This window comes from Acipenser ruthenus, chromosome 28 (genome assembly GCF_902713425.1).
Source record: "Acipenser ruthenus chromosome 28, fAciRut3.2 maternal haplotype, whole genome shotgun sequence".
Lineage (NCBI taxonomy): Eukaryota > Metazoa > Chordata > Actinopteri > Acipenseriformes > Acipenseridae > Acipenser > Acipenser ruthenus.
Genome location: NC_081216.1, coordinates 639457 through 848917, shown reverse-complemented (window position 1 = coordinate 848917; position 209461 = coordinate 639457). Strand labels below are relative to the sequence as shown.

General features: G+C 40.4%; 13 protein-coding genes across 25 annotated transcripts in view; 6 read left to right on the top strand and 7 right to left on the bottom strand.

Annotated features, from left to right (window-relative positions):
• LOC117434495 (serine/threonine-protein kinase 17A-like) overlaps positions 1 to 9581 on the bottom strand; it is an 18578-nt gene extending 8997 nt beyond the window's left edge. Inside the window, exons 1-2 of the mRNA XM_034057060.3 lie at positions 9048 to 9581; positions 2036 to 2248 (exon numbers count right to left, since the gene is read on the bottom strand). Of these exons, the coding sequence (XP_033912951.1) occupies positions 2036 to 2248; positions 9048 to 9145 (311 nt within the window). The 5' untranslated portion in view covers positions 9146 to 9581. The remainder of the gene's footprint in view (positions 1 to 2035; positions 2249 to 9047) is intronic.
• A 20413-nt stretch (positions 9582 to 29994) lies between these two features.
• LOC117434550 (max-like protein X) lies at positions 29995 to 36212 on the top strand. Of its 4 annotated transcripts, none has more exons than XM_034057113.3 (9): positions 29995 to 30115; positions 30645 to 30845; positions 31963 to 31999; positions 32675 to 32752; positions 33408 to 33517; positions 33838 to 33937; positions 34035 to 34134; positions 34651 to 34852; positions 35557 to 36212. In XM_034057113.3, exons 2-9 carry the CDS (start codon positions 30804 to 30806, stop codon positions 35611 to 35613), a joined length of 726 nt encoding a protein of 241 aa, XP_033913004.1. In that variant the 5' UTR covers positions 29995 to 30115; positions 30645 to 30803; the 3' UTR covers positions 35614 to 36212. The 4 variants fall into 4 exon arrangements, with proteins under 4 accessions (XP_033913004.1, XP_033913002.1, XP_033913003.1 ...); XM_034057111.3 differs by having other exon boundaries at positions 33369 to 33517; XM_034057112.3 differs by having other exon boundaries at positions 32663 to 32752.
• A 6337-nt stretch (positions 36213 to 42549) lies between these two features.
• Positions 42550 to 49368, bottom strand: LOC117434783 (reticulophagy regulator 3-like). 2 transcript variants are annotated; one of them, XM_059003115.1, is made up of 10 exons: positions 49000 to 49368; positions 48553 to 48815; positions 46875 to 46981; positions 46622 to 46652; positions 46160 to 46286; positions 44745 to 44829; positions 44006 to 44143; positions 43816 to 43895; positions 43392 to 43524; positions 42550 to 43086 (listed from the first exon to the last, which is right to left on the bottom strand). In XM_059003115.1, exons 2-10 carry the CDS (start codon positions 48813 to 48815, stop codon positions 42581 to 42583), a joined length of 1470 nt encoding a protein of 489 aa, XP_058859098.1. In that variant the 5' UTR covers positions 49000 to 49368; the 3' UTR covers positions 42550 to 42580. The 2 variants fall into 2 exon arrangements, with proteins under 2 accessions (XP_058859098.1, XP_033913324.1); XM_034057433.3 differs by having other exon boundaries at positions 48553 to 49367.
• A 686-nt stretch (positions 49369 to 50054) lies between these two features.
• LOC117435034 (tubulin gamma-1 chain) lies at positions 50055 to 60840 on the top strand. Its single transcript, XM_034057898.2, has 11 exons — positions 50055 to 50288; positions 50969 to 51081; positions 52098 to 52265; positions 52433 to 52501; positions 53981 to 54060; positions 54412 to 54538; positions 55049 to 55135; positions 55859 to 56008; positions 57751 to 57903; positions 59035 to 59196; positions 59708 to 60840. The coding sequence occupies exons 1-11, from the start codon at positions 50240 to 50242 to the stop codon at positions 59903 to 59905; spliced, it is 1356 nt and encodes a 451-aa protein (XP_033913789.1). The 5' UTR covers positions 50055 to 50239; the 3' UTR covers positions 59906 to 60840.
• Positions 60181 to 93846, bottom strand: LOC117435032 (unconventional myosin-X-like). 4 transcript variants are annotated; one of them, XM_059002880.1, is made up of 13 exons: positions 93118 to 93846; positions 90138 to 90193; positions 82069 to 82157; positions 76486 to 76668; positions 74826 to 74983; positions 69674 to 69797; positions 67992 to 68310; positions 66683 to 66890; positions 66277 to 66413; positions 65549 to 65669; positions 64566 to 65024; positions 63694 to 63885; positions 60181 to 62521 (listed from the first exon to the last, which is right to left on the bottom strand). In XM_059002880.1, exons 1-13 carry the CDS (start codon positions 93253 to 93255, stop codon positions 62348 to 62350), a joined length of 2358 nt encoding a protein of 785 aa, XP_058858863.1. In that variant the 5' UTR covers positions 93256 to 93846; the 3' UTR covers positions 60181 to 62347. The 4 variants fall into 4 exon arrangements, with proteins under 4 accessions (XP_058858863.1, XP_058858865.1, XP_033913785.1 ...); XM_059002882.1 differs by having other exon boundaries at positions 66286 to 66413; XM_034057894.3 differs by having other exon boundaries at positions 67992 to 68289.
• A 4176-nt stretch (positions 93847 to 98022) lies between these two features.
• LOC117434463 (C-C chemokine receptor type 7-like) lies at positions 98023 to 102925 on the bottom strand. The gene is made up of 2 exons (XM_034057024.3): positions 102875 to 102925; positions 98023 to 100091 (listed from the first exon to the last, which is right to left on the bottom strand). Exon 2 carries the CDS (start codon positions 100086 to 100088, stop codon positions 98997 to 98999), a length of 1092 nt encoding a protein of 363 aa, XP_033912915.2. The 5' UTR covers positions 100089 to 100091; positions 102875 to 102925; the 3' UTR covers positions 98023 to 98996.
• A 2341-nt stretch (positions 102926 to 105266) lies between these two features.
• Positions 105267 to 126895, top strand: LOC117435171 (contactin-associated protein 1-like). The gene is made up of 24 exons (XM_034058183.3): positions 105267 to 105854; positions 111240 to 111341; positions 111417 to 111610; positions 112067 to 112214; positions 113438 to 113641; positions 114224 to 114408; positions 114519 to 114671; positions 114998 to 115259; positions 115842 to 115991; positions 116560 to 116731; positions 117823 to 117929; positions 118237 to 118359; positions 119189 to 119392; positions 119635 to 119791; positions 120322 to 120449; positions 120866 to 121033; positions 121337 to 121555; positions 122247 to 122489; positions 123283 to 123516; positions 123847 to 123974; positions 124550 to 124643; positions 125075 to 125305; positions 125588 to 125635; positions 126463 to 126895. Exons 1-24 carry the CDS (start codon positions 105791 to 105793, stop codon positions 126660 to 126662), a joined length of 3918 nt encoding a protein of 1305 aa, XP_033914074.3. The 5' UTR covers positions 105267 to 105790; the 3' UTR covers positions 126663 to 126895.
• A 3672-nt stretch (positions 126896 to 130567) lies between these two features.
• On the bottom strand, positions 130568 to 149371 carry LOC117434945 (histone-lysine N-methyltransferase EZH1-like). Of its 5 annotated transcripts, XM_034906805.2 has the most exons (21): positions 149164 to 149371; positions 147273 to 147402; positions 146655 to 146780; positions 146028 to 146147; positions 145813 to 145930; positions 145242 to 145451; positions 144157 to 144259; positions 143715 to 143935; positions 143343 to 143434; positions 142390 to 142540; positions 141417 to 141595; positions 140146 to 140237; positions 139559 to 139599; positions 139096 to 139221; positions 137992 to 138170; positions 137467 to 137562; positions 137150 to 137231; positions 136501 to 136581; positions 136313 to 136397; positions 135587 to 135672; positions 130568 to 134614 (listed from the first exon to the last, which is right to left on the bottom strand). In XM_034906805.2, exons 2-20 carry the CDS (start codon positions 147396 to 147398, stop codon positions 135633 to 135635), a joined length of 2268 nt encoding a protein of 755 aa, XP_034762696.1. In that variant the 5' UTR covers positions 147399 to 147402; positions 149164 to 149371; the 3' UTR covers positions 130568 to 134614; positions 135587 to 135632. The 5 variants fall into 5 exon arrangements, with proteins under 5 accessions (XP_034762696.1, XP_033913569.1, XP_034762697.1 ...); XM_034057678.3 differs by lacking the exon at positions 135587 to 135672; XM_034906806.2 differs by lacking the exon at positions 135587 to 135672 and having other exon boundaries at positions 143772 to 143935; positions 149164 to 149370.
• A 9756-nt stretch (positions 149372 to 159127) lies between these two features.
• Positions 159128 to 160835, top strand: LOC117434720 (heat shock protein 30C-like). Its single transcript, XM_034057346.3, has one exon. The coding sequence runs from the start codon at positions 159488 to 159490 to the stop codon at positions 160121 to 160123; it is 636 nt and encodes a 211-aa protein (XP_033913237.3). The 5' UTR covers positions 159128 to 159487; the 3' UTR covers positions 160124 to 160835.
• Positions 160836 to 163148: 2313 nt separating this feature from the next.
• LOC117435155 (cytochrome c oxidase assembly factor 3 homolog, mitochondrial-like) lies at positions 163149 to 165822 on the top strand. The gene is made up of 2 exons (XM_034058147.3): positions 163149 to 163454; positions 164203 to 165822. Exons 1-2 carry the CDS (start codon positions 163256 to 163258, stop codon positions 164304 to 164306), a joined length of 303 nt encoding a protein of 100 aa, XP_033914038.1. The 5' UTR covers positions 163149 to 163255; the 3' UTR covers positions 164307 to 165822.
• Positions 165070 to 192144, bottom strand: wnk4a (WNK lysine deficient protein kinase 4a). Of its 2 annotated transcripts, none has more exons than XM_059003008.1 (20): positions 190941 to 192144; positions 179957 to 180129; positions 178934 to 179154; positions 178454 to 178611; positions 177342 to 177430; positions 176618 to 176837; positions 175751 to 176150; positions 175182 to 175321; positions 174583 to 174656; positions 174115 to 174256; positions 173464 to 173580; positions 172809 to 172982; positions 172197 to 172251; positions 171721 to 171861; positions 169970 to 170955; positions 169627 to 169717; positions 168246 to 168675; positions 167410 to 167615; positions 167041 to 167144; positions 165070 to 166603 (listed from the first exon to the last, which is right to left on the bottom strand). In XM_059003008.1, exons 1-20 carry the CDS (start codon positions 191574 to 191576, stop codon positions 166601 to 166603), a joined length of 4560 nt encoding a protein of 1519 aa, XP_058858991.1. In that variant the 5' UTR covers positions 191577 to 192144; the 3' UTR covers positions 165070 to 166600. The 2 variants fall into 2 exon arrangements, with proteins under 2 accessions (XP_058858991.1, XP_033914037.3); XM_034058146.3 differs by having other exon boundaries at positions 175778 to 176150.
• Positions 192145 to 194597: 2453 nt separating this feature from the next.
• vps25 (vacuolar protein sorting 25 homolog) lies at positions 194598 to 198445 on the bottom strand. The gene is made up of 6 exons (XM_034057258.3): positions 198282 to 198445; positions 197327 to 197472; positions 197047 to 197100; positions 196856 to 196944; positions 196120 to 196195; positions 194598 to 195869 (listed from the first exon to the last, which is right to left on the bottom strand). The coding sequence occupies exons 1-6, from the start codon at positions 198326 to 198328 to the stop codon at positions 195757 to 195759; spliced, it is 525 nt and encodes a 174-aa protein (XP_033913149.1). The 5' UTR covers positions 198329 to 198445; the 3' UTR covers positions 194598 to 195756.
• Positions 198446 to 198520: 75 nt separating this feature from the next.
• On the top strand, positions 198521 to 203066 carry cntd1 (cyclin N-terminal domain containing 1). Its single transcript, XM_034057257.3, has 7 exons — positions 198521 to 199143; positions 199847 to 199922; positions 200124 to 200292; positions 201181 to 201343; positions 201684 to 201828; positions 202163 to 202259; positions 202422 to 203066. Exons 1-7 carry the CDS (start codon positions 198942 to 198944, stop codon positions 202533 to 202535), a joined length of 966 nt encoding a protein of 321 aa, XP_033913148.3. The 5' UTR covers positions 198521 to 198941; the 3' UTR covers positions 202536 to 203066.
• Positions 203067 to 209461: the final 6395 nt, after the last annotated feature.

Here is a 209461-nt window from a genome sequence, read left to right as displayed (position 1 = left end):
CCTCCTGTGTTGTTATTGCTGTGTTAAGAGGACAGTACACATGCGTCAGACCTATGGAAGAATTATATAGTTAGAATGTAGTACAGCTTTAAGGCGAGGTCGCTTGGTATTTGTATAGTGCTGGAAAAAAACACACCCAGGGTTCAATCTGAACTTACCATTTAACACATGTTAACATTCAACATGTGTTATTGCAAAAGGAACCCATTATATGCATTCTGGTTAGGAGATACGCAAATACTTTATATAAACACTATTTTCATCAGCTAACGATTACGTTAAAGGCTGAAAATTGATCTTCAATGCTCCAGTTAAAATGCCTTGGCTATGGACGAACCCGAGTACATTTCAATCTGTAAAAAAAAAACAGTACAAAAGTAAAAAATGTACAAAAGGTTCTTCTGAAAGAAAAACGGTTCCTCCTTGCAGCAATGCACTGCTTTAACTCAAGTCTGTTTAAAAAATAAAAAGGTATTTATAAAAACAAGTTCAGAACAGGTTTTAGGATGATCAAACTTTAAAATTTTCTTTCATCAAAAACAGCCTTTTAGACACACTGAAAGAAATGTGATCTTCGTGGCTCTGCGCTTTGCAGAAGCAGACCCGGTTACATTATTTGCTCTTTCAAAAACCAGCGGAAGTTGATTTGTTCTTATTCTACTTTTACTTCAAGCCCACGCTCTGCTGCTCAACCCAACACAGACATGCGTTTGCTGCAAACCACACAGCGTAGGGGAGCGCAAACTCAAAGCTTTGGCAGTTTGACTGCAAAGCCAGCTGAGAACAAGCAGCGAGAGGATCGCATGCTAAAATGGCCTATTTCATCCCTACTGCCTGCAAGAAGAATCTCCCGATACATAAAAAGAAAAAAGAATGCATTACTTGTACAAAACATACTATTAAAAACAATATTTTGCCGGTTAGGAGGTTAACTGCAGATGTACAATACAAAAGTTTTGTTTGCAAAACACTCTTTTGATGCCCAGGAAGCTTTGGTAGCTAAGCATCTGGACTCTGGCTGCACTGCATTCAAACCAGCTGCAGTTAATAAGGTACAGAGGTCTCTGCTCGGGCAGGACTACGTTTGCATTTAATTTAGCAACGACTAAAAGAAAACTAACTCTAAACCTTAACGTCCCTTCTACTTACTTATATATAAATAAAAGTCGTGTGCAAATATATCAGAACACCTCAAGATTGGTCATTTAAAACCGTTATATACCTAGCTGCATGAAAACCTCAGGGTGTGAGAATTTCAATTTTCCACTCAGTAATCAGCGATATAGAAACAATAGGCACTCATGTGTGAAAATGCTAGACCACATTGTGCTTTATTTAAGCATCTTAAAACACTTCTAAAAGGTCTCATGCATTTTACCATTTGTGGCTCTGTGTTCCTTTTCTCTTACTATTCTAAATTAATTGCATGTGTGGCCTATTAAAGCGATCAATTAAATTAGCCAATCACTAATCTGCCTGTTTTGACAATAGTCCATGATTTTCAGTTCCAGTGGTTTGATTTCAGACGCATGACAAAAACTACAGAAGCAATGAGCTGTTCTAATACATGTGCACACCCCAGCCCATGCTACACCTTTTTCAATATAAAATGGACCAAGACCAGTATAGATCAATATTGAGGGGCCATAGATACACGTCCAAGCAGCACAGTTAAAACCATTAATTAAAATAATGATATTATAGACGAATGAATATTTAAGTAGTAACTTTTGAGGAGATTATCCTTATTAGGTAATGGAAAAACAAAAAGTTCAAGCAGGTTTTCAATGTAATTTTGATGACGCTGTGACTGAGTTTTAGCACTGATTGGCGTCTGAGTCTTGCTCTGCTCAGGAAGTCAGCGCAGTCATGCTAGAATAACTCTTTACTTCTCAGAAACGTAGATGGGTGTTACTAGACGCTTCCTGCGAGTGTCTGCACGATGGGTCAAACCTCAACTTTATATTAAAAAAAAATTCTAAATGATCGTACTACAGTATACTGGAGTAAATGTTTTGCTGCCATACATACTTACTATTCCAGGACCAGAATGATTTCAGAAGTGGTCTCATAGACTTCATGCAGGGCTACCACGTATGGGTTGGATTTTGCCATTTCCAGGATGGCTATTTCATTGATGATGTCCATTCGGCAATCCTCGCCCTTTCGTTGTTTCCGTAAGAATTTGGCTGCGTGCTCATTCCCCGTCGTCTTTTCAACGCATTTCCTCACAACGGCAAACTTCCCCCTATTGCAACAAAACACGAACAGATGGGATTAAATCGCTGTGTTCATTTCAACCAAAATAATACATTTAAAAAAAAAATGCTCCACAGCAACTGGTTTACAAAAATTAGATCTCTTTGGTAAACTGGTAATGAAATCCCACTGATGCAAGCCGTCTCGATTCTACAGAATTTGACTGTGCTGCAGCTGCCACTATTGAAATAATGTGTTCCTTATTAAAAACATGACAGGCAAAATGTTTTTATATGCCGTTTTTTTCTGGGTGACACTTAAATCTAAATGAGTTTTATTTGTTTTTTTTTTTTAAATATGAAAATGACAAGCAATGCTAAATTTTACAAAAGCAGAACCACCAAGTAATACAATCAGAGTTTTCTTAAACCCTCTCAAGGTGTTTTTGTTTCTCATTTTTTTACAGTAACATGACTCTCACCTTTCAAAAGTAAATCAATAATAGGAGTTAATTAAAGACTGGAGGATATGCTTTGAAGATGTGGCCCTAGTCTCTAACAAACACACACAACTTCCTAACCTAAACAAGTGCATCGATCTAAATACAGTCTAGCATGTGACCCGGCTTCTGCTGTTAAAGATACCAAATAGACATTGTAACTCATTACCAGACGAGACTGAAAACACTCTGAAACATTAACGAATAATGGGTTAAAGGCACGACAAAACACCATCCTTAGTGTTCTGAAACAAGGACTTTAGTGAGACTAAAGATCCTAGAAAACAAACAGATTATAGGGGCACGCTATCTAGAATACCATCAGCTCAGACTAGTACTACAAGCACTGGTTGTGGTGTGATAGTACTGTAGAGGAAACAAAAGGACATCGTTCAGATTGGACTCTCACCCTTTTTAAAGAAAGATTGCGATTCTCTATGTGCCTCTAGTCTCTTGTTCTAGCTGGTTCTCATAATTGCAGTACAGTTATTAGTAAATTTTGTGTTCCAAAATAGTATTTATATATTTTTGGGAGTGTTTGTTTTTACAGGTATCCCACAGCATCCAAATCAGTTGGTCAGGGTTCAATAGCTTTTTAGTGGAATGGGAAAGGGGAGGGGAGGGAGAGACATACTGTCTTAATTTGATTAGACACCCACAGAACCGGTTACTAAGAGATCAAACAGCTTTTCAAGGTTATTCGTGCAGATAGACCCTCCCCCCTCCTCTAACTGAACTGCTTACTAAAAGAATACCTTTAGAAAGCTGATAAAAATAAAACTGTAAACAAACCCTTATCCCCCACTTCCCTCCCCTCTCATTGGTATGGCAGCACAGGACAGATTTAAGAGAGACAAAGCTCTGGATATTAATTTGCATGAAAAATCAAGTCTTTCCAGCCCCACACACCTCATTTTTGCAAATTACAAACTAAGTTTTAAAAGTCTTTTGGAAAACACAGTGTTAGACAATATTGGCACATGAAACAGCGATCCATCATCTATTGGCTGGAGATAGCCACCAGGACGCTAGAGAAAAAGAGAAACTGCAAAACTAAAAGGAGGAGCACTGTTAATCATTGCTTTACAGCCTGGGGACATTTCTCATACAGCACTGCACAGTTTCCAAAGATTTTGTATCGGGTTACAAAATGTGGTGCCTTTCCAAACAGGTTCTCAAAAAAAAAAAAAAAAAGGTGCAGGGGAAAAAAGGTGAGATGATTACTGACTTGTACTGTTTAAAAAACAGATATCAAACTAGAAACAATGAGTTTTTTCAAATCCTAGCTCACTCAACTTCCCCTTAGACTAACTGGTGCCAACTACAAACTACCTGCCCTGAAAATCACAGGGATTGTGAGGCTAAAGCTGGCACCCAGAGCAAAGAGAACCAAATACTTTGTTATCACTTTGTATTCCAGGAACCAGAGTTGATAAGCTATCCTCTTCAGTCTGCCCACTAACATTTGCTTTACAAATTAAACAGGCGCCGAACTGGCTGCTTGGTGTCACCCATGAAGGTGCACACATTAAAAAAAACAAAACAGGAAAAGCAGAGGTAACTAGCTGCTTAAAATTGTGCAGATTCACTTTTAGAAAAAGATTAACAAAAAATGTGGATTTGGTGTATAGGGTATATGACACTACATTGAGTCACAAATAATGAATCAGCATAAACTGGCATGCAAAGGGAGAGCCCATGCTTGTGTCGACTCGCTCTTTGCAAATCACGTTGGTGGCATCGGACGTCTATTGAGACACATCTATTGCCCATCTGCTCACGAACCCATTCTACTGTTGCTGGAAATGCAACATGGGTAATGAAAGGTAATGTCATGGCACAGCTAGCTGGGCAGATCCGCTGCTAAGACCATGGGAACTTCTGAAGGTCTCGTCTCTTTTAAAAAGGTCCAGTCCCAGCAGGTTCTCACTGACTGCCCCTTTGCCATTCTTGTAGCAACTAGAATAGACTAAATACAAATTGAGGACACCTCCCCTTGAGGACCTTTGTCAATGTCTCACCCCCAGTGTCATTAATACAATAGGTACTTCCCAGCCTGCTAGGGAAACATCACAGTCTAATTTAGACCACCCAGCCCTGCTTCAATCCTCACTCCGTTTCCATTTAAATCCAGACAAATTCCTGTTTCCTCTTTAGAAGTCACTGATCTGACGACAGGCAGTCACTATCGCTCGTAGGGTAACCCCCCTTAAGTACCAAATAACATCGTCTCGTATCTGAAACATTACATTAACTTTTGTGGTAAACCAGAATCAGAGTAAGTTATCCTAACAATACAGTTAAAGACAAAAACTAAAATAGGTAAAAATGCTCCACGAAAAAATGACAAAAAGTAGCCTGTCTTCAAAATGAGGACAATAGCCGTAATGGGTTAAACTGATCCCTATTTTGTAAAGCCCGCACAAAATCAAAGACCATGCGAGTCTACATAATTATTACACGAGCATTTTTAGGACACGAGCAATTTAGCAACAAAAAAACAAAATAAAATGCAGCAACAACAAGCAGAAGTAGTGGCCAAACCTACACTTGCTTTTTTCAACATCCAAGAGTTGCTGTGATGGGTTGTCACAACGTGTCCAAATTGTTAATTTACGATTGCGGTTGATTGATTATTTGTTCAAAAGGTGTCATTATGGTTGACTCCCTGTTGCTGTAAAAAAAGAATCCGAGGGAGCTGGAGGTTGGAGGTGGTGTGTGTGTGTGTGTGTGTGTGTGTGAGGGGGGGGGGGGGGGGGGGGGGAAGCTGCATTCTGTCTTTTGCCCCCTTGTGAGAAAGGATGCTTCTATTTACAGTATCGTTTGGAGCCAGTAACGGTAGCTAGCAACAAAAACAGAAATCACTCCCCGAGAGAATGTTCTAAAGTCAAGCAGCACATACTGAAAAATTCAACCGCAAACAGAAGTCTAAAAATACTGCGTTTCCTTCTTTGCATTAGAGAGCTTTCCCAGGTCAAACCATAGGCTTAAATAAATAAACTGCTGAACGTTTACATCCTTCACCCACGCGCAGAATGTCTTGAAGATGGAACGGGACAAGTTCAAGTTCATTTCGAGACGCACTGTACTGTAAATACAAACCGATTGAGATGCACGTACCGTGCAGGAAAGGAAATTACACGGAGAAGCAGCAACGTCCCCCTGCTGGGCTTGCAAATTGGCACAAGTTGGGATGCATGCTAAATCCCACCTTGCATAATACAGTACATTATCATGCTGTGCGCAAACCCATTTAATATAGAACACGCCTGAGGAAATTCACCAAGCATTGGTTTTACATGCAAATTAATTTGTAACGTTACAAACCAAGCAAAAATTAACAATGCAGTTCCAGTGACACTAAGCTATAGAATACCGAAATGTAAATGCCATTGATGTTACATCATACAGAGTGCTTAAGAAATAAGCTAATGAAAAAGCTTGCACCAAAGAACAATGATTTTGGCAGGTGTAACAGTATTATTATTTATTTCCTAAGACACCCTTGTCCAGGGCGACTTGTAATTGTTACAAGATATCACATTATGTTTACATACAATTCCCCATTTATACAGTTGGGTTTTTACTGGAGCAATCTAGGTAAAGTACCTTGCTCAAGGGTACAGCAGCAGTGTCCCCCACCTGGGATTGAACCCACGACCCTCCGGTCAAGAGTCCAGAGCCCTAACCACTACTCCACACAACTCTGTGCAGAGTACAGCTCTGGACAAAAGTTTTGCATCACCTAGAAATTTTAGGATTGAGACATAATAAAAAATAAATAAAAATCATGCAAAAATCAAAGAAACTACAAAATGATATTGCAAACAGTCTACCGGAAACCATAATAGTAGTACAGTATTTCATATTGGATTTTGAACTGTCAAATATTTCAACGTGGCAGTTTTTTGTTAAATATGTGGGAAAACTACAAAGGGGTATGCAATTCAATATGTTAACATAACATTATTCAGCTGGTTTCATTTATGAAGCAAAATGAGTCCATTCTGTAGGGGGATGCAAAACATTTGGCCGAAGCTTGGGACAATGAGGTACAAGAGAGAGTAATCCTGGTCAACAGGCGCTGCATATGAACTTTGCACGGTATACAGAAACCGCCACTATGGCATCACACAGCAAGACACCAAGTACAGCCTGAACTTTTCATTTTCAGCCTTGGCACACTGCCAGGTGCCTGCCAGATTACCGATGGAGAAAACACTCACTTCACAGTTTTTAATTTCCCTCAACAGAAGGCCATGTGGTAGAACAATTAGCGTGCAAGTGCAGAGTTTTCGGAGTCAAACTGCATTTCAAACAAAGAGCCACCTGCCAAGGCAGAAAGACTACATTTAGAAGGGTGGTCTCGATCTATGCATCCTTTACAGTACATTTTGGAATACCTTCTCTTACACAGTCTGAGTTGTAACAGAAGACACACATTCATTCTCCTGCAATACATTTTTAAACCATGAAGCACAGACTCATTGTGAAAGATGGCACAGTCCTCCACATCCTTAAAATGCTTGTGTGGATACTGCATACAATTAGACATTGTGATGTGGTGTTTAAAGCAATAGACAAGAAAGACTGCAAGACATTCCTTCATTGGTTTCATGCATAGGATGCAATGATGCCCCACGCATGTAAAAAACAAAACTGAGAAATACATTTTCTTGTTGAGTAGAGGCTCCCGGGAAGAGTGATTCATTTCTGGAAACCCTACCTCAGAATGAAAAGCGACTTCCCCGCTTGGCTAGTTTCAGCCGTTATTTACCGTTTTAATAGGTCACACAAACTGCAACGTGCAAGCATCGGTTTTACCAGCTGAATCTGGATCAGACAGAACTGAAATACACCATTAATAAATTGCATGCAGAACTATAAGAAACTAAGGGGTTCATTTAACAAGCCACAGCTATGCTTCAAAGCATCTGCATGCGCTGCAATATACAGATACACACTAAAAGCTTACAAATCCCATGTGGTTGCAACAGACGCGAATGAAGGATCATTTGGTGCTAATTGAGGAGCATGCCCTAAATGGCCATGAACATTCTTCTACTTTCTTTTAACATTCTTTTAGACTCCTAGAGGAATAGCAATGTGAAGCCATTGAAGGTCAAAAGGCCTCTGCCAAACGTCTGGCTGACTGGTATGAATCATAATGACTCCGCTACCTGGGGTTTGTGCGAGACCTGAGGGAGGGAGGGAGGGAGAGAGGGAGGGTACATTCCTCTAGTCTATCACTCTTGTGATGTGTAGCTCATGGGAGACCAGAGACAACTTGCAGAAGTAAGAAATCAGTAGACTGAACAGATGTCTTCAGTTTATCTCGGTCTCTCCTCCCCAAGTTGACAATTCAGATTTCAGCCTTGCAAGATTTAATACACACACCTCAGAATCAAGAAATTCAGCCCATCGTCTTCAATAGGGAGAATACTGCAGTGTGCAGGTCTCAGAATATTAGCTTACACGTCATTGGCTGGTACCAAAGGATTCTTCCAGCGTTAGAATTACACTCCCCACTCCCTAACATTCCTTCCCGTATTAGTAATGCGTTTTATCTTCAAATATCATGTGCGGCAAAGTACATTACAGCAAGGATGCAAATGAGACTCCTTTTGCATAGCAGTTTCACCCATTACAAGTTTTATTACAAGCTTCATTTGTCACAGAGTATAGGTAGCAAGCTCAGGTGTGTGTGTGTGTTATTGAATTCACAGTAAAACCAGGACTGGATCAAACTGCTTTGCAGTGCACAATTTTCACCTTTTGTCTACTGCCGACTTACACATTCTGACCATGAGCGGCACCAAAATAATAATTAAGCAAGCAAGCAAGCGTGCAAGTCCGAGCAACTACCTTGAAGCAGGTGAACGGAGGTCGGTGTAGAGTTGACTAGTCAACATGCTGTAGCGTACTGTGAAAGATGTCAACGTTTGTAAGCGTCATAGTCACTTCTAAGCGACTTAACTCACCGACAAGAACGCCTAGGCAATCGGTATATCTAAGGAAGCAAAGCCTTTAAGGTGTGCAAGTTTCAAAACCCATAACTAATGGCTTCCAGTGGTCACTTTACGTACAACGGAATAAAAACAAAGCAACCATAGGCAAGCAGGCAAACCGAGCCATTTACACTTTCCAATTTACAAATGAGCAAAAACACGGGTCTCCAAAACCGCTCAGTGTTTACATAATCACAAATAGCGCGTTTAGCTTTATTTAATGAGATTATTGACTTTACTTACTCACGTTTAAAAAAAAGGCAATTCTCTACAAACTAAGCCTAGTATCAGACTCAATTCTTGAACTACATGTTAATAAAAAAAAACGATGACAAACTTACCTTCCTAATTCTTTGCCAGCTATATCGTAATTGTTTTTGAAAGGGTCCGTTCGTATTCGCGTTTGGATTTTTGAGACCATTCCATTTCGGTTCATCATTGCAAACTATTAAAGCAAATCTAAATAAATATATATTTGAGCGTGCGTGTTAGTTCTGTGTAGCAAACAGAAGTATACACGCTTCTGAAACTAAAAAAAAAAATCCCCAACAAACAAAAATAATAAATATTTTATTTAATTTAAAACAAAATTGATTCTTTAACCCGTTTTCCACAATGAGTTTATTTAAAATAAAACAGTGTATGCAATAACAGCAGTTTAACTAATTTGTATCTTTTTTTTTTTTTGCAATTACATATATTTTTTAAATACAAACGCCACTATTTCATAATAAAAAATAAACAAACTAAAAATATATATATAATAATCTAGTTAAACGGGCAGGACTGTGACACCCAAGCCCTGCAATGCCTAGTATCGGTCACTTGAATTACAATCCATAGAACTCTGTGTTAGTTTAAAGGGCTGAGCAGACTTCCTAAACGCAAAGCAATTTGTGAAGCCAGCCTTCCGTCATGACAACACTTTCTAAAAAGCCAATCGCTACGCGGAGTAAGCAAATGGACCGCCAAGGGGGCGGGGGCGGGGGCGGGGGCGGGGCAGTGTAATCGGTGAAACTCGGTGAAACTCGAAATCGGATGAACTCGTCTTTTGATTTTGCGTGGTTTCATTTCAGAGAAAACTAGAATGACACCACGTGTTAACACAAAGTACAGTAGAATAATAAAAAAAAAAAGTTTTAAAGCCTAAATAACTGCACTGCTTATTTTGTAAAAACTCACACAGGGTATGTAGATTGTACTAATCCCCTTCACGTCCTTTGAAGTATATGCATTATTCTTGTCATAGTGCATGCGGCACTATGCATTGACACAAGTCTTAACTCTGTACTCAGTCCCATTATCCGCCTGTTTTTCACTGTTTTTGTTTATGTGTGTTTAACTATTGGATAATTTGTACTGCAAGCATGTAACATATAGCAAATGAAAGGCCACAAAATGTCCTTTCATATTATGTAAGTTGCAACAGGATGAGGTCAAACATCTATGTTAACTTAATTGATCAAATTATTATTACTGAATTGGGTTACGCAGCCATAATGTTTAAGACTCAGCTTGTGTTCTTATGTTCTTAAGTTGCTGTATGTTAAAAAAAAAAAAAAGCTACAAGTGATCTATGGTTATTGGCTTGAGTGTTTACCCGAAATGAAAGCTGATAGCTGTCTAGTGCTGTACTCTATGTCATGTACTGGAGTTTATTAACCAAAATTAACTGCCAGTTTAAATCATAAACAGGTGAGCTTCATAAAACAATGCATCTTGAAAAATATATATATAAAAATATATATTAAAAAATATAGAGATTGCAAAGTGTTACTTGTGCCGGATAAACATGAATTTACAGCTACCAGTAGCACAGTAATACAAATACAAAACAATTGTACAAAATCTATAATGCTGGTTTTTGTTTTTAGCAAATCATTCAGCCCATCATCCAAGTCCCCACATAAAATGATTGAGTATAGATTGGATGGACGTTGAGACAAAATATCTGCCCTGACGTCCCTACAGGCCAGGGCAGACTTGAGGCTTACTATATAATCGAGGGAATGAGGGAAGAAGGCAGGAAACCTAGGTACTGACACGTCTTAAAAACGTCTTCGCTGCTTCTCAAGCTACCCCATCCCTAGAGGCTCACTGTTCTGTAACCCTAGGTTATATAATGTATAAGTAACAACAACTGAAAAAGAACGCTGAACACATGTCTGCCTAACAGAAACCCCTTTGTTAACTTTATAGGGCAACCTCTTTTCAATCTAGTATTATATATGGTGTCGATATGAAAGAACCGGATGAGCCAGAGATCCTATGACAGGGCCGACTGTGGAGATTCCCTTATAAAAACCACGCTACCACACAGGGGCACTGAATGAAAGATTGTTTTATTTTATTACCTCATTTCTGTATGATTTATGAAAGTGGCAGCCTGTTGCTTCATATGATCTCAGTTCTGTGCACAGGATGGAGATCACTTTGAGGACATCACATCAGACTTTTTGTACAAACACTCTGTTCCTTTCTTAGCTTCAGCACCTTTATATAAGGTGACCATAGTATTTTTTTTCATACAATGGACTTTGCATTTACATTTACATGGCCCACTGCAGTGCAAATCTATAAGGAATAGCAGGATGTAATGTGCAAGTTAAGCAACTGTAGCGTTTTGATCGGATAGGCTTGACATTCTACAAGTGTCATTTGCACCCAGTAATTACAAAACGTGTTGAAATATGAAATGATTAACGGGCGTGTGGAACCCTCCCTTATCAATATGTTTTTACTGCTACATTATTATTATTATTATTATTTATTTCTTAGCAGACGCCCTTATCCAGGGCGACTTACAATCGTAAGCAAATACATTTCAAGTGTTACAATACAAGTATGGTTGTTTACAATTTTTTTGATTGTGGGTATGATACTGAAAATGCTCTTGTACATGGTGCTTAGCCTGTTTTTTGCATCTCTAGGGTACATTGTGGAGTAGTGGTTAGGGCTCTGGACTCTGGACCGGAGGGTTGTGGGTTCAATCCCCAGTGGGGGACACTGCTGTTGTACCCTTGAGCAAGGTACTTTACCTAGATTGCTCCAGTAAAAACCCAACTGTATAAATGGGTCATTGTATGTAAAATAATGTGATATTTGTATAATGTGAAATAATGTATAATGTGATATCTTGTAACAATTGTAAGTCGTCCTGGATAAGGGCGTCTGCTAAGAAATAAATAATAATGTTTGTTATTGATTCATAAAGTTATGCTTTAGGGGTGTCTTCAAACCCTGAAGTAAGCTTGCAGACCAGCTAATAAAGACCAGCTCACCATTAAAACTGCTATCTATTTATTTTGTATTCTTTTTTAGCATGCAGTAAGATCTGGCTCCTGGTCTTTGTTCCAAACCTGTTCTAAATTGTTTAACTGAACCAATTCAACTTCCATCCAGACCCTGCAGTAGTCTCATTTTACCTGTTAAACCTGGAATGGAACGGCCCTCCAGGACCGTGATTGGACACCGCTGATCTAGAAACCGATAGACTGTTCTGTCCGCCCATTTTCAACATACCCAGAATCCTGTGCTAATCCGTGTGGGGAGTGAGTCTTCTGTGCTACCCACTCTCAGCACGGTCTGATGCCAGGCGTTGCCAAAAAAACCCCAAAAAACAAAAAAACACCCTCTTTGATTTATTAGACATGTACTTAAAAAATGGCCCTAGCTGATCATTCGTTTTCCTGTTTGCTGTATTCAATAGTGCATGTTTTATTGTGTAGCTGCTGGTGTACAATCAATCTCATATTGTAGCCACAAGCTTGCTCTGTTAGCCTACTAGTCTGACTTTTGTTCCTTTTTCTTTGTTCCACACCCTGCTGTAAACTTTTACACTGGGGGGTGGGGGTGGGGGGGATAGTTCTTTATAAGTATACAGTGGCCGTGTGCAAGCTAATTAATCAAGTCTGAATGCTCCCTCTCTCACCCTCCATTACTGCATCGCAAACACGGTCAAAGCAAATAAAAGTGCTTTTGACGAAGAAGCGTCAAATGTGCCCTGTTCCCTGCTCATTGATTGCACAAGTGTGTCACCCCTTTGTGCAGGCGACCCCGGGGTCAGAGGGCAGCAGCTTCGACATACAGTACAGCGGTTATGGACAAAACACCATCACATGATGAAGTCAGACTCACCCAGTGATGAGGATGTGCCTAAAGCAGGTAGTACTGTAATGAATGGCGTTCCTCAATGGGATCATGTGCTCAGCAATGCTATGGAGAAAAGGCTAACAAGAGCACAGCTAAAATGGTCCGAGTCATTAATAGAATGCTACCAAACACAGTGGGAACATTCTCATATTTGGAGAGTCTAATATTGCAGCATGCCGCTTTCCTTGCAAGCTTTTCATTCTCCTAATAAAAGCCCTTGACAGCTGTTGTAACACTACAAGACTCCCCATTCAGCATGCACCCAGAACACTGCACACACACAACCTCAGCGTTTGACAAAGGAAGCGACTTTTCCCTTTAATGTTTTCTTTTCGGATTTTTCCAGCTGTTTTTGCAGGGGTTTTTTTTCTGTTGATTTTCAGATCATTTTAAAGCGCCCCACTAGTTTCGCTCACATTGTAGCAGCGGGTCTAGGTCCCTAAGCAGTTTGAGGTCAGAGTTCATCATTTCAACACAGGCAAGCATTTGTTAGGCAGCCCCCAAACACCCCCCCCCCCCCCCACCCAGGGCAAGTTTCCCCTTAATTGCTTAAATCATGCCTCCTTGAAAGCGAGCCAAAACTAACACCTAAGTGCTTATATCTAAAGCTACCGCAAGGTTTGCCTAATGCATATCTGTAGTCAATTTTAGGAGCTGACAGGATATACTAACTGAGGAGAGTAATTTATTACAAACTGCCCATTAAATACATGCTAATCAATCTGCAGCAGGCTCGTTTCAAATGCATGATAATTGTACCAGCTGACAAATGTTATGCAGACTCCGAGGCTTTGTATCTAATGTTTGAGGTTTAAGTTGAAGCCGTTGAGCAATGTAACTCAGTTACATTGCTCAATGACAGTTATAGAGTTTCCCACAGGGTGCAGCCGAATGCCTAAGGAACAGTTAATGTATCATACTTTGAAGAGGCTGATTTGCAAAACCCATTAGAAAATGAAATAAAACATGTAGCGGAAATAACAGGACGGGGTTTTAAGAGAGAGAGCTGACAATAGCAGCAGCTACATGAGATGACGAGCAGACACAAGCAGAGGATTAGAAGATAAGATACGGCACTCCAGGTTGAGGTGCTCAAGGAAACAAACAGATTAAGAAACCACATCCTGACCTAGACTTCTGTATCACTCAAACAAGACTACAGCAAACTTAAACAGGCATCGCTTTGTACCATTTTCCGTAAGAAAACACTGTAACATTCTACTTGTATGCTGACACCTTCATAACGGTTGTAAAACTACATGCATGATCCTTCACCTTGAAAATACATAACATATGCACATTCATAACGCCAAATCATTCATTGATGCATGGTTTTTTTTTTCAGAAAAGAGATAGACACCAGACCAGATTCAGTATAAACAACTGAGACTTTTAACTTAAGGACTTGTAAGTAGTCTTCAGTTGTTTCTTATTCATTTTAGAATTGTCATGGTGATTCGTTTTTTTCTAAATTTCTAGATTTTGAGTAAATAGCTTTCAATAATCTACCCCAGGGGTGGCCAAAGTTGGCAACTCCACTCCTGGTCTTTGTTCCAACCCTGTTCTAAATGATTTAATTAAAATTAAACCCCCATCCAGACCCTGAAGTAGTTATCTGTCTAATTGTTTTAATCGTGGTGGGCCATTCCGCGCCAGGACTAATTGAAACACTAATTGACCACCACTAATTGAACACCTCAGATCTAGCCCCTAGTGTTATGAATGTGCACAGTGTGCAAATCACATAATGTGTTGTCGAATTTGCTGAAAGACAAACTTCATACAGTTTATTTAGGAGTTATTTTTTTAATAGGTTATATTATAATGGTCAGCAAAGCATTCTCAGATAAGGAAATGCTGCAGTTCCATTTGTGTCCTCTGAATGAACAGCTGGGACAGTTTGAGGTAGCTGTGTGACCACAGTGTACTGGGCTGCCAAAAATACCAGAATCCACAAAGCATGAGCTCACAAGCATCTGTCAGAGTTGTGCCTAATCATCTGGTTCGAGACAGCCAGCTCACAGAGAGGTAGAATGCAGCTGAACACTGCACAACACATTGTCAGCCTCCGAAATGCAAATTCAACAAGTATGGGCAAAGGGCAGTGCCCGACAGCCACTTAATGTGATTAAGGAAAAGATTTGTGGTGTGAAGAAAACCGGGAGGGGTCAGCCCCCCCCCCCCCCTCCCCCGTGCATGGGGAACAGCAGGGGTCTGTTTCGGGTTGGGGTGAGGAGGGAGGGGTGGTATTCAGGATGAATAAAATGGCAGGAGAATCCTATTTAAATGTGTTTAGTGGTATTGTCAACAGGGGACGAGAAAAGGTTAATTCAGCTCTTCGGTTATCTTTCTGGGGTTTCTTTTTCTAGACACCTCATTTTTTTTTCTCATCAGTCAGTATATAGTTCATCTGGTTTCAAATACTGTTTTTTTTTTTTTTTTTTTTTTCTGGGACGTTTGCCCAAAAAAGATTGGAATTCTAAGAGATGGAACTATTGACCGGACAGCCGGAATTTCAATTGTGTTTCGAGTGGCAGACTCAGAGTATTATTCATTTTAATATGGGATATTTATGGATTCTGCATTTATTCTTAATCACTCGATGTCTCCTGCAGAAGGCTGCCTTGTCGTTCTTTGAAAAGGGGTTGGAGAGATGAGATGCTCTCTCTTGTTTTCCTCAGGGGTGTATAGAGGACCATTTGTTTTTCATTGTTTTGAATTGCGCTCTTGGCTCTAAGTTCTTGAATCCTAATTAGCCAAAATCTGAAAAAACAGAAGCCCTTTAGACAACTTAAGTGTAGCATTAAATGACCTCTTGGATCCAAAACGGTGTGAAGCGGAACACACATTCCTATTTCATGCAAACAGAAAGCCAACACCTTGAAGAGGGTCTGATTTTAAAGGCTTCCCACTTGAGTCAAGTTTGTTTAAAATATTCTGTGCTAAGTTTGGATAAATGGAGACAAGCCATCGAGCGAAGCATTTACCCTGGAATGGAACCGATTCATCGATGAAGGCATTAGCCAAAAAACATTTTCACCAAGATTTTTTCCTGTATGTTTTCAGAACCAAAACATGCTTGCAATCCATCACAGTACTGGAGTAAGTGTACCAGCACGGTATTCCCAGTCCATGGTGTTGTCATTACTGGCAACGCCGTTGTGTGTTCATAGTTCTGCTAGGGTTTCAGGGATCATATACACTGGGGGTACTGGAGAACCCAGAAGACTGATGGTTATACAACCAGGCACTGCAGATCTATATATAACTTTACAGACGGACAGAATAAACATTCCCCGTACAAAGCTCTATTTTTGCAAGCATGAATAAGCTTGGTTGACTCTAATGATAACCTGCAAGGGCTGCAGCTTTGTTTTAATGGGTTTGTTTGTGCAGCTGCAGATAAGAGGGGCCGAGTTCCATAAAGCAAGTCTAATGCACATCTGAGTTCGATATAGCCTCTCAGTGGCCAGCTTTGCAAGTGGCAGTTGCTGTATCAACTCTGTATGCATGGACGAATTCACTTCTGAAATGCCTGGTGCTTTCAACCGTGACACAAAGACGCACATTAACCAGACAGGGTTTATTAAATTACATCACATGTTGTATACACATGCAGGAGATGTATGACCCTGGTTTCATTCAAGTGTATCAAATCCCTCTACAGTAGAATTGTTACTTATAAATAAGCTATTTATTTATATAAATCCTTCCATTTGCCCAATTTTTGGGGTGCAGCTTGTATGGGGTCATTTGAATACTATTTAAATGCAATAGTCTGCGCTTAAACTAACTTACCCTGCAGGGCATTTCTGTTAAAAGATTGCATTGTACAGTAGCATTTCAGTAGCTACATTTAGTAGCTATCTACGTAACCAGATGCATATCGCAGGTTATAAATACAAAGCCCCAGTTATGTGCAGAAGATTGAGAGAGAAGATTGACAGGGACACGCTAATGCCTGGAAATGTATTGGGTGTTGATAACATGCTTTATCAATGAGCTTTTTCTTTCACCAAAAAAAAAAAGAAATGATTCAACGTTAACCATTGCAGTGTCGTTTTAAAATGAAACCGTGCTTGGGTAGATATTTATATAGGGAAATTCTATAGCATATCCCACAGTCTTTACTGGTTTTACTGGCAGCTTAATGAACCAAGACTTTACTGTCACTTTTATTTTTTTTTGCTTAGCAGTATAACAATTTAATATGATTTATTTCTAAGAAACAGTATATGATGTTCTCCTTTTTATTTTGTTGAAAATCTTAAATCTTGTTTTTGCTTACTTTAGGATTTCTCAAGCCCGATGCTGTCGATTTCTGTCGCCTGATCACTTCCTGCTGTACTGTAGGCCACAAACAGGGACCAAACATCTGCACATTCACAAGAAAGCAAAATAATCTAGCAAAGGGATTCAGAGCACGTCAGAAAGGGGAGAGGCAGTGATAATGTCTGCAAATAACAAAAAAGAAACATTCCAGTCTGACACCTTTACCCTGATAGATCTCTTCCTAGTTCAATGGCCGGAGAACAGTTTCTATCCTGCATTAGTTCACCTATATAAAACTAAATGCTGTCACAATTGGCTTTAACACTGCTTATTGCACTAGTGGCTAATGATAAACATTACCACTACCTCCCGAGACCACACAGTTTCTGCCTGCTGTGATCGACTTATCTTCTGTCCACTCCCATTTTACACATGCGACAGGGGCCTGTGGGGCCCCCAGTGTTCTTCCAATGAAAGCGACCACAAGCGGCTATTTCAGCATCACAGTTCAGCTTCCACTTTATATATATATATATATATATATATATATATATATATATATATATATATATATATATATATATATATATATTGCAATCAGTAAATAAAAATGGCTGTGTTAATGAAAACACAATAGGGACTACCTTAAGCGTTAGGAAATTAATCCCTATTAATAATCCCTATTAATAAACAAGCAATCCATAAATGTCTTTATTTTATTTTTGTATAATAAACTACCGTGCTGTCAACTTGCTGAGCACATTGCTACAGTTTGGTACAAAATAGTAAAAACCGGAACAATTGAGCAATTTCACTGTGTGGATTAGTGGTTAGGGCTCTGGACTATTGACCGGAGGGTCGTGGGTTCAATCCCAGGTGGGGGACACTGCTGCTGTACCCTTGAGCAAGGTACTTTACCTAGATTGCTCCAGTAAAAACCCAACTGTATAAAATGGGTAATTGTATGCAAAAATAATGTGATATCTTGTAACAATTGTAAGTCACCCTGGATAAGGGCGTCTGCTAATAAATAAATAATAATAATAATAACGGAAACAATCCAATTTTTCCCAGGACCTGGTAACCCTAGGCAGACAACAAGAACTGAAGAGGTCCTGAACTCATCAACTTAACAGTCAAAGTTAAACACAAAAAAAAAACATGATATTTGACTATTGCAAAAAGACCCAACTAGAATGACTGGAAACCTCACAAAAAAAAGAACATTGAATTAGAAGCTAAAGAATTCCTATGATAGCTCGGTCTTCTCCCCTGTCATTTGCCTTCCTGGGTTTAACTTCCTGTAACGCCTTGCAACACGTGTGACGACCCTCACGTAACCCCCCCCCCACCTCCTACTGAATATCGCTTTAGGGAGCAGGTCTGACATCAGCGCTGCTTGGGGGGTCCCCCATCTTTATTCATTGTGATTGCAAGCCCCTCCTTCACTTCCATCTATTCATGAGCTTGAAGAGTGAATGCAGAAAGGGGGCCTTCATGTCTCAGTGCCAGTATTAATCCCAGCAGGCACTTGTGTTGACTGCAATAATGAATGGCTAAGATATGCCTTTTCCCTTTGTTTTAAAATTAGTTATAAATTAAACTAAAAAGAGCATGCCGCTCCACACAGCGATTCAAACCAACAGGGGTGCTGATAATGACAACCGTGGACAGGCAGACTCTGAATATTAGCAATGGCTTTGACAGCCAAGGGCTGTGCCAGGTCCCAGACCCTAGATCCGGTAGCTATTTGTCTGACCGACTGGGCACGCATTATACAGTTTTAAAAAAAAAAATTGTTGTGATTGCAAAAAAGAACCCTAACGTGTACAATAATAAAATAAAACATGCTTTCTTGTTAATTGAATGACAGTTATGTTTTTAAACTCTAGTGCAGCACATTGCTGTACCCATGTGAAGAACCAGTGAGTAGTCGGTTTTGTATTATTGATGAGGTTTATTGAAAGACATTGAAGACTCTTTACAGACTCATGCAGCCTGAGCCATTTTGGCCTCTTAATGTATCCAAGTACTCCCGTGTCCAAAATTTCCAGTATTTATTGAGAAACGTAAGACAGTAAAGCATGAGAAACATCCAGCCAGGACTCGAAAATCCTCCTAAAGCTGTTTTTTCGAACATTAACAGCGTCTTTTCCCTCAAGAAACTGGAGTAAAACTCATTGAGAAAAAGGAGCCATTGTGTGCCACTTCGAGTACGTTGTTTGAATAGAGCAACCCACAGACAAAAGTATTTGCACAATTTGCTTTTGTTTTTTCGCCCCATAGCACAACATCAGCAAGTTCGGATGGACTGTGTCCCAAAGGAATCTGCATCGTAAAACAATACCGTATATTGTACCGGAACACATTGAAATTATTTAAAGCATTTTTAACTCACCCCCGAATGACCCCATTATTCAGCCAGTTGGCCTGTAGTTATGGGGTGTGCCGATTTTCCGAATATTTTGTATTCCTTACCTGTGAAAATGGATAATTCTCTTATTCACAGTGGTTTCTGACTTCTTGTCCTGTTTCTGTTAAAAGTTCAAAGGTCAATCCCACTTCGCGTTCACTACCAATCTGTTTATTTTCTTGAACCCAGTGTACTACAAGAGGCATGCTTGCTGTTAAACGTATCTCTTACAAACTATACTTCTGAAATCTACGTAGTGAATGAAACCCACATTTATTTCTATGAGTGTAACTTGAGCTTTGAGCGCGTTTATCTTATTCATATTTCTCATGTGACATTACATAGAATTTGGAATGTAGTGCAATGTGATACTTTGCAAAGAGAGTTTTGTTTTTTTTTCCCATGAAAATGAAATACAACTGAATACTGCAGACATGTTTGACATGATTCATGTCATAGGCCATTAAATGAGATGAAATAATCCCTCTGTACAACTCATTCTGTCACTAACCTGACCCATAGTTAAACTATGAGAGGCATGCAGAGACGTTTAAAATCAAACGTGTGGTCTGTATCACGCCACGTAAGGAATTGTCAGAACCTTAAGGATTTACGATGGCCGGTTGATAAGATATTGGTGCTTCTGGCCTTTTCCAACTGACAAATTGAACTGGATTTGAGTCAAGCAATTAGTCACCCGTCAGATATGTATTTCAAGCTTGTGTTGGCTGTGTGGTCCAGTGGTTAAAGCAAAGGGCTTGTAACCAGGAGGTCCCTGGTTCAAATCCCACCTCAGCCACTGACTCATTGTGTGACCCTGAGCAAGTCACTTCACCTCCTTGTGCTCTGTCTTTCGGGTGAGACGTAATTGTAAATGACTCTGCAGCTGATGCATAGTTCACACACCCTAGTCTCTGTAAGTCACCTTGGATAAAGGTGTCTGCTAAATAAACAAATTGTTTTGTTGCTCCATATATATATAAATGACATTTTAAGCTACTATCTCTTCATCTGTTATTATATATCCCTGTAGAAAAGAAATACACTCAAATTGAAAGAGATGATCTTACAGCATGCTACAAACATCCCCCCATGCCCTAGCCTGCATTCATCGTTATCTAAGGAACACACTCAAGTCACACTGGGCTTAGGGTGCATTTCTCGACTTACTCAAACAAAAGTTTTATCGTAATGAGTCCTTCCAATGGCACTAAAAGACTCTGAAGTCATGCTTGAGAAATGCAGTCGGTTAGCGACCACAAAAATGGCAGAAATTGAGCAAGACAGGTAAACTCCTCAGAGTGAACTTCTGGGTGCAGGTTACACCTAGCTTCCCCGTGAGAGATCATTGACAAAGGATAGGCTAAACAAAGGAAACTTATTGGGAATAAAAAGGGTTGCTCTATATAACCTCAGCCTGGGCAGTTTGGTAATAAAGTTGCTTGGCAGTGTAACTATATAACACTCTTCAAAGTGATTGTGTTCGTTATAATTATTATCTATTTCTTAGCAGACGCCCTTATCCAGGGCGACTTACAATTGTTACAAAATATCATATTATTTTTACATACAATTACCCATTTATACAATTTGTTTTTTACTGGAGCAATCGAGGTAAAGTACCTTGCTCAAGGGTACAGCAGCAGTGTCCCCCACCTGGGATTGAACCCACAACCCTCCGGTCAAGAGTCCAGAGCCCTAACCACTACTCCACACTGCTTCCCATTTATGCCTAGGTCACCTTTATTTCACCTTGCATTTCGTCAAGTAAGGTTTTAATGCTGACAAACCCACATGCTTTTTATGGAGGTGGGTTTACAGCTGAAGGCAATGCGACACATCCCAGTGAACAGTTTCTGCAGATAGTTTATATACATATGTGAGTGTGTGTATATATATATATATATATATACACTGTACATAGGGTGCCTGATAAAGCTACACAAACCTGTGTAACCTTGATGAAACAGAGACACAACAGAAGATATTTTAAAGAGGAACTCCATTGGAAAAAATTACTTGTTGAATGCATTAGCCGAAAAGTTTTTTGTCTGCAAATGCAGGCTTTACCTCCAAATGCATTACTGGCTGGATATTTGCAAGCGTCTGGACCCACTGTGCAAAAAGGGGCAGGTGGTTACTGAGCAGCACTGGCAGCAGTAAGGCCTGTGTTTGTTAATGTGTGTTCCACCCAACCTCAGAGCAGTGCAGACCTATAAAGCAAGGGTGCCAGGGTGGAACGGACTGAAGGCTATTCACCTTTCCTCTGCGCTGACTTGGGAGGTGCATGATCTGGGGAGGGCCAGCAGTTGTGGAGTCATTAGAGGGATGCAGGCTATAAAAGGAGCACAGCTCATTAGGCTGATCATTTTTAAACCAACTCCCTAGTAATGTTGTTGAAGCTGACACCCTGGGATCCTTCAAGAAGCTGCTTGACGAGATTCTGGGATCAATATGCTACTAACAGTCAAATACCTTCAACGGCTTCATTTCTGTCATTAACAAACAAGCTGCTTCCCAATTGACTGACATGCATTCAACCACAAGACACTGCTGAGGTGAATTGACCTTGGAAGCGCAAGTTTAAGAGATTTCCTGAGAGTACGACTTAGAAACTGAGAACTTCTTTAACCTAATTTAGTACCAGATCTCAGTTTATTTAAAAAAATGAAAATACATGTTTGATTTAACACACGTTTTCTTTCAAAACCGCACATGTGAGACCTTTGCAGCCCACAGAAACGATAAAGCTGTAAGATTAGATTCATTTCGTCATCCGTAATGACTTGAATAGACACCAGGACCAACATGCAAACAACAAGTTTAAAGACATGTTTAATTTTCATAAGCATTAAAAAATATATACATCTAGTAAGGAAATAATTCCATTTATCTCAGCCATTGCACACTTTCAGTCTTTTCAAGTGTGTTTGAAATAAACACATGTTATAGCAGACATTTATTTTCATTTAAAAGAAATTGCCGTTTTGTAAACCATAAGCATTGGGCTGGAGTTGTGCTGGTCACTGGGGCATCATTAGCCCATAGCAGGCTACTCTCTATATAATACTTTACGTGCAAAAGAACCTTGCAGCTTTTTAACAGGATGTGCGGTGAAACTTTCACGTCTCTGTTCACTTGTAAAACCCAGCGAGCAGATGATACATGAACCTTGACTTGTAAACAGGAAGTGATAAAAGTAAATCTGTATTTTTAGACGAAGGTATGTGAAAGTTAAAGTCGTATTTACTGAAGCTTACTTCCCTGCTGTGTCTTGTGATTTATCCCTGGTATTCTAACTTTTAAAGTGGCAACAAAGAACATAGGACTAAAATAATTTGAAATCTCTGCTAAAACTAGACAGCTGGACAAATAGTTAGGATCCAGGTGGTAAAATCTGACGAGAATAAGTGTTTTTTTTCTTTACATTTTCTTTATTCTATTGCTGTTTCTAATTGCATAAAAAAATAATTAGAAAAGAATGACCAATCTTTTATTTTTTTTGTTTTGGTTTCATCTTGCAGTTAATCGAATGCATCTTTTTGACACGGAATCAAAGAACAAAAATGCTGTTTGATTGTTGCTCCAGTTGTGTGCTGTGTAAATGAAAGCTCGACATCTTCAACACGAGGCAGGATATTAGGAAAGCCGGGTTTCGAGGGCTGGGTTTGGTGTTCAGTTTGTGAGGGTTTCCTTAGGGAAGGGTGAACCAAGCTTGGAGGCGATAGAGAAAAATCAATCAATCAATCAATCAATCAATAAAGGTACCCGTATTTTCCTTCAGTGTTTTGAAAGACACGCACGGCGACCCTTTTAAAGATACTAAGGGTTGCCGGTGGTCTAGAAAATTGCTGAAACGGTAAATTGGCCTCAGATGGGGGTGGGAGGAATGTTAAAATCGTCCGCAGATTCCCAAGTTGGTTCCCAGGCATTTCCTGCGCTCGCTGAATTTTTTGTAGACGAACTTGTACTTCCAGCCAGGGGCGCCAGTCGTTTTACGAGGTACAGTCAGCTCCCCGGAGACTGCATTGGAATGGGATATCTCCGTCACAAGACTAATTGGTTCATTCTAGTTTGATAAGAGGTATTTAATAATACGCAGAGTTATTATTTCCGTTCTTTGGCGATACTTTCTATATGAGCTGAATATGCGTTTTAAAAGCCTATCCGATGATTTGGTGTTTTCTTTATGCAGTGGCGTGGACCTCTGTCTGGAACAATCTATCGAACAGGTAAATAGCGCAATGCTAATAGGGTTTGATTGAATCAAGACGACACAAGATTCGTCATTGTCTCAAGTGACTACATTCTTAATGAAATGAATCTAGTTGCTGTAAAACCTGTGCAGGTGTGATCCACCAAGTTTCAACTCGCATCGCAGTGCATGCTGGTACGTTTGACCTGTCTCAGGTACCTTTCACAGCAAGACTACACTTACCAGAATGCATTGGGAGGGTGAGGGACAGGAGGGGAGACTTAAAACGCCTGAATGGTCCCAAACTGTGCTAGTGCACATGAAGTCATATGGTAACCCTAACCAAGATTGTTCATGTGTGTATTTACAATTTTTTTTTTTAAATGTATTTTTAATTTTGAACAAAACTCTAATTAGACCCTAACTTCAGTCTGAGTTTCTCATTTGAATGTATATTTGGGCAGTAGGTCGTGGGACAGCATTATACCTGTCTGATCAGTATAAGCGCAGACTCCAGCGGCAGAGACTCGCTTGGTAAATGACAATCAGAACCCAGGTAGCTTTTTCTATAAGACATGCTTAGCATGTTTTTGTTTTTTTTAAAAAAAAAAACAAAACAACATTGACTGCTTACACCGAGAAACACGCACTGCCACTCGTTTTTTTTACTGTTCTGGAATGAATCCACATAAAAAGTGCTGTTTATTCATCTCCTGGGGACATGCACGCATTTCAGCAAATTTGTGTGTTTACCAGGCCCCATCCGCATTCACAATCCTTCCTTCTTTTATATCCAGACTTTCGCTAATCTGGAACAGTAGAGACCGGATCCTGTTACAGCAATTGTTGTGCTATTAACAGTGGTTGACGTAAGTCCAAAGAAAGATCACCCATTAACCTTTTTCTATTGGGGCATCAAGGCATCCGGCATTACTAATGTTTACAGTTCATTTTTGCAAATCCCTATTTGCTTGTATTGACTAGTTTAAACCCGATAGGCTTGGGTTGGATAGATGACAGGGAGTAGGAGGCTATGTGGTCCAGTGGTTAAAGCAAAGGGCTTGTAACCAGGAGGTCCCCGGTTCAAATCCCACCTCAGCCACTGACTCACTGTGTGACTCTGAGCAAGTTACTTAACCTCCTTGTGCTCCGTCTTTCGGGTGAGACGTAGTTGTAAGTGACTCTGCAGCTGATGCGCAGTTCACACACCCTAGTCTATGTAAGTTGCCTTGGATAAAGGCGTCTGCTAAATAAACAAATAATAATAAAGGAAGCTTTCCAATCCCAAACAGACTGCACGTGTTTAGAAACCCCTACAGACAGGGTCTACATCAGTAATTTAAAACACAGTGGGTCGGAGGCACACACCACTTTTCTATTCCCTCACATCGTTGCTACTGCAGTGGCTGATAGTCATCTGTTTCCCGGCTTTGCATTCCAGTCTTTTTTTTTTTTTTTATCAGACAACAAGTAAATGTTGCAGTAATCAGATACGACAGAATATAATATAAGACAGCCAAGTGCAGCTGTTAGATTAATATAGAAGCAATTATTCACTCATGCTGAAATACCCCGAGCTGTCGCTTCAGCTCAGCTACAAGACTACCAGATCTCTTGTGCAGTCACGAGAACAGGCTACAAACCATTGCGACAAAAACTCGGTCAGAACGAATAACTTGTAATTGAAGAGACTTTTAAAAAAGAGATTTTAAAACATCTGGGTTATTCTGTGTTTGCAAGCCATGCAATGTGCACTCCCTCTGACACTTTCCTTTAAATGTCTCGACTTACTGCGTATTTACATAGCAGTTAGGTAGTAAATACACGCGTACTTACACCCAATTACAATGTTATTATGCATAGTTACAATGTACCTAATGTGTAAATGTGTTATGCACGATAAAACCCTAACCCTATCCCTAACCCTAACCTGATACAATTGTGTACTTACATATATTGCGCAAAACACTATATATGACCACCCTTAACTTTAAATGCTTATTCATGAATTGCAAGGTAAAAAATATATATAACAGAGAATGCGCATATACGTGTAAGTATGGAAATGTGCTTCAAATGCTCGTTCAGTACAATTCCCTGCCAGATAATCTGTTGAAGCATCTTAGACAGGGCTTGCAAAAAGAATGAGGAAGTTATAAATTAAAGACGAATTGCGTGCTAAGACATTTAACAGTCGAAACCACAAGGTAACTGTGTATGTTTCAGTTCTTGTGGCTGTTTAGATTCTTCCCCGCAACGCCTTAATTGTTTTAACCATCTCCAAATAAATCAGCTCTCAAACTGCCTGGGTATAGCACACACCGCATGCATTGTAGGAATTATAATAATTCCTTGATTTTTGTAATCGTGTTAATTGCTTTTCAGCACGAAGCCCGCGAGTGACGCATACACCCCTGCGCTATTAGTATTTGCTATTGACTCAGCCAACCACACCAGCTGTGCACGCAAACCACAGCTTAATCATTTTCCATATAGATGTGAAATAGCTCCCCTATAAACGCGCTGTACAGTTATGTGGTGCTGTATGGTTAGCAATGTCTTAGTTTCGTGTTGATGCCGTGTGCTGTTTCCTGTACCAGAAAGGTAATTCATCTTAACTGGGTCAACTCCATGCTAATTGTTCAAGGAACACAACTGCCCCCTAGTGGTAGTACAGGGTAGAGCCTCTTTCCTGCTGCTGTGGAAAATTGTAGCCAAATCCTATACTGTAGTTGCATTATTTATGGCTGGGCTTCCATACTTATGATTAATTTTAAAGAATTTTAAAGACCTGCCCATTGAGAATGTGCACACTCACCCTTCAGGGCTTCCTAGTGAAATTAAACCACTTTTTTTTTTATTTTGAGAAGTCTATTATGGTGCTTTGACAAAATGTATTTGTATTAGTCAGTGACAGCACACTGGAGTCCACAGCATTGTGCTGCCAACAGAGCACAGTGGAACGTGACCTGGAATGCAGATGAATTCAATAAAGATGTTCAGGCGAACTCAGTAGTTATGTTGAACATACCAAAGTGTTGGGAAGTTGGCTCTTTTGAGCAAAAACTATACAGAAATATATATGAGTTGCTTCTGTTTACAGTCTGTTTAATCTCAATGGATTATAAATCTGTAAAAGCAGTTGGGCTGATCCAGAGGCTTTGCTGTGCTCTGCGGTTTTGGAGCATGCCTGGGGACAGCTCAGAACGCTGGATTAACAGCTCACATAGAGCTGCTATAAAACACATTTGTGGTTTTCCAAGAGACCAATGGCAGCATCACACTGGAATGTTTGAACAGACACACAAAAAAAAACTGATATCACCGTGGGAATTCAGAACAGAAGAATCTATTTCAGGCAGTCTGTACAAAAAGTGTAAAATGCATGGCATTATTAATAATAAAATACAAGTTTTCCAGTAAAGTCAGATTTGATTTGTTTTGTCTTAAAGGGATGATTACATCCTCATATGAATATGATGTGTTATTGTTATTCTCGGTTTCCATGCCATTCTCACAGGACTTCCTATCTCGTTTCCCCTAAGCAGCAGCAGCAGTGTCTTTTGGGTCAAAGCGATTGGCTGAAAATATGTCAGTCAGCAGGCGAAGCAGCTGGTTGGTGGATGATGGAAAAAAAGACATTGGAGGGATTTTGCATGCTATATGCAAGTACACAATTGTATCAGAAAAGGGTTCGGGTTAAAGGAAGAGTTAGGGTTATATCATGCAAAAAGATGTACACATTAACTATGCACAATAACATTGTCATTATGTGTAAGTGCACATGTATTTACTAAGTAACAACTATGTAAAGACACAGTAATTAGAGACACTTAATGTAAAGTGTGAAGGCGCTAGCAATGTGTCCTGAACCAATCCTCTCTGGATGGACATCCCTTGATCTGAATTCCCTGCATAGCTGTGCTGCACAGCTGGTGAGAGTCAGAGCCAGATATGTCCAATACAATTTGGGCAGAGCCAGTCGTTTCATGATGGAGCACAGCAATCTCAGTGCCAGCAAGTACAGAACAGGAAACTCTGATCGCCAGCAAATTCAGTGACGACAAGAGCTCGGAAGTGGGGAGTCTGGGCTGACTCGAGACAGGTCTAAAGAAAATGAGGATTAGGCAAAAACGATCAGACTAAAAGGCAGGATACCAGGCAGCAGCTGAAATGGGGACCGATTGAACATTTAGATTTAACAAAAATAACGAAAATGCTTTTTAAACCAATGATAACAATATATAGCCACACTTATTTTGGTTGCTTTTTGGCAGCAACTCACTGGCGCTCCTTCGGAAGCCTCCAGCCTCTATGGGACTGAACATATAGGCCAGATATAGCCTTTTATACACAGCAGCATCAGTTACACCACATTGAATAATTCATTGGCCCACCAATCAAAATCCTCACATGGAAAGTACTGTTTTAAACAAGGCTAGACATGAACCCTTTCCTGGGTCCAGCATTTCACAATAGCTAACACTAAACATGCATGCCAAAAATAAAGGCATATGAAGATAAAGATGCTGCTTGAATTAAACACATGTATACTGCAGCATGTGAGTGAAAGAAAACAAGAACGATAAACGCTGTTTCCAAGAGAAGGTTTTTCAGCCCATCACAGTGGTTTGTGGCGTTTTCACCCTCATTTTAAAGCCCCCAACAAATGTATGCTGTGGTATATATCAAAGAGTTAGATCAATGGCACAAGTAACCCCCAAGAATGTAATTCTCGTGCTTTGTTAAAACGCACACGCACACGCACACACACAATTAGAAAAATGAAAAACGTCAAGACGGTAAAACAAACTAAGTCACAAACTGCTCATGTGCCATTGCGCGCTTGACCAAAGAGCCACATGAACGCCTAACGATAACAACAACAATGCAATTCCCGTTAGACAGAGTAAAATTGATGATCGCGAATGCAGATTTTAATCTGCAGATTTCCGCATATTAAATTCGTTCGTAATTACTGAAGCCCTGCGTGTGTTCCGCTCCGCGCGGTGTAGAATTATATTCACAGAAGCGAACCGTGACCGGAGAAAGCCGAAGGTCATCTTTAAAAAAAACAACCTTACATGACAGGGTATGCATATGCGGTGATCAATGCAGACTAATTGGACTGCAACCACAGAGCTGACTAGCATTGAATTGTGTCATTATATACTGTTTTTGGAGGACATTCTGCCATTACTTTGTCGTGTATTGCGTTTTGGCTTTAGTTTTTGCAAATGATATACTCCTGTCTGGAGTTCTTGAGATACACAATTATATGTACAGACTACATAATCTGTATCAGTTTTGCAAAACAGTACTGAGAGAGGTGTCGGGTGCAGGGGTGTTCTGGTAATGCCCCTTGGGGCAGCTTGGGTTCACAGGAGGGTCCCGGTTCTCCTCTGGTGAATGCCGTGCCCCCTGGTATGTCACACACAGACACCGCAAGATAGCACCACCCCCTGCCGCATCTATCTCAGGTATGCTTTGTAATAGCCATGTGCACACCCTTCACAGGACCGTTATTTCACTGCAGGGCTAATGCACTCTGTCCCCCTGGCTGTACATGTACATATGGACTGCAATCCTTACTGTACTGTCAATGCGCTGACCCGCACCGGTGTATTGAGTATAGGATAGGATTTCATTTTTAAATGAAAAGGGAGAAGCCATAACGAGCCACAATAGAACTAATGAAACCTGAAGCAGACCAAATGTTTCGACGTTTTTTGTGTTTTGTTTTGTTTTTGTTTGTTTTTCTGTGTCTGTTTTGGAACAGGTTTAAAATCCTATTCAATTCCGGAGTTATTTTTCAAAATCTGGGGGGTAGAGACGAAAATCCAGCTAAAATATTTGACTCGTTAATTAAAACGAAATAAAACGAATTTGTCCTTAATCTAAATATTTTACTGACAAGCTTTGTTTTTTTATTAAATAACAGCACAAGCACCGTGTGTACAAAAAATCGCAATGAAGCAATGCTGCCATCTAGTGTCCTGAACTAGGAATAACATTTTTGAGCGGATTTAACAATTAAATAAAACCGGTGCAACAGTAAAATGAGTTGTCCTGTTTTCAATGCTTCTATGTAACTGAAAGTTGACTAACTGTAAAAGTTAATGTTTTATAGCCGTGTTGAATTATTTTTTCCCACCACACGGGTGCGCTCTTTAGCCTCCTGAAATTCACTGTTTGTTACGGTGGAATCCTCTACACCGATTGGCTCTTTTCGCGTCATCTACTCTATCCTGATTGGCCGGGAAACTTCTCATCGCTTCCTGTTTCACGGAGTGTTGTCAAGTGGTGTCCATTTAATTGAAATCAGTATTAATAAAGAACGTGGAAGTTTTTACAACTTGCTTGCATCGCAGGTACCGGTGAGTTGCGCCTCACATTAATACAATGCCGACCAGTGGCTTGCCTCGGTTTTTATTCATAACAATATTGATAACACTTTCTATTTTTACAGCTGAGTGTAAATTTGAGACATTGGCGCATTGCAAACACTCGAGTCTGTTGACAAATTACTGGGTCCAATGTTTTGTTTTCAGGAGACTAGGTTTCAGGACACTGCACGACACACCAGGGGAGACTCGGATTTTGATACAGCAAAGTTGCCCCAAAACTTTGTTTCCTGGAACCTATTTTCCAGCCACTGTTCCTGAAAAAAAATGGCTTACTGTTGTTCTCTCCGCTTTGCAATGCGGGGTAAGGATAGGCAATAAAAAAAAAAACTTTCTTTCTATATTCACAGTGCTTTACCGTGAATTGACATATGGTTTACCACTCCCTCGCTTAGTTTATTTTTATCGTGCTTTGTGGCAGTTCATTTTAAGTTGCTTAGCCCGGTTTGCAAAATTAGGTGTTACTCCAAGTAATTTTACGTGTAAAGCGTTTTGTCTCCAGCAGGTGGCGCTGTGAAGCTACACGTTGGTCTCCAGCAGGTGGCGCTGTGACGCTACCCGTTGGTCTCCAGCAGGTGGCGCTGTGACGCTGTGACGCTACCCGTTGGTCTCCAGCAGGTGGCGCTGTGACGCTACCCGTGATGCTCGGTTTTTTTTCAAGATGACTGATCCCTCCGCGTCGACCGAAGATACCTGGAACAAAGTAAGTAAAACGAGTGGAGAACAAGCGAAAAAAAACAAACGACGAGGAGCGTTTTATTAAGATTTTAAAATCCGTGTTCTGTTTGATTAGTACCGGGGTTTGGAAAGGTGTAGCCGTCGCCCTGACCGGAAGACGATAATGAGGATTTTATTTTTGGTTGCACCATCTGGTGTCTCAGCCAAACAACAGCGACTGATTTGAGACCCTCGAAATACTGTGTGTTATTTAAAAACAACAAAAAAATAAAAATAAATACAAAATAAATAACACGGCAACAAACACGTTGTGAAAAAAAAAAAAAAAACAGGGCGCGGATATTTCAATAAATAGTACTAGTTGAAATAATCCATAAGTAACGTACTTTAATTATCGAGACATATATATATATATATATATATATATATATATATATATATATATATATATATATATATATATATATATATAGATAATGCGATTAGAAAAAAAATCATAATCTGCGTCATAACTTTTAAACTTAAGTTTGATTGAGACTGGCGCAGACTCATTGTCGTTTACTTTAACGTGTTGTTTTTATGTTTATTAATAAATAGTAGTAATTTTAATACGGGAGTGGCAAGAACCAGTAGAAAATCGAGGTTAAAGAAAGAAATACGGATATTAAATTGAGTTTAAGTTTGAGTGAAAATGGGCGCTTTATATTTTAGAATTGGTTTTTGTGCAGTTACTGGCAGCAGCAGAATCGGCTTCCTTTTCAGTAAAAATCCTACTGGTAGTAACATCTGCCTTAATAATAATAATAATAATAGTAATAATAATAATAATAATATTATAATTGGTGTAACGGTTTCATTTTGCTGCTTATGTGGCGCATTGCATGGGGCTGTTTAAAATAAATACAAATCCAGATTCAAGGTCGTTATTTCATATTGTGTGGCACATGTGTTTTCTTTACACGGGGCTAGTTTGTGTGTGACCGTTTGTCTGTGCGACCTTTTGTTTAAAGTCGAGGTGTAAAACCATTTGAAAGTACAGCTCATAGGAATGCTGCCTGTGAATAAATGTCTTAGTTGCTGGTTTCTTAACAGCGTCTTATTTCCTTCCCTTTCAAACTGAAACTGCTGCTGTGATGAACCAGGCTGACCCAACCTACAGTGACAATGGATTTGACCCAAGTAAGTGTACTGTGTTTGTTTAGCTTGTCATCTGCCTCGCTATTACAAGAGCATAGCCTGCCGTTTGCATGTGACGCAGGGTAGCTGTCTGCTCCTGACGGATTTGGCAAGCCGCATGGGTAAGAGGCTTTGCATCGTATAGTTTCTGAATTAATTCCAAATGACAGTAAATGAAGAAATGATTCAAGATTGTGTGTGTGTGTCCTTTTTACATTATATTATAGGCCAGAATTTAAACCACACCTGAGACTGCTGGTAAATGTGTTTTTTTGGACTGTTTTGTGCAAGCTGACCTACTTGCAATAGAGCAACATTTTAGCAGTTCTTAGAAAAGTCAGCATGTTTCTGCTCTATCAGAATTTGGCTGAAATGTTGCTTTTTTTAATACCAGATATCCGCTATCCATCCCTTGGAGTGCTGTTTATTTGTTTATGTATTTATTTATTTATTTTTAAATTAATGCAGCATTAAATGGGTGGGAGGAACCTTCAATGTTAGTGAGTGCTGCTGTAATTATCAGGCATATTTTGGATAGTGGTTACATTTGAGCCTTTTATCGCATGGTAACTCTAAACTATTGACACCCCTAAGTTGTTTATTTATTTAAGTGTATTTATGCCACACTAGCCTCTGTTGTATTTTTGTTTATTTAATGTGTTGCAGCTTTCTTTGCAGACTGCACAAGGAAAGGAAGTCTAGGGTCCAGAGCTAACAGCATTGGATCTACAAGTGCATCCTCTGTACCCAACACAGGTAAAGCCCTAGCTTTATCCCTTCACGGGCTCTGCTCTCCCAGCTGTAACTCGGGGAGTTTATTTTAAGAGTGGTGACTCTTAATAATAAATCCAGTCGACTTTCATGAAACTGTTCCAGGCTGTTGTCAGGTCAAGTTTCCTGCGCATTAAATTTTAAATAGTCATAAGAAAACAGAACTGAAAAAAGAGAGAAGTCATGAGCTCTTAGTCAATATTCATGTTTTAATATCCAGACAACGTAGTTAAAAACTCCTTGTATTCTGCAAGTTCCTCTGATAAAGGAAAAAGGTTGCACTGATTTGATTTTACACCTGGCTAAGCACCCTCGCTGTGTCTCTGTCTTATTTTCCACCACTGCTTCATTAGGGCTATTTTTAGCTTGGTGTTGAGTGATGTTAACACAGTAAATCATTTTCTCCCTTGTCCTACACAGCTAAAGCACTGGTGGGGGTTGGGGGGAAGGAAAGGAGCAAAAAAAAATACGACAAAACAGAAAGAGGGGTTGTTTGCATTAGCCAAATACATGCATGTTTTTGTTTTTCTGCATTAAAACTGTCTCTTTCTCGCTCGGGAGTTGTGATTTGTTACGTCTGTGTTTCCCCCCCCCCCTGTAGCCGATTGCATGACAGACAATGATTGTTCTCCAACTGCAGATGACGAAGACAGTGATTACCGGCACGAAACGTCTTACAAGGAGTCCTACAAAGACCGACGGAGGCAGGCGCACACTCAGGCAGAGCAGAAAAGACGAGACGCTATCAAGGTGCAGTGAGCACGTGCCTCGGGGTTCAATGAGGGAGGCAAAGGGAATGGTTGTACTTGCATAAAGACGTCAAGCAGCATTTGATAAGTCTTTCCTGTGTGCTAAATATACCGTGGATATGTACAGTGCCATGATGCAGATAAAGACTACATTTTGAAAACTAAAAACGTGTCTCTTCTCGTATCGACGCAAAACGTGGGACACGTAACTGTCGGTTTGCTCTGCATGCTGTATCTGATTGGCTGTCTCGGTATTTTTTTAATTAAGCGGTTGAAACCAGGCGAGTTGAACGCAATTTCTTCTGTCATTTGTCTTTCCAGAAAGGTTATGATGATCTTCAGGCAATCGTTCCAACGTGCCAGCAACAAGACCACTGTATCGGATCACAGAAAATCAGCAAATCCACGGTCTTGCAGAAAAGTAAGCGCTCTCTGGGGAATCAAACATTGTATTTAGGTGCAGATCCTTAGGCTCATGAGTTGCACTTACATTTTTTTTGTGTGTTTTTTTTTTTCAGCTATTGACTACATCCAGTTTTTACACAAAGAGAAGAAAAAACAGGAAGAAGATGTCTCCACTTTAAGGAAGGAAGTCATGGCACTGAAGATTATGAAAGCGTAAGGCTAGTTTATCAGCACTGAGCTCGTTTAACTGAACACACATGTTCACTGTTATTCCCTATTCGCAGAGAGCAAGACTCCCTCCTCCAGCTACTAATTGCATCATTAGTTTGTACAGCTATGGCCAGCCATCTTAATGTCCCATTCGAAGGTAGTTAGCACACACTCACTTGTTAATGTGACCATTAAGAGACCATTCTCACTTCTATCAATCGGGTGAAGTCCACACTCATCGCCCTATAGAATTAACAGATTATTACTTCTTAAAGTCAAATGAAACCTGCTGAATAATGTTACGTTAACATGTTGAATTACAGACCGCTTTGTAGTTTTTCCACGTACTTAATGAAAAACTGCCAAAAATTGAAAAAAATTAGACATTTCGAAATCCAACATGAAATACTGTACTGCTTTAATGGCTTCTGGTGTAGCCTTTTTTTTGTAATATGCCCGTACGGTACCTACACATCTAGAAAACTTCTAACACAATTGTTCTTGTCGCTTGTCTCACAGTAATTACGAGCAGATTGTGAAAGCCCACCAGAATAATCCCCACCAGGGGAAAGGTCAGGTGTCAGACCTGGTGAAGTTCAGCCTCTTCCAGAACATCATGGACTCTCTGTTCCAATCCTTCAATTCCACTATCTCCGTGACGAGCTTCCAGGAGCTCTCTGCCTGTGTCTTCAGCTGGATTGAGGAACACTGCAAACCGCAGGTAACGCAGGATGCTCCGAAGCCCAGCGACCAGACTACTCGCACATGTTGCAGAGGTTTTGAGCTTTGGCTACAGGTCTATTTTGCAAGGGCAGTAACAATTTCAAATAACGGTTGCAAATTCATTCTAGTTTCCGGCTTTTTACCACGGGAGTTACACCTGAATTATCTTACGCACTTCCTGCGAGTGAATCATCCACATGAATTAACAAAATGAATGAGTTCAGAACTCCGAGGAAGTGTCTGGGTGCCATTCCAGGGCAGCAGTGTGGCGTAGTGGTTAGGGCTCTGGACTCTTGACTGGAGAGTTGTGGGTTCAATCCCTGGTAGGGGACACTGCTGCTGTACCCTTGAGCAAGGTACTTTACCTAAATTGCTCCAGTAAAAACCCAACTGTATAAATGGGTAATTGTATGTAAAAATAATGTGATATCTTGTAACAGTTGTAAGTCGCCCTGGATAAGGGCGTCTGCTAAGAAATAAATAATAATAATAATAATAATTCCTGTGGGATACAGACAGAATTCATTAGGAATCTGAGGACAGTTCTTAAAGTGCCTACGAAACGCTTCATGTGGATAAGGTGAAACTCGACAGACGTCTCTGTCAGTGCTAGAAGGCTTGTTAGGACGGCATTGTAACAAAAGCTATTTAAAAACCAGTATTCGTTTCATGATTTTCGTATTTGCTTTCATTTTCTTCCAGACCCTCCGGGAGATTGTGGTCGGAGTGCTGCAGCAGGTAAATAACCAATTGTACTGAAACAGTGCCGTCCAAGCGAAAGAGGAAACTGAAGTCGTGGGATACCTCGATGCCTGGCCATTTTGAAGAAGAAACGTTTGAGTTCCACAAAGGAACTGGGTGTATCATTTTTTTTCTTTCTCTCCAGATACACAGATGTGCTTTTAAAAAACAAAATCTTGCAAAGGCTATTTTTTTTTTCTTTTTAGCGTTATGTTATTTCTCCTTTTTGAAGTAAACTTGTATTCCAGTTTCTGAAAAGTTTAGTTGGTCGCTTAGTGGTCAATTGTGACAAACTTGATCATTTAGTCCTTAGTTCTGTACTAAGTTGAGTACCAGCTTGTATAATTTCCAGTGTTTTTAGTACTAGTAAGTGACATCTAGCAGACAGGCTTTTTGCAGAAAATATTGTTCATTCTAAAAATGTAACCTTTTTACCCAGGTTTTGAAGTATCAGCAGTTGCAACAGCCATAGTCACTTATACAAGCCATATGAAAATAGTGCAACCATTCTTAATTTCTTTAGTATCTTAACTGCAGTGCACTCTCAAGAGAAAAGGGATCCTGTTTGGACCTCAAGTTTCATTACACTCTTTTTTTTTTTTTTTTTTTTTTTTTTTTTTTTTTAAATAACCTTAATTTCTGCTGGAATTATATCCTGAGGTTGCCTAAACAAAGGTAGCAACTTTAAAAAAAAAATAAATTAAAACAAAAATGCAGTTTGTAATTTCCTGTGTAAGCAAATTAAAGGTTAAGGTCTGTAATAAATGTAAAATGGTAACTATCTTAATTGACCTGCCTTTTTTTTAATCCTACTGTACACTTTTCCAAATTGCGAAATCCGACATTTTAGTATATAGTTTTTGCTGTTGTGTAGTTTTTTTTGGTTTTGTTTACGGTGGTGAAATTGTCATTTTAAACTGTGAAGCATAATTGTAAGAGTGATCTGTGCGAGATTTGGCACAGTCCTTTTAGTTTTATGTTTGGTAGCAGAAAGAGTTAACATTTTTAATTGCCTTATGTGCTAACTAACATATAGTAAGATAACATTAAGCTAGTTTTGTTTGAGAATCTGGTTGTTCTCTTAACATTTTACGCCTTGGTCATTTTGTGTCTGAAACACCTGCTCTCTTGAATGGTATGTTGCTGTTTGGGCGGGGAAATTGCAAAAAAAAATTCATAGACCTCCGTGTTTAAAATTAAAGTTTAAAAAAAAAAAAAAAAAAAAAAAAGTGAAATATTTTTGTATAAATCAATTTACAATAAATGAAATGCAAGTCACAGAAACATTGCTGTGTGTTTGTTTGTTTTTTCTTATTTATAAAATATTTGAATGGAGTTTGAAATTCGCAGTGACCAGAAATCCCTTGGTGTAAATAACTTCCCTTATTCCATGTACCTAGTTCTGCCAATCCAAATGTGCATTGGTTAATGAATGAAGTGGACTTGAACCCGGGGTAATGTTCAGATCTATGGCTAACAATGGTCATATATGCTGTATAGTTAAGCCTGTTAACCCTAGTATGTTGTATAATGCTGATTTGGTTAGCTGCACTTGGCATTGTGAAAGACAGCTGGTTATTTGTACTTGTGTTGGATTTCCAGGTGTTTGATTTATTTTGTAATATAAAGAAAGGGACCAAGAATCAATGTTTATGTATATACATATTAATAAATACTGGATAGATGAAACGTACGGTACAGATATGGAAAATATCTAAAAAACCAATTAATTTCGTTGAACTACAAACTTAAATTAGTAAAGAATAACGCTTTGTACTAGATCTACACCAGTTAAAATCCTATTTATATATATATATATATTTTTTTTCATTCAGTGTATTTGTGCGGTGTGTTTTTAAAAAGCAGTTAAGACTATATAAAGCAAATGGACTTGTTTTTAAGAAGAGCAACACTATTCCTTTCATAACAACCCCGTCTTCATTTTTTTTTTTTTTTTTTTTTTTTTTGCTTCCTTATGCTCGTCAGTTTTCCCTGTGTGAAGAATTCGAGCAACAAGATCACATTGATTTTAGTTTATTAAAGAAAACGCAACTTCCAGCAGGTTAACAGTTTGCCTGGTATTTCGGTGATTTGGAAACTTAGTCATTTTAAAAGGATATATAAGGACCTTTTTGTTTTACTGTGTTACATGTTCCCATATGTTGCTACAACTGTTTTTTGACCACCAAGTTAAATTTTTAAATTGCATTCCCTGCCTCAAGGTGGCTTCACATGTACCTGCATGGACCTCTCAGAACTACATTTCCCATTATCCACCTGTTCACTGGTAAATTCATCTGCTACATATGTGAGCAGGAGGATGATGAGAAATGTAGTTTGAGAGGTCCATGCGGGTACATGTGAAGCCATCTTGAGGCCGGGAATGCAATTTAAAAGTTTAAAAAAAGTGATCAAAATGTAAAAAAAAATTAAAATACACACCCCTCACGTAAACCGTTGTAGCAACACATGGGCACATGTAACACAATAAAATAAGAAGGTCCTTTTTTATATACCCTTTAACTGAAAATTCAAAGGCCGCCAGTGCTTCAGTTAAAATAGCTTGATCTTCATTGTGCAACTCTAATGCCTTGATTCCGCTGTTCTGCTCAAAACAGTCTGGTTTCCAAGCAGCACAGGATTACTAATGGGACAAGCAGCAAATTAATGTAATCTGTATCTGTTAGCACAGCTGTACAGCTACGACCAAAGGTTTTAAATCACCCTATGGAACTGACTAAATTTGCTTCATGAAGTCGAATGAAACCTGCTCAATAATGTTACGTTAACATACAGAATTACACACCGCTATGTGGTTTGCTAGATACGAAATCTGACAAATTGAGAAATGCGAGCTCTAACCCCCCCCCCCCCCTCTCCATTAGGCAGTCACTTTGCAATCTTCAACAGTTTCTACTCCCAACTTCCCTAGATTTAAAAGAAACAGTTTCACGTTTCCTTATAAAAAGAGTAGCACCTTTGTCAAGCTGTTTACACAATCCTAATACAGTAAATGCATCTTAACACCCACAAGAAAACAAAAATGCATAGTTACATTAATACAATGTTTGATCTTTTAACTATGAAGCATTTCTAAATCAGAAGCTTGAAATTAGAAAAAAAAAAGTACATTTTAAATGTTGTGCTGTATACTCAACCAAACAGTGTCAGGGCATAGTGCTTATATCACAATGGACTATATTATGTCTCCAAGGTCATTTTGTGAGGGTACACACATTTCTGCAGTTTTTTTTTTTTTTAAAACATGTTTTATTTATTCACTTACAGAAAATCTCCCAGAAAATCGATTTTGAGACCACATTGTAAATGGGATTACATACAGCTATCTCTATACGACACAGATCCAAATAGTTGATGCAAAACGTTTGGCCATAGCTGGAGTTTTAGAAAATAAATGTAATTCACATCACACCATTGCTTTCCTTACATGTAATGGCGTTGACACACACCCCCTTGTCTCCAGTCCCACCAAGGGAGTGGCTCCAATCTTCCTGACGTATTGGTAAGGATTTTAATGCAGACACCTGCTTTTTTCCCCCAGATCTCTTTGCACCAAATTGTATTTTATTTAGGGATGTCAGTAAAATGGTCCATCCCTTAGGGGAAAACCCGAGCAGGATTAACAGACCTGAGGAATGGCATTATTAAAAGATCCACCACAGTAACGATCATTAAAATTGATTCCAAATTATATAAGCCAAACAGAGAAGTCAGTTTATAATGTCCTGAATAAATGTGCATGGGTTCCACTGTGAGATGCAGGCTGTATTCTTGAATTAATTATACAAAATCTACACCAAACAAATCTTTAATCAGGGTTCCACATCAAAACCAATTACAGAAAAAAGAAATCCACAGTTTCCTCATTTTTTTTGTACAGATTTACTGTAGATATCACACTTCCAAATCAGCCAGCACACCTTTTATCAACAATTGTTTGTCAAGTGGTTTTTAAAACGTCTTTACTTGATGCATCTTGTATTTAAAAAAATAAATAAATAATAACTGAGAGTTGGCATTGAAAATGCAGTATTTTAAATCTAGTCAGACTAAGTTCAAACCACAACCAATCTTCCGGGAAAACATCTTTATTATACTAAATAATCAACCACTGAATAAACAGACACTTTTATTTTTATTTTATTTTTTAAATAACACAATAAAAACAGGGTTATTTTTTTTATTACAGCTTGTTCTCTTTGTAAAAAAAAAAAAAAAAAAAGAAAAAAAAAATCCAGCTATTTGTCTGCATCATGATTGTGGCTCATTTAATTATTATTTTTATTATTATTAACTATTATAAAAAAAAAATCTTTGAGTCTAGGTAAAATTCAGTTTTTTACAAACTCAAAATTGAGACAATGATTATTATTTATTTATTTTTTTTATGAAACGCGACAGTTAAAAACAGCTATTGAATGCACGCTGCTGAAATATTCCTGCAAGACAACTAACACAAGGGTGTACTAGACACACATTCCTAATACAAAAAGGACATCTTAATAAAAGCTGTATGCAAATATGCCGTCTAAAGAGATGGCATCTTCATCAAGTACAGAATGTGGTTTTGCAACACTTCGACTGGCAAGTGGTGGATTATCTCTAGTACATAGCTATTGCCTGTTGCTGTCATTTAAGAACAGGAGCAGACACCAGAAAACATGTGTTGTGTTAAACAGGCCTACCTGCAAGCACAAATTACATTGCACCACTGTCAATACTGTACAGAAAGCAAAATCAACTAAAATGACCAGAATTCAAGAATATCATCTGAGCCGTTTTACCCCTGAGAAATTCAGGAGCTCCTGGCAGTAATATCAGCTATATATAAGGAAAGGTTAAGCAGACAGGTCTCCGGCAACAACATTAACGGGTTACAGAATAAACTGAGTGACGGTTCTGTTAAGGGGCCAGTGATCATCATGCAGGAAAGTGCTAGAAACCTGCATGCGTCAAAACAAATATCTTGGTGCTTAAATTAAAAAAAAAACGCACACACACACATTATTGCGAATAATAATAATAATAATAATAATAATAATAATAATAATAATAATAAATATCAAGCAATTCTATTGCAACTAAGCTGAAAAGAAGCACAAAAAAAAAAAACACAACAACAAACACTGTACAGCAAGGAACGCAGATCTCCAAACTTGAAAAAAAAATAAAAAATCCTAAACCACAGAACCTATTACTTGACACATAAGAAACGAAATTTACTAAATACAATAGGATTGGTCCTTCTGTATGTATTATACCACTGCAACAAAGGCAAAGCTAAAATATTGCATCCCTATCACTACTTTGCAGTTTGATAATGATACCATAACTTTATTACTCATTCTCATGTTTAATAAAAGTGTTCAAGTGTAATAAAATGTCAGTTTTTTTTCCAGAAAGTGCTTTCATAGAAGTATACACAACCCCCCCCCCCCCCAAAGTGTTAAGCTTCATTCAAGTGAGAGATTCACCAAGCATACATGGTGAACAGGTCAGGTCATAAAAATGGGGCTCAGTGGGTCTATCTGGGTTAGGTACTGCAATTAATATATTATCAATCTCCTGTATGGCCTACAGCCAAGTCTTGCTGTAGTCTTTGCTATGCACGCATGGTCTCCAGCTGTTAGCATGTCAAGTCTCAATTTATTTGGTTAACAAACGTTTTACTGTACCCTTCATTTCACAATTTTAAACCCATGTCATGTTGTTAAGTACTGTTTTGGGATTTTTTTTTTTTTTTTTTAAACTATTGTTACTGCTCATTTTGCTGTATTCCAGCGCTTACACTGACACGTTTCATCTTGATCAAAAACACAAATAATCTGAAAAAATAAGCACAAAACGTACTGACCCAATCCTGACAGAATCTGTACTCTGACTTCTCGATTCACACACTGGCCGTACTAGTAAGAAGACTTCAGAAGTTTACACACCCAGTAGCTAGGTGTGTTTATTCGTGAGTGGCGATGTTCACCTATAACCCAATTCTTAAAGTGGGGGCAGTAACTAGACCCCAACTGCATTCTCTTTCCCACGAACGCTGTATCATTTTCAACCTAACTTTACAGGTAAGAAAAAAAGTCAGATAATTTCCACAATTCTGTTTCAGCTCTGTGTGCTTCTCACACAAGCAAGAGATTGTCTTTAAATAGGTTACAGAAATATGATCTTGAACTTGAAACAAAAAAGGCTTATTAGTAAACGTCAAAGGGTTTTTTCCTCTTCCTCCCCCCCCCCCCCCCTTTTCTGTCACGTTCTTATGGGCATGTGTGCTGCCAGATTAATTTTAAAAAAGTGTTTACAAACACACACTCTAGAAAAGATACAAGGAGGCTGTGTGGTCCAGTGGTTAAAGAAAAAGGCTTGTAACCAGGAGGTCCCTGGTTCAAATCCCACCTCAGCCACTGACTCACTGTGTGTGACCCTGAGCAAGTCACTTAACCTCCTTGTGCTCCGTCTTTCGGGTGAGACATAATTTTAAGTGACTTTGCAGCTGATGCATAGTTCACACACCCTAGTCTCTGTAAGTCGCCTTGGATAAAGGTATCTGCAAAATAAACAAATAATAATACCTGATTAAGTAAAAACATTAGACATGCAGATTGGTTCCCTCCTGATATTTACATTTAACTAACGATAAAGGTTTCTAAGCTAATTATTTCGTGGGACTAAGGAGAAGGAGGAGGGGAGGAGGGGGTCGACGACGACGACTCGCAATTCACGTTAACGAGGTTTCTAATTTCTTTTTCAGGGAGGAGTGGCGGTAGGTAGGATAAGAATAAGCCATGATGCTTTGTACTTCAGTGATAAGAAAACGCAACCAAAAAAGCGAGACTGGTCACCACCACGATCATCAGACACACACACACACACACACAACAGCACAATGATATGTGGACATTTTACTGCACAACATCCCATGAGAGTTGGAAAAAAAAAAACAAAAAAAAAACACAACTCGCTACTGTTTCCTCAGGAGGTTAGATAGAAACCCCGAAGCGGAATGCTGCTGCTGCTGCTGGCCACTCCCTCCGCTCTGAGAACCAATCGGATCAATCTGGTTAAGCTCAGACTGGTCCAGCATTTCAAAATCATCCCCTTCCCCATCAGTGTCCAGTTCAGAGCTGGACTGTTTGCGGTAGCCTCTAGGGGGCGCCCTCTGGGGATTGTCTCTCCTGGCAGGGCCCTGTATAGCTCCGACCAGGGCTGCCTGAATCATGTTGCTGGCTATGATCCCAGCAATGTCACTGGTGAAGTCGTGAGCAGGTGGAAGCTCTGTATCGGTGTCTTCTTGGTCCGAGTGCAAGCGCGCTTCCTCCTGGGTCAGGGATCTGTAGGGTACATTGGGGATCCCGATGCTGGTGTCATCATCATCGTCATCCAGCAGGGTGGCGTCGGGATTGATGGAAGGAAAATCTGGAAGATCTCTGGCAAATGATTCTTCAGGATCGCTGTGGCGGTCCAGATCTAAAAATTAGGAAAAATAACTAAGGCAAGGCAAGGCAAGGTAAGGAAAAACTTTTCTTAAGCAGTTTCTAAAATGCCATTTCCATTCGAAGGGGAAATCTGTGGCATCTTAAAAATTAATAGAAGAATAAATGCTATGCCTACAGTTTAAATTGAGATCCCCCCCGACCCCAGGTAGTGATCATTTATGTTGTTTCTGGTTGTTTAAATCGAGGTACCCACTTCCATATAACTTTTAAAGGTCTTGAAAGCCCCCCCCCCCCCCCCATATCATATGAAAACACCAAAAACCTATTCTAAATTACCCTCTGATCCCTCTGTGAGTGGCGTTTGTCCCCTGGACAGATTAAACGTCCCATTGTCTGTGTAAGAGACTTCAGTATCCGAATGCTCCGAGTCAGTGACAGCCAGCTCCCTAGCCACCAGCGAATCATCAAGCTGGTTTGGAAACAAAGAAAATAAACAGGGTTAGTAAAACTGCTCTGGGGTTGGGAAACTCAATATATAATCCTACAGTTATTCCCAAATGACGGCATTTGGAGGAGGGGAAGAAAAAAAATAAATAAATAAAAATCTACAGATTTGTTTTTACTTTTATATTATTATTTATTTCTTAGTACAAGAAGAGGCTGTTCAGCAGCAGAAGGAGTGAGTCTTCGAGCCAAATTACACACTAAAAACAAGTTGGCTCAAGATCTTTATTGCAAGCATTTCTTTTTTTTTTTTTACCTTAGGACAAAAAGCAGCCAGTTCCTCTTCACTGTCGCTTCCATCTGCCACTGGCTCCCGACAGAACGGTTTGCCACGCACTGCATTCAAAACATACAAAGGGGTTAATTCAATTGGAAAGGATTCGGATATTTCAGGAATTACATGTGGTTTAAAAAAAGCGAAATCTCCAAATTGTAGCTGGACTCACTTTGCCTTTCTTTCCGCTTCGACATCATGTACCCGCGCACGCTGAAATCCAGCCGCAGCAGGGCAGGCTCCAGCCGGGCATGGATTCGCTGACCCACCCTGTGATAAACAGCCAGGGGCCACAGCAGAACTGACAGCACTGGAGAAGCAAAGAGATCAAAAACACAACTTTAGCTGCGTTTCTGTCAGTGCTGTTGGGCTCAGATACCCGCCCAACCCTGACACAGCGGTTGTTATTATTTATCTATTTGGCAGATGCCTTTACCCAAGGCGTACAGCTGTTACAGGGCAGTGAAGAGTTACAATGCAAGCTTAATATTTAAATACAGTGTAGTTTGCAGTAAGTACAAATAATACTACTAAAATACAATATGAACGAGGATGCAACAATTTATGGTTACAACTTATATCTAGAATGACAGATTAGCAGTGCAATAGTGCAAAGATAGTGCATCGGCTGAGGATCCAGTAACGTGGTGTTACTGGAGTGTTCTATCAGTGCCACGATAAAGAAGTCCAATTATCGTTTTCAAACTGGGCGACAAGAAACAGATTCAACAGAACTCTTTGGCTCAGTCAGTTTTAAATGCAGTGTTTGGAGGTGACAATGCAGTGTAATCTTAGCCAATGCAACACCCGACCTCATGTGCCACGGCATCCATACATTTTTAACACAGCACTGTAAGGGTTTACCAGGTTTCAACGCCTATTGTGAACCGGAGTGGAAGGGCTTTACTTACAAATGAAGTACGAAAGCAGAAACCCTGGAACACAGCGGCCCAGCCCTGCAAAGAACATGAAGAATCCACAGACTAAAAGACAAAACTGAGAAACAAAAGCCTCCATTAGCATTCATAAAAGCCTTGGATCCACAGAGACATATATTACCAGCTAAACAGCAAGTTTACCACATCAGTGATATGGAGCGTTGATATGGTAAACTTACTTTCTAATCACCCTGCGTGTGTGTGTGTGTGTAATATATATATATTATATATATATATATATATATATATATATATATATATATATATATATATATATATATATATAAGTGTGTTTGAAAACAAACAGTGGAGGTACTTGTAGGCTTTTGATGTCATGGCAACTATATTCATTTATTTCTATTTAAATCTATTAATGTGATTGTGATGTATACACACACGCATACCACAAGAGTGGATATATCTAGCATGGGATATACTTTTGTTATCTCCCTGGAGTGGGATAACATGAGTGGATAACATGCTTATACTGTGACTAGTTTTGAATGTGTCTTTGTTCATACGAAATAATTTCAAATTTCTGTTGTTGTTGTTCTGATTTGGACTTCCGACTTCCTTGAGAACGAGTTTAATCAAGAAATGCCAGTTACCTATCTGCCTGCATCTGGCTTATCTGAGCAGCCTGTAGCACCTTCATTAACACCGGTAAAGGTATGAAACAGCAGACAGGATGTAAACGGACAGGCACAGCTCAAGGTTCTATGTAAAGACGGTTGAAAGAGAGGCCATAAACAGGGTTCGAAATTTATCTGCGTCGAAGCACAGTCTGTTGACAATGAGAGTAAAGATCCCCCAGGTAAAATAATCCCTGAATTAATTGATTTAAAAAAAAAAAAAAAAAATACACAATTTATTGCTATTTTAAATATATACTTGTGGTATAAACAGACTACTGAATGCTCACTCGTGGTATATGGATTTTATTCCCCCTAGGAGTATGTCCTTACATACACCACTCGTCCCTGTCGTGGCTCGTAATTTACTGGGAGACATCGACCTGCGATGAATAAAAACTGTATCCCATGATCATTCAGGATCCTCTCTCCCTCTCATATATTATTACTATTTGTTTATTTAGCAGACGCCTTTATCCAAGACGACTTACAGAGACTAGGGTGTGTGAACTATGCATCAGCTGCAGAGTCACTTACAACTACGTCTCACCCGAAAGACGGAGCACAAGGAGGTTAAGTGACTTGCTCAGGGTCACACAATGAGTCAGTGGCTGAAGTGGGATTTGAACCGGGGACCTCCTGGTTACAAGCCCTATTATTTAACCACTGGACCACACAGCCTCCTATATTTATAAAAAAGAGGCAATCATGATCTATAATGAATTAATAATTAAATGACAGTATTCTAGTTTTTACCTTGCCAGGATTGTGTTGTTTGAAATGCACCAGGTTTTGTGCAAAGGACGCTCCACTGACCCATATCTCTGCCATGTGGTGACAAAGCTCTGGCACGCTAAGCAGTCTTGGGTGTACAAGCCCCCAGCTAATACAAGACAACAGGTAACAATTACATTGCACAAATCACACCATTGAAACAAGCTTTAAAATGACAATCAAGTTATTACTCTAGGGTCATCTCTAGGCCATCAAAGTGGGCTGATGCTGCATCCCAAGCTGTGCCCTGCTACTTCTGAAATTGTTCCGGCAGGCGAACGAGTCAAATATTTCCTCCGACTTGGCATCTCAGCCTATTGCACAGAATGCTGAGGCGAGGGCTGGACGCGAACAGCAGACCACATAGATAAATTATTAACTCATTATCTGCTAAGAAGAGACCTATTGCACTCTACAGTGCTGTAGCTTCAATATATTACCTACCTTTCATTGTCAGAGTCACCTGGCTGTTTAACTGTAACGAGAAAGAAAAACAAAAATTAATTTTTCCTATAGAAAATTTGTGTAGAGATAACTGCTGTACACTAAATTACTTAATTCAAGGCATCTTTATTTAATTATTCCAGAAAACCAAAAAAAAAAAAAAGTCTCTTTACTACATATTTCCAGTGCTTTAAATCCACTGTTAATTCCAGACACTGACAGCGATGTCAGCTCCCGGCTCTAGCCATCTTACCTCGGATTTGAGGCCAGATTCTGTTTTTCCATGTGTCCACACACACGACGACAATCAGGCCAAAGCAAAGCAGGAAAAACAACCGGAGAGACGTCAGTGTGAACAACCTTACAGAGGAATAACGGAAAGAGAGGGGTTGTCAAACATTATTCATTTTGCATTCTTATTTTTTTGTCATTGAGCAGATGCTTTTATCCAAAGGGACTTAGAGAGGGCAGCAGTGTGGAGTAGTGGTTAGTGCTCTGGACTCTTGACCGGAGGGTCGTGGGTTCAATCCCAGGTGGGGGATACTGCTGCTGTACCCTTGAGCAAGGTACTTTACCTAGATTGCTCCAGTAAAAACCCAACTGTATAAATGGGTAATTGTATGTAAAAAATAATAATAATGTGTTATCTGTATAATGTGATACTTTGTAACAATTGTAAGTCACCCCGGATAAGGGCGTCTGCTAAGATAAATAATAATCATCAACAACTGCTGCTGCTGCTGTTGCAGAGTCGCTTACAATACAACCCCTGTCTCATCCGAAGGACGGAGGTGAAGTGACTTGCTCAGGGTCACACACAGTGAATCAGTGGCTGAGCTGGGATTGAACCTGGAACCTCCTGGTAACAAGCCCCTTTCTTTAACCACTGCACCACCAAGCCTCCATACATGCACTGTAATAGCCACCAAATATGTACCACAAACCATGTTGAATTTTACACTCAAAAGAGAAATTCTTGGCTGTTGGCTTACTGCATCACCCCACATCTCTTCAGGGTGTACTTTATCAGTCTGCAGACCTAGCTGACAGCCAGTTTGTTTGCATACAAGTTATTTTAGGCTGGGATTCAAACCCAGTCAACACCACTACGTCACTGGATGCAAATTGCAGGCAACAGATATTCTTCACACAAAAGACACACAATGTATCAGTTCAACACCCTGAAGGGAATAAGACTGTAAAAAAGTAGCAAGTTTGATACACTGTATAGGTTACATTTTAACAAGTATGCTGCCTAACACTTTGCAGGCAGTCGCTGCATCAATTTCAGTTTAGCTAAGGTGATATTAATTAATTCAGGGTGGACCAATTGCTTTTCATCTATAAAATGGGTGTACCGATTGTGGTGTTTTCAATGGCCATCAGTGCACATTTTAATGGAGACAGATATTATTATTATTATTATTATTATTATTATTATTATTATTATTATTAGCCAGCGGTTTACTAGGCACCTTTTTTGAAAGGTGTACCAAGTATTCACAATATTCATTTTTGTAATACAAAAAATGTCCATGCATAGTCTTTTATTAAACATAACCTATTTTTTTAAATCGTAAAAACTGTAGCATAATTCCCAAAATAACTTATCAAAGCTTGCAAATTCTGTATTCAAACCACCAGAACACCAATTGATTCTTAATATCCACGTCATGCATGTGTGCGATACTATAGATAGATAGATAGATAGATAGATAGATAGATAGATAGGCAATTCAAGTACTGAAACTAGAATGGTGCTTCTAAAAACAGACGTTCCTTCGATACCCTGCCTCATCTTATCTGAACCTAACGTCAATTTCCTGTTTAACTAACACTTCCATATATAAATTCTACCAGACTAGTCACGGGCTGTGTAATTTCCAAAACAACATGTTGGCATTCTTCACAAACCGATGTTCCGTGCTTACCAGAACATAGCGTTAACTACCAAGTACAGCAACACGCTCTGCAAGGGCTTTTCCCACACCAGCACCGACTGCAGCCAGGTCACGACCGGCTCGTAGGGTCCCAGTCGCTGCAGCAGTGATGATCTGAACACTCTGACCTGGCTGTCCCGTTCGCTGGAACCGGGTCGGCTCCGAAGACCCACACTTGCAGCTCCAAAAGCCGGCGGTATCGGTTTCGATTCAGGTCCTCTCGTTGTATCTCCCTCTCCCCCCGCCAGCGCCATCTTTACATTAATAATATAAATATTTAAACAAGACCACAAAAATACGACAACCTCACAACACCAATACCCAGGTAGTTAATTAGTTACACAAGCCGCGGTCCGTCCAAACTACAAAATGACGTCTCGACTAAAAATGCATGTCAAACAGGTGTCATTTTCTTTTGAACAAAAGAAAAACCCCTACATTTTGTATATATCTATTTTTTTATGTATGCATGTCCAGCTGTTGTTTTCTTTGGTTGGTTGTTATGAAAAAAACAAAAAAAAATACAATTAAAAAAAAAACAAAACAGTCTTGCGTCCTTTCGTTTGCTGTCTCAAAATTTCTCTCAACAACAAATGATATATTTTCACTTTCATAACACTGTTTCACCAGTCTCAATTATATTCCCAAAAAGGTAGGGGGCAAACTACTGTCTGTTTTGCGTTATTTATGATGCATCCCCAAAATGGCGTAGCCTGATCCTCGATGTTTCCGTACCACACTGTCAAATTCCGTACAGCCCGATTCGGCGTACCTGCGCGCTAGTGCGTGACCTACTGCGTCCTACGAAATCATCACGCACACCCAATCAGCACCGCTCAGGTTTGACAGGTTGCCCAGAGCCCAGAGTCCAATTCTAGTTATCACACAATACTATCTATCTATCTATCTATCTATCTATCTATCTATCTATCTATCTATCTATCTATCTATATATATATATATATATATATATATATATATATATATATATACACACACACACATATATATACACATATATTTACATATATATATATATATATATATATATATATATATATATATATATATATATATATATATATATATATATATATATATGGGCAGCAGTGTGGAGTAGTGGTTAGGGCTCTGGACTCTTGACCATTTGTTTAATACAGTTCGAAGGAATTATTATTATTATTATTATTATTATTACTTTACTTACTGTTTTACATTCTGCTCACTTGCTATTTATTTTATTTTTTATTTGTAATACAAAAACAAATAATTTCTCGTATAGTAAGCTAGAATAATACATGATTATACCCATTTACTTGGTTCATAGCGGGGGGGAAAAAAAGTGGATTAAATTATTATTAGTTGTAATAGTAGTCGTAGAAGTCGTAATAGGTGAAAAAGTTATAATAAAATACAAAAATTAATAAGACGCTGTTCTGTTTAAGTGGTACAAAAACGTGTTGATAAAGTTATTGAAAAGCCTGCCAGTTTGACGCGCAGACTCACAAGGGCTCTTGTAAAGTGAGCGCCTTTGTGTCGCTTCTTAGCGGGACGTGACGTGATTCTGGCTGTGTCGGTTACTTTGAATTGTAAAGCTGCTGCAAAGCATTCGTCAGAAAAAGAAAAACCTTGATTAACTGGGCTTGCAGAACAGCTCGGTACCGGCAAATGAAATAAAATGCCACGGGAAATTATCACGCTGCAGCTGGGGCAATGCGGTAACCAGAGTAAGCGTTCAATGTTGTTATTTTTTCCGCAGCCGCCATTTAGTTTCTAAAATAAAAGGTGTGATTAGGCCCGGAGATATGTGTGTGTGTCACAGAGTGATCTTCAACAGTTGATAGTCTATTTTAAATTCTTTATAGCGGTGTGAGCTTAGTTTTATGACTTCAGATTGCAAAAAGTTAGGTGCATATAGAATGCCCTGTAATATTGTTGTTTTTGTTATTAATGGGTACATTACTTAAACATTTCAGTGGGAATGGGGATAATAATGTGTTTGCTTGCATGTAAGGCTGGTTCATACTTCAGACTCGTTTTAATTTCTGGTCGGGAGCTGACCCGGGTCGGAATCACGTCATCCACGCTCTTGCGACGTGCGTCTGTTTTTTTGGGGAAAAGTCGGGGGGGGGGGGGGGGTAGCTGCAGGTTTGGCCCTACTGTACCTGCGCTAGCTGGCACAGCTACTTAACTGAAGAGAGCCTACAGCTGCTCTTTGTTATATGCGGTACCTGTATTGATTGGATTTCTTTAGTGGTGGACATTTTGTAATTTTTAAACAAATCCTTTTTTTTTTACGTCAACATTGATTAGTTAGGTTTCTTGAGGGTGTCGCCCTTTTAACCAAAGTTACTGTTTCACTGAAACACTAGACGTTTCAAGCTGTCTCATTTCTTTCCTCTTGCAGTTGGCTTTGAGTTCTGGAAGCAGCTATGTGCTGAGCATGGCATCAGCCCAGAGGGTATAGTGGAAGAATTTGCCACAGAAGGCACAGATCGAAAAGATGTCTTCTTCTATCAGGTAAAAAGAGATCTGTGAATGCCACTGCTTACCCTGAGCATGAGGATTTAACATGGAAGTTCAGGGATGGGAATAAGACTCCTGTTGCAGAACAGTTTCACCCATTCCTGATTTTACTACAAGCTTGATTAGCCAAAGTGTACAGGTAACAAGCTCAGGTGTGTCTTATTAAACTCATGGGGAAAACCACAAATGGATCAAACTGCTGTTCAACGGGGGTCTTATTTCCATCCCTGTAGTTGTAAGAAATAATTCAGAGCCTGGCCCCTATTTTAAAATGAGCAAAAATTATTCTCAACATCTGAACTTCTACGAGTTGTTTCTTTCTAGTATTATACTGAAATAATTTCCCTTTGCACTTGTTTCAAAATAGGGCCTCACTATGAAGGCTTTTTTAAATTTTTATTTCTATTGCCAGCTAATGTGAAACAAGCTTCCACGTGTATATTAAATAATACACCTGGAATTCAGGGGGAGGCTAAATTCAATCAATAATCTGTTGGCACAGGCTGCTCCTATCGGAACTATCACGCTAAGTGATATACCAGTACTTTGTGTACCTCGTTCACAACCCTTTAAATAATGTCAATTGGTAACATTGAAATACAGCCTTTTTTTAAAGTAGCTAGTAAAATAATCTACATTTCTGACCTGTAGATGGCACCCATGTGTTGGTAAATTGCAGTTTTGCTTGTGATTAGGTACGCCTGTGCCCGCTTCTGAGTCGTATTCAATTTCATATAAAAACGGAACTAAAATAATAAAATACAGGCAGTAAGCCAGTGGTTGTTCATTGCTTTGACTTCCTATAGCAAAGTTAAACAATTAATTAGGTTATGTTACAAATATAGGATTGGGTACAATTATAAGCATGCTGTGTATTTAGTGTGAGGTTGCATACACTATTTTGTGTGAGTTATGTTTCATAAAGTCTTGGTCTTTATTAGACCCTGGAGGCATAAAGTTAACGAGGGCGCTTCAGAAATAAGGTTTGTTTCTTTGTTTGTCTATTCCAGGCGGATGATGAACACTATATCCCACGAGCAGTGCTGTTGGATTTGGAGCCCCGTGTCATTCACTCCATCCTGAACTCTCCCTATGCCAACCTCTACAACCCAGAGAATATTTATCTCTCTGAGCACGGTGGGGGTGCTGGCAACAACTGGGCCAGTGGATTCTCCCAGGTAAGTTACCCAGCATTGGGGGTCACCCGTAAGAGAAAGATCATTGAAAGGGTGGCATTGTCAAGACGGTAGGGTGCCAGAGGGCATATTCGGAGGATATGTGTAGGAATGCATGTGTAACAGAACGCTTTGCAAGCACCTGAAAGCATGACTTTTTTCTTTTCAAGGGTGAAAAAATCCACGAAGATATATTTGACATCATCGACAGAGAGGCAGATGGAAGTGACAGTTTGGAGGTAAGAAATAAAACACTTTGGTTAGTGGGGAATAATAAATATGCAATGTACTGTGTGCTTATTATGGCAAGGGATTTGGGGAGTGGGGGGCTTTCCTGATTCACTCCATATGCCTTTATCAGGCAGGAGTACAATTTAAAAGTTTGCAAAGTTTGGTTACCAGCATAACCTTTAAAAACGTGCACATCAAAGGGCATCCCGCGTATGTTATCTGTGATGAAAAGGCTTCCATCAAGCTTATTATGGCTGCTTAGTTTCCATTCCTTTAAAATTGCTAGACCTTAAAACAACACCAGCAACGTGTGCTGGGGCCTGATTTTAGATGCATGCTAACATTTCTGTTACTATTTATAGTTTGTTAATTTTAAAAAATTTAATGAAACAAGCCCAGGGTGTTGGAAGGTAGGATGTCACTCGAACACAGAGCTGCCTGTGTGGGTCAGTTGCTGGATTAACAAGGCCATCGTGTGCAGGAAATTGCAGTCTGTTTCTGGATAGCATTAAAGGGGCGGGGGTGCCAAACTAGCGTATTACTTGGCAGGGAAATGCATGTTTATTGCAAATGGAAATAAGTAAAGTGGAACTCTGTTTATCCGCGTGCTTGGAGGGACATAGATCCACAGATGTGTGAAATCCGCGGATATGAGGTGTCCTTGCGTGTGACTAGAATAAAATACAAAAACTAGTATATTTTAAAATTAGTTTACTTTGGCAGTGTTAGAAAACCTCCAACCCCGTTTCCCTAGCTTTTTCTGTTACCAAAAATAAATAAATAATAATAATATAAATAAATAAAAATATTACAAAGCTACAAGATCACAAGATATTTTGACGGGAATATGCTATTCAGCCCATCAGAGCTCACAATTTTCCTATAAACTAAGTCGTGTGTCTAGCAGCTAAAAATATCACAAGGTATTAGTGCTAATTTATTCCAAGCAAAATATACAATTCTATTTTTTTTATTTTATTTTAAAACTAAATAAACAAACATGCTGTGACTTCTCTTACATTTCAACAAAATACCAACAAGTGTTTTTTTTTCATAACAGCTTTTTTTTTAAAAATAATTCACTGCTGCAAGTTTCTTTTGAACCTTGACAAAGTTCATCGTAGTCTTTTTGATTGTGAGGAAAAATATGGTTACTTGGATTCACCAAGCAACTGCCTCAGGAGAACTAATTTTACAGAATCGGTGTCCTGCTGTTTATACCAATAAATGAGTCGTCCCATCTGTAGCAGTACTGTCTTCCACAGGTTTTAGACGGACAGATGCGTGCGTGTGCGCGCGTAAGTCTGCGTTGGCAATAACGTACTGTATTTCAGAGATAAAACTGGATAAATTAGGTTCTACTGTAATATGTTAAATACATGATTTTAGTTTTAAAAACCGCTGATGTAAGCAGACCTGTTTTACCAGCTCCACTTGTTTTGAATAAGAGTTCCTGGTCCTAAAGGTGGCTTAATTCTATTGTGCAGGGCTTTGTTCTGTGTCACTCTATTGCTGGTGGGACTGGGTCGGGCCTGGGCTCTTATCTGCTGGAGAGATTAAATGACAGGTCAGTGTCTGTCTATCAATGTTATTACATTGTTCAAGTTACAACTCGCCTTTTTGGGTTGGGCTTTAAAAAGTTACAAATTTTAATGTACAGTAGATACTAACCGTCATCCAGTCTTTTGTTAAATACTTGTTCTAAAGGTATTCTGATATTTAACCCAGCGATGCCCAACTTTATTTCTATTCTATATGTATGAAACTAACATCTCATGCCTGTAGCGTTAACCGCGTACGCAGATATTGCATTTTACCCCAAGTTAAGCAACAGTGGACAACATTAGTGAGTTAAACACTGACGTTCATGGAAATTTAGTTTTAAAGAGCCAGTGTTCAATTTCTCTTTGCCTACTAGGTACCCAAAGAAGTTGGTTCAGACCTATTCAGTTTTTCCAAACCAGGATGAAATGAGTGATGTTGTGGTCCAGCCATACAACTCTCTATTGACTTTGAAAAGGCTGACTCAGAATGCAGACTGTGTGGTAAGTGCAGAACAACCACAACCCTAAGAGGCTTCGGTTAAACCCAAGTGCGTCGCACTGCTGTAGCTGTGCTTCTGTTTGTTATGGTGGTGCCATCATTTGATTTAATACAGGCCCAAGTGTTGTAATGTTTTAAAACCAAGACTAGGAAAATTGCAGAGGATCAGTAAGTAATGCTTTTGCTATATTGGGGTTGAATATCATAGCATTATAACCCTACTTCAGCATCTCTTTTTACAAGCAATGTTGGAATAATTTAATTTACAGTATATTACAAAACTTAATATTCACCTTGATTCCATTAGCCCACCTTCTGATTTCTGATTGACTAGATATAAACAAACTGGACTGTCAACAGCGAGATCGAATTTGTAATAAAGTTGAGCAATCTAGAGGAATGTCGTTAATGGACACAAAAGAGGTTGAGGGGCGGGGCGGGGGAACCTTGCTTATTTCCAGAAGAATTTTAAATGACTAGCTCTTCTGTCTGCTCGATTGTGTTCTTTCTAGGTGGTGCTGGATAACACAGCCCTGAATCGGATCGCCACAGACAGGCTTCACATTCAGAACCCCTCCTTCTCTCAAATTAACCAGCTGGTGAGTAGTCGCAGTGGTCACTTGTGGTTTTCCTCTTGGCTGCATCATTACTCAATTATGAGTAGCAGATCTTGCTGTCCATATAGCAGGCAGTTTTAGGGACCACGTTAAAGTATTCTCATTTAGTCCCTTTTTACAATATGGAAATATGCATTATATACCAATTAAACTCTGTAATGCAAAGAGTAATCCAGTTACCTTATTACCTCCTGGTAATCATCGCCTAGCCAACTGTTTCTGTAACTAATGCATAGCTGCATTTAATCTGCACAAAATTTGCTGCGGTGCTGCACAAGACTTTATTTTGTTCTTCTAATTTAAATGTTTTTGCAGCCTTGGCGCCTCATTCCTGACGACCTTTGCTTTTATTCATGTGCTATTGATGCACTTTAGCTGGGCATCTTATTCCTGCCAAGTTTGTGTAAGGACAGTTGAATGAATATGGCTCTTGCAAAATATCATAAATTGGCTATATTTGCACTCCAGAAAATGTCATTAAATTGGGGGGGAAAAAAAAAGAACCCAAGGATGGCATGGAGACTTCACTTCTCCCTCGTCCCCTAAGAGGATGTTCCCTTTAGGACAGGCTTGAGAGAAATATGGGGAAAGCTGCCACTGAGAAGGGTTCAGTGAATATCAAATGCAACTGGGGGAGAAAAAACGCTGACCATTTTAGGTGTAGGTTCTATGACTAGTATAACCATTCTTTCTGCTATTGGGCAGGTTTCCACCATCATGTCTGCCAGCACCACCACTCTGCGATACCCTGGGTACATGAACAATGACCTGATTGGACTGATCGCGTCCCTGATCCCCACCCCACGCCTTCACTTCCTCATGACTGGCTACACGCCTCTCACCACGGACCAGTCGGTAAGCCTCCCCCCTTTCTGCGTCCCTTCAGTAGAGAATCCTGTGGCAACAAGTCCTTTCCCACAGTCAGAATGGTGCCTGTTTTTAGCTGGTAATCATTTATACCATGTAGTCTGGTCTCCAAGGCTTGGGGCTATTAATGTTTGATTTGTGTCTGTTTTGGTTTTGTTACTATTGTAGCCCAGTCTGCAGTAAGCCACATTTTTTGATTTATTTGGCAGTAGTGCTTGCATTGATTTCTAGGTAGCACTGTTCAGTTTTATTAGATTTTTATAGAACTGAGAAACTCCTTTTGGACCTTAAACTAGACAGCTCAGTTTTCTCAGACAGATTTCTTTTGGCAGCCTGTGCCCAAACAAAATGGTGTTGTAGAGAGCATGGCCCTATGCTTAAGTTCTGGCTTGTGTGAAACCACGTACCCGAGTCGTACCTGGGTTAACCCACGTCCCAGTGACCCACCTCAGAATGTGGGTCGACACGCTTTCATCCGGGTTGAGCGAGACAAAATGCATGACGACCAACAAAATAACAAACATCCACGAGGTTTCACTTCCGCAAGGAATGTTTTTGTTTTCTGTTTAGCCATATTTTTGTTGCTTGAGACACCACCATGAGCCAGATTGCAGCAGAGAAGCTTGGATGGAAGCGTCTGTAATAAGCTGCTTCCGGGGCATTGATCCGCGCGTCGTGCACTTGCGTCTGTCACCCAGGTCAACCCTGCTTTATCAAAAGCAGTGTGAAATCACGTACCCGACCCACATGACACCCGGTCCTGACCCGGGTAGGTTCCAACCCGAGTAGAACATACCTGTGTGAAAGGGGCTTTAGATAAAAATGACGCTGGCATTGGCCTGTTTTGTCAGTATTGTGTACATGACTTGTTGCCGCCATAGTGATGATGATGATGATGTGTCCTTGCCTAAGAATGTTGCAAGACTGAAACATAATAAAACGTCCAGAATACGGTTTGAAAAGGGGGTTAAGAGTCGCACATGCATATTACTGATTTAGTGTAGACCATTGCATGTTTTATGTAGAATAAGTTGTAAATGCTTGTCTGAGACCAGCTTTGTCAATTTTAACAAACGTCTTTTATTTATGTAGGAATTTCTTAATAGAAGCAGACCAAAGAGCAGCTTGTCTACCAAGCGGGTACTATATATCAAGCAGTTTGACTGTGTGTGCGCTAAATTCCTTTTCAGTATCTTTTTTCAACTCGTTTCTTCTAGGGGAGTGCATAAAAGGGTTTTAACTTTATGCAGGAATGTTTCCTTTTTCATTTTTGCATCTTGACTTGTCTGTGTAACGCATGCTACAGCTTGTGGTTGGATTTTTGCTTTAAACTGAAGACAATTTGGTCATATCTAAGAAAGGGGTGCTTTTTAAAGAACGTTTTAACTTAATAACAGCTTTAGTTCTGTGGTTTTATATTATGTTCAGTTCAAGGTTGATTCTACCTTTTAGACTACAGGGATTTCCAGCACACGCAAACTTGCTTTTGCTTAACTAATGTGTGTTTTTTTTTTGTTTTTTTTTTCTATTAATAGTGCTCCCTGTATTAAGCCATAGTTACAAAACTGTGCTATTTGTGCTCAGCCTTAAAACGAGCATGCTAATGGTGGTGTAATGGCATTATGGGGCACACAGGAGCCATGATGGTACCGTCTTTATAACCTGTTCTCTAGTATAAAGGGATGCAATGTAATATCATTTTTTTTCCCTTTTTTCCCTGTGATTGCCAGGTTGCCAGTATCCGTAAAACCACAGTGCTGGATGTAATGAGGCGTCTGCTGCAGCCCAAGAATGTCATGGTCTCCACCGGCAGGGACAGACAGACCAACCACTGTTACATTTCCATCCTCAACATCATCCAGGGAGAGGTGGACCCGACTCAGGTACACAAATGGGACTGATCCTGCAAGTTGCAGCCTGTTTTATCTTTTTTTTTTTTTTTTAAGTATGCTAGACGGTAAATGGAGGATTGCAGCAAATCATTCCGGACCTAATGGATTTTCTTCAGTCGATTTTATTTTGGTAGGTTTCTAAAGGGAAGAGAATTTGCAGACGAGCCACAGTGCCATGCCAGCTCTGCGGCTGAACCTTTGTAGACTGCTGTCTTCCTTCAGCCCTGAGGCATTGACACTGTTCCAGGTGACAGAGTGCAGATGGGGGAATCTCTCTAAAGGGATTAGTTCTTTTAGAAGGAATGCAAATTACAGGTTTCATAAGGAGATGATTTTCATGCCATGTGCTTTTGACACATTTTGTAGGACAAACGGCGCTGCAGACGGATCTATTTTTATTGGTCGTGACCATTTTCAATTCTAAAAGCTTTCTGATGGCTTTAACTCCTTATCGGCCATTGGTAAAGATTTAAAAGTTTGCAGAAAGCGTCCTGTTTTTGAAAGTAATCTCTTTGCTACTTTTTTTTGTAGGTAGCTTGTTTGGCATTTTTAAAGTGGTATACATTAGTGGTAAAACTGTGCTCCAGATACATTTGCAAACCCTTCAACATTTTGCAGAAAGTTGGTCCCTGCATCACCACTTCTGCCATTCCTAGCACCCTGGTTTAACTTGCAGTTTCATACATGGGCAATAATTACTTTTGGCTAATCCCAGTGTAGAGCTTCTTTTGGTATGTAAAGCACCCTAGGCTACTTGTGTATCACAAAGGACTCGAAATGTACATTGTGTTGCATGGGTGTTGAAATGGAATGCAACTGGAAATGAGATTCATTCCACACAGACCCTCCAAAGAACTAAGAGCTTCATAGACACAGTACGAATGAACTAGCTAACCACTAAAGTCTAGCCTCCACTGGGGCTGAATGCAGCCTTTTGTTCATACACCCCAGACATACAATATGTGTTGTAAATGAGCATGGTAGTTTAACCACCAGGGTTGAAAACAGTGATGTCCGTGGTGGGAATCCAATGCAGATCCTGGAGGTGACAAGCAAATGTTCTAACCCTAACCACTGCACCTACTACCTTGGGTCCAAAAAAATGCAATACTCTGATTTCAGGTCCACAAGAGCTTGCAGCGAATCAGAGAGAGGAAGCTGGCCAACTTTATCCCCTGGGGTCCTGCCAGTATCCAGGTGGCTTTGTCGAGGAAATCTCCGTATTTGTCTTCTGCTCACCGTGTCAGTGGACTCATGATGGCGAACCACACCAGCATCTCCTCTGTGAGTACTATACTATATACACTGGGGGATGTCCTTGTGTTAAGGGGCTTTGAACTGACAAGTTTAGCGCTGATTCTAGTCTGACCCTTAATTTATTTGTTTATTATATGTGTTTGAAACTGAAAAATAAAACTGAAGCCCACAGAAACTATTTATTTATATATCATTTGTGTATTTTTTTTTTTATAAATCTGTATGAGCAAGTACACTATTTTTATTTTATTTATTTTTATTTATTTAATAAATAAACAAATAATAAAAATAATTGCTAAAAATGATTGCAAACAGACAGACATGAGAATCCTACCTCATTGTCATTTGAAGCAAAATACTCAAGCACGATACAAGCTCCAACTGTTTCAATCCAGCATCTGTGTAAGGATTGTGATACAATGTACAAAAGACACCCCCTGTGTGCAGTCCAGTTGGTGTACATCGTCGCATACAGTTGTGTGCGGTTTGGCTGTGGTTTTTTCTTTTTTCAGCCCCTTTTTGTTTTCTCACCCTGCAGCTGTTTGACAGAACGTGCCGGCAGTACGACAAACTGAGGAAGCGAGAGGCTTTCCTGGAGCAGTTCAGGAAGGAGGACATTTTCAAGGACAATTTCGATGAGTTGGACAACTCCCGGGAGGTCGTGCAGCAGCTGATTGATGAGTACAGCGCTGCCACACGCCCAGATTACATCTCGTGGGGTGCGCAGGGGCAGTGACCTCACCACCTCCAGGGGGCGCTCCAGGCAGGCAGGGGAACCAGTTCAGTGGATGAACTGGAAACAACCCATCCAGAAGAATTAAATTCAGTGTCCCAGTTTTGCAGTTTTAACTAGAAGATCACCATTATTCACTTGCTTAGGGATAAATGTACAGTATGTTGCCTGTTTTATGTGTTGCTTTTTACTGAAGGAGAAAAAAGGACTTTCTTTTACCAGCTTTATTAGGAAGCCACTCTAATGTAATGCGTTGTTTTGTTTTTGTAATTTCTGGACTTTTTAGGTTAACCAGGGGGATCTGGGATTTCAGTTTTTGTTCATCACATTGTCTTGTCCCAAAAGATAAGTTTGCATTGCCTTAAAGGTGAAGTCTGTTTTCCAATCCTAAAATACTTTCAGTACCATTTTAATGCTGGCCGTAGGTGCCCTACTAGTGGTGGATTACGTCTCTGTTACCCCCCCGTGTTGCACATTGAGATGGATGGAGTTCTGATTCGAAAGGGAGTCTGTCAGGCGATGACTACTCTATAGTGAACCTTAAACATTTCAAACTGAATACAATGTTTTAGAAATGAAAACATTCAAGTGTGCAACAAAGCAGCAAGGAAATATGTACTCTAATGTAATAAATTGTTTTTAAAACATTTAACATGCTTTAAGGTGAATGTAAAAAAAAAACATGTAATATTTATTCAAGCAGGAAGTAAGTTGGTGTGTTTAAACTGAAGCTTGTTAGTAGAAGGTCCTACTTGGACGACTTGGTTTAAAAAAGAAAAGCTCTTCAGACAAGTGTTTGTTTATTTTTTGGGGTTTGTTATATTTTTAATCTTTGCCGTGACACTTATGCAGGCAATACTTTTTTTTTTACCATTATGCCTGTATCAAATGGTATAACATTTTCATTAAAAGAAACTACGGAACTTATTTGGAACATCTATAGGACTGGGCTGTTATCTGTAACAGAGAAGTACTTTATAGGCTTTCTCAGAGTATTTATTAAACCTGTGTACCTGTATAAAGTGGTCATACAAATCATGCATTTATTCAAAGTAACAAAGACTTGCAGCAAGGACCTATTGTTCAGTTTATCAGGTGAAAACGACGCATGGCTGAATTTGTTTTTCCGCCCACAATATTTATTAACTGCAATGCAATTGTCTGCTCGATCCAAATGTTCTCTCTTCTTTCTGAAATGCAGACCATCCCCTTTACATTTGCTTATAATGAGCAATCAAAGAGAAAACACAGGACTCGCTGGTAGAAAGGGGCTTGCTTTATTACATTTTCCTTATTGCACATCCGAGTTACCTGTACAAACTTAGTGCAACTGACTGTACAGATAGGCGTAGAGTACCATGCGATGTACAAAACAAGTTAAATAAAGTTTTTTGTTTTTTTCTTTTCATAAATTTAGTTTTTTTTTAAATCTGGTGATACAGAAGCTGCCTGCAGCTTTAATAGAAACAAACAAGGATGGCTGTACAGTGACAGTGCTGAGAAACAGCAGATTCACCTCTTCCTCTTAAGGAAGATCATTAACTGTATGAATGCTTTGGTATAAGGGTGCAGACCCACTGTACAATAATGTAGATGGGCAGAGGAGGAAGGTGCAGGTGTATTATAAAAAAAATAGTGCAATTAAATTAAATTTGCTATCCGGTGGCATAGGGCTGTTACTTTTGTTACAAAATCCAGATTTTTTTTTTTTTTTAAAACGTCTCTGTAATGTCAACATGGCCTTATTAGTTAAATATTACCAAAAGAGAGAAAAAGTGAAAGTACAACAAAAAAAAAAAATATATATATATAAAAAAAAAAAGTAAAAATATCCATAATATTTTCAAATATATCAACTCTTTCTGTATTGTATATATTTCACACAACATCAAATCATTAAACCAAAAGAGAAACAGTCAGCAGGTAAGAGAAAGCAAGTAATGGATGTAACATTAAAATAGGCTATCCTGTCACTGAGGAGGCTTTTCACAGAATAGCATCATTTTCAACTTTAATGACAGGTGCTTTAGCATTTGTCTAATCTTATTTTTTTGGGGCTACAGCATGCATTACTAAAGATGTAAAACTACACATATTTTTGGTTGATAATAAATAACCAACCATCCCAGGGAACAAGAGATCCACTCCCTACTCAAGAAAGAAAAACAAGTTGACACTGTTTTTTTCAACTTCCCCTTATGCCACTTGCTTTTCAGCTCCTCACATTGGCCGTAGCACCTAGGAAAATGTGCAACGTTTATTGTAACTGAACAGAACTGCCTTTTTGAGTCTGACGATGTTGCTTTTAAATCCAAGTATGGTCCCACCTTGCCTCCAATGCCTTTTCAGCGATTTTTAACCGTGTCCAGACATCCACCTCTCTCAAAAATGTAGTTTGTTAATGGCAGACTATTTGTGTGTGTGCGAGAGAGAGAGAATGAAGGGTTAGGTCCCATTGCTGTGTCCGTGCGTGTGTGAGTGTTTTAAAACAGGATGTGAGGGGAGCTCCTGGACAGGGGGCCCCAGGGAGAAGCTCTCGCTCTCTGTCCTCAGGCTGGGACGCTGGGGTCTGCGAGTGCTGGTGATGTAGGCGGTCATGAGCTGGGTAATCTCGTTCAACTGCCGAAAAAAAAACAAAAAAACGAATTATTATTATTATTATTTATTTCTTAGCAGACGCCCTTATCCAGGGCGACTTACAATCGCAAGCAAATACAAATACATTCAAGTGTTACAATATAAGTCATACAATAAGAACAAGAAATTCTCAAGTGTGACAAACCACAATTCAATAATACAGCAGATAATAGTGAAAGTTACATCAGGATATGATTAAATAGTGATAGTTACATCAGGATATGATTAAGTACAAAATACTACAGATTAAACACTTGGCAGATTACAATATTCTGAGGTACAGGATTAAATGCAGTAAAATAGGGGGCAGATAAGAGCAAAATAAAGCATATTTAAATGAAGGGTGATAGTGTCCCAGGATACAACAGAGGAATTCTACAGGTGCTGTTTGAAGAGGTGAGTCTTAAGGAGGCGCCGGAATGTGGTCAGGGACTGGGCAGTCCTGACATCTGTAGGAAGGTCATTCCACCACTGCGGAGCAAGGGTGGAGAAGGAGCGGGCTCGGGAGGCAGGGGAGCAAATGCAAGTTAAACTATAAACTGTCCTTCAAAACACTAAATAGATTTTACCAAGCTGTTTTATAAATACTATATATATATCTACACTAGTGTATGAATTTAATAGAACACCCCATTGCTTCTGTAGTTGCGATATGTTGTGCATATGAAATCAAACTGCAGTAACTGATTGGAAAATTGTGAAAATAGGCAAATTGGTGATTCGTCTAATAGATATGCAATTAAAATATAAAATAGTAAGCAAAAGGGGACACACAGCCACACAAATGGTGAAATGCAGGAGACTTTTTAGAAGTGGTTTAAGATGCCTAATTAAAGTGTAAAGTGCTCCAACATTTTCACACAGGACTGCCTACTGTTTCTATATCGCCAAATTATGGACCGAAACTTGAGATTCTCACACCCTGAGGTTTTCATGCTGGTAGGTGTATAAAAGGATATCAAATGTCCAATCTATATACATCTCTTTCAATCTACTTGCTTTTTCCTGTTGAACAGGCAAAACCATTTAGTAATGAATCCATCTTCACAAATCAGATGAACTAGAGAATGCAAATTGTCTGAACTGTGCGCCACTTTTTTATATTGCAATAGAGAAGTGAACCAGTACTAGAATGTCTTGTTTTTGCTGCTTACCTTGCTGGTTTCAAATATGAATTCCTGGTCTCCCGTGGTGATTTTGAAGGTAGTGCTATCTGACACGCCATAGGAAGAGATCAGCTCGTAACGGATACTCTCCAAGGGCTCGGGTTCTCCTTGTCTGTACAGAGACACTGATGTTGCAGCAACTCCCAGCCACAACCGCTGTAAAAAACTTCCTGTCGAGCTCTAAAAAAAAAGAAAAAGAATACCTTGTTAGAGGAATTTATAAAAGATCCCCTGCACCTTACTGTACTATAAAAAATATAGGAGGCTGTGTGGTCCAGTGGTTAAAGAAACAGGCTTGTAACCAGAAGGTCCCCCGGTTCAAATCCCACCTCAGCCACTGACGCATTGTGTGACCCTGAGCAAGTCGCTTAACCTCCTTGTGCTCCGTCTTTCGGGTGAGATGTAATTGTAAGTGACTCTGCAGCTGATGCATAGTTCACACACCCGTCTCTGTAAGTCGCCTTGGATAAAGGCATCTGCTATATAAACAAATAATAACTGCTGAAAGAAACTCCATGATTGTAATGTCTTGAAGAGACAAATACTTAAAATGTTGGTCATTGAATTCATAGTATTATATAATGATGTAGTATATCTAAAATGGCACATAATTAAATGGATGAAGCTTTGCTTGTCACCCCCAACAACAATGCTGATGATGGTTTGTAACCAGTTAAGCACGCACCTTGCTGGAAACGTTACAAGTTTGTCAAAGAACGAAAAAGGCTCGTCCTCAGAACTTTTTGTCATTCATTTTGTACTTGGCTCCTTTTAGCATTTCTTAATTCAGCAAGATTGAGCGTTTTATTAGTTATGATACAAGACGTCAGGAGCTACTGAAATCAAAGTGAGCCACTCACAATATAGAAGTCGATTTCGTAAAGGGTGGAGCCAAACCCGGGCCATCGCTTGGCGACGGAGAGGTAAGCCACCATGACATCCTCCCGGGCCAGGCCTTGCAGGGTCTTCCAGCGCTCCACGATTGAAGCCATCATGGCGGCCCCTTCCTCTTTTAGCCGGCACTGGAAGCGAAGGCACTCCTCAGCCTTCAGCTTGTGCACGGTGGTGTGGCTCCAGAGCCCCACGTGCAGCGCCCCCGTCAGGAAGCTCGCGGGGCAGCGGACCGGCTTAGCAGGAGCAGTCCTGGCCGAAGCCAGGGCTCTCGCCTCGATGATGTGACTGGGGAAGAGCTCCTCGAGCCGGGACGAGGGCGTGTGGGTGCTGAAGTCTCCGTTCAGGTACTGGAGCCGCAGGGCCGCCAACAACTGGAGGTCCTCCTCGGAGGCAGGCAAGTGGCCCTGGATCACCATCGCATGGGACTGCAGAATCCAACGGGGGAAGCTTTTTACTCTATGGCCAATGTCATTACAGTCATGGTATATTTCAATGTAATAGATTTTGTTTTTTTTCCTTAAATCAAAAATAGCACTTTAAAACGCCAGATCGGAATTCTACGTAAAAAAGGTAAAACTATCAGAAAAGTTGACATTTTTTCTGCAGTGTGCTGTCTATTGAAGGAACTTGCCATGATATTGGTCTACTTGGTTTCTTAACATCTAAAATGAGAAATAAATCAGTACTGGGTAATGCATGTATACAGCTGGTAATATTGTCAGTTTAATGGTGAGCATACCTGTGTATTTCTGCACTAAAAAGAAGTGGATTGGAGAGGGATGATCGGGTAGGTATCAGAACCTATACAATAACCAATCTAGCAAGGACTTGCTTGCATAGCGGCAATAGAATTAATACAGATCATTTCTGGGTGTCGATACACTACGTGTGCTTTGCACTCTGCGTCCAACACAAAAGGTGAGGGCGCTTGACCCCCGACCTGTGGTACCTGTTCAAAAAGGAACGTGACCTCGATGCTGTCTTTGGGGACGCTGTCTGTATCCAGGAAACAGTAGAGCTTGAAACAGAGTTTCCATTGGTGTTCTGACTCAGGCTCCCTAGCAGCGAGGCTGTGAATGAAAGACGGCCGTGTGATAATGCTGCTGTATTTCAACACTGACTTCCAAGGAGAGTCGAGCACTTCCCCTACTCAGCAGCTGCTTCTTCTGCTTGCTGCCAGGGTTGTGTCATCATCACCATACAGACAATCTTACCTGTCACTGCTTCAGCACAGCCAATGGGCTGTCAATGAGCCCTTCACACAAAGATTTGCATGAAACTGTTGATGGCTTACAGTCTAGAACAGCATTTTGAATATATATATATACCTATACATACATACATACATACATACATATACAGCTCTGGCCAAAAGTTTTGCATCACCCTATAGAATTCTATCTAATTTTGCTTGAATGAAACCTGCTGAACAATGTTACGTTAGCATGTTAAATTGCATACCGCTTTGTAGTTTTCAATATACTTAATGAAAAACTGACAAATTGAAAAAAAAATGACATTTCTAAATCTACATTTAAAAAAAAAAAAAAAAAAAAAAAAAAAAAAAGGGTCTCAATCCTAAAATTCCAGATGATGCAAAACTTTTGCCCATCTATCTATCTATCTATATCACGGTTGTGGAAAATAAAATAGTCAAGGCTTGGGAGCAATATTTACTTTTCAAACCTAGTCAGGATGTCTGCGACGATGGTGCTGCCCCCTACTGCCTGCTCCTTGTAGGTGTTCCCTTCAAACAGTGCAAAGATGTTGCGGCTGAGCTGCAGACCCAACCTCTCCTTCATCTTCTTCACAACCTGCACACAACAACAGCACCACGCCCTGAGGATCAGTAACAAAGTAAAAAAGCACAGGGTGGCTTAAACCTCCAATCAGAACGATTATGTTCTCTGTATTTTCTACAAGTGCTGGTTCGTTTATTTCTTATGGTTTGAGAGGTGATTCTGTATTGTTTTATACAATACCTTCTCTTACATATTTAATTTTGTTAAGATTTCTTTTGGCAAACGATACCATGAACAAGGCTGGTAGTTGTGCCCGCTGGGTATGTCCCGCTGTCCCTCACCTCGTCGGCGGTGGTGTGGGAGCTGATGGGGAGCTTGCAGCAGCCCTGGCCGGGGTAGTGGACACTGCAGATCATCTCCTGCCGGTTTATCAGGATCCGGATCTCCTCCCAGGACGGCACGCATTCCCTCCCTTTGGTTTTCCCCAGAGCTTCGGATATAAACGCTGAGTAGTTATCCATCTCAGTGTCCGGGTATTGACTCTGTACTCTGGGCAACAGGAGACGGGGCAGACAGTCATGTAGGATAATTATAAACGGCTCTTCATGCACACTGGCACCATGCATTGAACTGTTAAATAAGTGACACCAGCCCTACTGCATGCAAGAGTCATATTAGTTTAACTACCACACTTTTCAGGAGCTTTTAACATCAATCTGACACTTCCCAATGTGCTCCAACTGGCTATACCTGCCCAGTGTGTATGAATGAATGAAATAATGCCGTGTCTGTATGAGGAAGTGCTGTTATATATCTAATGGAATGACACGAAGAAACGTAAAAATATGATGAATGAATGAATGAATGACTATGAACTACACAGTGATAGAGAGTGAAGCCACTCAAAGGCTGTCAGGTGTTTGTTTATTTTTACAGTTTGTTTTTTTTAAACCTTAAGGTACAAGGGACATGTGTGTCCCACAAAACAAAAAGTCTGCTAACTTATTTTTGCAATGAGGTGCACGAGGTTTAAATGTACTGCCAGGGTGAATCTGCTCATCCATACTGTCGGTTTCCTCCTTGCGATACTCGAGTCGCTCTCAAAATGTATTTTTAAAGATTTGTTTGGTCCGTCATAAAATTAGGAAAAAAATTCCACTGAATTCTGACACTCCTCTTTCTGCTCTCCAATGGTCTACCCCAGTTGCCATTTCAGAATCTCAGGCTCATGTGTACATACAGCTCAGGGCCTGGGCGGACCTGTTTAGTGACGTTGGGCGTTTTGCAATCTCAATGTGTTTTTTTTTTTTTGTTTTTTTTTTGTTTTTTAACCCATCAAGTACCAAATAAAAATGTCTTTCGAAAAAATAAAAATAAAATAAAAATTACAACAGGAAATCAGGTACAAAATTAAATTTCTGATGCGCTGTGTTCAAGCTGAACCAAGATGCACACATGGCATCTAAATTTAACTGCGATACAGATTTCAAAACGGGGCTGTGGTATAACGACAAGACGAGAATTAAGTGTTGGGTTTGTGCTGGAGCTGCATAAATAAATGAATGAATCTGTGCTCTGATTGGACGATACTGCTGGGGGGTGGTGTGGGGGGGTTGCAATGCGTACCAAACAAACTTTTAAAAGGGGTACCGTTTGAGGTGGAAGTGCAGGTATTTGAGGACGGAGAGGCTGGGCAGGAAGGTGCAGCTCATACAGCTGAGCAGCTGCCAGTATCGGAGCTGTGCCGGGGTGTCCGGGCTGGGTGTCCCGCTCGTCTGCTTCACCAGCTGGCAGTACACCTCGTCCCGCAGCGGCCGCAGGTCCAGGCAGGTCTGCAGCACCCCCTGGATGAGGGGTACAGGGTCCTGGGCCGACTCCAGCTGCTGTAGGGAGTTGAAGATTTTCACCGCCTCATCTCGCAGCGTGGTGTAACCCTTCGCACTGTGAACTGGAAACAGGAAAAACACATCTAATAAAAGTAAAACATGCTCTTAAATGCATATTGGCACTGTAAAAAAAAATAATAAAAATTGCTCATTTTTAACATCATCCTGTGTAATCCTATGAAATGATTCTCTGTTTGTGGAGGTTACGGGCATGCGATTGTCCATTCGGGTGTAGCTCATACAGTATGGAATACTCCCCCCCCCCCCCCCCCCCCTCCCCCCAAAAAAAGTGAACATCCAGTTTTAAAACAAGGCCAAGAAAAAGCAAAAGCAATGACACAATTGTTTCATTACCGTTTGGCGGTACATAAAAGGGGCTACCAAACACAACAGCCTGCTGATAATTCATGCCCCCGGACAGCTGTGCTAATGGAAAGCGTGAAATAATAAAACACTTGACCTTCTCCAGTTTAGAAATGTCGGCTCTATAGATCTCATCGCTGGCGAGAGAAGAACAGCAGTCATGCAAGGTGCAGGCAGCAGAGATCTGATAAAGATCTGAGATTATGAGAACTGGATGAGACAAAGCTGTGTTCTCAGGTCATGACCTCCCTCCCTCGCTAGTCTTTTATACGCTTACACAAACCAGCTGAAAGCAGACTTATTTTTCGTTTTGGCACCCAAAAAGCAGCTACAAATTTGCCAATCTCCTAATAATTGCATCGTGTCTATGTGTGTGTTTTGCATTGGTTTGGGTCTGTGAGGCATACTGTATTGTCAAAGACTTCACAGCAGTCTTAATTCTAGTTTTTTTTTGTTTTTTTTTTAAAACAAAAACTAGACAACTAAGGAAATTAATTCAAGGACTCTCTGAAGTTGTTCGTTCTCATTTTGGAAAATTACCTTTAAAAAAAGTTAGGAGTTAATTTAAGACTGGAGTAAACACTTTGAAAATGTAGCCGAAGGCTAGGCAGTGGTGTAGTCCGAACTCGCATCATTTATTGGCACGCTAAGTCACATGACTCACATCTCCCACACAATTCAGTCAGCATTCCTCTTGATGCAATGAAAAGAGCATCAGGAACAACTTCTTTTATGAGCTACTTCTAAGAAGGCTAAAACGCTGACGAAGATGACAGCAACAGTGCATTGACTACGACTGCGGACACAAACACAAGCAAAGCCACCGACACGTAAAGTGAAGCATTCTGACAAGAGGAAGAAAGGCACTTTGAGGAAATACTGGCAGAACTGAGATAAATGCATTACCTGTTATATGTGTTACTAGAAGTTCAGCACACAAATACAATTCCTATAATAATCCTTGAATAAGAAAATCTATATTTTGATGGTGTTCTGGTACCTTCAGATTTAGGAATACACCACTGACCACAGGAGTGTATCATGTAAAAACTGTCACAGATACGAGAGAATAAAGAGGCTTACCGGTGTGCTCCAGACTGCCGTACGGAAAGGGAAGCAGAGAGGAGTAGAGAGGCCTCTCAGTGTGTTTCAGGATGGGGTTGTGATTGTAGATGTGCTCCACAGCTTCAGCGTTGCACTTGTTCTCCTGCAGAACAGAACACGCAAACAATGAACATGGAACCCAAACCTTCTTTTTGGATTATCCCTCCTGAAGTATAAATAACAGAAGCAGAGAGAGGGTTTTAAAAGCTCCTGGAATGGACTGAAGCGATCAGCAGAAAACGCAGCCATTCTCAATGGTCTGTATATATTATTATTATTATTATTATTATTATTATTATTATTATTATTATTATTATTATTATTATTATTATTTATTTATTTCTTAGCAGACGCCCTTATCCAGGGCGACTTACAGTCGTAAACAAAAATACATTTCAAGAATCACAGTACAAGTAATACAATTAAGAGCAAGATAAATACAATGACTTTGGTTCTAGCAAGTACAAATATAGGACCTTAGATAGGGTTTCCAGTCTTGGTTTCATTGAAACGAAACTGTTGCATTATTAAAAACAGTACTTTCAACATGTCCACAGTATTGATCCCCGACAACAGATTGTACAGTAAATCGTGGTTATCAGCTTGTAGGCTCCAGGTACCCAGGTGGCACAGAGTGGGCAGGGGACCTCTTAGTGATGCACAGAGTGGGAATTCCCTTTGGGGTCCCCACCCAGGTGAGCCTCATATCAAAATGACTATACCTACCTGTTTAGACTAGCTTATCCTTAGCAACGCTACCAGGATTACAGCACAGTGACAAAAGGTGTACTCCCTTTAAAAAGCTAAAGGTTTTAAATACCTAGTCCTCAATTCCTCTTGAATTATATTCATCCATTGTGCCCTCACCTTTTTTCTTTTTTTTTTAATGCTGGAACCTTACTGACAGTGTTATGGCAGGTGTACAGCTATGGCTAAATGTTTTGCATCCCCTTGTAGAATTAACAAATTTTGCTCCATAAAGTCGAATGAAACCTGATGAATAATGTTTCGCTAACATATTGAATTACACACCATTTTGTAGTTTTCCATTACAGCACTTCACGAAAAAAACAACAAAAATTGAAAAATGTGACATTTAGAAATCAAACATGAAATACTGTACTGCTATTATGACTTCCAGTAATGATCATATAATTTATTTTTTTTGTGTCTCAATCCTAAAATTCGAGGTGATTGTAACCCTTTGGTCACAGCGGTACACCTCCTATGGCAGTTTGCTAGAAAGTCGTTTTCTGCAGGCTGGCTCAATTTTCACTCCGCTCACCCTGCCCCTCCCTGAGTTTGGCTCATTTCCTGCTTCTCCGGTCAGGTTCCCAGAATGCACCCTGCTGCCTGACGTCACTGGCACCACGCCAAGCCCCACAGCAGGGAACCCTGCCCACCAAATGACTTCCTGGGACTGACTAGGAACCAGTGTGGTGAAGACTTGTATAAATCTCAAGCTGGCAGGTTACCGACCTGTAATTGATTTAATTATACAGCAGTGCAATAGCCCTAGAGGCGACAATGTCAGGTACAAGACTAGCGAAATACCAACTCATTAATTTAATGCCTCATCTGCAGCTTTTAAAAGGCATGTGTTCTTGACAGATATGGTTCTTATGCTTAAGAACATACAAAGACGTACGAATGACAGGCGGTCCTTCAGCCCATCCAAGCCTATTCCGGTTCCTAGCAGCCGCTTAATTTCAGAACTTAGTCTAGTCGGGTCTTACAGGAAATACATGAAAACAAAATCCAGTTAAAAGAGCTTGAGTTAAAGCATTATGAACCAGCGTGTGTGAAGGTTTATGACTCAGCCCTGCCTTGCCATTAAGACCTTATAATTGAATGAAAGAGAAACATTAGAAGGAACTTCAATGCGGTGACTGATAAGAGATTTCTAATGCATTAGGAGCAAACGTCTGGGAATTAAAGTCTAGCCTCCCAGATCCAATGAGCAACAGGAGAGCTTGTTTGCACTGTTGTCTCATCGTGCTGAGGATTATCAAGACAATACTTTTAATTCTCCAACAAACTGCTGTTAGTAGTGAGTTATTACACAAGTCCAGCTTGGCTTCAAAGCAATAAGAGTTTTTGAAATATTAATGAAGTCGGCATCGGTCAGTTCACTTCAACCCAGGTCACAACTGGAACAGGACGAGAGGGCATAGAATGGAAGCAAATCAAAGAAGCTTAGGAAGTACTTTTATTTTACACAGGAGCAGGGATGGATATAAGACTCCCACTGCATAGCGGTTTGATCCAGTCCTGTTTTTACTTTGAGTTTAATAAGACACACCTGAGTTTGTTACCGATACACACACACACACACACACTGTGGTTAATCAAGCTTGTATTAAAACCAGGAATGGGTGAGACTGCTATGCAACAGGAGTCTTATTTCCATCTCAGCAAAGAGTTAAAATGCACGCAACAGCTTAGCAGGTGAAGCAGTAGAATAAAAAATACTAGGAGCATTTATAAAACAATCACATCGTATCCTGCTAAATTAAATTCCCTTAGTAGGAGCAAATAGGGTGCTAAAAAGGGTCAAGCCTTGAGGGGACAACCTTTCTGTTATTCTTGCAAGAGCAGGTGCATGCACACTTCTTGGCTGTTGCCAGTCACTGTATGCAGGCACTTCATATTCTAAAACAGTTTTACAGCCACCTGAACTAAGCACTCTTGAGTAACTTCTGCAAAAAATAGTTAAGAGATTGATGAGTAGCACACAGTTCAGACAGCTGTTGCAAATTAAATGCCCTCGCTCGCTCTCTCTCTCTCTCTCTCTCTCTCTCTCTCTCTCTCTCTCTCTCTCTCTAAGTCTCAACTTCTATTAATAACAGCTTGAAGTGTCTTGTCATTTTTTTTCGGTCTCGCCTGCTCTCTCTGTAAACACAAGGAGAACCGGTTGACACTCTCTGAAGCAGAACACAGTGTACTGGCTGAAAACCACACCCCTCCCCACATTCTACACTATGTAATGTTTTGGACAATAAAAATGGAAAGCCGATGTCTTAAATGGGTGGGTCTTGAAGTGCATCGGAAAAGGCACTATTATATATTAAAAAAAAAATAATAATAATTTCCACGTCAATGCAGGCACTGCCTCCAAGACACATGACGCACTTCCTAGATAGAGATCCCACAAGCTAATACTAATGCACTGGCTTTAACCTGTTATTAGAACATATTTGCATCACTGCCTGGTAAGATACAAATTATAAACGCTTTGAAACGTGGTATTAACATGACCGCGATTGCCTGGAATGAATTAAAGATCTGCAGACTAAGGCAGGACCTACTACTGGTAATGGTTCACAAACAGGTTTAAGGAAAGGCAGACTGCTCATATTGCTTGCACCTGGACTCTCAGCTCCATTCCACTTACGATTCTACAGTTCAATGGGTTAAGGCTTCTCAGCACACTTTTCCCACCGACTCATACCCCACCCCAGAAAGAAAGGAGTGCGCCTGTATTGCTTCGCAGGAAAGACAGCCATGCACTCGCCAGTCAAGCGTTTCTGCTGGCAGTCTGTTCTGTCTCCAGCATGCTGTGAATCACAGGTGCTAATGGGTGAAGCTGACATGGTGCTTGCTTTTACAAGAGCACCTCCCAAGCCAGCTAATTACCAGTAGTAGTACCACCCTCCTCTGATCTCTCTATCTCCATTCCTCTGGAATCTACCACGCTCTCTCCCTCCTCCTCAGCCAAGAACCTCAGAGTAACCCTGGACCCCTGCCTCTCCTACTCCCAGCACATCTCCACTCTAGCACGCACCTGCCGATTCTTCCTGAACAACATACGAAGAATCCGACCCTTCCTCACCAACTACTCCACACAACTCCTCGTCCAGACCCTGGTACTCTCCCGCCTAGACTACTGCAACTCCCTCCTGGCTGGCCTCCCTGCGTCCGCCACCTGTCCAATCCAGCTCATCCAGAACTCCGCTGCTCGCCTAGTGTTCTCTCTGCCTCGCTTCTCCCACGCTACTCCACTGCTCCGCTCACTCCACTGGCTCCAGATCACCGCTCGCATCCAGTTTAAGACTCTTGTATTCGCCTACAGATGCCTTGACCAGACTGCACCCAGATACCTCCAGACCCTCATCTCTCCCTACACCCCCACCCGACCTCTCCGCTCCGCCTGCACTAGAAGACTGGCTGTACCTCCTCTACGCTCCCCTGCCTCCAGAGCCCGCTCCTTCTCCACCCTCGCCCCGCAGTGGTGGAACGACCTTCCTACATCTGTCAGGACTGCCCAGTCCCTGACCACCTTCCGGCGCCTCCTCAAGACACACCTCTTCAGACAACACCTGTAAAACTCAACTCTTCCCTTCTGGACAATATAGCCTTTAATGCACTTTAACTTGCACTTATCTGCTCCCTATTTTACTGTATTTAATCCTGCACTTAACCCAATCTGTATTTCACTTGCACTCGTATCTAACCTTATCAGTGCATCTAGTTTGCAAGATCGAAACTGCTTTTTTTCTTGTTTCTTTGTGTGTGGTTTGTTGTTTTTCACAATAAAAAAAAAATCATATGGAAGCACGACTCTAAGGGTTAATTAAAAAAACAAAGAAAAAAAAAAAAACTGACGTTTCTGTTGCAGAACTATCCTTTATATCCGGGGCGTTGACTTTCGATTCTCTGCAGTATTTCAGTTCCCCTTTCTTGTGCAGGTTTTTTTTTTTTTTTTTAAGGTCATTCTCTTAAATTCTCTCTCCCGTGAAATTAAATGAGGTAATTTTGCTCAGCGATGCAAAAGTTGAAGTAAAGCTGCAGATCTGGTCTGTGCGCTCATTTGCAGATCTGGTCTGTGTGCTCATTTTTTTGTGTGCGTATTACAGGGTGTAACGCAAGCATTTAAAAGTGTGCAATGATCTGGGTTGGATTCTTGTTCTTCAATTACAATTCAAATTCCTTTTTAAAAACAATTCCCAATTCCGTCGAAGGAATTGGAATTGATACTTTAGGAGAAATAATAAATTGTTGTGATTGTTCAATTATAAAAATTACTGCTGCATAATTGGAACTGCAATTGAACAAACTTGCATTGGAACTGCAATTTCAGCAAACAAATTATAAATATTATAAATTGACCCCAGGTTTGCCGTTAACTGACCTGGATGTCCCGGATAAGGAGTTGTGTCGGGGTTTCGACAGGAGCCTTGCTGTCTACGACCTTCTGTATCGCACATGCCCAGTGTACCGCCTCGTTAAAGTGCTTTGTGTACAACCGATAGCTGTGCTTGCGACCGTACACCGTGATGCTCCAATTGCCTGTAAAACACGAGAAGAAAACAAGCAATGAATCTCTTGTATTTTTAAAAGTACATAAAACTACAATATAAATGATATACAAAATAAAATAAAAAAACACATGAAAAAAAAGCGTATCGCTGGCCTGAATCAAAATGTGCTCACGCTGTAACAGTTTCAGTTGACGTTAGTGATAATATCAAGTTGGATTGGCTAATCAAATGCAGAAATTCCCTATTATAAAAGTGTCGTATTTAAGCCCACGAGATCCTGTTTTGACTCATGGGCTGTGAGTTTCCAGCACACTCCGGCTTACATTCTCACCAGTCAAACCAACACGTTGTGGTCAGTCAATGTCACATACTAAACAGGGGTAAAACTTTTACAACAACACTGGGAACTGCTTTGTTTGTTCTTGATCACTAAAACTGACTGTGTCAAATTTTCATAAAAATCCATTAGAAATGAATGTTAAAAAGGATCTCTGAATAGCTGTATTTATTCACAATGCCAACGTCATCATCGAAATTAATTCTATCAATAAGTTTCCTTCATTTGAAGGCTGTTTTCAGCTGTAGTGTTATATTGCCTGTTGCACGAGAATCCATAGTGCAGCAGTCTAATCCATTACAAACTGCATTAGCACAGAAAGCCCTGATATCAGCAGCCAGCTTATTTCAATAAATGACTCCTAGTCCAACAGCCAGGCTGTCGCTATCAATGCTATTTGCAGAAAGATAAGGAGGGCGGAGGTTGGAAAGAATGGGCTTGGGTGGAAAACTCCAAAGGAGTCACTGCAAAGCATTTCTTTATTGACAAAACAGTAAACCTTTGAAGGAATTCTATAAACAGCTTGATTTATATGGGTAACCGCTGAAAGTGTGTGATCAAAACCAAGTGTTAGTCATCCTTAAAGCAACACTCACATGATTGCAAGACTCTGAACTGATCGCGTTCATCACAGATTCAGTCAAGGGCTGTATCAAAAAATGGATCACGCAATGGAAACCGATGTATCAAAGATGTCTGAAATAAATGACATGCTTTCTGCTGTACACAAGAGTTATCCACTCCTTTATTTAACAGCTACAACGTTTATTTTACTCCAGAGGTTTTTTTTTTTTTTCTACAATATGGTCTCCATTATACTATGGTTTTCCAGCCAATTCCAAATGAAAGAATATTGTGCAACATTTTAAAATATCGGCCGCAGATTCAGAATGAATTCCATCTGAATCACACTGGAATATCTTCTGCGCTTCCTAAAGTCATTCATTTGGAATTCAGCCCCCTGTTAATTCATTATTTTTTAAGAACATTTCGGTTGCTCTTTCCCCTCCATCCTTTCCTCATGAATTCCCTGTTTATTCTGGTGGTCTTCAGACAGAATTCCTTATGAATCTGCGGACGTTATTTTAAAAGCGCTTCCTAAACATTCAAATACTTGTTTAAAATTGTAAAAAATGTCAAATAAAATGCTGTACACCGGCAAAGGTCTTGTTTGAACTGAATTGCAGTCTCACCAGTTTCTTTGTAGCTTTGTTTGTCGGGCCAGATGACAGAACAGAGACTGGTCAGGACCAGTGATCCCAGCCTCCTGGCATTCTTCTCGTTGCTGGTGTAGAAGTCCAGAGAGTCTTGAGTCAGGACAAACCAGTGCCTCCTCATCTTGATCCAGCCTCCGTGCACTTCTCTGTACAGCCAACCTGCCCAGGCACAGACAGAGACACAGATTCAATACAGTCGGTTTTCAATGGCCTTTAGGACATCACTATAAAAGGAAAGCACCTGTAGTCTTAAACCAAAACCACACAGTGTGGCCTATTACCCTTAGAAAAGCTGACCACGATATTTTTGCACTTTTACCATCTTTGGTCCTATGGTTTTACTATGAATTTACCATACCCTGGTTTGCCATGTTTTTTTTTTTAATATATACTGTAACAATCTCAGTTCCTGCAGGCAGGGGTTTCTCACAGGCGGAGGTGGGATGCGAACCCGGGACGTCCCGCACTGAAGCATAGTGCCGATACCGCTGTACAAAAGAGCCCTTGCAGGAGCTGCTATCTGGCTTATGTCTTCATGTTTAGATTGCATCACCTACCAGCCCTGACCCCTACCCCCGTGCACGCTACACTATGCTTTACCCAACCTCTCTGTGCTTTACAATGCTTCCCTGTGCTTTACCAGACCTCTCTGTGCTTTACAATGCTTCCCTATGCTTTACCATACCTCTCTGTGCTTTACAATGCTTCCCTGTGCTTTACCAGACCTCTCTGTGCTTTACAATGCTTCCCTGTGCTTTACCAGACCTCTCTGTGCTTTACAATGCTTCTCTGTGCTTTACCAGACCTCTCTGTGCTTTACAATGCTTCCCCATGCTTTACCAGACCTCTCTGTGCTTTACAATGCTTCCCTGTGCTTTACCATACCTCTCTGTGCTTTACAATGCTTCCCTATGCTTTACCAGACTTCTCTGTGCTTTACAATGCTTCCCTATGCTTTACCACACCTCTCTGTGCTTTACAATGCTTCCCTATGCTTTACCATACCTCTCTGTGCTTTACAATGCTTCCCTATGCTTTACCAGACCTCTCTGTGCTTTACAATGCTTCCCTATGCTTTACCACACATCTCTGTGCTTTACAATGCTTCCCTGTGCTTTACCAGACTTCTCTGTGCATTGCAATGCTTCCCTATGCTTTACCAGACCTCTCTGTGCTTTACAATGCTTCCCTATGTTTTATTGCACTTTGCTATGCTTTTACTATAAACTTTTAGTAAAAGCATAGCAAGTGGAGCTGCCACCACTTTAACCCAAATACATTTTTCTGCTGTATTTATGTAATTTGATGTGTTTCAAAAAAATCGACATTTCTTCACAGAAAAAAAACAAAAACAAAACAAAAAAAAATGTAAACTTTTTTTTTTCTTCAACAAAGCAGACTGTCCTCACATTGCCAGGCACTGGAACCCGGTCAAAATCCACACAATGCGAAGTCTGACGAATGAATAAACCAATACACGAAGCCCTGCTACTCTGTGAGGAACCTCACTTCTTATTCTGCTTTAACTCTTGCATTGATTTCCCCAGTGAACCTCGACGTTCCTTGTCAGGGTCATGCTGTAGAAATATTTGAAACGGCTTCAAATAAATGAATGAATGAATGAATAATGCAGTGCCCACTGCTTCCTGCCCGTGGGAGAGAAACCGGAAGCAGGATAAATATTTAGATGTGACGAAACCTTATTTAAAATTACATTTATAGGTACAGTACTGAAATGCAAGTCGCCCTATTGGGTTTTATAGAGTGGTTGTGTTAGCACTAACAGAAAGGCTCTACCAAGAAAAAATATTTTAGCATCAGCATTTTTCTTTTTTTTTAAATGTAATAAAAACGTTTTCCCATTGCCATTTCTGCTACCAGTAATGTTTTTAATTGTATGGTCTATTTGTGCACAAAAGACACTAAGATGTCAAAAACTGTAGTTGCTCCTGATTATAATGGCTGTGAAAGCAGAGACACTAACATTTTCGTAGACCTTACACTCGCACGCACGCACACACACACACGTGCACGCACACACGCACGCACGCACCCGCGCACGCACAGTCCTGTTACATCACTAGAGCACGGTTTCCCACTTAGCTGTGCCTGTTCTAGTACTGCGGAATCCAGTGACTATCCCTCTCTATACAGCAGCAAATACGGCAGGAAGATGCAGAGCTGTAATGCATATTTGTTGCATTTCCTCCACTGGCTAACCTATGGTTGTTATCCCAGCCACTTGGAACGACAGCAACGTTCCCCGTTACGAGATCCAGCTCGAGATGCGTGTGCATTACCCAGAATTTCCTTTGTGTACTTGCCTCCATCTGTTTTTCTTATCCGGTACCATTAGCTAGGAAAATACAAAAAAAAAAAAAAAAGGGTTGCTTTTTCAAATGCCACACACGTGCCAGTTTTTTTTTTTTAAAAAGAGGTGTGCTAGTGTTTGAAAAGAACTTTTCTACTTGAAATGTTGTCTCACTATACACCCTTGAAGGTGTTACTGTTGATCTTTGATTTTAAAAGCGGGGGAGGGGAAGGAGCAGCTAACCCATCTCATCATCCTCTATTTAAATCTGCCTCATAATACAAGGACAAGCGCAGAGAGAGAGAGAGAGAGAGAGAGAGAAGATTAAACATTCAAGCAGAGGATGGAGGCGGTGGGGGGTGGGGGGTGGGGGGTGGGGTGGAGGGTGGGGGGCAGAGCACGCTGGGGAAAGAATTCAGTTTACCAGATGTTGATTTAAACTTGAGGAACGCTGTAAGCTATCTCCAGATCTTAAAGTTAGAAATACCAGGGAACAAGGGAACAAATGAGCTTCTCTCATAAATAGTAATGGGCTGACTTCCAGTATACACAATACAAAAGTGTGGGGGGGGGGGGGAGGGGTTAAGCAGCAAAAGTCTCTTCCTGATTGCAGACTAAACTAAACTAAACCACAATGTGTTCAATCATTTTAAATTTATATATATATATATATATTTATAGAACATGCAGGTGCTGGAACTTTACATAGAGTAAAGGACTCTCAAAGCAATGCCAACCAATAATTTAAAACCCATGCTCTTAGCTCTAGCTACATCAATACTGCTCCACCTTCAACTGTGCTTAGAAGCTGACATGAAGCGATGAAGTACCAGAAAGCAAAGTAACTTGTCATCTATAGGGTGGTCTGCAGGCCAGACCTACAGTATAATATACAAGCAAAGAACCAAAAATATCTTCAAAAAAAGAACAGAAAGTGCTGATCAGAGGTAAGGAAATGGGGTTATAAACCCTAGGTTAGCACTCCAAACAGTATTGCATTGCTGGTTTATACAGTACCTAACTCAAAGCAGGTCTTCAAGCATGTGCAAGCCATACGGTTCCTCAGTAATGTAACAGAAATGCTTTTACCAATTCTTCAGGATAATGAATTGGTATCATTGTGGTAAATTTTTGCTCATTTTAACTTTTTTCAAGAGCTACGCCGGATTTGATGCAGAATACAAATACCTTCACATGTTACGGGTAAGAGAAATATTACAACACTGGTTTCTGCATAACCTAAGATAGTAAAAAGAGCAACGCTTTCAAATAAATATAAAACAGAAGCGTGTTTTGTTTATGGGATTGCACAATAATGGAGAGAGGTGTGCCTTTGCCCCATCCCCGACTACAATCAAACTGCAGTCTGCGTGGTGAGCAGACCTGTCAAAGTCACTTCCTTTGCAGTCTGACAGGTTTACTACTATCATTTTTCTCCTTTTCATCACTCAAGTTTTTTTTTTTTTATAATTGACGTTATAAAACGCACACCCACCAAAGTCTGTTGCGTCACCTAGCAACTCATTTTCTCAGCTGTCTGGTTGAAAAACTAGGCCTCGTTTATGAACACCCCCTGTGCTTTAAATCAAGTTTTTATTGCACAGGGAGTCAGAGACTTTTTCTTTTTGCCCCTTTCAAAATCAGAGCTCTTTCCGGGTTTCACTCGTTAAGCCATCCTTCGACATTTCTGGAAAAGTACTGCGTTGAAATCTTATAGAATGCCAACTATTTGGACGCCCTTTTATGTGTTCATTGATGACGTTGACTGCCTAATTAGCCTCGTAGTAACGTCACTGCTCTTTATGGTAGACAAACGAGTGGGTAGGACCCATTGCAAACAGCATTTATTCCCAGTAAGGGATCAAGAGTCCTATTGCAAAGCAGTTTCACCTGTTTCAGGTTTTAATATGTGCTTGATTGGACCCAGTATACAGGTAACAAGCTCAGGTGTGTCTTAGTAAACTCACAGTAAAACCAGGACTGGATCAAACTGCTATGCAACGGAGAGTCTTATTTCCATCCCAGATCTTGATTCAGTATTACAGCAGCCAATGCAGACAGACGACAGGCTGACTAGCACAACAGCCAGCCCTGCATAAATATTTCAAAACCTTTTAATGCAACCCTTAAGAAAACTGTTCAAACAAATAGCATGGATAATGTCTCGACTGGGTTAGATAAGGCATGAACACAGAACACAGAACACAGAACACGCTCCTAATCAGACTGAGGTGAGGAACTTGCCTCACCAGGGGATGCAGAACACATTCTAAAAACAGGGTGGTTTTGGAAAAAGGTTCCCTTTTGTAATTTGATTGACCTGGATTCTAATCTCAAAAGCTCGCACAGGGAAGCACCGTATCTGATTCAGCAAAAGCAGAAGTGTGCTGAATACTATTCACACTGGGAGTTTCCCTTCAAATATACAGTAATAGGGCAATTACAGTATGTGGCCATTTGTAACATAAACACCAATTCTTTGTAAGGTCTGGATACATTTTTACTTCTTACAGAATTGAGGGGAATTCACATGGTGTGGGTATGAAATATCTAATGTATTCTCATTGTCATTTAGATTCCCTTTGTGTCATTTTCGGTCTCAGTCATCACATCCTGGTGACTTTTGTACACCTCAGAAGTTTAACGCACCCCTGTGGCCTCAAAAGAGCCCTCATCAGGGACGCCAGAGTGTAACCATTAACCTGTCCCCCCTGAAACACAGCAAGTACACCAGAGTGTAACCATTAACCTGTCCCCCCTGAAACACAGCAAGTACACCAGAGTGTAACCATTAACCTGTCCCCCCTGAAACACAGCAAGTACACCAGAGTGTAACCATTAACCTGTCCCCCCTGAAACACAGCAAGTACACCAGAGTGTAACCATTAACCTGTCCCCCCTGAAACACAGCAAGTACACCAGAGTGTAACCATAAACCTGTCCCCCCTGAAACACAGCAAGTACACCAGAGTGTAACCATTAACCTGTCCCCCCTGAAACACAGCAAGTACACCAGAGTGTAACCATTAACCTGTCCCCCCTGAAACACAGCAAGTACACCAGAGTGTAACCATTAACCTGTCCCCCCTGAAACACATTTGCTGCATGTTGTATTTCTTACATCTACTAGGGGCAGAGCGTTGCCGGGGGGGGAGGGGCTGGTTAATGTCTCTGATGTAGATGCCTTCCTTGCAGAGTCCTTTTACATTGGGAACCAGTAACCTAGTGGTGCCGCCCTTGTGGTGTACCTTTTACAACAATCTCTGCGTCCTCCTCGATCGCTCCCTTGCTCTTCTCAATAATCAGGCTCCTCATTTCTTCTGGAATCTCCGAGAGGCTGTAACAAACAGACAGTGGATTGTGTTAATTGTTTAAAAAAAAAACAAAAAAAAAAAAAAAACACACACAAACATGTAAAGGTGCTTTGAAATTAAGCTGGTCTGATTAAGCTCGGACTGTCTAGTTAATTAGTGTTGTTACGGGACGACTGGGCTTCAAGGTAAGAAAAGGTTTCTAAAGTGTTTGTTGTTGATACACTTTAAGAATCCAAGAACAAAAAGCTTTTTTCTTCCGCAAGCATAGAATTTGTATTCAACCATGTGAAATTACAAACAAGGGGCAAGGCAGGCGAGCAGTGATCGCAGTGTAAACGGTGATCACAGTGCTCAGCGACAGCGAGGAAACAATGCGGGCTACAGTCCCAGGAGTCAAAGACGAACAAGAAAGGGCTTTGTGGTCCACTGAAGGTCGTGTAGCCACCAATCAACTGACTGAGAAAACAATCCTACTTTTGCAACGGCTATAAAAAAAAAAAAATGATGACACGCAAATTATGACAAAACTGTTCAGGGTGCCAAACCAGAGGGACTCAAAACCACTGACATTCACTCATCTGTTTGTAGCCCATTAAAGTCCTCCCCGTGACAATTCAGAACTGCTCCACAGTTGGGTATGAATCCAGAGGGACTCTCATTGCATAGCAGATTAATCCATTCCTGGTTTTACTAGGAGCTTAATAAGACACTCCCAAGCTTCTTACCTGCAAACCACGGCTAACCAAGCTCATAATAAAACCTGGAATGAGTGAAAGTGCTATGCAACAGAGGTCATATTGCCATCCCTGCTTCTAAGTGGCAACTACTGTAGACTGCTACAAAAATATGTATCGAGATTAATGCCCAATACTCTAAAGTCCTTTTAATCTAAAATGGGTATAATAAATAGGTGTGTCATCTGATGTTAACATGCAAATATCAGACGTTGATGGAGTAATCTGTTTATAGAACAAGCTCAATGTGGGGAAAGCATGTTCAAAGTTAAGCAGCTGAATTCAGAGAATTGCTTTCCTTAGAATCCGAGCTCTGCAATGCGGTGTCATTTTGGGGCAGTTCAATTCGCCCGGTCATTTCTGTCTTTGGATTTGAATGAATGCAAGATAGATTAAAAAAAAAAAAAAATTAATGAGACCCAGAAAAAAAAATTTAAATACGAAAAAGTTATTCAAAACGTCGGATCTCTCAGTATTTGTTGTATAAAAAAAAAAAAAAAAAATATGCCGACAGTGTCTGTATAAATGCACAGTGCCAGTCTGACTCCGGCCTTTCTGGATTTGTCTTGTGTTGTAAGATTTTAAAAAATGACAATACAAATTCTCACGGTGGTAACCCTGTATGTGAGACACACAAAAGTTTCACAAGACGAATGTGTCTTAAAATAGGATATGATAATGCACCTTCTTGAATAATGTATTGTCTTTTAGTAAAAGTCTGCAAGGCATGTATCCATCAGTCTAGATTGCTATTGATTTACTCATCTACTTGCAGCTAGACACAAAGGTTAATAGAAATTATCTGTATATCCTGTAGGTTATTTATCCATTTAGAACCGGTATGCCTGTCAGCCTGTAGATAAGTGAATAACCTTGCCTTTGTGTGTGAGCAATCTTCTTAGTTCATAGTTTAGAGCGTACGCATTTAAATGCTGTCTAAGTTTAGAACATTGATAAAAAAAAAAAAACCTTTGTGAAAAAAAAAAAAAAAAATTCTACTTGACCTGAGTTTCTTCAAGCTATAAACTCTAAAGTGTTTGAAGCTATGGCTCAAACGTTCAGATTTTCCCTCAAACCCCTGTGAGAATATCTGAACATTTAGTACAAAACACAACAACAGGTATACAGGTGGGAGGACGTTTCAATAGAAATCTAAAAGATCGCAATGCATGTGCCCACATATTGTCCAATTCCTAGTACTGTATCTCGCTTCACCACTATAAATAGCACGCCAGGGAGGTAACCATTTGAGACTTAATTCTAACAAGTGAGACGGGTGGCATGATTAGACTTTTGAGTTTGTGAATAATTCTGTATCTAGCAGCAACACCACTTATGCAGATCTACACTGTTCTGCAATTAAGACAGCAGCCAGAGACAATACAGGCACGAAATCAAAAAAGACAGACCTAGAGCTGTTTGAAGAATTTAAGAGAGCTTCGGATGAGCCAATTAAAAAAAAAACTCTGAATAATAATACAACATTGAAGCCCCATACATGATTACCCATCTCTGTCAATCTGAAACAGGCTCATGTCTTTTTAAAGTTTGAGAATTTTCAGTTACAGTGATTTCATATGTACAAGAAATGCTAACTACAGAAGCAATGGAGTGTTCTAACACATGTGCACACTGCTGTGTGTGTGTGTGTGTGTGTGTGTGTATGTGTGTGTGTGTGTGTGTGTGTGTAAACACACGCATTTGACAGAGTGGGTTGGGCCAGTACAGTACTTTGAATTTTCCAGACAAGCTCAAAGCATGTTCAAAGCCAGCTACAGTAAAGGCAGATTTAAAGACAAACGCAAAAGAACGCAATATAGGAGTGCTGACGATTACAAACAGTAAGAAACGTAATAAACTCAAAAGACAAACATTTCAACTGGAAGTCTTTTTCAACTGCTTCAAACATTTGAAGACTTTTGAAGAAAGTCTACCTTCCAGGGGAAACATTTGTCATGGAATTTATGAAATTTCTTTTAATATTTCTAAATTCAGCACTGTTGAGTTTTTAATGGTTATGGATGATATTACAGTGATCATTTCCGGTTTGTTTCAATATTCAATCAGCCTGTGATTTTCCATTCTTTCTACCCAGGAAGGACTGCAGTAATTCAGGCAGGAAGCAACACCAGATGTTTTGATGCCATACACTTTTAATCTGTCTGGAGAGGGCCGCAGTTTGAGGGAGGGAGGGAGGGAGGGAGGGAGAGAGTGAGATTTGGCAGCACTCCACTAAACTTTCCACAAGCTCTGATAGCCAACCCTTCAGGAATTAGAGAACAGAGGATGCCAAGAAGAAAGCCTTAATCCAACCGAAACATTAGAAGTGACAGGACAGGTGGACCAAATTGGAGGTTTTTACCCGTCGCATCAAAACGAAACTCACATCCCTTTACAAAAAAAAAAGAACCAGAGTCTGCAATGAGTTCTAAAGGCATGGAGATGGGCAGCTCTGGTCCTGAAGGATCAGTCCAATCTAGGTTTAAAATAGGGTTACTAATAAATGCATACCTGTAATATCAAACCAGTTTATACACTATAACCAACAAAGAACGACAGTGCAAGTCAACCCCGAATGTCTGGAGAAGGGGAAACTGGATCGCCCAGTCCCTCCCACTGAAAGACTACGGAATTTGACATGATGGTTCAAAAATCTACAAACATCGTACTGGACGGGCTCCAATTGAAACCAGGTGCAGTGACACGCTTGCCTGTGTAATCTGGGTACTGACTCACCCTGACTCATAATTCCAGTACAGATTGGTTTGCGTTGTCTTTTAGTAGAAGTGAAATGTAAAGGAGAAGCCAGGGCCTTATCTTGGCGAACTGAACTGGCCCAAAGGGGGCCAGGTTTTGATATTTGGTTTCCTGCGTGTACCAGTTGTCTTATTGACCTGTACTGTACATGAAGTTTGTAGGTTTTCAACAGACATGGCATGAAAATGACATGGCAGACAATGGCTGACTATATTCTAATATTTTAATGCCATGCCAAACACCACCCACCCCAGATAAACATCCTCATCAGTGAAATCTTCTCTTGTGCTGGTTTGTACCACTGGGCTACAGAAAAACATTGGCCAGCATGAGTTTTACAGTAGTGACATGGAAAACCCCAAGTAAGACCTCAGTGGTGGTTTGTAGTTGAGAAGGTCAGCCCACAATAAGTAAGGGCATAAGCGAAGCCTTTCTCAAAAAATGGTATCCTTCCTCTCCCCTCCCCTCCCCTCCATCACTGCCAGCATTTTTCTTTGCTGTTCACTTCCAAAATTCCTTGGCAGCATGTTTAAGTAAACAGATTATTTTTAGACAAGAGGTCATATACTGTACTCTTAATCACTGAATTCCCATTTTCCCACCAACTGAAGGAAAGTTAAATCACCATAAAAAGCTCTAGGAATGAACACAGTCTGTTCCGAGTGCTGCACCTGGCTTTTTTTGTGGCTTCTGCGCAGCTCTGGTACCAATCAAAGGTTCAATTTTAAAAGGAGAAACCTCGCTGGGGCTTTTGTAAATATCTCAAATGCGTGCATGCCTTTATGTGTTCTGGTTATCTGCAGATTCTGACTGCTGTGCTGTAGGAACCTGCCATGCTGTTCCGTTGAGCTCTCACGGCGTTTCTCAAAAATGACATTGCAGTGTGATAAAAACCCGGGAAGGCTCCACCGAACCCAGTTTTATTTCGTTCTTCAAATCCGTGTGAATGCGTCAACAGTGACCAGACTAACTCGTTTCATCCAATTTAGAGCCCTCGTGAATTCAGCTGGTGTCAAACCCCAAATCAGACTTGCTTTACCCCCTGCATTTCTCCCCAATTTAGAATGGCCAATTATTTCTCTCTTCACCGCAGCAATTCCCCCGCACAGCTCTGGAGAACTTAAGGTTCAGTGGGCGTCCTCCGATCCCACGACCAAGCCAGCTTCCTTTTATGGACAAAGGCCAGCCTGCAGGTGTGCACTCTGAGCTCACCGGGCGCCTGGCCAGCAGGGTCCACTGTAGAGCAATGAGGGGAAAGAGTCATTGCCGGTTTTGCCTCCCTAACCAACGGTTATTCAAAGTGTATTAACAATAACGTATTTAGTTTCTGTTAGTCAGCACAAACCTCCCCATGAGAGACCAGATCATTTGTAAAGAATACGACCTACTGACCCTGCTAACAGCTGACATTAACACTGAATATCACCAAAAATAAACCCTCCACTTTCGTTGGCCTCCATTAGAAACCAATGAAAATGTGTATCCCTATACCAAGTCCAAAGATGACTGTTTAAAAGCAATGGCAATCCAACCCAACATCATTTCACAGAGGCTCCTAACAATACTGCTTATCTTTCTGATGGAGGCTGTTACAAAAAGGTAAATATCATACAAGCAATTAAAGAGAGAGTGATAAACCAGATGTTAAAAGGGTTGGTAATTACTGGCAGTTTGGCAGTAGTTCAGTAATAGTGAGCAGATTTAATTATCACTACTTTTGAGACGCTCCCTTCAGCTGAGGTTACATAAGCAGAAGTACCGTTTCAGAATAAATTCCTGAATCAACTCGTCAGCTTTCAGAAGGCGGTCCCATAGCACTGAAATAAAGTGCCCAGTCTCTTGAACCCAATTAACTCTGCATGCCTTCTAAGAGCAAGACAAAGAGTCTTCAAAACTCCCTTTTAAATTATACACTACAGCTTTGCCAGGCCAGCGCCGGGCACATTGCACAATGAACCAGACACCAGTCTTCTTTGAAACGCTTTGGCTTTGTGCTCGACAAACAAAACATCTTGCATTTAGAAAGTTTTATATATTTTAGGAGAAACTTTTTTATTTTTTTTCTAGCAAAATTGTATTACTGGTAATAACCGGATTTGTTGGCTGATTGGAAATGTAGGATGGTTTACTCCGAATGTCATTTGTAATACCCTGCCCTACTAGCTGTGTGCTTCTCTAGTTTGTGTAGGGAGGGAAACGCATCTGTGTTGCACAGATTTTGTCAAGAAGCATCACTGCAGAGCGCAACGTTAATGTCCTTCCCCATAATCAGTTTTTTCTGAAGCAATCCCCCCCACATGTGAATGGATCGTTGTCCTACGGCCCTAATACTTGTGTCACAGTGCCACTCCTTATCACTTAACTGATCCCATTATCACCAGAGTCCTACTGCTTCAAGGGGTATCACTTCAAGGGGTCTCGCTGTTGTTACTCCACCCTGCTTCTGTATCTCTACAAACTGATCCTGCCCACCCCTTTGTGTCTGCTGTGAAATGACAGGCAGTTAACACCTGGGGTCCATTGCCCCCAGACAACCAGAGGCATCTCTACCCAACACCTGGTTCAATTAGTGGGATGAGGTGTAAGGTTGTATATATATATATATATATTTTTTTTTTCCCTGGTTATCACAGATTCCACGACTGCATTGCTGTCTGCTATGCGTTTCACTGTGCAAATTCCCCATTTCTGAAAGAATAGTGTCTATATTTATCACTTATAAATATAGCAAACGTTTGCCTTTTGACACACTGCATAGAGCTGCGCGGTTTCTTTAGAATATCTAATGAAGAAACACACCAGCTGCATCAAAGATCGGAAATACTTCTGCTAAAACAGCAGGGGTAATACATGCTTCCTCCAGATGCTACAGCTAAGGTTGCAAATCTTTGTTGAGTAAAACAGCATCACACTCCACCTTATTTAGCAAGGGCTGTGTTCTGTTGAGCCAAGTTACCACAGTGATCCCCACCCTACCTTTCTAATCTAAACACCTCTCAACGACTGATCCAATGGTTGTAAAACAATAGTCATTGAGTTCACCCTATAATTATATCTCGCAACGCAACTTTTGTTTTTAGCTGAAACATATTTCTTTTGTTTGATGGTCTTCGAAAACTCGATCTGCAGTAACACTGTACTGCAGAAAACCAAGTTAAAATGTCAATTCTAGTGCTAACAGTTTGTTTTATAGATTTCTCATCGAATCCTTATCAAAAGAGGGCTCGAACCAGCGGCCACGCATGTCCCAAGCAAGCGTCGAACGAAAACCCTTTCTTCTAACGCACAAGATTTGTCATTTATATCCGTTACATACCTACCTGCATGAAAGGGTGTGAGAATTTCAATTTCCACTCAGTAATCAGTGATACAGAAACAATAGGCACTCATGTGTGAACATGTTAGACCGCTTTGTGCTTTAATTAGGAACCTTAAAACAACTTCTCTAAAGTCTCGTGCATTTTGCTTCCTTTCCCTTACTATTTTAAATTGCATGTGTGGCCTGTTGAAGTTATCAATTAACTTAGACAATCACTAATTTGCCTATTTTAACAAGATTTTGAGTTCCAGTGGTTTGATTTCATTTGCTCAACAAAAATCAAAACAAAAGCAACGGGGTGTTCTCATAAAATCTGCACACAGCTGCATGTTTTTTGCTGCTTCTAGAACGCCATCGTATTCACAAAACCCATTTCATTTTCTAAAACAATAAAACAAAATTATTGTGACCAAAGGGGGTGTGTGTGCAAATGTGGGGGGGGGGGAACCTGATAAACACAAATCAATGTAAAAAATGTGGTTTGTGTGTTGCTTGCAGGCAGGAGAAACGGCACAGGGATATCGAGAGTGTCATATGCTATTAACTCCACTGCGAGACAGGGTTACAAGAGCAGGAGGCATGACCAATAAACATGTGTGCTGCAAAAGCACAAACCTGTATAATCAATCACGTTGACTTTAATCATTTACGGCTGGTTTTACTACAGACCCTGGCTAGGATGGATTACCTAACCTTCGGCAAAGAAGTCCAAGATTAGTGAAACCAGCATGTGTCTCTTCTATAGCCTTTAAAAAAAGGAAATAGACACTTCTCTACCCCTTTAAAATCAGCAGCTCCAATTAGTACCTTAACTTTCTTATCAAACCTGGCTTCCCTTTGCAGTACTGGCAGGAGATCCTGTAAATAACTCACAAACACAGTGTAAAATCCAGTAAAAATGTCTGTCAAGTCACAGAAAAGCCCAGAAAAAAACAACAAAAAACATGCATGGTCTTTTCCCCTCTCGTCAATCTAATAAATGATCATCACTACTGGAGCCAAAGTGGAAATACAAGTCTACAGATCAATGAGAAGGGTCTTGTGACAAAGTTATACCAGAAACCAAAGGCATTAGCCCTTCCAAGGCAGAGATACTAAACAGACAACACCAGGGTAAACATTCGGGTCAAAAGGCTTCCGCGTGGAAACACAGTTCTTGGGAAGGGGAAAGTGAAAGTCTTTGCCTCGCTTACCTGCTGGGTCCATTGGCATTGCGAACTGGCTGGGTGAGAGATATATCCAAGGGACCCTGCCAATATAAACAGATACATGACATAACATTAATAAGATAGCTGCAACAAGAAAATAATAAAGTCCATTGGTGTGTTCTGCTCCTTCTGTCAACACTGATGCCAGCTTTGGCCTTTTTTCCAGTGCAAAAATGACTTTTGTTCAGACCAGTGCTTAACCCTGTAATGCCCATTTCTGTATCAGGCATGATACTATGCTTATACTTTTTTTTGTATTACAAATAAAAAATAAAATAAATAGCAAGTGATCAGAATGTAAAACAGTAAGTAATAATAATAATAATAATAATAATAATAATAATAATAATAATAATATTGTATGTTGCCCAATGCTCTTGCAATGCTTCCATCCCTATTCCATACTCTATACTAAACTGCATGCATGCTTTCTCAAGCCTCTCGGCCATGTGTTTGTTTTGGATGTTCCTAGACGAGGATGGACAGCTGTGAAGGGGCTGATGCCAGACACCCCCCTCCTCCTTGCTTCCCTGTATGTGAACTTCAGCCCTGTATGAATCCCCACTGTCTCCGCGCAGTCTATGAACTCAAAGCCACCAGGCTGCATCGTCCACCACTCCGGGCCTCACTGGACTCGCTCCCGAACAAGGCGCCAATGAGAGGATGGGGTTCATGACGCACCATCCTGTCCACTTCACAGCCAGCCAAGGCCATTCAAAATGAAATCGCTCGATTTGGGGTGGGGTGCAAGGATCTGAACTCTGCATGCCGCCGTTACTTAAATTAACCACTTTCTTCAGCTAAACAAAAAAAAAAGTGTGCACTTCATCATAAAAAAAGACTAGGCCTATATACCACATCTGTGCACAGGCCCTTGTTTGGGGTTAGTCTGTGTTGTAGTCTGGAAATTAAAACTTAATTGATCCCGGAGGTGGAAAGAAAGGTTATTTTTCCTTGAATGTAAGCAAGGCTTCAAGACAGCGTCTTATCAAAGCCCTTTGACACGGTGTAGGATATCCCAGAGGGGGGGGATGGGGGGAGGACCTGAGAGCCATCTGTACAAAGTTAAACACTGCCAGACTCTGTGTGGCTGTACGAACACGGACTTCAAAAGCAACCATCAGCGTCATTAGACATGGAGATGGTCAAGCTAGTGGTTGCAACTGAAAAACACTGTGAACCAGAGGCTTTTTCATTGGTATTGTGTTGAAGGGTTTTTTTTATAAAGGTTTGGTGCCTCCTTGTTTGAGTGCTCTGGTAGAAAGCACAAGCATTGGCTCTAGCTTAAGCTCTCAGGATTCGGTTCATTTGGGTGTTTCAAGGGTTTGAATGCGTACCGGAGAATTATCTTTTGCATAGGAACGGTACATTTACTGTTATTTGTCAACTTGTGTTCTTTCACCTCTGTGTGCTGCTGATTACGTCTGAACCCCACATGTTTTTAGCGTGTTGTGTGTATTTTGCAATGGTCCTTTTTATCAGGTTTCCAGGACCCCCTTGTAAATGAGGCCTCAGTCTCAATGGGTACATTTCCTAGCTATTCGTTTTTGTTTAGATCTACTGGGTAACATTCTAGATTCACTGCCAACATAGCTGCGTCGGGGGGGGGGGGGGGGGGGGGGACCAAACAGGTTTGTATTTCACCGAGAAAGAAGGGCTGCAAACGTTACAGCACATGACGTTCAAATGCATCTGTTCAGGGTACTTTTTGCACTGCAGTTTGATAACAATAATGATGTGCCATGGGCCCACTGTTCTCAGGGTATACTGTGTATGGCCCCGTTGTGGTCCGTGAAACTAACTGGGACGTCTGATGTGGTTCCTTTTGTGTTTGTTTTAAAGTGATTGCTGTCGGAAGCAGGAAGAAAGTCACAGAGAGCAACACTGGGCTGTTTTGCATGGAGGCTCATTCAGATCTGGAGACAAAGTGCCCTTTCTGATTGAACCCAGACATCTTCCTAGTGACCCCTCACAAGCACACACGCAATTACTCTTTCAGCTGTCACTCTGGGAAACAAATACTGTATACATTATTCCCTTTACGTGCAATTGTTTTAGGTAGGGTGTGGAAATGGCTTCGGCTTTCACAGACACATTCAGTTTCAGAATGTTAGTTTGACTTTTTTTTTTTTTCCCATGAGTTTTTGGTTGTGCTTTGTTCTGTGTGTACTCCCTTGAATCCCATGCACAATGAACATAAACGTGCGTAAATTTAAAGTCCCTCAGGATAAACAAAGTGGCAAGAATCATTAGTGGATATTTCCCGATCCCAGCGTATTCTTTCCCTTAGTCAGTTCCGCCACTATCTCGCAGAAGCGTGTTTAACCAGACTTAATCACAGAAAACACTGCAGGGAATTACACACACACACGGCTATAAAAAACATCTATCCAACCATCCATTATCATTAATCGCTTTACAGGGTCGCGGTGAGCCGGAGCCCAACCCGGCATACACAGGGCGCAAGGCGAGACTACACCCTGGACGGGACGCCAGTCCCTCGCAGGGCACCACACACTCACTCACTCACACAGAGGGCAATTTAGAGTGACCAATGGCTATAAAAACGTAGGAGATAATTACAGAGATTGCACCGTTAAACAAAAGCTGTAAAACTGAATAAAAAAGCAGCAGCGTGACGCAACAGACTAAACTTACCTAGAATACCCCCTGTGACGTAAGAATATCAACGTTTCTGTGAATCACATTTGAGTCATGCTAACAACACAGCGGGTGCATAACTGGACCGGACCTGCGGGTAACCTACCTGAGTTTGGATTTATGATCTACGGCGATCAATGAATGATTTCATGACATCTGATAACAGCTACTTTGCGCTTTCCACAACACATTTACACTGCAACACAGAACCGAGAAGTCAGTACTAGAAAAAATAACGCACGCGTATTATCATTACCATTGTTATTATGAAGATGACGACATGATTTAACACCGGTATACCTACCCTCACGTTACACGCCGGTTTCTCCAGCTTACTCCGTAACTCGAACGACTCTTCCTCCTCTTTCTCTCCATAATCCCATCCAAGCAACGTGAAACCGTGCCTGCAGCAAATGAACGAGCAAAACCCTCGCAAAGGCATTCAAATTGAGAGAGCTCAGCGCCTTTTGCAGCCCTTGGTTTTGGAGATAGCATCCAGTGACACAAGACACAGACCCACGTCAGGCAGGTTGGTTAAGCAGGTAGGCTTACCAGATTTTTGAAACTTGTACGGAGCGCGTTCCACTTGCTAGGCACAGCCAAAGTAAAAAAAAAACACGTAGATCTTGAACGTGTAATTAAAAATACAAAGTATGAGATCAGGGTACGAGAGTTTCCTTTATCGCCTTAACGAAGACCGTCAAACTTGTACAGAACCGAACTCCTCCACGGTTATATCACAGTGTTGTTCGAGACCTTGCTCACCAGAAACGACTGTCCGTGTGACATGCACAACTTAGTCACTCACAATTCCTGCCCGAGCCATATTGATAACTACTTCCTGGTGCCAAGAATGAGAGAGAAAGGGGACTGACGCAAAAATACAAATAAAAATAAGTACTTTGAGATACGCTGTTCATTGCAGGCTGCCTTGTAGCGTTTGGTAGAATGTAACACAAACACGCACACTGACTGACTAACTAACTGAGGAGGAACTGTTATCCGGTGTGCAGGGAGCTACTCAACTGGGGCATCATCCCAAGGGTTTGGCACTGTCGGCTTATTTAATTTATGCATACCCAAGACCGGCCTCCTTGTTCCACGGAGTGTTACATCACCAGCCCCCGGGCAAGGTGCCAAATTCAAAGCGGGACGGAGTTTTGTCGCTGTAGCCCGTTCCACTGTTCTCTGCAGTTTAACCCACGCCTTGCTTAACTATTGTTAATTGGGCAAATTTTAAATCAATGTCCTACTGTAAGTGACTCTGCATATAATGCACAGTTCACAGCCTACCTCTGTAAAGCGCTTTGTGATGGTGGTCCACTATGAAAGGCGCTATATAAAAATAAATATTATTATTATTATTATAGGGTACTTATACTTCTAGGCTTTTGATGCCATAGTTACTACACTCGTTTATTCCTATTTAAATCTATTAAATTTGTTTGTGATGTAATTTACTATATAAAGTTACATATATAATTACTTCTGATAGATTTAGCCACACACTTCCTGTCAATGTTAGTGTATCTTGCTGTTGACGATTAACTAATTTCGCATTGTTAGTCATTTGGTCTATTTGACTGTTTGTAGGTGCTTGAGGTAATGACAAAGTCAGTCCATGCCTCGTACCACAAGTTTCACCTCGCGTTCCGTGTGGTGAGGTGGGTGTGTGTGCATGTGCGTGCGTTTGTGTGTGTGTGCGTGTGCCTTGAAGGAATGGGGAGCAGCATTTTACACTTGAGCACCATTCTCCCTGCTGTTCCTCTGGCCTTTGTGATCCTGAAACGAATACCTGAGATAAATAACTGCTTAAGAACAGTTAAAAGGAAATTAATTGGGATTGCCAGGGTGCAGCACTGGGTGGGGAAAGAAATGCTAATATATATATATGTATCTCTCTCTCTCTCTCTGCCCCTGCCCCGCACTGTGTCCAGTATCGGCTCCAGAAATCGGACTCCTTTTCAGTTCAGTCCGCTGGCGGTTGATGTCTTGTCTGGTCCGCCGTGTGACTTCTTGCTTATCAGGAATATCTGCTTTTCTGTCTGCTGACGCTTTTGCGTGGTTTTTTTTTTTTCAATCTACAATCACGGCCAATACTGCACCCCAGCCCTGCCTCTAAATTCTTCTGACAATGACGTTCCGTTTTCAACTAAAAGCAGTTCTCAATGTCTTTCAGTGAAAGTCTCTTACTAGTAATACCTGTCCTTGAATTTCTTTTTGTGTTTCTAAATGTACCCTTATTTCAGTGTTTTATAGCTGCGGATCAAACGAAAAACGGCGGTAAATCTATGCTTATGAATTATATATAAGCGTGGAGTTTTTTTTGATACTAGTTTTTGATGTATAGTTATTATTTTTTTATTTTTTTTCATGTCAAAAGTACAACTTTTTTTTTCAGAATGTTATACATTTGTAGGACTGGAAGGTCAAGGTTGCTAAGCAACTCTCTCCTCTCACCCAGGCCAGTGGAGGCCTATTATTTCTTTTATTAGTCATTATTGCTGTCTTGTGGGAGAGGAGGGGCTGTGTTATAAAATCAATAGGCTGCTTTCTGACGAGGTACGTTAGTGGAAATCGAATAGCACCATTACAGCAACATTTCATATTACAAAATACAATATCGGCTTCCTGTTGACCTTCAACCAGGATTTCTTTATTGTAAAAATAGATCTAATAATGATTCAGGTTTGATATTTGATATTAGTTTGTCACACTTGAACAAAAATTATTGTATTTCTTGCTCTTATTGTATGACTTGTATTGTAACACTTGAATGTATTTGTATTTGCTTGCGATTGTAAGTCTATTATTATTATTATTTTAATTTGATTTCTGACCATGCACACATCTGCTCAATAAATATCAATCAGGTTCCGCTGGCACTGCATCACAGCAAGAGTGCCGGGAACGTCGTTTCTGACCTTCCTCACCCTGGCTGGCTCTGTGACCGACATCAGATTTAGAATATTTATGATCCTTCTCGGGTTCTCTCACACAACAGTGTGCCTCTGCCCAACACATATCAGTTTGTTCATAAGTACCCGCGCAGTAGGGTCGCCACCTGTCCCTGTTTTTCCTGGATCGTCCTGGTTTTGAGGAAGGTGTCCCGGGACACTAAATGCCAGCACCATAAATTGAGCACAAATTAGCATCCAATATTACTGCAATAGACGCACACTATGAACTGGTTGTCAATGCTACAGTAGTAATATCATAAACGTTTCCTATTGGGTGAATACAGGATTTCTAAAGAGAGTTTCAGATTTTAACAGCTCACCTTCCGTTCGGCGGTCCCGTTTTTTTAGAAATTTATTTGCACCTCAGACGTTGCAAACCCTACTTGCGTGTCACAGTTTGTGTGCGCGTCTTTCTCCTAACCTTAAAACATTTAACAAGTTCAAAGCCATTCAACATTTTTTTGTTGTTTGTTTGTTTGTTTGTTTACTGGGAAAAGCAATCCTTGTTATGAATATAAGGTACCAACTTAAAGTAGGCAAACGCTTTGGATAATGGTTTCTTGCAATACTGACCCCCCCTTTTTTATTATCGATTTCCCTGATTAGTTTGATGTCATTTAAATCTCTGTCTGACACAGAAAGCGCTGGACTGTAATGTGGTAAGTGTCCAGCAGGTGGCTTAAAAGCACGGCATGTGAATTCAAGGTAAAGCGTTACACATAAACGTTTTTAGTATTGAACATTTTAACAGGAATTTGAAACTGCATTGAATTTCCATGACAGGGGCAGCCCAGAGAATCAGGTTAGGTTTATTTAACTCAATTCTGTGTACTTCTTTTGAGGATTACCATATGTGTCAGGGGAGTTAACAGCCGTTTCATTCTGCAGTAAGGCAGTGGTAGGACTTATATTTCTTTATTCACTGTGTATCAACACCACCTCCCGCATGGAAAGTATGTCGTGCAACTTTACCTTTTAGGGAGTCACACGCACGCAGGCACGCACGCACGCACGCTGTTACAGGTGTTGCTTTTCAAGCAGCCCCTTTCTTTAATTATCTAAACGAGGGTGCTGTTTGTAGCAGTGCCGCTGAATAGATCAACAACACACGTCATCTAACCAACACACGTCATCTAACCAACACACGTCATCTAACCAACACACGTCATCTAACCAACACTGCGTTTATATTGCAACATGAAAGTCGGCAGAGAAATAAGACGCAAAATATGTATACGATTCGATTGAACAGAATTGTATTCGTTTTTTTTTTTATTATTATTTGTTTATTTAGCAGACGCCTTTATCCAAGGCGACTTACAGAGTCTAGGGTGTGTGAACTATGCACCAGCTGCAGAGTCACTTACAATTACCCGAAAGACGGAGCACAAGGAGGTTAAGTGACTTGCTCAGGGTCACACAGTGAGTCAGTGGCTGAGGTGGGATTTGAACCGGGGACCTCCTGGACCACACAGCCTCCTTTTTTGACACTTTACATGAAGTGCCTCTAGTTACTGTGCATTTACATAGTAGTTACTTCGTAAGTACACGTGTACCTGCACATAATGACAATGCTGTTATGCATAGTTACAATGTACTTAAGGTGTAAATGTATTTTGCACTATATAACTCCAACCATTTTCTGATACAACTGTGTACTTAGATATATCTTTTTACTTTACAGGGCAAAAGGATTTACACATTAAGTATATTGTAACGATGCATAATAACACACATCAAGCCCGAAGCACAGAAGCATAGGCATTCCAAGTTAAATTCAAACTCCTTGAGCAGTGACTGCCCTGAATCCTGCTTCAGGACCCTCACATCGAGCCGGCTGCTGGGTTACACAGCTTCCAAAACCAACACCGACTGACGCTTCAGCAGACTGAAAACACAGCTGTGTTGTGAAATATTTACTAGCTGGAAGGGAGTGCTAATTCAGTCTCTTGACGTGATAAACAGCGGGAGCCTCCACAGCTTTTTAATCTGCTATACCAACACACTGCGACATATCTTAGAGCCGTCGGAAATCACGTTGGAACCTCACGGGACTCCTAGGTCCCAGTCAGAGTTTATTCAGCTTGATACAAATAATTCATAACTGAAAGGGTTCAAATGACACCATGTGAATATACAAAATCAAACAGAGCCAGGCTATTTCAAAACCCCTTTTAATATGAAGCCGCAACATTACTAATAAAGGTCAACATTACAGTGACGTAAAAACATTCGCCAAAGGTGCCCTCTGGTGGTCAAAATAAATATTGCATGACACACAACAAGTTAACATGTAATATAATAAAATTGAAACACAGGCTCCATCTTGTGGTAACAATAAATATTACAAGTCAAATTTTTGAAGTTGTACCTACGGTCAGTTCTGATCAGCAAGTGAGTTTCACTGACAAATGAGTAAGATACAATTCTACACAGGCTTTAATTTGCACAGGCAGAAATTACGATTGATTGTTCACACTGGAATTAAACTCGTTAGCTAAAAAGTCTTATCATCTTACGGAAAGCATACAGTTTTCTAATTTCTAAAACAATCTAAATTATTCTGTAAAATACCAAAACATGATACAGTCGATTGCATAAATGATCAATGCTGCTAAATACTACCAAATTTGGTATTTACAATTCTAAAGCACATACAGATTGTTTGTCAATTCCAGTGCAGCACTGGAAAAAAAGACACAATGGAATATGACATACGCCCACATGTGCAATACACATATGCTGCATACAGAGTCACCCAACATTTACGAAGGAGCACATCTGAAGATCTTCCAGTCTGCTTTTAAAAGACCCAATGCAGGGAAGTATCTTGCCGTTGAGCGGTACTCACTTGCAAAGGTGAGGTAAGGACAGCTTTTAAGTTGCTTTGAAAACAGCACCTTAATGAATAGATTTCTTTCATACCTGCCGGCTGTGAGGTCCAGTGGTTAAAGAAAAGGGCTTGTAACCAGGAGGTCCCCGGTTCAAATCCCACCTCAGCCACTGACTCATTGTGTGACCCTGAGTAAGTCACTTAACCTCCTTGTGCTCTGTCTTTCGGGTGAGACGTAATTGTAAGTGACTCTGCAGCTGATGCATAGTTCACACAGCCTAGTCTCTGTAAGTCGCCTTGGATAAAGGCATCTGCTAAAATAAAACAAACTGCCGATAAATGCTACTTAAAGGCATGCACGAATATCAGCACAGCCCTACAACAAAGAAACTACAGAGAGAACACCGAAGACGACTCTGTAGTTCGGTTGGAGACGGATGAAAACCTGTTGCTGCTGCTTGGAAGGCCCCTGATGGGACTGCTGTACTGGGACCGGCTCATACACCTGAGGTCCCTGAACAGCAGAAGGACGTCATTGCGGAACTTGACCCCCACAAACCCATAGAGGAGCGGGTTGAGGCAGCACCGGAGAAATGCCAGGCTGCAGGTCACGCCCTCTGCCACGTGCTTGAGTCCCCAGATGCCGCAGTTCACCTGCTTGCTCCCTAGCCAATCGGTGGTCTTCAGGAACAGAACGACGCTGTAGGGCAGCTGGAAGAGGACAAAAAGAAGCACCAGTGCGCCGATGACTTTCAGGGCTTTGAGTTTTTGGAAGCTTCTTCCTTTTAACAGGGTCCTGGTGATGACCGAATAGCAGAAGAACATGACGACAAATGGGAGCCAGAACCCAACCGTCACCTGCGCGAACTGGGTGGCAGCTTTTACGACCTTGTCTTCCACGTCCAAGATCATCTCGCAGTGCAGGTCGTCCATCTTCACCACTTTGCTCCAAACCATTTCCGGCACACTCATAACCACGGAGACCAGCCACACCAGGGCGGAGCTGACCTTGCTGTAGAAAATGGTCTGCGGTCTGAGTTTGTGAGCGACGGTGGCCAGGACGATCGCTATGTACCTGTCAACGCTGATGCAGGTGAGGAACAGGAAGCCGCTGTAGTAGTTGATGCTGTAAAGGCTGCGCACCACCTTGCACAGCCAGCCTCCGAAGAGCCAGCCGTGGCGTGCGTCCACCGCCCGGAACGGGAGTGTGAGGAGCAGGAGCAGGTCAGCCAGCACCAGGTTTAGGAGGAAGACGTCGGTCATGGATTTTAACCGCCGGTAGAGTGTGTAGATGATCAGGACCAGGATGTTGCCGACCATTCCCAGAACAAAGATGACAGCCAGGATGCAGGGCTGGAAGACATTGAGGAAGCTTTGGGGATCCTCCGCTTCGCACTTGATGGGAATATCGGAGTAGTCGGATCCGTGCTCCGAACTGTAATCGGAGGTCAGTTCGTAATAGTCATATTCTGGGGTGGTCATTCTCTAGGGGGAGGTGGGAAGAGAAATAGTTAAAAATCAACTCGGTTATTTATGGTTTACAGAACAGAGACACTGAAATCTGTCTCAGTAAAATGAGTCTCAGTTTAGCCCTTAATTGACAGCGGTTTACATCACAAAATAATTCACAAGCTCAGCACTGGGCTTCTTTGCAGAAATAAAGAGAAGCCAAGGGGTTGAGACCAGTGGCATAGTTCTAAATCTGAAGGCCCAGGAACACCACCAACATTTTTTTTTGAACAAGAATTATTATACGAATTTTAGTTGTATATTGAACTTCTAGTATCACATACAACAGGTAATGCATGTATGTAATTTCTACACACAGTTGTAGTCGATGCACTGTTGCTGTCGTCTTCAGGATTTGTAGCCTTCTTAAGTAGTTAGTAATAGAAGAAGTTACTAATGCGCTTTTCACTGCATCAAGAGGACTGCTGACTGAAGCAGATAGGTGTGTGGAAAATGGTAGTCATGTGACTTAGCATCAGTGTTGCCAAGTCTCACGAGAAAAAAAAAGCGCCATTGCCTTTCAAAACAAGGCCAGTCCATTTCGGGAGGGGAGTAGAGGTGTTTATATAAATTCCATATTTCTTTCAGTAGTTTTTTTTAGTAGTTCTAGTTTTTCTTAGTTGAACTGGTGGGGATAGGAGGATTCTAAAATAATAATGACGTGCATACACACTGACACCAGTCATTCACACAACCCTCGACTCTCAGAAAAGTAAAGCATTGTGATAACCTAGTAAGTACCAAACCGTTGTGTACTTCAATGGAAATGACTTTGTAAATAACGTTTTAGTGACATATAATAACATGTAAGCTGGCATTGCGTGACTTTGAAATTTGAACAGTCAGATCTGAGAAAACGTGGGTGGACTGAATCTATTCTGGGCACGCTACAGTTTGGGTGCCTGAGATTTTTCTTTATTTTCTGAAGTTAAGTAGAAAGGAGAGGCTGGGCTACATATATATAGGCAGTGTTAAATGCAATTGCAATTGAATTATGCCACGTGATATAAATCCAGTACAGTCGGCTCTCAGTAAAGTTGGGACCTGGCTATACAGATTAGTGATGTGTTCGTTGTATTGACTGTAATCTGTACCATACTAAAATGCCTGGTCACGTCCTTGTTTTATGATTTTGGTACCTATATGTTTGTCAATAATTAGAAACAATCTTATGAATAAAAAATATGGAGGCTGCTGTAAATTGTTTGCACACCCATAGAATTATGATATTAAAGTTTATGTAGCTGCTATTAGTCTGCATTGGGCAGCAGTGTGGAGTAGTGGTTAGGGCTCTGGCCTCTTGACTGGAGGGTTGTGGGTTCAATCCCAGATGGGGGACACTGCTGCTGTACCCTTGAGCAAGGTACTTTACCTAGATTGCTCCAGTAAAAACCCAACTGTATAAATGGGTAATTGTATGTGAAAATAATGTGTAAAAAAAATAATGTAATTGTATGTGAAAATAATGTGATATCTTATAACAATTGTAAATCGACCAGGATAAGGGCATCTCCTAAGAAATTAATAATTATCGTTAGGAGAGCAGGGTTTGGATTTTAGCTTAATTCAGACTGCTGGGGGTTCAGAATAGCATTGGTTAGAGTATTTTGTAATTTATGCTTCTCAACCCCAGTTTAATTTTTCGGATTTCAGGTTTACTATGCCCTTCTTTATTCTGTTTGCTTTATAATAATCTGGGAGCCACTTTTAGCCCTTTCATGCATAGCGACATCATATTGGGACAGATTAAAAAAAAACTGTCTTCTAGTCTTTATATGAGGGCATGTGGAAGACACAAATGCATGATAGCCTCATATCAGCATGCAATTTATTTCCCCATATAAACCAATGGAAACAAATAAAAAAAAAAAAAATTCTCAGTGAAAAATATATTTAGCTACTTTCAATAGTTCATGCATGAAATGGTTGATACTATAAAATACAATCAAATACAGTTAAATGAGGCTGATGGAAAACAAGGGATATTAAAATTCACCCCTGTTTGGATAATTAAAATAGAACCCCGCTGTGCTGGATTTAAATGAAAAGCTGTGACCGTGTTTTGTAATTTGCCTTCCCTGGCTCTACGCATAAAAACGGGTTACAAGAATTACTCATTCTAAATTGACATTAAAAAATGTTTTGGACTGAGAATTTATTTTTAGGTTTCCTAAAAAGACAAAAAAACACCCTTATCTCAAAATGAGTACTATTCAGTCCAGTTTAGAAATAGCTAAATACAAGGCAATCTGTACACTGTCCCGTGATGATTCATTAAAACGCTGAAATGAAAACTAAAGAAAATGTGAAAAGAAACTGTAAGATTTGTGATACAGATAATTTAAACATTTTACGTTTTGCAATAAGGTGCTAATGTCACTTCATATGAAATGATGGTAAATTAATTAGCAGTATTTCTTTGGTGGAATTCAATATTGAATATTACATTAGCACCTGTTTTTTTTATTACACTGTTACAGTAATGTTAACAAGGCAATAATTAACAGTAATAACGTTTGTTATAAAATATATATATATGCTTGTTATAAATATATGTTATAAGTAGTGAGGCAGTGATTAAACTACAACCTGTGTTTTTGTTAACATCTTCATTATTAACATATGGTATTGATATTAATTTAAATTGTTCTTTCAGGTTCTTGCAGAAGATGTCTCGCTTGCTTCCATTCTTAGATCTCATTAAAAATGACATACAATTAGAGATTAGCTGAAAATGAGCTAAAACAGAAGACGCTTACCGGGTATGTGTATAAATGCAGCAGTGGATTCGAGTGAATACCAGCTATGAGGAGCCAGCTTGGGTTATAGGTTAAACTCGTTTTAAAAAAAGGTCTGTGGCTTTAGCTGCTTATCAGGAAGGTGGCACAAACCGGATCTGACACGGACTGCCCTGGATTTTTTTTTTTTTTTTTTGTGAGCACAATCTTTACCAATGACTGCAAGTCCAATTGCATGGTTTCAGGAGTTCAGAAGTGCTAAATGTAGGGCCTTGACAAAAAACAGTTTGAGAAGCATGCACTGTGATGTGGGCGAGTTGTGTTGGGTGGTGGCTATGCAAAAGGTGGCCGGGTGTATCTGCAGGTTGCAGTTGCAATGAATCTGAGGGCATAACCTATATGTAGGTGCGTTGCAATGTCTGTTTTGAGGTACCACGCATGTTGCAGAGCAGAAGCTAAAGACCCCTTTACCCGCGTTTGTATTTGTAGCTTCACAATGAAGCAAAAACAAAAACAACAGCTCCACGGTTGTCCCTTGAGTCGTTTGGGCGGGGCTGTGACTATAGCTGAAAAGCTATCTTCCTTTAGCCACCACATTTAAAATGCTGAAAATGACTACTGCGCTGTTGGAGGTTCAAAGTAAATGGTGGTGGACAAAACAAAATTCGGTTTAAAATTACGATGCCTGTCAATGATTTTGGGGGGCAGCTGTGGGGATTCAAAAAGGCTACTTCTTCAAGGGCAATTGTTAGAATGTGCTCAGGAAGAGTGTTTTATTATGTTGGGAGTAAACTGATAAATCCAAATAGCAATTCTATTTTTAATATGTACACATTAAGTACATTGTAACTATGCATAATAACTTTGTAATGCATTTACCAAGCAACTACCATGTAAATACACAGCAGTAACTGGAGCCATTAATGTAAAGTGTTACCATTTTGTTTTTATTAAAAAATAGTACTGTTAGATTCTATGCAAACTTGCAGAAACCTTGGGTGGGGGTGGCAGTCACTGCAGGGCAAGCTAAAGTTATTTTTGTTTTGAAAGTAGAAACTGTAACATGTAAAACCACACCTGTAAGCCACAGACGTGTTTGTTAGAAGACATTATATATATATATATATATATATATATATATATATATATATATATATATATATATATCCCTGTCTTATTCACCGGTCAACAGACCTTCTGTCTACACTAGAGGTTTAAAGGACAGGCAGGGCCCCAGGTAAGGATTGGTATGTTCTGCTGTCCCCCACCCATGATACTAGATTCATCCGACATTGTAGTATACTGTAGTCTAAACCATGCTTCTAAACCAAGCAATGATACTTGCAATCTTAGCAGTGTCTGAGGAAGATAATTTCAACCGATACAATATTTTGATAATGAGTTTGAAGGAAACTGTCAACGACGGGTAGAGGTTTCAATATCTCAATTAAAATCTGCAGCAGGATAGTTTACTTTTTCTCAAAGTAGTTATTTACAGTATTCAAACTTTTTTTTTTAGGTAAGTGAATAAATATTTTCTTTGTACAAACTCCACGTGTAATAGTCATTAATTGGAAGCTTACTTAACATACGTTTTTAGCATAAACTACATTTGAATGGTGTTGCTATACTCTATTTTATTTATCCCGTGCCAAAAATAAACCACTCATCTCTGCTCTTAACCAATAGCCCGTATTGGTAAATATATTTGTATTTTAAGCAATATAACGGATCATTCTCTAATTGTGTTTACCACCAGCTGAAGAAAGTACTTTATTTATTTTACACGAAACAATTTTTCTAACAAACTGCTGCGCCACGTTGTTTTGAGCAAATTATAGATCTTAATAATAGAATAATTCATACTGTGGTATATATTCTGCAACTTTAGGGTTCTTTTAAAGTTTTTAAAAGTCTTTAAAAAATACATAAAATTGCTATTCATTTTGTTTCAGCTTTTTGGTGTAGTAAAATATGAAATGCGAAAGTTCAAATCATTGTGTGAAAGGAAGTGTTTGACAGCGCCTGGATACACAACCATTACACCACAGAAGCAGTTTTTAATGTGGTGGTGGGAACGCAAAGGGTCTAGTGCAGGGCTAGTTGTTTTAATATATATATATATATATATATATATCGGTTGCATTACACAGAGATTATAAACTCAGAATCCAATCAGACTGCAAATGCTGCAGATCCTGATGCCGCACTCCCTTAAGAGCTCTCTCCGTGAAGCAGTGTGCTCCATAAACCTACTTCTTAATCCTAACCCCTTTTTCATCACAGACAGACGAACTACCCTGTACAGCCAGGAAAGCACCGCACCCTCCCTAACCTTTACCGCAGCCCGCAAATCTACAGGCAGCTGAAAAACAGCTCATCCCGGGTGTCAATTCTGCTTGTTTACTTGCAAATCGATTGCTGCGAAAAGCACTTTTAATCAAACGGACTGAGAAGTCGGGTTCGGTTCGATTAAAAGTTCGTCCTTGGACGAACCCACCGGTTTAGCGAAATTGTCAATTTTCACAGCACCATTTAAGGGGAAGAGTCAAAAAACATGTAGGTCACCCCGTCGGATAGAACCTAAAACGGTTGATAAAATATTATACATTTACTTATTTATAATACTATTTTTTTAACACTGTGTTTGTCTATTTGATATACCATTTAAAAAAAGAGGGGTTTTTTTGCACCCGAATTCCAGCTACTGCCTGACAGCCTGGTCTAGGGATTGAGCGCGCGCCCGAGTGCAGCATCTGCGCGCGACCGCTGCAGCCAGGACTCTCCCGTTTTCATTGGGAAATAGAGATAGTTCTTGCAGAGCGTGCTAAAGTTGGAGAAAGAATGCTGGCGCGGTGGACACTGGCAAGGAACCACTAGCTGGAATTGTGTTTACAAATTTATAAAGCAAGAAGTACATCAATCTTCAATAAAAGGATGCATTGCATAATATTGAGCATCATTTGTGTGATTGCACTTGTTTCACAGCATTGCTTGGCACGTAAGTTTTTTTTCATTATAATTAATATTATTATTATTAAATGCTTAATTATTTATCTGCATTAATTGTATTTTATTGTAGGGTGATGAATGCATTGAACTACAGCACTGACCTGAACCGGTGAAGGTTGTGCACATTTCTGCATAAGTCTGCATTGCAGTATTGAACATTAGCCATACCACGATAGCAGCAAACCACCGTGCAAATTCAAATACTAAAAAAAAAAAAAAAAAATGTAGTAATTGCAGTAACACACGGGATGAGCTGTGCTGTAATTTCCTTAAATCTATTATTTTAACGCTACACAGCAAAAGGTGGCAGACTGAACTCCAGCAGCTAAAGCCGGGCGTGTAGTCAGAAAACCGTATTGTCTGCATTGCAGTGCTTGCCGTTTATATTACCTCCACGGAGTTTATGCAGTGCGAATCGTGTATTTTACTTTGCATGTACTGCAAACAAACAAACGAACAAAGAACAATTGTCATCGTGAATTAAAAGCCAGGATATAGTTTTAAAAGCCTTGCTATCTTCTCAGCATGCAACTGACTGTGCTGGTGTTTAATATCCCGTATGACTCGGGACCACCCCGCTGCAGTAATCAGTGCGGATGATGCTGAAACTGCGGTCTTCACCTGAGCGCGAGGGAAAATGTTTTGGAATTAACGCACCGCTTATTAAAAAAAAAAAAAAAAAAAAAAAAAAAAAAAAGAGGGGGGGGGGGGGGGCGTCCGGAAAAATACAAAATTTGCTAAATTAACTCTTACAATCCCCGTTTAACAGTAGAGCACAATTTCAATTGTATTTGTATTAATTGTACGCAATTATTATAGGTAGGCTATAAATATTGACCGAAAACAACTGGTATTTATTTTATTTTTTTTAACATAGAACCAGAACCAAAGTTTATATATATATATATATATATATATATATATATATATATATATATATATATATATATATATATATATATATATATATATTAGGATGTGCTCTACGGTTATAGCACGTCGATAACGGTGCCGAATTGTAGTATTGTAATATTAGATATCGGTGTTGTGTGTTTAATTCGGCCAAATCGATACTGTGAATGACGTCATGGAACTTTACTCCAGAACAGAAGCCCTTTTTTTTTGGCCGTGGTGCGCGCCACCCCGCCAACACTAATCCATAATTCTGAAAGCAAACTACATACAGGAATTAGAAATGGTAAATCAGAGTTCTATTTTACTGTAGACTCGCTACAGTAAAATAATTAAACCAATAATCTTTTTATCGTTTTTTTTTTTAAATAAAAATGCACAACAACCTGTATAATTTATATTAGACGGACAATGTTTGAATAACACAAGGTAGAAAATACACTCACACAGTCCAGTTTTTTTTAAAAAAAACGAAATCGTTTTTAAGAATGCATTGCTTTTCAGTGTATTGTAAGGCAGCTCATACAGAGACAGACAGCCCCAGAGTCTTTAGTCATGCTGCAAATTTCTCTAGAGGCTGTTCATCACACCAGACTGCAATAAATATCATTAAAAAGAAGAAAAATGATTGAAACAAAAACCTGGACCATTACTTGAAAATATTATAGTGCGAGGCTGTCCAGTCCCAGTTTTGGAGGGTTATTCCACTCCAGGTTTAAGAGGTAAAATGGGTTAATTAATTAGGATCTGGATGGAGGTTTAAATGGTTCAATTAAACTATTTAGAACAGCGTTGGAACAAGGACCAGGACTAGAAGGCTCAAATTTGGAGCATGTATTTATTTGGCCTGGATCTCTTAACAATGCCTAGCAGTTAAAAAGCAAGGACATCATGTTAAAGGGGCAGCAGTGTAGAGTAGTGGTTAGGGTTCTGGACTCTTGACCGGAGGGTTGTGGGTTCAATCCCCAGTGGGGGACACTGCTGTTGTACCCTTGAGCAAGGTACTTTACCTAGATTGCTCCAGTAAAAACCCAACTGTATAAATGGGTAATTGTATGTAAAATAATGCAATAGCTGTATAATGTGAAATAATGTATAATGTGATATCTTGTAACAATTGTAAGTCGCCCTGGATAAGGGCGTCTGCTAAGAAATAAATAATAATAATGGATTCAAGCTGAAATACTTTGCATTTATGTTACACATTGAACTTCTCTTTGTTTGAAAGATCGTAATCATTATTTAAATTAAGTCTTTGGTGGTGTTTGGAGTAAACATTATTAATCACGGAGGTGTCAGATGTGATGTCGTGTGTGCTACCTTAGAAATATTCCAATATGTGTTACTATTGAATTGACCATTTTACAGAGTGTGCTGGTCTTTTACCAGTGCTTGGAATTAAAACTGGAAAGGCTGTATTGTCAGATTCTATTAAAACATGAATGTGTTTCTGGAACACATGGGATTATGGGATTATGATTGCCTCTGCTGCATTTTCTTCCCCTGTACAGTCCAGACCTTTAGGAAAATTAAATGATAGTCGATATACTGGAAAATCAGGAACAGATCCATTATTAAATAACCAATGGACGCAGGCCAGATTAAAATAGAGAGTGCACGTCAATCTCCAGCCACTGTGACCAGGGTTAAGTAGATTCTATAATAATAATAATAATAATAATAATAATAATAATAATAATAATAATTATAAACTTTATTTTGTATAGCGCCCTTAAAAGCAGTCATCTCAGAGCGCTTCACAATTAATAGTACAGAAATAAAAAGATTACACATAAAAAAGCACAAGGAAATAAAACAATCATAAAAATCATAAAAACGCCTTTCTAAAAAAGTAAGTCTTTAAATTAGCTTTAAAAACACTCAGAGAAGCTGAGTCCCTGATCTCTAGTGGAATAGAGTTCCATAATTTGGGGGCATAGCAACAGAAGGCCCTGTCGCCCATAGCGCAGGCGAGACACACAGCAGTGTGAGATCAGCAGAGCGGAGGTTGCGAGTAGGAGTGTAAAAAGATAAAAGATCTGACAGATAAGTCGGAGCTAGCCCATGAAGAGACTTATATGTCAGCATTAAAATTTTAAAATCAATTCTAAACCTGGTAGGCAGCCAGTGCAAGGTCCTATACGGCACTACACTGTGACCAGGGTTAAGTAGATTCTATACGGCACTCTTATGAAGCTCCTTTGTAAACCCGCTCAATGCAGTAAACTGTACATTTACACTATTGCTGGTGAGCTGCACTTTGGGTGTGGAGTTGTTCAGGAAGAATATTAACCATGGCATTTTTTGTGATTTCATTCAAAATTGCACATGTTCAAACCCAGCCCTCCAGAGGTGAAAGATCTGGAAGGGTAGTGAAGGCCTGTCAACAGCTGTATGCCTCCTTTTTATACCGTCTGGTCTTCTTAATTGAGGAAATTGTTAGCAAAGCAACTCATTAATTCTCTTTGCAAATGAGTCAAACATCCGCGGTCCAGCCCTCTTGACTTTAGTCCCTTATGCAACAAAGTGGAGCGTTTTTCTTTTGCGTCGATGTTAATGCGTCAGTATTCTCTAATGGTAGGCACTTCTGTATAACAGTTCTTGAAGCTTGTTTTTAACCCTTTTAGTGGCGCTGTATGGTGGCAAGCTGTGCGCTAAACAGCTCCTGCCTTTTACCTTTCCATTTCTCATTTCTAAGAAGGTTATTAAAAGTGTTCAGGAAGACATATATGCAAGGCAACCTCCCGACTCCCCAATCATGCACTTAAGCAACGGATTTCTGTTCTGCCGAATAACAAGCATATATCTTAATGGTCTTCTGCCACAATATAGTATAAAGAAGTTTAAACCATTTCCTACACACTACTCAGATCATTGCTGTGTTCATTAATAAGTAATTAGAAGGTTTCTTATGTTAATTATGAAAAAAATATACGGGGGGGGGGGTTACAGTGGTTTTAATGGGACACCAGTATGCAGCGTCAGTTTCTGAAATAGACCATTCCAGATATTTTGGCATGTGCTGCTTTTGTATTTGCAACGCAAAATAACCAGGGCAGATCCTAATGTGTGTAAACAGCAGCTGTGGACATCTGGGAGGCTTGGATAGAAGCAGGACTGAAGCCATTTCCCTAATGATCCTGGGAACATTAACAACCAACAACTAAATCCGGGACACATAGGGAGAAAGGCTGACGCTGCAAACACCCTTCAAAGCCCATGCTCTTCAGTGATCTATTTCGAAAGCTGCCTGCATTAGAAAATGGTACATTTCTGATACTGCAAAATGGTGCCTTTGAAATCACAGTGACTGATGCATGCCTCTGTTACTGGTAATCAGTGCAAAACGTTCTGCCGTGGGAGATGCAGGAGGATCTAAAAATGGATTTTATTGTTGTAGCTTTACGCAAACAAATTGACAGGTGACTTTCTGTGATAAGAAAAGCGAAATGGAAAGTTAAAAGGTTTGGGCCCGAGAAATGGGTAACTTTGGGTGGAGCTTCACAAAAGCGATTGCTGATACTGTTACATGAAGCTCCACCCTTGCTTTGAGAATTGTTGCTATTAGTATATACGTTTATGACTGATCTTTTGACTCTTTGCTTGTATTTTGTACTTCAGTTTGGAAAATGCAGACACCTAAAAGACAAGCCTAAAGATAAAAGGCTCCTTTTGCTTGCTTGTATCTTTTCACATCGTGGGCTGTAGTTTGAATGTACTGTCAAGCGATGATCGATGATGGCAAATGTGCGTTGACCAGTGTGTTGACGATTCTGGTCAGCTTTTACATGTTCCAATAAATCCTGAAATTAGTTACTTGGAATATTATATAGCTGTACATCCCACAGGGTTTTTAAGATGCTCTCGGTAACACTTTACATTGTGCCTCTAATTACTGTGTATTTCCATAGTAGTTACTTAGTAAACACACGTGTTCTTTGACATCATTACAATGTTATTATGCATAGTTACAATGTACTTAACGTGTACACCTTTTGGCACACTATATGCAAGTACACAATTGTATCAGAAAAGGGGGTTAGGGTGTTAGGGTTAGGGGTAGGGGTAGGGGTAAGGTTATATCGTGCAAAAAGATTTACACATTAAGTTAGCCGTTTGTTGTTGTCAAAAGATGCTGAGCTCCAGTCAAGCTGACAGGCTGTGATTGGCTAATTCAGCAGTTGCAGGTACAGGACTGGCTGCTTTCGTCTGTGCATGGTTTTGATTGGCTGGTTTTGGTGGACAACACAATTCATTTGGAACAATTGTGTCTTTGTTTAGTATTTGCTGCCCCATAGGTGTGAACTGAGCTTGCATTAAGGCAAGTCAAAATGAAAAAGCTGGAGTGATGCTGTGAACGTTCCAGCGGACATCTACAGTCTGCGAGAAGCCTGGAGCTGGACACTGATCGGCTGATGGTATTGAATCATTTTCTAACGTAAAATAACCCTCTGTCTTTCAGGACCCTGCAGGGATCAGCTGGTGGCTCCACTGTACGCATCCTCTTTCGAGGCATCTTCCAGATACAACTTCTTATATTCGGCTAATCTTGCCAGATTGCACGGTAAGATCAGTGTGAGGAATCCTAGGCTAGGCTCTGTAATTATGAAAGGGTCACTGACGTAGCGTCTGTCTGCAGGTGGGAGTGGCTGGTCACCAGCGCCAAGGGATCGGCAGCCATGGCTACAGATAAACCTGCTCCACAAGTACAGAATCACTGCCATTGCTACCCAGGGGACATTCAACAGCTATGACTGGGTGACTAAATACACACTGCTGTACGGAGACCGACCCGACACCTGGACACCGTTCGTTCAAAAGGGAGGCAATTCGGTGAGTTTCAGGCCCTACAGGTGCATTGAAAAGCAAACGCAGTCTCAACTGCACTTATTAACTACACTGTGTCAGCACAACTACTGTACAGCTTTGCAAACCATTCAACATATCCTGTTGTGAAATTGCACCTGATATCAATGAACCAGTAATCACTATCGAAGGTCACACCTTAGATTTTCTGACCTATTATCAATTCATAATGCCTCTCTGAATTATAAATAACAGATGTAACACTACATAATAATATGTCATAGTGGTACAAAACGTGTAACAAAGGCAGAATAAGAAGCCATAAAGATGTTTTTTTTTAATTTTATTTTAATCTATTTAACGTTTATTTAATCAGGAAAGTCTCGTTGAGGTTCAAATCCAATCTAGGCCCAGTTACAGACAAATACCGAAAGACGGAAAAGAAGATGAGCCCTTGAAGTTGTGTTGCGTGTGTTTTGCAAGACTTTTTCAGGAAACTGGAATTACTATCAGGTCAAGAAACACAACCTGCATTATGCGATCACCGCCAAGCACTTGCTCATTCTACCTGTGGGCTGGAACCCGGCAGGAAAGATCGGGCTTCGTCTGGAAGTGTACGGCTGCTTCTACGGTGAGTTTATACCCCGAAGAATTGTTATTAACTAAAACAGGACGGCAAAATTTCAAATCCACATAACTCATGAACCAAACCAGTGAAAGGCTCTATTCTGGGCCAGTTCCTTTGGTCCAGAAAAAAAAAAAAAATCACTATTATTATTTATTTCTTAGCAGACGCCCTTATCCAGGGCGACTTACAATAATTACATCACATTAGACACATACATTATTTCACATTATACAGATATCACATTATTTTTGACATACAATTACCCATTTATACAGTTGGGTTTTTACTGGAGCAATCTAGGTAAAGTACCTTGCTCAAGGGTACAGCAGCAGTGTCCCCCCACCTGGGATTGAACACACGACCCTCCGGTCAAGAGTCCAGAGCCCTAACCACTACTCCACACTGCTGCCCCGATCTTGGATCTTGGAGTCTGCACACCCGAACGGAACGAAATGGCCCATTTCAAGAGATCTAACCCACAAGACCAAACGTCCATATTTTGGTGCAAATCCATTGAACGGGGTCAAAGTAAACGGGGGTAAACTGTAGAATATTTCGTTTGTATCCACCGTTTCCATTTTCACCCCAGATAAAATAAATGTCCCCCTTGTTATATTACTATTATTATTATTTGTTTATTTAGCAGACGCCTTTATCCAAGGCGACTTACAGAGACTAGGGTGTGTGAACTATGCATCAGCTGCAGAGTCACTTACAATTACGTCTCACCTGAAAGACGGAGCACAAGGAGGTTAAGTGATTTGCTCAGGGTCGCACAATGAGTCAGTGGCTGAGGTGGGATTTGAACCGGGGACCTCCTCGTTACAAGCCCCTTTCTTTAACCACTGGACCACACAGCCTCCTATACTGGACAGAGCGAGGTCTTTAGCAGAAATATTTCCCATCTTTGATGCAGCTGGTGTCTCGAAGACGTTCTAAAGAAATCTATGCAGTGCGTGTTCAACCATTTACTGGAAGCAAACTAAACCGGCTGCCAGGTTCCTAAGTGCAGTGTAACAGGAAGTGCGTCAATAAGGCATTTGCTGTAAGTGATAAAAAAAATTATATTTACACTATTCTTTCAGAAATTGACATTTTCACAGGGAACTACATATTACACAGCAATGGGTACATTTCCATGATAACCGTCAAAAAAATGTAGCCTTGCTAATGATCAAAGTGGATGTCTTGCATGTTAGTTTGCCTGTTCACCCATCTCCTCCCAGACTCCTATGTCATGGCCTTCGATGGGGACGACATGGTTGCCTACAGGTTTAAGAGAAACACTATGAAAATGCTGAAGGACGTCATCGCCCTGAACTTCAAAACCCTGGAACGAGACGGGCTGCTCCTGCATGGAGAGGGACCCCAAGGAGACTTCCTCACTCTGGAGCTTGTGGGCTCAAAGCTGCTCATGCATATCAGTCTAGGTAAGCCTGCTGAAGTACCATTTTTATGGGAATTCTAGTTTTCATCTCCTCACATCACTATGTGGAAGATTACCAGAGGAACATCCGAAGCAATAATGTAGTTATTATAATCGACAAATCCGTATCAATATTTATGATTTAAGAACCAGGGTTGGGTTCAAGTTCAAGTGCATTTAAGTACATGATTTGCTCTTGCATTTGCATCAACAGGTGAGAAATATACACCGCATTTGCACGTGATTCGGTTTGGAAAGCATGTGCATTTGACAGGATGCATTTGATCGATAACTAATAACGAATTACACGAGGAGCAGGATTAAAGGAGTTTGTTATAACGGAGTAGCTTGAATTGATAGAGAAGGGCTTCCACGTTTTCATTAAGTGTTCCTCTTCTAATTATTGTGAAGGAGTGTCTATATGTAGTTTGTCTGAATTGCATTTGCATTTGTATTCATTTGTAGGTGCACACATTTATAGTTGCATTTGTAAGATTTACAGGTATTTGCATTTGCATGCAGTTGTACTCAACCCTGTTAAGAACATACGTAATACATGCCTAATATTAAGCATGTTCTTTTCCAGGAAGTAGCACTGTTCATGACATAACCGGACACACTTCGGTCACTCTGGGTAACCTTCTGGATGACCAACACTGGCACTATGTCACGCTCCGTCGCTACGGGAACTATGTTAATTTAACCCTTGACGGTGTAACAGCAAGTATCCGCTGCAAAGGAGATTTCCAGTACCTCGACCTGGATAAAGAGGTGAGTTTTAGTTCTTTTATTTGATGTCTTGCATTGCAGTAGCATCCTGGAAGAGCAAGCAGCTTGGAAATCCAATTCTAACAATACAGTCCGTGTTCTTTTCACCCCAGCTGTACATCGGAGGAGTGATGAAGGCTGATAAACCGCATTTCCCCGACAAGCAGAACTTCCGAGGCTGCATGGAGAATGTCTTTTACAACGGGGTCAACATCATCGACCTGGCCAAGAATAAGATGCCCCAGATACGCTTCCCTCACCGGAAGGTAAAGTATTTTAATTAGGGGAATTCACTGCTCAATGAGTGGCCATGGCCCCACCCTCTCCCTCCTCCAGTTTAGATCTAGTGTCCCCCCAAGTTTAGATCCCAGATCGAGATAAAAAAAAATATCTATCATCAATGTTGATGCTCATGTAAAAATTCTGGTAAAGTACAAAAGCCTCCTTCATTTTCTCTGTTGATTTTCTGTGTAACATAGATTTGGAGGTTGAATAGTAAATACCAAGCAGTCAAATAAATACTGCCAGCTAGAATGGAAGCTCTGGTTACGACGCTGGCTACACCATGCTCAATCTCTCTCTCTCGTTGCAGAAAAAGATCTACTATGCCTGCCAGGATCTGCTCCTGAAGCCAATGACCTTCGCGGGGATTAATAATTTCCTGCAGGTGCCGGGGCCCTTCAGACGGAACAGGATGTCTGTGAAGTTCAAGTTCAGATCCTGGGATGCCACTGGTCTGCTGATGTATACTAACTTTGCAGACAACCTGGGCTCCCTGAAAATGGCACTGAGCGAAGGGCAGGTGAACATCTCCATCGCACAGCCTAGGAAGAAGCCACTGGAGTTTGCTGCAGGTAATGTTATTAAATCGCTTGTTCCCAGGGTATCAGCTCACTTTGTAGCAGCCAATGACCGAACTGAGTTTCAACAAAAGTTCAAATTAGAAACGGTTCGTATCTGAGGTTCCTATTGAGTGGTGTGCGTGATGACCTCATATGAGGATGCCATTTTTTCCCCATATAAAGCAATGGGAAAAAAAAATGGAAAGCATTTCCAATTTCCAATGTTCACAGCTGTTTTCAATATTTCATGCATGAAAGGGTTAAAGTTAGTTACCGGCCATTTAAAAACATTTAATTATCGTCTTTATCAGAGCTTGTAATGAATCAAAAATGTGCGAGCGTCACCATGTTAGCTTTTGAACTGCAGCATGATGCTGATGTTCCAATTGATGTGTGTGTTCCACTTACTTTGCATCTGGTGATACTGTTACCCCGGTGGTGACCCGAGTATATGGACCCCATGACCTCCAGGTAGGGGGTAACCCAATCCTCCAAGTGCTTTTTTTGGCTTGTCAAATTCCATCTTTAAAACTATTTAAAACCCATCTTTGCCTATGAAAGTGGCAGTGGCGTGTGATGTGTTTTTTTGGTCAGGCTACCGTCTGAACGATGGCTTTTGGCACTCAGTGGACCTGGTAGCCAGGGATAATTTCGCCACAGTGATCATCGACGAAGAGGAGGGCTCTCCGCTCAGGATCAACAACATCTTCACGCTGCGAACCGGAGACAGATACTTCTTCGGAGGTGAGTGGCTCAACACTCCTGAATCCTGTCCCTTTAAGAGAGGGGAGGAGCCTGTTTCCCCAAAATGGGAGGAGCCTGCTTCCTCAATGGGTGTGGTTGATGCCTGGCTCCACCTACTGATGTCAGGTGCATCTAAAAAAGGGGGTTTGGGGAACACATAGGGTTACCATAGGACTCCATGTTCACTGGGATAGTTTGGAACATTTCAACTCCCATCGGAATGCATTCCGATACGTTTTACCTGTCTCAGGTACCATTCTTTTCCTGAAAAGAAGCAGGACTAAACTTACCAGAATGCATTGGGGTGTGTGAGTTAAAAAGCTGTCCCAAACTGTCCCAGTGAACATGGAGTCATATGGTAACGCTAGGTCCACGCAACCCTACAGTAATTCTAAAAAAGACCCCACACTAAAACTGTCAGTACATACCGAGTAGTGCTACAAGACTAGAAAGAAATACTTAATCATCTGTGTTTCTTTTAGGGTGCTATATTATGAATATTGACTGCTCATTTAGTCTGTGTTGGAGAGATGTTTTTTTTTCAGTACTGCTTCCATCTCATTCTCAGGTTGTCCTAAACCAGCTAATGGCACAGGTTGTGTCTCTGATCTCATTGCCTTCCACGGCTGCATGCAGCAGCTCTATATTGACAGCGAGCCCGTCGATTTAGACATCATAATGCAGCGCCGGCTAGGCCGCTACTCCCAGCTCCTCTTAGGCACCTGTGGAATAACAGACAGGTAAAGCGCTCTTATCCTCCTAGGGAATCTATTCGATATCCTGTCTTCTCCTGTCAGGATTTCTTTGGTGCAAAACTGTTGGTTGACATGGTTGAATTGAATTGAAAAGTAATGTTATTATTATTATTATTATTATTATTATTTATTTCTTAGCAGACGCCCTTATCCAGGGCGACTTACAATTATTACAAGATATCACATTATTTTTACATACAATTACATTATTTTTTACATATTATTTTTTACATTCAATTACCCATTTATACAGTTGGGTTTTTACTGGCGCAATCTAGGTAAAGTACCTTGCTGAAGGGTACAGCAGCAGTGTCCCCCACCTGGGATTGAACCCACGACCCTCCGGTCAAGAGTCCAGAGCTCTAACCACTACTCCACACTGCTGCCCTATGTTAACCCATTAAGTACCAAATAACATTTTCTTTGAACAAATCTAGAACCCAAGCTGTATTTATGTACTTTCTAGATCAATAGTTTTGAATCTTTTAGAAGTGTAAAATGATATATTTACAACAGATATTACCAGGGTCCTATTTTGAGGACAGTCAAGTTAGACATGCAAGTAATCAGATCAGTGACATTTCACACCAGCTATGAAGCTCAAAACTGCAGGAAGGAAAACACTAAGAAATGCTTCATTTTTAGGCTTCAGTTTCTTATTTTATATTGAGGCATCATAAAAGCATCCAAAGGGCTACAGTTGCAGAATTAACAATTACATTTAGACTTCACTTTTACGGTTAACAAAATTAGAGTAAGTTATCATAACAATATAGTTTGAGATGTGTTATTAAAATAACAGGTAGATGCCAGTTAGAAATGCTGCAAAAAAGGAACCTGTCCTCAAATGAGGACACTGGCACTTAATGGGTTAAGTTTATTTGGCTTCTACCGTAATTTACTGTTTTAACACAGGGTATCAATGATCACTTTACTGCATTACAGCAGGGATTACAGAAAGACTTCCGTTGCAGCAGTCTGAGTCCTTGTTACAGTATGGAATTAGAGCACAACTGAGTTAGCTGCTCACAAAGTAAGAAAGAGCGGTGAATCCAGTTTAACCCCTTGTTGTCCAGGTGCACCCCGAACCTGTGTGAGCACGAGGGGAAGTGCATCCAATCCTGGGATGATTTTATATGCAACTGCGACAACACTGGCTACAAAGGAGAAGTGTGCCATAAATGTGAGTTTCAGAGTGTGTGTGTGTCTGGTACATTTCCCCTGCGTTACCCCCCCCCCCCCCCCCCATCCCTTTCCTGGCAGGGTACCTGCTACTCCAGTCTTAACAGTGATTACAGAAAGCATGCTTCCACTGGTCTCTCTAATAGCTCAGTGGGACGGTCTGGTCATTCTCTGGACACGGGCAATGTATCAAATAGGATTGTGCTTGAGTGCTTTGTATTGATTTGGCGTGTGTTTAGTTTACCAACAACTTTTTTTTTTACAGAACCTAAAAGTGTTAATATTGTATCATTTTTTTTTTTTCAAAGCTGTCTATAAAGAATCCTGTGAAGCATACCGACTCAGTGGCAAATACTACTCAGGGAACTACACCATCGATCCAGACGGCAGCGGGCCTCTTAAACCGTTTGTAGTCTATTGTAACATGCAAGGTACTGTGGCTTTAGCTCTTCAGCTGTGGCCAAAACTTTTGCATCACCTAGAATTTTATGATTTTAAGCCATAACAGCAGTACAGTATTTCATGTTAGATTTCAAAATGTCACATTAAAAAAAAAACATTTTTGTGAAGTACGTGGGAAAACTACAAAGCGGTGTGTAATTCAATATGTTAACGTAACATTTTTCAGCAGGTTTCATTCGACTTTATGAAGCAAAAATAGTTAATTCTATATAGAGGGTGATGCAAAATGTTTGGCCACAGCTGGCCTATTTCTGTTGTCTTTTAAACCTCTTCCACATGTCTTTGTTTGCTTCTTTAATTTGAAATCCCATTACAGCCACCTGTACAGATATTCAAGGTTTCAGCACAGGTCAGTCAACTACGCATCCCATAGTGAGTCATCATTATTCTAAAATAGTGCGAATGTTTGAGCAAACCTCATAAAGTAAGACAAAGACCAAGCAGAAGTTAAGCACTGAATCTCAATACCAATCTTTTCCACGATAGGAACAGCTATTTAATAGCAGCGTCGGTACATTTGATTTTGAGAACTTATCACATTTATCAAACTTTTATCTTGTTCAAAAATGTCAAATCAGCAACTTCCGATCGTATATGACCAGTGAAAAACAATTTTAAAATCTTCAGAACTGCTAGAAAACCAGCTGCTGTGATGTTATCAGGAGGTAACAGATTGTGTTTACTGATGTGCTGCCTCACTTGTTGAGCAGCAGATCGCTGGTTTGGGAGTGTGGGGGATGCAGTTGCTACACAGCAGCACCTCTCGCTATAACTGAAAGGATTGTCTCCCTCTTTCAGAGAATAGGGCTTGGTCAGTCGTGAGACATAACCGTGAGTATGGAACCAAGGTAACAGGCACCAGCATGGAGAGACCCTTCGTGGGGGACGTTCAGTATTACAATGCCTCCTGGGGTGAGGTGTCTGCGCTGGCTAACGGATCAGAGTACTGTGAACAAAGGATACAGTACGACTGCTACAAATCCAGACTCCTGAACACTCCCAGTACGTACAACACAGTCCCAGAGTAGCTCTTTCAGCTGTGTTAACTGCACCTTCTCTACAGCACAGCATATTATTGCATAGCATAGCATAGTATTGGATTTAGCTCAATCTAAATATTTGAGGCTATGTACTTTTAACCAGAAATGTATTTTTGAATTACCAGCAAATAAATACATTGCTCTGTGAATAGCGGCTGCTAATATATAATATATATATATATATTTTTTATTCTCTGTTTCCAGATGGTCATCCCTATGGTTTCTGGATAGGTCGAAATCAGGAGAGGCATTTTTACTGGGGAGGGTCATTCCCGGGAATAGAGAAATGCGGCTGTGGGATAGCCAAGTCCTGCTCCGACGCCAGGTTCTACTGTAACTGCGACGCTGACTACAGGCAATGGTAAACCACGCGCTGAGGTCGCGATACGAGGCATGATGTAACACAGGGTCCTGACGGGGCTACTCTGCAATGTGTGTGTGTGTGTGTACAAGATCAATGGATCATTAGATGAACCAGGGGCAGCATGCAAGGGTTCATTTGTTCCAGATCGCACTGGATCCCAGATCAGGAACCATTTGAGAATCAAGCCGTTTTCAAATGATGAATCAAAAAAGGCCAAAAGATAAAACACGGCTAGGGAAAGGTGGGCATGCAGCTACCGTCGCCAGCAATAAGACACGAAACCCAGATCCACACGCAGATGAGAACACAAAGCATATAAGGCAGCTACTGTAAATCAAGGTCAGTACATTAGGTCTGGAAACAAATGAACTTAATTGTAAGATCCGCTTCCTATTTTGTTTACATATGAACCCCTAGCAGTATGTACTCCTATCAAGAAGTGCCATTATCTCAGCGTGTGCTTCTTGTTTTAGACTAGCTTCAACTATATTTTGTTCTTGTGTGTGTGTGTGTTCCTGTACGATTAGGAGTTATGATAAAGGACTGCTGAACTATGTAGACCACCTGCCAGTGATGCAGGTCGTGGTGGGAGATACAAATCGCACCGCTTCAGAGGCCCGGTTCACGGTGGGACCCCTGCGTTGCTACGGCGACCGTAAGTGCCATTTGAAATCTACTCCTGTTGTCTAGGGTGTTAGGAATACACCAGCGCATTCAGTGCTTGCTTAAACACCTTAAGCTGAGGGAACACGAAGCCACTTTTTCAGGAGCAGCGGCTTGAAACATGGTTCCAGGAGACCTAGTTTGAGGCAACTTTGCTGTATCAAACCACAAGTCTGCCACAAATTAAAACTTTACAATTATAATATCTGAGTAAATAGCAGCTTGGTTTGACATTAGTTATTATTGCTTGCTAGTTCTGTAACACGTCTGCTTTACAATAATAATAGTAATAATAATAATAATAATAACATTGTAGTGTTTCTGACGATGTCAGTCTTTGTCTATGCACTGGAATGTTGTTACTGGTACACTGTAGCCGTTTTTAATCTGTTGTTTTCTATTGGATAGGAAACACCTGGAACACAGTTTCCTTTACGAAAACCACCCACATGGAGTTTCCTACCTTCAAACCGGGGACCAGCGCTGACATCTCGTTTCATTTCAAAACCACGGCAGACCACGGGGTCTTCGTGGAGAACCCGGGGCCCCCCTACTTCATCAGGGTGGAGCTCAACTGTAAGAAGAAGCATATTATGTACCTTACCTAACCGCGTGTGTGTGAAGCTGAATGTTGTGAACTCTGCTTCCACTCTGTTTTCTTCACAGTATCGAAACACTACCAATTTCTTGGCATGAGTTACAATGTTGTTACGGACACAGCGCACACGCAAGATCAATTGCACCCCAGTTTATCAATTCCTTGTTCCTGTATTTGTTTGGCCTTCATTGACCCCTACAGCTGTTATAAAAATCCAGGGGTGGAGGAGTTTTCTCCAACACTTGATCTAAAGCAACACCGTGCTCCCCTTTTCATTTCAGCCACCACGGAACTCCTGTTCATTTTCAGCGTGGGAGACGGAATCATCAACGCGACCCTGAAGTCCCCCACCCCACTGAACGATGACCAGTGGCACTTTGTCAAGGCAGAGATCAACGTGAAGATGGCCCGGATAAAGGTGGACGAGCAGCCCTGGGTGGTGAGGCGGTTCCCTTCGCAGAGCTACGTCAACTTGGTGTTCACTAAACCCCTGCTCGTAGGTATGTCGTGCACCCATTCTAGTCGTTATTATTAGTCATTTAGCAGACACTTTTATCCAAAGCGACTTACAGAGACTAGGGCATGAACTATGCATCACAACTACTGCTGCAGAGTCACTTACAATAGGACCTTGTTTGTTTTACGTCTCATCTGAAGGACGGAGCGCAAGGAGGTTCAGTGACTTGCTCAGGGTCACACACAGTGAGTCAGTGACTGGGATTGAACTGGGAACCTCCTGGTAACAAGACCCTTTCTTTAACCACTGGACCACCAAGCCTCCTTTAACTCCTGTCTTTCTGATGATAGGTTCACAGTGGCTCATCTTGATTGAGACATGGACTCTTGATTCAAATCCCACATATCTTGGCTGGGGACCCAATGGGACTGCTGCATTGGCCTTTGTGTGCCTACTGGGCTAGGAAGGGGACATTAGGTTCCCCCCTTGGTGGAGACTTCCCAGGATGGGCCCTCGTCCTCAGTGTTCAGTAGCTTGGTCTGTTGCTTAGGTTTGACGGGTGCAAAGAGGTGATTAGCTCGACAGCGGATGTCTCCAGTTGAGATCGGTAAATGGGTTGCAGCGATGAGGCAACATTTCAACTGGGCGCGACAGATGTGGGTAGAATAAACAAGGGGTGAAATAGATTTGTCCGGCTTCACAGAATTCCTGTTTCCGATGCTTGTCCCAAACAGGAGCGGCGGAGTACAAGATGAGGGGCTTTCTGGGCTGCCTCCGGGGTCTACGGATGAACGGGGTGACCCTTAACCTGGAAGGGAAAGTGAACGAGCTGGAAGGGATAAAGTACAACTGCTCGGGTCACTGCTGGAACACGTCCGAAGTGCTGTGTCGCAACGCGGGCCGATGTGTGGAGAAATACAGCACCTACCTCTGTGACTGCAACGAGACTGCCTTCGACGGGCTGTATTGTCATAAAGGTACATCCATATTACAGCACCGTAAAGCTCCTTTTAAGAAGCCGATCCCCAGGCCACTTAGAACAGAGATGCCTTTTGCTGTAGCAGCTCATGCACCAGTAAATATGAACATCATATTATTTTAATTTCGTTACACTAGCCACAGCCTCATCCACAACCCTAACACTGTCGAATCGTTACTGTGAAACAGCGAAAGTCACAGATAATTACCTGATTAATAATTATCTGGTTTATTTCTCGGTTTATGTTATGTATTTTACAAACTGAAATTCTGTGAATTGTATATTAGTTCTGTATTTTAAAAGGCTGCTCAATCATTCTTACAGCAACGAAGATGAATCCCGAACTTCGTTTGAGCAGAACAGAGGGGGCTAGTTTACATGTGCATTTTATCGTACAGTAAAGCATAGTGAAAGATTAAGACAAAACAATTGTAAGAACAGAAAAGTATGCTAAAGTATGGTTAAGTCTCTCACTCAGTCATAACATTACTGTTTTATCAACATTTCAGTCTTATCGTTATGACAAGCACTGCACAGCAGCTGGCGTGATTACACTTTGTGGTTTTTATTTTCAAGAGAATAAGTGTCAAACATTAAAACACTTTTTTTCCAGCCAAGTGCGAATCCACTGGTTTTTTTTTTTTGGTTTTTTTTAGCACATGCAAGGAAATTGCCGTGATGATACTTCTTTGTTTTAATCTTTTAAAGCCAAGCGCTTTAAAAAAAAAAAAAAAGTGTAACGAAAGAATTTTAACCAGGGTTTTAAAATATTTTAATTTTTTTTTTTTAAGATATTGGAGGTTACTTTGAACCCGGGACTTGGCTACGCTACAACATTCGCTCAGTGCCAATAACGGTGGCGGCGCAGTTTGCCAACATCGTGGACCCCCAGAGCTTTACACTGGGGTACAACCAGACCAGCGAGGAGATCGTGTTCAGCTTCAGCACCACAGAGACCCCCGCTGTGCTCCTGTACATCAGTTCTTTCACCAATGACTACATCGCTGTGGTCCTCAAACACGACGGTAAGCATGGATCTAAACCCACTTACTGCGTCATGTGTGTGTGTGTGTGTGTGTGCGCAATCGCGTGCGTGCGTGTGTGCATGTATGCATGTGTGCGTGCAAGGAGCATGTGCAAAATATTGCAGGCACAAAACAATACTGTCCGCTAATTTAGATGAGTGAAGACCAATGAAAATAAAAGCATTCTTAGCTTTTGTAACAACGGCTGTCATGTATTTGAATATTTTTGTCATTTTTTTTAGTTTCATATACAGTACAATACTCCCCTAAGTATTTGAAATGTAATCCAAACCAATGCAAACTGTAGCATCTTCAATCTTCCCCTTGCAGGTAGTTTGGATTTAAGATACCGGCTGGGTTTATTTATCAATAAATACACCCTAATCAATCGGAACATGGCTGACGGAGACCCTCACATTGTCAACGTCACCAGGAATGAAAGAGAAATCCGAATCGAGGTACAAACTACATTGTTACAGACAGTATTGCTTCATATGCCTACCTGCATGAAAACCTCAGGGTGGGAGAATTTCAATTTATCAGTCAGTAATCGGTGATATAGAAACACTTGTGTGTGAAAATGCTAGACCACATTGTGCTTTATTTAAGCATCTTAAAACAACTTCTAAAAGGTCTCATGCATTTTACCATTTGTGGCTCTGTGTTCCTTTTCTCTTACTATTTTAAATTAATTGCATGTGTGGCCTATTAAAGTCATCAATTAAATTAGCAATTAATTTGCTTATTTGGACAATTTCATAAGATTTTCAGTTCCAGTGGTTTGATTTCATATGCACAGCCAAGCTAAACAGCAGAAGCCATGGGGTGTTCTAATACATTTGCACACTGCTGTATGTCTGAGTCATTCATTCAGCAATGAAATGGTCATGTAGTTGCAGTCAGATGATGTGTTACCAAGCCCCCTGCCCCCCAAAAAATCTCCTAACTGCTGATGCATAGTTTCTGTGCATTATTACTAGGGTTGGACAGCTTGCACTTGATTAGGATTGGTGGTTTTGTTTCCTCATTGCAGGTGGACTACATGCAGCCTATTTTCCAAAGCATACCGTTGATTTTCGACAAGAAATTTGATTCTCCAAAATCCCTGTTTCTCGGCAGAGTGTTGGGTAAGACATGTCCGCAGCCCATTAAGATCCATTTCAGTTAGAAAATGTTTTGGCATGTATCATTAATAAAAAGACGTTGCTAATTCTAAAAAAAAAAAAAAAAAAATTGTGTCAACCGTTTCTGTATTACAAACGGCTTTTAAATTGTGATCACTGTTACAGGAACCTTTGTGTACATTACACATGTTTTTAAAAACCAAAGTCTCCAACGATGCATGTGCACCTCCTGCACTGTTACCACAAAAGTATAACTTTGAATAAAGCATCTTCCACCATGTAGAAAAACAGGTCCTGCTTTATTCGTGCGATATTCGTGCAACACTAGTGGATGCAGATTTAAGCTAAAAATCTGCAGATAAAGGAAAAGTCCAACGATATAAATGTGTACATTCTTTTCATTTTTTAAAATGTGATTTTTTTTTTTTTTTCAGAGACGGGTGTAATTGACCCAGAGATCCAGAAGTTCAACACCCCTGGCTTCACGGGATGCATGTCGGGGGTCAAGTTCAATAACATCGCCCCGCTGAAGGCGTACTTCAGACCCAACCAGACCGATCCCCCCATCACCATCATGGGAGAGCTTGTGGAGTCTAACTGTGGGGCCGGGCTGGTGGTCCTGCCTCCAATCCCCCTGGAGATAGACCCCTGGTACACAGGCCCGGGTAATGCCACTGATCAATGGAAATAACACACACATGAGCGGAAGGCTTGACCTTTCTCATTTCAAGGCTCGTCCCTTCTTAATCATGTCATGGTTTTGCGATTTGGTTTTCACGTGAAAAGAATAAGCAGTGTAAAAGAAACATGATATATATAAGCACGTGTCTCAAAGTAGAACTCAGAATTAAACAGACATTAGCAAAGTAAATATACACCGCTGCAGTTGTATAAACATTATTTAGCTGCAAAACTAATTTTATTGTATTTTGGTTTTTTAAATCTAGTGTTCCCCTATATACACGATGACACGCCCAGTGGACCGGTGATAGCAGGTCAGTGTAATATCAAAATGACTTTATGTAACAAGGTGTATATTGTATATTCTAGTCAGTGCATTTAATCCTGATGCTGTGTTTTAATTATGTTTAGAACCACAGGAAGTGATGGATTCATTTAAAAAATACAGCGCCTACTTTAATTCCCTGGTTACAGCGACATTCAGTTAAACTCAAGCACTGTGCTCTGAATGAAGGGTTTACTGAATGTTAATAGTTTGTTTGTTAGTGCAGGCGTATGCACGGGGTTCGGTCATTGGCAGATTGAATAGCGCAATACAACAGGGGAATAAAACAGCTGCCACAGCTGCCTTGTAACTTTAGCGTTGGATTGAAATCCTCTTCAGCTTAAATCTAAAAAAACAGATTGCGAGACCTTGGAGTAAGCCATTGTGAAGGACACTTCATACTTCATACTATAAGTCGCCTTGGATAAAGGCGTCTGCTAAATAAACAAATAATAATAATAATACTGCCTCACACTCATTTCCAGCCCCGAAGCAAAAGAGAATCTTCAAAATGTGGTTAAGCTGTTTCTGCTCCTCATTTGCAAGAGGTTTTCAAATGAGTCTGGCAATCTCAGCTCTATCACTATCATGATGAATGTATTTCCGAAAGACGTCAAAGCTGATTCCCAAACCCCTCCCCCCTCCCCTCCCCCTCTAAATGCGGTGGCCAGCGAGAGTGTCCATTTGTGCAGTAATTACCTGCCGGGGTTTTTTTTTCTTCTTTCAATTCTAGTCCCTTGAATGGCCATCGCTGGAATTCCCCAACAGGGTAAAGTTCTGCAAAAAAAATCTACTTTATGATTTTTTTTTTTTCAGTGATCGTCATGCTGGTTCTGCTCATTGTGTTTGGCACCGTAGCAGCCCTGTACCTGTACCTGTATCACTACAAGGGGTCATACCACACGAATGAACCGAAAGCTATAGAGTCTCCAAGCAGCGTGAAGCCACTGACAGAAGAGGCCCCCAAGAAAGAGCAAAACCTGCCCAAGATACAGGAGGAGGACAGGGGCGAATAGACGTGGAAGCAGGGGTGTGGCTCCAAGATGACTTTTTTTTTTTTTTTTTATATATATATATATATATATCTGTTGTGATCAAATCAAACGATCCAATGCAGGATCTCTGGTTAGGTACAAGAATACAGAGAAGAATGGTGGTGATAGTTAAAGTTTAGCAGACACATTTTTAGCACTTCCAAACGACTGGGTTGAGAGTGAACAGAAGTGCCTGAAATATTCTTTTTTTTTTTTTTTTTTTTTTTAAAACAAAACAGAAAAAAAAAACATATCTTGGATACCTGATATCAATGGCCTGCAAAACTATAAAAAATACAGCAGCAAAAAAATAATAGTGTTTCTGCTGCCCAATAATTTGAATGTATAGTATTCCATATTAATAATATCAGAAGCAGCTGCATTGAATTCCTTATGGTATTACAGTACTTTCAGTAGACCAACAGCCTACTGGTTTCTAGTTTGATAGACTGTAAACCTTGATATCAGAGATCGGTGCTATTTAGCATATAAAAGTTGTCCTATTGTATTATACATTATTCATAGGAGGCTGTGTGGTCCAGTGGTTAAAGAAACGGGCTTGTAACCAGGAGGTCCCTGGTTCAAATCCCACCTCACTCACTGACTCATTGTGTGACCCTGAGCAAGTCACTTAACCTCCTTGTGCTCCGTCTTTCGGGTGAGACGTAGTTGTAAGTGACCCTGCAGCTGATGCATAGTTCACACACCCTAGTCTCGTATCTTGTAAAGCGCTTTGTGACGGTGAAAGGCGCTATATAAAAATAAAGATTATTATTTCCCAAAGGTACGTTTAAGGTAGATGGAAACAGAAATGATATTAAAGTTTTAATAACCCTAAATGCGTTAGTCTGTGTCGCTGGAATTCAATAACGTTCGTTTGCCCAGTTTTCTCAATGGGTGTCACATTGATTACAATTAAGTCACGCCAGAATAAAACGTTGATGACACCGCGTGTGCAGATCATTCCATGCGGTGCATGCTTCTGCAATGTAATACTGGTCAGTTGCAGAGATGCATTCAGCAACCTGCAAATTTTACAGTTAACCCAGTGGTCCCAATGCTGTCTATGCATTTACCACTTTACCATAATTTAGCATACCATATGACTCTGTTATTTTTCCATGCTTGATGTTTTGCTATGCTTTTACTCTGGTATACCGCAGTCTTTTTATTTATTAATATATATATATATATATATATATATATATATATATATATATATATATATATATATATATATATATATATATAAGGGCTGCATTGCATTGCAGTATTTAAAAAAAAAACTATAGAAATGGGGCACACACACCTATATGAAAAACACACACTATTTTGTAATTTCTCATAATCATGGTGCACACTTAGCCTTATTGCATTCCAGTGACGCATGTTCATAGTCACAGTCATAGGTGTAATTTACAAGGGGGACATGGGGGACATGTCCCCCTCACTTTTTCATTATTTCAGACAGAATAATCTTTAGCATGTATCAGCTACAGAAACTGTCCCCACCCCACCTTCCACTTTTGAAACCAAAGTTAAGCCAGTGGTCCCAGTTCATATTAAAGGATGATATAGGTATGCATCATAATAATTTACCAATTTAGTATCAATGATGCCTCAGCTTGGGGAAATGAATTCAAAATGTGGCGAGATGTGTAGAGCCCTGCCCTTCACTGGTATACAGACAGTACAGTGACCTGGTTTTAAATCTTGTACAACATGGATGGACACACAACTCTGCTAAACTGTAACAAAACAGCATGGTCTTTTATTTTTAAAAAAACAATCACAAAAACTGTATGCATCTGATGTCTCGGTGCTATTGAAAACTGGATTTGACTGTAAGACTTTAGATCCGAAATTAATAATGCTAGCGTTAACTACGGTACATTAATAAAAGACATGTCCGTTTTTTAATTTTTTTTAAATATATATATAGAGGACCACTACAATGTAAGCGTCTGTCTGTTCTCATGCTTCAATAGAATGGTAACATTTAGGATTCTGCTTTTAGCTGCTTGTTTGGAGGGATGTTAACCAAAGCCATTAATAGACTACCATGCAGTGCTGTACAAAACAAATATATACTGTGCGTCGTTGAGAAATAATGTGCAATCTACGCTATGCATTACGCTTCTGACCTGCAGCGCATGTTACCTGCACTTTGCATTAAATGCAAGAAACCTGCTGCTTTAGTACAATCACCTAAGAACTTTTTAATTCTTTATATCTGTTTTGTTTGCAAATTGCAATATATATCTATATATCTCATTTTTTTTATTGTACCACTTTGTAAAAAAAAAAAAAAAAAAACTTAGAAAGTATTGAATGTAAATGTATCATTGTGTTTATAATGAGAATACATTGTGTATCACTGTTCTGGTGTTGTGTATTGCTCATATGGAGAATGCGGTGAAACACTAGCACCCACACCCATTTAAAACCCTATTGCTGGTCACACCCTAGAAAGCAATCTTAATAACTGTTCAGAGTGCGGTTTGGTGAGCCAGGGGAATTACCCCTAGCGAGGTTTTGCAAATTCAGCAGCTGATTGACACAAATTAATCTGGGCGCTTTCCACAAACTGCTCTGCAAAACAGTCAGCAGTTCCTTTAATGCATGTTTAAGACCAAATGATTTCCTTATACGCGTCGTACTGAGTGTATTCATCTGTGGAGAGTCAAATCTTTGGTATCTATTTGTATATAAAATGTGTAGCTTCGGCATTATCATCAACTGAACCGAAAACACAATCTGCAGCTCTTCTGCAAAACCTCATTTTCTTTTGTTCTGTGAATCACTCAGTACTGGGCAGGCCTTAATCGCACACCTGTTCAAACTCCAAAGTGCACAATCTCCATTTAGAAATGTAAAATGTGCACTTGGATTTTTAATTGGGTACGCGATAAGGTGCACCAAACCAAGTTATTCTCAATGGATTTCACATTGTGCGCCACCCACGGATAAAGACGCCGCATCAATGTGTTTCACCTCAGCGCTCGGTTTAGTGTGCTTGTGTATGTCCATTGTAACTGACCACAGCTACAGTGTGTTAAAAAAAAACAAAAAAAAACCTTGTGTGACTGGGAGTGCAAAATTCAATAAACGAAGCCTGAAGGAAAATATTGGTGTTTGGTGACTTCTCTGTAATTACTTACCGTGATGATTACAACACATCCCACGAAGACACAAACACCCCTTGATATTCTTAGATTCCTTTCGCGTGCTTTCCAGCTTGTGTCGTTTTCCTGCTGAATCACCTTCCTGTTTCTTCGAGTTCACTGGACCAAATCTGAAGCAAAGCTTGTCATGTGGCTTTGGCTTTTTACTATATATCATGTATTTGCCATCATTTCTCTGTATTTAAAGTAACAATTTTCTTGTTGTTACTGCATCTTGTAAAGTGCTTTGTGATGGTGGTCCACTATGAAAGGCGCTATATAAAATAAAGACTGACTGATTGATCTACAAGAGGAGTGGAAATACGACTCCCGTTGCATAGCATTCTTGATCCATTCCAGGTTTTGCTTTTGAGACTAATTAGACACAGTGTACAGGTTACAAGCTCGGGCCTGTGTAATTATCCCCACAGTAAAGTCAAGTTTTTCTATGAAAGAATAATGACAATTTTACATTGGAGCTAAAGCTGATCTGTTGAACTTCTATACATGGTTGTACAGAGATGGAGGAGATGCATAGCAGTTCAATCCATTCCATGCTGCCTTAAAATATATACCTATATATCCAGGCAATGTACCGTATAAAACAGTATTTCAAAATGACACTGAAGACAATCCCCATGTCCTCTGATCTATATTGTTTAATACATGCGTTTTTATTTCCCTCCCGATGTGCATGCGAATCAAGCAGACAGAACGGCAAGGTTGAATGCTTTCCTTTTAATGAATACAGGAATTTTACAAATAAGTTACAGTGACCCACATTACATTGCAAACACTGATAACGTCCTGCTGGATTTGCACATTGTGTGTGTGGAGAGTGAACCTTTTGAATTGTGCCTCTGTCTGAGTGGAAGGGGCTTGAGAGAGTTACTTTACAGTGTTTCATGAGCTACAGAACACCAAGCCAGCTGTACAGAACCACGTTCTTTCTTTAGAGTCTCTTTGGACAATAAGGCTAGGCTTCGTTTGCGTTACTATAACTAACTTGTCTGAATATTATGCACGGACGATGATTTGTATGAAAACCCATCAGCTTTGGATCAGCTCTGTACTCTTTTTAAAATTAAAGCCTTTCCAACATATAAACAGAATGCTGGGCTTCAACAAAAAGCACATTTTTACCTGGCATGTGTTGTACCATTTCATGGGTTGTTCGTAAAACCAGTACTAACAGGCCTTGGGTTTTGAGCTTTATCAGAGAGCATGCGGTGATCTGCGAATGCTGTATAAACCAGAGGCATCACATTTGTTCACTTTATGTGAGACTGATGATTCATGACTTGTTAAAAAATAAATTAAAAAAACTGTTAAACGGACTTGCAGGTTCAATTAAAAACTCATAAAAGTGTGTTGCAGGTATACCAAGAATAAATGTAGCAAGTAAATCAAACATAAGTATTGTTTAGCAATATATTTTATATATGTATAATGTAATTCTGTAAATACAGCCCTTCAGATGCTTTTATGATGCCTCAATAGAAGAAACTGAAGCCTAAAAATGATAGATTTCTTGGCGTTTTCCTCCCCACAGTGATGATCAAGCTCCACTTTCTATTGTGTGTTGTGCTTTCTAGCTGGCGTGAAATTTCACTGCTCTGATTACAGGCGTGTCTAACGTGACTTTCCTCCAAATAGGATTCTGGGAATTTTACACTTCTAAAAGACTGAACACTTTTAGAATGATTTAGAATGTATCCGACAGCATACATACAGCTTGTGTTCTGATTTTTTTCAAAGAACAATTCATTTGGTACTTACTGGGTTAATGGCAGTGAATAAAATGTACAACACATTAAAGTGAAGCTTTTTTTTTTTTTTTACCTTGTTCCATCCAATAGGTTAAATCATTTCAACAAAACTCTGTTTGGCTTACCTTTAAACTGTATAATATTCAGTAACTCAGGACAGACATGTTAATAAACCTTTAAATAATATATACATTTCATATTTAAAATATTTCATAAATATTTGCTGTCTTTAACTTAAAGGCAAACTTAAATGGCAGCTTTATATGGAAAATACATTTTGCAAAAATGACTTGATATATTTCCAAATATATCTCACAACACAACACAACACAACACGCTTTATATTACTGTTTCATCGGGATATAAGGATCGTTAAGCATGTTTTTTTCTGTTATGTCAGTTTGCATTCATTAACATTGATGTTTTCAGTAACATATTTAAGAAACATTAAGAACTCTTACAAGCTACTTTTAATGATGTATTTATGTGATCATGAAGGACGCTTGGCTGGCGGTACTGGTCCCTAAAGTCCTCTCTATTTAGCCTTATAGCAAGGAAGCACAGGCATGGTAAATATAGGCTCCGCCAAATGCCTTGGAGATGATCATAGCCAACAAAATAACTGCTATTGGCTGAAATCATGTCAGTCAACAGGGGAAGCAGCTGGTTGGCTAATAACAGGAAAGCAGCCGTTTAAGGGGTGGGGTCAATTCCACCCTCCAGGTGACCAATGAAAGAACGGCATGCAAACTTTCAACAAATGTAGTGCCGGATAGCGAGGGCAAGTTTTTTTTTTTTTCATGCATAAAATATTTTTAAAAATAAATACATTTTTCGTTGTCCCCAGATGAGGTCGAAAGGGTTCAAATAAACATACATGTTTACTATAATATGCGCTTCTTTCCAAACAGACCTATATAGTTGATGGAAGAGCACAACAGGGTTACGGAATTATTTTGTTTAGCTACAATCACTGTAAGCCAGCTGTGGACTGGAAGGGGCACTCTATTGCGGGCTGAGGAAACCAGGCATTATCCAGCCCTTTCTTTATTATTATTATTATTATTTGTTTCTTTATCCAATGTGACTTACAGAGACTAGGGTGTGTGAACTATGCATTAGCTGCAGAGTCACTTACAATTACGTCTCACCCGAAAGACGGAGCACAAGGAGGTTAAGTGACTTGCTCAGGGTCACACAATGAGTCAGTGGCTGAGGTGGGATTTGAACCGGGGACCTCCTGGTTACAAGCCTGTTTCTTTAACCACTGGACCACACAGCCGCCTTTCTTTGTGAGACTCTGCCAAAACGGTGGTCTTGGGAACACTGTCTAGCGAAGGCTACGTCAAGACCACCAAACTACTTAATCCCACTTGTGACACGACTGGAACCCTAAAACATCAATACCTGCTTAGTGGCTAAATGAAGCTTCAATGATCAGTATTACACAGTTTGCTATGGCACTATGCGTTGACAGAGGGCTCTTATTGCTTGTCATGCTCCCTGCATGTAGACAAGTCTTTAAAGAAAGCACACATTCATTTTGTCGGTTTTCATACACGGTTGCTCTTCCTTGTAGGAAATCTACTGCGGTTTCGCAAACATACTCTAGACAACAACACGTAACTTTCGTACCATTAAAAGCCCTTTTGTGTAGCACTATTTATTACTGAGATAAGCAGTGGCAATATATAGGGGGTTATGAAGACACAAAGCACTCAATACTGAACTCTAATTTACTCTAAACCCCAATGCAAGCTTTGAGACGCAGGAAAGAAATCTACACACACCTTTGTGTTAACAGCTCTGATGAACAGCTGTAAGCAGTGCTAATCGGTTTGGGTTACAGATATAGGTTAGTACAGCTGGGTCCAGACTGAAAGACTCAGGTATGCTTTTAAATGAACCCTAAAATGTTTTACGACAGTCTGCTTCATAACCCTGTGAAGGTATTTTAAGATTGTGGATTATTTTGCCTAAAAATAAACCTTTAGAGTGATTTATTAGGAATTAGGATTTTGTTCTCATCCATACATTACATTGAAGTAATACAATGATCTGAAATGAGTGAGCGAACAGCCGTAGCTAAAGGTTTTGCATCACGCTATAGAATGAACTCATTTTACTTCATAAAGTCGAATGAAACCTGCTGACTAATGTTACGTTAACATGTTGAATTTCATACCACTTTGTAGATTTTCATAGACTCAATGAAAAACTGAAAATTGAAATCTAACATGAAATACTGTACTGTATTACTATTATGGCTTCCGGTAGACTTTTGCGACATCATTTTGTAGTTTCTTTGATTACATGATGTTAAATAAAAGATGTCAAATTATGTTCATATCATTTTTTTTTTTGTTGTTCTGAAACTGACACCCTGGGATCCTTCAAGAAGCTGCTTGATGAGATTCTGGGATCAATAAGCTACTAACAACCAAACGAGCAAGATGGGCTGAATGGGGCCTCCTCTCGTTTGTAAACTTTCTCATGTTCTTAATGCTTAATCCTAAAAATTCTAGGTGATGAAAAACCTTTGGCCACTACATTTAAATCTGTGGTGGCAATCAAAAAAAAAGTGATATCAAGTATCCAACAGTTAAGGATATTTCATTAAAAATAAATAAATACATTTAAAAAAAAGAAAAGAAAATTATAAAATTGAATTTTGTGCCTTGATAAACCAAAAATGTATTTTGGGGGTTCTTAACATTATTTAGATACCAGTGGGAATGTCATTTCCATTGGAAATTGGAGATTGCCACCCAGTTTCAATGGGATTAAAAAAAAAAAACAAAACAAAAAAAAACAGAAAAACCTGATTCCATCACTCTGGCTGAACCCAACTGGAACTGCTTTCCCTACTAACGCTGGACACGGCATCATTTACAAAGTTCAAGAGCGAAGTGCAGGGAAAGCATTAGATTGTACATCCAATCACATGAGTTCAAGCTCCCGCTCAATCCCAACATACTTCAGGGCGTCTGCCTGACTGTATCTGAAAGACACAATACAGTTGTGATGAAAACCACAGCACAGCTTCACAACACCGTCCCTCCAGCGCAGCGCAAGGATCCACCTAAAGGTTCAAGGTGTAGAGGCCCATATATACTCAAGACAACCTTATTCCCTAACACAGGTTTCTGAAGCACTCAACGGCAGCATTGTGAGGATTGACCACTAGAGGTCACTGCTCTGCATCAGACTTCTTAATTCAATTATGAGAGTGTGCAGAAGGAAACCTGGGCTTTGATTGGAGAGACGGTTTACATTTTAATAAAAACCCTGCTCATTTTCCACAGTTTCTGTTTTGTTTTTTGACCTGGGAAAGAGCTGTGTATCTGTGAGTTAGCCCGTAATACAAAAAGGTGGAAAAACTAAGATTGTAAGACGACTGTAGGAATGTGTGTTTTGCAGGGGGACAGCTAGCTGCCCCCTGTAGTAGGTTTGGGAAATCGAGTCTGCGTTCTTATGCCGACATAAGCAGAGTTAGTTCTCCAAAAGGAGCATGCCATTGTTTTCCTTTTATAATGACATAGGCAAGCAGGTTTCAGGATTTATTTATTTATTTTTAAGTATAAAATTGAAACGGACACTGCAGCTTTAGCCTTTCTTGGATCTCAAGAATTTGAAGGAACGGCACCTTTAAGTGTGGAATATAACACTACAAATGTTTTAACAGCAGCGTTGTGCATCACATAAAATTAAAGAACCGTAATACTAACCTTCACAAGCAGTGCATCATTCGTGTGTCCGCGGGAAACACTTACTAGTTTTTATTAAGGAATACTGTCTCAGTGGGTTAAGGCACAGGCTTTTCACTTCTGTTTCAGAAGGGAGAGCAGTGGGTACAGAGGGCAGCGTGGATGGGAAGGTTCCACTGCAATCCTTCACGATTATTTCAATTACATTCATTTAATAATAAAAAAAAAACACTGCGATGAAAATCAGACGTATTCTCAACACTTACAGAGAGGGTCTCCCAGGAGGACGCATTTCTTTCCCCAGTGCTTCTTTTAAACAAAGCCTGAGTTGGAGATACCTCCACTTTTCTGCCTGTGAAAGGTTATAGTTTCTTTGTAACTCTTTTGAATGAAAAAAAAAGGTTTCAGACTTAACTGAATCCTATCTCAAAAAACATATTAGCCTTTTAGAAAACATGCTCCTAGTTGCCATGACAACAGAACAGTGGAATCGGCCGATGGGGTACTCTTAATTAAATATAGATTTGTGCATTGTGTCGCGCCAGTTTGTAGCTTGAGCTACTCCTGAACAAAAACAAGGTAACTGAAAAACATACAGAAAAACTCTATCAAGCACCGAGACGCACTGCAGGGTATTAAATGGCAAAACTCAACAGTAAAACACAGGAAATCAAACGATGACATCATCACGATGACATCATTCCCAATGCCCGTGTGCTAATGAATTTCCATTCCAAGTTTAGACAATTGGAAAAGTGGTTCTGTGCAGCTAAAAGTGCTAGCAGGTGCACACTGGAATCTCCACTGGAGGCAATAAATATATACCCTGCCTTTCCGATGTCTACTGTCCTGTGCAAAACACTGCCTGCTATTCACACATTGTATTTTTCCAATGGTGTTTAAATATGGATTTAAATGCTGCAAATAAATATGATAGTCATCAAAGGCAATGGAAAACTGTCCGAATGTGTGCGAGTGGTCTGGGACACTACCTGTAGTCAAAGAAGAGCTCTTCTCCCTTTTGAATGGCTCTTTTGGCAAAGATCCCTATCCGATGGTCTCCATTCACCATCACCACTGGAAGGGCAAAAGAAAACAGAAGCCAGGTAGGGTATCACTGCTCGGGCACTTTCAACGACACTTTGGCAGAACTGTTTTCACACTCAGAACACATTCTTACCTTTAGCGTAGCAGTTCGGGTTCACGGAGTGATTCGCAAAACGAATTTTATTTCCTTTGCGAGTTGCATCCACAACGAAGTCTGAAAAAAAAATAAAAAAATGACTATGTGTAAGCTGAAATCGACCAGAATTATTAGAGAGACATCCCTACTAGTTTGTTTGTGGTTTAATCCACTTTGCAGCACGGCTGCCAGTTCTAAACAGGTTATAAAGTTTTTTGAAAATTATATGCTGGTTGGATAATTAGAATGCTGAGAATTACTAAACTGTATGTAACATTTTCTTCAACTTGAAGGCAATCTTACGCTTCAAAATAATTTATTTTGTACAATTGACAGCTATGGGAAAACATTGTGCTTCACCTAGAATTTTAGGATTTTACATAATTTAGATATTTTATTTAACGTCATGTAATCAAAGAAAACTACAAAATGATATCGCAAAAGTCTAGTAATAGTAATACAGCATTTGAAAATGTCACATTTTTCTTTAAGTATATGGAAAACTACAAAGCAGTATGTCATTCGACATGTTAACATTATTCAGCAGGTTTCATTCGACTTTATGAAGTAAAATTAGTTCATTCTATAGGGTGATGCAAAACATTTGGCCAGAGCTCTACAGTACATGCATGGCTTTGACCAGTACCGTTATTGAGATTGAACAGGAAGCTGGACAGGTATTTATCGTAGATCCTCCCGCGCCGATCAGCCTCGTCCTGGGAGATCACCTAGAAAGAGTATTGCAGATGGGTCAGTGAGTGAGGCTGAGGGGTTAGGGTTAGGTCCTGGGCAAAGGCTAGGGCTAGGGTTAGGGTTAGTGAATGTGACTAAGGGACTAAACAGAAACTCAAGGGGAGTGCACCAGTGACATAACCTCTGTGTAAACCATTCATCTGAGTGACTCAGGGGGTAAAGGAATCAGTGGTACAGATGGCAATGACAAAGCAACTGTATCAGACTTGCCTCTCCACAGTACTCGGAGATGAACTCGTTCTTTTGGACTGGGTCTTTGATGAAGGTGCCCCATCCAGCGACGTCGGAAGGCGCTAGCAACAGGTGCTGAAAGGCAAACTTTAAAAAGTTAGGCTACACCTGTAAAGGAAGGTTTAACAATGCTTTCAATTGTCTTTATGTCATTATAGATCAGTGGTGCCCAAACACAGCCCTGCAGCGTTGTCCTTGGCGTTGGTCGGGCGGAAGTTGGGCGCAAACCTGTGACCCCGCGCAACGCAAATCGAGCGTCTTAACCACCGTGCAAAAGAGTCGGGCTCTCTCGTATTCGTGGTTATAGAGCTTTTAACCTCGTCTCATCTCGCCGACAGCGGGCCAGGACAGAATACGTAACGGCAGAGCGTCACTCAACACCGGCCGTTACATCTGAATATTCTGAACTGGAGTCACAATTACAACCTACAGAAGCCAGCGCTGTCCGGAGGTACATAAAGGAAACCCTGAAGGCTAAGCCTGGTTGGAAAGACCCCGTCGTACCTTCTTGAGGCCGCGCTGGATGCTGCAGTTCTTGCAGGACACGTTCTTGCTGTCCCAGTGGTCGGCTGCCCCACAGGTCTGGCAGAGGTCCGGGTCACACTCTCGCACTGCCAGGTAGCACGGGCACTGCTTGGTGTTGCACTGGGTTTTACAACGACAGCCAGGGAAGCGGTTCTGACCTGGATCAGAGACACAGACAGAGAGGCTGTTGAGGGTGCTTCCTGCCTTAGGACTGTAAGGAAAGAGCTAATGAAATGATGACAAGTACAAAAACTGTGATTGGGATGCAGGTGAAGTCATCAATTAAATTAGACACTAATCACTAAAATTTGCCTATTTTGACAATTTTCAGTTCCTGTGGTTTGATTTTCTGTGCACAGCCAATCACAACTACAGAAACAATGGGGGGCATGAACCAAGTTATTTTGTCACCTACAACCACTTTCAGGTAAAGAAACAATCAGGCGACCGTGATAAATGAAGTCCTGCCAACGGTTAGAGATATTCTGGGACTAACAATGCATTTAAAAAAAAAAAAAAAAGAAAGAAAAAAGAGAGAAACAATATTAGCCAAGATACAGCATCACTTACACATGTTTCACCCCTTCAAATCTGCCTAACCCTTTTGTGAAAGAATTTTTATGCCTTGCTCCGAAAAATCCTGCTAAAAAGCTTTTCGGAAAAATGTTTTTTGAAATCCTCCAATTTGCACAACAAAGGCAATCTTATTAATAACCACCCTCTTAGACACTTGAAATTACAGAGAGGCCTCTCTACAAAACTGCTTGCAGAAGCCACGGAAATTACTACACAAAGAGGTGACAAAACTGGGGATGGTGGGGGGGGGGTGGTGAGGCTGAACAGCATAAAATCTTGTGGGTGTTTATTAACAAGAGATTTTTAAAAGCTTCAAAAAAATCTTGCTATCTCGTTGAACAGTGGAAGTATTACAATACTGTAGTACAGTAGTTATAGCTGAAGGGGGCAGTGTTTTGTCTACAGCCCATCCTCAGAAGTCCTCAGAACCACAGCACTCCAAGAACATTTAACATTGGTCGACTAATTTGAAGCGATACGCTGTTTTTAGATTACATGTTTTCTTACATTCAGGGTTACACTGGCAAAACTTCTCACAGAAGTTCTGTGTCATCACACAGGGACAGGAGCTGTCACATGGGTGCTCTGGGTGGTCACATGGTTGGTAGTTGTACACTTGATTGGATGAATTATCTGGGGGAAAAAATACAATAAACTTAGATGCAATACAATGTGCAGTTGCTGAGAATTCTCCACTTTTCAGAACGCACATCACAGAAACTGCGAATTGATGGTACTCAACATTTAGATGTTTCTGATTTATCTTAATCTTTGAACTTTGACCTGAGCATACAGAAAATGATGACAGGAAGTTATCATTCGGTGACACCAATTACATTACTTTCTGAAGAGTCGTTTGTGGTGGTTAAAACCAACAGCACCACGCACAAGTAAAAGAGAAAAAAAAAGAGAGGCTATGAACGACTTCCGATCATGCTAGTGTGATAGATCTGCATTAATGGTCACTGACCTTTCTTGAGCTGAATCTTCCTGCAGTGCGCTGCCCACAGCCTGCAATGATAACAGCCCTGTTAAAAACACAATCCCCCACTGCATTCGTAGCGCAGTCGTCCCTGAGGTCCCAAATCAATCCCCTGGGCTTCATCAGCTTTGGTAAAACAGTTCCTCCTCATTTTCATCAACGTCATTCTCTTCAACAACACAGAGCTCTTCTCTAGCCTCTACAGTGAGTCCCGGTTCTTTACTGGACAGACAGAACTCCTCACACGCGGAGCAACCCTGAAAACTCAACACATGCTGTGCCGTTCTGATTTACTGAAACCACGGGACAGAGGAATGACACAGACCTCACTTTACTGTTTCCCAGAGCAATGCACAATGCACGGCACTAATCTCAAAGAACGAGAAGGGCGTAATAGCCATGGCCCAGATTTAACAGTGTTCTCTGTACCTGATGGTGCCTTTGTGTTTGAAGGATCAAAGATACTTAAGCAAACGTTACTGTATAAATCAAACACTGACATACATAAACAACGTGCAACACGAAATTCCCAGCGTGCAACCGTATATATATATAATCTCATTTTATATATGTACCTGTGTTTTCTCTTCTTCTTCTGTGGTGATATCCCTCCATCTTCCACTGGAACCCGAAGTATAAGTGCTTCTTTCACAGCAAAATCATACACCTGCAAAAAATAGCAAACAAATAGCTGTGTCCATATAACCCTGCCGATCGACAAATTCAGGGCTGTTGGCTTCATCAGTGTCTAGTACCCTGTTTCCACTGTTGGCCACGTTTTCTGGCCTGGTTTGCTGTATTGTATTCAATATGGCTTGACCTGGCCACAAAGGAAACCAGGTCACCATGTGGCAGGGAGGTGTGGGCTGGATAGGAAGCTGACAGGGGAACACAGCTCCACATGCAAGCTTTTTTCATGACTGCAATGGCTGTCAAGAAGGCCAAAAACAATAACTGTGGCAGCATGTGGGAGAACGAAAAAATGGGCTGACTCTGAAATCCAGAAAGAGTTTATGGGCGCTGTGCGGAATATGCATGTCTTCCCAGTGATCTTTTGACGCAGGACAAAAACTTTGGAGGTTGGTCACTTTGGAAAAAGTGTTTTTCTTGGCCAGGGCCACCTCAATATTCGCATCAATATCTTCCAAAAAGTTAGGGACAAATCTCACGGTTTACCACTGAATGCTACACACGCAAAATCCAGCTGAACATCAGATTACAGTAAGCTATTATTTGGCTCTAAACTCTCCCTCTCAACATTTAGCCTGCCAGAAATTAATTTGGCAAGCTTACTTTCATTAAAAACTTTTGTTTGTAGAAAAAAAAGCCTGTAGAGGCCTTTCCAGTTGGATGTCTCAAAGATTCTGTGAAACCAGACACCAGCCCCTAACTGAGTACTGAACACTGGACGCAATCAATGAAACCTAATACTTCTTGCAATCTTTATTCTGTTAAAACTCTTTGTGCTTCTCTTTCATTCACACAGCAGTGTCACAGCTAGGTATAAGCCCTTTGTCTAATCCCTTTCTGTTTGAAGACACTGTAAAAACAGGAAATATCTGCAGCAACAAATATTTAAAGCAACACATATATGCACATACACTGTATAAAAATTGAATTGAGTAATTATGCAAATTTTTTGCGGCATTTATATTTTGCATATTTTTAATAAAAATCTGTGAATATTTCTTGCCAGCAAACATTTTCTTTTTTTACAGTAATTAATTTTTTTATTCGTATTAGTGTCTCAATCCTAAAATTGTAGTCAATGTGAAACTTTTGGCCACAGCTGTAGAGCGTTTCGATGCTGAGCCAGTTGAACAGCGCTGGCTGGGTGTTGCCGCACCTGTCTGCATGTCTTGGTGCCGATGAGCCTGGCTATGGAGCAGAAGTTGTTGTAGTAAGTACCCTGGAGCACTCTGAAGAGGGACTCCTCAGCTCCGTTCCACTGCACCGCCTCCACACTGTCTGGCTGCTCAGAACTCTGTTTCAGCTTGATTGGAGTCTGGCAGCGAGAGTTCCCCTCTAGAACAACAAGTCAACAGACACAAATGTGGTTTACCATGGTAAATCTGCACAATCATCCACTTTTACCAGGCTTCCCCTTAATTATACTCCAATTTGACCACAGTTTATTATTCTGTTTACAAAATGCTACTAAATTAAACATTATCAAACTACAGCCATAACTTTCACATCCTGTACTGTAAGGTAAAACTTTACATTTTTCATTTAGTACAGACAGCGATCGTACAGTAAGTTTCCTATTGTTTTACATTGCTTTGTTTTCAGTACACTGCTTTTAGTATCTAAGCAAGGAAAAAAAAACATTTATAAATATATATGTTGAGTTCTATTACATCTCCCTGTGTATTTCTCTCAGGACAGTTTTGTATGCTTTGGTAAAGGTTTAAACGCCCAATTCCTGCCTTCCACGAGGCGAAGACTGCTGCCACGCACTGCAGAATGCAAACTACACCTTCTGTTAACACCCGTGCACACCCTGCTGCTCATTATCATTAGCTCACTTCAGCGGTTTTCATCTGTTTTTATCATGAATGAATTGTTGGCAACTGAAGTCCCCCACTTTGTAAAAAAAGCAAAGTTGTGAATCTGAACAAGCACACCTAAACATAAGACGATAAATGAAATGAATACTCCACAGACGACACAAATTTTCCAATTCAATCTATGTGACCGGGTGAAAACCTTTGCGACAATTTGGAGTAAATGGTTCTGAGAATCGAGCCCAGAGAGTTTTGAACCCGGATTTCAATTTCAGGACCCGTTTCACGTGGGAGCGCCCGGGCCCCTCGTACCCGACGAGCTGGTGGTCTCGCGGTCGCTGTCTCCTTCTTTTCCCTCCCCGGGGGTGGAAGCGGACGAGCTGGGCTGCTTGTGTCGTCTCTGGCGTCGCCGCGGCCGCTGAGATTTCACCATGTTCTGATCCGCAAACTCCTTGGCTCCTTTCTTCAAGACAAGAGCACAGAGGTGAATCATTACTCAGGGCCAGTGTTAAAATACAGCATAGGAGGCGACACTTAAAACGACAGCCGCAGATTCCTAATGAATTCTGGCTGAATGCCAGGGGAACAACACTGGAATATCTTCTGCACTTCCTGAGTTCTGAAGTCATTTATTTTGAATTCAGCCCCGTTATTATTATTTGTTTATTTAGCAGACGCCTTTATCCAAAGCGACTTACAGAGACTAGGGTGTGTGAACTATGCATCAGCTGCAGAGTCACTTACAATTACGTCTCACCCGAAAGACGGAGCACAAGGAGGTGAAGTGACTTGCTCAGGGTCACACAATGAGTCAGTGGCTGAGGTGGGATTTGAACCAGGGACCTCCTGGTTACAAGCCCTTTTCTTTAACCACTGGACCACACATTCATGTGGGTTTTAATTACCCGGATTCATTCCGTGTTCCATGTAAGAGACGATGCTGATCACATGTATAAAGCACGCACTGCTGCACGAATGAACACTTCTCACACTCTCCTGGTGAGCGAGTAAGAGGGTATGAATTAGTGAAGAATAAAAAGTGAATTCATGAGGAACGGATGGAGGAGAAAGAGGAAACAAAATGTTGAATTACAAATGAATGAAGTGCAGAAGATATTCCTGTGGGATTCAGACGGGATTCATTATGAATTAGCTGACATTATTTTGAATTGTTACCGTACAGAAACTGTGTTTTATCATCAGTGTCAATGCAGCCTATAGGATCCTGTGCACACTGTAATGGTGGTATCAGTAATGGCTCTTACTAGCAACATAAAGCAGTCCAGCCCACATGGCTCTGTCTCAATACGAATCTCTTTGATTTTCCTTTTGTAGACATTCGGAGTGGCGTGGAATGCTAAAAAAAAAGAAAAAAAGAGAAGCAGTTTTTACTATTACTATTGAAAAAAAAACAGCAATAACAATAGTCATCATCATCCATCCATCCATCCATCCTTCCATCCATCCTTCTTCCTAACATCCATGCATCTATTTCCACACCTCCCTCCTCCTCCTCCTCCTCCTCCTCCTCACATCCACCCTATCCCCCCTCCTCCTCACATCCATCCATTCCTCCATTCCTACAAAAGCATCCTCAGCATGACCATTGTCAAAATACAACATATTTAGAAACTAACACAGCAAAGGGCTACACAGTCGACTCCTGCAAGATCGGCCTGGCTCAGGGCTCTTACGGTGGAGGAAGCAGTCATATTTGAAGCATCGTCTGCAGAAGAGGGTGTGGAAGGAGTGGAGGGACTGCTCCCTCTGCACTGACTGGGCACCCGGCCCGTCCATGCTGGGGGTGCACTGGGGCGGCAGCTTGACGGGACTGGGGGACTCTGTCAGCTCTTTGTACCTGGGAATTGAAAGAGGAGGTGCTGTGCTGAAGCAAGTCCTGTACTCGCTGGGTACTGAAGTCTGTAAAACCTCACCCCACACACACACACAAACACACAGCGCTCTCTGTGGAAGACAGTTTTAAGATGCTGAAATCCCAGTCTTTCTCTGCAGTCTCAGAGGACCAGGAACCGGACAGGCACTAACAGTTTGTAAGTTATGTTCTTTTGTTTTTCTTACTTTTCCTTTAGTTCTTCAGTTGTCCCCTTGTCTGGAAACATCGAGGCAATGGCTTTGAAGATCTTGTCATGTGGGATCCTGTTGGATGGCGGCTGTTCACATCCTGAAGTGCAAATGGAAAAAATATATATATATATAGATATATATATATATTCAAGCAAATCACACCGACAGAAACAGACAGACACACTGCTCCAAATTTTTAGTGCCAGAAAAAAACAAAAAATAGCCACGCCTCAATAAAGAAAGGGTCTGTTGTTACTGGCAGCTGTATATTTCTTTCTGTTTTCGTAAGCGAAACTCAAAACACTGCGATACAATCTGTTAAAACATGCAAAGTTAACAACTAGTACAGAACATGACGAATCTTTCTTTTTTTCTTTCAGTACTGCAGTAAGCCAATTCTTTCAAGTTCTTCAAATATCTGTCTATGTATGTTTCCAGGTGTTCTGGTGGCTACCTCTAATCAAGTTGAGAGCGTCTTTCATGCAAGCACAGCGAGTCGGATCTGTCATACAAAGAGTGTAAGAGAAAGTACACTTGATTGTAGGCAGCCTCCAAATACTCCTAAACGCATTAGAAATCACTGAATCGCTGACGAAAAGCTGCTATTGACGTAACTAATCTGTTTATGTAGATTCTGTTGTGGTTTAATTGACTTTCTGCATGCGAGAGAGTGACATTATAAGTGTAGTTGCTTGTAATAGGCTCCAATGGTAGAGTGATTTATAATCCCTAGTAGAAATGTTTGGGGGGCTCCCGAGTGGCGCATCCGGTAAAGGTGCTCCGCTTGGAGTGCAGGATGCGCTCTATAGCCTGGACGTCGCCGGTTCAAGTCCAGGCTATTCCACAGCCGACCGTGGACGGGAGCTCCCAGGGGGCGGTGCACGATTGGCCAAGCGTCGCCTGGGGGGAGGGAGGGTTAGGTCGGCCAGGGTGTCCTCGGCTCACTGCGCACCAGCGACCCCTGTGGTCTGGCCGGGCGCCTGCGGGCTTGCCTGTAAGCTGCCCGAGAGCTGCGCTGTCCTCCGACACTGTAGCTCTTGGGTGGCTGCATGGTGAGTCCGCAGAGTGAAACCCCTTACTCTTTGTGACAGTCTTCCTCTTCCCTGTGATGAGGGGCGTCTCCTCAGACTCAGGCTCCTCCTTCACAGTCTCTGTCTCCTCTTCCTCCTCCTCCACCTCCTCTGCATCCCCCTCTTGTCCATCTTCCTTCTCCTCCCCTTCCTCGTCCACGTACTTGCTCAAAACGTCCACCAGCTCCACGAAGATCTCATCGTCGATGAACTTGCCCTCTGCAAGCAAGGAGTCACATCTGAGTAACTGAACCGCTCCCCCGTGCCAGCTTTGAACAATCACCTAAACATTCTTCTCCTGTTTCGTTTTCTACAGCATTTTCTGTTTTAGTCATCACATCCTGTTTTTTTTTTTTTAAACACTTCCTGTGGTATCTATAGTGCCCTCAACCATATCTCCATGGGTTCATTTGTTCCGGATTTCACCGGATCCCAGATCTTATCTGATAAGTCTGACAGACAAGAATCATACAGGTTGCCGGTTCGCACCCAGCCTGCGCCCTGTTACAAACTTTGCCACTTATAAATTATAATTAATTAGCAAAGAAAAATAAAAAAAACAGGACTGTACAATCATCACCTCTGTCCCCATGCACACCATCGTAGTTATCAATAAGCTCTTCAAGAAAGGCCTCGTCTTGTTCAAACACCTCATCCCCCATGTATGGAATGTTGTGCAGGAAAGTTTCATCTTCCACCTGATAAAACACAGGGAAAAAAAAACAGTTCTTCAGTCTGAACGGAGTCACCAAAGAAAGAGCAGTAAATGGGTTACACTGAGCTCCACCGCCTCACCATGAAGTTCTGCTGCAGGGGAGACCAGGAATGCATAAAGGGCACCCCTGCCACTGTGTTTAAGGTTCTCATCATGACGGTCTGACTCTTGAATTCAGGAAAGCCGTACTCCACTACGCACTATGGGGAACACATAACATATGGTCAATATAAAAAAATGACAAAATAAACACAAAATAAAAAAATAAAAAAAGGCAAGTGCGTTCTTCAGTGCCGTTTATACATAGCTTTCCCTATCCCCTCTCTATCTCATAGATATTATTATTATTATTATTTATTTCTTAGCAGACGCCCTTATCCAGGGCGACTTACAATCGTAAGCAAAAACATTTCAAGCGTTACAATACAAGTAATACAATAAGAGCAAGAAATACAATAACTTTTGTTCAAGCAAAGTACAAGTTTGACAAACCACAATTCAATAATAGATATAAAACAAAAAAACACTACTCACATTTCTTAATTAATACACGGAGAAGGCGTTAGCTGAAGCATTTGTCTGCCTGACTTCATTCTTATATAATAGGTCTAATAAAAAATTTAAAGAAACCACATGTGCTCTACATGGAGTTGATGCAGTCGATTTTGTTCACCTTCTTATTTTTTTACCATGCAATCCGAATCTACCTTTTTGGTGCTGAGCTGGCCTATGCAGGGGGTGGCAGGGATGGGCTGAATCCTCAGTTTCTTCCACTCTTCATTCAACATCTCCGTCTTCTCCTGGATCTTGTTGCGATTTGCCAGGAACTGGAACTGCAGAGAAAGCCTGGGATTTCACCATCTTAAAACTGCCTTCTGCAGAAACACTTTACTGTAAACTTGCCATCAAGCAGAACAGCATGAGGGAGAAGTTAAACCTAGAAATGATCTTGAACATATTAGTAGTAGTATTATCATCGTTAACAATATTATTTTCATTAACTATTAATTATCAATACAGTATTATTATTATTATTATTATTATTATTATTATTATTATTATTATTATTATTAATAACACATCAAGTGCCTCATTTGAGGACAGGTTACTTTGTAATTTTTTTGAGCATTTCAATTTTGTCTTTGTTATATATAACTTACTGGACTTGCTAATCGCAAACGTTGAGCCTAACGTGTCAAATTACATAAACATAGCTTGTGTTCTGATTTATTTTCAAAGACAAAATTAATTTGGTACTTAATGGGTTCATACAAAATGATATTTTAAGCGTTTTAAAAGCATTACAAAAGATCAGCCAGCCGTACTTTGACTTTTTCTGCTTTCCTGAAGCGTTTGAGCTGTCGAAGTCGCATGTACTCGGACTTGACCCTCCTCCGCCACGCCACTGAGTTCTTCTGGGCCTTCTTAGTCTGGGGACCCTGGGTGTCCATTCTCCTGCAAGGAAACACGCAAACATCAACAGCTGCACATGTGCAGTTACAAAAGTTTAGCATCTCCTAGAATTTTAGGATTGAGACATAATTAAAAACAAAAAGCTATATGAACATAATTTTGATTTTTTAACATCATGTAAATCAAAGAAACTACAAAATGATATTATCAAAAAAAAAAAAAAAAAAAAAAAGTTTACCGGAAACCATAACAGCAGTACAGTAGTATTTCACGTTGGATTTCGAAATATCACATTTTTCAATTTTGGTCAATTTTTCTTGAAGTATATGGGAAAACTACAAAGCAGTATGTAATGCAGTATGTTAATGTAACATTACTCAGCAGGTTTCATTCGACTTTATGAAGCAAAAATGTGTTAATTCTACAGGGTGATGATGCTAAACTTTTGGCCATGGCTGTACAGCTGTAATATCAATCAGTGCTAGTTGGGGCAGCAGTGTGGAGTAGTGGTTAGGGCTCTGGACTCTTGACCGGAGGGTTGTGGGTTCAATCCCCAGTGGGGGACACTGCTGTTGTACCCTTGAGCAAGGTACTTTACCTAGATTGCTCCAGTAAAAACCCAACTGTATAAATGGGTAATTGTATGTAAAATAATGTGATATCTGTATAATGTGAAATAATGTATAATGTGATATCTTGTAACAATTGTATCGCCCTGGATAAGGGCGTCTGCTAAGAAATAAATAATAATAATAATAATACTGCAGCTCCAAGGCCTGGCTCACTGCAAATACATGGGTGGAAACAACAGATGCTTTTCAGCTACAGTGCTATGCTAAAGTAAAGTGCTGAATTCTTAATGCCATTTCCAAGCAGTTTTCAGGTCTGATGTTGGTCGCTTCCATTATTAGCAATCCTAATTACAAACTATTACAGGGAGACGTTGCTGTGAAGGAAAGCCGAGTGAACGACAAATCTGGCGCCTGACCGGTAGGGTCCGCTGTAGCGCAATGAGGTGACACAGCCCCCACTTGTTCTGTCTCCCTAAGCGACGGGAGCCCCCCCACCCGTTATGAAGAATGGGGCTTTAAACAGATTCTCATCCGGTGTCTACTTTTTGTACTACATCCTGGTTATACAGAAACCCTGCTAAATACGTGTCAAATCGTAATGCGCGATTGAGGGGAAGGCGATGCATTTTATTATCGACAATTATACTCTAATCACACATTAGCAAAATAAATAAATAAATTGAAAAAAAAAAATCAAAATACCGCAAAGGCATACATGACAAGTACACGAGAATGTGGCACCTCTACGTTTGAGGCTCTGGTGGTAAGTGGGCGTGCCAGACAGTACAGCAACATGAAAACACCGCAGTCAAAAAAAAGAAAAAAAAGTGCGTAGCGTACTTAATTTGCACATTTGTAAGCGTTTGTTTTATTGCAAGTCGCTACCCGAGGCCTTTCTGTCATACATAACTGAAACCTAACATCCTCGAATGACGAAATCCGTCATTTGCGTTAAAAAACAAACAAAAACACAATCCACAGCGAACATGCGGCTAGTTTATGTAACGTCAGATTTCAAAGCAGGGCTGTATGGACACATCGATGCAGCCCTAAACTACACACACCACACACAATTAGTGCACAGTAAAAACAGATCTTAAAGGAGTTCATTTTAAAACATTCTGTTCAACCAACAGAGAATTATTATGCAGACAACGCATGCATGTCGAGGTCTTGAGACAATGTCGCAGTTCCAAACAAATCACATCATCGCAGATAAATCGTTTCCTACCTTCTTTTTCCCACGCTAATAATACTAATAGTCTGTACTGCGTTATGCTGTGCCTCGGAGTAATAATATTCTATAGCAATATAGAGTCTATCTGGTGGAAATGTGATGCAGAATTCAGAGCAAGTAGTTTAAATTAAACGTTGCGACTAATCCATGCTGGAGATTGTTGCTGCGCACTTCACAGAATCACAGAGAGAGAGGGGGGCGAGCGAGCGAGCGGCGGATGACGTCTTTATTATGATCCTCAAGCTACCACACAGAACTGAAGGTTCTGGACTGCAAAATAAAAAAAAAAAACCTGCGCCGAACAGAACACACCTAAAACTACTTAGACTAGCATGAACAACAAATGCAACTTCGTTTAACAAATGCAAAGGAATATATATAAATATATCGAGGACGAGTAGTTTTTTTTTTAAATAATAATAATAATAATAATAATAATAATAATAATAATAATAATAATAATAATAATATGGTGACGTCTTACATATGGTCAGCCATATTAGAAACTGTTATTTGACCGGTAGTAACCCCACGAATAACTCTGTGTGGTCTGACGAGACTGTATAGTGAAGCTGCAGTCTGGTAGTGACACAGGCTGTTTCAATACTTCTCAAAAGGGGGGTGGGGGTTAAACACCAAACAGTTCTATATCCAAGGAACACTGGGACCCAGCATAACACTCATCAATCACTAGCAATAATTAGGTTCAACTTTTAAACTCAAACATTAGCTTCACCGTATAATTATTTCTATAGGCAGAAGCAAGTTAAGTGTATTTTTGTATCTCTGGTAATACACTAGATAGGATAGGGCTGGCTCTTCTAGAAAGATACTTTGGCTAATCTAGGATGTTGTTCCTAATATGGCCAGGTGGTGGCAGTAATGTACAGTATTGTAATTTAAAACAACAGGACCGCAAATAATATGCCGTCGTATTATATACTGTAATGCTACAGGTGTAACAGATGAACATTGAAATGGTTTTTATAAGTAAATATGCAATAGTATTATACAGTTAGTTGATTTATTTATTTGGGCAACAGTGTGGCGTAGTGGTTAGGGCTCTGGACTCTTGACCGGAGGGTCGTGGGTTCAATCCCAGGTGGGGGACACTGCTCCTGTACCCTTGAGCAAGGTACTTTACCTAGATTGCTCCAGTAAAAACCCAACTGTATAAATGGGTAATTGTATGTAAAAATAATGTTATCTTGTAACAGTTGTAAGTTTCCCTGGATAACAGCATCTGCTAAGAAATAAATAATAATAACTGTCCTAGAACCCTTAATTAATGTGACTTGTGCAAAAAAAAAAAAAAATGTTTTTATATATTTTACAAATCCCTTATATAAAACCACATATTTTACAATATATTTTATAAAATTAAATATATGAAAACAGCAATAATTTGTATATGGAGAAATATATTTTATATATATTTTTAATACATATATTAAATATATTTCAGATAATATATGTATAAATATATTTCATTTTCATAAGAGAAGTCTGTTCTTTAGAAGGAATGTACACTTTTAATTTGCATTTTGTTCATAAAAACAAAGCCCACAGCTGTTCGTCTCTCAAAATTACAGTATCAAAGCCCATTTCTGAGAATCTATTATTATTATTATTAGTTTATTTGGCAGAAGCCTTTATCCAAGGCCACTTACATGTGTTACACGGCAATACAAGGATACAGTGCAAAAAGAACATTTAAATACAGTGTAGTTTACAGTTTACAGTAAAGTGCAAATACTGCTAGAATAAGTATTCTGAGGTTAATTTCAATGAAACCAGCCAATGATAAATGGCCTGATTCAATTTACACTTTTTTAAATTTTATTTTGGTGGTTCAGATCAATTGAATTGAAAAGATTTGAGCAAAAGTAAGGTTATATTTTTGAGAGAGAGAGAGAGAGAGAGAGAGAGAGAGAGAGAGAGAGAGAGAGAGAGAGAGAGAGAGAGAGAGAGAGAGAGACTGGAAATCTATAACATGCAGTTTATACCACCCATCAGAGGAAATGGGATTTCCAGTACAAAAGGTTTAGACTTGTAATCTAGCTGCAGCGACAGTAACTAAAACCACCCTGAAAACGAAGAGCATGTGTCCTGCTTTGAGTCTTTTGTGCTTTCTGCTACTGGGTAAGTAACATATATTCGTTAACATATACTGGACAGTATAACGAGAACATGATGGGAGACTACATTTGGGGGCTGATTCGTGAAAGTGATTTACAGTATAATCGTAAATCCCGAAAAACTACTCACTTCTAAGTCTTTTGTAGTCATTTTTGTATTACTTATATATATATATAAAATTAGGAAGATTTTTTTCAAACAGGGTGAATTTTTTTCTGAAGACTAAACTTTTTTTTATTGGACTGCCAGTAATAATCAGTGATCGATATTTAAAATTGAATATAGTCTTTTATTTTGTAACTCTTTATTGAGCTCGCATTAACGCGGTGTTGTGTGCTAAGGGTGTTTCAAAATGTATTTTAGAGAAGATGAACATTGGTCGTTACTTGGGCTTACAGAAAACACCGTGTAACAATTGTAGTAAGTGTTATTTCCTAATTGCTTATGCCTCAAAAGTAAAGAAAATGGCTATTATTCCCCACAAACTTTGCTTTTGTGACCACGACAGTGATATTTTGAAATTTACCTATTTTCCAGAACATTCCAGATAGATTCAGTGCTGAGTAAACTTGGAGTAACTTCTAGAACTTTCCAGTAATATAAATAGTAGTATAAATACAGGGGCCTTAAGCCCACCAGTTCAGTTTAGTTCCAGCTGCCTAAGTGGATACATATCTGCATTTTTCTGAGATGGCATCAAGAGGCTGCAAGCATCCGGCAGACGCATTTTGCTATGTCTGCGGCCAGTTTATCAAGACAAGAGCGAAAAAGTACTCCGTGGAAGCATCTGCTAAGATGTGTGAGGCCTACAAGGCATATTTCGGCATGCCTGTCGGGGATCAAGACAAACCCTGGGCACCTCATTTCACCTGCGAGCACTGCAAGAAAACTCTGGAAGGTGAGATGGACAATTGTTGCTCGGAATTTTATGTTATAAAATTTGTTAAAATTTTTAAAATTGTAAAAGTTTTTAATTTTAAAATGTTTTACAATTTTCAATGTTATTGAAAAAATATATCATATATGAAAAAATGTTGCGAGAATCTCTTACACATTAGTCATGGGTGAAATAAATATAGTTTTGTAGGATGGTACAGAGGGGAAAAGAGAGCCATGAAGTTCGCTATCCCAAGAATTTGGCGGGAACCCACTGACCTCTCAAGCAACTGCTACTTCTGCATGGTGGACCCTTCCAAGCGGACCGAGTTCTCTGTGGGGAGGAACAACGTCAAGTGGGAGCCACTGGTGGACCCCCGGAAGGTGCTGATGCCACCACTGCACATCAAATTGGGCCTCATGAAACAATTTGTCAGAGCTCTATTTAAGAAGTCGGCAGCCTTCAAGTACCTTCAAGACTTCTTCCCTAAGCTGTCTGAGGCAAAGGTCAAAGCCGGTGTCTTCGTCGGACCACAGATAAAGAAGATCCTGGAGTGCAATGAATTCCCCAAGAAGCTCACTAGTAAGGAGAAAGCGGCTTGGAACAGCTTTGTCGCAGTGGTTCGGGGCTTCCTGGGCAATCACAAGGCCGAAAACTATGTGGAGCTGGTTGAGACTCTGGTGAAGAACTACGGCACAATGGGCTATAGGATGTCCCTCAAAGTCCATATCCTTGATGCTCATCTTGATAAATTCAAGGAGAACATGGGAGCGTACTCGGAGGAGCAAGGTGAGCGCTTCCACCAGGATATACTGGACTTTGAACGCCGCTACCAAGGACAGTATAACGAGAACATGATGGGAGACTACATTTGGGGGCTGATTCATGAAAGTGATTTACAGTATAATCGTAAATCTCGAAAAACTACTCACTTCTAAATCTTTTGTAGTCATTTTTGTATTACTTTAGTATAAATACATGTTAATTTGGATTCATGTGTTGTTTTTTTCTGACTTTATGTGAACGAAAAGACACAAATTCGCCCGTTTTCTCATTGGAAATAGGTAAATTTCAAAATATCACTGTCCTGGTCACAAAAGCAAAGTTTGTGGGGAATAATAGCCATTTATTATTTATAAGCAATTAGGAAATAACACTTACTACCCAGGAACAAAATTTGCGTTACATAGTGAAATCAAAGCATACGTTTTGACTTCCAGACTTTGGTTAGAAGTTGCAGGCTGTGTTGTAACTTCATGTACTCCAATTACAAAACTGTTCATTGGTACTAACTTGTTTATGTATGTCGGACATACGTATATCTACAATATAATACACAATCCACATTTCTATAGCGCCTTACATCCTAACGATCTGAAAAAATTCAAACTGAATGAAACGTGAGATTTATTCACGCGATACTAAAAGAACACAGAGAATAAACATAATATGTTTTCAAATTGGCCATTACAAAGCGCTTTGCAACAGTGGAATATATAAAGGATAATATGCACTGTCCAGGAACAAAAAAAAAAAAAAAACATTATCACAGTACAGAATGTATAAACACCACACCCAATACATTTCCTATCTAACGAGATACCAAAAATAACTGTGGCAATTTTGCATGTTTTGTAACGCATATTTATACTGAAGTGCAGGAAAGAGCCCTTTATTTATTTATTTCTTAGCAGACGCCCTTATCCAGGGCGACTTACAGTCGTAAACAAAAATACATTTCAAGAATCACAGTACAAGTAATAATACAATTAAGAGCAAGATAAATACAATGACTTTGGTTCTAGCAAGTACAAGTGTGACAAAATACAATTCAATAATACAGCACATAACAGTGTCAGTGATAGTTACATCAGGATATGATTAAATACAAAATACTACAGATTAAACACTTGACAGATTACAGTACTCTAAAGTACAGGATTAAATGCAGTAAAATAGGGGGCAGATAAGAGCAAGTAAAGCGCATTATTTATTAGTTGTTTATTTTGTTACAGTAGTTTTGAAACCATAAGATATTATTTAACTATCGATCATGTACAATTGCACACCAACAACATATTTATGCATTCCCCATCAATTTCTCTCACAAATGTATTTTTTTAAAATAAATAAATAAAACATTTCAAATAGTAAATGATATAGGATGTTGTAAACGGTTAACAAAAACGAATCAAGAACACAGCATTTTAATATAATATTGATAATATTAATATGCCTACACGGTGAGGTTTAAATCTGTACAGGAAAGAAGAGCGAAACCACAGCAAAGTCCTCTCGATCTTTATCAGCCAGTTTCAACATGGCAGTTTTGCTACAGTAAAATTGTATTCACATTTTATGTTTGACGTACAAAGATGTGCTCAGCAAGTTAACACAAAGCTGATGTGTTTGATAATGCATATTCTGTCTTGTTTGTTTAAACTAGGGTGGTGCCACCAGACAGGTTAGCTTTTTAAGTTTGTCCCGGTTGTGTCTTGATGAAACACAGCCATTTTATAACTGATCCACAATCACTTTTTCCACTGTTTTTTAGGGACTGGTGGGCTAGCCTATAGAAACTCAACAGGTGAAGGTACGGTACAGTTTATGATCTGAACTACGACTCTAAAAATAAAAGTTAACTTGTTCTTGCTGTCAATATAGATAGATAGATAGATAGAGCAGCACTGTTCTTAAATCAGTTTAGATAATTTACAATGCATTAACTTCAAAACCTGGCGATGATGAAAAACATGAATGATTTGTTTTTGTATCTACAGAGTCCAATAAAAGCGACGATTACTGCAATGTATATTCACAATACTGTTATGTGCAGAAGCACATTTACAATGTGACCCATCTTCAGTGTTATGAAATGATCATTAATTTAACGTGTTGGAAAATATTCAACAACAGCATGCATTCCTTGGACAAAGGGAGCTGGTGTACATGGATTAATGTCAGCAGGTTGGTAGACTGTTTTAAAGACACAGTACATTCTTGATAAAAGTATATGTGCAGCTATTAAGATATTAATATGGGGAAGTTTTGACACTGAAAATGTTTCAGTGGCAAATGTTTCTGAAGTCGAAACATTTGCCCTTGACTTTAATACATTTATTTCAGTATTCCTTAAAACAGTCAGTAAATCTTACCTTTCTTGAAAGATCCGCACTTCATGGGAAACGTGTATTGAATTTATAGGGTTGGATTTCAGAATATTTTCTGGAGGCTAGAAATTACTTCAAAAAACACTGCTGGGAGATAAACCACCTTGTCTTTATATAGCAGGGATGGCTGCCTACTTGTGCATAATACCTTCCTTATTTTTCTTCTTTTTTTACAGCCTCTACAGTAATTTTACTCAGTGCACAGAAAGAAAAGCTGACTGCTTAAGCATTCCCTGGCCAAACAACTTAATAGAAAATCATTTTGTGCTCCTCCACTCTAAATATTTCAATAACTGCAACTTCTTTAATGTGTACAGAGATCCACCTGAGAAGATAGTGCTGGCTCTTACTCTGACACCAATCTCCATCATACCGCTGATGGTGGCTCTGGTAGTCTGGAAGACTTAAAATTGCAAACCTGGCTCTTAAAAACTCATCTTTTTTTCTGTTTTTGTATCCTTTTCTACATTATTATTATTATTATTATTATTATTATTATTATTATTTCTTAAAAATAAAAAAACACCTGCCTTTCCCAACTGCAATGGACAACAAATAAAATGATTTTAGTTCAAACTCATTAAAGAAGTGCCGCCAATCAAGGCTTTAAGAGTCCAGTTTCTTATCTCTTCCGCAGTTATCGCTGGTCTTGCTTTCTCTTTGCAACTTAAGTTGTTTTAATTCTTTAAATTTGGGAAGTGCAGATCTCAAACACCACCTTATAACATCATATAATATATCATGTATTGGCTCTTTTATTTTTTTTTAACACCGTCAGGGTCTTTTTAGCCTTGCAACATCATTGATCATTAACCACACAAATCACTGTGCTAAATCCAGTGTCTTTCTTTTGTATTGTTTTATGTCTATGCATACTGTAAAAATAAATATCTGCTGTAATGCAGTCTTGGTTTCTATTTTTATCAGGCAAAACAACCGAGAATTTCTGGAAAAATTCTACAGAAATCAGCGGTCTTCTTAGTAAAGGAAGGACTTGTACATTATGAACACATCTTAGGGGAAAAAAACAAACTTAAAAAATTAAACATGTACCTTTGAAAAAACCACTGCCCATTGCTTACCTCCAGATGGCCCTGAGCAGAGACACGAAACCTCTAGATCTGGAGGGAAACCTCTGATCTGGCAACACTGGGCTGAGGTAACCTTCACTGTTGCCAAGCCCGCTTATAATAAGCAGGATTGGGCTTGTTGGAATTTGCATAAACACCCATACTTTAACATGGGTTGCGCTTGTTGTTTTGAAAGCCAGTGGTGCTTTTGTTTCTCGTGAGACTTGGCAACACTGATAACCTTCCCCGTCTGTCTCACAGGCAGCCACTGATTCCTGAACACCTCATTTTGTTGTTGACAAGAGTTTGTGCAGGATACAGCAGACAGTGGCAATTTTGGGAACAAACTCATGTTGCACTTCAGTCCGTTTCATCAGTATCCACCACCCCCCTTTCAAGTGCCCACTACCCGTATTTGCCCAAGCGTGGTGTTGAATGCTTCCTCAGCAGCTGTCAGCCGTCCGGTCGGGTGGGGTTTCTAAGCCAGGGTAGTATACGCAGCATCACCTTATCCCCTATATGCTGTATTGAAATAAATAATATCTCCGCCGGTTTTCAGCCATGGTGATCTGCCATACCTGTTGGTCAGTTTTATTGTATTCCTCCGAGTTCATTTTGAATTAAGGTGTCGGAAGATAAATTACTTGAATTCACTACTAACGACGAAAAACAATTTGGGCAAGAGCAGTAAAACACATTATTAACCAGCCAGGCAGGAGGTATTTTGCTTTATTACAGCAGCTTAGATTCACACGTGTACCAGTTCTCTGCGCATGGATACCACATTTTCACAAAATGTTACCAGTAATCTTCAAAAACAGCACGAGTGCTTTACGCATAGCTAATTTACATATCAACCCCCACCTTTCCTATTCAAGGGAACGTTATTTGGTGCATGTTTAATTGACCACTCCATGATGTCATCTGGCAGAGCCAGCCTTTATTTCTGATGGGGTGTACCAGCAGTTTAGCAGGATGGAAGATCGGATTACCTCCCTTTGTTAGCTGACCTGACCTGGGTTAGGACAGGAACTGCTGAGAGGAAGCTAGCTGCTACTCCTCTCCACCCAATTATTTATTTCAGCAATTTTTTTGCAAAACTCCAAAAATGCTAATTCAAAAGTATTCATATCCTTTCATGCTATGATAGTATTGTCTACAACAGGGGTGGGCAATTCCGGTCCTGGAGGGCCGGTGTCCCTCCTGGCTTTTGTTCCAACTGTGCCCTAAATTACTTAATTAGACCAATAATTGGTAATAATTAGTCCAATTAAGTAATTTAGGGCAAAGTTGGAACAAAAGCCAGGAGGGACACCGACCCTCCAGGACCGGAATTGCCCACCCCTGGTCTACAAGGTGCTAGAGATTTCTAGAATTAGGTTCTGCGTTATCATGTTGAAATTTCTAGCACCTTCGTAGACAATACAATGAAGACTTTTGAATTAGCATTTTTGGAGTTTTGCGGAAAAAAAAAAAAATGCTGAAATAAATCATCTGTTTCTTGTAACTTTTTTTCACAAAAGCAAAACTTTTGCTACAAAAGATTTTTCCAATAATTATTTGTTTTCAAGAAATTTCTAGAAATTATACATTTCCATTGGGGTATGTAAACTTATGACTACAACTGTATATAAGACAGTGTTCTGTTAACACTGCGCTCCTACCTCGTACAAGGGTGGAGAGGAGTAGCAGCTAGCTTCCTCTCAGCAGTTCCTGTCCTAACCCAGGTCAGGTCAGCTTACAAAGGGAGGTAATCCGATCTTCCATCCTGCTAAACTGCTGGTACACCCCATCAGAGATTATGACTGGCTCTGCCAGATGACATCATGGAGTGATTAAACATGCACCAAATAGCGTTCCCTTAATATAGGAGATGGTTTGTTCCAAAACAGTTGTACACCCTTGAGTCACTCGCCATCCTCTGGGGAGTAGGGGAGTCAGATTGCGCTAATGACGATTTGGAGTGAATTGCTTTGAGAATATAGCCCTTTATTTATATTGTTGTTAGTTTATAAGCATGTAACTAATTGGCTCTTTTAAAAAAAAAAAAAAATCAAAATAAAAGAATTGACTGGTAGTGTTGTTGCTGCAGAGAGACATCTATGAAGTTATTGTAGTGTCAAGTTCTGCAATCTTTCACATCAATTAATGCTACGAAACCAACACAAATGGATTGGGGTCTATTTGAATGATCTAAACAGTGGCAGATATTGTTATGGCCACCCTAAGATGTTTAATCCTGGAACTCTTGTGGAAGTCTTTCCACTAAATGTTATTGCAGTTAGTTCAATAACAAAATAAGTGGCTTAACACAGAGTAAACAACTCCTGGTGGACAACACCAACAGAATTAACTTAGAGATAAATTGAGTCAGGGTTTAGTTCCACCGCGATGTAAAGATCATTAAAACAGAAATAAGTGGTATGAGTATGGTATGGTTTTGTTGTTGTTGTTGTTTTTTAATATAAATATTATTTTATTTATAATTGTCCTGTTTTATTATTATTATTATTATTATTATTATTATTATTATTATTATTATTATTATTATTATTATTATTATTATTATTATTTTAATCAGAACATTCAATGATAAGATAATGGATTTATTTTGTTTTAAAATAAAATTGCTAAAAACACTTTTTTTTAAATTTGCTAATTATTCCAAATGACTCCTCCATCCAGCAATCACTCAGGCAGTCCACTAGAGATTGCTATCCGACTCATTCATCTACTATGACTGAAAACAGCAAGCAGCCGCACATAGCCATTAAACATGATACCCCATCCACCACTGATGTAAGAAGAGTGTTAGTAAATAGCACAGGCATTTGATGACCTGGCGTAGCTGGATACAGCCGGCTCTTTTTGGCATATGACTGTATTTATGAGGCAATTCTTTCTTCACTACGCACTGCATATATTAAGAAACAGAAGAAAATTCCAGAAGTGCTGGCAGCTCCTTGAGAAAGCATATAAAAGCCTCCAAACTCAGTACTAACAAGCATTGGATCTTCACAGAGACAAGACTGGAAGAGGTGTTTGAGAAGCAGCAGGAAGGGATGATGCAGTCTTTGACCTGCGAGATGCACTTGGGTACTGGCAGCGGTATGTGTTTCCTTGACAAGCCCAGAATACGTACTCTTTGGCCTCTCAGCTGCCGCAAAATGAAATTCGATGAATTTGAGGAAGACTTTATGAGACGACGAACAAATGCCATGAACAAGGTGCAAGACTTTGTGAGTCAATTTCACGAAGACTTCCCCGACGATCTTATGAAGACCATCAAGCACGGTCCAGTTCTGAGTCAAGTGGCAGAACCTTCGACGGTCGGTGTCATGAAGATCAGGGAACTGGACGAGAAGGACAAGTTTGAAATGGCCTTGGACGTCCAGGATTTCTCCCTCGAAGACCTGACAGTGAAACTGGTGGGGAGGAAGCTGGTTATCACAGGAGTAAAGCAGGAACGGAAAGCATCCAAGGAGTTCACAAGAGAAGTCGACTTGCCCCGACACACTAACCTTCCAGAGCTCACCTGCTCTCTCACCAGTGATGGCCTGCTAAAGATCGAGGCTCCTCCTCTACAGCAACCCAAAGCAGCTGAAAGAACCGTTCCTATCAGGTTCCGAACATCACTGCATGTGCCAGTTTCAAACGGCCAGAAGACAGGACAGAACAGCACAGAGAAAGCAGCCTAAAAAAAAAGGATGACTAGGTCGAATTAACCCTTCACTGCCCATTGACATTAAAAAAATAGGCATTAAACAGGTATGGGAACATACCCAGGTCAATAAAAGGTTAAGAGCTAGTTGTAATGAAATGATCACGCTTTAAATTTTCTTTTAAATTGATCATATGTTTTTGGCAGATTGATTTAATAGGATTTCAGATTTTTTTCTTACTGTTTAATAATTTTATTATTGTAAAGCTTTTGTTCATTTGATAAGATTTGTGACCATTGAATTATAGTAAATCAGCAAATTAGTTTTGCTTAAATGTCAAGGGGAAAGGGGTATTTGGGGGAAAAATAAGTAATAAACTATAAAATCGAAAATATCTGGTTTTGTTTAGGCAGCAAACAATTTGTTGTTGGTAACGTGAATAGTACAGTACATTATGTGCATAATAATAACGGCTATTGATTTGCAAATTACCTTTAATAAAACTGTACTGTTAACATGTGTTTGTGTGCAAGTACAACTGTAATTAGAAACAAAGCAAATGCTGAAAACATCATCTCTCTCTCTCTCATCAGAAGTCCACTGGTAGCAGTCGTTTTAGTGTGGGGGTGTTTAACTTGGACATGCCTGTCAGCTTTACATAGCGGGTTATGCGTCATGTGTTTGAAACTATGCAATGTCGTCCCAGATTGGGGAAAGAAAAGAATAAATCTCCTTATGTTTGCTTGTTTTTACTATGCTTTGCCATACTTCTATGCGATTAACAATTGAGAAATGTTTGCTGCAAGGTGGTGGATGGGGAGGAGGAAGTTGACTGACCAAAGCGGCACGAGATTGAAAACAAACAGAGGGAGTTTGCGAAAGGGATGCTTCACGGGCAAGGCTGTTTCCGTCAGGGAGAGAAACTCACACACAGGAGGCTGCAGGTTTAAGTGCTATTGCGACTACTAACAAAGACACACTAAACTAACATATAAACAAGCATAAGGGCCAGAATAAAAAAAGATTTAAACAAACGACAAAAAAACACTGTACACACACACACACTTCAATCACCGCACCTTCGCCCACGCTAACACCAACATTAACACGATTTCCCTTTTTATACACCTGTGGCTGGAGCCTAATTAATCATCAATTATTCCACTATGGCCCCAGCCACACTCCCACGTGTGTTCTGGTAGGGAGGAATTTAACCCCCTCTCTGCCAACCCAACACTTCCCAGACATTACACAGGTCCTGCCACAGAGCTATATGGAGACTAGATGAGGGTCTGACTGACAGTTCAGCCCTCTGACAGTTCAACCATCTTTCAGAAAAGCAGCCTTAGCTCTTCCTATGCTTTACTGGACTTGGCTATGCAGCATACAAATTATTCACAGCACACTTACTCTGACAGCTCTGGACAGTAAAGCTTATATTTTGTACAAAAATGTACAAAATATATGTATATAAATACATAAAACAAATACCACTGCTAGATTATATCTGCATTCATGTCACCTAGAACAGTACTAAGTATTAAACCACTTTAAAAGCATAGGATAAACACCTAGGGACAAAGCAATACACTGTAATTGAAAAGAATTAGCATGCAAAATGTAAATGTGACACTATTCACAAACAATCAAGTAAATGGCAGTTATGATATGTCTTTTTTTTCCACCCCAACAGCATTTCTGCAATGCTCCGTTTATATGCACTTGTCTTCTCGTTGTGCGTTCTGCAGATCGAACTCATCTTTCCGATTTTTCAAAATAATAACCGTGGAGACGTTGCTGATGCTTTTGGCAATTCTACTTGCATGGGATTCGATTCGATTCATGGTCGGATAGCTTCTTCCAAATTAGTAAAACCCGTCTATTGTTAAAATTAGTCTTATTTAACAGGGTTATTGTCATATGAAAAGAGAAAAAAATATTAATAAATAAAAAAAGTTCAACCGATCTGTTTCATGGTGTTGCAATAACACAGCCAGGGCTGTCTTCACTCTTTTTAAAGTGCATAATGTGTTCCTTATAAAAACAACATCTTTGTTTCACTTTCCTTTTATCTTCATCGCTGTCATCTTTTGCCGTATCGTTTGGAAAACGTTCGCTTCAGAGAAGGTTCTTCTGATCAGGCACTGTGGCATTTTGCACAGCGTATCTTTTATTCTCGACACAAGTCCGTCAGAGTTTGCGAAGTTTCCAGATTCATCTTCTTCTGGTTCTTCTTCTCGCTGGCTGTTGTTGATGTCTTTCGGTACCGCCTCCCACACGAACAATGCCGAGCAGGGAGGTTGAAAAACTTGAGGGCATAGCATTTTCCTTAGTATAGTTGCACAGAGGAAGATCGTGCACCTTACTATTCTATCAAGTCAAAAACTTTATGTGCCCCAGCGTTTGTTCCTGTTCGGTGCTCCAATGGGGCTTTCTTGAGGCTGCACCCACGTGTTGGGGTTACGTCATCACAATGTAAACAACATTTAAAGGGATTTGTTGACCAATTTTGTGCATGCCTCCACATGGTCGGCTAAAATGTGTTACAGTTACATTGCAAAGTCAGTGTTATTTCCGTGCACATACATCTGAGCGTTATAGTAATCATGAGACAAACCCTTGCTGTCAAGCTTTTAATACAGTGTATGCATAGAAAATATATTTAAAATTGTGTTATCTTTTGACGTCTAATAGTTAAAACGTGGCTAGGCAATTGGTTGGCATGCGGCCACACCAACAGTAAAGCCAGGAAACCCACAAACAGATGACAACTTGAAGCATATATGGAAGCATGGTCAGATTAAAATGCTCCTTCATAAGAGATGCGGTGCTTTTTTTATTTATTTATTTATTTTTTTTAAATTAACTCCCGAGTTACACTATAGATAATGTTAATGTTACACCTGTTCTATAAAATACAAATTCAATAACTGAGCCTATACTTCACTAATTTATTTATTTTTAATGATATAAAAAAAAGTCTTTACGAATGATACTTAAAAAATTAAAAAACAGCAACAAAAACGACCGAGAACTTTCACTAGGTGGCAGTCATCAACCAAATTGAACAGAAAATAAACACTTGCCTCTCTCTCTCTCTAGCTAGCGGCGGTTCAGAGTTGACAGGGTGCTCGCCGCATTGTGTGGGTGTGTAGCCAAAAATTAAAGATGTCGGAGAAGGTACCTCAAGAAGACTCGCGGGCCTCTTTCGCGAAGCGAATCGACCCGAAAAAGGAGCCGCTGACCCCGGAGCAGGTCGCATTCATCCGGAGAGTGGAACTCGAGCAGTGGAAGAAGAACTGTCAGAAACTGCGAGGCCGGAATATCTTCACGGGACTCGCTATCGGGGGCTTGGTGTTGGGAATCTGTAACCTTTCACTTAATGACGTTTATTCCCTGTTTCGCACAGTATTTACTTTTGCCGGGTTTTTTTGTACAGAGATATATCTTGGTCAGTAACGATTGCGCACATCAACGCAGTTGTTTTAGTAACGTAACTTTATTTATTTATTTTTAAGTTGATTCAAAAGCCAAGGAGCAACCGCCTTACGCACACATGCGCACTGCTATACTGTTACAAGGTCAATAACAACCGAGTATAAAGTATTACCTCGATAACCTTCCAAAACCTTCCATAAAATAGTTCAAAAATATATAATACTGTATTCCTGTCTCTAGCTGTGTTTAATGTGTAGTTTGTTTTTAGTATGAAAAACAAAACGACTACCTTACATTTGCTCTAACCTTACAATAATATATTATTATTATTATTATTAGTGTGTTTATTTAGCAGACGCCTATATCCAAGGCGACTTACAGAGACTAGGGTGTGTGAACTATGCATCAGCTGCAGAGTCACTTACAATTACGTCTCACCCGAAAGACGGAGCACAAGGAGGTGAAGTGACTTGCTCAGGGTCACACAGTGAGTCAGTGGCTGAGGTGGGATTTGAACCGGGGACCTCCTGGTTACAACATATTTTCTTTAACCATCGGACATAATTAATAATAATAATAATAATAATAATAATAATAATAATAATAATAGTGCACCTTTTTCATCTGTCCAGTGTTGGAGGGTATGGCATTTTGTTTTCCTTGACCGTGGTGACCAGACGGATACACATTCTATTCCGTGTCCCAGGAGAAGTTTTTGGATGAACTGGAAGAGGAAGCCAAGGAGGCGAGGATGAGAGCGCCAAAGACATCGGCCAACTAAACCGAGCACGCATTTCCCTGCACTGCAAAGAGAGTCAGCCGGACTGAGTTATTTTTATTTTGGAGATGCTTGCTTGCAGCCGCTGGGAATTGATAGTTTTGTGAAATGCTCAACTCATAGTTTTGACTGCCCTTCCCCTGTCATCTTGTACAGTCAGTGCCCCATCATTACACTTTATCTTTAAAATCACATAATGCCTTGTCCGACTCCAGTCTCCAGTTAAGTGCAGCATAACAGGCTTTTATTCCAGCGGTTTGCAAATGTAATCAAACGTTATGCTTTGAATTATTTGATCAGGTTTTGAATTGAAAGCATTATATATATAATTACAAAATCATGATGTGTGTGTGGAAGTACGAATTACTGGGAGTCAGAACCGATAGTGTCCTCTATGCCTGATGGCGATTAACAGATTTGATCACATTAACAATTCTAATCCATATGGATTCAGGGCTGTATGTTCTCTGATGGAAGGTACCTTTACAATACAATCTCTTTTATTTTTTTACATTTTATGGTCAAGCTGAACATGATTATGGGAGACAGCTTTAATATGATTTAAAGTATGGAAACACCATTTCAGGGAAGACTCCCATTGCATAGCAATTTGATTAGACACACCTGTCTTTTTAAATACATACTGGAAAACTGTCACATTAACATAAACAAGGACCAACAAACAATTTTTTCAGTATTTTTACTGGATTTTTATTTTCCATATTTACAAACATGATTGTGTTTAAGAGAATATTGCATTATATTCTTTAGTTTTTTTTTTTTTTTTAATTTAATTTTTTTTTTTTTAAAGAGTAGCACGAAAGGCAGTAGAAAAGCAACCAGATTAAAACTAACCTGCTCAATAATACCTTCATAAAATATAATTCATTTTAATAAAATATTTTCTATACCTAAATGATAGCTTGTTTTAGTGAAAACAATATGATCTTGTATTCATTTTCCACTGTCTGCTAAATTTTCAAATGCGTTTTGTAAGGCAACTGTACGGATTCACAGCTTCAGTCAAACATTACAATGTGCAAGAAATGTTCAACTTAGTTTTTAGGCATACTTGACAATCATTTATATTGTAAAAGGGACTTGTGTTTTAAGTTTATATTATTACTCGTTATAAATAAGAATTCAGCGCACTGCAGGGAACAGAAAATAGAAGGCACTTTTTTACACAGAGAATTGTGAGGGTCTGGAACCAACTCCCCAGTAATGTTGTTGAAGCTGACACCCTGGGATCCTTCAAGAAGCTGCTTGATGAGATTCTGGGATCAATAAGCTACTAACAACCAAACGAGCAAGATGGGCCGAATGGCCTCCTCTCGTTTGGAAACTTTCTTATGTATTTTACCCCATATTCTAGCAGCACATAACTATTGCATGTGTTTGATACTCAGAATGATTATATTTTCCAAGGTATTTCATCATTACAATACAGTTGGCTAACATTAATTTGGCCGTTTGTTTAAAAAAATAAAAGCAGTATTGTATACATTCTTTTCAGTCACATCCATATATCTATTTCTTTTTTTTTTAAATCTAACTCTAAAATGCTATTTTGGTTGTGTAGGGTTGAAATGCAAGTCTGTATTCATAAAGCAGCAGTAACTGTGTAGGACCACCATGCATTTATTAGCATGCTAATATCACTTAAAAAGGAGACATGTTTCATGTTGTCCTTTCTTTTCTCATTTATAGGGCGTCCCAGTGCTTACACTGTACTCTTCAGAGAGTACTGGATCAGATGTCTTGCCTCATCGTACACACTCATAACGACAGTGCTGTGACCCAGTAATAAAAACCACAACCATTTTCAATATAACTAGTCTAATCAAGAACCAAACAAATGCCAAGCTCTGTACAGAATCCCTGCGTTAGCTACATGAGCCTATCTGAAGGTGTGCCGTTATGTTTCTGACATTGCAAGCAGAGCGATTATTTAGTGAGCAACAAATCAAAACAATGTATATACTGTTATACAAAATAACTTGATCCCTTCAAGGCGCCCCAAGACTATTACAACTACCGACTTTAATTTAAAGCAGACAGAAGCTGTCGGTTGTACTGCTGTATGAAACAAAACGTGGAACTTCTGTTTCCAGAATTGTCATGGATTTAGCATGTCTGTTCAAGCAGCCTTCTGCTTCGATTATCCAGGGTTTTAACCAGAGATCAACTCGTAATTTAAAGCTCCGATGGGCTTCTTTCTGTTGGCTGTGACTAGGATACCCTGTAGCTCACAGATCAGGTGAGGTAGTCCAGAGAGGGAGCTCCAGCGAGACTTTTTACTGAAAACAAAAACAAACAGCGTGTTGGAAAATGGAAGATAATAGAGGCCCTGTGCATAGCTTTCACAGAGACGTCAATCCATTATTAATGGCAGGGTTTGGGCCAAAAAAAACCCAAACACCTGCCATATGTAGCACCAGCTTTTAAATACACAAGCTGCAACTTGCATAAAGAGGAAACCCTTTTTAATATTTAATATTTTTAATATGCTGAAAACACTTGGGCTGTGTGATCCCTGGGTAAATGTGAGCAGAGTTCTGTTTGTTAAGAGCACTAGTGCTCTTTATAGACAAGGGTTTTATTAACAGGTGATTTGAATATGGGGAGAATGCATCGACAAGCACCTAGGACAGTGCTCCTATCCAGGTGGTATTCAGCCTGGGCTCGGCTTCTGTTTTAAGTATCGATCCCAGCTCTGTAACAGTCGGGAGCTCACCATTCTGCTGAAGTCTCCTGTGAAGGTGACCCCTTTGTTCGTGCGCTCCTGCGACCCACTGCTGCTCCCGCTGAAGGAGTTCTTCCTCATGATCCCCGTCACTGCTGGAAAACAAAACGCATTCATTGAAACGACACGAAAAAAGAACTCTGCAGCTACAGGGAGCTGAATACTAGTACAGGTGGTTTTGTCGTTAACGAAAAAAAAAAAAAACTTTCTGTGGGTAACGTATTGTACCCGTTTCGATCTGGGAACTGTAAAAGACGTTGGGGACAGGGTGTTAAGAAGACTGAAATTAATGTAATGCTTTTAATGATTGAAGTGCGAGCTCCTAGTACTGTGCACACAGGAGGGCGGGTCTCAGTGTACCTGCTGTCTGCAGGACCTCCAGCCTCTGCAGGCTGTTCCGGCGGGAGGGGGGGAAGCCGCCCCCCTTGGACAGGCGTCTCTGACGGCTCGACAGCATGGTGGCGGGGGACACGACCCCAGGCCGGGGTGCCTTCCCCATCTTCTCATAGAGCTCCTCGATCTCCCGCTTCTGTACGGCCTGCAGCACCTGCACTTCCGTCAAGTGTCTGGGGGAGGAGCGGGAGTCTTATTACAAACAATACAAATTAGACGCAATCATTTTTTTTTTTAGGGAGTGGGCGGGGGTTTGCGATGGGCTGATGGGGGTCCAGTCTGAAATTCGGCCTCCCGGACACTAGGAGAAGATCCTGAACCGGCAGAGAGTTCTCCTTCGCCAGGATCTGCAGGACCATGATGGCTGCCAAGTTTGTGGGCCGCCATCTTGGTGAAGGAAGGAAGCATAATCTCTGCAACTCTAGTCGGAGGTTTGGCTGATTACAGGGCGGAGCTCTGGGTACTAAAGGGAGTGTGCTGTCTTACAACTCTCTGTAGGAAAGTGGAGCTAAAAGAAGTGATGGGTGAAAGTCTGAGGCGCTATAATCACCTTGGAGTGTGTTGTGTTTTGTCTTGTTACAGACTGAAAGAAGAAGACTGTTGGATACTTAGGACTGACAGCCACACTAGCTGGTAGTTTTATTTTATTTTGAGGGCACCAGCACCGGCCTGCTTCGTGTTTTCACCTCCTTCTATATACTTCACTGTGTATATAAAATGAATCTATCTGTTTTTTGCGCCCGGCCATTCACAAGCTTATTATAAGCCCTTGCTGTGGCAGCCGATTCAGAGGGCAGACTCACTTGTCTCTGAGGCTCTGTAGCTCCTCCCACACGTCCTCGCCCTCGCTCTCCGTGTCATCGCTGCTGATGTAGTTAGTGCTACGGGAACAGCGCAGCCACACGCTCAAGGGCGTGCCGTACTGAGGGCTCCCCACGCTCTGCTCCGACGTCTTCGTCTCTGCCTCGGCAATGTCCAGCCCATCTCCGGACGCCCGGTCGGAGCAGTGCTGCTCAGGGCCGCTATCGGAGTCCGTGTCGCTTCCCGGCCGGGTGAAGCTGCTAGCTGTCCGGCTGCGGGAGGTGCTGTCCTGGGAGTCGTCCTGGTTCTCAGTGCTGCTCTCCGTGTCGCTGTCCTTGGCGAGGGCAGCACCGGGGTCAGGCGCTGGGGGGTTGACTTTGGTCGGCGACACCTGAAATCTCCCGACGACGACAGGCGGTTTGTTTTCTGAAACTGCGACAAGTGGGAAGCATCAGAAAGTTGTGAGCTTTAGCAGTGGTGTAGTCCTGTATCTGAAGGTACCGGAGCGCCACTAAAATATAGATTTTCTTAAAACAAGAATTATAATACAAATTCATGTTTTATTTATGTACTGAATTTCAAGTGTTTCCACAAAGTGTCCATCTTCTCAGAAGGCTTTGTCTGCATGTCAGTGGCAGAACGATGATGTCTGAGCCGCCTATAGAAAATAGTAACGGAACTGCATTCCTACTTTATTTATGAATAGGAAATAACCACCGATTCCTAAGGCTTCTATATCGGTCCGGTTGAGACGGTCCTTGCTTGTGGACACCTTATGTCCCGCAATGGGACAAAGAGGATTAAATTAAGTAACTACAGTACATCGTTCTGCAGTTAGACCCAGTAATATACTTTCACTCTGATGATATAGATGCAGTAAAAAAAACAACTGAAGTGTGCCTGAGAGTCCCTAAATTACAAGAAAGAGTTAACCGGGCAGGACTTTTACATTACTTTACTTCAACCAAATCCAAAGACAAAAAACTGCAATATGAAGGCTAAAATGTCACATATTGTATAGTGATAGACAGAGTTTGCAGCAGTTTGAAAGTAGAAATTTGCCATATAGAACAACCAATGAACGAGGACCCCAGTTCATTTCCAAAGTCATTTAAACTGACCAGCGCGCATTCGTTTAAACTATCACAAGGTGGCAACACTCATTTCTTGAAATACAGACAGAAACCAGCTGTAATGTACAATTAGGGTTCTGTCATTTTAAAGATGTGGGATTCAATAAACTTTTTGAATCTGGTGGGGGAAACACATATGACAAAAATATAATAAGCAGAACAAATGTGAAATGCGGACTGGAATAAGTAAGTCATCAGCAATGATATTTCAGTACTTAACGCGCTACTTCAATTCATCTAAATCTCCTACCTTCACAAATCGGAGACAATCTGGTTTTTTCTCTCTCTGAGGATTCGGCTACAAGAAATGCAGATAAAGTCTGTGGGCTGGTCGATGGCGCCTATTATGATTTAAAAAAAAAAAAAAAGCTTTAGGTTTAGTAGTGGTCCTACACGCAACACCCTTTTAAGTACTTTCTGTACTCGGTATCCCTCAATTGCTCCTTGCTGCCTTTCCATATAAGGAGCTTTTCACTGCACAGTAACAAAATAACATGACCATATTTCACAGTGCATTAAATTCACTTGAGTGCCGGATAGCAGAAGCAGCGGCATGAGCTGCCATGCAAACGGATGCTAGGGTCGCCACTTACGCTGTTGCAGACAGACCCTTGGGTAGGGGCTGAGGAGGCAGGGGATTCCACAGGGCAGGCAAGCTGGGAGGAAGGGGTTTCGGGAAAGAAGAAGAAGAGAGGGGTGGGACTCCCGGTCCTGTCTGGAAGAAGGGGAGGCGGTGGGGTGAAGGTCTGGATCCGGTTGAGCAGGGGGTTGGGCAGAGGAGGAGGAGGAGGCGGAGCAAGCCCCGGGTTGTGACGGTGCGACTGCCCCATAACTGGAGATGGAGGAGCCAGCTGAGGAGTGACTGGCATCCCATGGAAAGCTGCGGACATGGATACAAGCCCTGTTTCTTTGGTTGCGGGCTCACCAGGGTGTGGGGGGCTTTGAGAGACCGTCTCTGGGGTCTGGTACAGATCGGGGAGCCCCGTTTGACCGGGAATGTACGCGGAATTGGCAGGGAAAGCTTGCTGCTGGGCGTAGGCTGGGGGGTAGGGCTGGTGTGGAGGCAGGTGGTTCGACGTCTGGTGGAGGTAACTGACCGCTGGGGGCATTCCCTGGGGCAGAGTGCTGGTGCCAGGGGCAGCAGTGGGCGACATAAAGGACTGTGCCACGCTCATAGCCAGCGAGAGGACGTTAGCCAGGGAGAAAAGGGGCTGGGTGGTCACATCCGGCCACATGCAGGGTTGCTGCTGGGGTGAGAAGTTGCCCTCCAGTCCTTGGCTCAGCAGCTCTCCTTGGTAAGCCTGCTGTAAAAAGTTTGGTTGATTTGGAGACAGAGAGGAACAGGTGAAGGAGGCGCTGTGGAGATTGCTGCTGGAGAGCTGGGATAGGGGAGGTGGTGTCTGCCTGTGCTGAGGAGAGCCGGTGCTTATGGGATACAAGGGGAAGTATCCTCCCTGAATGTAGGCCTGTGAGGGGTAAGGCTGCGTAGCTGGCACTGCGTCAACTGGCACTGACGCAGGCAGGGTAGTCATTCCTGGGTGATAAGGGGTGCCCGTCTGGTAGTAGAGGCTTGTAGACACTAAAAATAGTCAAAGAAGGTATGTTAGCAAGATCCATGGAATACGTCCTTATGACACATCACCGTCATGAGTTTAATCAGATTAGGGTACATGCTGTATTTGTTGCCTTTAGTAAGTTTTATCAAACTTGGTCTAGCGTGTTCATTATCACTATTGACACAGAATAACAAATAAAAACAAAGCATTTTGAAATTAATTTAATCTGACCTGAGGATTTGTCTTTACTGAAAGTAAAGTCAATGGGCTCTGACGTAGGGAAATCATTGACACCAAACTGCAGAGCCATTAACCTCAAGTTGAATCAGATCTTCCCAGTGTTCTGCAGAACATTCATTTTCATTTTCCACTGTAAACACCAGCTTACCGGCACCTGTACTTTTCTCCATCTTAATGTCTTAAACAGTACTGTACACAAGTTCTTAATGTCTAACGTTCACATTTCAGAAAACAAACGGGGCATTTGCTTCAGGCTTGGTGTGTACATCAAAATCGTACATGTCCTCTTGTTCAGGTATAGTTATATACAGCACTGAAGTCTCTGTGAGTCCATTGAGGATAGAATTACACTTCCAAGACTCCCATAAACATAGAGACAAGTGTGTGTTTTAAGGTACTGGGGCCGTACTGAGCAATAGGTCTCTAGCACACATAAGGAGTTGTTAATACCTTGCCAAGACCTTAAGTCTGCTTCCTTTTTACAGGAGCCACTCAGTTAAATGTTGACAAGAACGCAATCCTTCATTTCTGTTGATAGTCTGTTCTACCTGGAGCCGGGGGATGGGGCTGGGGCCTAAGCGGCTGGCTGTGTGAGGTAATGTCTGAGAGGTCCTGCTCGGGGAGCAGGCTGTCTACGTCGTGCCTGACTGGAGACGGCGTCTCTTGGCTGGGGCTGGCACACCCGTACTCTGAAAGGCAAAGCAAATCAATCAATAACAATAAAAATAATAATAATAATAACATGAAATAATAATAAACAGACCTTCTCATAAAGATTTCACACCAAGCTGAGCCCAGACTGTGTGGACTTATTCGACCATGAACATCACAAAATATAACAAAATGTATTTTTAAACATGGGCACTGTTGATGTATATATGCTTGATACACAGGTGGCCACACCGCACGCACCCATCTTTACTACAGTATCGTACAGTATACATTTCATTTGCTGGTTGTGTGTAATGCATTGCCAACAAATGAACTACAAAATTTAAATAGCATTCCCCCCAGACTGCCTTACCTGGCAGAGACGAGGATGACAGGGTGCGGGAGAGTTCATGCACGCGCAGGTCTGGCTGCAACACAGGAAAGCATTCAATTGGAGTTAAAACTGCATTTATACAAACTGAGATAACAACACCAGGCCACCACGGTGCTATGATTATCCAGCTTTCACAATTGTAGAAGTAACTCAGAGATCAGCTGGAAGAGAATCTACAGCGCTGGCCAAAAGTTTTGCAGCACCTACAATTTTAGGATTGAGACATAATTTAAAAAAAAAACTATATGAACATAATGTAGATCTTTTATTTAACGTCGTGAAAATAAAATAAACTACAAAATGATCTCGCAAAAAAAAAAAGTCTGCCGGAAACCATAATAATACTAGCACAGAAGTATTTCGTGTTAGATTTTGAAATGTCAATTTTTTTTTGTTTAAATTGTAGTCAGTTTTTGCGTTAAGTATATGGGAGAAAACTACAAAGCGGTCTAATTCATCAGGTTTCATTCGACTTTATGAAGCAAAATTAGTTAATTCTATGGAGGGTGATGCAAAACTGTTGGCCATAGTACTAGTCGGAACACCACTGGGTTACAGTAGCCCATTGTGAATGAGGCCTAGGCCACAGACCTGGGAAGCGGATAGTGCACTGGCCCCACTCAGGTAAGGGAGCCTGGCCCCTCCCTCTGTCTCCAGTATCCCAGGAGGCTCCTTCTTCATCAGGGCCTCGGAGCGGTTGATTATGGCCTGGATCTGATGGATGAATCTGTCTTGCTCCGATGGCAGAATGAACTCATTGTGTTCCTGAAACACACCGCCATGAAAACTGTGAGAGAGTCTCCAGTCACTGTGAGTGTGAGTGTGGATGCATACAGTGAGCCTTTTACTACGGGAATGTTACATACCTCCTTGTAATCAATCTGAGTGACAGTGTTCCTGTAATAATTAATTCCAACCCCCGATTGCATGTTTCAAGATGGTCAGAAACAATGACGCTAGACTGAACTGCGGATTAGTGTTTTGTGTACTGACCGTAGTAAAAGGCTCACTTGTCTGCTAACCACAGCATTATCCTATTGGAGTTTGATTTCATTATGAAAGCAGACCAGGGCTGTCTATAAAACGTTCCTGATTGTCAGGGTTGTAAAAGAGGTTATCTTTGATAATGATTCCAGAAGATCACAGTGATGGCGCCCAGACTGATGCAAGCAGACAGGGGTCTTTTCTTCATGTTCCCAATAGCCACTGACACAGAGTGAAGACAGCACCTTGACGTGACTCTCACCATCACTGCCGCAATGTCCTCTGGGTTGTCCCCGTCCAGATCGAATTTGAACGTCACCATTTTGTTGTTGTACGTCTGAAGCTGGCACTCCACCTCCCGATCCACTTTATCAGAGACCTGCGAGGGAGGGAGAGTGGAGAACTCAGGAAGACATTCCAGAGAAACAGGGCTTACACTTTCCAGAGAAACAGGGCTTACACTCTACAATGTTACAAGGGAAGGTGTGGTTGTGTATTTCCTTTTTCTTCTGTTCACATGTTGTAAGCTCTCGGTGTAAATGCGAGCTTGTGGAAGGTTACTGATACAGACCCATTCTTTTTTTGGGGTATGATGTCTGGAGGTTGTCAGCCTCTTGGACTCTTCCTGTGTCTTTGATATCTTATTAGCAGGGTGTGTGTGTGTGTCAAATGTATGAATCGTGCACTGTCAAATAAGGCCCAATGAACATACAGCAATACAGTTTGGTATTCTGGGTACCGTTTGTAGCCTGTAGCGAGCTTCTCGAAGAACACCTCAAAACAGTCAAACTGCATTTTAATCATAAAAAACACAACTCTGACAAAACTGGTGTTTTTTGTGAATCGGGCCCCCATTATAATTTCACAAAAAACAGGTGCACTGCAAACAGTAAGCTGCGGCCTGCTGTCTTACACTGATAATGCGCAGTCTAGATTTCGCTCTCCGTCGGTACAGCTTCCCAGAGGAGCGCCTGGCGTGTGGTTTCACACTCCTCTCCGACGCTGACAGGCCTTCGTAGCCGTCGCTCAATCCTGACGTCACATCGGAGGCGTAGCTGTGGAGGACACAGGAGCGAGCTACTCAAACACTACTCTCCTCTCTCCTCGCCTCCTCTCTCCTCACTCCTCCTCTCCTTTCCTTCTCTCCTCTCCTTCTCCTCTCTCCTCTCTCCTTCTCTCCTTTCATTCTCTCTCCTCTCCTCTCCTCCTCTCTCAGCTTCCTTCTGCTTACCGGTATAATTCCACACTCAACAAGTTCAGAAAGGTTTCTGACTAGCAAAGCTCATTGCATTGAAGTTATTTTTGTTATCTAAGCTGTAAGAAGAACTTGTGTATTTTGAAGTGAAGCTCGTAGCAGTTTGAGAAGAAAGAAAATGGTTACCTGTCCAGCAGAGAGGAGAATCCGCTAATAGGTCCAGATGACAATCTCTCTGACTGCAGACTCATCGCAATGCTCTGGGGGAATGCAAACAGAAAACAAAACGCTTCATTTCACCTCCTGACCAAACAGGGTTTTTTTTGTGTGTGTGTGTCCCGTACACCCCCTGGTCATTTTACTAAGACCTATCTTCCCTGGTTCAGATTTGGCGTCTCCTTGAATTATGTTGATGATGTTATGGGACACGAGAGTGCTTAAAAGCTATGGGAGCAGTCCGATTGTCTACCAGAAATGGGAGAACATGGAACATTATTATTATTATTATTATTATTTATTTCTTAGCAGACGCCCTTATCCAGGGCGACTTACAATCGCAAGCAAATACAAATACATTGTAACAAGTGTTACAATATAAGTCATACAATAAGAACAAGAAATACAATAATTCTCAAGTGTGACAAACCACATAGCAAGGTGGCCAGGCAGTGTTAATACAAACTGTTTTTTTTTTTTTTTTTTAATTAGCACAAGTTGAGCAATGTCACATGATTATTGCCCCCCCTATTGGTTATTGGCCCCCCTGAGAAGGAGCTCTAACACACCGAAGGGAAGCGGAGGGCAGGTCTGGGGGGAGTCTCGCTGGAGGGCTCTCCCACTGAGTTGTTGCTGCACGGCTGCTGTAACCTGTCCTGGGAGTCCTGCAGACCGGAGGAGCTGAGGTAGCCGTCTGTCTCACAGTCCGCTGTCAAAAGGTAACAAACACAACAAAACACAATGTCTCAAAAACAAGAAGAAGTCAACAGGACGAGCATTGTGCCTTCATCGCTAAATAATTCGACCGACTTAAATTCACATGAAAGAAAGACCTCTTATTAGCGAACTAAAGTTGGCCAAATCAAGGAAAGCCACAAGAGAAATACATGAAGTTAAAAAACGAAACTTCCTTATAAATACAGCTTTTTTTCCAAAGATTTTGTTTATTAAACTTTTTTTTATAAAGGCTCTGTTGGAATTTCAATATTCAGAGTAATCTCAATTTAAACAGACAGAGCATCCATCCAAGGAGGCTAGGAGTCGACAAGAGAAATGGTGTGAGAAAAAGTGTTCACCCTGAGTGTCTCCCAAACTCTACATGGAGAACATGTCTACCGCAACTATCTATTGAGTCCACCTGTAATGGCGGTCGTTCCAATCTTACACGTGGCGGAGGAGTAGCTGGTGTGGCGGATGAGGTAGAGCTGGTGCTGGTCTGCCTCGGGCTCCTCCGGCTCGGGCAGGAAGGAGGCGTTGATTCCGGAATCAGACGAGCCAGTAGCTGCGGAGGGGGCGGGGCCAGGGGTGAGGGCTCCTCCCTCGGACTGGGCGGGGCTCTGGGAAGAGCACATCTCCTCGATCGCCCTCAGCAGGCTCTGCTGCTTCTCCTCCTCCTCCTCCTCCTCCTCCGCCTCCTCTTTCTTCTTCTCCTGCAGCCGCTTCTGCTTCTCCCGCTTGCGTTTGATGGCCGTCACCCGGTCGCGGATAGCCTTGCACACTACCTTGTAGTCCGCTTCGCACACAAAGCCCAGGACCACCTGCCAAAGCACAGGGGAAAAAATTAAAAACAAAAACTACTACACTGCTGTCCAGAAATACTATAGATTCTTACAGTTTAAATATTTTATAGGAAACTATAAAATTATAGATTTTTATAAAGTAAGATGCAAAAAAAATAAAACAAATTAACTAAGGCACAGCACATATATCGTTCAACACAGACAGGTAAGCCAATCCGTCTCTTCCAGTCCAGGTTTTTGTTCACGCAATTTTATTAAACTGAACGTATGAAACCCTCTGACCATATCCTAAAGCAATTAATCATTGCCTCTGGCTTTCTCCCTCAACTGCTGTTCCTCCCTTATAAAAGTTCACCACAGTATTTACCCATGATTACTCTGGTTTGCCATGTTTTTTTTTATATGCTTCTCCGCACCACTCCGTGCATTACAATGCTTTCACTTTTACTGTGTGTGTGGGGGGGGGGGGGGGGGGGGGGTCTTACCATTTCCTGGGCCACCTCCTCTGCCAGGTCCTTGTACAGCTCAAACAGGAACTCGATGGCGTTGTTGTCCTTGTATCTGCCGTGAAGCTTCTTGGTATCGTCCATTCGGAGCCACAGCTTGAGGGCCGACTTCACCGTGTCATCCTCCTCAGCCAGCTCCACGTGAACCCCGTTGTCTTCCTGGAAGAAGGAGTGTTCTAGCAGGTCCTGAATGGTGTACCTGCAGGCACCGGACAAAAAGACAATCTGAAAATTCACGTTTCTAGAACCATGACAACCCCCCCCCGCACCCCCACCCCCCTGCCCGTGGTTTTTAACATAAGGCGGGCATTCGAGGACTGAAAGGGTCATTGTGATTAAAAACCCCTAGTGATCGGTGAACAAGCAAACAAAAACTCAAGCAACAAGCCTTTGGTAAAAGTCACCTGCCAGATAGAATCAGTATTTATAAGCGTTGATATTTTACACAGTATTAAACATGTAAAATACATTTTAGTTTCAACAATGCTTCGCTTTTGGGATTAATTAGAACTTTGCAATTCACTGCTGCTCATTTATGATGCTACATATTCCTATTCACGAATTCCAGGAATTTCTCCACCACCTCCCCCCCATTATTAACTACCAAAGAGACAGCACACAATACCTTTGAATAGGGCATTCATTGCCTCCCATACAAGAGCTCTATTAGACAGTACGAATGTAGAAACAATGGCTTCATTACCGCTCATCTTTATTCATGCGGATGCACCCCTCAATGATCTCTTTCAGTTCAGGGACCTTCACTTTGAAGAAGCTGTCTGGCTTCATTCCCTGCAGACAAACACAACATGGCTTAACCTTTATTCTTATTAATTATAACACCACATCTGGATTTATCAAGCCCCTTCTCTTCTACAGAATATTATTATTATTTAGTCATTCAGCAGACGCTTTTGTCCAAAGCGACTTAGAGATACTAGGGGGTGAACTATGCATCACAACTGCTGCTGAATCACTTACAATAGGACCTAGGTTTTATGTTTCAAAAAACATTTGCTGTTGGTCAGACAGACCATGGGAGTGACCTACAACACAGGAAAGATACCAACAAGCAAGACAAAAAAACGAATATCCTTATCAGATAAACAGGGAGCATTGTGTTTTTTGATTATAAAGCCGTAGCTAGCACTCTTCTTAACAAAAAAAAAACTTTGCTAACGTATTAGCAAGTCAGGTTTTTGCTGTATAACTTGACATGCAGAACGACTTACTTTGGAATATCTGTGCTTCAAGGCAATGATCCTTATGTTCGACACGGCTCATTACAGAACCAATTCATTTCCAATTCAACTCCCAGGCTAACAATTCCACATAGTTCATGGAAAGTTTTTTTAATGGATGACTAGCAATGAGGATTAGGTTACAAGTCATTTGTTTTCAGGGCCGCTGGCTATACTTGGACCTGTTCTATAAAATACAAAAATAGGACATCGGTCTTTACTATCTAAAAATATAATGAGGTCTTTGCATTTTTTGCTCATGCAATTCAGCCAAAGTTAATCTGAAAGGCTTGTTTTAGGGTTTATTATAATAATACCATAACATTTTACTGGCCTGTTTTTTTTTTATTTTAAATGACTGTATTGTATAGTAAAGCCTCCGTTAACTATTTTAAACGTTAATTAAAAGTCCACCGTCTTCTTAGCTTTGCCCGATCGTGATCGTTGAAAGGGCTTTTAGATCAGGTAGTGGGACACGTGTACGCATGACCATGCAATCGGACAAGCAGCACGCCGTTAACTTGCTTCTGCGTTACACAAAGCAGCATCCTGCGTGTAAAATGCAGTTACTCACGCTGGTGACTTTGCGGTAGATCTGAGCTGCGTTCTGGCACTCTGAGTAGGGGTATTCGGAGGTTGCCATTTCCAGAATGCACATCCCAAACGCATAGACATCCACAGCCTCGTCGTACTTCTCCTCATACATCTCCGGAGCCATGAACTCAGGTGTCCCTGAAGAAACATTCACCCCGCGTTATCACAGAGATGCAAACCCCCAATTGAAAAATATTACACTGGGGTCCTGATCTGGTTACACACAGCACTGGGATCAATATAGTGGCATAGCACTAGCCCTAGAGGTCATACCATTAACAAACCATTATGTCAACACTGTGATGCCATTCAACCTCTAGATTGTCCCAGATCCATTGCATTGAAATGCTAGTGTCCTGCATGCATTGCCATTGAAGATCATTAGATGGCTAGGGATTTGAGCATTAAAAACACTAGATGTGAATCTCTGTTGGAATCCGTGGAGCTCCGTTGGGGTTACCTATGACGCTCTTGGCGAAGGAGGCACACTTGAGCGTGGCCAGGCCCAGGTCCCCTATCTTGACGGAGCCGGTGGGGCCGGTGATGAAGATGTTGTCGCACTTGAGGTCTCGGTGGATGATGGGAGGAGAGCGGGTGTGCAAGAAGTGAAGGCCCTTGAGGATCTGTCGGCTCCAGCGCTGCAGCAGCTTCAGCTTCATCTCCTTGAACCTCTTCAGATACCTACAGGGGTTTGGATCGCAGGTTAGGGTTTGGATCGCAGGTTAGGGTTTGGGGTTGGGGTTGGGGTTGGGGTTAGGGCTGGGTTTTGGTTTGGGGTTGGGGTTAGGTTTTGGGTTAGGGCTCAGTTTGGGATTGGGGTTGAGGTTAGGGCTGGGTTTGGGTTTGGGGTTGGGGTTGGTGTTAGGGCTGGGTTTGGGGTTGGGGTTGGGGTTAGGGCTGGGTTTGGGGTTGGGGTTAGGGCTGGGTTTGGGGTTGGGGTTGGGGTTTGGGGTTGGGGTTAGGTTTGGGGTTAGGGCTGGATTTGGCGTTGGGGTTAGGTTTGGGGTTAGGGTTGGGTTTGGAGTTGGGGTTTTGGGTTAGGTTTGGGGTTAGGTCTGGGTTTACGTTTGGGGTTAGGGCTGGTCTGGGGTTGGGGTTAGGGCTGGGATTGGGGTTAGGGCTGGGGTTGGGGTTAGGGCTGGGGTTGGGGTTGGGGATGGGGTTGGGGTTGGGGTTGGGGTTAGGGTTGGGGTTAGGGCCTTCAGTGACAAGGACTGTCACGGTGACCCAGAGAGTTGAACTGGGATTCAAGTCCAGGATATTTGTGCTAACGGCTCTAGACCAAACTGCCAGTCCATAAATTAATCAAAAGACTAGATAAATAAAGACAGTGCATAAGCAACAGGCGGATACAGTGATTTCTGCATCCGAGATTATTAATATCCTTAAGATAGCCAGAGCTGTGTGCGGGGTGGGGATTGCTGCGGCCAGGGGGAAAAAAATTATTGGACGTGCTTAATTGGGGAGAAAAAAAAGCACTCACGTCTTGAGCGTGCCGGAGGTCATGAGCTCAGTGACAAGGAGGATGCACTTGTGTCCCTTCAGGGTGGATTTCCAGGAGTCATAGAAGCGCACGATGTTGGGGTGCTGCAGCCCCTTCAGCATCTCCACCTCCTCACTGAAGCGCTGCCTCTCCGCTTTACTCAGCTTTCGAGTCTGAAGAGAAAGAAACCCGGAGGGTCATTGCAAGGGTGGAAATGAGACCCCTCCACACAGCAGTTAGATCCACTCCTGGTTTTACTAGGTTTAATCAGACACACCTGAGCTTGTTATATGTACACTGTGGCTGATCAAGCTTGTATCACAACCTGGAATGGGTGAAACTGCTAGGCAATAACAGTGTCATTTCCATCCTGACATCGTCCATTTTGTAACAAAGCATGCAGGTTATACACAAGACTGTCAGCAACATAGGAATTGAAAATTTATAATTTTTGACTCTTTTGCAAGCTGAACTATTTCCGTCTACATGCAGATACGGTCACTCGGACAAACCTCATGCTAGAAATTCTACAACCTAGAGTAAAAAATATATATACTCTGGCTAAAACAAAATACCCAAATGCTTGTACAGGTTGGAGAAACTAAAAGTTACTTTTCTGTTTTATTAAAAAAAAAAAAAGGATCACTACAACCACACTGGAACTTGTTTGTTCCCACGATAGTGCTGTTCGTATAAGACTTCTATTTGCTCACAAGCCCGGAAAAATTAGAACGCAGATTTTAATTCTGAGAATTCAGCCACAGAAGCGAACACAGCTCGTCATTTAAACAAAATTCTGTCATGTGACCAATTTGCCCTGCCTCCTGCATTGAACACATTTGCTGAAATTAGTTTATAATGTTGATTTAACAACACAAGCACCTTGACATTCTTGCTTAATTATACCAGCAGGTGTCACATTATCATGTTCTGGGGGTTGTGAGTGTGGGGTCCTTAAACAAACCCATTGAACGCATTCTCAAGTATGTTAAACACCTTGTTTAAGTGCAAAAACTTTCTGGAAATACACAACATTTGCATATCAAAGGCGTGCAAAATCCAATTGAGTTGCTGTGTTTTATGCTATTTTTTAAAATTATTTAGCCAAATGTTCGATAGAATATTTATTAATGTTGAAGGCGAACCCAGGAGGCTAATGGGTTAGTCTTTTTGTGAGGGAGAAGCATTGAGTCCACCACTTTCAAAACCAATATTAAAATGGCATAACTTTGAAGTCTGTGCCATTTGATGTGGTTTGAGGACAGTACGGCGGACTGAAAGAGATTTGCAGGGTGCTGGTTTGCAGAGTTTGGGGTTACAGCCTCTGATTAAATAAGTACGTAGAATGAATAATGTGTTGGAAAGAATTAAAAAAAATAATAAAATACTGGACCGCAAACAGGTTGAAAGTCACGTTTTGTCAGAAGCTGTGGTGAATGCCAGTATAACTTCTGTTAATACGTTACTTATTTTCCTTCAGTTGTTGCCCAGGTTTTATGACGAGTATTTGAAATACTTTTTTTTTTTTTTTTTTATTAACTGAATGGACCCAGTTGCCCTTTTTCGCTATATATTATCCTGCTGGTGTTTTTTCCTGAGGGGAAAATGAGAAAAACCAAGATAAAAAATCTAGTTTGAAAAAAAAAAAAAAAAAAAAAAAATAGAACAATTAAAAAATAAAGTCTTAAATGATAAAATTGGAATTAAAAGACACACAAAAAATATGGTTTAATTGTAAAATGTAACTGTGTAGGCCATTATATATAAATGCGAAGAACTGGAGTCTCTTTATTAGCCCCCCCCCCCCCCCTCTCTCTCTCTCTCTCTCTCTCTCTCTCTCGGCCATGTGTTTGAATGAGCCAGAGGGTCCCAGATGTTTCTTCAGCTCAGCCACGATTTATTACACAAGTCTCACGCCAATCATTTCTCCTTCTTTGTGCATTGCTGTGTTTTTGCCTGGATTGTGGCGTCAGTAAAAACATTTCTTGATGATTTGTGGGTGACCCTTTCGTAACTAGGCGATTGTAATTGTCTGTGTGCTTTTTTTTTTGGTTACACAACTAAATGAATTGCAATATTCAGCCAATAGCACTTCAGTTAAAAGGAATGTAAATAAGCAGGCCAGCTGCATACACTGCGGAAACGCAATAAACATCCAGGATGTATACAAAGCTATCAGCTGCACCGCATGTTGTCTTAAGATATGATGTCTTTGCTTAAATGGCAGGCACAGACTTTTAGGTTTAAATGTCAAGGTGATAAAGTAACAAAGCCAGAGCAAGCCACTATTGCAATCAGTCAGATACTTCAGTTTTTCTTGGTTTCAAATAAGTAGGACTTATTAAGTACTTGCACTAATGGCATCGTATGGTCTTTAGTGCAGCCTTTTAGTAAGCCTAGTTTTTTTGGGTTTTGCTGTAATCAAACTGCAAGGGTAAGCACGATGCCAGCCAACATTCAAGTTTGCAAATATATACGAGTATAAGCAATCAATGCACAAGAGTTCCCAGCTGCACGTGGCTTTAAATGTATGCTATCAACACACAACAGATGCTGCTGATTAAGCAATTCGGCCCATCTCCCAAGCAACAATGAATACTGACGTACATTCCCTAAAGGAATCCAGCACTGCTCACTGCAATCACGAGCAGTGGAGAGCTACATCTTGCAGGGTTTTCAGCTCGGGCATCTGAAAAGGACAGAAGCGCTGCATGGCATGGGGAGCTGGTATTTATTTATTGATTTCTTTGTTTGTTTTTAGTCAATAACGAGTATTTAATGGGCTGGCAGCAATGCAATCCCACCCTAACTCTCTAATTGTAGGAGTTTTTCCGCACCACATTGTATGCTGGATGAAAGTGCAACAGCGGTCAGCTGAGATGCGTTTCCAGTCCAGGCCAGTTCCACAATCCTTGGCTCATTAATACAAGCCTGAAGGGCACAGGACTGAGAAGGAGATGCAGAGGATGGATTTGCAGCAGTGTGGAGTAGTGGTTAGGGCTCTGGACTCTTGACCGGAGGCTCGTGGGTTCAATCCCAGGTGGGGGACACTGCTGCTGTACCCTTGAGCAAGGTACTTTACCTAGATTGCTCCAGTAAAACCCCAACTGTATAAATGGGTAATTGTATGTAAAAATAATGTGATATCTTGTAACAATTGTAAGTCACCCTGGATAAGGGCATCTGCTGAGAAATAAATAATTTGTGTCTCTGTGCAAAAAAAAAAACAACTAAAAACTGTTGCATAACTTTAGCATCAATTAAATGGGATACGACAGGTTCTACTGTACAGTAAAGACATAATAACCGTGCCTGTTCGGGACAATACTCCTTCAACACATTGGCATACTACAGTTTCTTAAACAACCCCTTACCTCATCAGGGCTATTTGAAATCAGGATAATGTGCCACAAGCTTACTTCTGCTGCTAGGTTAGATACACTCCGGACAGCACTAGAGAGATGCTCAAAACAGTCATTTTAACAACGCTGGACAGTATTTAGTAATGTTTCAGTCAGACCAATATATGAAGCACTTTGCTGCTGCTACATGCACATGCGAAACAGGAAGAGTTTTTATCCTTCATAAACGAAACCAAAAATCTCAACTGTGAATCAATAGGGGACTTGTGTGGGGATGGAATTCCAGAGAGAGGAAATACAAACAGCTTTTAAAATAGGCTGCAGTGTTGTGTAAGGCCCTATATATATATATATATTATTCCAGTTCCAAGAAGGTTACCACACTGTTACTGTCTGTTTGTTTTAATGGTCTTAAAGATATACTACGATATTTGTTTCAACTGCATAACTTTGTACTGTACAAATAATTCAGCTCTGACCTTCCCTTTAACTTCTTTTCTGTGGCACCTCTTGCTGTGGGGAACCAATATTGAAGGATGTGTTTATTATTAGCCAGTAAGTCTGCATTTAACCTTAATTAGATCATGTGACACACTCAGCCCGAAGACACCTACAGTACCTCCTCTCTTATGCAAAGGAAGGCAAACAAAACTAAACAAACTGAAAACACTGGAACAGTCTGTTCTTTAGCATTACTTACAAGATCTCCCTTGGCTTCATACTTTATTAGCCTGCATACTTCAAGGTTTATTAAACTGCAAAGCCGCTGTGGCTTACATAACAGCAGAAACGGATGAATATTAAAATGATATATGAGCGAAAGGTGACCATTGTAAAATAAATTATCTGGTTTATTGCACCCTAAATATAGTTTGTCCTTTTGCATAAACCTTTAAATGTTTAACGCGGTATATTTGCATTCCGACACATGCATTCTAACCTTGAATTAACCAACCTGTAGAATTATCTAATCGTAAAATAACAAGGGTGCATATTATTTTTGTGTTTGTTTTATTATTATTATTATTTTTTTAAATGACCTTTTAACCTTTTGTTTTTTGTTTGTTTTTGCATTAGGTACAAAATAATGTTCCTGTGTTGCAAACTGCACTGCATGAAGCTATAAGCGTTGTAAATCAAACTCTCTGTGTAGCCATTTCTATCAGTTCCTGGCTATGGGGGGGGTTGTCCACTGGGGCTCTACAAAACCACTTTCCTCAGGCCCCTTTCCTGCAGGCTTACACGAAGCGGAGCGAGAGCTCGGTGCTCACTGTTTTCATTCTAGCCATGCCTGCAGTCAGCCCATTAAATCCTATAGACATGTGCTGGCTCTCCATTTACAAACACCCCCATGGATATTTATAATCCTGATGTGTTTTAAAGGGGAGTTTCACCAGCTACACACAAAGACAGGGCGGCTTTGTGTTCATGCAGTGAAATGCCTTTAAAGCTCATTAGGGGGACAGAATTAGGGAGGATCTTGACACCAGCCTTTTCATATGTCAGCAGTCATTTGGGACATAAACAGCCTCTGTCTCTTTCCCAGGTCGGTGGCTCTATACACACCAGGTACACCCACTCTCTAGAAATCCTACACTCATCCAATCGGACGCATTACTATTACAGCATTGACAACACATTTATATTAGGCGTCTATTGGTGCAATGTTATCTTAATTTATTTCGCTTGTGCTCAATTTATGGGACTGGCACAAACATTTTTTTAAAAAGATCTTTCAGTGTCCCGGGAAGGCATACTAAAATTCAGGGACACCTTCCTCAAAACCGGGACCATCCGGAGAAAACAGGGACACGCGGCAACCCTAGCTATATTGCAGTCCTGTAACTGCTAGAAACTAACTGTTCATGCCTCTGAATATGAATTACCCCCATGAGACTATCGTTTGAACTTTTTTGTTGCCCAGAGCATAAAGCAAAGAAATGGAAAAGTTTACTGGCTGTGTATACATATGCAGAGCGAAAATGTCGAAACATCTGTCGGAACAGAACGTGAATAAGAGCAAGCAGAAAAAAAAAATTACTTTCCAAAGCTGAACCGACTGTCTGGAGGCAGTTGTTTTTGTTACACAGAGAATTGTGAGGGTCTGGAACCAACTCCCCAGTAATGCTGTTGAAGCTGACACCCTGGGATCCTTCAAGAAGCTGCTTGATGAGATTCTGGGATCAATAAGCTACTAACAACCAAACAAGCAAGATGGGCTGAATGGCCTTCTCTCGTTTGTAAACTTTCTTATGTTCTTATGGTACTGTATTTAACAGCAAAATAAGTCGCAACAGTGAAATAGCATAAGGAGGCAGTTTTTTTTGTTGGATTGAATCTGTATTAAATCAAAATAATGGCACCGCCATAACTTACGCCATAAACTTTAACTCAGGGTCTGAACTGCAATACATCCTGTTAGAGCAGCTACAAGCAGGGGAACGTTGTAGGCTGTTCTGCTTCCACACTTGAGAATGCAAAAACCAAGCAACGTGGGGGAAGCAGGAAAAAATAGGAGAATCTGATCCAAACTCTTTTTTTCATTTTGTTTCCAAGCGGTTTGGATCTTATCCCAGGCTTTCCACGAGACCACACTAGAACCGACATCCAACCTGAAGTCATAGTTTGCCATGCTGTGAAACTTATTGCCAGCACAACCTGTGTTGACCTTCCAGTCCATAAAAAATAAAAAAAAAAGTTACACTGAGCTCGCTGTACAGAAACGCTTGTGTGTTCTGTGAAGCGGTGATTATTAACTAGCGTATTGTTACTGTTAGCCTCCCTGTTTACAGTCTGCAACCTCAGTCCCAGCCAAGGAAAGAGGTAGCTCTGAAGCACCTGACCTTGACCTGAAAAATCAATATAACCCTGCTTCGATATCTGTTCAGAATTGTATGAAGCAGCTGCTAAACGTCGTGGTGCACTTATTGATTTTGAAGTGACTCGAGGTCCCAACACGACGTCACTTTCAGAAGGATTTTGGATGGGGTTTGTTATATTTGTTTTACTGAGGATGCAGCGTTGTTTTCAAATCAATAAGTCCTCTTGGTAATTTGCCTCTACTGCTTCCGTTGCTAATACCTAGAAAGCTTGAAAAGATTTCAATGACCAGGAGTCGTGTATGTAACGCTCACTAGAGCCTTTTGGATCTGAGAATGATTCCGTTTTTACACCACAGCTGCGGTCACAAGAGGGTACAGCGTTTTGGAACGATTTTAATAACTACATTTTTGACACTGCTTCTGGGTCATATCGGATTTAATTAAAAAAATTCCATTCAAAGGGGTAGAAATCCCTAAAATCACCCAATTTAACCGCAAAAATAGAACCCCTACTGATACACTGCAGGTAACATGCATTGCATTGTGTACAGTATATACATTTACATTTAAGCGGACAGAAGAAAGACAAGGATGCAAAAGGTCAACAGAAACTTAATCTTTAGGGAAAGGAATGCAGAGATGCTTGTTCTATTCCCACGGCAGCGTTTCTAAAACACGAACCAGCCCCCGGAGGTGTGCTAGCTAGCATAACATCACCTAAATACACTCTTAAATGGTTTTTTTTGTGCCAAAAGAATTTCACCCTACAGCATTTCATCAAGCGCCTCGCATTATTCTTCTGATAGCTTATTGTGATTCCTGCAAATTCAATCTATTCCTGTAGACGTAAGCGTGCCTCCTGCACTGAGTCTAAAGAGGTCGGACCAGTCACTGGGATAAGGGACTCTTTTAGTGAATATCTTTATCTTTTTATGCATCTATGAACTCCCTGAGGGCTCTTTAATTTGACAGCTCTGTGCGCAGAAAATAACAAGACTTAAGGAGAAACCAGAATGGAATGTACTAACAGCACCTAATTGCATCAATTATGTTCTTTATCAATGGGGCTACTTAAAATCTATTAATGACACTACTCTATATTAAAAGTTATTACGTGAATTGGTGATCATTAACAAGCAGTTCCTTATCATTTTAATGTCATGTACTACACTTTGCTCACCCGATACCCTCCCATTACAGTTTAAAACAAGGTACAGTTGTCTCCAACCAAACGTGTTTTTCTGACAGATGAAAAGTCTGGATTGCAAAATTTGCTTCTGGCCTGCAAAGCTGTAGAATTAGCCAACAGAACATTCAACACAGTTCCAGCTAATCAGAGCAAAGCAATAGAATATTAACCCTTGCAAAATGTATCCCTTCTCCTGGGTGATGTGTGACTTCATGATTTATGGAAAGGGTGCTTAATTAATGAACTGCTTTATTTTCCAAGTTTTTTTAACACTTTTTTGGGTCAGGAGAATGGAGAAGGACTGACTGTTCCAGGAATCAAAGGAACACTGAATTGTTAAAAGTTACGGAATTGTTGGCAGGGGTTAGGAGGGAGGTAGTGGGGTGGGTATCAGAACACTTTGCCATTTGGAATGGAAACTAATCAATGACGTATTTTACAAGTTCCATATGATATGGAACTGTACTAATATTCGGTAAAATAAGAACTTTTACTTGAAAAAAAAAACATTCTAATTTATAAATTGAGTTTTATGATATGTACTTTGACTCAACGAGATTAACCAATTCCGACACATTTTGATAGATTAAAGCAACTTTGTTCATTTAAGACCTTAATCTTTTGAATCCATTAAAAACCCTCATTTTAACAAGGGGGGGGGGGGGGGGGGGGGTCATGTGAGCACGAGGTGGAACATTGTGGAAGCATTTCGGATCAGCTGCCAGCCTACTAAATAGTTTTGATCCAAAATGACGTCCAAAGAAAACATTTAGAACCTTGATTTGGAGCCCCTTTGTGAGGCTTTGTCAAGCTGAGGGAACACAGAGTCACTCTGTGGCTTGGAACTTGGTTTCAGAAACTAGGTTTCAAGATACTGCACGGCACACCAGAGGAGACTTGGAGTTTGATACAGCAAAGTCACTGACAGACCAGAGCAGAGAGAATGCAGGGTCTTACTAGGTTTATTTCATTATCAGTCAGGACAATGGTAAACTGTTAGAAACACCCCTTTTCCAGAGTTAGATTCACGATCAAAGTAACTACTGTGCGGGAGCCAAAAACCTCAAGCTGAATTAAAGAATTGGACTAAAACACTGCAAGTTAACTTTCAGGCAATGAAATGCATCAGCCCCTCACTCAACGTCATCTGCATTTACAATGCACAGCATGCTGTAATTCAATTCTGACCATCTGGTAATGGTTTAACTTGGAATAGTGTTTTTAAATCAGTGTCTGGGGGGGGGGGGGGGCTGGCACACATGGCATTTCACCATGCTGACAATAACAACGAACACAAACACGGTAAACAGAAATCACATGGCGTTCAGAAGTGTTCACGACGTTGTCCCACCTGCAGAAGAAAAGCAGAACTGTACAACAACACATTTTACGTGTCTGTTATAGTGTCAAAATGTCAGGGCATCTACTGAAAGCCATTATATGAATCAGTATTTATTTTCTTTTAATTCTTATTTACACTGCATCTCCTTTACAGAAAACTACAATGGCATTCTGGCTGTTCATGGTGGTCCTCCACCCTTTAAACTCTTCATAGCTCCTAATATGAACTGGAATGCAGCTGTGGGGCTGATTGTCACCTGCAATGCACACAGACACACACACACACACACACACACACACACACACACACACACACACAAAGGTCTCTTCTTCAGGTGAAAGTAGAAACTCAGTAGTTTTATTTTCATGCTAAAGCCTAAAAAAAAGCGTTGTGGTATTTTGGATCAGTTTTTTGTTTTAGCAAACATGGATCAAGTGGATCTCCAGAAAAATAAAAATTGTAATGAAGCAATAAAGTGCACTTGACATCAGTTTACATGATGACTGATGTAGGGATAGCGAGAGGGATTGTGGGACAGGGGCGCAGTTCAATCGATACCCTTAAACAGCACTTCATACAGACCCGAGAGCGCTCTTCGGCTGTCCAGCCATTTGAAACTACAACACCACCAGAAAACGCTGCGATACTTTTCTGATTCTCTGTTTTCTGACAAAACTGCTAAGCTCTGCAAATTAGAACTTCCCAAACCACAGAGCTATATTCTCAATAAGAACTCTCCCCATTGTGAAATTGTTTTTTTTTTTGACAAACCTTATTTTGGCTTGAAATGAAAGTCATATTTGAATAGGATTTTTAAAAAAAAATTAAAATGTAATCGCCAGAGATGAAGATGTACAAATTAGTAAGAAATAACTGATCCCGCTGCATGATAGAACATGCATTGCAAACACTATCGTTTTCCACCTTTCGGATACATCGCTGCTACTTACACCTGCTAGATTTCTACATACTATCAAGTACACATATGAGACATTACTGCTACTTTCAGTCTCTGTAACAGTCTGCGTAGTTAATATACACAATCGCTTGGGAATAATAATTACTAGAAAAATAAACAAGTACAAAAAAAAAGTTTGCACTGATGCAAATTTTATAGCAGTTCTTCATCCTGTCTTATTGACATCGACAAAACCATGCCTGGAATTACTTCCAGCTAAATCCGACGGGAATACAACCCAAGACAAAGTCCCATGTGACGTCAAACCACAGCCAAACGCACCGTGGTTTACACTGATAATGACACCTTGTCCGTAGACAAAGTAGATGTAAATATAGAGGACTCGAAACACAGATATAATAATACAGGGTGGTTATATATATATATATATATATATATATATATATATATAAAAAAAAAAGTCACTTGACTACTTAATGGATATTTCAGTGTAGAGCAAGGGATCGGAAGCAATACTCTACAAGGACTACAGTCCCACTGGCACACAGCTGTTGCATGTAAGAGCCAGTACCTCTCTTAAGATTACAGAACATACAGAATACTTTTGAGAGTAATCCTGGAATCCTCCTTCAGGGATCCGAGTGCAGAAGGTTTTGTTGCACAAACTTGTTTAGCAACATTGTTTCACTCACACCGCATCAGAGGACGCAAACAAGTTTATGAAAGCTGACAGCAGGGACCGAATGAATTGTGTCTTTATAACTTGCATTGCTGGGGCCATAAGTTCGCGAAATATTGGTTGGCTGTACCGCGGATAAAAAACAAACACACGATTGTGCGCACTTGGGTTGCTGAAACAATTTCTTTCACCTTTGGAATAGGGAACATACCGTATAACTTTAAGGGTACCTACAGTAAAGTAGGTTAATCAAAGGGACAAGTTATTACACGCCTATTTACAAAACTACTTTGCAGTACTGCTGCACTCACTTTACAACTGCATACACACCATGGGTATGTGTGCGGTATATTTTTGTAGCAAGCTCGTGCACAAACTGTTCATCATAACAAATTATTATTTCTTAGCAGACGCCCTTATCCAGGGCGACTTACAATTGTTACAAGATATCACATTATTTTTACATACAATTACCCATTTCTACAGCTGGATTTTTACTGGAGCAATCTAGGTACAGTACCTTGCTCAAGGGTACAGCAGCAGTGTCCCCCACCTGGAATTGAACCCACGACCTTCTGGTTAAGGGTCCAGAGCCCTAACCACTACTCCACGCTGCTGTCAAATAAATGCATGCGGTATTGCATTTTCATACAACATCCATAACGTGTTACCTGTAGTTCGCACCATGCCACCTCCACCGTGGTTTCCGTGTCCAGACCCTTGTACACAGTCTTGAACGAGCCCCTCCCGATCTCGATGTTGAATTTCAGGTACCTGCCATCAGGTGAGATGGCCACCGCTTTGGTCTCGATCTCCTCCTTCTCTTCTTGTTCCCATGTACTCTCAAAGGGAGCCCGTGATAAAATCACTTTTTGGTGTTTTCGTTGGCTGGTTTCGTCCTCCGAGTCCGAACTGATACCCAATATGTTATTCTGCACCATCGCGTCCCTGTTATTATTGTTGTTATTAAGCGGCGGGGCATGGTTGTGCTGCGCTCTTGGCGAGTTGGTGACGGGGAAAGGCAAGGGACAACCGAGAGACGGCGAATCCGCGTCCTGGCTTGTTTCTGTCAAACGTGTCTCTGTTGAGCAAGGTTGTGGTTGAGGGCCGCTGGAAGGAGACGCATAAACTATAGGCTCTAGTTCCGTGGCGTTAATTCTATTAAACCGGTACGAGTTTTTTCTGGAGCTGCCCGAGTGTTTTCGCCTCCGCGGCGGTGCCACAAGCGGTAGCAAACACGAATCTTCATCCGAACCCGAGTTTAAAGGGATGCCGCGGACAGCTCGATCCACTTCGGTTTGGGACATGATTTTGAGACTTGTGTAGTATGCTTCCACAAAGCAGCAACGTTTGCTTAGTTATTTATTTTACACAACAAATATTAAAAGGATCTTGAAACGTGACATTGCACGCTCGCTGTTTTACTACTAGAGCAACAAGTCTGACCGACTTCGCTTATCATCATTAAGGTATATATATATATAGTTACAGTTGAATCACCTTCTTTCCACAACCTTCTTTGGTTTTTATTTGGAAAAGTATGCATGTAACAAATTTCTTCAAATATAATCTCCTGTCTATTTATAATACGACTTTTTTCGCTTAAAGAAAAACTTCAGTCCGCTGAAAGCTGCAGTAATAATCAAACCTGTTTTACGGGTTAATTTATATTTGTTTATAAAATATAAATAAAAGTCTATATACACTTAAAAAAAAAAAACAAAAAAAAAAACAACTCTTCTTGTCGTGTTTTGATACAGTCTATGTATACATCCCAAAAGCTTGCCGTCCTGAGAGTGAGAGATAGGTGCTATCACTGGCACCAGCGCATAGTCCGTCAGTCTGCAGATTGGAATAGCCTAGCATGTGCTAATGTGCAGCCTGAACTCTCAGCGGGCGAGCCCGTAACTGGATCCCTGCACCCACGCGCAGGAGCTCCTCCCAGCGCCCAGTCTACTCATTCTTCAATCGCAATTCTTTACTGAGGAATGCGCCCGTGACATTGCTTTAAAGATAAAGCACTTGGCTTTAGGGTTAGAGGGGCCGCTGACGAGATTTAAGGTTAGGGTTATGGTTAGAGGGGCCGCTGACGAAATTTAGCTGTGCTCTTGCTACTTCCAGCCCGTATGTGAATCGCCTGCCAATATTTGTTTGTTTGTTTGTTTGTTTTTATCACTTTGACCTGGCCCTGATTCAGATATTCTTTATCCTCCTCAATTCGGCAGTGTAGAAATATTCTGTTTAAAACTATTTTCCGGGTGAAACATGTAAATACACTGCAAATACTACATTGGATTACATTCAGATATAGTAGTTTCTGGCCTTGCTATCTATCTATCTTATATATATATATATATATATATATATATATATATATATATATATATATATATATATATATATATATATATATATACACAAAAATGTTTCACATGGAAAATCTATACCATCTAGAAAACGCTGATATCTTTAAAAAAAAAAAAAAAACAGTAAAAAATCCATTGTTTATTTAATCCTCCAAAACCAATTTATTAAAATAAACCTTTTTTTTTTTTTTTAAGTATTTTTGAATGAATTAAATCTGTGGGGACATAGTAATTACATTACATGATTCCTGAGTCTGACTGGAAATGCATGCATGTATTATTGTTAATTCTTCATTTAGCAGACGCTTTTACCCAAAGTAACTTACAGATCCTAGGGGGTGAGCTATGCATCACAACTGCTGCTGCAGAGTCACTTACAAAGACCACAGTTCTACATCTCATCTGAAGGTCGGAGCACAAGGAAGTTTAAATGACTTGCTCAGGGTCACACACACACACAGTGAGTCAGTGGCTGAGCTGGGATTGAACCAGGAACCTCCTAGTATCAAGCCCCTTTCTCTAACCACTAGGCTACAGCACATTAGTTGTATTAATCAGTTGTGACACAAAGCAAATGTACAGCAAGCACCTATTTATTTCTAAGAGTAATTGTGGATTTGATTGGGGTCACGTTACAATGAGTGAGACGGTTATGTTTTTAAATCGAAGGGATTGCTTAGATTGGCTGAGCTGCCGTGTGTGGCATGGAAAAATGCGTCCAACACGTGATTCGGGATGAGAAATACTGAGCAAGCTACAACAGCCTACACAGTGCAGTGTGAAGCAAGTGGCCCTTTGTATCAGAAGTAAGGGTGCTGCTGGATTCTATTTACTCTGCCTGTCAGAATCCCAAGCGAATGTCAGTTTAAGGGTCGTGGCTACATTCCAAATTCCATATAATGTGGGGAGGGGAGGGGGGATAGTAATGTAACTCAATAAAGGAGTCAGTGTTTGCCATTGATAAATATTCCATCTCTGCTGTCCGTCTGGCTACTGATTGACCCCTTAGCTTGGCTCACGTCGTCACAGAAACAGAGGCACGCACGCGCGGCACAGAGATTTGACATTTGGAAGCACCATCACGAGGTCCACGCTGTGAACCCCTCTGTGAAATCCACTGGTGTATGCAATGAGCTTTCTTTTCGTTCAACATTTAATTTGTTAATAAGGTTCAGTAAAGCACGATGCATTAGCAACATGTACTAAGCGAAGACCTAACTGTAAAGGGACACCTGAAATAGAAGAATAAAAAAAAAAAGTAATTACAAATCTAAAGGGGCAGTAAAAAAAAAAAAAAAAAAAAGTGACTTTATACCTTCTGTGTGTGGCTTATTCCTCAACACCCAGCACACAGCAATACATGTAAGCTTTCTTAAGGGTGTGACACTACCCAGCTCTATGGTAAAGAAAGGATCCCTAACACAATCTTCACTTTAATCCCCACTATTTCTCTTTCTTTCAACAGCAGGATGAATTATGGAAGAATGCAGGTAAAGAGAGTTTAGTGTGGGAAACTGCAGACTTCAATTTTAACATGTTCCTCCTAAGCTATTTAATTACAGTAGGTGCTGTAATTTGATCATATTCACAACAAAGTGTTTTTATTTGAGGTACACTGCTGTAAACCGGATTATAATAACTAGGTTAAGACTGCTTCTGGAGTTAGAAACATAAAAGCTTAACGTTCTAACTCTATAGGACTTTAAACCTATTAAACTTACTGATCTTTTTAGATTAGGCAACTCCTGCTATGAAAGACTTAATTAAAAAAAAAAGTCTTCAATAATGCAAGCAAACACAGTATCGTTACAATTCAGTCTATTTTATCAATGAAATGTTAGTAAAATTAACCTTTTAATTTGCAAGGGTATAATAAACACCCTCTCCATCCCTCAAACACACAGGTGGACAAGCAACACAGAATACAATTCTGCAATGATTTACAATCTGCAAAGCAAAAAATACTCAAATAAATAAAACAAGCACGTTTTAATTGTGTGTTCTTACTCCCTACCACCACCAAAGCACCCAACAGTATCCGTTGTACAGTATATTTTATATATGTCAGCATTATATCACTTTACAGGCCAAGTAAAAACATGCAATCACCACTCTTTAGAGAGTGGATATGCTGTACAGTGTGTAGTTTAGCAGACAGAGGCTATTTGAATGTAGCGTTTGTGATTAACACACATATCACCGTTTAAAACTCAACACTCTCTCAACACCAGCGTGCTGGGAAAGCACCTACAATGAAACACAATGTAAATTCAGAATAAGGACTATACATTAACTTACCCTTTAAGACATAATGCAAGTAGGTGTAAGACTTCCTTAGAAGTCCTATATACAATACTGACAGCCTAAAGTAAAAAACAAACCAAAAAAAAAAACCCTGAATGGTTTGGACCTATTCAAATTGAAATGCAGTGCCATACAAAATACCTGTGTTATTGCTTGTGTGAGCTCTTTCACTCCAGACTATAACAACGTTGTATCATTTAAATGGAGAAAAAACACAGAATCAAACAAATAAGTATAATTGTTATATATATATATATATATGCATGTACACTTACTTATATTCTAAGTATGTACACTTGTGTATTAAATACCATAGATAATATAATACATTAAAACTTTACAGGCGGCAAAAACATTACATAGCTGTTTTTTTTTTTTTGCTTTAGGCCATCGCCAAAAAAAAGGTAGTCAAACATGATATCACTTTTCAAACAGACAAATGTACAGCAGTATAGCCTCCACCAGCTCCCTCCCGTTAAGTGTGTTTAACCATTATGAGGTTCCAGCTCACCGCTGCTTTTTCAGTATAACTAGATCGTCTGCTGCAGTACAAGCACACAAACAAGGAAGCCGTCTTTTATATATATATATTTTTGGTGGCGCTGGAAAATACTTTTATTGCAGTTGGGAGTCTGACAGACAAGTTTTATAATTTATTCTGTATATTAAATAAAAAAAAGGCATTAGCCTAATATTATAAACATAAGCCTCCCGATAGAACTGTATCGTGTCCTCTCCCCACCCCCCACCACCATCACCACCTCATGAAACTAATGTGACATCCGCTCAGGGGATCAGTCTGCAGTCACAGAAAACATCAAAAGAACTTGACACCTTTGCTGTCATCGAGAGTAATAATTTCTGCTTTTCTCTCCAGCTGTAAGGCTTGAAGTGATCTCAGCAGCATCCAATCCTCCAAACCATGGAATTCTAAAACAAAACAGGAGAAAATAAAATTTAAAAAAAAAAACGACTATTACCAAAGCCATGTTTCCGTCTGCCATCGGGATCAACTTGAAAGTGCTTCGAAAATAAATGTTGCAAGGTGGATAATCAGACAGCATTAAAACAGCTTGAATCGCCTGCATAATTTACTTATATGAAGCAGCAGCTTAGTTAATTAGAACACATTTCAACAATACAAGTCTTTATCTGGTCCAATTAAATATCCAAAATGTACCTTCATTTTCAGTGTCATCTCCATTGGAGAGCTCATATAGTGTGAACACAGAGTTTGTCATTCCATTTTTTGAAACCTGAAAAAAAAAAAAAAAATTTGTATCAAATCTTCTTTAAATATATTTTCTTTTTTTTTTTTTTAGACTTTACTAATCAAAGAGATAGTAAATATTCTCCATAATATATCACAGTACAATATTCTGGCTCCTTAACATAACTGATAGTTTAGCAAAGTTAACACACAACTTACTTGGGACAGACATACCTGTTTTAGTAATTATGTCAAATTGATGTGCCTTACGCCAATGTCGAATAAAATTGGGTATTGCACAGAAATAAGATTTTTTTAAAAATCAGATGAAACTGTCTAGGCATGATCATATGTAACAGTTTTATGACTTGTATTGCAATGTGTTTTATGATCCTGGAGCCAAAGAGTCAATAGAAATTCAAATCTTCAGAAGCACCATTAGATTTAGATAGACAGGTATATTACAGCGAGTTTCACTAACCCAACGTCAGACACACACTATATAAATAAGAAGTACTTTTGCACACAGTGAGATGGATTCTCGTTTTAGAATTTCCATCTTCTCATTACCTTGTGGGAAAATAAGCATTGTTTTAGAATAACAAAAAAGGGTAGCCTGGAAAACAAGCTGACCCCCGTTACAAAGACGAAAAAAGAACAGGGGTAGCAAAAGAAAAAAAAGAAAAAAAAAGGAAATGCTTCTTACCCATTGATATATAATTTTTCCCCATTCTTCTGGTCGCCTCCACATTATCAAACAACGTGTTTTGTTTTTATCTATCCACTCCAAGTTCCCTGTAAATTTAAAAGAGAATAAAAAAAAAAAAAAGAAACACATATACTCAGTTTGAACCAGAGCTGATAACTCAAAAACAAACAACACTGCAATCTACCAACCTTTTTTTCTGAGCTCTTCAAATATAACTTGAATAGTGTCTGTTGAGAGTTTCCCTGAAGCCCGGTTTAAGGAAAACTTAAAAAACAGATTTAAAAACTCAAAACCATTGGAAGGTCTTTTAATTCAGATACAAGCGACTGCGGTAAGCACAAATAACCCATTTAAAAGTAATGTTTTAAAATGATGTCATACACTTGCCAGCCAAGCTGCATAGCCCCTAAATACTGACAGCTGTCTTTTCTAAATAACTTTAATTAGATACAGAGGGTGAAAGGATACTCTGTATTTTCTTGTTGTTGAAGACTGGGCTCTCTTGGGCCTCCATTACATCCAGTGTGTAGAGTTTCTGATGACGACAGTAAGACAGCGCCAAGGAGCACCAGGCTGTCAGCTGCTTCTGTCGAGTATTAACATTGGGCTGTAGCCTGTAAAATAAGTACGTGTGTGTGTATATATATATATATATATATATATATATATATATATATATATATATATAGTTTAAAGTTTATTTTTGCATGTACACAAATGTTTAAAGGTCTAAAAAATATATTTATTTCACAGCGTTTATGAAAAAGCCCTTCTTCCACTGTGTCCGAAACGTCCTGAAATTATATATATATATATATATATATATATATATATATATATATATATATATATATATGTGTATATATATATTTTTTTTTTATATTTTAATTTTCTGTGTACACTCGAGTATAACTCCTTTAAAAAATGACTTGGCGTGTATGTTCGTGAAATGAGAACCATACCTTATAAAAAAAACCATGTACACCATTTACAATATGTCCATAAATCATTTCTAACGTGTAATTTATAAACAAAGACGTATTTAAAAAAAACAAAACAAAAACATATCTAAGGAAGTCACTGACTGACTGAATACGATCAACTGAAACACATCAGCTACACAGTTTGACAATTTGACAATAACATTAACAGTTTAGTACAGAACAGTACAAACTATTTGTTTTATTAAAATTATGCAGGGTGGCGATTTCATACTAAACCCGAAACGATGACAGTTTGCACAAAGTTCCGTCTGTGTTTGTCGATACTTGCCGGTTTGGTGTATTTATAACAGGAAGTTAGTGAGTCCTGTTGCTTTCAACACGGGAAGGCGACCCCTTACCTAGTTACCAAAACCGCGTCATACATACTGCATACTAAATTATGTTTAATGAAATGAAAGACAACAACAACAACAACTCACGTAAAGAAGGGAGGAAAACTGTACTGCCAAGGCCACTCAAAACTCATGGCTGGACAATCCCGTAACCAGGAAGTGAGTGCAGCCGCAAATACGTTCCCCCGCACCCCACCCGTAGGTAGAAGCACGGAGAGGAGGCGGATAGTTCCTTAAGAAAATGGCTGTTACCAATGTTTTAAAAGTGCCTCCTCAAAACATGTACAATGTGCGCCACCTTCTGAGTACATGTACGAAATGTAATACAACACTTCGTGTTTATAACAGATGCGCACTGTATGCATAGCTCGGATTTTAAACTGTCGAATTTTATCGTTTTATGATTGTGCACAATTGTAAATAGGAAATGTACTAAAACAAAACGCCGATTCTTTTTTAAAATACATATTCTTACATAAGTTTTAGTTTATCTGTAACGCCTCAACATTATATACAGCTCCGCGAGTAGTACTAGGCCTCAGTATGACGTGTTTTTTTCTGTCAGTTTCGCTCGCGAGTTTTTTTTTTTCTTCTGGAAACTAATTTTTCGTTTTTGGTGTTTTTCGGGAACCTCAGAACTCAGTTTTGACGGGGGAAAAAAAAGCTCACCCAATCTATTGTATTATATTCCGATTTGGTATTGTGAAATGTGAATTTGGTTATTTTTATTTTAAAACAGAGTTTGAAATGGAGAGCAAACCCCTCAACACGCCTTCTTTCAAGATGCGAACAAGAAGTTCAAATTCATACAAACGACAGGAGCTGAAGTTCGGCGCTGCGCCCCACGACATGCTGGCAGATTTTCTGATTAATTTAAACGGTAAAAATAGAGAACATTTGGAAAATGTGTCGGAGCACGCTGGGACTTTCAAGCAAAGTAGACTAGTAGGTAGGTAAAGCCTATAATGTGCCCAGAGACACGTGTGTGTGGTCTGTCGGCCGCCTTGTGTTTTCATCCTTGAGAAAGTTACATCACAAGTTATAAAATAACAGGCAAAAACAGACCTATTCAGAAACAACACTTGCGCGAAGTGCTTTATATGGATTGTAACCAACGAAACGATTCATGTTTACCAATACCCACACTTCAATTCGATATATATATGTCTACTGTATACAGTTTTGAGAAGCACAAATAAATGCTATAAGATACCATACCAGGTTAAAAAAAATAAAAGCGCTTTCCATGGTTTACTTTCAGGTAGTCTTGCACCTGCTAGGCTATTTAGCCCAGTTGAAATTGCCTAGGAAATGAAACAGTAACAAATTACTGTAGTAGTGTACACGATATTATTTTTATAAATGAAAATACACGTTTGCTGTAATAATATCATTGCATTTATTCTAAACCTTTACATAGCAAATCGAAGTAAAAGTGTTAATGGAATTATTGAGTTACAAGTCCCATAAGCTTGTTTTCTCAAATATACCTACCGGTAAGCAACCAACTATTATTGTAACCTGGCACATAATGGTCCCGAAGCAAAATAAGGGAGCCTTCAGCAAACACACGGAGATAGGACACTTTTAAGGCAAATTGCATTTTCATTTTGTATTGATGAAGTACAGCAATGTTTTGTATTTGCTTCCAGAGTCTGTTTTCCTGATTTGTGAAGTGTTGAGACTGGAGCCGTTCACTGCATATCAAGCAATAGAAATCTTAGAAAGGTGCGTAAACACACATTTTCCTTTTCCTTGGTAGATTGATTTTTTTGTTTTGTTTTAATGCTGTATGTACAGCGGCAGTAGCTGCGGGTGGGGACATTAGAGCCATGCCATTTATAATAATACCATAAGCGCCCATCGGCAATGCTTTTTTTTTTTTTTTTTTAATATATATACGTACGTCATAAATTGCTTGTCTTACAGGTTTATGATCAATCACATTGAAGAGATGTTTGTTGCTGCTCTGCCATCTGGCGCTGACGGAGGCAAAGGAGACATTTACGGCTCTCTGCTCATAAAGCTGAGCGACAAATTTATGCTTCTGGTCTTTTCCTGTGTCCAGTTAGCTAGCAAACTTGCACTCCACTGCAGGGTAAGTAATTCAGCATTCTGGAAACTGTTCAATGCTGCTTTATATGTACAGTACTATGCATTTACAATTATATGACACAGTATAGTCTTTTCTGAAGATCGACAGTTAAAATATGATTTTGTATGCTGCAGGGTTCTTTAGCCATCATCTGAAATAATTAAGATTTTTAAGGGGCTAATGTAGTTCAGAAATATACTACAGACATTTTAAATACAGTGCTACAATACCAGAGACCCGTGGAACTTTAAATTAAAAGTTAAAGTATGATTAACTTGACCATTCTGCTTTAATTAAAACACAAAGTCACAAAGACTTTGGATAAATGGATCCCTAAGCCATTTATAACCATTGGTGGCTAGTTGTGACCCTTTGTTGTTCTGCAAATGTGCTGGAATAGGTCTTGCATTAATTAACGAGTCGTTAATGTAAACATATATCTTATATAATGCATGAGTTATAATTGGACTATAAGCAGCTAGAGGGCACTTCTGAGTTTTAATCTGACGGGTAACAAACGCTTTGACTCCAGGAAGTATGTTAATGGATTGTGGCATTTGGATGCTAAATAAAATGCTTCATGTGATTTATTCAAAAGATTTTCCAAGTCGAAACAGGACCTGGTCTTTTTTAAAAAAAAACAGGGTTTGATAAGGGGATAAGCATTTACATTATGAATGCCCTCTCTGTGCAGTTTATTTTACATAGCTGAGACTCGCATTTAATAAATCTGAACCCCACAATCCTTTTAGAGTGATACACTGAGATTTAGCAGGAAAACACAATGCATTGTTTGTTTAAGGTATGCAACTGGATTAAAAAAAAAAAAAAAGAAAACAATTGAATTCAGCCATGTGACAAATTAAGTATTAATGCATCTTATCTGTACAGATTGTTGACAACAGCACTGCTGTTAAGTTCTTGCAGTCTTTGGGTTACTCCTATAACAAAGAAACATTACTGGAGTCGGAACTTAACATCCTGAAAACGCTAAATTTCTACATCAACATTCCAAATCCACTTACTTATGTTGAGACGCTGTTGGAAGTTTTGGGTAAGTGCAGTGTGTAAGAAAGAATACAGAGATTTTCCAACTCGTTACACTTTCCTTTTCAGAATTTTAGATTAGCTGGAAGGAAATGCTTTAGATCAAGCATGTGCATTTAGTAGAATAAATATTGGAATTGAATTAACACAATTTTCTGACACTCTGCCTCGGCCAAATATAGATGTCTTATTTTCAAGTGTGTCCAAATATGATGGATCTATTCAATGAGAGAGTGAGTAATTACATTTAAAACAATAAAAAAAAAAACATTAAAATAAACAGATTTCTGCCTTTTTTGTGCTATTTAACTTGGCAGCAATAAATCTTATAAAAACGCTTCTTTCAGGATACAATGACTCAGATGTTCCCATAAAGTATCTGCATAAGATCAGTCAGCTAGTGCTTCAGTTCGTTTACCTTCAGAGAAATCCAATTTATCATAACTTACTAGTGGCTACAATTGAAAATTCAGCTCCTAGTGAAGTTCAGAGGTATGCTATTTTTTAACATGTTTTTTAGTATGATTTGTGAATTTTAAAATGGATTCTTTACAGGATTTTATACAATTTTTTTTTTTCTTGACAAGGCACACAAAGCCATGGTAAATGTTCAGACAATTACTGTCGCTTTTAGCTAACATAAGTGGGAGCCCATGACAGATATTAGCTCACGTTAAAACTTAAACCACAAAAAACTTTACAGGAATTTTACATTAGACCAACGGATGGATGAACAAACAGAATTCAACGTTCATTACCCTACATTACTCATGATTTCTTGTACTGTGTTAAAACGGTAAAAAGGCTTTTTTTTTTTTTTTCACAGAGTGAAGTTTTTGTCAGTCAAAGAGGACAGCATGCTTCTAGCAGTTAGTGTTATTGCAGTTAGTGCCTTCATTCTTAACTACACCACATGGGACCAGGTAAGACTTGAGCAATAATCAATTGCAATCTATTCAAAACAAGCTACAGCAAAATATTTGTTTTGCAAAATACTTATAACCTGTGACAAATCCTGCAAATACTTCACATACAAATTAATTGCAACGATTTATAAAGATAATTATTTTTATTTTTTTTTGTAGGTACTCGAGGAGTTAAGATGTATAACTGGAATTAATGGAGAGAGCATCTCAGACTTCTCGCACATTATATTAAAAGAAATTATGGGAACCGGAACACCTTTAAAATCCCTCTGAAATAGAACGAACTGTGAGTCAACATGGTGAGATGCAGAAAGTACTTAACATACTGGCTGCAACACATTTTTAAAACGTTATGGATTTACAGTGGGCTACACAAATCTGAATTGGAATCAAATGTATTATCTGGTCTGTGATCCGTTTGTGGCACAGCGAGTACCATTTATGCATGCAAATGGAGCTGGAAAAAAATGTTAACTTACTTCTAGCATCTCACATATTACTCTTAGTCTAGCCAGTTAAGTGTTTTTTTTTAGTGACAATGCACAGGTAGTGAAACACCTACCTAAATGTACTGCTGTACAGTATTTGAGTGGCTCAGAACCCTTGTGGTCTCTGTTATTTCCACATTTTGAAAAAGTTAGATTTTTGGAAATATATATATATAAACATTATACAGTAGATAGCTGGGATGAAATAAAATGATCTCAACATTTTCTGAAATGTGTTTCTGTAAGCCTGACGCATACCAAAAGTCACTGTTCTAAACCACTCTATTTAAATAAAAAATAAAAATAAGTCTTGTTATTTTCTGTTGACATCAGATTCTTTGTTTGATAAGAGTTAAAGGTTGGTTAAATGTAGAAAAGATGTGATTTAAAAGCACACAGATAACAACAACACAAAGGCCAGTGAATGAGTTTGTGTATCGGGTCTTGTCTCAGATATGTGCTTCCAAATCTTTATATTCATACAACGTGGAAAGAAAAGGCACAACAATAGTCATTTTGAAAATGAGGATTTTTTTTTTTTTTTTAATTTCAAATTTCCAAACACAAGCATAAGTGATGTTCCGTTGAATATTTTTGATCCTACAAAACCCTCACACAACAATAATGCAATATATGATTCACAGTGTAAAACTCTATGGGGTGAAGAACTGTGTAGCTTAGGTGTGTCTACGTGGGGAGTGGTTTCCATGGGTCAAGACCTGTGTTTTATTCTCTGAGCTGTGATCGTCTTCATCAGGTACCGTTCCTGTGAAGTGAACAGCACTCTCTAAAGCTGTACATTTCTACTCAACCTGCTATTCCAGGGCTATTTCATGTCACCAACATTCTTTATTTAATTTCTTACAGCTTAACATCCTATTAGGTGTGTTTCCCTTATTAAAAAGCTTGCCAGGGTATTTGTGCATATTTTCCCATGGTTATACATTGCATTTACCATAGCTTACCCTGTTTGCATGCTTTTTTTAATATGCTTTACCGTGCCTCTCTGTGCTTTACAATGCTTCCCTGTGCTTTACCATAGCTCTCTGTGCTTTGCAATGCTTCCCTATGCTTTACCATAGCTTTCTGTGCTTTGCAATGCTTCCCTATGCTTTACCAGACCTCTCTGTGCTTTACAATGCTTCCCTATGCTTTAACAGACCTCTCTGTGCTTTACAATGCTTCCCTATGCTTTACCAGACCTCTCTGTGCTTTACAATGCTTCCCTATGCTTTACCAGACCTCTCTGTGCTTTACAATGCTTCCCTATGCTTTACCAGACCTCTCTGTGCTTTACAATGCTTCCCTGTGCTTTACCAGACCTCTCTGTGCTTTACAATGCTTCCCTATGCTTTACCAGACCTCTCTGTGCTTTACAATGCTCCCCTATGCTTTACCAGACCTCTCTGTGCTTTACAATGCTTCCCTGTGCTTTACCATAGCTTTGTGCTTTACAATGCTTCCCTATGCTTTACCAGACCTCTCTATGCTTTACAATGCTTCCCTATGCTTTACCAGACCTCTCTGTGCTTTACAATGCTTCCCTATGCTTTACCAGACCTCTCTGTGCTTTACAATGCTTCCCTGTGCTTTACCATAGCTTTGTGCTTTACAATGCTTCCCTATGCTTTACCATAGCTCTCTGTGCTTTACAATGCTTCCCAATGCTTTACCAGACGTCTCTGTGCTTTACAATGCTTCCCTATGCTTTACCAGACCTCTCTGTGCTTTACAATGCTTCCCTATGCTTTACCATAGCTCTCTGTGCTTTACAATGCTTCCCTGTGCTTTACCAGACTTCTCTGTGCTTTGCAATGCTTCCCTATGCTTTACCAGACCTCTCTGTGCTTTGCAATGCTTCCCTATGCTTTACCAGACCTCTCTGTGCTTTACAATGCTCCCCTATGCTTTACCAGACCTCTCTGTGCTTTACAATGCTTCCCTGTGCTTTACCATAGCTTTGTGCTTTACAATGCTTCCCTATGCTTTACCAGACCTCTCTATGCTTTACAATGCTTCCCTATGCTTTACCAGACCTCTCTGTGCTTTACAATGCTTCCCTATGCTTTACCAGACCTCTCTGTGCTTTACAATGCTTCCCTGTGCTTTACCATAGCTTTGTGCTTTACAATGCTTCCCTATGCTTTACCATAGCTCTCTGTGCTTTACAATGCTTCCCAATGCTTTACCAGACGTCTCTGTGCTTTACAATGCTTCCCTATGCTTTACCAGACCTCTCTGTGCTTTACAATGCTTCCCTATGCTTTACCATAGCTCTCTGTGCTTTACAATGCTTCCCTGTGCTTTACCAGACTTCTCTGTGCTTTGCAATGCTTCCCTATGCTTTACCAGACCTCTCTGTGCTTTGCAATGCTTATCTATGCTTTCACTGTGGTGTAGTCACTGTACTGTATCTGAATGGATTGAGTGGTGAATGTCAGAAGCAAATGTAAAGATGCTCATTGCACACAATTATAGTGCTGGTGTAATCAGATTGTTTTTATTTATTTTTTTACAGTAGATGTTATTGGTATGTAACAAGCATGGTATGTGTAGTGTCTGGAATCATATGTAAACAAATCAAAATTTCTCACAGTACACTACTGTACTCGGACCTCAGGTTTGGTCTGAAGAATACAAGAAAATAATGAACTAATTAATCCACCTACTTTCGCTTTCTCCTGTTGGCTGCAGCGGATGAGGTCTTGCAAGCTAGGGTAGTGTAAAAGAAATCAATAACATGGCAATTCTTTGCCCTGTGAGGTTGAAGCAGGCAGCACTGCAGCATGATCACATTCGGAACTTAATCCACCATACTCTACTACAGTCTTGTATAGTTGTTGTTATAGGTTGTATATCTATAGGACGAAACCAGCAGATACATGTATGTAGAATGAAAAAAATTTGCTTCTTAAAAGTCGAATGAAACCTGCTGACTAATGTTACTTTAACATATTGAATTAGACACAGCTGACTATTTTTTTTTCCTATTAACAGTTTGAAATGCTTTTGTGTGGATGCAAAAGGAATTGATTTATTACATCTCTGTTTTAAGTGATGTTGTATAGTTGCTGTTAAAGGTTGTAAATCTATAGAACTTTAAGGTATCGTTAAGATAGATGACCTTGATTTCATTGTTTTTGTTTGTTTGTTTGTTTTCTACCTTTTCTTCCTTGTATAAAGTTCTGTGAATACATTTTAAAAAGCTCACTTAGATGTCCAGCAAGGTTTCTTTGAAGTGGCTGCCAACTTCTGTCTCTTGATTTCTGCTTGGTTATAGCAGGGAGACGGGACACAGATCCTTTGTTCAGTGAATGTCCTTCACTGGCAGAGTCAGCAGATGAAGCAGCTAGCTGTAGAGACAGGAGCGTGGCGAGTGTTACAGGTTCAGCTTTCAAAGAACAGGAGGTGGCACATTCATTTTTATTAAACCCAGCATAAAAATTAACCAAACAGACCTTGTATAACTTTCTGTCGCTTTGCATTTTCTGTAGACTCTTGTGTTTTCTTCCTTCGTTTTTCTTTTGCAAGTAAGAAATGTATCCATATCAAACACCGAAAACATATCCAGACGTGTGCTTCACCTTACTTAGGTGGTGTACCAAGATGATCTAGAGTCGGTTGGGTACTTTGGTTACGCCCTCTGCCACTGTCCAGTGTACTGGACTTGGAATCAATGAGGATCTATATATCACCTCTATCTATCTATCTATCTATCTAATGTGCAGTCGTGCAAGCTCATCAGTGAAATAGCCTTCAGGTGTACGGAAATTCCACTTGCTGCCAGAAGGCGGAGCTCTACTCATTTTCTGACGTCAATAGGTGAGGTGTTCTTGTTCTGCCTTTTTCCAACAGCAAAAACAGACGGTGAAGCGCAGCAAGCATGCTTATCCCGTGAACTCTTTTTATCAGTCACATCACTTCCATATGGTAACCATGGCAACCAGGCGGCAGTATGCGATAATCTGTCACCAGGGAATTCTTTTTACGGCTCACTTGCCCAAATAAGCATGTCGGTGCTACGGGGGCCTTCTCTGCATTCCCCTTGCAGAACGGTTGCTAAAGCTGCCGGCGTTGCCAGTAAAGAACGGTAGTGTAAATGATCAAATGGCTGTCACTGTTTCTAATCGTGTTGTAGCGCATCATGTGTACACTGACTCGCTGTGTGTTACCCTGAGCAAAGTCACTTAACCTCCTTGTGCCCCATCTTTCGGGTGAGACGTAGTTGTAAGTGACTCTGCAGCTGATGCATAGTTCACACACCCTAGTCTCTGTAAGTCGCCTTGGATAAAGACGTCCGCTAAATAAACAAATAATAATAATAAATAATATATAGCCACTGCAAATGTATGGCTGCATTGGAAACAATGGGACCTGTCAGTCCTGACTTGCAGAGGGAGGGCTATGCAACATTTCATGACAGCTCCAGGTTGTATGCTAACCAATCATTCAGTTTTGGGCTTGCACTTTCTCAGATCCTCTTTGCTTTATGGTTTTGCTCCATTCCCAATCCCCACAGACCGACTTTGAAACATAGTTTGCCAGCTTCTGGGCCAATAAATAGTATGTCCCCTAATGGGTTCGGTAATTAACCTTTTTTTTTTGTTTCCCACAACGTTAATTGACCAAAAAAGCAATTACTTATCATTATCATAGATTCCGGGGCTTTGCGTAACGGAGATGCAAAAAGCAGTATAGATCCCTCCTCCTCCCTTACCGAGATCAATCAATCAATCTTTATTTTATATAGCGCCTTTCATAGTGGACCACCATCACAATGCGCTTTACAAGAAGGAGCAATGCACAATACATTAAATACATTAAATACAGGGCATAGTACATTAAATACAAACAGTAAAAAACAATGCAAATACATTAAATACAAGGATGTGAATTCTAAACATTGTGGATGCATGTGTCATACAGAATCGTTATGAATAAGATGGAGTGAAAAACCTGAAATAGCAATTTAGACAACAGCTAATAACAGATATCAGGCTTAAATGGCATTGAAAGCAAGAGAGAACAAGCGGGTCTTGAGAGCTGATTTAAAGCGAGCGACTGTGGGAGCCGCACGCACTAAAGCTGGGAGAGAGTTCCAGAGAGTCGGGGCCATGAAGCTAAATTTGGGTCCAAACAAATGATCAAGGGCTGATGGCAAGTCATGTGACTTCCAGCCACTGTGTGTGTTTCTTGTCTTCAGAGATTTAAGGCAGGCTGCCTGTTTGATGTCTGATCTTTTAATTAATTATATATACAGTGGTGCATGTGTTTTTACAGCTTGAATGTATCCTCCATCTCAAATATTATAGGATTTAAAGGAAAGGGAGCATGAAATTAACTTTGGATTGTTGTCCTTATTGTCCTAATCTTTTTTTAATATTAACATCATGTTTTTTGTTTAGATGCGTTCATAAATATGAATGCATTTATGGTAGTACAGATTTCTCACCAATGGCATCAACATTTATCAACAGAATTATACCACTGGAATGTTGGAATATAAAATGAAGACATCTGCCCTTAGGCAATCTGGAGATACTGCATTGCCACTGAAGACCATGTGGTATTATTAACATGTTAGGACTTTGAAAACATGTCATTTGATGTCCTTTTGAATTTGACCTAGGATCCACCTGTTTAGTGCTCTTGCTAAAACAACAAGAGTAAAAAAACACTTTTTGTGGTCATGTTTTTCAAACATTTTGCAATATCTTTTTTCATACCGAGCGTATTCCGTTCTGTTCCCACAAAAAAAAAAATTGCTACTAAAAATAAATGCTATTAAATGCGTCCACTACATTACCGCTAATGTGTATTTTCACAGCTGTCTTATCAGTTTCCTGTGACTGATCTGAGTTGTGGCTATTTAATAGCTCTGTGTGATTCATAGGCTTTTTAAACAATTCGGTGCCCTCTTGTGTGGTTTTAGATAGTGGTGGTGGTGAGGGAGTCATTAATGGCACTTTGAACAACTGAACTGGGAAGGGTGGAGCGGATCCATGCTCAGTGAAGCATGGTTGCATTGAGACCAATATGTGTCGCTTAAGTCATGCCCAGAAGTGCTAATGTTTTACATCTGGGAGCCATGTCAACCCCATGGGACCTTGCATTCTCCATCAGAATGTAGTTTCACGCAGAGATTTTTTTAATTCAATTAAGCAAGGAATGGAGGGCTAGGCCAAAGACGCATCTCCTTTTGAAAAAATTCCAAGGGATCTTTTTATCGTCCACAAAGTAGACAAGACTGCAACTTTCCAAACACAATACCTTCTTTTTTTTTCTTTTTAGCCGGCAGTTGAATTTGGGCTGAGCGAACAATCCATTTACAACTCAGTTTGGGATTTGAATCCCCATTGAATAAACACAGGCTTCTTCATTCTGCATTGGGCAATTTTTTCGGTAAATTAAAGTAAGAAACTTTGAGAGATGCATTTTGAATTGTGGTCTGTGTATAAAATAAAAAAGCACAATGAATCGATCTAACATTAAAAAAAAGGCCAAATAATATTTCATGGTATGTAATCTATAGGCAGCAAAACATGCATTATATCCTAACCAAATGCATTGACAGCATTGGTCTGATTAATAATAGTCTGATTAACTGACCCGAATTCCTTTGTTGTTTGTATATCCATCCAAGTCAGAATGTTTGATGGGGAGGGGACATGATGAACATGAAAAGGAATGCTGTTTGATGCGTGCTGTTGA

Excerpts from the sequence above, each read along its gene's own strand:
- LOC117434720 (XM_034057346.3), top strand. The coding sequence starts at position 159,488 with ATGATGCAGTCTTTGACCTGCGAGATGCACTTGGGTACTGGCAGCGGT.
- LOC117434783 (XM_059003115.1), bottom strand. The coding sequence starts at position 48,815 with ATGGCGCTGGCGGGGGGAGAGGGAGATACAACGAGAGGACCTGAATCG. Across the intron at positions 43,896-44,005 it reads GAAGCGGAAAGAAAGGCAAA|TGCGTGGCAAACCGTTCTGT; the intron begins GTGAGTCCAGCT and ends TTTTGAATGCAG. Across the intron at positions 43,087-43,391 it reads ACTCACAGAGGGATCAGAGG|ATCTGGACCGCCACAGCGAT; the intron begins GTAATTTAGAAT and ends CCTAATTTTTAG.
- LOC117434550 (XM_034057110.3), top strand. The coding sequence starts at position 30,804 with ATGACTGATCCCTCCGCGTCGACCGAAGATACCTGGAACAAA. Across the intron at positions 32,753-33,368 it reads ATCCTCTGTACCCAACACAG|CCGATTGCATGACAGACAAT; the intron begins GTAAAGCCCTAG and ends CCCCCCCTGTAG. Across the intron at positions 34,135-34,650 it reads GCACTGAAGATTATGAAAGC|TAATTACGAGCAGATTGTGA; the intron begins GTAAGGCTAGTT and ends CTTGTCTCACAG.
- vps25 (XM_034057258.3), bottom strand. The coding sequence starts at position 198,328 with ATGAGTTTTGAGTGGCCTTGGCAGTACAGTTTTCCTCCCTTCTTTAC. Across the intron at positions 196,945-197,046 it reads TGAAGAGCTCAGAAAAAAAG|GGAACTTGGAGTGGATAGAT; the intron begins GTTGGTAGATTG and ends TTAAATTTACAG. Across the intron at positions 196,196-196,855 it reads GAAAAATTATATATCAATGG|GTTTCAAAAAATGGAATGAC; the intron begins GTAAGAAGCATT and ends TTTTTTTTTCAG.
- wnk4a (XM_059003008.1), bottom strand. The coding sequence starts at position 191,576 with ATGTCCCAAACCGAAGTGGATCGAGCTGTCCGCGGCATCCCTTTAAAC. Across the intron at positions 174,657-175,181 it reads CTGCCCTCCGCTTCCCTTCG|AGCATTGCGATGAGTCTGCA; the intron begins GTGTGTTAGAGC and ends GCATTCCCCCAG. Across the intron at positions 168,676-169,626 it reads ATTGTCTCCGATTTGTGAAG|TTTCAGAAAACAAACCGCCT; the intron begins GTAGGAGATTTA and ends CACTTGTCGCAG.
- LOC117434463 (XM_034057024.3), bottom strand. The coding sequence starts at position 100,088 with ATGACCACCCCAGAATATGACTATTACGAACTGACCTCCGATTACAGT.
- LOC117435155 (XM_034058147.3), top strand. The coding sequence starts at position 163,256 with ATGTCGGAGAAGGTACCTCAAGAAGACTCGCGGGCCTCTTTCGCGAAG. Across the intron at positions 163,455-164,202 it reads GGGCTTGGTGTTGGGAATCT|ACGGATACACATTCTATTCC; the intron begins GTAACCTTTCAC and ends CGTGGTGACCAG.
- LOC117435171 (XM_034058183.3), top strand. The coding sequence starts at position 105,791 with ATGCATTGCATAATATTGAGCATCATTTGTGTGATTGCACTTGTTTCA. Across the intron at positions 121,034-121,336 it reads CATCAGGGTGGAGCTCAACT|CCACCACGGAACTCCTGTTC; the intron begins GTAAGAAGAAGC and ends TTTTCATTTCAG. Across the intron at positions 122,490-123,282 it reads CGGGCTGTATTGTCATAAAG|ATATTGGAGGTTACTTTGAA; the intron begins GTACATCCATAT and ends TTTTTTTTTAAG.
- LOC117435034 (XM_034057898.2), top strand. The coding sequence starts at position 50,240 with ATGCCACGGGAAATTATCACGCTGCAGCTGGGGCAATGCGGTAACCAG. Across the intron at positions 52,266-52,432 it reads GGGCCAGTGGATTCTCCCAG|GGTGAAAAAATCCACGAAGA; the intron begins GTAAGTTACCCA and ends TTTCTTTTCAAG. Across the intron at positions 57,904-59,034 it reads GAGAGGTGGACCCGACTCAG|GTCCACAAGAGCTTGCAGCG; the intron begins GTACACAAATGG and ends CTCTGATTTCAG.
- LOC117434945 (XM_034057678.3), bottom strand. The coding sequence starts at position 147,398 with ATGGACACCCAGGGTCCCCAGACTAAGAAGGCCCAGAAGAACTCAGTG. Across the intron at positions 146,781-147,272 it reads GGAAAGCAGAAAAAGTCAAA|TTCCAGTTCCTGGCAAATCG; the intron begins GTACGGCTGGCT and ends CTTTCTCTGCAG. Across the intron at positions 145,452-145,812 it reads TGGTGTGCATGGGGACAGAG|AGGGCAAGTTCATCGACGAT; the intron begins GTGATGATTGTA and ends CCTTGCTTGCAG.
- LOC117435032 (XM_059002880.1), bottom strand. The coding sequence starts at position 93,255 with ATGCCTTTGCGAGGGTTTTGCTCGTTCATTTGCTGCAGGCACGGTTTC. Across the intron at positions 90,194-93,117 it reads AACCGGCGTGTAACGTGAGG|GGTCCCTTGGATATATCTCT; the intron begins GTAGGTATACCG and ends TTATATTGGCAG. Across the intron at positions 74,984-76,485 it reads ACAAAGCTACAAAGAAACTG|GCAATTGGAGCATCACGGTG; the intron begins GTGAGACTGCAA and ends CGTGTTTTACAG.
- cntd1 (XM_034057257.3), top strand. The coding sequence starts at position 198,942 with ATGGAGAGCAAACCCCTCAACACGCCTTCTTTCAAGATGCGAACAAGA. Across the intron at positions 200,293-201,180 it reads AACTTGCACTCCACTGCAGG|ATTGTTGACAACAGCACTGC; the intron begins GTAAGTAATTCA and ends TTATCTGTACAG. Across the intron at positions 201,829-202,162 it reads GCTCCTAGTGAAGTTCAGAG|AGTGAAGTTTTTGTCAGTCA; the intron begins GTATGCTATTTT and ends TTTTTTTCACAG.